Below are 255,989 nucleotides of genomic sequence, written 5' to 3'. Positions count from 1 at the left end.
AATATCCCTGGTCAAGTTGAGATTTTCTAAGAGATAAGCAATTAGAGTGAAATTTTCAACCCCCTGCACAATGACTAAGCATATGGACTTTGTATATGGGAATAATATACTCTGGGGGACAGAAAATTCCCCTTACAAACTCAGGAGCAGTTTTACAGGTGTACAAGGGTTGGGGAGACCCACTGTAAGGCCTCTTTGGGCATGTCTACACAGCAAAAAACAAAAACAAAACATGGCTGGACGTCTCAGAGACCTGGTCTACAGAGTTGGGCTCATACTACAGTGCTGAAAATAGCTGTGTAGATATTCAGGCTGAGGCTAGAGCTCTGGCTCTGAAGCCCAGGTTGGGGGATGGGATTCAGCATTCAAGCCCAAATATCTATACAGCTATTTTTATCCCTTTGAGTCCTACATTGCTGTGACTTTATGATTATAGTGCAGCTTTAAGTTTGTGTTAGAGTTAATTTAATGTCCCTGGTTTGGGGCCTCTAGGCATACACTTCAGGTGCAGACCTTGTATCTGACACCCCTCTTGGCAGTGGGGACCCCACAGTCCAATAACCTGGGCCCTGAAACTATACTGCATCCCCCAAGCCTCCCCAGCACCTCTTGCTCCTGCCCCAGAATCCCACTGAGGGCGTTACTGCTTTGGAGGTACATGATAGTGAAAGCAAATAGACCCAGGCTTTGCAAAAGGTTTCTAACTCAGTTATTCTTTACTTCAAGATAAAGCACAACAGAGTACATGTCAGTTAGAAAACAATAAACACCCTGAACATAATGCCCCTTACTTTGGCTCACCCTTCACTTGGGCATTCCTGAGGGGGTCCATTAGAGATCAGGTAGGCAGAGTTTCTTCAGCCTCATCAGACTCCTGCAGCTGCTCTCCTCACCTTAAGCTGATGAAAATGACCAAAAAGCCAAGGAAGAGCAACTCCTGCCCTTTTATAACCTTCCACTCTCCTCTGTCATGTGACCTCCTGGTCAACCTCTGCCTGTAACCACAGACCCCCTACCAGACAGCTTTGTTGCCAGGCAACTTCTCTCCTGACCAATCAGTTCTCCTGGGTAGGTGCCAGCCTTTTGGCTAAGAGTGGTTCCATTTCAACTGGAGAGCACTTAAGTTACCAACACTTTATTGTTAGCCCTGTGCCACTACTTATTGGAATTGCAGACTGACATGTATGTAAAAAGACAACAGAGAAAGAAAAAAATTTCAAATGGATTCTGCAGTCTGACACAGAAATTTTCCAAAAGGGCTATAAAGAAAAGTGAGATAATCTAGTGAAAAAATGTCAAAAGAGTATGAAATCTATCAATATTCAGTTTATGAATTCTGTTTGATACGGGGGGGGGGGGGGGGCTCTTCATTTATATCTAACGCGCTAGGACCTGTCCTTTGGCTACACTGTTGCTTCTCAGATGCTGATTCCTAGAACATCATTTATACATAGGTAGTGTTTAATCTATTTAACATTTTATAACTTTTAGCCATAACAGGAAATATAACCATAACCTCAGTATTAAGGTAGAATAACTTCAAATGCATGGAATGTGTGACAGTCAGCTATGATCTGTTGATAGAATTGATGTGAAAGCATATGAGGCACATATTGAGATTTTGCAATAGAGTGCAGGTTTGATGAAACTGGGATATGTACTGCTTTTTAGTATCTGTTGGAGATGGAAATTAAAGCTTTGTGGAGCATGGGCATATGTTATTGACAGTGTTGCGTGTAGGCAATGTGAAAGTGGAAAAAACCACTAATCTTTCCTTTTACCGTATTTCCATTCTTCTAAGGTTTTGAGTGAATGAATTCTGTCCAGCCACAACCTTAATTACCACTACAGTAATTTTTTGGGGGAAAAAAAAAAAAAGTTTTCTTTTGTCTCCCTTGAGTGATAGGGTTGTTTGATTTTCAGCTTTTTAAATATTTGCAGTATGACTGACTTTCAGAAACATTGTAACTTGATGCCAAATCCTACTTGCCTTAAACACATGGGAAATGCCATTGAGGTCAATGATAATACTCACATGTAGATAAGGTGAACAGGACTTGACCAGGGTAATTGGCCAAATTTCAACAAATTTCCAGCATGCAGTAAGTCCAGTTCCAGCAGGTGGCAGTCTGGTATATTAATGTAGTGTGAGCTTGAGATTTCTTGGCATATGAGCCACTTCTAAAACCGAAACAAATGTTCTAGATTTGTTCAGTACAGGTTTGTTTTTTTAAAGTAGTAATAGATGTTTTGTACAGTAAAATGTATTCATTTAATTTATTTGTTGTTTGTTTGTAACACTGTCATTGGAAAGTTATGATATGTTAGTTTTGAGGGCAGCAAAAAAGAAATGTATAATTTTGAGCTATAATGGTCCCATTTTCAGCTGCTGAATTAAATTATTTTATTTTATTTACATGGTTTGAAAATAATTAGAAGTTAATCGCCGATCAGTTTTACACCTTTGTCTACACAGAGGGAGTGAGTCCTGATTAGTTTATTTATCACCAAAATGTATGTAATTTCAATCTATGTTACCAGTAGGCTCAGTTAGTACCAATCTGTACTCTTACCCTACCCCTTTAAGATTTATAAAATGGGTTCCACTCCAAATAATTCTGTTGAAGGAATTGTGGATTGTCAAAGGCTGTGATATATATATGGAAGAAATCCCCTACATTAAAAGCTTTGGAGTAGAACTAACTAAAATACAAAATCTAATTATAAATTAATGTTTGAGTTATCTCTTACATTAGCATTGCTAGGAGTAGATTTTTTTTTAAAATCCAAGGCAACATATACTGATATGCTGTCATAATTTACATTGAAAGAAAAAGATGAACGGGGAAGTGTATCCCTCTATCAAACTTCTCATGTTACTGAAACTGTATTGGGTTTTATGATGTTTCTTCTCTTTATGTATTTTATCTTTTAAAATGCTTTTAATTGGATACATGTCACTAACTGTGACTTTGCATTTTAAACCCCTGTGAAAATACATTTTTAAGCAGAAGTGCTGCTGCAAGTACACAGTGTTGCCAACTCATATGATTTTATTGTAAATCTTGCAAGATTTGGTGTTTTTCCAAAAGCTCCAACTCTTGGAATCACGTGATTATGAGAGTATCAGAGGGGTAGCCGTGTTAGTCTGAATCTGTAAAAAGCAACAGAGGGTCCTGTGGCACCTTAGAGACTAACAGAAGTATTGGGAGCATAAGCTTTCGTGGGTAAGAACCATGAGAGATCCTCGGTTTTCATTTAAAAAAACCAGTAGTTTTCTAGCACTCATGGTTTCAGAGAAAAGCTTGAAAATGAGAACTGAGTGTTCCCTAAATGCTCACACAAGAATTGAGTCCTGAGTCTTCACACAAGGGAAATAAAAAGAAAAAGACATTTATTATTTTTAAAGCTCTCATGATTTGGAGGGCCTGACTCATGATTTTTGAATGGCTGGGGTTGGCAATACTTAAGGATACAATTTAGTCAAGGAGGTCATGGAGTCTGTGACTTTGATGAACCTCCATGATTTCTTTGGCTTCAGCCTGCCACAGCGTCAGAGCTGAGGCTATCTTCCCCCATGGCTGCGGCAGGGACTGGAGCTGTCATTCCCCAAGGCTCTGGTGGGGACTGGAGCTGTCATCCCCGGCAGCTGCTGTGGGGCTGGGGCTGGAGCTGGAACCGCCACCACCACCTCCCAGGCGGCGGGATTTGGGCTTTTGTTCCCCTTGGTAGTCAGCACCTCTTCTCCCCCAGTTATTTTTGGTAAAAGTCAAGGGCAGATCACGGACTTCAGTGAATTGATTTTTATTGCCCGCAACCTGTATGTGACTTTTGCTAAAAATAACTGTGACAAAACCTTAACCTTAGCAATACTGATTATGGTATAGTTGCGTGCTGCCCATTTTTCATTGGGAGCTGAATCAGGCCCTGGGTGTGCTCACAGAGTGCATATTGACCCAACAGTAGGTAGAGAGATGGTGGCACCAAAGCCTCTATTCTTCACCAGCCTGCAGAGTGGGCTTTCCCCCATGGGGAATCAACAGCTTGTACAGTCCCCCTGCACAATGGCCTGCTGTGGCGGAGAGGCACAATCTCTTGTACAGCTCCTCGCTGCTCCAACTCAGACCCATGCCTAAAGCCATAATCTATTCCTACCTACATTTAGTAAAAAAAAAAAAAAAAAAAACTAAGTCAAGAAAAGGACATTTCGTTACAGACATGTAATCCTTCCCAAACCTCCCCTCTCATCCTGTGTATGCCTCTTACCATTTAACTTACCAGTCTCTCCTGTCCTCCCTGGCAAAGGAGAGAGATGGCTTGAAGTTTTACTTGAAGTCAAGTGCAGTTTGCATACCCAGATCTGAGCCTTAGTTGCTCATGCTTCTGTTGGAAAAGACCACTACAGACAAAGGCAGCAACTGTGAAGACTAAGGACTCAATTCTTCCCCCAATTACACAGGAGCAACGCTCACTGACAGGAGTAGAAGTGGCACATATATAACTGAGGATATAATTGGGCCCTAAAATTCTAAGTCTGAAATAGACTGAACTCCTTCTTTAGATAACCATTTGTTAACAATTAATACTAAAGCAGCTCTATTTACTGTTTTGCCAAAATTTCATTATTTAAATTTTTTTTCCATTCTGAAACGTAACAAAACCCACCAAAATTGTGAAATTTTCTGTGATATCAAAAGGATTTGTGATCCAACTTTGACAAAAAAAATAATACCCTAGTGAGCTGAGACGAACATGGCAACTTCCATGATAGAAGATATATTTTTCAGTGAGTTATAATTCCCTAAAAATAGGTGGTTTCAAGTGGAAGTCCCCTCTCAACGTTGACTGCAGTACAGCACTGCTATAACACAACCTATCTAAAATAATTCACTTTAAAAATACCAAGTTAGAAAAATAATGATTCCGCCATGTAATGTGATAGCCGTAAACAGCAGCTATGTTGGAATAGTTTCAACATTTGAAAGGTCAAGTTAAACAAGATACAACTGGTGGCAAGTTGATCACCTTGCTAATATTAATAAACTCAAGTCTGAATTGAAACTGTATTCAAACACTTTGTTTTAAATAGTATTTTTATACATATTTTAAAAAGAAAAAGCATTTCACATTTTATCCTTAAAGCAAAAAGGGGGCTATATGAGTAAGTGAGGCAGAGAGTTCAATGGATACAGCGGTGGACTGAGAGTCATAAGCTTGGGTTCTGTTCCCAAGTCAGGCAGTAACTTATTGTATGATCTTGGGCATTTAACCACTCTGTAGTTCAGAGTATGACTACACTGCACATTAAGTGTGGGCTCTCCTTCTGCCCTACCCCCCCTTCTGTCCACATACAAATCAGTCTGACTCAGGTCCAAACCTTGTAATTTTGCAGTGTGGACACAGCTCAAGCCGCAGATCCGAATTAAAGGTCTGCTCAGTGCAGTATGGACATGTTAATGCAGCTGTGAGACTCGGGTCCAGCAACTGTAAGCCCAGCTGAGGGGCCTGGACAGGGATAAGGAGGGGCATGACCCTGAAAAATTTGGGGACCATTGTTCTAAAGCAGGGGTTGGCAACCTTTAAGAAGTGGTGTGCCAAGTCTTCATTTATTCACTCTAATTTAAGGTTTCGTGTGCCAGTAATACATTTAACATTTTTAGAAGGTCTCTTTCTATAAGTCTATAATATAATATTAAACTATTGTTGTATGTAAAGTAAATAAGATTTTTAAAATGTTTAAGAAGCTTCAATTAAAATTAAATTAAAATGCAGAGCCCCCCTGGACTGGTGGCCAGGCCCCAGGCAGTGTGAGTGCCACTGAAAATCAGCTTGTGTGCTGCCTTCGGCACGCGTGCCATAGGTTGCCTACCCCTGTAAAGTAATGTGCCATGCAGAAAGTACATTGCACTTGCACTGGTGCTTCACAGTCTGCTCTAGCTTCTGGGTGAAGTATAAGCCATGGTGTGGGAGAGGGGTGAGTTGAAATATATAGAGGATCATTTGTGGTGCTGTCGGGGTTATTATTTTTACGGTGGACAGGTATTATTGTAATAATAATAATATATGAAGATATACCTATCTCATAGAACTGGAAGGGAAAGGTCATTGAGTCCAGTCCCCTAGCTTCACAGCAAGACCAAGTACCGTCCCTGACAGATTTCGCCCCCGATCCCTAAATGGCCCCCTCAAGGATTGAACTCAAAACCCTGGGTTTAGCAGGTCAATACACAAACCACTGAGCTATCCCTCCCCCCAAATTGTGATTGATTCCTCCCAGGATCGCCTAAGATAGTAATCAGCAGGGATCCTAGTTTTCTGTGATGAGAAAAACCAAAATCCTCTAATTAAAAAACATAATAAGTTGTGTTTTTCCATGATTAAAATGAAACATTGAACTTTAGTTTCCCTAGCCACAATATACCTTATATAGGTTTCAGTTGAACACAATGTTTTATTGATATAGTTACTATTTTTAAGCAAGTTTAAAGCCTACCAGTTCCATCAATCATTATAATAAAATAAACAGAATTCCAATTTGTGTTTCTTACATATACCAAATACGTCTATATTCTATATTTTCAGAAAATTGGTTGGTTTGTTTTTAAATACACAAAAACGCTGGAATGATCCATTCATAGTGCATTGTTTCTTTAGTAGGGTGACCAGATGTCCCGATTTTATAGGGACAATCCTGATTTTTGGGTCTTTTTCTTAGATAGGCTCCTATTACCCCTCACCCCCTGTCCCAATTTTTCACACTTGCTGTCTGGTCACCCTACTTTACTCTGTCGATGGCCCTGCTGTTTCAGCCTCGTTTTTGTTTCTTCTCAGTCTAAGTTTAGCACTTTCTAGGTGTCCTACAATTGTCTGCCTTTGAACATAATCTACAGTCTTGCTACATACAGTACAGAACAGCACATTGCCAACAACATGAAATTTGTCCTTGCCTAGGGGTGATTTTTAAAGTGTTCAGCATCTTTTCATAACTTTAATTACTCACATCTGGAGGCTGAAGTGAAATTTGAGATGCATTAAAACATGAACCCCTATATGCCAATGAGTAACCTCTATACACCAGAAGCTGTTTATTGGAGTAAGTTTAGCTTTGTAAATTTAAAGTGCGTTCAAAAATCAGCCACAAGAGGGAGAGGTTGTGTGCATTGAATAAGTGATACTGATACTTTCAGTAAAATTCAGTTAATAGTTAATATATGTTTTTATTTTTTCACAGAACTTAAAAACTAGAGATTTGCTGTAAATATGCAAATTCTGTGTTTGTCCATGGCAAATGGATTTCTAGGATCCCTGGTAATCAGTGGAAATGACAGAAGTGATCTTCAGAGGGAAATGGAAACACTTTTCATTTTGTGAAATGTGCTTTACAGCTTTAATTCACAAAGTAGTCCATTAATGGAAACAACAATCTGAGAGCGCATTCCTAGGACTTTGAAATACACAGCAATTCTGTTTCAGTATAAAGAGAGAGTCACTGCTCGTGACAGCTGATTTTGATGCCATTTATTTCCTTAGCGCTGTTCACCTTTGATCAAATCATATAGAAAAGTATATTCCTCTCATTTCACTCTACATAAATTGGACATACTGACAGTCCACTAGTACATCCTGAAGTCAAAGCATGAAGAAGGGTGACAAATTACCTCTAGCCCAGAGCCATTTGTTCATCAATCTCTGCTCACTGTCAGTGGCTTGTGTGTTCACTACAATCCCAGTCTGAGCTTTATGTACCAACTGTAAGAGCATGACATGAGCCTCAAAGGGTTGTAAGGCAAAACATTGGCTGGTGGGAAATTCTTAAACCTGTCACAATTCAGAAGAAGAACTCCAGGAAATAAACTAGAATTCATAAACAGTAGTATTTTAGCAGACAAAATATTCTTCATTATGGAGAATACATTTAGACAGGAGTACAAGGCACATCAACATAGCATATGCATAGTTCCGTGTACAATTCATTTGTGCATAAAGGGTTCCATCCTGCGTGGAGCTAAGGACTCTGGCCTGAGCCCCCGCAAAAATGAAGCATGTGTTTATATGTTTTACCGGCTCTGTGCCAGAGGGCTCAGTGACTTGTAGGATCAAGCCCAGAGCTTTAAGACATGCTGCAATGTAAGATAATGCAAGCCTTAAAATGCTTCTTTTAGCAGTGCACATGGTATGGTGGCTTTTATACAGTATCTTGTTAAGTTATTCCGCTTTAGCCGTGCAATTTCAAATAACAGTGAATGATTTGAAATTATCTTTGTAGTAATTTACCTGCTGAACCAATTTGCCTTAGGAAAAAGATACAAAGTATGCATTAAAGTAGGGGTCGGCAACCTTTCAGAAGTGGTGTGCCGAGTCTTCATTTATTCACTCTAATTTAAGGTTTCGCGTGCCAGTCATACATTTTAATGTTTTTAGAAGGTCTCTTTCTATAAGTCTATAATATATAACTAAACTATTGTTGTATGTAAAGTAAATAAGGTTTTTAAAATGTTTAAGAAGCTTCATTTAAAATTAAATTAAAATGCAGAGACCCCTGGACCTGTGGCCAGGACCCAGGCAGTGAGAGTGCCACTGAAAATCAGCTTGCGTGCTGCCTTCAGCACGTGTGCCATAGGTTGCCTACCCCTGCATTAAACAAAGCATATTATTAAAAAAAAAAACCCAGAAAATATTGCATGTTTACTAAACTTTATTCCTTTCCTTGCATATTCACATCTAAGGCCCAGCTAGCCATCTATAACGTATAGCCTACATTTCCACTGTATCTTCCATATACATTCAATATAATTTTTGTTTTCTAGTACTATAAATATTGCTTGCTTTCAACTAAGTATCATCTCTTGTAATATCATCTTGTTACACTATATCAAAATAATTTACTTCCCCCATCCTGCACATTAAAGTACTGAATGTCAGTGATCTAAATTTATCATTATTCTCTTCAGCTACACTACTGTCACTCAATTGAAATTGCAGATTGTTATTTGTTTATACTTGGAATGCTTATAGTTTGTCTATTTGAAATCTGAAGCGTTCATGTCAGAATAAATGTAAGATTGTCAGCATAACAAACATTTATAAATACTACATAATATAAATACAAATTTAACTTGCAAATACATGTTAATAGACAAAAAATACTACAAAAGACTTTCGTTTCAAAACGTAACTTGAAGAAAGTCGTGTTTTGTCTAAATCAGAACTATAAGTTTAAAATAAAAGATATATGTAATATAAATAGTCGCTTATTTTATATTTGCAGGTATAGCAGCTGATTTGGGCCTTGATCCTGCAAATACTTATGCACATGCTTTGCTTTAAGCAGGAGAGCAGTTCCATTGACTTTAATAGAACTTCTCAGGTGCTTAAAGTTAAGCACATGGGGGACTGGGACCTAGGTTTCCAAATGAGTTTTCCCCAATAAATAGATTCCATGCACTCATTATCACAGCCAGTGATATTTTATGGGGACTTTACAGATGGCTTAATTTATTTTTATCCATAAGGCCCCCAACTCAAAGCACTTAGGTATGTACTTAACAGTAATCCTATCGAAACCAATGGGACTACTCACAGGCTTAAAAATAAGCATGTGCTTAATTAAGTACTCTGCTGAACTGTGGCCTTAGTTGATATAATCTACAATTTTAAATCTCGTCACAAAATCTTGCTAAGATTAGTGCAAACTTTAAACTTTTGCAACAGATGTCATACTTGGTTGCCACAAAGGGATGCTGTCATGTCACATTTGGCCCCAAATTCAGATTGTGTAAAAATACATTTTTACAGAACCTAAAAATCAATGGAAATGGCTTCACGATTTTGTTAAAAATTACAGTGGAAACAGTTTTTAAATATCAGAGGGGTAGCCGTGTTAGTCTGAATCTGTAAAAAGCAACAGAGGGTCCTGTGGCACCTTTAAGACTAACAGAAGTATTGGGAGCATAAGCTTTTGTGGGTAAGAACCTCACTTCTTCAGATGCAAGACTTGCATCTGAAGAAGTGAGGTTCTTACCCACGAAAGCTTATGCTCCCAATACTTCTGTTAGTCTTAAAGGTGCCACAGGACCCTCTGTTAGTTTTTAAATAAACACCCCCTGCATTGTCTCATTGTGCTAGTAGTACCTGAGAATCTGAAGGTAAAATGGATTAGAAAAAATGATTGTAAACAATAATTAAACTGGCTAAAGTAGTTTCATTGTCCAAAAGTAAACAAAACAGCAGTAACAATGAAATGTATAGTAGCTTTTAAAGATTATTTCAGTTTTAAGAATATCAAATTCTATTTTGTAACATAGGCAAAGAAAACTTTTTTTTTTTTTTTTAAGTTTATGCAGAGCTGGTGGTGCTGCCTAAAATTAAGGTTGTCTGACACTTATCATTATATATCCGGTTTACAATTGCTTATAATTTTATCAAACTTTAATTGATTTTCCATGCCAGATGTCTACCTGATGAATTTATTTGAAAAGTTCCAGATAAAATGGTTCACTGTTTCTAAGAACAAGAATATGGAAAAATATACTGTTTTACCAATGCTAACAGAATTCTTACAAGTTAAGACACTGGGTGATGCCATGATTTGGAGCAGTGACTTGTTAGGAATGTGCCTTTTGTCATCCCTGCCTTGTTCCTGGGGTCATCTAGGCACCAGGTTCATCCCTAGTGTATATTAAAGCAGTTTGAAAGCTGCTGCAATTTACACTGGCTGCTAATTGCCCCCAGAGATTGGCAAGTGAAACGGTGTCCCTAGCAACACCTCCTTTTCTTTGGCTATGCCCCCAAAGCAAAAAGTTGGGAGGAGAGATGGTACTGGAGCCATTATCATGGCTCAACACCTCCCAAGCATTCCTGTCTGTTAGGTGAAGTGTCAGTGGCGACTAGACCTACTTTGTGTTTAGGTTGTGTTTCAGGACCTCTCTTCTGGATCCATATATCCTGTTGGCCCTTTTAACCATACTCAGACATTGTGTTGATAATTCTGTAGTTCTGTCTACTCTTGCTCTCAGATTTTTCTCTTGTATTATGTTCTCCAGGTTGGACCAGTTTAAGGTAAATTGTTCCTGACTTTTTGTAATCCTAAAGCATTACAAGGTATTGTACAGGGCAGAAGATTATGTTTACTTTTCTCAGGAAGGGCAAGGTCCTTCCAGGATAAAGTTCAGATGTTAAGCAAAGATGGGTCCCAATTCTGAAGTCTGAATCTGGATGCAGGTATCCACAAATTTCAGGTTTGGCTCCTGGGTTTTAGTTCGGGCCTAGCTCTGGTGTTGAGTACGTACAATATTTCACAAAGCAGATTACTTTTAAAGAGTGTTAGATTAATTTAGTGTTTACAATGAACTTCAGTAGGGAGTTCTAGCACTATAAAACTATTAGCTTTTAAAATCACAGCAAAACTAATCAGTCAAGAGTAAACATAGCTGAGGTGCAGTAATAGTTAGAGCATAGACTGGTTAGGGTTACCATATTTCAACAATCAAAAAAGAGGACACAGGGTGCCGCCCTAGCCCCGCCCCAGCCCCGCCCCCCTCCCACTTCCCGACCCCTCAGAATTCCCCTACCTGTCCCCCCCACCCTAACTGCCCCCAGGACCCCACCCCCTGTCTAAGTCTCCCTGCTCCCTATCCCCTGACTGCCCCAACCGCTCTCTACACCCCCTTCTCCTGACAGCCCCCCCAGAACCCCCGACCAATCTAACCCCCCGTTCCCTGTCCCTTGCCTGCCCCCCCCCAACCAGGCCGTGGGAGAGCTGCGGGCTCCACGTGCAGCCAAACAAATAAGGCGCTGCTCTGCGGGGGAGGAGGGAGCGGGGGAGGGGGAGGGACTCTGGCTGCTAGAGGCCCCAGTGGCTGCGAGCGGCTTTCAATCAGGCACAGCCATCCAATCAGCCATGCTGCACTCTGCATGAGGGGACGGGGGAAATCCCGGACATTTCTACCTTATTAAAAATCCCCCCCGGACGGCCATTTAAAGCTAAAAAAGCCGGACATGTCCGGGGAAACCCGGACGGATGGTAACCCTAAGACTGGTACTCCATATTTGAATGAGGTATTTTGGAAATCCAGTTTGGCTAGCTGAATCACCGTAGGAAGATTCTTTGTGATTTCCCCAACCCCTTGTTTTTCAGTAGCTGAGACATTTGAGTTAGCTGGTTGACCATCTGTTAGGGGTTTCCATTCTTCACTTGTACACTGTTGAACGGGGAGTCTGCTTGGCATAAATAAAGATACAAGAATGTGCTCTCTGTAAAGCAGAAGTGTCACAGCACACTATTGCTAGAAAATTGCTTACTTTCTCATTTTTACAATACAATTATAAAATAAATCAATTGGAATATAAATATTGTACTTATTTATGTGAATAGTGAATAGTATATAGAGCAGTATAAACAAGTCATTGTATGTATGAAATTTTAGTTTGGACTGACTTTGCTAGTGCCTTTTAATGTAGCCTGTTGTAAAATTAGGCAAATATCTAGATGAGTTGCTGTATCCCGTGGAAGACCACTGTGTACCCCCTGGGCTATACATACCCCGGTTGAGGACCACTGACTTAAAGGCTTAGTTGGAGTGTTTGTACCTTTCTCGTTGTCCAGTTTCCACTGTCCGATCCTCCCAGAGCAAAGTGCAAAGCTCCATATTTGCTATATGTTTTTATTCTACATCACAGTTAAGAATAGTGAGATGTACGGTATATAGACTTTTTAGAGCTGGTAAGAACATAATAGAAGAAGATTTTTTTTTTAATGCCTTGGTGGTCAAGAGCTGAATCTGATAATCTTTTTCTCTGTTTTGTTGTGAAAATTTAGTTCAGATTACAGCTGCTTAAGTATTTTGGTGTATCTATTTTTATGTTTATGAATCACTCTGTATGTTATGCTGAATAAGTTGGCAAGTTGAGTACTCTGGAGTATTTAGAAGTTAAAGTCTTTGAATGACTAATTGAAACAGAACTTTTTCTGAGTGACCACCTGATTGGCACATACATTCTGGTATATGGCACAGAGCCTTCAGGACTCTGAACTGCCTCCACATCATCTTTAAGCTGTAGACAAAACATAAATAAGAAGTGGTAATTAATGGAGCTATTTCTTCTAATTACAATCTTTCGACATATATAAAAGAAATAGCTAAGAAAATTACTAGTTTTGATAAAGGAGAGGGAGCGGGGGGACAGAGAGAAGGGGGGCTCCGCGCTGCTCCGGTCGGCGGGGAGGGAAGGACGCAGGCTGCCCTGCCGGGCTTGCTACAGACCTGGCACCGGCTGTGGCAGACGGAGCGCGCAGTCCGCTCCCAGCAGGGCGCTCCTCTCCTCTGCGCTGCCGCCCCCTACAGGATGGCCGGATCGGCAAACAACACAACCTTCCCCCCCTCCCCCCCAAAAAAGCGGCCGTGCCACCCTAGGATTGGGCGTCCCATAAAATCTGCCGCCCCAAGCACGAGCTTGCTTGGCTGGTGCCTGGAGCAGGCCCTGCACAGAAATGTAGGACTGGAAGGAACCTCCATAGGTCACCTAGTTCAGTATCTGCACTGAGGCAGGACTAAGTATTATCTAGATCAGAAGTTCCCAACCTTTTCTTATTGCGTACTCCCTTCCAGATCTACGAGCTTCCAGAGTACCTGTACCTTTCTTATCACTGATACTTTGTGTGTTCTTCTTATCACTATCTGTCTTTAGCCATCTGTCTATATTTCACTGTTACGTACTATTGTTATAGTGTGATGTGTACAACCAAAAAAACCCCTTATGTTCTGAGCTCAGTTAGACTGGACAGTTGCTGGGCAACTGAACCCGAGCTGTACAGTGATTAGAGGGGAGGGTTCTGTATGTCAGCCTCTCTGTGTACCTGTGTTCTCACTGGTACTTCTTAAAGTAAATTAACTACCATATTTTATATAACAAATGCCCACAGAGTTTTAAAGCTTTGTCTGAGTAGCCTATTTTGAAAATGCAATAGATAACATAATTAAAAAATAAAATATACCGTTACACAATTTCTCCTGCGTACCCCCCAGCAATGTCTCACGTACCCCCAGGGGGTACACGTACTACAGTTTAGAAACCCTTGCTCTAGACCAGGGGTTCTCAAACTTTTGTACTGCTGACCCCTTTCACACAGCAAGCCTCTGAGTGTGACCCCCCCTTATAAATTAAAAACATTTTTTTTTATATTTAACACTATTATAAATGCTGGAGGTGAAGCGGGGTTTGGGGTGGAGGCTGACAGCTCGCGACCCCCCAGATAATAACCTCACGACCCCCTGAGGGGTCACGACCCCCAGTTTGAGAACCCCTGATCTAGACCTCCCTGACAGGTGTTTGTCTAAACTGTTCTCAAAAACCTCCAATGGCAGAGCTTCCACAGCCTCCCCAAGTAATTTGTTCCAGTGTTTAATTACCCTAACAGGAAGTTTTTCCGAATGTCTAACCTAAGTCTCCCTTGCTGCAATTTAAGCCCATTGCTTCTTGTCCTGGCCTCAGTGGATAAGGAGAACAATTTATCACCTTCCTCTTTATAACAAACTTTTATCTACTTGAAAACTTATGTCCTTCCCCGCCCCCCCAGTCTTCTCTTCTCCAGACTAAACAAACCCAGCTTTTTCAAACTTTCCTCATAAGTCATGTTTGCTAGTCCTATAATCGTCTTTATGCAACCATTTGATTATCACCAGCTCTTGGAAAGTCCAGCACAACAATTAAAAAAAAATCAAACATCTTTTAAAAATAATCTGGGAGATTCAGCAAGGTTTTGTGTTCCCAATTTGGAAAGGGAAGGAATTACCCCAGGTCAGATTGGCAGTGACTCAAGTTTTTTTTTTTCCCCACCTTATTCTGCAGCATGGAGTGTGGGTCACTTGCCAGGATTTTCTGGGTATATATCTTGATTAATCAATTCCCTGCCATTGCAGCGGCCTCAGTGCACCCCATTCCCTCCTATTCTCTACCTGAGGCACATCATAGTTTAATCTTCTGTGGGCTGCAATACTTTGGTTTAATTTTGGTGGTTAGATTTAATGTGTTGGTGGCCTATGATGCACAGGAGGTCAGACTGGATAGTCTGGTGGTCCCTTTGGGCCTTAAACACTATGAAAATATAGGGATAAATGGAAGGTTGAAGACATGATCAAAGCTAGCTCAAATAACATGTAGTAGTGAAGTTGCAACAGCATAGGTAGCCACTGCTACAGTATGCATCCAGGGTCCTGGGTTGATAATATAGGCAGAGCTGGTAGTGCTGCCTAGTTAAGGTTGTCCGACACTTCCCAGTATAGGACCCTGTTTTCATTTGCTTATAAGTTTTCTAAAATGTAACTGTTTGAGCTGAAATTTCCCATGGTGGTGCCTGGTTCAGGCTGAATTGTTTTGGAAAGTTTCTGCTAAAACTCTTAAGCCATTTCCAAGAATGAGATAGGGAAATTATTTTTTGGCCCTTGTTAAAAACATTCTTACAATAATTTTGTAGACATTATCTGATTAAAATATGACCATGTAGATCATTATTGCTACCATTGTTATATAATTGCAACAAATCTTGTACAAAGTATGTCATGTAAGGTGTCCATGGAAAAGTTATGATTTACTGAATATGATTATCCTATTTGTATGCATGTATCATTTTTGTATCAGAAGTTATGAATATTGACCATGTACCTGTATTTCAAAATGTGTTTGCTCATGTGGTAACACCCACTAGAGTATGGGTAATGGCCCTGCTATGACTCAGCGGAGCATGCAAAGGCATGTGACAAGACCATGTGACACTAAACTCCATCTTGTTACCTGTATTTTTCCACAAGTTGCGCTGAGGGTTTTGTTTGAAACAATGGGTTTCCTTCCACATGACAGAAGCTATAAAAGTCCTTGGAAGCATCTCCATTTTGCCTCTTTCCTGCTCAAATCTCTGGGCTATGGACTTATACTAATGGGAGCATTCTAACCAAGGGACTGAGGACCTGCCAATGATTTGGAAGCAACTAGAGACTTAACAAGCCAGAAGTTTATTCCATCATTGCTACAAGCCTGATCCAAGAACATTGCTATTATTGTATGCATTTGAGTCTTTAACCAATTTTAACTTTCACTTTTCTTTCTTTTTATAAATAAACCTCCCAGAGTTGAGGACTGGAGTGACCTAGCAGATCACTGGTCCAGATAACACCAGAGGGGAACATCACAATTGTACACCAAATATTTCTGGTTTGAACAATAGCTGGCAATCATTCTTTAGGGAATTGGTAGTAATCCATGTGCAGTATATTGGAAAGGAAGCAACCAATTCTGCTTTCAGCTGGAGCCAGTCTGGGGCTTTACAGCACAAGGGGATGAGCCACTATGCTGCTTGGCTAAGAATTATTGCCTGGTAAAGTTTAAAGCTGGGAAATCTGAAGCCACCTGCTCTGACAGAGAAATGTACTCTTCGTAAGGAGATTGGGTTTGTTACCAGCACTCCTCAAGAGGGACCTGAACATGTTGTTGATTTTGGTAAAATAAAAGGGAAGAATATGGATAGGGAGGAAATTCAGAATAAAAATGATCCTGGGAAGAGCATTCATGTTTATTTTTCCCTAAAGGGAAAGAGGTAGTGTCTGGCATCTAGTTAGCAAACTGTTTAACTGCATGATTAATGGAGCTACGTTAACTTTGACTACGTTTTTAGCTTCCTTAGGAAACAGGATGCCAAGATCTCTGAGGTTTGTCTGTTGCCAGCTAAATGTCCCTATAGGAGATGCACTTCCAAATAAATACAATTAGATCATTGCTTCTGACTTATCCCAGTTTATCTTGTAACCAGGGAATTTATCAAAGTTATCTATTGTTTGTAGGATATTTGGAATAGATTGATCTGACCTTTTAATAAATAGGAGTATGTCATCTCCCTATACAAGAATTTTTGTCTCCTGAGTCCCTGATTTGATGCCTTGAATATCTTGGTGTTCCCTAATTAATACTGCAAGTGGTTCTAATGCTAGATTGAAAAGGAGTGGGGGAGATGGGGCATCCCTGTCTAGTTCCCTGAAATAGATCAAAGGGGGGGTGATAGTGTGCTATTTGTTAGGATATGAGATTTGGGTTTGGAATTGTGACAGGGTAGGACTCACCACTCTAGCGTCTCCTGTAGGGTGACCAGACAGCAAGTGTGAAAAATCGGGACAGGGAGTCGGGGGTAATAGGAGGCTATATAAGAAAAAGACCCAAAAATCGGGACTGTCCCTATAAAATCGGGACATCTGGTCACGCTAGTCTCCTGACAGCTGTCATAGGAATTAGCTCTACTCACCAGGGCGCCCTCTTCTGGTGGTGCCTCGCCGCTGTCACTTCTGTTCCAGGACCTGAACCACTCCCAGGACTGCAGGGTCCTCTTCAGTGACACTGCCCTCCTACTGTGCCACACTCTGTGTTCCCCCCTTCCGGAGGACCTGCAATCTCCATCCAGCTGCTACCTCAGTGGCAATTACAGTCCTTTGTCCCGGGGCCACTTCCCATGTGGCTTCAGCACCCTTTTCTGTCCTTACCTCAGGGCCTCAGCTGGGTGCTAATTGGGCTGCAGGTTGAGAACTGCTGAACTCGTCTGACCTCCTGCACATTGCAGGCCACAGAATCTCACCCACCTACTCCTGTAATAGACCCCTAATCTCTGGCTGAGTTACTGACGTCCTCAAATCATGACTTAAAGATTTCAAGTTACAGAAAATCCATCCAGTATTGATTAAAGAGATGGATCTACAACTGTTAATCTTTTGTACATCCTTACTTGGTTTAAGTAGTACAGTAATTAGGGCATTGCTCATAGTAGGAGGTAGCGTACCCTTCTTTAAGGCATCTTTGTAAATGCCTACAGCTTAGGGATCAGAATTTCTTTGAAACTTTGATAGAATTCTATCTGGAGATGAAGTAATAGAGATAAATGGAGAGGTAGCTATGATGGGCCAGGGAGCTGAAGAGAGGGATTCTGTAGTAGGTACAAACATGGAGAGCTGGGGAGTCACTTGGGGCCTTTGGAGCCCTGAAGATGTTCTGATGTGTGTGCATGGGCGTGGAAGCAGCATGCTGAACAGATGTGAGTAGTACTTGTGACAGATATAGCAGCCCCATGTTTTATCTTTGGGGATCATTGTATTACATTTATGAATAGTTTATGTGTGATTGTGTTCTATTTCTGGGGGAGGATTACAACAGCTCCCTCAAGAACTAAAAACAGTGGGGGTGACTAAGGTGAGTCACTGAGGCTGTCTTCAGTAAAATCTACTCCTGGGGAATTTCTGCGCCAAAAAATTAAAAATTCTGTGCACAATATTTTAAAATTCTGCATATTTACTTGCCAAAACAACAATATAATCATGCCAATTTCAATTGTTTTGGTAATTTATTTCAAAATACCTGTCAACAAGTATGTCTGCCACAATACAGACAACAAAAAAGCTTCAGGAAATGTTTTTGTTCCAAACAGATTCCTTTCTAGGCATATTAATACAGAACTTGAGTAGTAATTCATTAAAACTACAACATAGAAATGTATTTCCCACACCCTTTAGAAGCAGTGCAAAGACTTTGGGGAGTTAGGGGTAACAGAGGAGCTGAGGGAGGGGGAATTAATTGCTGGGAAGGAGGCTGGGTGTGAACTTGGAGGGTTGTTGAGTGTGGGTGGGAGAAGAAAGGAACAGGCTTTTTTGGGGTGGAGGAGCGATTGTTACAGAGTTGGGGAGCCGCCCCCATGCAGACCCTGGCTGACCCCTAGCCCCTCCCATTCAGTCACGCACATCTGCCCCTGTCCTCGTGTGTCCCAGCACCCCTCCTCACTCTGCCCCATGCGTCCCTTCCCCCTTCACTCAGCCAGTAGAGGAGGACATGGAGGGGGCTGCTCCTCCTGTATGAGGTGAGGAACCACACAGCTTTTATTTTCTTCTTTTTATTTTGATTTGCATGTATGGTGGATTTGAATGAATTAATACACCGACCATGGATAAAAATATTTTTTATTTGTTATTTATGTGCATGCAGGAAGGGCCAGAGACCTGTAAATCTCAAAAAAGTGGAATTATTGAGAGTAGATGCCCCTCTGATTTTTATAGTTGCATTTAATTATTCTGTATTATCATCATACAGAGGAAAAGCAAAAAAAAACCCAACTAGCTGAACTCGAACACACCCTGCACTTCTCATCTGAGGGATGCTCTGCAGATCTCAGCGTTGCTTGTATGAAGATGATGATGGTTGCAGAATGCAATCATGCAGTTACTGTATTTAGGGCCTTTTTGTCCTCCAGGATCCAGGCATGGAGGGGACACTGTGGGAATCTCTTGCATCCACATATGAAAGGAGGGACAGCTCTCTCGGTAGCACCCTGCCTCCCCTTCCTCCAAACGTCAAGGAGATCTACCTACGGGTTCTGGAGTCCATACATGGAAAGAAAAAGGGCTACAGGGTGCACATCATCTCCACCCCTGCCCCCTCGAGCCCGCTGGAACATACACTCAGGAGTTAATATGGGTTGGAGTTGTATTATCTTTTGATTGGAGTCAACTCTGCACTGTGGAACTCCTCCTTAAAGGTGGGCTCCAGGGGCTGCTACCAGTTAGGCTGCTCATCTCTATTGCAGTCACACTACCATGGATCTTGAGTGGACAGGGCACTGTGGCTACAATGGAGATAGCTAATGCAGAAAAGGACCTGTGCAGGGATGGCCCTGTGCCTCCAGCAGGTCTCCTGAGAGCCTCACGATTCGTGGGGGTGTGCAGGATTTGGGGATTGGAATCCCTATCTCTGCCATGGGGGGCAAATCCACAGCCAAATTTAGATAAACTTTGTCAGAGGAAATTAGTGGAGTTTAGTTCCTCCTAAGGTCCCTCTCAATGTGTTTATTTGCAGGAGGGCACAAATTGGCCCATAGTTATTAGGTAAATTAAAAAATATGGCTAGGTCATACTGCGGGTGAAATACAATCATATCTTGTTTTACTGCAGTAACTGGAACCAAAGCTGTGCTTTTGTGTAGAGTATGCAGTGATTAAAGGAGTTCTCAAAAAGTGGCCTTTACATTAATACTTGCCAATTCATAGCATGATTTAAAATGCATATGCTATACTGTAGCTCCAAAAATAAAACCAAATACAGTCCAGAAATCAGCAAAAGCAGAAATGGAGGTGCAGTGTTTTGAAGTTCCTAGTGTATATTGAATTTACTCTCTGTTAGGCAGAGCAGTCATCACCGCTACATTTTAATTCATTTCTTGAAGAGCTTTGTTAAAGTTTTCTAAAGTATCTTTGAAAGATTTCAGTAAGTAAGATCCCAGTTCATTGCCAGTCTCTTGAATGGCTGCGTCGTAGCCTCCGAAGAGTGGTGTTGAAGCCTTTATGTCCTCACGGTTTGCATGAAGTAAAATATTATTAAGTTCCTCTGATACACTCTCATATTTTTGGTGATCAAATTTTGAAAGATCAGCATCATCGATTGGGTAGGTGACATTGTTAGGATAGCAGTCCCTAGGAACTGGGAACTCAATGTAGTTCAGCTTTGGCAAGTCACTAAAAACATTAAAGAGGCATTTAAGTGCTCGGGATGACAGGGGATTTCCAAGGAACTTGAATTCTTGTAGCTTCCGGCAGGGGATCAGACCCAAAATCAACATATTTACATGAATGTCTTGAATGTTACATTCCTCGAGGATGAGAATCTTCAGAGTATGAGAGCAGTGGCTGAGAAGTTTAAAGAAGGTTGATGGGTAAAGGTCAGCCACATTGTGCCCACTGAGGTCCAGTACTTCCAGGTGGTTAGAATGGAGGCTATTGGCTAAATAGGCCATGTCAGCATGGTTCAAGGCGCAGTTAGAAACATCTAGTAGCTTCAGAGGGGTTTTCAGTGGGCTGCAAATTTAAATAAAAGGCAAAATATTTACAGCATAAAGTGGTATTAGAAAATTGTAAGAATTTTTTAAAAAACTGTGTGAACATTGAAATAGCTGTTCATCATTAATGTAACCTGACTGCTCTATTCTTTAATAATTTTGTAATCTAGTTCGATTAACTGAAAGGTATATAACATACATCAAAATTAATGTCTTAAATGGATGCACTAAACTGATTCTATTGATGGTTTCTTTGGTTTACACCAGGGATAAATCTGATCCATTGCATTTATGCTACATATACGTTTCACATTCCACTATATGTTGGTCTTACGTTTCTATTACTTTGTCATAGTAATAGCTAATAATTTGGGCCACTGACAGTGCAGATGGAAAAGCAGAAAAGGAAGGGGACTTGGGCCCAGCAGTTGAACAGGAAGGCAGTGGCAGCATCTCCAACTTCAGCCTTTATTGTCTGTTGAACATACAAGCTTGCCCAAAAAGGCCTTTGTCCAGCACCCAAGAGCTTCTGGATCAAGAGAGCCAAGGAACCCTGCAAGTGACCCACATCAGGGAGGAGAGCGAGCCATGCTCTGGGGTCATCAAAATACATCTCAGGTACCTGAGTAACACCAAAGAGGTGGCTGTAGTGAGACCTGACGACACAGTGGGTGTTCTGAAGAGGTAAGTCCAATGTAAGAGCCTTCAAAGGGATTATCGGCCTTTGGGGAAAGGATCCCACTTGAATCGGAGCCCAGAGTTGAAGTGGGCAACAACCTCCACGTAAGTACCACATAACCTAGAACAACCGCACCCCCTGCCCCTCCTGCCCAGGCTGCGGCCCAGCGTGCCCCCCCCGGGGGCTCCTGCAGGCTGCAGCAGTTGCATGTGGTCGGTGGCCCCTGTGCACCCCCCGGCTCCTCCCTCGCCATGCTCGGGCTCTGCGGCTCCCAGGCATGTGAGCTACCAGGGCACAGGGCCCTGAGCCTACTCTGGGAGGGGCAGTGGTGGCTCACACTCCCGGGAGCTGCATGCATCCACTGCAGGAGCTCCCGGGGGGGCGCCAGGTAGATTGCAGCCCGGGCAGGCGCACCCCCCCCCGGCTTACCCCTCACCGCGCTCGGGTTCTGCGGCTCCTGGGCGTGTGAGCCGCCACTGTCCCTCCCCAGAGCAGGCTCAGGGCCCTGCGCCCCGGCGGCGGTGGCTCACATGCCCAGGAGCCTCAGAGCCTGAGCATGGTGAGGGGGCAGCCGGGGGGGCGCATGGGGGGCCTGCATCCGCTGCAGCCTGTAGGAGCCCCCCGGAGCAGGGTGCCCAGCTGCAGCTAGCCATGCCACCGCTTTTGCGGGGCTGCTGCCCTCCTGCGCCGCACCGGTTCCTCCATGGCTGGGGCTCGCCGCCACCGCAAGCCGATGCTCTGGCTCTCTGGTGCTTCCAGAAGGCGGTTCCTCTCTGCCGAACTGCTGCAGCGGCCCAAGCCCGGCAAAGCCAGTGAGTGGACTCGGAGCGGGGACCACCAGGGTGGGGTGGGGTGGGGAGGGCTTGTGGGGGGGCTGTGCACCCTCCAGGGGAGTTCAGGGGATGTGGAGGGGGGAACTTGGTCTGGGGACCAGACCTTGGGCACGGCCGGCCCCTGGGGTCTATAAAGGCTCGTTGGGATTTGCGCCTCAATGAACCGATGTGCGGGGCCGGGGCAAGGTGAAAGTTTCGTCTAGGGCGCAAAATATCCTTACACCGGCCCTGCCAGTCACTAGCACAGAGAGAGGGGCTTTGGTCTTAAGGCAAGCTTCTACCCCCGTATTTTTTTCTGCCAAAGTATGTGCACTGAAGGTTCGAGTATGGTGGTCGCCCTCTTCAAACTTGCTTGTTGGAATGTGAGGATAATGTGCACTGGTATGTTAAGTGAACTAGAGGAGGTCAATGACTTAGAAAGACCACCATCATTGACAGAGAGCTGGAGATGCTTGACATCGATGTAGAATTTGAACGCAGGGTGGGGTTTGCAGTCAAAAACTCATTAACACCCAGAGTTGAATGTTCTGTTGAAACATCAGAACGTTTCTTATCACAAAGGATATCTACCACAGGTGGCTTTTCTGGCATCATCAGTACATTTCCCCCAACACTTTCTTCCATCTCTGAAGAGAAGGACCTATTTTATCAGTAACTCAACAGCATCATCAGTAAGCTACCATCAAGTGAGCAACTACCTGCTGGAAGACTTCAGTATTACAGCTGCCCTGGATCACGAGATGTGACTGCTATGCATTGGTCATAGTGGAGTGGGAAAAATGAATGACAATGGGATTACTGGAACTCTGCACTCACTGAGGACTGTGCATTACCAACACCTACTTCCAAGGTTGTCACTGCTGGAAGGTCTCGTGGAGACACCTGTCACAGATTTTGGGGTGCAATCCAGAGCAGCGAGGGATTGTGTCATCACTTGCCCTACAAACCCTGTTTGCCAGAAGCTGGGAATGAGCAACAGGTGATGGATCACTTGATGATTACCTGTTTCGTTCATTCCCTCTGGGGCACCTGGCACTGGCCACTGTCGGAAGACAGGATACTGGGCTAGATGGACCTTTGGTCTGACCAAGTAGGGCCATTCTTATGTTCTTATGTTAACCCTGGGTGCCTTACAGTGCTTTGCTGTTGTTGCTCCAAACCTGGGACACTTGCAACCAGCTTAGAAGCATGCAGGTCATACCCTCAGTGTCTCTGTGATAGAGAGTCCTAGTTCAGCAATTCTGATCCCAACAGCCTGTCTATAGCCCCACTGCGGCTTCCACTAGCCTTGGTTACTATTTGCAGGGTAACCCCAACACCATAGGTGCCGACTCCATGGGTGCTCCATGGAAAAAAATTAGTGGGTGCTTAGCACCCACCAGCAGCCAAGCTCCCCTCTCTCTCTCCCACTCCTGCCTGCCTGCAGCCCCTGCCAATCAACTTCTCCCCCTCCCTCCTGGTGTCTTCTGTGTGCCATGGAACAGCTGTTCAGCGGCGTGCAGAAGGCGCTGGAAGGGAGCGGGAGGAGCGGGGATGGGGCACGCTCAGGGGAAGAGGTGGGGTGGGGGTGGAGCGGGGACAGGAATAGGCAGAGTGGGGGTGGGGCCTTGGGGGAGGGGTGGTGTGGGGGCAGAGTCTGGGGCTGAGTGGGGGTTGAGCATCCCTGGGGAAAATTAGAAGCCGTCGCCTGTGCCCAACACACTCCCAGTCCCAAATTTTCCCAAAACTGTGCTTTGCAATGTCCAGCCCTCTCCTGGACAGTTCAGAGAAATAATAAGGTTCATTTGTTCTTTTAAAGACACAGAAGCACATTATTGTTTATTAACTGCGGTAAATACACCCTTCTCTTTAAACACAGCACTAAGTTGGTTTATAGTAAAAATAAAACAAATGTACTAACAATAGGACATAGATTAAGTGATGCCAAGTAAAATGAATAAAGTTAGAAATGGTTACAAGCAAATAAAAGTGAAAACAAGTCTAAAAGTTAATCTATCAAGGTACAGGCTTTGTTCAAGATGATTTCTCACCTATATTCTATGGACTTCAACCTCGCCTTGGTTGAAGGATCCACCTGTCTCAGCTTGCAAGAGCTCTGTTCCCTTGTGTCTGTCTAATGATGGATGCCAAAGATGGCTTCTGTCTTCCAAAGTTCAATGAGCTTGTTTCAAGAGGCAGGATGACCTCCTGCTGGTTTTGCCTTCCTGTAGGCTTGCCATCCCCCTGTATGTGACTACATCCCCCAGGTAGGGGAATACAGATAAGGAACACATCTTGAAGAACCCCCAGTTACAGGTAGATACCCTCCCCTCCTACAAGTGCTGGTCCCTGTGTGTATTCCACATGTGGGTGACTGTTAACTAGTATTCAAATTGGAGCAGGCATGAGGAATGCAGTTGGTATGCTGGGTATGAGGATGCAGTCTGTAATACTGCTGTCCAAACTGCTGCATCTGCAGAAGAGGTCTGGACGAATGCTTCATGAAAGTATGGATGGAACTGCAGGTTGTTGCCTTACAAATGTCCAGTCTAGGTACTTCCTGAAGAGATGCTATTGAAGTTGCCTGTGCTCTAGTGGAATGGGCCCTCAACCTGTCGGGGGGAGGAAGACATGCCAACTGATGAAGAGTGATACATCTGGAAATCCACTTAAAGAATCTCTGAGCAGATAACACTTGTCCCCATGAACACTGCTGTAGAGACAAATAGTTTATGCCTCTTCCTAATTGGTTTTGTTCTTTGGAAGTAAAACTCTAGAGCCCATCTGATGTTGAGGGAATGAAGTCTTCTCATGCTTCCAATGAGGAGAATGAGGTTTGGGGAAGAATACCAGTAAGTGAATTCATGTGAAACTCAGAAATTACCTTAGGGATGAATTTTGGTTGAAGGTGAAATGTGATATACAGTGAATTGGCCAGGAGTGCTTTCAGCTCACTCACCCTCCTGGCTGATATGATGGCGATGAGGAAGGCGCCCTTCATGCAGAGGTGATCACATCAAGCACATGGCCACCAGTTCAAAGGGTGGCCTGGTAAGTATTGCGTGTATGGGATAGAGGTCCCGTTGCAGTGTTGGTTTCATTACTGATGGGAAGGTCCTATTGAGACCCTTCAGGGAGCTGTTTGTTATTGGGTGAGTAAAAATAGGCTAGCCCTCTACCAGAAAATGGAAGGCACTGATTGCTGCTAGGTGGACTCATAGCGAGCAAATTAAAAGTCCCAAAGTCTTGAGGGTGAGGAGATACAGAAGTCTAAAATAGCAGGAATACCTGCTGATTTTGGGGATAACTCACTCTGTTGCACCCAGATAGAGAAACACTCCCATTTAGCTAGGTAGCATTTGCTGGTGGAAACTTTTCTGCTGTGATTGCGGATAGTTCAAACAGCCTCTGAATGTGAATGCTCTGGAGCTGACCTGACACCCATCCAAATACCAGGCCATGAGGCGCAGAGTCTGAGTTGGGATGTCTGATCTGGGAAGATTCAGATGCTGATGGGAGGACGGGCTGATATTCATAAGAGGTCCAGAAAGCCGAACTGTCTGGGCCAATCGGTACAATGAGACTGACTTGAGCTTTGTTGGGATGAATCTTTTACAGTGGATTGGAGGACAGGCCATACCTTAGGTGGTCTGTCCAGGATTGCAGAAGGGCATCGGCCTTGGAATCCCAATTTACTGCTGTTCTGGAGCAGTATAGATTGAACTTCTTCTTTGTCTGGGAGGCAAACTCCTCCCAGGATGGCTTTCTCCGCTGAGTGAACATTTCATTCAGGACTGAATTGTGTCAGGGCCAGGACATGAGTGGCCTGACTTACAGGAGTGCGCATCAGGCACGGGCTGAGGGGCCAGGAGCCAATTACTAGGACTCAGGTCAGGATGGAATGCCAGGAGATCAGAATCGAAGGAAACTGTAGGGCAGGGATGAAGAGTCAGTTACCAGGAATCAGGCCAAGTCAGGATGCCAGAAGGTCTGGATCGGGTGACAGACTCAAAAGGCAGGAACCAGAAGGCAGTTACCAAGAGTCAGGATACCAGGATGTCAGGATCAGAAGACAAAAAAGTAAACACCAGGCAAGCTGTCTGTGGCAGGGTGGAGCTTAGTTGTACAAACAACTTCCTGTTTGCTCTTCTGGCCTAAATAGGGGCTTGAGGAGATTTAAAGCTCTCCCAATCAGAGTGGAGGGGTGGTGCTTGTGCTGCTGTCTGTGAGCTGCCAGGTAGAAGACTGGAGGGTGATCACAGGTGCTGACTTCTAATTTTCTCCCGGGCTGCTCAACTCCTGCTCTGCTGCAAGCCCTGCCCCCACCTGCCCTCTTCTCCCAAGCTCCCACCCCTGCCCTGCCTCTTCCCACCCACGCTCCACCTCAGCCCTGCCCCCATTCCACCCCTTCCCCCAAGGCCCCACCCCACCCTGCCTCTTCCTGCCCCGCCTCTTCCTGCTGCCTCCCCGGAGCACGACCTGTCCCCGCTCCTTCCCCTCCCTCCCAATGCCTCCTTATGCTGCTGAACAGCTCTTATGCAGGTTTCAGGAGGCTCTGGGAGTGAGAGGAAGGAGTCGATCAGTGGGGGCCGTGGGCAGGCGGGAGGAGGGAATGGAGCTTGGCTGCCGGTGGGTGCTAAGCACCTGCTAATTTTTTTCCATGGGTGCTCCAGCCTGACATCACCCATGGGGCCTGACATTACCCCCTCCCAAAGGGGTGTTCTCTGGCGATATGGGTCCAGAGTTCTAGGGGTGATTTTCATAGAAAGCTTATATTTGGGCAGGAGCATGAACATTTTCTGCTAGTTCCCACATACACTCCTCAGGGCCATAGCCTTCCCAGTTAATCAGGTATAAAAGTTTACCCCACTGACATTTAGAATCCAAGATCTCGTGTGTGGCATATTCCTCATGGCCTTGTGCGTGAAGTGGCTGGGTCCTGTGGGGAGCTGAATTTTTGGTATATGGTTTTAGGAGGGATATGTGGAATACTAGGTGGATTTTGAGAGATTGGGGTAGGTGTAGTTCAACAGTGACCAGGTTAACTTGGTAACAGATTCGATAACGGCAAGGAACTGAAAGTCTAACTTACACATGGGTCTGTTCATGTTGAGGTGCTGTGTCAAGGGCTACACTTTTTGTCCCACTGAATAGGGGTTCCTGGTTGGCAATATTGGATTGTATGTTGCTTTTTTCAGGTTTCCCCTTACTTCTTTCTGGATTTCATGAATTCTCTGCAGTCAGGGCTGGCTCTAGGCACCAGCGCTCCAAGCATGTGCTTGGGGCGGCACTTTCCAAGGGACGGCACTCCGGCTCTTTTTTTTTTTTTTTTTTTTGCTTGGGGTGCAAAAAGCCAGGAGCCGGCCCTGAGCGGAGGTGAGCTGTGGTGGTGGGGGGGCGCGGGGAGGGCCGCAGGAAGTAACCCTGGGGGTGGGCAGAGGAACCGCTCCCCCCCCCAGCTCACCTCCCTTCCACTGCTGCCTGCTCCCCCGAGCGCGCCGCCGCTCCGCTTCTCCCCCCTCCCTCCCAGGCTTGCCGCACAAATCAGCTGTTTTGCGGCAAGCCTGGGAGGGAGGAGGAGAAGCAGAGCGGCGGCGGTGCACTCAGGGGAGCAGGCGGAGCGGAGGTGAGCTACGGCGGTGGGGGGCACGGGGAGGGCCGCAGGAAATAACCATGGGGGTGGGCAGAGGAATCTCTCCCCCCCAGCTCACCTTTGCCTCCTCCCCCGAGCGCGCCGCCACTCCACTTCTCTCCCCTAGGCAAGCCTAGGTAGGAGAGGAAATGCGGCGCGCTCGGGGGAGGAGGCAGGCTGGGGATTTGGGGAAGGGGTTGGAATGGGGCAGGGAAGGGGTAGAGTTGGGGCGGGGCTGGGGGGGTGCAGGAAATTTTTTTTGCTTGGAACTGGCCCTGTCTGCAGTAAGTCTGAGGTGGGTGGGTTAGAAGAGGCTCATAGGTAGCTGTGGTTCCCATAGCTGGTAAAGAAAGGGGCTTTTACCCATGGAGGCACAATCTGGGTTATTATACGCAAACTCTATGTAGGGTAATAGCAAGGACCTGTCATCTTGGTGGTGATTAATGTAACAATCTAAAATCTGATTGACCCTTTCTGTCTGTCCACTGGACTGAGGATGGTAGGTTGAGGTGCAGCTGGACCCACAAGAGATGCAAGGCCTTGGGCCAGAATCAGGCTGTAAATTGTGACCCTTGATTGGAAGTGACTTGATCCAGTAGTCCATGGAGATGGACCACATGACTAATCCATAGCTGGGCTGTTTCTTCAGCAGAGGGTAGACCAGTGCAGGACATGAAGTGGGCCATTTTGGTGGTCTGCCACCATCAAGATTATTATAAACCTGTTAAGACTCTGGATGCTCCACAAGAAAATCCAATGCAATAGCAGCCTACGGTCAGGACAGTGTGTCTAGAGGTTGAAGTAGACTGCAGGGCATGTGATGTGGTGTTTTGGCTCTAGCACACGTATTGCAGGACACGATGAAGGCCTGTATTATGGTGTGCATTCGGGGTGACCAGAAAAGATGGGACGTCAATCGCTGAGCTTTAGAGCAAGCCAAGTGTTCTTCCGGGGGGGAGTTGTGGCATAGCTGTAAGGCTGCCACTCTTGCCTGACCCGGAGGAATGTAAATGCAGTTATTCACAAACATGATCCCATCCCGGATATCGTGTGGTTCCCTGTCGATGGCGGCTAGTTTGTCAGGCAGAATTCCTGAGGCAGAGAAAGATCTGGACCAGACAATAGGCACAGCGGTCTTTGACAGGGTGGAGCCCAGTTGTATGAACAACTCCGTTTCCTTCTCTGGCTTAAATAAGGGCTGTGGCCCAATGAGGAGCCTTGGACTTCTCCCAATCAGAGTAGAGGGGCAGGGCTTATGCCCCAGTTGGGCTTCATGAACACTGGTCCCAGCTGTTGTGAACTGCTGCATGATGGACTGGGGTGTGATGACTCACAGTACATCGATGGATCCAGGGTTCAAAGCCCATGGGGCCTGATAGAACCATCAAAGCCCAAGAAGGCTGTACTATGTATATGAAACACATCTTACCTATATGGGATGGAATTTCCCACTGATATGATCCCTCAGTGTAATGCTGCTTCACTGCTTTTTTGGCAGCATAAAGGCCACAGTGAAACAAAAATGTTAATGAATGAGGGCTACAAAATGGTGCAGATTTTCTCAATTTTAAATAAAAAAAAGATAGTGGCCCATATTTTCAAAACTAGGAGCCTAAAGTTAGGCTCCTAAGTCCCTATTTAGATGCCTAAGGGTGGGATTTTTCAGAAGGGCCTTAGGGTATGCAAACACTGCAAAAAAAAAAAAAAATCCCATGGCAACAAGTCTCAGAGCCCAGGTCAATTAACTCGGGTTTGCAGGGCTCACATTATGGGGCTAAAAATAGTGTAGATGTTCTCACTCAGGCTGGAGCCTGGGGTCTGAGACTCCCTCTCCTTGCTGTGTTTCACAGACTGAGCTCCAGCCTGAGTTGGAATGTCTACATGGCACAAGGGACTGGAGCGTAGACGGTCTGGCCTAGCGCTCACAGCTGGGCTGGGGGCCACACATTAGCTCACTGACAGAATAGTTCAGCATGTCACTAGGTTATTTGCTCCTCTGTAAAATTAGCTCTTCAAAGAGAACACAGTAAACTGTTGTTTCAGGTCATTCAAAAATAACAGTGCTCTTTATTGACAGCTTTTCCCCCTGACATTCAGAATTACTGGATTTTTCTATGTATTCAGTGTGGCTAGTTGTGTTAACCCAAATTCCAGTTTAGATACAGCATTGGATCTCTCTGGCCTTAAGATATGCAGACCTATTGAGAAGCATTAGATGGTCTCAGACTACATCTTAGGCAGTGATGAGCTGCTAAAATCTTAACAACCGGTTCCCCATAAAAGTTCTGTTTTAAGGGATGTGCCACAGTATGTATTTTTTGTACCAATAGGGTTACCATACATCTGTATTTTCCCAGCGGACGGCGATTTAAGAACCCAAAAGCCTGACATCTCCAGGAAAATACGGATGTATGTTAACCCTACCTAAAGTTCTTTTTTAAAAAGATGGGCCTGAACTAGAAATGAGCTCCGTTTCACATGTGTGGGTCCCCGCCACTCCCTGGGGGTGCGCTAGGGTGACCAGATGTCCCGATTTTATAGGAATAGCCTTGATTTTTGGGTCTTTTTCTTATATAGGCTCCTATTACTCCCCACCCCCGTCCCGATTTTTCACACTTGCTGTCTGGTCACCCTAGGGTGTGCACATGTGTGGGGCCCAGCTGCTCCCTGCCCCCCTCATTGAAGCAGGTGTGCAGGGTTACTGTCCTGGGAACTGCAGGGCACCAGTGGACGTGGGGCTGGCTGCAGACAGGGGCATGGGGCAGGGCTAGCTGGAGGCAGGGGGTGCGACACGTGCTGGCTCTGGGCAGGAGGCGCGGGCAGGGGCTGGCTGCAGGCAGGGGGTGCAGCAGGGGCTGGCTGCAGGCAGGTCTGGCTGTGGGCAGGGGGTGCAGCAGGGGGTGGCTGCAGGAAGGTCTGGCTGTGGGCAGGGGGTGCAGCAGGGGGTGGCTGCGGGCAGCATGGTGGGAACTCACACAGGGACAGCAGCTCGGAGCAGCAGGACGCGCCCGGGGCCCAGCAGAGCAGCCAGGGACCCACCAGGCAGCAGCAGGAGCCCCAGGGCCAGAGGTCGGAGGAGCAGCAGCAGCAGCAACAGGGCCAGGAGGCAGCCCACATGGCTCCCTCAGCGCAGCACCCCCCGGTGCCTGGGAGGAGGAATTACACGCTTCCCGGCCAGAGCCCATCAAAGCTTCCCTCACAGGGAAGCCAGTTAACAAGTGGTTCTAAAACCGCTTCAAAAATTAACAACCGGTTCGTGTGAACCGGCTCCAGCTCACCACTGATCTTAGGGCTTGTCTCCACTTACCGGTGGACGATGCTGCGACGATCGATCCACCGGGGGTCGATTTAATGGGTCTAGTGAAGACCCACTAAATCGACTTCCAATCGCTTTCCCATCGACTCTGGTACTCCACCGGAACAAGAAGCATAAGGTAAGTTGATGGCAGAGTTTCTCCCGTCGACCCAGTGTGGTGTAGACACCGCAATAAGTCGACCTAAAGTACGTCGACTCCAGCTAGGTTATTCACCTAGCTGGAGTTGCGTAACTTAGGTCGACTTAACCCCATAGTGTAGAACTGCCCTTAGTGTCCCTCTCTCCACATAAAATCACCATAGACATAGGATTGTAGTAAATTTACAGTCTGGTTTCTGCAGATGAGTTAGACATCATTAGCTTCCTGATTGGAGTGCTGCAAACATCTCAATGGATTTCCCAATGAAAACATTTCCATTGTTCACCCCGCCCCTTTTCGTTAGCCTTGGCAGCCCTTAATTCAGTGCCACTGAGCTGACGAGTGGCTCATCACACTTTCAGTCACACTGTTGGGAACAACTTACCTGAGCAGTTTCCGTATTTTTCCTGTGAGGGTAGAAAATGCCAGGCTCAGCTCGGTCAGCTGCGTCATTTGGCTCATCTTTTCTCCAATAGTCATAAGGATTGGTTCATCCTCGGCTGCAAACCGCTGCACATTGAATGCTCTGGCCGGCAGGGTAAGTGATGTCAGTAGAGGAAAGTGGATGTTATTAAACAGCACTTCCAAGTGCTCCATTTCCAAACGAATATTGTGAACCACTTCAAGTTTGCGCAGCGAAGAGGGATCTGTGAGCTTTATGATGTAGAAAAGCTTTCGTAAAGCGAGACTGTCAGCTCTGAATGCCACACAACGAATTTTTAGTGGACAGTGGCACCTCATCAGTAAGGCTTGGACCACAAGTTCATAGTTCCGCTCTGTAACAAACAGGTCAATGAGAATGTCAATAGCAATATCAAAGATACATGGATGGAACTGCAGCCTTTGCATTTCGACAAGCAGCTCAAAACAGAGCTTTGATAGGAGCTCTGTCCTGGCCCACCTTCCCAGAGTCTTCTTACACTTGCAGAGCTGAACTTCAACATCTTTTATGCCTGTCAGGTCCACCACTTTCAGTCTCTTTGAGTATGGAGAAGAGCAATTCAGCACATAATCTCTCAGCCCAACTAGACAACTTTCCAAACAAACACAGCATGCCCTGCTGCTGATGTCTTCCTGGTAATCCACTGTTGTCCCTAACAGTTTTCCTATATTAAAGTCTGCCAGGGGCCAGTTTTCCACCAGGTCATGGATCACTTCCCCCTGCTCCAGTAAATAACTGGCTTTAAAAAGAAGAGGAAAAAGGTTATGTGCAACACTGCTGAGACTTTTCCTGGCAAGCTGTGCATTCGATACCAATGCCTCAGCACTGATGAACCGCAGCGACTTCATTGTTGCCTTTGATTTCTTTCCGGCATTGAGGGTGGCTTCTGTGTTTAACTAAGGTTCTGGTTGCTTATCAGTCTTTATTTTTAGCTGCAGCTGCTGTCTGCTACTAAGTGAAATGTCTCTGGGAAGGTAAAATGAGTAGTCACATGCTGAGCCCTGACTTCTATTTTGGTACTAGTGAGAAGTCTGCAGAAGTCACATATTTTGATTCATTTATTCAGGGACCATTTTGTTTATTTAACCTTCATTTTTATAATAAAGGTTAGTTTTTGATAAGTTCAGGCTAGCATCAAACAGGGCTGGCAGAGCTGTGAAAAGTACTTGTACATGGGAATAGTTCTCTATCTGCAATTAACCATTTTATTGTTTGCAGATTTTTTTAAAAATAAAAACACTTTAGCTTTTTCTTGAAAGGTGATTAAACTAATTAGATTTTAAGAAATATTAAATGTTAGTGTGCAGTGTTTACCACTAACTGGAGTTTCCATAGGTCTCCACTTTTTGGATTCCAAACAATGTGGACCTGAAACCCTTTAGACAGCAGGTCAAAGGTAGGACTATGTGTTTTGAAACATACACCTTAAGGCATTGTGCCTCTGTTGATGAAGAGAGATACACTGCTCCAGCTCCTTTGCTTTCTCACTAGAGCAGCTACTCCAAAGACAAGCAGGGATGCAGAATGTGGATCTGTGGGGGCAATCTTTTTAAGAACTCCAGTTACTGAGAAGTCTTTCTCCATGCAGAATATGCATCCCCACTTCTGGGGTCTGTTCCTGCAAGGTATTGAGTGCTCCTGCAAGACATCAAGTCTGACGCTGTTCACCATCTTGCAGGATTAGCTGGGCATACAGAACCTAATACTCAATAGGTGGCCTGCGGGCCAAATGTGGCCCACCAAGGCATACTGTGTGCCTGCCAGCTCACCTTAAAAAATGTTTATAATTAAATTCACAAACCGTGATACATTGCCTAGCATTTGCCTAGGACTTCCTTCATAAGTAACTGGCAGTGCTTAATTTGTAATGAAAGAGGTGTCGTTATTGCTACAGATGACACATTGATGAAAACAATGCAAGAATTCCTAAACATTCTGACTGAAAATTTTAAAATGCAATTTGAGAATTTTAATATTCAAAAGAATTTGCTTTTATTTTCATGATCCATTTGTTGTCTCTGCCAATGGACCTTGCCCTTCTGAAGCAATCAACATTTTTGATTCAATTGATGAAGATACCTTTCAATTAGAAATTGTAAGGCTTCAGATTTCAGGAAAAATTCAGAGAAGTGGGACTTTGTGATTTCTGGACTCAGTATGTGACCAGTTTCAGAATAGCCAAAATCTACCCATCTATCTTTTAACATGTTCAGATCAACATACCTCTGCGAATCTGTGTTTTCTACCACGAACATTATAAAAAAACAATACCAATCACCTGACAGATGAGTATCTTCACCAGTGCATCTTCACCAGTGCATGCACCTTGCCCTGACCTCCTACAAACCACTCTTCACAAAGCTTGCTAGAGATCATTGATGTCGCCTCTCCCATTAGAGATTGCCACCAACAAGGTGGTAATGTTGATTTATAAACTTTGATAAAAGGTAGAAACACTAATACTTATGGTGCAATCAAGGTCTTTATTTATTGGCAGCTGAATTTTTTTTTGTTTTCTGTTTTTTGGGGGGGTTTTTTGGTCAGCCTTCTGAGCAAATAGCTCGCCTCTTGTGATAAAATTCTCAAATCGGCCTGCAGGTAGAGCTAATTGAGTATCACTGGTCTAGAGAATACTACAGTTTAAAGTACACTGGCATGCTGCTGCACTGAGGTGAGCATCCGACCTCTCCTCTGATCTACTTGACTATAGTAGCTGTCTTACATATTTTAGATAAGTGGATATGAATCCAACAAGCTTTAGCAGCAGCCCTGGCTATAGTGGAAAGGACTTTGAGACTCTCTTGAAAAGGCACAATTAAGAGGTGCAATCTCTCTCTCTCTCTCTGACTTTGACAAATGCAGTCTTTCCCTGCTTATCTCCATTCAGAATGCTGCTGCAAAGATCATTTTCCTATCCTGCTGCTTTGACCATGTCACCCTCTCTTTGAATCCCTCCACTGGCTCCCTCTGCACTGTCATATCTGTACTGTCAAATACGCTGATTGCCTTCACTTTCAAGGCATTCTCATTCGCTATCAAGCTGTTGATACTCACCTCTGATTGGCCCATGATGCCAGCCTTCACTGCCCACTTGTTAAATTTTCAAACACACACCTTCATGCTCTCTCCCATGCTGCACTTCACTTCCCATAAACATCCACAAAACTACCTCACCCTCCTCCTCTGAAGCCTTCCCCAAATCCTTCCTTGCTGTGTTGCCCACAAAAAACTTGGCAATGGTGATGCTGCAGAGATCACTACCTATCATGCTGACCAACACTGTCTCATTGTTTCCTTGTACTCTCTTATCCCTCTGGATTCATCTGTTGTCTCTTGTCTTATATTTAGATTGTAAGCTCTGTGGGGCAAGGACCATCTTTTTTGTTCTGTTTGTACAGTGCCTAGCACAATGTGGTCCTGGACCATGACTAAGGTTAGGGTAGTACAAATACTAAATAAATAACAAGGGATGATCTATTGCACAATCTTTTTCAATAGTTATTGGCTAGATAGCAGATCCTCATGGACTTTTTCTTGTAGATGATGAAAATATATGGACATTTTAAAAATACAATTTCTCAGTATTAAAACTAAGCTCAACATCTGGTTTGTAGAAGACAACCTCTCCTTGATGAAGCCAGCATTCTGAAAAAATCATTGGCAAAAATCCAATGTGAGGGCAAAGCATTTTATCTTTAGAGCTTAGAATCTTGTGGATAACCTGTAAAGACTTGGAGCTAGCTCCCTCATCTGGCAAAGGGTGATAGCTACTAAAAAGTCTTCTTTACAGGAAAAGAAAGCCTGGGGAAATCCACTCAGACTCAAAGTTTATTCACCTAGATTCCAGAGATCTCAAGGACAGCCACAAATTCATGAAACGTTGTGATGGCAACCAGATGGCGCATTAGGTGAGACGTTTTGAATCCTGATTAGGACAACAAGGAAGTGACTTGAGAACAGTCAACAATTAATAGGACATGTGCTTTGCTCATGGGCCAGATCCTAAAGTCTTTACTCAAACTATTACTTGAAGTGAATGGGTGTTTTGCTTGAGTAAGGACTAAGTACAAACCAAACAAGAACCTTAGGGTTTGACCCATATATCTTAGTACATGGGCGGATAGAAGTGATGATAGGGTAAAGTGGAATAGAGGAGCAAGGGAGAATCTAGATGCTGCAGGGCCAGCTCACTGCTAGGGTGTCTCCTCCTGGCAGCTCTGGGGCATAGCTCCTTCCAGGTCCGATGCCCCCTTCCATCACTCATATGTGCATCCTGCTGCCTCGCTCTTACTCTGCAACTCAGCATGCTCTCCCTTCATGGCTTGGCCCTCCAGCCAGGTTACTATGTTTTCCCCTTCCAGGGGTGTTATCAAAGTGTCTCCATCCAAACTGTCTTCAGCTGTCTTCCAATTCACTGCCCAGACTGTGCCACTTCTCCAGTGGCTACCAGGGGAAACCGGGCCCAACCTGTACTTCAGGTTCTGGCACAGGGAACCTCTAATCAGCAGCCAAGGTCCACAACATCCCACCTTGCTACCATTTTCCTGAACCTTTTTCTACTCTATACCTCTGTCAGGCTTTCGCTCCACCACCATTCTGGGTGAATCCTTCCTTCATGGCCTGGAGCCCTGGGCTTTCTAACTCTTCCCCGGGTTTCCTTCCCTTGCTAACGGTCAGAGAGTGGCCACAGGATTCTTCACTGCAGTCCCCTTCTGCTGCCAGCTTCCTGGTGTATTGTAGCCCCGCCTGTTCTTTCTCAGCTGGGCGCCATCATCAATCTGGGGCTACTTAGTCCCCTAATTCCGCTCTGAGGTGGCCTAGCCAGTTAACTGGCCCCTGCTCAACCTCATTAACCCCTTCTAAGCTAGTAAGGAGTGAACACCCATCACTGTAGGGAATAAGGAAGATTGGGTTAGATATTTAGTCCACAAGGTTAGGACAATAAGACGGAGGGAAATGTCCTGTAAATTACATTTGGTTTCTTAACTGAACGTTTATAAAATATCAGATGTACAGTGTGACACTGCACCCCATAGTCATCATAGTGATATGATTATAGCATAATTATGATGCATTTTGTACAAGATGGGTCATGTGAGGTGTCATTGGAAAAGTTATGGTTTGCCAAATATGATTATCCTATTTTTGTACATGTATCATTTTTGTTATCAGAGGTTACGAAGATTGACTATGTATCTGTATTTCAAATATGCTTACTGTGGGTAACACCCACAACTAGCCTTTCAGGTACAACACTGAAGAAGCTACACAGTGCTAATGGCTCATCAACAAAGACAATGGACCATGGAAGAGCTTAGCCTCCCTGAGCAAGTTTCAACCAGACTACCCATAAAGGCTGCTATGACTCAGCAAGGCATACAAGAACATGTGACCAGACCACATGACACTGAGCTCCATTTTGGTACCTATATTTTTCCACAAACTGGCCTGGGAACTTACCTTTGAACAAAGGGTTCCCCTCATATGGAAAAGCTCTATAAGGTGAGGAGTGACATCATCTCTTAACCTCACTCCCCCTACTCCTAAAGAACAAAGACTAAACTGGGGGAAGTGCTGGTCCCAGGCTAAAGGGATTTCTAGCCTCTTTATGGAAACTTGATGGACTGCTTGTATCATCAGTCAGGGTGAGAAATTGCTAAATCAAATCCTAACTACTATATTAGGCCTAGTTTATGTTTTTTGGTTTATTTGCTAGGTAATCTGCTTTCGTCTCTTTGCTATCACTTAAAATCTACCTTTTGTAGTGAATAAACTTGTTTTATGTTTTATCTTAACCAATGTGTCTTTAAGTGAAGTGTCTGGGAAAATCTCATCTTGGCTAACACAAGTTTGTTGTGCATAATTTCCCCACATCGAGGGGAAAGCAACCTATATTAATGAGCTTGCATTGTACCTATGCAGTGCAAAATCATATAATACTGGGTTTATACTCCAGCAAGGGTGCAAGGCTGGGGAGCTGGGAAACTGGCTATTGTCTTCGGTCTGTCCTTGAGTGGCTTAGCTAAAGCACTCAGGTAGCTCAGTTGGATGTGTGGTGCCACCTGCTGTTGTGTTGAGTGATAACAGGGCCTGGAGAGGCAGTGTGAGCGGGACCAGCCCAGCTGAATGGTAAGGGGGCAAAGCGGTTCCCATAGCTCCCAGACTGCACCCTGGGGGTGACAACCCATCACATACAAGTTCATAAAATTCCCATCTATTAAAGTTAGTCCTCCAAGACCAATTCACTTTATCCCAATGCTCGGTATCTTATTGTTCCATAACAAATGTCATGATGCAACATCCTGGTATCTTGGGGAATTTTTCATATCCTGCAGACCTGCGTTCAGAATGCAGAACAGCCCCATCAAATTATCAAAGTGTGGATGGCTGATAACATTAGATATAGAGGAGTCATTTGGAGCTCCGAGGTTTTTCTGGATCAGTTCAGTGCTCTCTATAACAACAAGCCCTACTGGAAGGTGCTGCTTATTTTGTCCTGTGACACAAAAATAGTGATGTGACAATAGAAACACCCTCCCCCCCATACACACACCTTAATTAAGGGTAAGCTTGGCAGTTGCCTACAAAGGAGAGTGAGGGGAATGAAACTTTAGTGTCCTGTACTAGTTACCCACATTGCAGGTCACAGCATAGGTAAGCACCATAAGAGTGCTACATCCCTTCCTGTGCAGGCAGGGGTGAAGGATGAATATAGACTTTGACTTTATCGCCCAATGCGCCAGCCAGCATAGCTGAACTGACAGGGAGGGAGAAATAAAGAGCTGGCACAGATTATTCCCCCCCAATGCAAAGGGAGAAGCAGGGACTGAACTGTGACTTTCCAAGGGACAGCACAGCTAGACGCTGCCTTTGCTCAGGACAGATTACATTGTTACAATGTAGCCCTAAATTGGGGATTCTTGTATCTTTGTCTATTTATCTTTTATTATCTATCTAGGGTCTTATGCCAAGAGGAGAAGGCGAGTGCCTTCCAGATACCACTACTGTAAATGGTCAGTCGACTACTTTCTTCCCTATTTCCCCTCTGTCACTAATTTATTTATTCATCACACCCCTGCCTCACAAAGGGTGTGAGTCAGTCCTATGAATGCCCTATAGTTATAATGCCTCTTGGAAACCCATCAGAATCACAATTTTATCATAAAACAGAAGATTAAAAACCTGATAGATACTGCTCAAAGTTTCATGATTTTACAGCACACTCAAATACTTGGAAAAAAAAAAAAAAAAAGAACATCACATACAATAAAAATAAATGTAACGGTAGAAATGGTTTTATTTTTTTAAAAAAAATTATTAAACAAGGGCAGTGTTTGAAGTAACAAAAGTCAAACTGTTTTCAACAATCCATGAACAATAATATGTTTTCATATTTGATATTTGAAAATGATTACAAATAATTATTTCTATTTTTAATCTCTAGAAAATGCCATATTCTAACAGAAGTCCATGTTTACTATGATTGCAGGAACTCATGTTGCCTTTGTGGTATGCTGGAGAAGACACTAATAAGTCGATAAAAATGGATCTGCTGTAATGGGCAGCAATAAAATAATATTTACAAAAGTTCCAAGCAGTTTGTATATTTTTCCTTTTGTACAGATATTAGTTCATTTATTAAGGATTTCTACATTTACAGGATTGCACAAAATATAGTAACATCTACAACATCATCACCTGCTATATACAAGATTCAGGTTAAGACAGAAAATAACATTCTAATTTGCCACACACATGTACAAAGCCAAGTTCTACCCTTGCAGGCCTTCAATGCCACTCCCTGGAATCAGTGGACCTGCATGCTTATTTGAGAGAAGAATTTGGTTCATATTTTGGAAGTGCAGATTAAGAACTCTGCAACAAAACTGCCTTTAAAATGACAAAGAAAAAATAAGATGTCTCTTCTCTGGTCATGTAAAAAAATGTTTAGATTTTGATTTTGCTGATGATGAAATATCCAGTAAGAGAGTCCATGAAGTGTGTCACAGGTTTTTCATCACAAAGTGAATTTGGGATGATCTGCAACAGCAGGGTCAGCATGGCTGAAACTGTCTTCATAGTAATTTGACTCATAGCTGTCAAAACAATCAACAGGTTACAGTAAGTTTTACTATCTTTAGTTAAAAGCAGGACACCACAACTAGCATAGTGAAGCATTCAATCTATTTAGACATTAGCACTTCCGTTTATTATTATGTTGAACTATGGTGATAAAAATAAAATTCAGTTTAATTGCTTGAGATTGAAAGTTTTTCAATTAATACAAAAATGGATCAGTCAATGCAATCTATGTGTATGAAAAATATTCCTTAAGTCCATTTTAATAGATTTCAAAGAACAGTTAACCTAACTGTAAATGGTTATTAAAATGATCCGTTTTAAAATTAAGGCTTTTCAGCAGTGCTCAGCATTGGCCTAACTCTGTTCCATCAAAGCCTATGGTCTGACTTCAGTGGGAGCAGTCAGGCCAGCACACAGAGCTTTAGAAAATGTGACACTACGTGTATAAAGAATCTTTAACTGGTATCAGAAATTCTTACGTACGAAAGCTATATAGAAAGAAATACCCAGTTTCAGTTTTATAATCTACTACAGAATGTAAACTCTATTGACTTCAATGGAGTTACTCCCGACTGAGATCAAAGTATGTGTGAGAGAGGAATCTGACTCTTTAATTCATGAATTACACACAAATGCTGCCATTTTAATTGAGTCATTTCAACATCCATTGGTTTATTTGTGTAAATATGGAGTCTTACAAAGTCACTTGTGCTGTGCAAAAGTATAAACCTTTACTTATTAGCTGGTTAGATTTGTAAGGGGAAAGGGAGAGGGAATTGGGGGGAGGGATAGCTCAGTGGTTTGAGCATTGGCCTGCTAAACCCAGGGTTGTGAGTTCAATTCTTGAGGGGGCCATTTAGGGATTTGGGGATAGCTCCTGCTTTGAGCAGGGGGTTGGACTAGATGACCTTCTGAGGTCCCTTCCAACCCTGATATTCTATGAATTGTGGGTTTTATGATAAAAGCATGAAATTTGCCTCAGTGTTAGGACATGATCTAATAAAGATTTTCAGATATGGGGCTATCGCCAGCTCATGCAAGTTGGCTGTAGCAGCCATTTAAAAAACATTGTCATAATCAGCAAATAATGTTTTACAATTGGACATACAAGGGGTGTATTCTTGGTTTTGCTTCAACAAGACCTTAAAATTGGTGTAAGGACTCATTTTGTACTAATTTTGATGGTCAGTGTGGTCTTGGAAGAATTTAATCACATTTCTCTTTTTTCTTTCAGATATTACTTTGGTTGTGTGAAAGCTGCTTTGTGTTTGGGTAATATTAACTATACACAGTAGTGAAAGATACAGATTACTATTGGCTGTTACTGGTGCTTCAAACCTGTCAAAAAGATACAAGCTTGTTTGAGAACCAGGTCCGTCAACGGAGACATTCCATTCCTCTACTGACTGAGGCAAGCGTGCACTTTGTCAGGAAGAAACAACTATAGAGTTGATTAATCCAGCAGAATCAAAAAGAGAGCATGTTGGATCTGGCCATCAAACTCTAGCAGAAAATATCAGATGTTTCCATAAGATGAATGCACTTCCCATATCCACAGACAGATGATTAGATAATGGTGATGGTACTGAGAAAACTTTGAACAAGGCACAAATCCTGCTCTATCATGTTTTAAAAAATTTGAAAAAGCTGTGGATCACCCTGATGAACTGCAGAGGAAATACAAATACTTAGGTGACCAAAACAAAGGACCTCCAGAAAAAGAAGGGTGCTTTATTTGTGAAATGAACATACCATCAGAAGACCTCCATGAAGCTTCTATTCTCAGCATTGATAGTTGAGTCCACAACTGTGCACTTTAGCTGCAAGACCAGTGCTTGCTTGCAAACCTAAGTGCAGGGAACTTAGTGGCCCAAGGGACAAAGTATCATGCAAGACGTTTGGTGTCTCTCTACAACAAAGTAAGGGGGAAGAAATCTGAGCAAAGCAACACAGAGAAGATATCACATGGAACTGCCTCTTCTGAACTGATAACATAGATTGAAGAGACAAGACTGAATGAAGACATGGGTGCAGGGTTTAAACTAGCTGTCCTCACGATGCTCTATACAGCTAGACTAGAACAGCTGCCTGCGCGCATTCACAACACAGTGAAATAAAATCCCATATCCTTTCACACATTCCAGCTCTCCAAGCACACAAAGAAGGATGTGATGTGCTCCTTGCCTTCAACCTGGGCATTAAACTTGTCCTCTGAAGTGCACGTGAGGAAAACTGATGAAGCAGCATTTCACCTATCCCAAACAGAAAAAAAATATTCAAAGGGACCTGTTTTAAACAAAAACACAGTCTACTTGCATCATTTGACCCAGGATGCCAGGCAAAATCTGTGCTGGAGTCACTACTGGCACTGATGTCCATGATATTGTGTGGTTCAAACATTAAAACTCAGAACAAGTTTCCATTTATCCAGCTACCTTTATTTTGGCACAGCTGTTGCAGTACAACAATAATATCCATTGCCGTGAAGGAACAGAAAGTTTGTACCACAACAAAGCTCGAGAAATGCCTTTTCCAGTCTACACTAGTTTGATACTTCATGCACTGTCATGAAAAAGTGAGCTAGTAGATACTTCCTTTAAACTTGGATAGTCCACTATCTCCTGTGACAGACTGTTGGCCTCTCTACCAGCATGGCAAACAACGCGTGCCAACACTCCAAGGACAAGAATGTAGTCTGTCCACTCAAGCTCCGTGGTAGTCTGTTCACTGTTGCAGCCATAGACAACATAGACCACAATCCTAGCTCCACCACAGCAACAGACTCCTCCCAGAGAACTGGGACATCACATTTTCAGCATCCTCAAGTGGAGGTAGTTGTCCACAGAATTCCGGCCCTGGACTGTGAGACTGCAGCATCAGTGAAGAAGTCTATATCATCACTTCCTGAGTCCTATAGAATTGTCCCTCCAACGATTTTGAAGAAAACCAATGCTGCCATCCCTGATGCAAATATTGAAATGAAAACAGACTGCCAACTGATTACGCAAACCCTGCAAGAAGAATGCAGGTGGCTTGAACAAGTAAGGCAAGCAGCAAGTCTGGATACCTTCAATGGAGATCAAGCCACTTTCTGGGCAGCTTACCATCCCGGACTTCGCCCCAGCCATCACTGCGCTTCTTCCCCTCTTTCCAGATGACTCCAAGTCTGTGCAATGATTCGTCAGGCCATGGATGTGATAAGGAATGCTGTGCACCGCCTAAATCCATGTGCCAGTGATCACTGTGGATCAACTCCTTTTCAGCATAATCAAACTGATAGAGTTGACCTGGCCTGCTGGGAATGGAGAGGACAAATTTGTTGTTATGTTGAGTGGTCTTCATCTGGAAATGGCAAGTCTAAAGCTGATTGAGATTGGCTAGAAGACAGTGGATGGACAGAAGCCCTTGTTCAGGCCAAAGTGGCTTCCCCAGGAACAGCTGACTCCTTCCTGAAAGTGTCTCATGCTAGGCGGTCCACCAGTGGCCAGTACATCTTGCTCTATAATGAATACACACAGTATACCCAAGGTCTCAGGGAAGATGAGGCCACATGGGGTAATATAAATGGTGTGGCAAGTGGAAACTAGAAAACCCAACATTCCACTTTTGACATACCACACTTAATCTGGAGCTTCTTGTCTTGACCTATGCGCTGTCAATCTGTCAAACCTTGCGTTATACACTGAATGCCTTGGAAAGCTGTCACTCTGGTTCTTTGCATTAGATCATAGTAATTATGCTCAATAGATGTCTGTTCATCCACAGGATAAGGTAAGTCTTCACACAGTGTATCCAGACACAGCTACAGAGTTCCTAAACAGGAAATCCACAGTTTGCAAGACCCAGCATGTTTTCTCTGTAATTGCGCTTGACCAAACTCATGAGCAAAATAATGCCATTATCAAAGGGCATAGTGGAGCTGTTGGTCTAACACAAAGTCCAGAGGCCCTTCGGCGGTGGATGATAGCGGGACCAGAGGTAGCCAGGGTGATAGGAGAATTTGAAGCCACAGCAGAGAAAGGAACCACCTGAAAAGGGTCTAACACAAAGCACCATGAGCAGATGATAGTGCCCAGGCTTCGTTTACACAACATGTCAAGGCACTTGTTGAGGTCATAGAAGACATGAGCAACCTCTTCTCAGAGGAGAGTGTAGACTTAATTAAACTGGACACTGAAGACATTGCAGCAGCAGTTCATCTCATTTAAAACAGAGAGATTGCAAGACAAAACCAAGTCATTAACAGAGCCTATCAAGCAAAATAAACTCCCCTTGTTCAGCAAGCCTCCTGCAAGGGAGATCTCCAGGACCAAATTGCAGCTCTTCTTCTTGAAAAATGGTGGGGAATGCAATGTTTCAATATACTGAAGACTGAAAGACTTCCTTGTTTCTTAATTCATTTTAGGCTGCATGTTTATGTAAGCTGCCTTTTCAATCTTTTTGAGACACAGAAATATCCTGTTAAGCATAGGCCATCTGAAATATCGTTATTAGCAAAGAGAAATGTAACTTTCTGTTCATGAACAGAAACTTGTAAACTTATTGTTATATTTCTATGTAATTAATATTTCTGTAAATACTCCTTGATGACACACTACAAAGCATGTTAATTCTAAGTATTTTTGTATAATCTCAAGCCATCACATTTCATTGCTTTAGTTTTTAGGACACCTAGGACAATAGGAATATAAAAATACAAAATAAAATACAAAAAAACACAGTGGGTGGTTTAATACTATAAACAGTCAGTATCTGAAAAACATTAGAAAAAATGCATTCAGAATTTAAAATGGCTGCCACAGTCAGCATGGGATGAGTTGGTGATGGCCCCATATTTGAAAATCTTTATAGGTCATGCCCTAAGACTCTGGGAAATGTCATGCTTTTATCATAAAACCCACATTCTTTCACAAATCTGATCAGCTGTATGAGAAATAAAAAGAATAAAATGAAGGACTAATTCATTAGGCAAAGAAAAAAATCCCTCTCCCTAAAAACTCACTATTGGGTAGTTGCTGAGGTTTAGCCAATCTGTACAGAAAGCAGGGTAGAGAGTATGTGGAAAACTGGCCTAAAACTTACCTTTGCACATCTCTGTTGTGATGACTGTGTGCAGAGGCAGTTCTCTTTGTGTTCTTGTTCCTTATCTAACACATTAGTTGGGTATGTATCTTGGGGCATATTGTACCAATTTTTAGGCAAAGATTCCCCTTTGACTTCACTGAGAATTCATTTTAAGATTCCCTATTGACTTCAATGAGAGTTCATTTTAAGAACTGATGGTGCGATAAATCTTTGGTTTCTGACAACATGCGGTCTCTTCCATTCTTAAATTGTATTTGGGAATTTTATAAATGTTATTTGTAAAGTTGGTCAAAATTTTTCTCAAAAAAAGATTTTTTTTGTGAAAAATGGCCTATTTTAGGAAACTAAACTTTTTTGTGAGAACTTACTGGCATTACCAAAGTTTTTTGCTTTTTGAAAAAATATTCCCTGGCATTTTTAATCCATATATTATTTGCAATGTTATTGAAATGTTTATCAAAATCATTTTAGAAATCATTATTGAAATGACTAGCTTACTGAAAACTCTGTTTCCAGTAAGAAAATGCGATTCTCAGGAACTGAAAAATTTAGCTTACTTTAATAAAAATTGATAATATTTTGATTAAAAACTCATGAAAAACACCATGGAAAATGGTTCCATTTCAAACTCTGTGAAACAGAAACAATTTGAAATTTCAGGGTTTTTTGTTTTGTTTTCTGTTTTGCTTTTGTGAATGTGTTTTTCCTCTTTTCTTCCCAGTTATTTCGTCGTTATTTATTGACTTTACATTACTTTAACATGAAATGAATAATACAGGGCATTTCTCTAGCTACACAAGGGAGACTGAGTGTTTTCCCTCCAAACACTCCCATATTTTTGTACAAATACAAACTGTATATATGGTAGCCTGACCTATAGCAGCAGAGCCTGGAACAGTCTGCCTCTGGCATCCCTGGCCACACAAACAGGTTAGTCAATTCTAGTGCTGTAACTCCCCCCAAAGGCCAGGCAGTCCTTGTGTGTGTATTTGCGAGCCAGGAGGTAGCAGGGGATGACAGAGGGTCTGTCTACACTACAATTAAACACCTGTGGCTGACCTGTGCCAGCTGATTCAGGGTCCCAGGGCTCAGGCTAAGTCTGTTGAATTGAGGTGTAGATGTTTGGACTCAGGCTGGACCCTGGACTCTAGGACCCTGCGAGGTGGGAGGGTCCCAGAGCTTGGGCTGTAGCCCAAGTCCTAAAGTCTACACCACAATTAAACAGCCCCTTAAGCCAAGCCTTGGGAGCCTGAGTCAGCTGGCACAGGCCAGCCCCGGATGTTTAATTGCAGTGTAGACAGACCCTGAAGGGCTGCAGTTGGGCTTGGGAATCAGGAGTTGTTGAGCAGGAGAGGCAGGGAGTTTATCTGCATGGACTTTCCTACCTCTGGCTGCTACCTACCATGACAGGCTAACCTCCTAGAGACAAGCTCAGCCTGCTGTATGCAGCCAGCACCTTCAGCCTACCAGGCTTTGAATCCAGGCATTCCGTGCTGGATTCTGTCTTTACTATTCAGTAAGCGCATGCTAGAAATGCATCATCTCCATCAGCACCGTACCTCTTTGTTGGCATAAACACCATTGTTTAAAATTAAACAGTTAAGAAGACATGTATATGTACATACATAATAGACACATACCAAACGGATAAGCAAAAATAGACAGTGCTGCTCTATGTCAGGCATTATGCAAATAGTAGAATGTAGACCCCATTATGTCATTTCATACCATTGTTATAGCAGCATGTGTACAACCTACAAAGCAAATTTCTGTGGGCCAGAGATGCAGATATGAGAAAGGGCAAACATTCAGTGAAGGAAGAGAGTGAATTACAGGGAGAAAGTATAGTACTTTTATACCAGAGCACTCTCTAGAGAAGATTGTTAATAAGAGGTGACACAAATAGGATTCAATAACTTTTCTAATATTGTTAGAACATGCAGATCAGTTTTAAGACATTCTCTCGTGCCCCAATTTAATTGGTTATTATCTTATAATTAACGTGGCAGCCTGGAGTCTTTTTTATTAGCTTGATCATTTTAGTATAAGGATTGAGCTGAGAAAACCAGTTACTTACTGAATTAATGCCTGTCAGTCAAACCATTGTTGAGAGGCCTAATACATGAGAGGTTTTGTTCTGACGGAAAAGGGAGGGAAATCTAATTAAAACCAACATTACAGTTTGCTAGGAATAACCTGGATCATACTAACATAACAACGGGATCATCAGAACATTTTTTTCACAATGGCACATCATATAACATTCTCCTGGTTCTAGGGATAGTTCAAAAATGTGTCCTTAAACATTTCTAAACACTACCTCTGCTTAATCATAAGAAACTGAAGTTGAAAATATTGGATATCATCAATATGTTTTGTTTCATACAATAAAAATATAAGATGCACCATCATCTTTATTAATCATCTTCCTGATTTTATACATGCAGCAGGAAATCGTTCATAATAATGTCCCCAAAACACATTTAGCACATTTTTACATTTTGGTTTATAAGAAAATGATATCTTAAAGTTATTTGTTGATATGTCCCTTAAATTGCTCTTGAAATTCATAGAGCTCTGTGTGGCTCAAAAGCTTATCTCTCTCACCAAAAGAAGTTGGTTCAGTAAAAAAAATATTACCTCACCCACCATTAGGGTTGCCAACTTGGTAATGGACACTCCAGCAGGAGTGCCAGAACCTTCCCTGCCCTGCCTCTTCCCCCTGAGGCCCCAGCCCTGCCCCACTTCTTCCCTGCCAAAGCCCTGCCCCTGCCCCATAGGCCCTGTTCCACCTCTTCCCCCACGACTCCGCCCACTCCACTCCTTTTCCCTCCTCCTCCCCCATTACTCATTGCTTTTCCCTTCGCACCCCCGCCCGGGTCAGGAGGGAATCACCTGTGGAGCTGCAGCCGCCCAACACCTCCCCGTCTCCTCCGCCCGCAGTGACCAGACACTGTCAGGCGCCCTTTTTGACTGGACTTTCCAGTCAAAAATTGGGCACCTGGCCACCCTACCCACCATGTCTCTCTAACGTCCTGGGACTGAGATGGCTACACCTACACTGCATATTTGAAATCCAGAGGCCTAATCTGACACTCGTAATCCTCAAACCAATGGGAATTTTCTCTCTCTGATAAACTCAGGATCAGGACCCAGCTATTTTCAGAGTAGTTACTTTTCTATGTAGTCTCTAAACGGGCATCCAAATTACTTTTTTATGCAAACCATAAAATCCACAGTTCTCCTCCATGATGGTTTTATCTGTTGCACATCCCTATCAGAGCCCATTTCCTCAATTGTATGCCTCTGCACCTTGAGGTCTTTAAACCACGATTTGAGAACTTCAATAACTCAGACATAGGTTAGGGGTTTGATACAGGAGTGGGTGGGTGAGATTCTGTGGTCTGTGTTGTGCAGGAGGTCAGACTAGATGATCATAATGGTCCCTTTTGATCAGGGCTGGCTCTAGGATTTTTGACGCCCCAAGCAAAAACAATTTTGGCCGCCCCCCCCCCCCAGTTTTTTTCGTACCCCACCCCCTGGCCCCGCCTCAACTCCGCCCCTTCCCCAAATCCACAGCCCTGCCTCCTCCCCCCAGGTTCTCAAGCCTAGGAGGGAGGGAGGGAGAGGGAGAAGCTGCGCGTGTGCCGTGGCCACTCGGGGTCTCCCCCTCCCTCCCAGGCTCTCAAACCTGGGAGGGAGGGGGAGATCCTGAGCGGCCGCGGCATGCGAAACAGCTGATTCGCGCGCCGCTGCTCCCCCTCCCTCCCAGGCTCTCAAACCCGGGAAGGAGGGGGAGATCCCGAGCAGCCGTGGCACGCGAATCAGCTGTTTCGCGCGCCGCGGCCGCTCGGGGTCTCCCCCTCCCTCCCGGGTTTGAGAGCCTGGGAGGGAGGGGGAGCAGCGGTGTGAGAGCGGCAGCAGCGGAGGTGAGTTAGGGCGGCCAGGGCACATTTTTAGGGGCGGCATGGCCTGCGCCAGAATGCCGCCCCTAGAAATGTGCTGCCTCAAGCACCAGCTTGTTTTGCTGGTGCCTAGAGCCGGCCCTGCTTTTGACCTTAAAGTCTATGAGTCTATAAAAGTTTGTGCTGCAGCCACCATCACGGTGGCTAAAGAGAATGGGTGTCCCCAGAACCAGTCTATGCTTCTCCTTAGAGAGCCAAAAGGGTTGCTAGGAGTGACACAAAGCTTTTCCTTCCAGCACCTGGAGTGAGCAAGCGGTGCTTGCAATGCTCTCAGCCTGGGGAGCAAGGGAACCAACAGGAGTCTCACACAGCAATGCAGAGGTCAGAGTGTCACCACAGAAGACATGTTTTACACTTTCATCTTCCCGTAGATTAATCAATATGCAGGGTTAACAGTAAGAAATAAGGCTGTGAAAGCTCAAAGGGGTTTCATTAACAATTTAGAGCCAAGTGCTCCAGATTCTTCAGTAAATCCCCAGCCCACCAAAGCACTTAAGCATATGCTTGAATTTAAACATGTAAGTAGTGCCTTTCACATCAGTGGGATTATTCATAAGCTTAAGTGCTTTGCTGGATCAGCACTTACGTTCACCCCTGCTCACGTTAAAAAAAAGGAGTGCAATGTATGCCTAAAAGGAGCCCAACTCCTGAGCTGTGGACTGTTGGAGATGTTCTCTATTTAACTGTGGCAGGAAGGACAACACAAATGCCGTGCACCTGGAGTGAGGTGTAAGCCAAAAAATGGAGGCGGTTTAGAGAAATGTATGCTGAATATTGAACTTACAGACAAGCTCATCTACATTGCCTCCAAAATGCAGCAGAACCACGGACACTCTGTGCTTAATGTATTCCATCTACAGCTGGAATAAGTCAGCACTGTGTTCTTGATTCACTTCTCCCTGGCTGGTTTGGCAAGGAGAAGTTTAATGCATGTCTCGGCTGGTGTCTGGAGTCAAGGGAAGATAGATAGGGCCCCCATTCTGATCCATATTGGTGAGGAGGCCTTGATTTAATCCTAGCTTCCTTCAACTCTAGGTAGGTGAAAGAGCAGTCTGTGGGTGCCACATCCAGGGGATCCATAAACTCATGGATTGCACTGCTTACCAGCCAGAAAACAGCTGTGTTATACTGGCTACATTTTGGCAGGGTGTTCCGTTGGTAGGAGAATTTGGCCTATATTCTGTAACTTCCTGTTTCCATATAGAACAATAGAATACTTGGAATCAGTATGAGTTTGTTTTAGTTTGTTCATTTCCTTAGGTGGTTTAGGGCCAATTTTTCAGACCTTAGTTAGTTGTGCATTTGTGCACACGCAAATGTGTTATTTTGTATGTGCACTATGGTTAGATATTCATAAATTCCAATTTCTGTACTTGCAGGCTAGATAGATTACCATCCAACCATGTACACATACAAATCCCAATTTGCACACCAGCATCCAGTCCAACTTTGCACAAGCAAAGTAGCTATGTATTTGCACTTGTGCTAATCAAATCCTTAACACATCATGTATTTGATTTATCCCCAATGAAATCTAGAGGGTCCCCTGGAAACACAGCATGGATATTTGTATACAGGACCAGCCCGCATGGATCATGTTGTCATTAATGTCCGTGAGTAAACAGAGATTTTCATTATAGATGAAATAAAAATCACACAGTACACTGTTGTAGTATTCAAGCACAAGGGACACGAGCCTTAAAAAGGTGATTGCTCTGACTAATTCTAACCTTAGTAGCATCCGGCACTTTATTTCCTAATTGTTTCAGCTTTACAAGTTGTATACTTTGTGAACCTCTCCCTTAAAATCACTGTTGCTTGTGGCAACATTAATTACCAGTATTCATTGTGTTCTAACTCTAATTTTGTTCAAGTCAACATGTAACCAAGTGACATATAGGACCTCGGAGATACTCTGCTGACTGCACATCCTGTTGGGTTGTATCCTCTAGCCTTTGTCCTCTATTGTAATGTAATACATTATCAGCAGTGCTGACCAGTAGGAAGCTCTATACTTTATTTGTCTACAGAGGTTAACTTGAAGGGCACCTGCAACTCTCAGATGGGTGCTGGCTCCAGACTTCATGGTGTTACAGTTTCTGGGAGGAGTGCAGAGACTGCATATAATCATTGTCACTCAGACTCAGTGTGTGAGTGAGAAGCGAGAAGTGCATTGTAGCCCTGCTTTCTTTATGGTGCCAGGCTATGTATGGAGTTGCAGTCAAAGCAAGGTGTTCAAGAGAGACTGGGGTTTCATTCTCAGGGCTTTCGGGGGGTGCCTCTTTTTTGGGATTTAGACTCGGTTATACTCCTGCAGCTTGAAATTCTTTTGTGAGGGCTACTGAAGAGACTTTTCACAGCAGGAGGCCAACAGCTGCCAATCCCAGCGCTGTTTATTAACTGTTGCTTTTAGCCACCACGGTCAAGATGCAGCTTCTATTACTCTAGCATTACTGTGCAAGTGGCACTTAATTTGTTTGTCTCATCCAATTTTAAGTGCTCTCTCCAAATCCATAAAGCCAGATTCTGCCACATTTACACTGAGTAGGGACTTGCTCCCCAAGAAGTCCCCATTAAATCAATACGACTATTCACAGAATAAGGTACAACATGACTAATGCTAGCAGAGTATGGCCAATACAAATACATTCTACCTACATAAAAAATAATAGAAATGTTGACCTTCTCCTGCATGGGCAGTTCAGAGCAGTTAGTGTATACGGGCCAAATTCTGTTCTCAGTTTCACCAGTGTATGTCACAGTCATTCTGCTGAACTCAGAGTAGAATTGTAATTGAAAGCAGCATTTGGACCAGGAAAGGGTTTTAAAGTGAATAGAGTTGCTGGTGAAAGGTGCTGGGTTGACAGCCCTGGAGTGTGAAGTTCTTTGTTTATCCAAAGACACTGGTAGCGCATTGCCCTGCAGGGATCACCCCCTCCGGATGAAAGGGTAGTACAGCCTCCAGGTCTATTCAGTCCTTCACCTCTCTGATGGAACTGCCACCAAGAGGGTGCAATAATGGCCAACTGTGTTGTTAGCTCTGTGATGTGGGCCTTTGCCTCACAGGGAACAGACTCCGACTACCAGCTCTTTCTACTGTTCCAAGGGGTTAAAAGAACAAGCATGGATTTCCCCTGTGAACATAAGTTGTTTCTAAAATAGAGATTCTAAAATCCATCAGCTATAAAACTGTATCAAAAATGTCTATATTTAAACCTACAACACTAAGGGCCAAACCCTGCTCTGATTCACACCCATACAAGCCCACTGGAATCACCATTGCAACTATGAGGCACTGTGCAATGATGCAACCCAAAGGAAGTCAATAGGTTGCATGATAGCAGAATTTGGCTCTAAGAGTCTTACTGAGTTCAATGTGAAGTATGCTCAGATCAAGACCCGACCATCAGGGTCTTGGAAAACAGCTTAGTTCAGTATTGCCATGTTGGTAAAATGATTGGTAATCATAATAAGTGAAATCAATGAAGGCTTTTTGTATGACTTGTGAGCTAAAAGGTGAAATACTTACCGCTGTGACATACTGGTTGGTGTGTTTTGATCTAGGATTCTTCTCAGGGAGAGCAGGAGATGTGCACTGGCAAGGAGGTTTAGAGCCAGGATTTGAAGCACCTTCATCCAAGAACGTCTCTGTAGAGAGCTGGGACAATCCAGGATGGACACAGCTACTAAAACCGCTCACACTTTCACCCGAAGTGCACTGGGATGATTCTGAACTCTCTGTGACTATAAACAGGAAGAAAGTGTGCAAAGTTAGATCTGGCTAGGCCTGTAGTCTAACAGTCTTTACACATTTAAAGACAATATACCTTGTTCCAGTGTCTAATATTTTCGGACTCTGCTGATCCAAACTGAACACTATACTCTGAGTGTGGCCCAACCAGTTCTTTATAAAGTGACAGACAATCTCCTTAGATGTATATACCCTTCTTGATAAAAGCCACCATCCTAACAGCCTTCTCCATTGGTGTGGGCATTGGACTGAGGGGGAGCGCACACACACAGACACACACAAAAAGCTTGGAAGAAGGCTAAGATCGCCTAGCCCTAAGGAGTAGTGCAGTGCCTGTGCAGTGATGTGGGAGTCAGTGTCACCATTGTTTCCCTTATTTGGTTCATGTATTTAAAGAGTCCTGAAAATAAAAAGTTTAAGATAACCACTTGCAGAGGCACTACCTGTACATCCTACCCTAGGTGACAGTGATGGCTCCAGAGAGCAGCAAGAGCTGTCATGGTTGTTGCTACCTAGAACTAGAAATATGATAAATTTGAGGAACTAAAAGTACAGCTTAAGACATAAATCACAAAGCTCTAACGTATTGTACCTCTACACATCTGGGTGTGTCGATCCATCGAGATACACATCAGAACCAGAACAACCTGCCATGTCCAAAATCCTTACAAATCCCTTCTAATCCAGATGCTAAAATTCACTCACTCATTGAAGGCTGACTGCCAGTTTCCTGCTCCAGTTCATCTTCCTCTATGCAGGTTCTAATATCATATGACCAGTGGTAGAAGGGTGGTCCTAATAAGCCTGGATGAGGTGGGCTGGAATACACATGAAGGTTCAGTGATCCCAAAATGGAAGAAGAGGACTGGCTGCTTGAGGAAGATGTGCTACTGTTTGAGATAGTGGAATGCGGCCTTTTAAATGGAGTGGAGTGGTCAAATGAAGACACTGCTATTGATGCTCGAGATCTTGATTCTACAAGCAAACAAGAACCTTTGATCATTGGAAGGAAACAAGGTGAATAAGGGAAAATGCTATTTTGAACAAGAAATAAAACAGGATTGGTAAAGTGTAATAGGCTAGCTCAATAATCGTCTACTTCTTGAATTAAAATGTTATTGAACTGAGTTTAGGAAAGTCCATTTGTTCAGCCCACAGCTGCCCGTGTGCTCTCCAGATTTTCTGACCAGGAGAGATTGAATACACTTTGCGGTCTATATTGCTGAAGTTCTATGAGCTTAACAAAGGAAATAAGATACTAAATCTATTACACCAATACAAAAGTAAGATCAATTCTTTGCGGAAATATGTTGCAATCAATTTTTTTTTAAGAGCGTGAAACAATTAATGAAGACAATCATCCTAGCAAACTGGCAAGTGGGAAGGCAGAACAGCAGTGTAATGTGAGTAGTAGACAGTACCTGTTCCCTTCATGATGTAATCTATTGCTCGGTCGCTTATGGCTGCTTCACTGGGCTTGATGTCCATGAAAGGTTTATTGCCTATTCCCATTGACACCATTTCTTGCATTCTGAGTTCTAAAGTGGGAAAATGCACATATGAAAAATATCAGCCACCCCTTTGATGTTTTAGTTATGCTGCTATGGGAGAACGAAAATATTTTCCTCTTTCCAGTACCCTCGGCAGTAGCTTACTGACCCCCTACAAGAGAGAAAAGCATTTATCAGCTGCAAACACTCTAGCTCTGGAGCCAGCCAGAGACTGGCAACATGAGTCAGTCAGATTTCATTTTTTATAAAGTAACTAAAGGATTGTAAAGAATGGTGCCATCTCCTCTCGTGCCATCTCTCAGACCCATTTCATTATTATTATTGAATCTTTTTACCAGTAGGTGTTTTTTTCCCTAATGGCAAAGTGAGATTTGTTTTCCAACCATCCTCAAACATTACAGAATAATTCTTTAGAGGGAAAATGGGATGATTGTTGTTTTCATCACCACTGAACGTGACTCAGTTTCAGAACATCCCCAGACACCACACCAGTCAAATACATTGCAATTCAAAGCAGAGTTCATAACTTCACTCCTACTAAAAATATAGCCCTGGAAGTGGCATGTCATTTATGTCTAGCACAAATCACCAAGCCTATTGCCACCAGGATACCATATTATGAAGTTAACTTTAGTGTCAGGACTGTTTTACACAGTACTTTGAGGCTAGCAGTACAAATATCTTCCTGCCCTTAACTTAAGGTTCTTGGCAGAGAATCTACCCTTATTAAACCTTTTTTCCTGTTCTGGATGGATGGCTGCTTGTGCCAAGGATGGAGACTACCAGAGCTGCATGAATATTATGGTACTGTTTTATTATGCATGCAACACAATTAGGGTGGCATGCTCCCCTCTCTGGGCCTGGCCAGTCCCTGATCTCTTTGAGGCAGCTTGCCCACCAAGGGGAGTTTGGAAAGAACAGTCCCTTTGATTGGAGGAGACTGGGGACTATGATTGCACAAATTAAAGAGGGCATGGAAGGCTTCTTAGGGGGCCGATAGTGTCTTTCAGGGCTGCATTTCAAATCCTGCTCATGTAAGTAGCAACTAAAAGCCATTCATTACTATCTGAGGGCTGTTCACTAACTCTTTTCACGTATGTCGCTGAAGTCTCACTCCTGGTCCAAGCAGAAACCAGCTGCCATCACAAACACCTCAATTGCAGTTAGCACCAATAAATAATAATATATGGAGATATACCTATCTCCTAGAACTGGAAGGGACCCTGAAAGGTCATCGAGTCCAGCCCCCTGCCTTCACTAGCAGGACCAAGTACTGATTTTGCCCCAGATCCCTAAGTGGCCCCCTCAAAGATTGAACTCACAACCCTGGGTTTAGCAGGCCAATGCTCAAACCACTGAGCTATTCCTCCCGCCCCCCACTAATTGGGAGCATTGTTTGTATTCCCAACATTGGTGCTCCCTTAGGACAGGGCTGAGGCATATTGTAGGGGAACAAGCTTTGTTGCTGTCCAAGATGCACTCAAACAAAACAGGGCTGGCTGGCACCTTTCACAAGCTCTAAATTAGCTTGAAAAAGCTTGAATCTAAAAAGAACAACTCAGGCTATGGATACACTACAGAGCTTACAATGGGGCACTTGTGCCGCTGTACCACTGCTAGGGCAGATGCTTTAAGCCGACGGGAGAGAGCTCTCCTGTAGCTATGTCGGTAGGAGAAGCTCTCCCGCTGACATAGTGCTATCCACATTGGCGCTTAGGTCAGTGTACTGTACGTTGCTCGGGGGAAGAGGGGGTGGCTTATTCACACCCCTGAGCAACATAAGTTATACCGACGTAAGCTGCAGTGTGTACAAAGCCTCAGTCTTAAAGCAAGTGGAACAGAAACAGAAGTTTTCCTGAACCCAATTTCATCACAGGGGGAAGGGTCAGGCCCTCCAACACACAGAGGCCTCAGGAATTGTGCCAATCAGCCCTCACTCCTCAGTGGCTTTACTTCTAGCATTCAGTGATCTCTGTCAGGCCTTTGCTTCCAATTCCCTAGAGATTATCCTGATGATGTAAAATAAATGGCTTGCAGCACAGAGGCTCAATTTGTCCAAAGCTTTCAATGTGCACAGATATTTTCCCATTCTTCTAGGGCTTAAATTCAGCTGGAACCATCTGGAATAGAGTGCCAGTAAATATTTTTAAACCCACGAGGAGCCCTGGCACCCCAGTGCCCTGCCCCCAGGGCTGAAGACTGAGCCCTGGTGCCTCCTGTGGGGCTGAATTCCTGAGCCCTGGCATGCCTTGAGCCCCGGCGCACACACACCCCACGACCCCCCTCCCCGCAGCTGAAGCCCGGAGCCCTGCAGCTCCACAGGGCAGAAGTCCCTAGCCCCACCACCCTGCTGCAGGGCAGAAGGCCAGAGGCGCTCCCGGCCTGCTGGGCCCTGGAGGTTTTATAGCATATTGCCGGGATGGGGGGTGGGAGGCTCCGTGAAATAATCTATGAGAATTTAAGCCCTGCTTTCTTCTAAATAGCTTAGGGGTCATTAACTGACCCCAGGTCTGCAGTAAAAATGAACTTATTGTTTCTCTAATAATTGTGGGTTAAAGCACACACAGCTCAACGGAAGGAGGTAGGCACTGACTGGTACATCAAGGTCTTAGTCTGGTAGCAGAGTTTCTCAAACAGGCTGGGAACCATTCTTCTAAAAACCTATTAAGGTAATGAAATGAATCTGAGAATATAGTTAATCACCATTAATCAGGCACATGATCTTTGATGGGAGATTTACAAAACAACAGAGCCAAATTGAAGCTGACCATACACATATACAACAATCCTTAATAACAAAAATAAAGAAAGATGTACAAGAATCTTTCCATATTATAAGAACTTAGAAATATCCAAATCCTTAAGAAGACACTGTTGCTACAAGTACTTCTCAGAAGGAAAAAAGGTCCTAAAGCTGCAGCATTAATTCATGGAATGCCCAGATGGATTTAGAATAAATATGCCATGTCCCTCCTCCTTTGTTCATATCTATTCCGTTCCTGTCAGTTCTGACTTTACTGTCGCTTTCTGTGCTACTTCTCTTTTGGTGTGAATTAGGAATTTCTGAGGAGAATTCTGAAGTGATTGGCTAGAGAACAAAGGAAAAAGGATTAAAAAAGAAGACAGCATTAAAGTGGTTGAGTTAAAGCTTCAAATTGACCCGCTAGTATAAAGTCTACTTGTTAGTATCTCTCCAGAAATGCTTACCACCAAATAGGATTCTGCCCCAAAGTTACTATTTTCTAATTTTCTTTTTTCTGAGTCGTGTATTTAACTTCTAAATTTAAAGTAACCGGAAAAAAAGGGGGCGGGGAGGGGGAGGAGGAGGAAATCATGCCCTTTTCTTCATTATGTTGTATAAAGAAGGCCTACAAGGTAAGAACTTTTTGTTTCCCTTTTCGTTGTTTTTCTTTCCTTCCTTCCTTCCCTTCCTGTTTGATTTTTACATTAGAAATGTCTACCCCATTTTTGTCTATGGATGACTGCAAAATGGTAGGAATATGACATTAGAGATACCATAACTACTTATGCTAAACAATCTGTTCCACCTTGCACTCAGAGTGTCACAGCTAAATACATTTCCCAGACCTGAAGAAGAGCTCTGTCTAAGCTTGAAAGTGTCTTTCACCCACAGAAGTGGGTCCAAAAAAAGGTATTACCTCACCCACCTTGTCTCATCAGTGATACCATGCAGTGAAACCGGACTAAAAGAGGGGAGGTATTTTTGAATCAGACTGCTTGAAACTCTTAGCCCTCTTTTGTCATTTGTTTTGATTTTGTCTGCATCAATTTAACTGAAGTGCCTGACAAATCCATGGGAGAAAGATGTATTGGTTAAAGATTTAAATTTGCCCTTCAAATAAGGGCTGAGAAAGCTCACAATACATATCTGGAGCTTCCAAAGAGTCCTGTAGTAAAACCAGGAAAGACCAGAGCTCCCTGTACTGATATTTCTAACGTTAAAACAAACGAGCAGAGCTCTTCACCACCCTGAACGTTTGATGAACAAAACAAAAGGTCTTAAAAAACCTAACCCCTTAAAAAAAAAAAAAAAACACAAGCAAGAAAGGGCAGCAACCCATTTTTTTCTTCTGGAGTTCACTTTTAAGCACTATTAGCTGCATTTGTAAGAAGCAGTGCTACCTACTGTGGCAAGACTGAAAAACAAGTGTGTATTCCACATAGGTTTCCCAGGGGAATATGTTCCATACTTACCACCATTAAGGTATACAGTGTAGCTGTAGCTGTATTGGTCCCAGGATAGGTGGGTGAGGTAATATCTTTTATTGGACCAATTTCAGTTGGTGAGAGAGACAAGCTTTCGAGCTACACAGAGTTCTTCTTCAGATCTGGGAAAGGAACCCCCAGCATCATAGCAAAATGCAAGGTGGAACAGATAGCACAGAGTCTAAGGGACCATTCAAGATAGAGTGGCCTGTTAACACCTCTGCAGTCATAGGACAAAAAGAGGAGTTAGTGGGTTACAGATTGTTGTAATAAGCAATAAAAATCCAGTGTTTAAAAACAAGATTTGCCCACAGTGCTAGCAACATATCTAAGAGGCCCCCCAAAGCCTGCTAATTGTAGAGAGACAACTTTATTGTGCTGTAATTGTTTTAGGAGTGCTGTTTGAAGAAGCTGTTTTCCAATTGCTTTTTTAAAATTGAAGTCTTTGGTGATTGCAGACATATAAGGGTCATGTAATGGGATTGTTTGACTTGCCTTTATAAAGCTACAAGGAGTAGACTGCTAAACCCTTCAATCTCTTTCTGAATTAAATAGTTGGTGTACCTCGGTTTCTCAGAGCTTGTCTCCAAAGAATCCTTCCTATGATACTGGTCCAAGCAATTTTAACTTCTGTTGAGTTTGCTTGAAGGATGTATGTGTCCTGGGATTTCCTCCTCCTTCTAAACCAGATTTCGAATCGCAGACCACTGTCTCCAACATTCTCTGTCATCCCAATCTCAGCCGTCTGAAATCATATTTAAAAAGCACACATTCAACTGCATGGAAACATTTATAACAAACTGATCAAGTGAAATTCTTTGCATTGCTCATTCTATAATGGTAGAAAAATGTCTTCATCTTGACTGTACACATAGCTATAAATATTTCTGTTTGAATTTTCAATATCCCAGGAGTCAGCACTCTAGTTTCCCCATGTGATCTCTTTGTAAGAGCAGCATGGAGCTGGCAGTGTTAGACTCTAGGAGAAGCACAGAATCCTCAGCAATTCAGAGAGTTTCAATGAATTAAGTTGAAGCTGAATATCTGAGGGCAGATCTTCAGCTAGTGGATGTTGTCATAGTTCAACATATACCAGCTGAGGATCTGCCCCTGGGGGTCTAGTATGCAGGATGAATGCTCTATGTATGGCCTCAGTTCAACAATGCAGTTCAGCATATGCTTAAAGTTAAGCACATGCTTTGGTGAATCAGGGTTTCGCATATATCTGGTGTTGCCAAACAAGGGTAGTTGCCAAACCTGGCTTCCACACATACACCCCTCAAGAGGTACAAATCTGTAGTCAGAATGGAGGCTGAGAGGTCATAACTACATATCGGGCGCTTCTTGTTGTAATGAAAGAAATGTTAAAAATAATTATTTCTACAGGAAACACCTGGTTTCCCGTGAGTCCTGTCCAGCAAGACACACATGCACTTATGATACAGTATATATACAAACAGACATGTTTTGCTCATTTTACTCATCAGTTTCTGTCTCTCTCATTTCTTCCAACTTTTAAAAAACACACACAAACTACTTGAAATGTAACATGCAGTGGAACTGTGATCCTTCACCTACCATTGTCAAACAGATGGGGTTCCTGTCCACGCAGAATACTAAGCAGATGGCAGGAGGCATGCTGCATTGTACATGCTATCCAAACCATAACAGCAGGAGCACATTTACCTTGAATGACTGTTTGTACATGTAGATGTCATATCCCCCATCAATCTTTTTTGTTTTGCTAAACAAGATGAGGTCTTCAAAAAGGAAGACATGTCTCAAATATTTTTTTCTTCCACAGCAAACAATAAACTCATCTTGACATCTCAGCTGTCCTTGTTCTTTCAAATTGACCTGATTGGAGAAAATGACAATGCTACTAAAGATAAGGGAAGGCTGAGCTGATTTTGTCCAGTCCAAGGACGAATGGGGGAAGGGCATTATGTCACGTAGGTTGTACGCTCTTTGAGCCATGGACTGTCTTCTTGCTTTATATTTGTACAGTGCCTGGCACATGGGGTCCTGGACCATGACTAGGGCTCCTATGTGCTACAGCATATATACAGTAAAATAAAATTAATAAATAATAATAATAATCTGCCTCTTAGCAACTTTCTGTCTTTGAATGAAAACTGCAGCAGCAAAGCCAAGGGGATATTTGAAAAATAAAGGAAGGATTGAGAAATGCTTACATCACACCCTCTAATGGCATCCATAGCAAGTAAGTCGTTTCCATGGCGAAGCTGGAATTTCACCATTTCTTCAGCTGCCCTGAGATCATTGAGCTCCTGCTCCTGGGTCTTAGTGCACTCTTTGATCATATCTTTTAGAAGAAGAGCATATTTGCTCATTCTTTGAATAGGCTTCAGCAGATAGGAAGCCAGATCCATCTTATCACCCAAATCCTGTTGTTTATTCTGCGGGAATATTAAAGGAATGTGTAAACAATATTTGATATACTGCAGTGAGTGGTGTTCACACAATTCACATTAAATAAGAAGCTGGATAGTAATTACTTTAAAGAATGCATTTCCATGGCTTGTAAGCAAAGCATCTGATTGTGGTTTGTTCTTGCTGTATAATGCATACATTCCAAACTGTTCTTCCTGAAAAAGTATAGGAAAAAGTGTTGTTATTCCTTGTTATTTTCTGTTTCTCCAACAATCAATTCCTTCTCCATTTAACATCAGTTTTGTACAAAAATCATGTACAGTGTATAACACCTCCCCACAATGGATGTATTCCAATCCAAAGCTGCAGGAGGTGCTTTAATCTAGACACATTTCGGCAATGGACATCCAAGAACCATTCATTTAGGAGATTTAGTTCTCTATAATTTACAGCTCTTCCAGACTAAACAATTTGAGAAATTCATCTGTTTAAACTATCTGTCTATGGTAGGTATTTCTAGAGCACCCTTCATTATAGTATCTAAATGCTCAATCAGCCAGGCTGACTTTAAACAATATTGGCAACTCATGTGAGTTCACTCAATGACTTTGTCAGGATCATTCATGTGAGTAAGGGCTACTCACATGAGAAAGTGTTTCCTGATGTGTGCTAGAGTTAATTTAGAACCATTAGAAATTGTAAGGCACTCCAGTTGGAGGGTGGGGATGGGGGTCGCAAAGGTACCTGGGCACCTAAATCCCAGTTTTAGGCTCCACTGCGATTCCCCAAACTCCCTCCAAACCCTGTAGGTGCTTAAAGTCATTTGGTGTCAAAATTTCACGTTAAAAGTTCCCTCAGTGCTCAAGTTTCTGCCTTTGGGCATGCACACTGCTGCCTCTCTCTAGGTGTCCGGGCACTTTTCTCCCATCTAAGCCCCAGAGCAATTCATGAATTGCAGCACACAGGAGTTTGCTTGCCTAACTTGCATGCAGCACCTGATCGGATATATATGGTCAAAGGCTGCCTACTGGATCAGGTCCCATTCCAAATTTGGCTGGAGGAGATGGTGACGGTAGTGACCACCTTATCACTTTTAGCCCAGGGGTTCGAGCACTTGCCTGGGATGTGGACCCATGTTCAATTCTCCCCCCACCCCCACCAGAGGCGGGAGAAAGGATTTGAACAGAAGTCTCCTGCCTCTCAGGCAAGTGCTGTAACCACTGGGCTAAAAGTTCTAAGGTGGGTAACACCATCACCTCCTCCTTCGGCTGTTTACATGGAGCTAGGCAGGCACCTAAGGGTACTTCTACGCTGCATTTTAGAACTTGCAGCAACGAACCTCAGCGCCTGGGGCTACAGACTCGGACTTGCGGTGCTGCACTAAAAACAGCTGGGTAGACATTTGGGATTGAGCTCTGAAGCTGGGGCAGTGGGTTGGGCTTCAGAGCTTGAGCGCCAGCCCAAGCCGCAGCAGCTACCCTGCTATTTTTAGTGCTGGAGCGCAAGCCCCACGAGCCCCAGTCTGAAGATGCGGGCTCTGGGACTCTGTCGTGAATTTTAAAAAGTAATGTAAACGTATCCATACTCATTCTCAAAAGAAATACCCTAGGTGCCCAAGCCACCTGACTCCCATTCATGAATTGCTAGGAGAAATAGGCACCTCCTTGCGGCCCAGACTTAGGTGCCTATCTCCATGAGGGGCGGGGCATAGGACACGGTCTTGTCCTCAGCATCTCCCATTGGGGCTAGCTTAGGTGGCTTCTTACCTAGTATGCTGGCCTTTGTGAATAGCGTTGTTGTTCCTGAGATTTTCTAGGTGCCTAAAAGTTATGCACTGTGACGCTCAGCGTTGCAGCACCTATATCCCTTTGTGAATCTGGGCTTCAGGTCCCAGTGCTGAGTGTGGTATAGATCGATATCTAGATAGCATTGTGCCCCATCTAGTCTTTAGCACAGAATGAGATCTTCTTCAATAACTGAATGATATTAAAGCATACAAAAAGATCCCCTTTTAAATTCCCTGGACATGAGAGAGGCTTCCCAATTCATTGGAAGGTATAAAAAGATCAGGCAAGATCACTATTTTCCCATTGCCTCGGAACACTGAAATAAACAATCTTTTTCACTTCACATGTTTGTTTTCCTTCTTATTAAACAAATTTATCTTCTTCCTTCCTTTAAACTAAATGGGACGCAAACAAATCATCTAAGGATAAACAAACAGATCTTCCCCTCATAATACAATCTGAGCAAGCAACCAATAAGTAAATGTTGGTTTTCTTTTAAAAGAAAAAATAAACCTAGATTATTATGAACTGCTCTCTGATTTTTGCCTGATATTGTAGAATAGTTTTTCAGATAGCTTTGTGTTGATACAATAGAGTATTTATAAAAATACAGCACAATTGTGCTTCTCCCGGTTTATCCATCGAATAATAAGGGAATTCAGGTATCAAATGATCAGGTTCTATGATACTTTCTCAGGCAAAGCTCCTGTCAAAAGAAGATCAAATTTTTCAGTTGTCCAGGTTTCTTTCTCCTCCTTTTTCTGTTTCTCCCTCTTTCCCTTTTTTCCATTTTGACACTGAAAATGAAGGGTGAGGGGGAGGTTAGGGGAGAGGGAGGGAATAAAAAAAAGCAGAAAGAAGGTAAAATAAGTTTGAGTTTGAAAACCAAAAAAATCTTTGGTTTTAGCTTTTCATTTTTTCTTAAAAAAAAATCAGAAATTTTTGAAAAAATGCCTCATGAATATATTAATTTTTTTTTATAAAACCCCCCATCAATGAAAGGCCATCCTTTGTCCTAATCTTTACAAGGGTCTGCCTCCTTTTATTTTGTTATTCCTAGTATGAGAACAGGATAACTAAAAGAGAAACTGCAGATTCCAATATGAGCTGGAGACAGTTTGATCCCTGAAATCCTCTGCTGGAGCCCACAGAATTAGGACAACAACATCAGCCTCTCTTTCTCCTGCAACAGCTAACATATCAGGTGGCAGCCCTAGCAATAAAGGACCTGTACGGAGTTTAGGGTTATAGCTTCCACTCCAGGCTCCCCTGCATTACTCCCTCAAGTGTAATGCTCAAGAACACAGGGAGCAAGGGCAGGTCCCCTTTCTCTGGGCTTAGTGATGGCTCACAAGCAGATTAATAGAGTATAAGTGAAAACTGCCAGTTGGTTGAGTGGCAGGACTGGCAAGAGCGAAGAGGCTTGCTTTTCATCCGGGTACTGGAACACAGCCCAAAACCACTACTCAGCTGAATAGCAGGACATAGGCGTCAAAGACAATCTGGTGCTGCCTGAGTACCAGCTATAGGCAGAAGAACATGTCATGGTTCCCTTGTGCCTGCACTCACAAAACAACAAGCATGCTGGGAGAGTCATTTGGAAGGGCAGTGCTACAAAACCCTCTTGCCCAACTTCCCCATCTAAACTTCCCTGACAAATCAGCCACATTGTAAGTGGCATACTGGTATTTGCTCCTTTCAGACAAGTAGAACCCAGGAGAGCAGACAAACAAGCTTTTCATGTGCAGGCCGGATATCTGGCAAACAGAGGATGTGGGCCAAAGGGAATGGTACAGCATATGCTCAAGGATGAAGAGAGGAGCGGGAGAAACAGCAAAGGAGCAACTTCTCGTGTGTCACCAGACTGAGAAAGATCCGACCTGGTATTACAATTGTCTCACCCATCCAACCCTAAGCACATACAGAATCAACAAAGCTATCACTTTCTTCTACAAAGGGAAAGAAAACTCAGATCTCAGCCCAAGGAACTATCATTCAAATTGGCCAACCTGCTATGGCCCAGAGCTTTCAAAAGGGTCTGAGACATCAGTAAGCAACTGCCACTTTCATACTAATGGTGTCTAGTAACGAGCACTAAAGCAATCTCTTCCTCTTTCACCCAGGCCTTGAGCAGGAAATGGCATTATGTGCAAAATGCAGCCTGAAAGAATCTGAGTCCAGGACACCATCTTCTAGAGCAGAGAATAAATCACCACAGCAAATTTCTTCCTTATCTGCCAGCATCCTCCAACCTACTAACCGAGCAATATGGACAAAGTAAATATCAAGGACTGACACATCCATGCTGGGGAACGTCTGCAAGCTGAGCACGAGCAACAGGTTCCTGGATGGAGTCACTTCTGAAGGTCAGAGTCTGGCCCAAAGAGTTAGTCTTCCAGTGTTTGTAAAGCCCGTTAAACATGAATAACATTAGATACTATAGGTTTCAGAGTGGTAGCCATGTTAGTCTGTATCAACAAAAACAACGAGGAGTCCTTGTGGCACCTTAGAGATTAACAAATTTATTTGGGCATAAGCTTTCGTGGGCTAGAATCCACTTCATTAGATGCATGGAACGGAAAATACAGGAGCAGGTATAAATACATGAAAAGATGTGAGTTGCCTTACTAAGTGTGAGGTCAGTCTAACGAGACAATTCAATTGACAGCAGGATACCAAGGGAGGAAAAATAACTTTTGAAGTGGTAAGAGAGTGGCCCATTTGAGACAGTTGACAAGAAGGTGTGAGTAACAGTAGGGGGAAATTAGTATTCATCAAGGATCTACAACCTATCCTGAAGGATGATCCCTCACTCTCACAGACCTTGGGGGACAGGCCAGTCCTCGCTTACGGACCGCCTCCCAACCTGAAGCAAATACTCACCAGCAACTACACACCACACAACAAAAACACCAACCCAGGAACCAATCCCAGTAACAAACCCTGATGCCAACTCTGTCCACATATCTATTCAAGGGACACTATCATAGGACCTAATCACATCAGCCACACCACCAGGGGCTCGTTCACCTGCACATCTACCAATGTGATATATGCCATCATGTGCCAGCAATGCCCCTCTGCCATGTACATTGGCCAAACTGGACAGTCTCTATGCAAAAGAATAAAAGGACACAAATCTGACATCAGGAATCATAACATTCAAAAACCAGTAGAAGAGCACTTCAATCTCTCTGGTCTCTCAATAATAGACCTAAAAGTGGAAATTCTTCAACAAAAAAACTTCAAAAACAGACTCCAACGTGAAACTGCAGAACTGGAATTAATTTGCAAACTTGACAACATCAGATTAGGCCTGAATAAAGACTGGGAGTGGTTGGGTCATTACAAAACCTAAACCTAGTTTCCCCAATACTAATTTTCTCCTACTGTTACTCACACCTTCTTGTCAACTGTCTGAAATGGGCCACTCTCATTATCACTTCAAAAGTTATTTTTCCTCCCTTGGTATCCTGCTGTCAATTGAATTGTCTTGTTAGACTGACCTCACACTTGGTAAGACAACTCACATCTTTTCATGTATTTATACCTGCTTCTGTATTTTCCACTCCATGCATCTCATGAAGTGGGTTCTAACATACGAAAACTTATGCCCAAATAAATGTGTTAATCTCTAAGGTGCCACAAGGACTCCTTATTAAATACTCTAAGTGCTACAGTGGACTGAAAGCCAGGTTATTACATCCCACCTATCCTCTGTAATGTATGTTTCTTTTTACTATCCTAGCATAAACAGAATGATATCTTGTTTTTTTCTGCAAATCAGGTGAGGAAAATCACCATGTGCCCGCAGGCAACACATTTCCATTAATCTTTACAGGGATAGAGTTCGAAGTGATTAACATAGACATCCCACCTGGAGGCACAATGGTGATTTTCCTAGATGACTTGAAGGATTCTCTGTATTCTAGAAAACTAGAGGTAGTATGCATTGCAAAGGGGATGAGGAATAGAATAACTTGCTCCTTTGTCAGTATCAGCACATACAGCATACAATGCTTTTCAACTTTACAAACACAAATTAATCCTCACAACACCCTGGTATGGTGAGAAAGTAATAAAATCCTGACTTTTCCATCCTAGGCAATAGGAAAATCACAGTTGTGGCTCCAGGTGAGGGGCCTACATTAAGTATTCACAACAAAAAGGATTCTCTTTTCAGATCATCTCCTTACTTAAAAAAACAGTGGGCTATTTAATCAATCATTTATTGTCAGGGTTGGGATTTTCTTTTGTGGTTAATACTGGTTACACAGATTCATTAGGAAAGAGTAAAGAAACACCATGTGAAATTGGATGCGTTTTTCAAGCCATTATTGTACATTTCCCAATTGCTTTTAATATTACTTTGATACAATTATGGCATGCCTGAGATGGCTTCAACTATAGGAATTTATTAAAGTGAAGCAGGTTTAGAAAGCGGAAATAGACTGACAGAAACCTATCTGCTTCTGCTCTAAAGTAACATCTGAGGATATGTGGTTCAGACATAGATGGCTATTATGGAATATACCAGTGGGGCAAAAGTTTGTGTAAGATATAATAAGAAAACTGAAGAATAATGTTCAATTAATGTGAATCACAAACAGTAGGACAGTATTTGTTAAGATATGCTTTTCAAAAAGAGAGAAGGACAGCCAAAATACAAAGAAATGCAGGAGCAAGCAATGGGAAAAAATTTAAACCTCTGGAGCCCTGAGCTGCTACTGCAACAATTATTTACTTAAAAGTATCCAGCCTTCCATATTGCAGTACTCTCTACTTAACCATTGTATACGAGCACTCAGGACCACAGAATCATGACTGATGACGGCCAAGTGGTTAAAGAAGTAGGGAGAAATAGTTCATTATAATGAGAGTAACCATGACAACTATAGTTAAAAGTTGCAGAATAGAAATAGAAATTGCTTTTATGCCCCATCTGCCTTTCCACCCTCTCCAGCTCCCAGTCACATTTGGTTTTTAGACTGCTATTATGGTGTCTGCTTCAAAGTGAACATTTTTGGAAAGTCTGAGCAAAAACATTTCCAGTGTTTGGCAATATGTGGAAAATGAAAATAAAAAAGCTTTTCCCATTATAAAAATGACCTATTTTTGAACACTGGTAGCACTGAAATGACACGGGTAAAAAGTTGAAATTTGGCATGGAAATAGTGTTGTTTGAGAAGAACCTTTGTATGTTCTGGTGAAAACTACTGTATATTTTTCCTTGTTATGACACACTGAAATCATTTTATCTGGATGTACAATAAATTTTACACAGATTATCTTGCTAAACTTGAATGCATGGCTAAGGAAGGCTGAACTGCACAGGTATGCATGGTGAAGTAAGATGCGCAGTGAATGAGGAAGGGATTTCACATCCCCAGGTATCTGCGTACCAAAAACTGTCCAGCTTGTAATATGTGCAGAACTGTCTTCTCCTGTAAAACTCCTAAGGTGTGTGGAATAGGACATTCCAGTGGTTTCTAACACAGCAGTCAAATGTTGAGGCATTTCTGACCATAACAGTCATTTCCTGATGTTCAAGTGCTCGCCATGTCACCGCAGCGTTTGATTAACATTATTTTTGATGGATTTTAAAGTTGGCTTAACTTACAATCAGTGTAATATGCAATGATAAGTCTTTGAAAACATTTTACAAGGAAATCCTGATCACCAGGCCCATTCTACTTATCCCGACAGCAAAAACTGACCTGAAATCAGTGTTTCCCAAACTTTTGAAAGATGGACCTTCCCTTCAAGAAAATTAAATCAGTTGCACTCCCCTTCAACCCTGCCATATGTTGCTAAAGCCCCCCCCCTTCTCTGCCCTGTGTTAGCGCCATACTGAGATTTCTGCAGGGGAGTGAGGGGCCAGGTCCACACAGGGCCTCTCAGGAAGGTAATGACATGCTCACTTGCATAACCTCCCCACCCCCATCAGTGGTTCCTCATGTCCTGACAATAGACCAGCACCATTTCAGCCACTCTATGCCCCTTTCCACAATGGCTGCGCCATCCTCTGGATCAGTCGTGCTGACACAGATGTTGAAAGAAGGGATGTGTCCTGAACATCCTGCTAGGAGAGGGTCAGAATTAGGCACACAGCAAAGGAGGCCCAACAAGGCATTTCCAAACAGCAAAATGTTAGTGCTTTTAAATGTAATTTTAAATTTATTTTTTCTGTCCAGATACATCTGATTAGCTGAATGGAAATGTTCATGTATCACAATTAAACTACAAGTACAATGCTGGAGACGGATACCCAAAATCACAAGCCACGCATCAGACCAGCCTCGTATATGCAGAACGATCATTCTGCCATCCCAGACCGGTCCCTTGGGTAGAGCGAATCGGGACGACCGCTCCTGGCCCCACGTGCTGGTGCAGTCGGTCCCAGAAGAGACGAATCCATCACTTCTGCCCCGGGCCCCGCCCCTCTCCCCCACCACAGGGACAGCCCTGTGTCATCCAATACATAGCCCTCTGTGTACACATTACACACAGAGAGCACATACCACCATCTTTTCTCTGGTTAAATGTCTGCTATATTCAGCAGGTGTAGTTCACACATGTCAGAGCAAATGTGTAAGCAGCAATTTGATGCTTTGTCTATTGTAAGAAAATTACTGTCAATAAGGTGAGATTGTGGAATTTAAGATAAGTTTCCTCTTGAAACAATATCAGCCCCTTCGTCCCAACTCACTTGTTGACATTAGGGTGATCATATGACACTAGGTACTTTTCCAGTGTGATTGCAAATGATGCTATAAGAGCACCTGTGCATTGGTTAATAATAGGAAACAAAATTAATAGAAAACATATATAATTATAGAAAACTGAAAACTTAGAGGCCATATCACTTATGTGGCAAACTCAAGTATTACTTCTAGCAAATTTAGAAAGGGTCCAGCCAGCATGTTTTGAGATATCAAAAGGTGCAGCTGCGTGAGGACCTAGGGGTACATGTACAACTCTCTGAGAGAAGACAATAGGCCACATACACAGACAACAGTAAACATTCATCACAGGAAATCTAGAATGTACACACTATGAGAAACACAAAAAAGGTAAGTGACATGATTTACTCGGTAATAGGATCTGTGATTAACTCAAAATATTTGATTCTAAGAATTCACCCTTCTTTGGAAACGGGACTTACATGTCTGAGAAAACAGTGGCTGACACGCAGTGGGAAGTCTCTGCAGTGTTCCAGCTCTTTTAGAAAATACTGGCAATGGAAATCATAGAGCTTCTCCAGGTTCCCAAAGATAATATTCCGCTTCCCTCGCAAATCCTGAGGTAAATCGATTCTTTCCATTTCTGGAAAATAGTTGTCGATGATATATCCTAAGGATCTAACATATTCCCTTTCTGTTGTGATCATTTCATCCATTATATGTTGCACTTTGCTGCTGGAAGACACAGAACAGCTGTTTTGAACACTGACAAATTATGACAATGGGTAATCACTGAATACTGAGTGACTGTCTTTGCTTATTTGCATTATTTGGCTCATTTTTACCTGTCCTTTGAGGAAATCACGCTGTAGCACTGGTGGCTAAGTTGTTTACCATTATAGCAACAGATCTTTCAGGGGTTTTTTTTGCTCATCTCGAGCAAATTGAGCAAATTTTGCCCCCAGTTACAACGGTGGAATCTCACTGACTTCAGTGGAGTTACGTGTGCATACCAGAGGACAGAATTTGGTCTACAACAGTCTACAGCAGCTGTAATGTAACAGCTAAGCAGACAGAAAAGAAAGAATTTTGAGCTCTGGAAAGACTTTTTCATTGTATTAAAGAACTTTCTATTGCATTTGCAAGTGTCATGACCTTTTCCATTCCTGCATTCCGTTTGGAAACAGAGCAACATTCCTGGGATGATAAACTAACATATAGCTAAATTCTCATGAGTTTCCCTACACAATATATCCTCTGACACAATATGAGCTCCCATTGAGAAAGCATGTTCAGTTCTGAAAGATTAAAATATGTGACCAGTTCTAGAATTACAGGAAGATTTGCATTCAGCAAAAACAGATGATGAAAAACAAGGCAAACTGAGGAAGCAATCAGTTTGGAAGAAAAAACAATTTCTGATTAACATTAAACATTTGACAACATAGAAGCAAACAATTTCTTTGAGGAAAAAGGTGTATTCTCATTCATAGACCATGTGATTGAGAAATAAAAGTATAGAAAATGTTGTTTTCGGTGAGATTTCATTAACTAGTATACTTTATTTGCAAGGAATTGAAGCTATCTGAACTTTTGATAATACAATATGTTTGACTTCATAATAACTACTTTTTTTTCTTTTTCATATTAACATTCCTACAATAATTTAATAAACAACATAAAAATAGTAGAAACATTTTTGGATGGTTAACAATGACAGGAACAGATTTTAATCTTTACTTCTAACATAACAAATCAAACAAAAACCAGCCACTATAGTAGATTCCTCATGATGGGAAATGCTGCTGAATAAACTTGATTTAATGAGATGGACATAGCTGATGACAATACAGAGAACTTTTTGATTTATTAAATCGTTTTAATGGCATCTGAGGTTACATACTAACAATTCCATCAGCTGGGGGGACATAACTATTTATATTATGAATTTTTTTCCCTTATGAAATTGGCTAGCTCTTAAACCTTCATCAAAGAGGCCAATTAGAATAACTTCAGTCAGGATTTCCTGTCCAAAAAGGGAAATGCATCTTACAGTAGCTCTTTAGTGTTAAGATTAGAGGTGAGCTTGACTCTTAAATCCTAGATCCAAACATCCTTGAACTTGGGGCTTTGAATCCAAATCCAGATTTGTGGCTGAATTCTATGGCCAATAACTTGGATCAAACACCAAAACGAAATCCCAGATCTGGACAACCACAAGCTTTAAGTGAGGTGGGATAAAAATCTGGATTTGGATCTAAATGTTGTAGTCCAGGCCAGGGATCTCAAAGCATTACACTGTGACCTCTTTTCTCCCATTTCTCACCAGAGGGAGCAAGGAGGTCGAAAAGTGTTTTGCAAATATTAAGTAAGCCGCACATCAACTCTGTGAAAGAAGCGTTAGTTTGCCCATCTTTAGAGCTGGATGAAAAACGGGACATTTTAATGACAGTTTTTGTGGAAAAAAAATTAGTTCATTTTTCATCATAATTCAAATTTTCATTAAAAATTCTGTTGAAAGCTTCACATTTTGCAATGTTCAAACCAGCTCCACCTAGAAGTAATTAGAGTCACAAAGCATTTAAGGGATAGGTTTTGGCTGGCCTCGGTAGAAGCAGCATTGTCAACTCTCAAGACTTTTATCTTGACTTCCCGTGGTATTTGGTGTTTTTCTTAAAGCTACAGCACCTGGAGTCAGGTGAACACATGAGAATCTTGAGGGTTTTTTAATAAATACATTTCTAGCTCTCATGGCTGCAGAGAAAAGCTAGAAAACATGATCCCCAAAAGCTCAACAAATGCAAGGAGGTAAATAATAGACCCCACATTTTAAAAACCTCATGATTTGTAAGCCAAGCTCATGTATTTTGGGGCTTGACTCATGGTTTTTGAATGGTTGGGATTGGCACTACTGCATGGATGCCTAGTAGACTGCCCATGGGAACACACTGAGTCAGTGGAGAGCTGGGACTAGAACCTAAGACCTTGATTCCCCACTAATTTATACCAGTGTAAATAAGGAGTATCTCTCAAAAAGTGAAACGCATGTAAATGACAGGAAAATCAGGCCTCATGAGTCCAAACTCAGCCTCACTCTTGAATCACTACATTGTACTACACCTCATGGAAAAGTCCTATATAATTTAATAGAAAAATTAAATTATACTTTCAATAGAATTCTATAGGATAATTAAAAATAAAAAAACTTACAAAAAGTATGCCAGTATTTATTAACTGCGATAGGTTTTAAGATAACCAATAAGAATCTATAAAATTTTGTCCCTATTAAATTCTAAAGGACTTTTCCAAAAGGAAATGAAGACCATATTGTAACTCATGGCATTCCGGAGTTGAAAATCATAAGCAAAACTTTATCTTTTTGTGCTTTAATAAATACATAATCCAATACAAATGCATTAAAAAAAATCTTTTAGCAGATGTAAGCCTGCAAATACTCAGCCATGTGAATAAAAGTTACTGATCTGATAAGTGGCATTGACTGCAGTGGTTCTACTGGACTAACCTTTTTCACGTTTGTTTGCAGGATTGGGTGCAGTGTTTGTAAACTCCCATTAAACCACTGAGCCTGGTGAAATACTATAAAAGTCTGTGGTCCCATGACTTGGTCTAGAATAATTAGATAATCAAATTAAGGATTTATGTCTGAAGATAAGTACCTAAATTTGCATGGATTTAAGTGTCTGCAGGATTGGGGCTTAAATGGGGAAAAAGATGCTGTTAACCTGAACAAATTCGCATTGGAGGAATATATCCTCCATAGTCCGAAAATAAAGAATCCTAATTTTATAAGAAGGCATTATGGAAAAGTGGAGCCATTCCAAAGTTTACCCATTTCATAAAAAAGAAGTTAAGTCAAATAAAACCACAAACTACTTTGATTGGATTGGATTTTTTTTTTGTAACTACTAAAAGTTAATGTACATATGTTTTAAAAGAGGAAAGTACATAATTCAGTTTGGAGAGCTTGTTTTGGCCTGTTTAAAAGCAGCCTTTACAGATTAAAAAAAAAATGGAAACCAAACAGACTTTTTTAAAAACACCAATTTCTATCCAAGAAAGATCACACAGGACGCCCATTCTTCCTCTGTTGCACAAATTGATGGTAACATTACTATTCAGCAACACAATTAAGCATGTGTTTAACTTCCAGATCATTAAGTCAATGGGATTTAACCATCTGCTTAAGTTTTTTGCTGAATAAGGATGGTTTGCTGAATTGGAGCCCTTGAAAGCTTTAATACACAGATACTATAAACAAAACATATGATTATTTATGAACTACTGTGGGACATTCTGATATTCTTACTCAAATTGAATATCACCTTACTCCATGAGTAATCCCACTGGCTTCAATGGGATTGCTTGCAGAGTATGGTGTTACTCAGTGTGTGTAAGGGTATCAGAATCTGGCCCTCAATTACTAGACAACAAATATAAACAGCTTGACTTTTTAAAAACTTAAACATAAATCTTGAACTCTGTTCAGGCACACACACAAAGTCAGGTTGGTTTTTTTTTGTACAAGATTATTAAAATATAGGTAGATTTGATAACAGATTTTGATTTCAGTTTCCTTCTTTAGAGCAGTCAAACTTTGGTCTTCCTTTTAACCTTTTTTTTTTTTTTTTTTTTGGCACTAACTGGGATAACTTTATGCTGTTAAAATACAAAATCCCAGGGAGAGAGGAAGGGAAGGAGGGAGGATCCTAACTGAGTGCGAAAGAAAGAGCGACCAAAAGTAAGTTTGACAGAAAAAAAAAATAGTGAAACTTAAGCAGAACTTCAAATTCAAATTGGAGCTGAAGACAGTGTTTAAATTTCCTCTGCTTTTGTAAATTATGTTTATCTGTATTTCCTTAATAGTCTGTCACCAACTCTAGAACAAATATACTTTATCTTAAAGAAAAACAATAAATTATTTTAATGGTCATTTCCTTATGGAACACTGTCAAGATAAAAATAATATATTTAAAGCTGTTCTTTACCATTGTTACTCAGATTATTAACATTGAATTTTTTAAAAAAATGTAATTCACTTTTATAGGAACCACTGTGTGCTTACTATATGCACTTCACTCAGCTTGGAATATGAAACTTTTGGTTAGTTTCAATTTCTGGCTGTTAAGTAACAGCACAACGGAGCTGGTTTTCCAAAACTGGAGGGAAACATTTAAATCCAAAACCCCCAACACATTAATATCGAAAAAAGAAGGAAACATTTCTTTTTCATACTAGGCTAAGGCCTCAATCCTGAACAGATTTACACACGTGTTCAACATTATGTCCTCTGAATAGTCCTATTGATTTTCAGTGGGACTGCTCACAATGAGTAAAGTTAGACTCATAGACTTTAAGGTCAGAAGGGACCATCATGATTAGGGCCCTACCAAATTCACAGCCAATGAAAAACACCTTGAATCTGGTCTCCCATTGTGAAATCTGGTCTTTTGTGTGCTTTAACCCTATACTGTACAGATTTCACAGGGGAGACCAGCGTTTCTCAAATTGGGGGTTCTGACCCAAAAGGGAGTTGCAGGAGGGTCACAGAGTTATTTTAGGGGAGCTGCAATATTGCCACCCTAACTTCTGCTCTGCCTTCAGACCGGGGTGGCTGGAGAGTGGCGACCGATGGCTGGAGAGCAGCAGCTGTTGGCCGGGTGCCCAGCTCTGAAAGCGGCGCTCCGCCAGCGGCAGTGCAGAAGTAAGGGTGACAATACCATACCATGCCACCCTTACTTCTGCACTGCTGCAGGCGGCGGCTCTGCCTTCAGAGCTGGGCTCCCAGCCAGCAGCCACCTCTCTCCAGCTGCCCAGCTTTGAAGGCACCACTGCTGCCAGTAGCAGCGCAGAAGTCAGGGTAGCAGTACTGCGACCCCCTCTACAATAACCTTGCAGACTCCTCCCCCCCACCCACACAACTCCTTTTTGGGTCAGGGCCTCTACAATTACAACACCATGAAATTTCAGATTTAAACAGCTGAAATAATGAAATTTACAATTTAAAGAATCCTATGACTGTGAAATTGACCAAAATGGACTGTGAATTTGGTAGGGCCCTAACCATGATCATCTAGTTTGACCCCCTGCACATTGCAGGCCACTGTACCTCACCCACCCATTCCTGTAAATAGACCCATAACCTCTGGCTTTTACTGAAGTTCTCAAATCATGATCTGAAGACTTCAAGTTAAAGAGAATCCACCATTTACACTAGCTTAAGCCCGCAAGTGACCCACGCCCAATGCTGCAGCGGAAGGCGACCCCTCCCCAGGGGGGAGTCTGCCAATCTGAGCAGGGGAGAATTCCTTCCCGACCCCAACTATGGCAATCAGTTGTACCCAGAGCATGTCGGCAAGACCCACCAGACAGACACCTGGTAAAAAATTCTCTGTAGTAACTCAGAGCCCTCCCCATCCAGTGTCCCATCACTGGCCATTGGGGATTTTTGCTACTAGCAGTCGCAGATTTGCTACATACCATTGCAGGCAGTTTCATTAGACCAGGGGTAGGCAACCAATGGCACGTGTGCCAAAGGCGGCACGCAAGCTGATTTTCAGTGGCACTCACACTGCCTGGGTCCTGGCCACCAGTCCGGGGGGGCTCTGCATTTTAATTTAATTTTAAATGAAGCTTCTTAAACATTTTAAAAACCTTATTTACTTTACATATAACAATAGTTTAGTTATATGTTATAGACTTATAGAAAGAGACCTTCTAAAAATGTTAAAATGTTTTACTGGCACGCGAAACCTTAAATTAGAGTGAAAAAATGAAGACCCGGCACACCACTTCTGAAAGGTTGCCGACCCCTGCATTAGACCATCCCCTCCATAAACTTGTCAAGCTCAATCTTGAAGACAGTTAGGTTTTTTGCCCCCTTTGCTCCCCTTGGGAGGCTGTTCCAGAACTTCACTCCTATGATGGTTCGAAACCTTCGTCTAATTTTGAACCTAAACTTGTTGATGGCCAGTTTATATCCATTTCTTCTTGTGTCCATATTGGCACTTTAATAACTCCCCTCCCTCCCAGGTATTTATAGAGAGAAAACATATCTCCCCTCAGCCTTTGCTTGGTTAGGCTAAACAAGCCAAACTCTGAGTCTCCTCTCATAAGGTAGGTTTTCCAGGCCTCTGATCATCCTAGTAGCCCTTCTCTGCACCTGTTCCAGTTTGAGTTCATCTTTCTTAAATATGGGAGACCAGAGTTGTACACAGTGTTCCAGATAAGATCTCACTAGTGGTTTATATAATTGTACTAACACATCCCTGTCTCCACTGGAAATACCTCACCTGATGCATCCCTCGACTGCATTAGCTTTTTTCATGGCTGCAGTACATTGATGGTTCATAGTCAACCTGTGCTCAATCAATAAACCCAGGTCTTTCTCCTCCTCTGTTGCTTCCAATAGATATGTCTCCAGCTTAGAGCAAAAATTCTTGTTGTTAGTCCCTAAGTGCATGAACTTGCACTTTGCACTATTACATTTCATTCCATTTCTATTACTCCAGTTTTCAAGGTCATCCAAATCTTCTTGTATGATATTCCAGTCCTCCTCCATATTGGCAATACTTCCCAACTTTGTGTCATCTGCAAATTTTATTAGCACTCTCTCTCACCTTTTGTGCCAAGGTCATTAATAAAAATGTTAAATAAATGGGTCCCAAGACTGATCCCTGAGGAATACCACTAGTAACCTCTCTCCAGCCTGACAGTTCATCTTTCAGTCTGACCTGTTGTAGTCTCTCCTTTAACCAGTTCCTTATCCATCTTTCAATTCTCATATAAATCCCATCTTTTCCAATTTAACTAATAATTTCCCATGTGGAACTGTATCAAATGCCTTACTTAAATACAGGTAGATTAGATCTACTGCATTTCCTTTGTCTAAAAAAATCAGTTATCTTCTCAAAGAAAAAGATCAGGTTGGTCTGGCACAATCTACCTTTTGTAAAACCATGTTGTATTTTATCCTAATTACTGTTTACCTCTATGTCCTTAATTACTCTCTCTTTCAAAACTTGTTCTAAGACCTTGCATACAACTGAGGTCAAACTAACAGGCCCTTAGTTTCCCAGATTGCTTTTTTCCCCTTTCTTAAAAATGGGTACTATATTAGCAATTCTCCAAAATCTGAGTTTATAGATTCATTAAAGTTAAGCATGTGTGTAAGTCTTTGCAGGATTGGAGCTTAAATCTTGAAGTCCTTACTCAGTTTCCACTAAACTCTTACTTGATTTCAGAGGGCCTCAAGTAAGAAGTCTAAGGATTTTGTCTATTAAGTTGTATAAACTATTAAAAACCGTCTCCCCCCGACCCACCAAACCTAAGTGTTGGGCCTAAAATGACTTGACAGTGTCCCTTTAAAATGAACAGCTTATTTTGTATTCGGCATGTTGAATTTAATGTCTCTTTTAAACTGTTTTTCAGAAAGCGTTTAGAATAGTACAGTACTTTATTTGTTCCTCACTCAACAAAATGGATTGTGTTGTGGCCATTTCTCACCTTCCTGCTCTCTTTTTTTCTTCTTCTTCTGTATGATGGATCCTTGATGGGGAAGATAAACTTCGGTTTCTACTAATCAAAGGGCTTTTAATATTCAAGCGCTGCATGTATTTCTTCTCAGCAGCAACATTGCTGGCCACCTCCAATCCCTTGATATAAACTCCAGTGTATCCGTGGCGGTGCAACTCGCTGTGGCTGCTCTCAAGTTGAGTAAACTCAAAGCTTTTAGTTTTCTTCATGATTTTCTTTAGTGGATGTTTTCTGTGGCGGGTAGTTGGTGACTGGACTGGCTCAGAATAGCAGGAGGCTGATCCTGAGGTGGAAACATTGTCCATATCTTCTGAGATTGGGCTAGTCCTTTGAAGCCCACCCAAGAGAGGAGTAAATGTCTGTGGTGGAGATGCATTAAGCTGCACATATACATCCATATTTTGATTGGAGTTCTCATGGTCTAAAAAAGGTGGTACTCCTGATGGCAGGCTCATATGCTGAGGTTTATGCAATGACTTAACATTATTATCCCAAATGTTATTATCAGTGTTAGAAGAGAGTCGAGAAAGGGACTGACTTGGTTGTCTAGCGTCTTCAGTATCAAACTCACAGTTAACTTTTGCATCCGCTTCCTGGGGGACTTTGCAAGAAGTTTCTTTGTTGGAACCTTTGAGAGCTTCAGAAAGGATTTCTTCTAAATGGTGCCTTGTTTGCTGACATTTTAGCCATAAAATATTCCATTGTTTTAGTTCCTTTTTGCTAGCCAGACCCAATACCATCTCATTCACTTTTTGAAAGTTTTCTGCAGAAACTTTTGTAGCTTCTTGGTGGTAGCTCTGCAAACTCTGAATCACTGATTGAGAGTATTTGTTCTCCACGGTAAGATGTTCAAGATAGTCATTGCAGTGTAACATCCACCCATGTGCCTGGATTAAAAGTGAAAAGTACAGTTAAATAGTAAGACTGTGTACTCATATAACACCTTCTGTTTTAGAATCTCAAAGCAATTTACAAATATCAGGGTGAAAGTCAACCTTATGCAGAGGACCAACAAAAGGCCTGTGCAACATTTAAGTCCCATTTAAGTGCTTATAATAGATCTTAACATGATATAAGTGCTGAATAGGTGTTGTGCTGTCCCTTTACACAGGGGCGAATTTTACTTCTTATGATATGTCTACACAGCAGTGTAAGCCCAGGCTTGAGCCTGGGCTCAAGCCTAACCCCCCTTGCGTCCACTCACCAATTGTGTTAACCTAGGGCTTGAGCCCAGGATTGGAGGGTCCAAGCCTGTGTTAAACTGGGACCTAGAGTCCAAGCCTATTGCTTTCCTGTGTGCATGTGGCTCTGGCTGGACTCAGGTCCCAGAAGTTCTCCGGACATATCCCAAAGTTCCTTGAGACAACTTCCTTCGTCCTCTCTATGCCGACAATCTGTGGTGCAATCCCAGGGAGGGGTGGGGGGGGGGCGTGAGGGAAAGGAGCAAGGGCTAGAGAATGGAGCTGGGACTGAGCAGCTGCCCTGCTGGGAGTGGCAGAGCTCCTGGCTCAGCACAGCCAGGGGAGGGATGATCCCCAACACCTCAGCTGCTCCAACTCCCTGCAGGGCAGCCGCTTGGTCCTGCTCCACTCTCTGGCCCTCACTCCCGGGCCCCCGTCCTTCCTAGGGCTGTGTGTTGCAGAGGTGCCAGGGCAGCATCAGGGGGACAAGTGTGAGTCAGCCCCAAACTTCCCCACAGCCTTCTGGGGATCCCGTATCCCTACCCCCTGAGGTGTGGTGGGGGCAGGGATAAGGGATCCGGCCTGAGGGGTGCTGGCACACACTGCACCCGGAGCCCTGGGGATGCACTTTACCGCTCTGCAGCCAGCAGCAGCCAGGCTGGGGTGGGTGTGTGTTTTTTCACTGATACCTTCATTTTATGTCAAACTTCAGAACAGACAAAACTAACTAACAAACCAACCAAACAAAAATACAGTCGCTGAACATCCCACTTTAAAAATTAAGAATTGCAAAGTTTCATTGTAATAGTTTGACAGCCTTGGAGACTGTAGGTGCACATGGGCATTTTGCTGCCCATGTGACTCAGCCCAGCACTGGAGAGCCCAATTCTCAGATTAGATGGTAGTTCATATAAAGCCTTCTCAAACTGCCGTCATTCTACCGAGACAGCCACCAAAGGAGCTAATTGTGCAGTTTATGTATTTGTGCTCCTTATGGGCACTTGCGTGCCATCAACAGCACCACCACGGTTAGGAAACAGGGTGGGCAGTAGAGTTTTCCCACAGTGCAACACATTTGTAGGGCTAGGTCAGTGGCTCTCAAGCTTTCCAAACTACTGCTCCCCTTTCAGGAGTCTGATTTGTCTTGGGTACCCCCAAGTTTCACCTCACTTAAAAACTACCTGCTTACACAATCAGACATAAAAATACAAAAGTGTCACAGGACACTGTTAATGAAAAATTGTTTACTTTCATTTTTATCATAGAATTATAAATCAATTGGAATATAAATATTGTACTTACATTTCAGTGTATAGTATATAGAGCAGTATAAACAAGTCATTGTCTGTATGAAATTTTAGTGTGTACTGACTTTGCTAGTGCTTTTTATGTAGCCTGTTGTAAAACGAGGCAAATATCTAGATGAGTTGATGTACCCCCGGAAGACCTCTGCATACCCCTGGTTGAGAACCACTGGGCTAGAGTATCAACACTATGGTGGGGGGGCACTAGGCACTCTGGAACAGGGTTACTTTCACTAGGGTCTGTGCACTGCAATGTGTACACCAGAACCCTAGTTTTGAACTCAGGTCAGAAAATCCTTAACATAGGGTTCCTTGACACAGGTCAGGTGACTCGAGTCTCACTAACCCTAGGCTTAAATTGTTGCGTACCCTTAGTGAATTAAGGCTCAAACCCAATGAAGTAGGGAATTATTATTCATATTTCATAAGGCTTGGTGAATTGCCCCAGGCCACACAGGAAACTCTGTGACGTAGCTGGGAATCAAACCCAGAATGCCTGACTGCCAATCTTGTATCTCACCTCAAGACTACTTTTTCCTGTCAAGAAATTTTGTTCGACAGGATTCGACCCTGCGGCCTCTTGTACACACAATGTAAATCCTGATCCAGTAAGCACTTAAGTGCAGGTACCTTTCAGCACCAGTAGTTTCACTGAAATCAATGGCTCTACCCATGTGTTAAAGTATGTGCATAAGTGCTTTGCTGGATCAGGGCCTATATTACTAAATTAATGACCCACAAGTTAAGAAGTACTGTTATACTACTGGCAGTTGTTAACCAACTTATTTTTAAAAATTCTAAACCAGACAATTTTCACAAGACAAAATATTATCTTTTAGGTTGTTCCTAGGAGCCAAAGAGTTCTCGTGACATAAAAGGGGTGTTTATACCGAATCTCAATGAAGCAATTTTTCTAAGATTTAGAAGCTATATTGAAAAGGTTTTCAATGCCAGCTTTGAAATCCAACAGAAACTAGCCTTGTTTCATTTAATCTGCACTGATATTCTGTGCTACCTACTCACTAGAACTTTCAGAATCAAAAGGAGGGGGGAAAAAACCAAAAGCCTTAGGACCCAATTCTCCATTTGGGTACACTGATTTTAATCAAGAGTATCTCCAGAGAAGTCAACAGAACTGCACCAATGTAAAACAGATGTAAGTGAGAGGAGAATCAGGACCCGAGTAGCTGTCATTTCCCTAGGGCCTGATTTTTGGGGGTTCCCCAAAAACTACTTGCAAAGATGTGAGTGTGGTTCTGTACTGCTCCCTTCTAAGGTATGTGGCTAGGTCTGATTACGTCCTCAAAGACAATCCTGAATTTGGGGAAGTGGTGGTCCTCCTCTCGGAAGAAACTGGAAGAAAGAACTGGCCTGCCTTCAAAGAAACCAGAGGTGAGTATTGTTGCTCTGAGAAGATAAGACCAGGATTGGGTGAGGGTCCTCCATAGTTTGGACACTTCAGATAAGCAACCAAATTTTTGGATGGTGGCCCAGATTGAATTCTGACCCTTTTGAGGTTGCCTATCACCAGATTAACTATTTTGAAGCTGATTTACCTGGTGCTTGTATAATTATTTTTCCAGTGGAGACTACAATCTTCTTGAACTCTAAGCTCCATTGGGCAGAGATCTTGCGTTAGTACAGTGCTCAGAACACTGGGGCACTGATCCTGATTGATGTCTCTGGGTGTTACAGTTATACAAATATTAAATAAATAATAATAATGGCTTACTGTGTGCTTTCACATGTAGCTTTGCTGTAGTAAGGATGGATTACTCTGTGGTTTTATACACAGCATGCTTATGAAAAAGCTTGGGTTTATACATTTTTCATACAGGCTGAGGGAACTGGGATTATTCTTCTCTTCTGGAGAGTAAACGAGGGAGGATTTGATAGCAGCCTTCAACTACCTGAAGGGGGGTTCCAAAGATGATGGAGCTCGGCTGTTCTCAGTGGTGGCAGATGACAGAACAAGGAGCAATGGTCTCAAGTTGCAGTGGGGTAGGTCCAGGTTGGATATTAGGAAACACTATTTCACTAGGAGGGTGGTGAAGCACTGGAATGCGTTACCTAGGGAGGTGGTGGAGTCTCCTTCCTTGGAGGTTTTTAAGGCCTGGCTTGACAAAGCCCTGGCTGGGATGATTTAGTTGGGGATTGGTCCTGCTTTGAGCAGGGGGTTGGACTAGATGACCTCTTGAGGTCCTTTCCAACCCTGATATTCTATGCTTCATTTGATTCCCTTTATATTATAGAAGCAGAGAAACAAGTATTTAAAAGGGTAAAGGTGCTTATTATGTCATTTGGAGCTTCAGAATTGTGCAGAGAAAAATTCTGGCCAGTTGGGTATGTAAGTTCTTGGACTGCACATTAAGAGTATATGACTGTCTGTGCATAGGGCAGATTTTAAAAGGTTTTGCCTACACATTCACAAGAGAAAGAAGAGATCCAGGCTGTGGTCCATACAGGAAAATCTGTCTCACTCTGGTACTGCTGTTTCTGGCTGGGTTTATAATTTTATAATACTTAAAAAAAAAAAAAAAAAAAAAAAAAAAAAGGGTCCTAATTGCCAGTCTTGTGATTGCATGTGCAGTGCACAGGGCATTAGATTCACTGAGACTCTGGGGAGGGAACAGCCAGCTTAGCTGTTGTTCTTTGGTTGCAGCATAGGCGTAGTCCAGCTTCTATATCTGAGGGGAAGGGGGCAGCTCCAATCAGGCCAATGGGGCTGGGCATCGGGGGAGGGGGAATTCTGTGCCTGCCTGAGGCTTGCAGTTTAGGCAGGGCAATGCCCCTCCTAACTCCCCACAAACTGCACTCATGGGTTGCAGCTACACATGTAATTTCCTGCCTAAACTCTGCCTGTTCTTTTGACCCTTCTGGTGCTTGTTTGTGTTTCTGAATGACACTGATCTCTCTGCCCTCTGTCTGGCCATTATTCCAATATATACACCCACACTTAATGCAAAGCAGGAAAATAAAAGACATCCAGATAAACAACAAGGAGTCCGGTGGCACCTTAAAGACTAATAGATTTATTTGGGCAGAAGCTTTCGTGGGTAAAAAAACCCTCACTTCTTCAGGTTTTTTACCCACAAAAGTTTATGCCCAAATAAATCTGTTAGTCTTTAAGGTGCCACCGGACTCCTTGTTGTTTATCTGGATGTCTGTTACAGACTAACATGGCTATCTCCTGATACTAGACATCCAGATAGTGGGGGAAAAAGAATTGCCATTCTCAGTTGTTTATTTGGACAGCTGAGGTACTCCGGGGAATACCAAATGCCAATACACCCTCGCTCAGGCACTTGAATGACCAATACAGCTCTGTCTTTATGTGCTGACACTAACTTGTGCTGGCTTTAGATACTGTTGTCCTGGGAGGCCTGCTGGAGGGAATCCCTGCTCCTAAAGATGTTATTGTGGGGGTGTTAGTGGGTGCAACGGAACATGTCATTTTAAGCTGCCAAACTACAAATTACTTCAGAAAACTCTTGAAGTTCATCAGTGCTCTGGTGAACTTTGAAGGGTCATCAAAGTCCTTTGGATGTTTGCCAGATTCTGACATGCCATTTTGACATGCCTCAAACTTGATCCTGTGGGCTACACCTCACCAGGGTCTTTCAAACAGGCCTATTTAGAAATCTTGTGGACAAACTATTCTTTAGCTAGGACATGGCTAAAAAAAAAAGCACTCGAAGAAGAAGAAAAAGTGTCACCACTGATTTGTCAAAAGAAATTTTGCTATCAGGTGCAGTACATGGGAAAGTGTATCAGTACCTCCCAGTACCCTGTGAGACTCACTAGCACCTCCAGTACCTTGGAGTGGAGAAGAGGAGACTCATACAAAACACATTTTATGGAATATTGTTGCACAAATATTTAAAGTACTGTAAATCTGTACTGAACCTGAAATTTTTCTCTTACCGTCTCGTAAAACTCATACAAGTGGATCAGCTTCTCCAGCTCACTCTTCCTTTTCTCTGTCTGAGTGCTGACATTACTCAAATAACTTCTGAAGGTCTGAACTTTTTCTTCCAAGTTCAGTGAGCAGTTCTTTTGTATCAGCCGCAGCCCTTTCTCACAATATTGCTGTTGAGTACAAAATGAAACATACTGCATTAGTACATTGCTTCTTCTGCTGTCCGGATTCTTTTTCGGCATTGTAATTTACTCCATACAATTGTTATAGGCCAATTGTAAAGTGAGCGAAAGGTCAAAAGTGAACAATCACTCTTGTTGATCCTTTTGGTGCTTTTTTTCCTTTTTGATACTGTTCTGCTACAATAAAATTACTGTTGGCCTTTTTATAAATCTAAATTTCTTTTGGGAAGCATAAAGAAAGAATATAATAATATGATGGATACAATACAGTCAATTAAGCTTGAACATTTGAAAATAATTATTATTACATGTTTAGAGGAGTCATGGTTATGTTGCACTTAATATCATGAGAAATTTTGTTTCGCAAGTAACAGCTCTCCTGTACCCTTCTTGATGCAATTTCTTTATATGAAATAGTTACAAGCTGAACTTTCCTCTTTACCAAGCTCTAGGAGGGCATGTATGTACCTAACTTCCCGTTTTTACTCTGGCTTCATTTACCGTTTATTGGTTGGTGTGCCTGTGTACTACTGCTCCTCATGGATGTACTGTGATGGCAGACCTGCACACATGGCACTGTGGTCGGTCTCCAAAAATGTTTAAGAGTAAACATTCTACCACAGAAAGCAGCAATTCTTCTTTAGCACAAGTGGTAGGTGTGTGTGGACCTGACCCAAAGCCCACTGCAGTCAAAAGGAGCCTTTCCATTTACTTCAAGGGGCATTGGATCAGGCCCTTTTATTTCTGGAACACAAACTCCAGAGTTCTATTCCCAGTACTATGTGGGCACTTGAGTTATTAATATCATTTATGATTTGTTGTTGTTTCTGGCCACAAATTAGAATCATAGAATCATAGAATATCAGGGTTGGAAGGGACCTCAAGAGGTCATCTAGTCCAACCCCCTGCTCAAAGCAGGACCAATTCCCAACTAAATCATCCCAGCCAGGGTTTTGTCAAGCCAGGACTTAAAAACTTCCAAGGAAGGAGACTCCACCACCTCCTTAGGTAACGCATTCCAGTGTTTCACCACCCTCCTAGTGAAATAGTTTTCCCTAATATCCAACCTGGACTTCCCCCACTGCAACTTGAGACCATTGCTCCTTGTTCTGTCATCTGCCACCACTGAGAACAGCCGAGCTCCATCCTCTTTGGAACCCCCCTTCAGGTAGTTGAAGGCTGCTATCAAATCCCCCCTCACTCTTCTCTTCTGGAGACTAAACAATCCCAGTTCCCTCAGCCTCTCCTCATAAGTCATGTGCTCCAGACCCCTAATCATTTTTGTTGCCCTCCGTTGGACTCTTTCCAATTTTTCCACAAAAACTCTCTCCTAAATTAAAAACTCTCTCCTAAATTCCTCAATTATGCTTTGCAGTACTGAGAACTTGTGCAGTCCCTCTTGCACATGCATAGCTCTCCCTCTCGGTGTATTACTTGTTTTCTTCTTGTATATTATAAATTCCAGTTAAAGAGGCAGTAACTTTCCCAGAGCCACAGAGTTAGTGTTGTTATATTACCAATAATGAAATTAACATTCTTAATCTATTACAGCTTTGGTTTGTATTTCCCCAATTAATTTTCTAGGCTATTGCAGATGCAACTAAAATAACAAAAGCAAAACCAGGTGTTCCTTAGTACAATACTCACCATCACTTTGTCACTGAAAACTCTGAATTCTTCTTGCTGCTTCTTCACACTTTCCAGAGAAAGCAGTTCTTGATCTAAAGGGCCAAGATATCGCTCCCTTTCATTTTCAAACCAGAGTTTTATCTATAGAGGATACAAGATTTGTTTTTTTAAATTAATGAGTAAACTATATCTAACACAGAAATAAAGCAACTTTATCAAAGCAAATTAAACTCTTGTGAACATATACCAAATAAATCTTTTAAATTCTTTATTTCAAAACTATGAAAAAATCTCTCTCTCCTCATATACAATTTATCTAGAAAGCTATTTTATGTACTGCATTTAGTAACAGACACTTTAGTCAAACATATATTAGTTTGCACCATATGTTAGGCCTCACCTTGTACTCCTTACACAGGCAAAACTCTCATTGAACTCAGTGAGAAATTTGTCTATAGAGACTGTAGGGTAAGATCATTAGTGATTAATGAATAAAAATATAATTAGAACAGTTCACTGAATACAAAGAGCCAAAAGGTCTGTGTTAATTTTTAAAAACATTTATTAAAATATTTACATTTGCTTTACTCAGGATTTATTACAGATGTTTCACTGACTTGGAAAGTTTACCCTTGGGAGACCTTACTGAATTAAATTTAAATAGCTTTCCAGTCCAATGTATTATAAATGCAAAGTTTATGTATTATTGTGGGATTGTACATAACTATTCTAGTGGGGAGACATGGCCAATGTAAAATCTCAGAAGTGCTATTAGCTTCAAAGAACTATTTTAAACAAAGTATCAGACAAAAAAAAACTTTCAGCACCAACAAAGTGAAGTGGATTTCCCAGGAGATACCTGGAAGGAGTGGAATGCAATTCCCACCTCTGGACACACCCTTTTGAATCTATGCCTTGAGGAGAGAACCACTCCTTGGCTGATTACCTATTCAAGTTCTCTGCAGATCACAGACCCAGGCTGTAGAAAGGAAAGGCTAACCTATGCATATGGATTCTTGTTCTGAGCAAAAGCTGTTATGAACTTGTGACTACAGAAAACCCCCATACTGGGGTTTGAAGGACTGAATCCTACCAGAGTCCTTGTTGGAGTAGGGGAGGATCTCTGGCTTATGTTCAGGCATGTAAGTTCTTTTATTGTTTTAAAATGCATTTTCTGTGTAATGCTTTCACCTTAAGAATAAATGTGTTTGCTTAGAAAGGGATGTGTGGTAACTTGCAACTGTGGACAATTATGACTGTTCATAACCTCTGAGGAGAAAGCAAAGCAGGCTTACTTAGACAGTCTGACTTGCCAGGGAACTCACAGTATAGGTAGGGACTGTGCATCCTGAAAACCCCAGGTGAGGAGGGAGAGACACACACGTTTCTGCCCAGGAGAGGTGACAGCTGAGGAGCCTGGAGCCTAGAGTGGGTGTACTTGCTGGACCACAAAGGAATACAGATGCAGTTGCCCTGAACTGTGACATTATTTGTACTGCATGCACACACATATGTGGCCAGCCCAATATGTAGCTTATATTCACAGATCAACTTGGCCCCCATGATGGAAAAATGGAAGGTTAGCCCTATAGCTGGCATACATTAAATCTCAAAAATAGTACTGACCTGGTCACAATCTTCTTCAAATGTTCTTATTTCCTGGAGATTCTCCAGTTGTTGCAGACACTTATTTGATATGAGAACCAGCCTATGGACCTCCTCATCTACTTGATTGTACAATCTTGTTATAGCCTCCATGGCATCTCTATGGGGGGAAAAACAACACATAAATGTCCAGTGCAAACACAATGCCAGAAGAGTCCACTCTTGATGATTGTCGTCTTCTGAAATATAATCTGTTAATCAGCAAAGCAAAGGAGGTTTGGGCCAACAAGCCAACACCTACAGAACATATTAGTGTGTGTTTGCTTGTTCAACTTGTCAAAGGAAAATGTATCCTACTCAGAACCACATGGCAGCCAAGATTTTCAAAAATGACCAGTGATTTGAGGTATCTCAGTTGCTGGGTGCTCAAGCGTGTGTAGCTCAGCAGACTCTCTAAGGCATCCAAAAATCACTAGTCATTTTTGAAAATCTTGGCTGTTGTATATAAATGGAGTTGTTTCAGCCAGTCAGGCTGCACTAACCCAGAGCTATATATAAAGGCTTGATTCTGCAAAGCTTCAAGTCTGCAGGATTACTCATGTGCTTAAAGTTAGGCAAATGCTTAAACACTTTGCAGGATCAAGACCTCATTACAGTTATAGAATTCTCTGCACTCTAATTACCTGATCTGATCAGATTGGCATAATACCTGCCTATCTTAATTTATGACTCACCAGGTAAGTGCCCACCAACCCCCTCGATACCTCACCACCTCACCCTGCATGAGGTATTAAATAGTTGAATTAGGGAGGGCCCAAGTCTCTCCAGACGCAAGTCTGCAACCAGTCTTCCATTATAAGGCTGAATTTCAGCCAGCCTCGAACCCTTACCAAAAACAGGTATCTTGACTTGATGTTCTGAAAATCTGAAGGTAACTCCCAGTATATGATAAAAGTTTCTCTGAAATATTCAATTAAATTGACAAGCACTTTTTCAGATGGAGAGATTTAAAAATTGCTTCTTTTTGAAATTTTTGGAAAATTTAATGTTTGTTACTCTGTTTTGCCTTAGAGGTCAATCACTTCATAGAGACAAATGCTACATACAGTAGGAGATTTGTATGTAAATCCCATTTCGTTCACTCAGAACCGTGTATGTATAAATGAGAGTAGTACCTTGCACAAAACATCTATATTTGCTATTCTCCTTAGGAGGGAACATGAAATCTGTTAAGGTGTTACACACGTCTTCCCCTTGTTACATTTCCTCTCTCTTTGGGCTTGACTACAACGATGCTGCATTCTGGTCTACAAGGGTGTGAACTGTAGAGCGCTCTAACATGCTGCACTCTAACTGCCCCATGCAGACTCTGCTGGGATGAACTAAAAAGTATCTTCGTTTGCGTTAACATAGTTGTAAACGAGTGGTCTCCTCTCAGGCACACCCTCATGGCCTTGGGGAAGCCCTGCAAATGGCTCCTTGTTTCAGCTTTCCTCATGGCTCCCCAGTAACTCAATACAAGTTTATCCTCCAGTCCAGTGGTTCTCAGCCAGGGGTACACGTACCCCCGGGGGTATTCAGAGGTCTTCCAGGGGGCACTCAACTCATCTAGATCAATGTTTCTCAACCTGGGGGTTGCGACCCCAAAGGGGGTTGTGGGACAGGTTTAGGGTCACAAGTGAAGAGCTGGCATTGGGGTGGCCACAGTGGGCCCTGCGAAGCTGTTACATGCTTCAGCCCTAGGCAGCAGGGCTCGGGTTTCAAACGAGGCACACAAGAGAAAAACAGGCTCAAGTATCACATTGAAATGTAAGTACAATGTTTATATTCCAATCAATTTATTTTATAATTATATGATAAAAATGAGAATGTAAGCAATTTTTCAGTATTAGTGTGCTGTGACACACTCATATTTTTATGTCTGATTTTGTAAGCAAGTAGTTTTTAAGTGAGGTGAAACTTGGGGTACCCCAGACAAATCAGACTTCTGAAAGGGGAACAGTAGCCTGGAAAGGTTGAGAGCCACTGTTCCAGTCCGTCATAATTTATTAACAAAAACATAATGCAAGAGTCCATAACCAGTAGTCCCAAAACATAGTCCACATCCCGCAGTGCACGTAGCCTTTAAAACCTGGCTTGGTTCTCACCATCCTAGTGTCTTCCACTACATCTGGACTCTTTGGATATGTTTACACAGCAAAGAAAAACCCACGACTGGTCTGTGCCAGCTGACTCAGACTTGAGGGGCTAGGCCTGTGATGCTGTTTCACTGCTGTGTGGACTTCCAGGCTTGGGCTGGAGCCTAAGCTCTGGGACCCATCCACCCCGCAGAGTGCTAGAGCCCCAGCTTCAGCCTGAGCCCAGACATCTACACAGCAATGTAATAGGCCCACAGCCCAAGCACTGTGAGGCCAAATTGGCTGGCAAGGCCAGCCGCAGGTGTCTAGTCACTGTGTAGACATACCCTGAGTCAATCGTCCTCTGTCAGACCAGCCACCGCAGCCCTTCCTTCCTTCAGCCCTTGGCTCTGGCTCTCTGGTTTAGAGCCAGCAGGCATCGCCCTCTGCTGCTGCTGCTCGTCCTGCCGTCAGCCCTTTCCTGCCCCTTAGCTCTGGCTAGCGGATGCCAGCCACAAACCCCTCTGGCTGCTCTCCCAGGAACCACCTTCTCTCTCCGGTGGCTCCCATCTCTTACCCCTCTTGTCTGACTGACTCAGTCTGCTCTGGCTCCTCACTGACCTTTTATAACCCCAAATGCTGCCCTGTGCGCTGAACTGGCCCAACTGGGAGCACCTGGATGGGAACAGGAGAGCCGAGCCCAGATTCATATGATGGGCCACAGACTCTGTTACAGTTCTCCTACAGGACTGCATCACTGCCAACTAGGTGCCTTCTAGTTCACACCAGCAGGGTCTACATGGGGCAGTTTAATCTAACATGTTGTGCTCTCTACAATTCACCCCCCCCACAAACACACACAGACACTGACTGCAGTGCCATGTAGACAAGCCCTTTCTCTCCCTTTTCCCTTCTCTGATTAACATGGATCTCTGATGCAGCACTTATTGCAAAGCAAGCACCTACCGGTAGTCTTCTGTATTGCAGAATTCCTCTTTCCTGAGTCTTGCAAGGATTGTCCCACCCTCTAGCCTTAATGTTACCAGCAAGGCATCTTCCAAAACAAGTTTCATCATTGTCTTGTGTTTGTCGATTAAGTCCCTGACCTCCTATACAGAAGAAACACGATTAATCTCATTTTACTAGAAACTTAGATAGTGTGTTGGTACCATAGCTTGGCTAGCACGGCTTTTATAAAACAAATCCATGTGCACATTGGTCAGGGAAATAACAGAACCTGTGAATGCCTGGTTCCCACTTGTAATTTTTGTCCTACATTTCCCTGTTGCTTCTACTGGTGGAGCTGAACCAGTTTTAGCAATAATTTTTGGCCAAAACATTATGGAGACTGAACTACTCTCTCATTCACTACACTTGGTCCCTCAGGTTGATTCAGGCACTCTGGCAAGGAAGTGTGGGGAAGCCTGTACTATCACTGACTAAGCCATGCTTCTTTTGTAGACAGAGGAATTCAGTTTCCAGGGCTAGCAAACTGGCACCTTTAACAGAAAATTGTTAAAACAACAATAATTAGAGATGGGCCAAAGCTGGAACCTTGAATCCAAACTCCTTTAAAATTAAAGGGATGCAAATTTGAACGACTACACCTGAACCCATCCCTATAATTTTGTGTTGCATTGAAAATAAACCAAAAGGGTCTATTTTCTAGGGTTTGTTTTTCAGGTATGGCAGAAACCTTATGAGAAGGGCTCATCTTGCAAGATGTCTACAATCTTGGTTTCAAATTTTGTGAGAACAGCTCATGGGACCATTGGTACTTTCAGATCTAAACCTCGACACCCTATTCTGACCTCGTAACTGAATGCTAGTCTAAACCTGATGCAGACAGGATTCAAATATCTCCTCCTCAGCTTCTCTCTAATAACAACGCCCATAATAGATTACTGAGCTACCTCAGGCTTCCAATTTTTTGAATTCAAGACACAGCATTTGTGACATCAGCTAATACTTACCTGCACTGTACTTAGGGTTCTCTTGGAGTTCAGCGAACAGACTGAGTTCTGTAGAAAGACAATGGCCTCTTTGCAGTTTGTAATAAAGGGTTCCAGTTTCTGCAGCGATAAAACACAACGACAGGTAAAAACACTCAAAAAGTCAGTCTCAGGAAATAGCTTTGGCTTCTTAAACTTAAAGTGTCCTAAATGGTCAGAAAGAGTTATTTGTATGTCATTCACAATAAGGGTTTGTCTACACGTAGTTTTTGTACTGCTTTAACTATACCAGTTTGAAACCAGTATAGTTAAGTGGTACAATCCCCCTAATGTGGATGCAGTTATACCAGTATAACTATTCTTGCATGGGAAGGGGAATAAAGGGAATAAGCCAAACTAACAAGGGGAATAAGCTACACAGATAAAAGGCACTTTTATTCCAGAATAACTACATTCACACTAAGGGTTATATAGATCTATTTCAGTAAAAAAAAAAATTACTCCATTAATTGAAATAGTTAAATGGGCATAAAAACTGCATTTAGACCTTAGACACAGTTATTTTTTTTAACATCAAAATAGGCCTAGACTTAAATAAGATCATTGTTTTCCAAGTCAGTATTTGGAATGTGTGGTTATATACAGTCTCCATAGATGCCAGACCTTCAGCTGGCATAAACTGGCATAGCTCCATTGACTTCAGTGCCAGAGGACAAAGTACTGCACATGAAGAAAACTTCAGGGCCAGTTATTGACTTTAATATAGCTAAGTTGATGGACACCAGTTGAGGATCTGGCCCTAGTGATTCAGATATGTGTTAAAAAGTGAGTTTGGCAATTCTAACATAATCCAGAGTGGAAATCTGTCTGAATCCTGCAACCATGACACAGCTGAACAGAGGCCAAGACTGACCTAGCCAGGGATTAACAGAGTACAGCGGCACAGCTGTGTGGGGATCAACACCACCTACATGCAGCGTACAAGACTCTAGCTGGCACTATTTGTTTCTCATTTTTATGAGGAATAAAAGTTACTAAATTCCATCAAGAACATTCTAAAAGGGAAAATAAAATCAGAGGAGAACAAGTAATGGGAGCTGCAAGCACTATCTTACCTTTCGGAAACGCGTCCAGTCATGGTGGTTATACAGAAAGGTTCCATCAAATTCTGCTGTCAACTGGGTACAGTCAATGTGCTTTTGCAGAGCCTTCAGCGATGTGAGGACTTCATACTGTTAAAGAAAAATTGTGAATGGAGCTGTATTATTGCCATAAATCAAACCACTGGGAAAAACGTACATTTTCTTCATGTGTAATACTCTGTCTTCTAGAAGGAAGTCAATGGAGCCATGCAAATTTGCACCAGCTGAGGATCTGGCCCAAAGTACTACATCTTATTTGTAGAAAATATTTTCTGTTACTATTATGTATTTGTTAAAATATAGATAAGATTGAAGGGGAAAAAAAATCTCAAGTGACTTCTGTCTCTAACAACCATCTATACCAATAGAATATTACATACAAAGAAATAAAGAGACATCGTTAAAAATTCTTTGGGTATCAAGTTTTATTGGGAGAAAATAGTATATTTTAACTCTACATACAAAGTTCAGGAGAACAAGCTTCTGTTCTGATGGAAATTAATATAAAGGGAGCTGAAGTTAAACAGCAAAAATGAGTTTATTATTTAAATTAAATCAAACATCCATCAATTTTGTATTTTTAAAAATATTTTAATTATAAAATTCCTGCATAGTAAATACAAAAACAGCAGCAGTAAGTCATTATGTTATTGTAAAGAATACAATTCACACAAACATACTTCTGACTACCCACTTATACGATTCAGCAAACTGGTTTATGCAGTAAGTCTAGCCATAAAAGGGCAAATTCTGCCACCCTTACATTCCTTACACGACAGGGCTGTTGTGAGGATAAATACATTAATGACTGCGATGTGCTCAGATATCATGGTAATGGCACCCACATAAGTACCTAAAATAAGATTTGCATTGAAAAGCACATTATAGATAGATATAGATTTCAGTGGCACTACTCACACAGTAAGGTGCTACTGAATTGGAGCTACTCAAAGTATAATGTATTATTCAGTGAGTAATAGCAGAATTTGCCCCTTAAAAACACCAAAAAAAAAAAAAAAAAATCAATTTCTTCTAAACCAAATAAAATGTCATGAAGTCACATTTTGCAAAGTAACATTTCATAACAAAATTTAACTTTACAAAATATCACGCACATTCATCTTAATGTTACCTGAATTGCAGTATCTTTGTCAGGTCTAAATGCAGATTCCTTCTCAGTCAATATCAGGACACTGTGAATGGAGTGAGGAACTGCACTCTGGAAAGCAAAGCAAAATGAATTTAGAGAAATGCTTTGTTATGCACCTCCCAATCTTTTTTCCCTTTTTGCCATTTTTCAAAATTCAGCTTGATTGGTTAACATGAGCATCATAAGTCAAGAAATAGCCTTACATCGTTATTTTTAAATAATGTATTTTCCATATAATAAATGTAGTTATGGGGTCAAATTCTGTTCTTGTTGTTGCAGGAGCACATTGTTTTATTCTTCAATAAAATTAACTTGGATTAGCTACAAATGCAATGATGTTTTCTTAATGACTAACCTATGCTGTATGTGTCCTTGCTTTGCACTATGTTTTTCCCATAAGGCATTAAAGAGCCTTATTTTAAAAATGCGAACAGCACAAAACAAGGCTGCAATAGCCTGCAATGATCATGGTCAATCTTGTCTATTGCACATATAAAACTGTGTTTGTGGTTCTCACATTGCTGTGACCTCACATATATGTGTTCACCTGTAGTGTTTGCTGAATCCTCATAGGTCGACATCAACATGAGACTCCATCATCATGTTGTAAACGATACACATTTCAAACAGTAACTGAAGTTTAAATACTTTAACTAATAAAGGATGACATTCATATTTCTTGCTTCATGCAGTATTGTTTGATGGTGTTTTCTCTCTTATAAAAGTGGTTGTTGGAGAGGGTATTAGGTCTCAAAAGACATTGCATGTGTATTTTTTTTTAATCCATCAGTTATGCATTTAGGGATTTATCCAACCCCTATTGAAATCAATCAGTGTTTCCTCTGCTTTCAGTGGGTGCAGGATCAGGGCCTAATTCATCCCAGTGCTGGAGATAAATATGGTGTAGGGCCCTAAGTAGGTATTATATCACTATTACGCCTTCCTTATTCTGCAGCTCTTATTCAAACGGAGGTTTCAGGAGGCAGAGCATGCGAGTTCACTGCCTGCCTACCATCCACTGAATTCACTGAATTTTAGGCCATTTGGTGCTTCACTTAGAAGTACAAAGCAACTCTTCATATTTTAGCCCTAAATCTTGATTGGACTGCTTCTGCGTCATCATATCCATTGTGACTCCACAGCTTGCGAAAAAGCCTTATTATTTCTGTTGCTATGACACAATGTACTATTGGTGTTACTGTCTTTTTTCATTTTTACTATTCTGTGTTCTAATTTTTTGTTATCTTTATCTAATATTCCTTCTCGTTTTCCATCTCTGTGTTTAAAGGATACTTCAAAAAACACAGCTTAGCTATACACATTGGACGTGCTCTAATGCAAAGACTGAACATTGGGACGATACAGGCTGAGTGGCAGAGTTAACTCTGATCTCACTTGAGGCTTGATTATAATTTTACAGTCTGCCCGGAATCAGAGGCAGTATGCAGCTGCCCTGAGACAGAGAACAAACACTGAGAACAATTCCTCCTCCGTTCCCCCTTTGCTCTGGGGGAAAAGTAAATTACTTGTCCCCTTTTCCTGGAGCAGCTTACAGCTCCCTGTGCATGGTACCAGGGCTCCTTCCCACCCCCTCTAAAGGCTCATCGTGAAGGGTCCTAGGCAAGTAGTCCCTGTCCTGCCTGCATGACCACAGTCACAACCAGTGCTGAGCTGAGGAGGAAATAAGAGTGAGCTGAAGGCTAGGACAGTATAGCTTTGATTTTGTAAGTTAAAAAGAGGGAACTGATGTTATAAACAGAATGACAAGAATGATAACAACAAAACCACCAGTCCTCCCTCTGAGCCCTTTCTACTGATGATGTATTAAGTCTTTAATCACACCAGCTGCAAAGCATGCTGTAATGCAGAGTCCAATGTATGTTTATGGCACATGCTCAAGTAGCCACATTTATATTTGAAGCACACCGATCACCTTTCCGGATTGGCAAAATTAGCATTTCATCTTTATCGTTTTTCAAAAGTTCAACAGTGTTTGCTCCTGCCTGTGGTAAGAGAGTATCTGGAAGCCCACATTTTAGTTATGTCTCCTACATGTGCACTTCAAAATGGAAAAAGTCAAACTAATTGAATTTTTTTTTGTTAATGGCAACCTCTTCTCCACCCAAGCACACAGACCAAGTTTCATCCCACTCTAAATTAAAATGGCTCTAAACTCTAAAAATGGAGCTGACAAAGGAAAAATTGTCAAACTGTTACATTTAATTTCATTATAATAAAACTATCTCTACCTAATTCCACATTTCCATTGCTTTCATTTGAGACAAATACCTTGTTAAACACTGTGCCAAAATGCTTCCAGGATTCAATTCATCATCTTGTGATGACATATTTTTCCTCAGGGCATATCTGCTACATCTCAGATGTGTAATATACTTAAGAAAACACTAAAGCCAGCTTAATAAAATAATTACAACAATGTGAATTCAGTAGATTTCCTTTTTTCAAGTTGGTTGCCAAGCCGTTTAGAAGATTCAGTTACAATAAGAACTTGAGTATTTGGTGGAAATTTTCCCAGTGCATATTTCTTTTTTCTCTAAACTGTTTTGGTGCACCAGCTGTGTGTAGGAAGGGCAACTATATAGATCTAAGTGCTACATATGGTTAGTGTCTGTCTGCAGCTGTGGGAAAATAGCTGTGTAAAACTCACAGGGTGATGTTAAGTAAATGCAGTAGCTGGAGGTACTTGCACCTCAAGTCTGAAAATGTTTGATCTATTGTTACAATACTCAAGTTCTCACTAGAACCATAAAAGATTAAAGATCAAAAATCATTTTGCTCTGGTCTTCTACTTTGTTTACTTTGGGCACCTGGACAGCACTTTGGAAACAGTTAGTTCCACTGTTTCCCTTTTTTTAGTCAGTTAGGCCTCATATAGGTACCATGTGGAGCTGATTACAGGACTGCAGCTTTAATCAGTTTCCTCTCATGTTAGTGTGGATCTTCATACAGTAAATGGACAGGTGAAAACATTTTAGGAAAGATGGTCAGGAGAATAAGAAGGTTTAATACCTGAAACTACTTGTAACTTTACTTTTTTTAATTGATCAGCTTTCAGATGGACAGCGTAGTGCCTTTTTAATCTGAGTGCAGTTACAATGTAAGGCTTGTAAGGGTAGATGGGAAAGAGTGAAAAGGTGGGAGGAATCATAAAGTAGTCATCGTCTACAACAACTTGTTCTTGTTTTGTTATTTTTCTCCTTGAATAACACGATTACCATATCTACATCCTGCACTGTATAACCTTAAATGTCAGCTATGGCTCAAAGCAGACTGCACGGGAAAATTTCACTCCTCTCTCCGTGAGTTTTCAATGTTTTCATTTTGCTGTTGTCATGATTCAGAACCAAGGCTGGGATGTACGAACTTTGGAAGAATGTCCATTTTCTGACTGTGATTAATTCTGATCTGAACAAAAAACACTTTACCCTTGTCAAAGGAATATTGATGGAAGTCAAGCACATTAAAAGGCCGTTGTGATAATGACGTGCTAGAGTCACTATAATGTCAAAATACGTTGTAACAGAAAATCAGACTAGAAGATACTAAGACCTTTGTGCTAGTGTCTTTTCCTTTTTGAACTGTTCAGTGAACCAGCACTAACAGATCTTTAGTTTCACTGTGCATGCAAAAACAATTCACTCCATTAAAGGCAGAAGAAAAGTTGGCCTCAGTTGTCAAGACATTCTGTGTAACTTTTACTTTGCTGTTTGTTTCCCTCAGTGCACCAAACTACAGGTTAACAAAATGAATGTTGGATAATATCAAATGCAAGTGAATCTCCATAACAACTTCCCAATAAGCTGCTCAAGTCCTACTCACTGTTTGAGAAAACTGGACTTAATGTCAACAGACAGACAGTGCTTATTTTTGTAGAACTAGCACTAAACTCCTCTCAAGAATATACCATACTTGTATTTTGTATTTTAAATCTATTCCTTCTACTTATATTTATACCTAATTGGCTTTAACTTTTTCAACTGATTCTTTGATGATCCTATTGTGTATCACAAATTAATTTTTCCATGTGCTGAATGGAGGAAAGTAATTCAAAAGGGAAAGAACTACCACTGGTATTAAGTTTAACACTGTAAGCTCTTTGGGACAAGAGGCATCTTTTGATTGTCTGTGTGCACAGCACCCAAAAAAACAACTCCCCAGTACCTGATTAGAGGCCTCTAGGTGCTACCACAATACAAATAATAACAATAACAATAATTTTAAAAAACACTAGTATTTTATTTTGTGCTCTTAAACAATGCACCATAACCACTAGCACTTACCTGTAATGCTGTGAAAGCTTTGAAAAGACCAGGACTAGGCTGGCACTTACGAGCATCCACTAAAATAACGAGCCCCAGATCACGTACTTCCTTCCTAGAAACAGAAAGGAAGATATTTCCTAAGCTGCATTTCCTCTTGATAAAAGTATTTACTAAATGTTTATAAAATTGTATCCAAACAAACAGGTTGATGATGGGGCCACTTAGAACAAATATATTTTATTTCCAGTCAGAAATAAAGCAGCAGACAGTATATTATGCAGAAAATGATTACAGTCAGCCCCTCTTATTAAAAAATCTGTTGTAGGAAGCCGGGGTGGGGAAATTCCCTCTCAGAGTTTTCTCCAGATCATACTGTCAGGGATGAATAATTTGCCATTGTATTGTCTCTAGATTCCTTGTGGCCCTTCCCATTCTCCTGCCAGCATAGCTCCCTCTCCAGTTGTCCACTATATCTAGAACTCTGCCTCCCCTCCATGTTTTAAAAGCAGAGTTTCCCCTGTATGGAATGGCTGTTTGGTTAAGATAACACAGCCACAGTAGATATCCTCCGGGTTTATGGGGGGGGGGGGAAGGGTAGAATAATGATGCACCTAGACATTGGTTCCCCATCCATGTCCAGATCTCTATCCCTGGAGAAGGATCTCTGTGAGTCTGGAGATAGGGCTGGTGGTGTCAGCCAAATGGTTGGGGTTGCTTTTCTCATGAAAATGTGCAGATTTCTGTGTGGCGGGTTCTCTCTGCATAAGGTCTGAGGGTGCGGGAAATGATCTGGAATGGTAATACTAAGCTGAAATGAGTTCCCACTCATGAAGAGCTAATTGCATGGCAGACTGATGCCTTGGGCTGGCATGTCAAATGGTAATATCCCTATTTTTCAGATAGACTGGTGTAACTGAAATGCTTTCCCTAATATGAGGGTTTTATCAGCTAGATGTAAACATTTATTCAGAGTTAAACTTTGTAGGAGTTGCTTGGCTTTGGGGAAAATTATTAGATCCATAAAAAGTTTTTGCATTAAATAAAAAGGCAAAAAGGAGGTACGATTCCCAATACATTTGTGCTCTTACAATCCGACTTTTCAGTTAGTCAAGATTATAGACTCTGTGACTCAGCTTTTAAAACACACTTTCAACAGATTTGGGTGCCTCATTCCCTTATGCTACTTTGAAAATCACAGCCCATAACGCTAGCCAATAACACTGCTATTTCCAGCAGGAACTATGGTTTTGGGGACTATTCTAAGGTCTAACTGCACTCGCTTTAAGGGTGAAATTCACCCCTCTGCTGAGACCAACCGCACAGGATTTGACCTTTCAGCTGTTGCACACGTGAAATATGTTGTTTCAAATTTTGTTTAAAAGCTGTTTTATCATCCTCCAGACTCATCTTTACATGCTGTAATTATATAATCTAAATATTGGGTTACATATATTTACACTAAGTATAAACAGCAATTACCTTTAAAGGCATTAATGACATATATACACAATGAACAACTAAACATTACTTTAAAAAGCCAGGGCCATTCCAAGGCAAACAGTACATTCAAAGAATGTCAGGGTTATGAAGCAAGTTCAGAGGGAAAAAAAGGAATTATACTATTAAACATTAAGGCACCTTCACTGCAATGTGAGTGGGTACAACCATCAGACATTAATTTATTATGCCCTGTAGTGGGGAAGTACAGATTTTGGGCTCAATCTAGCTTCCATTTAAGCCAATAGTAAACTACCCATTCACTTTAATAGGAGCCCTAATTCCTCCCCATGCAAAAACATCTTATAGATGTGAATAGAAAATTATATCCTTTCTGCAGTTCCCTTCCTCCATCATCCTGAGAGAAAGGACCACATTCTCTATTACATTCTACAGGTTTTACAATTAGTTCTGTAGAACCTTACTGGTTTTGTCCCTATGAAATTCTATACGACTTTTCTGTAACAGGTAAGAGCTAGATTGTCCAATTAGGCACTGTGACGTTATCTGATTAAAATATGACCATGTAAATCATTCTTGCTAGTACTGTTAAATAATTGCAACAAATCTTGTACAAAGTATGTCAAGAAAGGTGTCTATGGAAAGGGTATGATTTGCTTAATACGATTATGCTATTTGTATGCATGAATCATTTTTGTATTTGAAGTTATGAGTATTGGCTCTATATCTAGATTTCAAATGTTTGCTCTTGGGGTAACGCCCACAAGATATTTAGCCTTAACTCACCATGGACCATGAGAGACGCCTATCTATGCTTAATGGACTTTCCTGCTATGACTAAGTGAAATCATGCATGGACATGCGACTTGCCCATGTGACCCCAAACACCATCTTTTACCTGTAATTTTCCACAGTCAGAACAATGGGATTCCCTTCAATTGACAGAAGCTATAAAAGGCCCTGGAAACATCTCCATTTTGCCTCTTTCCTGCTCATACCTTTGGACTATGGACTTATACTAACAGAAGCATTCTAAGGGACTGAGGACCTTCCAATGATTTGGAAGCAACCAGAGACTTGCCTTAAGCCAGCAGTTTATTCCATCACGGCTTCAAGCCTGAACCAAGAACTTTGCAATTGTATGTATTTGATTCCTTTAACCAATTTTAACTCTCACCTTTCTTTCTTTTTATAAATAAACCGTTTTTAGTATCTAATATCTAGATTGGCAACAGTGTGATTATTGGGTAAGATCTGAGTTATATATTGACCTGGCTGTGTGGCTGGTCCTTTGGGATCAGAAGAACCTTTTATTTGATGAAATTGGTTTTTAAAGAACCATTCATCTTTAAGTCTAGTGTTTTTGGTGGTGATATAAGGATTGGAATGCCTAAGGAAACTGCTTTTCTGACTTGTTAGCCAGTGTGGTGAAACAGAAGTTTACTTTTGTTGCTGGTTTGGTATATCTTATGGGAGAATAACCACCAGTTTTGGGGTGGGTCTGCCCTATTTCTCAGCAGTTTGTCCTGAATTTGGTATGTGACCCACAGAGGCACAGTTACAGGCACCACCCCAGCAGAGGGTGATGCAGAGCCACACTGCTGGAAGAAGTGGTGGGGGAAGGAACTGTGACTCAAGGCCTGATCCAAAGCCCACTGAATCAACGTAAAGACTTCCAATGACTTCACTGGACTTTTGGCTCAGACCCAAAGAAAAGTACAACCCCTCCCTAAGCTCCCTGGCATACAGGGGAATGCACCGCAATGAATCTGGCAGCGTGTGGGATCAAAGTTGAGTGGGGTCATGGTCCTCAAGGGGGTGATGTATGACCCTTGGAGCAAAAAGAGGCAGCAATCTCTTGGCTTCTGTGAGCACCACAACTGCATCTATCCCTGCTCTTTGTCCCCTTCACATACACGCCCAGGACAGTATGGCCTAATTGTATTTTTCTTTGGTTTTTGAGTCTGTAGAGTTTGATACAAAATTTGGGAATTAGAAACAAAAGGGTTTGTTACACAGAAAAAATAATTTATCTGGAGTTATGTGCCAAAGTAGACTTTCTTGAAAGTGGAGGGACATTTTTCTGCAGTCGTAGATAAACATAGGCCAAGACTATAACAGGGTTTAAAAAAGAACTAGATAAATTCATGGAGGATAGGTCCATCAATGGCTATTAGCCAGGATGGGCAGGGATGGAGTCCCTAACCTTTGTTTGCCAGGAGCTATGAATGGGCAACAAGGGATGGATCACTTGACGACTACCTGTTTTGTCCATTTCCTCTGGGGCACCTGGCATTGGCCACTTTTGGAAGACCGAATACTGGGCTAGATGGACCTTTGGTCTGACCCAGTATGGCCATTCTTATGTTGTTATACTAGACTAGATTCTCGTCTGCACCCAAACAAAGAAAATGCTTCTGGGTCATCGATCCTGGGATTTATTCTGTAGTGGCCTGGTTCGCTCAGGGCTACTCTAGACCAGCTGGTGAGAGCTCCAGGGGACTTCTTAGCCAACTGAGGAGTCCTTTAAACCAGGAAATTTCAGCTGGACATGTCAGTCAGCTATCCAGCCTCCTTGATACAGCAATATATGGCTTATTGTGAGGGACAATCTGGCCCGCTGCATTTACCAAATATGCCACTGCTTTGAATTAGGGTAGGACAGGGCCCTTCATACACTTGTGGAAGTTGTGTGAAGAACACCGGTCAGTAGTACTGTATTTTTTAAACTATACAAAAAAATGTCAACAACATCCCCTAATACCTGAGTTATGACGCTCATATATCCACTAATTCACGGGGAACTCTTTTAAAAGTATTTTGAGCAGAACTATTTGTCCAACATTGGGCAGAAAGACAATTATATCACAGGATTGTATTTTATATTTGGAATGCTTTGATGTTTAATTCAAGCTGTGTAGGTTTAGTTATTTTATATTAACTTTTGGAAACTTTTCAAAATTCTCACTATTTAAATAGTACTTTTAAAAGCACCTTTACTATGTTTATTAGTACGTATAACGGCACAGAACAAGACCTACAAGATATGTTAACTGTTGCCAATTTCCCTATCTGGCCAATTTTCAATCATCCTCAGTTTTTGCTGTACAAATAAAACTGTACACAAAGTTCTCCATAAGTTACAGTACTGTTTGAATTTGCACCCTCTATCCTACACATGTGTGCATGTGTAGAGGAAGCAGACTTAAAATGTGGTCCATTACTTATAAACTTAGATATAATTTCTTAGATATAATTTCTTAGATATAATTTCATCTGTTTCTCCATATTAAAAAATGGTGTCACATGGTGTTAATTTTTTTTTATTGAAAAATGGTATTTTTCAAATATAAAAGATTTACTGAAAAACTGTTGATTTCTTAACAATTTTTATTTTTCACAACATTTTTCATTACTTTTTGGTGAATTTTTTTTTAAATCAAAAAATCACATTTTTCATTCCACCGAAAACTAGGTTTGTGACACACAAATATTTTGATTACATTTTAATTAAATTAAACAATTTTAGAAAACAAATTGAAAAAATAATGAAAAAATTGATCCATTTGAACCTATAAAACTCAAAAAAACCCTTCAAAATGTTGAATTTTAAGTGATTTTTGTTAAAACCAGTTACACTGGCGATGACAGAACTAAGGCTCCAATCCTGCGAATGCTTACACACCAGAAACTTCACACCTTCGAGTAGTCCCACTTGTGGTGTTATGTTAGTGAGTTCAGCTGGGATCTGCCAGGCTTGGCGACCCTCCCTTCCACTCCCCCCAGCAATCCCTCTTTTTATGGGTTTTTCCATGGGAGCAAATCATCTGAGCCAATATGATTCCTCAAATTTGTATCAATTGAGAAAATACTGCAAATGTGTTCCTCATGCACTGTACTGCTTTAACGTAATGAAAAATACGTCTTACGTTTTGCAATTTTGCACAGTGGAAAGTGAAAGAGACAATTCAGTAAGTTCTGCTTGTCCATTCCAGAGGCTTCCCCATTGTGGAAAGCAGGAGTCTTATTTATTTAAGCTCTTTTTGTAAAATCCCCAAATGTCATGACAGTAATTTGTACCTAACCGCACCACATTTCCTACCCAATTTAAACCTTCATTCACTTGTGGATTTTTACTTGGATTCTATAGCTGCTATTGACTAAATTATGCTTCTTGATGAAAATGGAATAGAAAAAAACCTACATTATGAGGTTTTCATTTATGAAACTCACTATCTGTAGGCTCGCATCCCTTTAAATAATATGTGAGCCCTCTAGCGTATGTCTACACTACATCTGGGACTGAACCTCCCAGCCTGAGTAACAAACTTATGCTGGTGCTCTAAAAATAGCTGTGTAGACAGAGCTTTGACACTGGGGCTCAGGCTCTCAAGGCCCCACCTCCTGCCCCCCAGGCTTGAGAGCCCAACCTCCAGCCCGAGTTGCAATGTCAAAGCACCATCTACACAGTTAGTTTTAGCACGCTAGCATGAGCACCACCACCACAAATCTATGGCACCAGGCTGGGAGGCTTGCTCCCAGGTGCAGTGTAGGCATACCCCTAAGGGCCCTCACGGTCTTCTATTTTTGACTATGGATAATGAAGTCTGTGCAGTTCTCCTCACGTTTTGATATCCCATGTTTCCCCATAATTTGTGAACTCATTCATATTCAGAGATATAAAGATGACTGAATTTACATTAAAACTCTGGCTTCACAGTATTAGGAACACCATTCATATTTTACAATATATAACAGGACAGAGTCTGAGGGCACCGTGCAAAGAACTTAATTCTCAAATTTGTGATGAAAGTAGGTAATATAGTGAAGAATGCCAAGTACCTCATTTTCCCCATCTGCTTTGGAACTCTGCTGAAATCCGTGAACATCCTTTCATTGGGACTTTGGGGTGATTTTCAATATTTTACAGTTTGGAGATATCGGAGTTTAGAGGTGACAGATGAACTCCTGATCCTTGTCCATTTAGACCACTGCTCTAGGTGACATAGTCTTCAAAAGGAGTCTGTTGCATCACTAAACATCCCTGTTACCTGACCATTGGAGTGGGACTGACACTGGCCTCACAGGAGACCTACCTGGTTCCCACTAGCAGAGGAGAGCAAGAAATTAAAAAGGGGGAAATATGTAGCCTGAGCAGCAAGAGTAGCCTAATGGGCTATTATCGACACTAAAGTATACATTCTATACCCAGTGCACATACACTGAGTAGACCACAATACCTGAAGATACCAAAGACAAACGAAAAGCAGAAACCCCCCTCTATAACTATTCTTATTAAAACCAACGAAAATATCCCTAGGACAAACTGTAGATCTGTGATATCAAAGATTAAAGTAGTCAAATTATAGAAATACTGAAAGCAGCTGCAGGAAACACACTCCACAAATAGCTGCAGAAGTCACTGAAATGTTTCCTGGTACAGGATTGCACCCTGCATTCTTTTCACAAAATAAATGTAATCAGTGTTACACATGAAAGGTCAAATTTGCAAAGCAGTCTCACCCTGATCTCTGTAAATTGTATGCACAGTTTTATAAACACAAATCAAATCACTATCTACATGATTTGTGCACACAAAATTGAGGACAGAAATTTAGAGACCTTTTCCTATTTATAGAAAACAATGGGGAAGACCAAAAAGAAATTGAATGAGTAATGAAGAAAGGTAAATGCAAAGAATAAGTCCAACAGGATTCCCAAATTGTAACTCCTCATTTCCAGGAATGGGGATATCATCTATAAATTTACTCCAGGCAGGGAATCAACCTATAAATTCCAGTTCTAATACATTTTTCACCGCCATGAGCTATACACATTCTAATACATATAGATACAATTTCTAAGGCCTAGATTCAGGAAAGCATCCCTGTTCTGGACAGCACTTAAGCACATTTGTAACTTGAAGTCAATGAGACTTAGCAACATGCTTAAAGTTATGCATGCACTTATGTGCTTTACTGAAGCAGGGCCTAATTGCATACAAGGGAACTTTTCATTAATAAAAACAAAAAATTGTTTAGCACCATCCTTTTGAATGTCTATCCAAACTGGGCTGATCCTCCAAGCATTTTGATGCTCTGCCATTCCCAACAGTGAGAATGGCATTGTTAAATTTATGTGACACAGAAGAAATCAACTAATTTCAACAAGAGACATGTTTTCCAGTTTATTCTAACAAAATATATTTGTTTCACTGACAAGTTGTGTTATACTTGAAACTTATCAAAACGTCCAAAGTTAACAAGTATTAACAGAACAAAAAATCTTGTTAACTTTAACTTAAGGGAATGTTGAAAAGAAGTAACATAGATATTCAAATACACTCTCAGTGCATAAAATCTCTTAAAAATAAGTGTAAACATAAAATATCACAGTGCATATTCGACAAACAAATTTAACACTGCTACATAATCAGCACCCAGCCTCAACCTATTCACCAGAAACCTTTCTAAACTCGTATCTCCTTACACTGTATGCATTTCACATGTAAACTATGAAATCTCACAAAATGCTAACTTCCCCCCCACACACATAACAGAACCAATCACATACCATCCCCAGTTCAGTTGCCTGTTATTACCTAGAGACCCCTATATTTTGCCTTTTCCCCTTGCTATACAGAGCAGAGACTTGATCCTTCCACATCCTACCTACCCACAATGATCAAAGGATGACAACCTATCACATATTAATCTCCATATACAGTTCAGAAATAACCCCCTTTCCAATGGCACAAAAGACCAATGTACTCCACCCACCCTTTCTTTACAGAACGAAAAATCTCATTATACCTTCCCTATTCACCCTCCCATTATTGAGTCAGATACAGATACTTTCCAGATACAGACCATATGTCCATCTTCATCTACATCATTCAACACACACAGGCCACAGATCTCAAGAGCTCTTCAGTCTCTGGCTCCCCTCACCACCCCACTGCCTTTACCTAACCTTCAAGATTGAAGAGTTGCACAATATTCTTGGCCCCTGCTCCTCTCCTTCTAACTGGCGGCTTAGGAGATCTCAGGATCAGGATCACTAGGTGCCCTGACCTCATAGTGCCTTGCACAACTTATGGGATATTTCTTCCTAATGGGAAAGCTTTGAAATGCCATCCATTCCTCAGGTTCCCCGTCCTGTGAAGTGGAGGGGTGATACACAGAGGTCCCTTTCCTTTATTCAATGTCCGATAGGCCACATGGACTTTATAAAGTGTGCATCAATATACGAAACATGACCAATTTTTGTAAATAAGTCTTTTAAAAAGTTATTTTAAATAGTGTTAAGTCCTAGATGTTAATGGTATCTTACTATATGTAAAGACTGAAGTTTTACAGTTAAGCTGTTTTAACCTAGAGGGACTTCAAAAAGCAGGTATTTTGTGTAAAAAATTTAAAAGTGAACCTTTAAGCCTTTGTCATCTATTAATGGCTTGACAAATCCTCTTCAAACTTAAATAATTTCTTCGTACCCTGAAATTAAATCCCAAAATCACTTCTTGTGTGAAAAGCTATAAAGGGAGTGAACATAGGGACTAGAACTGAAACCTGGCTACAATCTTAACTAGCGAGCTGCTACTGGAGTAGGTCCATAGTAGGGTAATTTTTAAGGACCCTCAACTCAAAAACATTGTTGCACTTTGGTGAATAAAACAACTGTGTACTTTGGAGCAACAAAAACCATTGCTGCAAACAGAAGCAACATCATTACTAGATTAACCACACAAGCCTGGACTAGATCTCCAATCCTTTAGGTCCAAATACACCTCTAGCCCGATATAACGCGACCCGATATAACATGAATTCGGATATAACGCGGTAAAGCAGTGCTCCGGGGGGGCAGGGCTGCGCTCTCCGGTGGATCAAAGGAAGTTCGATATAACGCAGTTTCACCTATAACGCGGTAAGATTTTTTTGGCTCCCGAGGACAGCGTTATATCGAGGTAGAGGTGTACAGAAGCCTCTAGTATGTGAGCTGAAATAAAACCAATGTCAAATATCACAGTGCACTATGAAAGAACCAGTCTGATGTGCCTAATTTGCAACCAGCCACTAGAGGGCAAACTGTTCAAACACACTAGTCATCACAATGAGACACCTAAGTAGTTAATTTTGTTCAAATTCAGCTTTTTGCAAGGATTTTTAAGGATATTTAAATATGCAGATATTTGATAGGATAGTAAGAAGCTATTTTTGAGCCAGAAGGACACAACGGTATGTTAGACAAGCCACATGTCAAATAGCGACAGTTATTTAACGGCAATAAAACAACAAACAGCAGCAACAGCACAGCCAAGTAAAGCTGGCAATTCATCCAAACCAACTTTCCTAGCCAAAAATCTTTGAAATAGCTAAAAATGACAGTTTATAATGGAACCTGGTTGCAAACTTAAGCCCTGATTCTGCAATTTACAATGCACAGGTCTGTGATGCTTGCAGAGACCCACATAACTTCAATGGGGCTCTGCGTGAGTACAGCACCCCACCAGGGCATTGTAAATTGCAGGACTGGGGTCTTAACTAAGAACCGACTATTACTGCTCTATAATAAGCCCTCTGTGATCGCAACATCGGTGTCACCTAAAAAATGACCAGCCCAGCTCTCTTCATACCTGGGAATGCTATAGAAATACATCAGAAGACGAGCAAGCTCTGTACTTGTGGAATGTTCACTTGACCAGATGGTATTTCTTGTGCAGACTTGCACCACTGCTCTGCCACCCCGGTCTCGGCTTCCTAACCAAATAAAACACACAAAGAAAAGCCGTTGAGAAAGCATGACTGAGAACGCGCGATTTAGAAGTGTGTGTGTGTCTGGAAAACGACAATGCAGAAACTCTTAAAGTGAAAATCAGTGATTTTCCATCCCCTGAATTGACCTTATTATATAGATTGTGATCACAAAATTTCTTAATCAGTGTGAAGATCATTCCTACGTATTTAAGTTTCTACTTGTGATTTTGATGGGCAAGATATCTAGCTGGTGTAAATTGGCTTGGCTCCATTGAATGGAGTTGTCAATTTATACCAGCTGACCCTAATATCTTCTAAAAATAACTTTTTCTATTGCAATACATTTATCTTGGCTCTCTTTAAGAGATCTGTGTATATACACATGCATGTGTGTGTTTATGTTTCATTTATCATCAGGCACATTGTTATCTGTAATTACATACCACATAGAGAAATGACTCCAGACTGCAGTAATTCCTGGTTGATTTCAAGTAATTGGTTTGGTAATCTGTGGCAAAGGGCTCCAGCATTTGTAGGCAGCAGCTCACTCTCACAATGGAATAGCTCAGGAGATGCATTTGTAATTGTGTTACACTCACCCTGGAAACTGTTTCTTGAGTCTATTACTGTTGAGTGCTGAGGAAAATCTGGCCAAATGAAAGACAACTGGTTAAAATTTTTGCTTTTCTGTGTATCTGAAAATTGCTCTTTAGGTAACTTCCTATCAACATGTAAAAATTAGCATATATTTATATATTAGCATATATAAACAGAACAGAAACCATACATAGATTATATTAAAAATAAATTAAAAGAACATTACAGTTATAAAGTTAAGCTCTCAGAAATTCCAGAATGAAGGTTGCCCTTTTGACCTGTGCGTATGCATGATTCAGTCTAATTATATGATCACAGAGTATTTTCTCCACCGGACCCCTGCTACTCTCAGTGCACAAGAATCCTTCTGCCCCTGCCCTGGCTTGTTCCTGGCTCCAGTCTGTTCCTATCCTCCCCAGGTTCCTATGTCCGTTCCCCTTCTGCTCTTATTCCCCACGCCCAATTCCAGTCCCTGTTTCTGTCCCCACACCCACTACAGCTCCAGCCTCCCTATTATACTCTTCACCCCTAGACATTCAAGTCAGGCTGTTCCGCCTTCTCATTGGAGAGCCAACAGGAGGCAATCTCCCTGCTCTCAGCTCTTGTGCCCAGCACTAGTGGCCCCTAGCAGTCATGAGAAGCAATTGCAGGGAAAATCCCTTGGCTGGAGCATACAGGCTCTGTGGGATGGTGCACGAGCACTCAAATTGAGTAGGAGATGTATTGGGACTGAGCATGCTCAGTAAGGATGGACTAATCCAAGAATAATGCTGCTAGCATCTAATAAACTTGCACTGAGCATGTGGGAACTGAGATTTCCAAAGGTTTATAGTTTGGCTAATTTGGCACAAAATTTCACAGGGATGGCAAAAGGCATATCACTGACATGATAGTGACAACCTCTACCAAATTTCAAGTCACTGCTTCGATGCATGGAGGTGCTGCAGCTTGTCAATCAATATGTTATAATAATTTTGTTAATGAATATGGACAAAACAATGTATTTTCCCTAACTTTGTTCTTGGAAACAGCTAAACTGCTTTAGCTGAAAATCTGGAAAAAATTCAGCCTGAGGCAGAAACCCAGCATGGAAAATTTCAACCCAAACAGTTACAATTTGGTAATGTTATAAGCAACAACAAACAGGGTTTTAAATTGGTGCCCCTTAACTATAGGTGTAGCTATCAAGTCTGCCTATACTAAAGTTTGCATATTAAATTGAATGAAAAACACTGGGATTAATGTCATATTCAGTTTGAGAAACAAAGCACCCAGAAGTCTGGAAATTTCAATTTCAACTCTGCTATGTTGTGCTTATGCCTTCAAATATGGTCAGGGCTTAATTTGTGCCAAGGTTTGCCAGGGCTGAGCCCCGACACCTCTAGGCTTGGCAGTTCATAGCCCTGGCACCTCTGGGCTTGCTTTATCAGTTATGAAAGTAAAAAAAAAATTGCTTGAGCCCAGGCACCTCTTTCATTACAAATTAAGCACTGAATATGGTCTTTCTTTAAACAATTATAAATTATTGTTAATATTATAGAAGCGGTGATAGCAAGTCCATAGCCAAGACTGCATTCAGATTTTTTTCTTTTTAAACATAAAGCAGGACTAAAGCCCCTGCAATATTAATCGTTCAGGGAACAATTAACTGCATTATCCATTCCATTTTTAAAGAAAATATTTACAGACTTATGCAGAGTAAATATTTTTAAATGAACCCTAATTGAAATGGTCCTGAGCATCTTGCTTTTTTTGGCTCTCTGTGCCTAAAGAACCTCAATCATCACAAACACCAAGCTTCTCGCACACACATAAATGTAGTTCCATTAACCTCTCACAGATAGACCACTTTTCAAATGTTTAATGTTAACACAAAGTAAGTTATTCCCTTAATTTATCATTCCTTTATGTGGCTCCATAAAGAAAAGCCAATGGAAATGGCCAGGATCAAGCAATTACTTCTTTCCTGTGAGGTTGCCCAGCCTGCACTGAGGCTGGGATTGCTTGCAGGCAAGCTGGGGTTTGTCTTGTCAGCCCAGTTTGGCTGCCATTTTCCACCTAAACATGCCCCTTTCCATTTTACAGTCTTTAATAGCAACAGGGAGCAAGCAGAAGGAGGGAGATTTACAGCCACATTGGGTTGACACAGCCCGCTTGCATTGCACCTCAGCAGCAGTAGTCATATACTACAGTGATGGGGGCAGGCATATAAATAGATTACATTAGATAGTAAGGAGACACTGGATCTGATTAACTTCTTCCAGTTTCCTAGGCAGGAGAACCACTCTGATGATCCATATTTTTACATGTAAATAAATATACACAAAAACACAGACAGAAGGGAAAGCAGAGGAAAGAAACATGGAAGAAAAGTTCCTTGGCTGACATCCCACATTTTGGAGATGTGTACATCCCACAGTGCAGCACTCAAAGGTACATCAACAAGAAACAGGGAGAGATCAGAATTTGCTAACTTGGAAAGGAAAATTCAGGTGGAAAATGGCTATTTTCAAACATCGGAAAGACTATTTCCAGCAACAGAGAGAAAAAACAGGAGTTAAAAGCTATAAAAATACACAGTACTTGACATCCTCCCATGGCACTTTATATTACTAAAGGATTATAGATAAAAATCAGTATTTATGCTGGTGTTGCTAAATGAGCAAAACTGAGTTAATTATGGAACAACATTTTTGGCACAATGAAGCAACAAATGGCAGTGTAGTTGACTCAATGCCAAACTGAAGCTGTGGCAAGGCATCCAATCAACTGCAAAGAAGAGGAAGAACTGTATGGTGGCCAGGGCATGGGACTGGGAATTTGGAAACTTGGGTTTTGCCCCTTGACTTTGCCAATGTACTTCCCATAGCCTTGACAATTATCACTGTAATACATCATTTTATTGTTACTAAAAAAAATAAAAATAAAAAAAATATCTGAAAACGGCTTTAGCCAAATCAATACAACTATACACGTGGGACAGTTGCTCAGCTGGTATAAATCATCATAGCCCCCTATTAACATCAACGAAGCCCCACGGATTTACAACAGCTGAAGAACTGGCTTGAGTTATTTATTTATTTGGAAATGTTCTGAGACATTGGGACTGGCAGATGGCTGCAACTGTCCTTGCAGGTCTTGGCAGGGATTAATGCCAAGGGTGCGTCGTAGCTGAAAAATATGCGAAGTGCTTGAACCCTCTAAACTCTCACTAGGTACAATGTCAGCTGAGGATGCACAGCACCTTGCAGGATTGGGCTCTGCGTTTTCAGAGGAACCACTAATCTGAAAGCAAGGCATGGAACATAGGTTTATATTTTAGAATAGTTTATAATGGCATCATTTCAATGCTTTCTGGGATGTAACTGGTTGAAAGTACTTTATCTGCGGTTGCTGGTCTATTCCTTCTTCCAACTGATGGAGAGGAGGTAGAAATCTTCTCTTCCCATAAAACATATTAAAAATCACTTTGCTGAGAAAGTTTTAAATTTCTCTCTATCTTTGCATCTGTGCTAAGAAGTCTTCAGGATCTCTGCTGCCCCACCTAGGCACCACAGCCATGGGGACAAACGCAAACCCTGAGGGAGCCAGACTTAAGAGTCTGCCCTTCCCAAGGCAGAAAGCGTGATTCCACTTCGCCAGCTGCTATGTATAGCAATTGGAACAGTAGGCCAGGGAAAAATGCAAGGGGAGGCAGTCCTGCCCTATTATCCTGGGGGAACAGAGACTATTCCACCTAATAGACAGACAGACAGAGAGAGTGGATGAGCCATGCTTCATGAGGACAGCTCTGTTCAGCCAGAGAATGAAGACAAGGCCACCAGGTCAAAGATAAACTCTCCTGCCCCACTAGCAACTAAGATAGAAAGTAGCAAAAAATCTCCCATGGAACTTCCCAAACTAACTGGAAGATGAGCTGGAAGAGACCCCATCCTAAACCTGCTCCCTATGCTGCTGGAGCTACACAAGTTTTGCTACCGCCCTGGAGCATGAGCTGTCCATCTCTACCTGTCATGCAGCTCTGTGGTCTCCAATCTAAACTAGGCTCTAGCACTCAGAGGATAAAGTGACATGATGTAGAGCCAGTTTATGATGTCATCAGAGGCTTGCAAGCCCCTTGCAGCAATGTAAAGTTAGGTCAAGATTTGGCTTTTTGATACCATTGTCAGTTTTTACAGAACATGGCTCTATATCCTAGCGTAAACCATTAATCCAAACTATGATACCATTGATATATGTCACCATGAATACAGATTTGGTCAGAAACAACGAGGAGTCCGGTGGCACTTTAAAGACTAACAGATTAGTCTGTTAGTCTTTAAGGTGCCACCAGACTCCTCATTGTTTTTATGGATACAGACTAACACAACTACCCCTCTGTGATTTGGATATTAATTACATCAAACTGTTCACTGAAAGAACGAATGGTGAAACCCAGCCGCCTTATCACTCAAAGACTATAAAAACACTATAGAAGGGTGTTCCCAGTTTCAGTACTTGTGCGCCAAATTTTCAAGACATTATTTTAGGTGTTAATCCATGGCATTACAGAATAAAACAACATCAGTAGATTAACATAATCTAGCAATCACCAGTGGCAAATGCCCTGTTTGGAAGCTGTGAAATCACCTGAGATTTCTCACCACACAAACTGGAACTGGGGGGGATGAGGGGGAAAGAGGAAATCTCTGTCCAGAAACACCTCTCCAGAAACACCCCAGTGCATAGCTCAAGATGCTAATAAAAATTATATACTACAAAACCCCATTGTCTTGCTATGATACTAAGCAAAAAAAAAATTTAAAGAGGATTCTTATCTTAGAAATGACCCATCAATTTCTAAATAAATAAATAATGACAACTTCTGCATTTCCCTTAGACTTGCAAGCATAACCTCTGAACTCTAAATGAGGAAAAAAGAAAACTCTAACTCCCAGAAGCTGAATCTGTGACCCCCGTCACCTCTGCTGCCAATCTTAAAATCAGTTGACCATAACATGACAATTTTTTAAGCAGAATTCCACACTGAAGTCAATAGAAAATTTTACTTAAAAACTTATGGCATGTTCTGGCCCACTGACTGACATTTTTATATTTTTATTGTGGCTTGATTCATGTTTGAAGATACAGTTGATACTGTGATAAATACATTACCTGAAATATAAAAACAAAGAAATGCTGCAGATGAGAAAAGACCACACATTTATGAAGTTTCTCTGTTGTTTAAATGCCATTAAATTACATAGAAGCAGTCTTGTAAAAGGCTATCAACAACCATTAAAAACATGTTGCACATTATTTGTAATTCAATACCATGTTTGTTATAACTAACCACACGCTTTCCCTTATTTGAAAAACAGGCTCAGATAACTTAGATTGGGAGGGCAAAGGTTACACTGGGATAATGACTGTTTCATTAGAAAGGTGGTATTCATGGTGTTCTCAGGACTGCATTTCACAGCTATTTAACACTTACTTCTTCATTGACAATTCGCATTTAAAGGTAGTTGATTTTTTTTGTACTGATCCAAACCACATGAAAAGTAACTTGAGTTCTTTTTAATGCTATAAATACAAAGTATAGAGGATAAATTCCAGACTTTCACTACATGCCCAGCATCTATGCTTTTGGTAACATCTGTAAAACGCCAACTGACTCCAAAGACATTACATGGGATTAACTGAGAGCAGAATTTCATAGGTGTTTCAAGAAGGTTTTTTGTTGATCTCTGATCAATTTTTTTAAAAGCAGAATATACGAAGCATTCTGAAAAGCATATCTTAAAGCAATGGAAATAAAATAAATTTACTTAAAGTATTAAAACAGCAGTAAAATAGATGTAATAATAAATAAAATAATAATAATAATAATAAATAAATAAACAATAAAACTGATGATGTCACTGTTATTTGTGCTTTAAATCTGAGCTCAGAAAGCAGGAAAAAAAAGTAATTTTATGTACAAAGTTGATATATGTTGACACAGGCAAGCTAAAGATTTTATAAAAAATAAAATCCATGTTGTAGTTTGGTTTTTACCTTCATCCTCTTTGTTGCATTTGTTGCTTTTCACAGTAATGAATAAATGACCATTGGAGTCCAACTTCCCCAGTCTTAAAGCATATCCGTTTAAGAGCTTTTTAGGGTTTGCACTTGCTGAACTATCTGAGAACAACCTTGGACTATGATCCTTACCATGTGAACTCTTACGTGACCTATCTAAAGACCGAGACCTTCTCGGTCCAGCCCTGCAATCTGCTACTGAGAAAGTTTCATGAGGTATAAGCAGTTTTTCTGAGGCCTGTGAACAATCTTCAGGCCTTATGACCTCTATTGTTTCCTCCTTTGGTGCAAGTCTATCAGCAAGAGAATCTTCCTTCTCAATTTGTTTCTCACGAGATTTGCTCTCAGAGATTCTCAAGTCATCATTCACTTCACATGAGTCCACTGTCTGGTCTGAAGTCACCTCGTCTACAATTGACTCCTCTGAGCTGGAACCAAGATTCATTGGGTTTTGCAAAGCTTCCATGTATGACTTTCTAAACAAGCGTCTTGTCTCAAAATATGAGGAATCCCTGAGTTGTCGTCTTCTTGGACAAGGGCTGCTCAAATCTGTGCTGAAAGTTATGCTTTTGATGCTGTTCTTTCTCTCCATTATGGGAGATAACGCTCCACCTTTTAATACTTCAGATGTCATTTCAGGCTCAGTGGCCTGCGGTAAAACCCTCTCTATTATGCTGGGGCAGTCCTTAGTCAACATGCTGAGATTTACATACTCTCCTTTGCTCTCCTCAGCTGGGATCCCAGGGAATTCTAATTCAGCCCTACTTTCTGCAGTATGAACTGGACTATACACTTCACTCCCTTGGTTTCCATGATTATCGGTAAGTGTTGCTTCTATGACAGTAGAGCCAGTATCATTGGAAGTGGAACTGTCATGTGAACTATTGCTCTCCATGGTCTGTGTCATTGTTTTCACATCAGTATTATTGCTGATTAACCGATCGAGGAGAGGGTTACTGGAATAATTATGCAGGATTGTTTCAGTTGTAGGGACAAAAATAGGATTCACTATATTCTTCCAAGGTGTTCTATATACAGCTGGGCCAGTGGTAAGTAAGCAGCTTTGCAAGGGAACACTCTCCCTTTCACAATTTACATTTTCCAAAAATTCTGCGGTGAAAACACATCCATACATGGTTTCAGGTACAATAACTTCTTCCATTCCTTGTCCATGTCGGGAGAGGCATTTTAAAACTAGTTTTGCTGACTGCTTCCCAGCTGGAAGAATTTGTAAGTAGAAATCCCCTGGTTTCAGACGGACTCTGTGAAGAGATGCTAACTGTACTACCACTTTTTCATGGATGCACAGTGGCCAGCCTTCATGGTAGAAAATAAGACCAGTGTATTTAGCCTGTAAGGAAAAGAGAAAGCAAAATGTCTGAGGAAAAAAATCTTTATCTTGGACGACAGATATACTTGTTACAAATATAAAACAGTGGGGTCAAATTCTGCACTGACTACTCCATCATTGAGTTCCATGCAATTAGACAGGGCTATAAAAGGTTTGTGTAATATAAACATAACACAATTTAAATAGTGTGTCTTAAGATAAGGGGATATGAATATTATGCCTCTTCCCATTAGAATAAGCTATTAGTTTACTGTTACATCATATCTTGCAGCCTAATTACATTAATAGAACTGATAATAGTTCCAGGAGAAGGTAGATCTCTGGGGTATAGAAAAAAGGGCAGCAATAGGCCACACACAGACATGCAGATAGGAGCCATTAGGAGAAAGCTTAAGATAAGCCAGAAGGATAAAAATGGCAGCAAAAATAAAGGAATGGTAAACTCTTCCCTTCTAACCTAACATTCAGAGTCACCATTGCTCTGGGCATTCTCACAGTCAATGAGAAGCAAAATGTGGACAATACTGCCTATGATGTGTAATAAAACATTTTTTAACGCACACAAACTACAAATTTCCCACACTGGTATTTAAAATAGTACCAGATACATACTACCTGGTGGGTGACAGGAAAATGAGGCAGGGGCATCAGTGAGATCCAGGGTAACATTCTGGTAAGAAGTCCAGGTCCCACTCTGTCTATAGCTGCAGGGAAGGGGGAAGGTGCTGACCCTGCTTAGGGAATTTATTTTTCATATTAAGCCCTGGTTTGCAGGTGTCTGCTAAATCTGAAGCCCCTCGCTCTGCCAGCTTAAAGGGAGCTATTTCTCTTCCCCCATTTCCCCACTCCAGAGTCTTCAGACTGTTGGGGCAAAAGTATATCCATTTCTTCCTCTAACCAGTGACCTAGATGTTGCTGGGTGTGAGGGGGATGTCTCTGCTACTGTACCCACTTCCCATCCTCCTGGCTGCTGTGAGGGGAATGGAGAGAGGTCTTTACTATTAAACCCTTCCTCCAGTTTCCTGACTGTTGCAATGGGGGAGGTTTTTCACTACTGAGATTTTCCTCCCCTAAAAAGAACTTCAGTACCTGCCTCTGATGCTACTAGAAGTTTTCCCAAAAAGCAGCAGAGTGAAAATGCAGTATTGCCAACCCCAGGCATTCAGAATCATAACACAGGCCCACAAAAATCACAAGATTTTAAATATATTTGGGGGTTTTATTTTTGAGCACTTAGGGGTAATTTCTACTTTTTGTCTGAAACCATGAGAGCTAGAAATTTACCTTAAAAAAGAAAACCAAGATATTCTCATATTCACATGACTGTAGGAATTGGGGCTTTAAGTAAAATATCAAATATCACAAGACTCATGATAAAGCTGTGGAAGTTGGTAACACTAAAACTGATGTGATTCTTTTCAGCGTCACTGCTGCCCACAAGACTGTCACCTGTGCAAAGCTAGGAGTAGCAATAGAGGTACTGGAGTTGTCTGGCAGACTCAGAAAGACAGCACAGCACTGGGTCACTTTTGGAAGGTTTTGTTTTACAGCCATAAGAGCTCAAGAATTTTTTTTTTTTAAATATAACAATGAAAGCTTAAGTTTTGCAGAAATTGATAGTGTCTTAAGACCTCTAGGGAAAATTTTCTACTCTTTGCTAGGGAAAGGCTTTGGATTTTTCAAGCTTTGTACTAACATTAACTATAATTTTTGCACTTGAAATCAAACTAGTTCTGGTTCTGAGCAACTTGCAGGAAGTTTTAGAATAATCTAATCAGGCATTGGGGAAAAAAAACAGTGAGAAGGAAAACCATAGAGTTAGGAAGCAGGAAGGACTTGAGGCTTTGGGATTGAAAGGGGGAGCACACCCTCTCTTTCCCACCTCCTTGGGGAATATGGTCTTATCTCCTTCTTCTTTGAACTTGTATGTGTAGGTCCCACCCAATGAGTCTCTACCATGTCCCATGGAATGCTGAGCATCCCACACGGCTGGCGCTCTTTCCTACCTGGCTGGGTACACTCCCCAGTTTCCCTATGCCTGCATCCCTTTCTCAAGAGATTCTTCCTACTGAGCCTCATAGAGCAAGATGTTTTCTTGGAACTAAACACTGAGTTTGCCTGGACAAAGGGAGTAAAGCACTGATCAGTTCATTCCATTGGCTATGCAGAACACTGCACAATGTCTGCATGCTATTAGGCTGAGCAGAGAAATGCATGAAAAAGTGGCCTTTCCTTTCAGGGGATGTGTGAGGAGCATAAAAAGAATAAACCTGTGATTTCACAGATAACTGGTAAAGATGGAGAGGTATCAGAGTAACCAAAACAAGGAGGGTCTCCAGCAAATATGTCCATGACACCTTTATCTTGAGGAAAGGGTGAGATGGGGGCAGAGATGGGAGAGGAACCTGAAGTTCATTTTACACAAAGATTCATTGTTTGTAGTTAAGTTCCAAATATTGGGAGAGCAAGGTACTTGCTTGAAACACCCTGTTTGCTTGCCAGGAATGGAATATTTTGGTCTCCAATTTCCATTCACTCTGCACAGTCTCTCTTTTTGCCTATATATCTCTAATGACAAATGACTCTTGCCATTTGGAATCACCATTTATTTTCATATATGCCCGACTGCCTCAAACATTCTTTTGGATTTAAGACTCATTCAACTAATGCCACAGTAATAGCAAATGCATTAATAAAAAAACAGCAATAAGGTTTCAAGAGTGAAGGAGATGCACATTCCCTTCCCCTTACTAAAAAAAGCCAGTAGTACAGGAACAAAATATCAAGACTGAATGTTAGCTCAGCCAAAAATGCACCTGCTGCAGAATCCTCCTGCATCTGGGACTAACTAATACAACATACAACTGACAGGGTCATAACATGCAGACAAAAAGATTTAAGGACTGTAGCAGCTGTAAATAAAGTAATTTATACAAACTGTACTATCTGACAGATAAGGAAAGCTCTGCATGTTTCAAGAAAAGTTATTTTAAAATAAAATAAAATAAAATAAAATAATCCCACCATACACAATCTTGCTTCTTTCTATTCAGTTTCTGTTAAACTCTTTATTAGTGGTCACTAATGCTAACATATATATGACACTGTTTAGCTCATAAGAGAAATATTTTAGTGACATGATGGGGAGGGTGAATTCTTCTGAGAGGATCTATACACGGAGGGGAGCTCCCCATTCTCACTAGCAGGGTAGTGACAGCTGATTCCTTGGTACCATCACCTCGTGCCACAGATCCTAGGCAGATTGCAGGTTAGGGGCACATAGCCCCACCATCCCACCTTAAATCTGCTAAGAAGTAAATGCAGTGTCTGGTTCTGCAGGGTGGGGGGTAACCTCTGCCCTCCTCAATGGTACCATGCAAGGAAAACTCCACAAAAGGAACCTCACAGCTTCCCTCCCTCCATGGCTGCCTCCTATTGTGCTTTCATGGTGTTGTGTGTTTTTGCCCCCCATTCCGCAAGAAAGGAACAATTTCTCCCTTCCCCTCACCAGTAGTTCTTTCACACAATTGTCAGAATATACATTCAGTCGGGGGGAGAGAGGGGGGAGAAGATAATTCACCCAAATGAAAATAAGAAGCAGCCCTCACTATTTTTTTCTGCCTCTATTTATTTCCCAGCTTTTAGTCTAATCTAATTAGTCACTCTTCATGGCAAACACAATTACAGCTTATTTCTTTTAGTATTCTGTAATAGTAAACTCAGTGTTTAAAATTCACAGTAACAGATGAAAATTACAAACAGCTTTAACTGTTTGGAATGAAGGCTAATGATCAGTAACGTTACATAGCTTATGATGAAGAGATTTCATTTTAAAGTAAAAAAAGTATACTTGTGCAACTAGAAAGATGAAAAGAAAAACAGTCACAGAGACTGGTGTTATTTACATGTCACTACAACAAAACAAAAGGTTTGTCAAGGCTTTACTGTAACATTCCTATTCTAGAAATCTACTCATTTTGACAATTTCTTCATTATTTTTGGAAAAAACAAAGAAGCTGAAATTTGCAGTTTTATCCCTAACACTATACGGTCTTTAACCAGGCAACATTCACTTGCAGAAAAACCATCTTTTCCCAGCTCCTCAGCTAATGACACTTTTAACAAATTGTTGAATTCTTCAGAGACCATGAAAGGTGATGAGAAGTTCAGAAGGAAGCCAGCCATCCAGAACTGGATTTAAAAACTGTTAAGAAAAAGGATTTTCAACCACTTCCAGACTGACAATGAGATGTGCTGGTCCAGTGGGCATAAGAGGAAAGAAAAAGCGGAGGCTGGGAATGTTGGAAAGCAGCTTTCAATTGTTAGTGCAGTCAGCTTCACAAGCTCTCTAAAAATAATCTGTCTTGATACCAAAGAAACTCTATTCCCTAAAAATCAATCTAAAGAATGACCTTGCTAGACTACCTGCTACTAAACATGGTAATGGCTGTTTCTCTAGGCATAACTCATACTCAAACTCCCCCGAAAAGTTATTGTAGCGTTACTGAGGAAACGTAATACTACTTCATATGGAGAATTCACTTGTAGAAATAGAGTGTCAAGCAGCAGAGAAGGAATTACTATTTCTCCAAGAAACAAAGAACGACCCCCCCCCAAAAAAAATTATATTGCAGCCATAACAATCATCACAAAAATACATCTGGCACAAGAAGACCAACTGGAAAGAGACTGGGTGAAATCCTGGCCACTTGAAATCATTCAGGGTCATTTGTACAAGGTGTACCAGTCCACACTAAAGAGGTGCACATTCTAGTAAACACTAGCATGTTGGGCACTAACTGGCCTGTGTGGACCCTCCTGGTGTGCACTAAAAGTTCCCTAGTGAAAGTTAATATAGTCCCACCACAATGTGCACAAGGAAAACTTTTAGTGTACTCCAGCAGAGTCCTCATGGGCCAGTTAGTGCACAACACACAAGTGTGCACGAGAAGTTACACCCTTCTAAGGCAGATTAATGAACCATGTAGACAAGCCCTTACTTCAGGGAACCAGAATTTCACCCATTCATTCTAACAGCAAATCATTACGTAAAAAAACATTTTTAAATGATACATTACATGTAAGACAAATATTAAAATTATGCAAATCTTCCAAGTACAATGCAGGCATCTCTTGGACTTCTTTGCTAATTTAATATGGTAGAAGAAACCACAGGACCTTCATACACAGAAAAGCATCAGATTACGTGTGGTCAATAGAAAACTAAATGAGGTCACTTTAAGAATTATTATCCATACCATGACCAGATGATATCTGGAATACTGTAGCAGGTTCAATCTGGTTTTCCCACATTGGATCTTAAAAATGGGTATTGGCAAGTGGAAGTGGATCCCAAGGACAGGGAAAAGACTGCTTTCGTAGCAGGATAAGGTCCGTGGTAATTTAAAGTGATGGCTTTTGGCTTGTGCAATGCACCAGTCACATTGGAAAGTGTATTGCACAGCATGCCGCTCTTAGTCTGTTATATCTATATGATATCTGGGTGCATGCTAAAACTTTTGAACAAGAATTGATACATTTACAAATGGTCTGTGATAAGCTTAATGCTGCCAAACTGAAACTGAACCCAAGGAAACATGAATTGTTTCAAAAAAGAGGTAATTTATCTTGGGCACACAAACAGCAAAGGGGGAATTTCCGCTGACAAAGAAAACGGAGGCTACGCAGAACTGGCCAGCTCCCCAGACACTCACTCTTGGAGATGCCAACAAAAAAAAGTTGTGAACCATTCCTATAATCTAAAGAATGTACAGCAGATTAAATCTGAGACCTAAATACTTTGGCACAGGTTGTTCCCATCTCCTATATCATATTTCATCTTAAAACTACAAGCTGTCCCACTACGGTATTCTGAGGCACCTTTCTAGGTGCCAAATGATTTTCCAGTCACACACTATTTTTATATCAGAATCCTCTCTGTGGGAAGCTTTAGTTGCTCTGAACTCTGCTTCTAAAACCCCACACACATTGTTCCAGTGGATGAACCAGGAACATGTTGGCAAATTATGGGAAGAGAGGAGGCAGCCATCTCCTCCTCAGCACACATTCCCTTGAGCAAACAATTCCTTGCTATCTTGCTTAGGGCAGCATTTGCAATTAACTGCCCAACAAAGCCATCTGGACAAGGCATCAGCATTACCATGCTCATGTCCAGGCCTGTGTGAGACTGAAATCACAGCACTGCAGTTTTTCCAACCACCTGGCAAGTTGCCCTCAGGATTCCTGAATCTAAAGAATTATTGCAGGAAAACATGGTCTGTCCTGACCACAAACTTCCTCCCATACAAATATTGGTGAAAGTGTTCTATGGATGTAGCCATTGCCAGGAGTCCCTTTTGGGTGGTGCAATAACTTCTCTCCGGAAAATACTTTTGCTGTAATAAGCCACTACCTTAAATTCTTTGGGTTCCTATGTCAGTACTGACCCCAAACCATAAGCGATAGCATCTGTGACCAATATGAAAAGGGGTTTTGAAACATAGATAGGCCAAGACAGGCACAGTCACCAGAGCCTTTTTCAACTCTGAAAATGCTACATCACACTCTGCTAACCACTGCAATGGTTTCCTTTTTTCACCCAACCTATGCAATGGTCTTGTCATATTGGCAAACCCACAAATAAGACTTCATCAACAGGAGCAGAGTCCTACAAAACTCTGCACATCTGTGAAGGATTGGACAAAGGAGACTCACCCCGACCGTTAGGCCATGTCCCAATACACTTCCCTCCACTCTCCACTTTTCTGTCCATTTCTCGCTCGCTCGCTGAGCTGTCCTTTCTTGTCTGTTTTTTCTTCTCTCATTTCCACCCCCATTTTATTTTTGCTTTTATTTGTTATTTTGATTTAGGTGGTGATGTTTTTTGTCACCACAGAATTTGTCCCTAAAGCCTGAATTTGGTTGATAAATGAAGAATAGCTTGCTTTTCTGGTACATTAAAAATAATTAATTATAATAATAATAATCCTTATGATCACTTTAACTAGTTTTTAAATATTAAATTCAGATGCATCTAAAAACCTGTGCATAGTTATGAAGACCAGGCATGCTTCTGAGTAACAGGATGATTTAGTTGCTACATTAATAAGCACTCTATAAATCAATGAAGCAAATAATTAAATAAAATACAGGTGGTGGCATTTTTGTCAACAGAGTAATAAAATGTTTTGCTCAGAGAAAAAATAATGAATAGTTTCTGGATGCAAAGCACCTGTCCAGACCTGAAAGAGAGAAAGATCCCCTGGGCCTGCCTGCTATCTGCCTCAGTAACCACAAATCTAATGACATAATCAGTAAGCTCATCTACCTAGGTACTGGACAACCACAAAGGCAGTCTATTGCTCCAGGAAAGAGATTTCTATTATACAATGGAAGTGTTCATAGCTGAAGAGTCTTTGATAACATTAAATCAGACATAAAATACCTCAACCTACAATATAAGTAATGTCTGAAATTATACACACAAGGGCTACTTGTAGTGGCAGTACAGTTATATGGCAGTTCCTCAATGAGTGCACTGGTATCAATTAAAGTTTAGTACTATCTAGCTCTCACATTATGCTTTTAATCAGATGATCTCAAAATGCTTTACAAAAAGAGGTCAGTATCATTATCCCCATCTTACAGATGAGGAAACCGAGGCACAGGAAGTTCATGTAATTTGAGCTAGGAATAGAACCCAGATCCCCTAAATTCCAGTCCAGTGCTCTATTCACTAGGCCACATAATTAGTGCAGTACAACTTTCATAAATGCAGGTTTTGTTACAAACTCAGAATTTGTGTTAGGCTTGCTGAAGGGGGTCACTAAGGCTAATGAACCTTATGACCAAACTTGGGCAGAGTTTGGAGTGAACCTCAGCAGATCTATGGTTTTGGGTGGAAGCCATTAGAAATCCAGTGTTTTTGCCTGGTTTCATCTGGACACCAGGAAAAACATCAGCTAGTTTTTCCTTTGGGTTTGAACCTAAAACTTAAAAGTGAAGCAGAACAGCCAAGGATCCACATGAAGCAAAACCAGAAACTAGGTTGGCACAAGTCTTGGGAGTTAAAAGTGCACAGTTCTAGTGGAAATGTCTTATTTCCCAGAGACCACACGGAAAACATAACTCTTATTTTGCTTGATCACTTGTTTTCCCATAAGCCATTTATAATTTGCTTTTGCAATGCACTGTTTAAGTGTTTGATCCTGTTTGGTGCCTTTCTGCATAGACTATACCTCCCTTTGACAGTTACCTGAGTGTTACACTTTGGAAATACTTGGATATATTTTTCTTGATGAGAAAAATGATTAAGTTTTAATTTATTTAGGTTTTGCAATTTTCAGCTACTAATAAGTAAGTTAAACTCTGATTACTACACAGCTGCATCTATTTAAATTTTAAACAAACAGTAAAAAAAAAAGTCTCTGGACTAAAACATGTTACTTTTCACCCCAATTCCTTCATACCGTGTTCTGGTTAATTCAGCAACAATCTGACATCTCCTGCCTCACAGAGATCAGTTACTTGAGTTGCATGTATGGGCACATTTGTCTTATGTACGAAGAAATCAGTAGTGCTGTAAACCATCATTTGAAAAGTAATGTTTTTCTGTATTCTCTCTCCTCCCACCCATATGCAACAACGTGCTTAAAAATTCCACAGAGGCACTGAATTGGAAAACCCATGATGATATAAAAGGGCTAATCGATAGGTTCATAGATCACTCTGTCCCACGGTGGCACAGGCAGAAGCAGGGCGGAGGAGACAGGCAACTCCACCAGATTGTCTTTGTGGAATTTCCTAGTGATTAATGCCTCAGGTAAGAGTGTTCTGTGGAGTGCAGAGCAGATAGGGAGCACAGCCTAGTATTTATGGAAAGAGATGCTCTAGCCCTAGAGGCCCAGGCCTATGCACAAAAGGCACTCTTCCCAGCCCTCCTGTTTCTCCACGGTTATGCCACAGCAGCTGCAGAGAGGATCCTTATGGCACCAGAGGAAAAGCTCTAGACTACCAAACTTTGAGATGGAAAACACCTATTGGGTTATTTAACTCACTGTCCAGGGAGGGGCTAATCCAGGTCTGTTATCTACAGTATCTTCTACAATGCTTTGTCCAGACTAGTTTTAAATGACTCTAGAGTTTCCTGTCTCTAATTTGTTTTCTGAATATCATGAAATCAACAAAAGTTCATTTTTCTAGCATCTATTTAGGCTGTGGAGATTATGTTGTTTTTAAACGCCAGTGGAAGCAATGGTAGGTTCAGCTTCCCAGCCAGGTATTTGGAAGTTATCAGCAAAAAAGGGAGACAAGGGTGAGACGAAAGGCATTTTGTGGGTTGAAACCTCTGTCATTGAGGCAATGAATAACTGCATGCAGTACATAGCAATTCTATGGCAAGAGAACTGTCCATTATGTAACTACAACTAAATAGTCATTAAATCCCTTATTCTGACTGCTGCTGAGCTTCTAGATTTTGGACAAATGTTGGATTATAAATCCTTCAGTGCCTTGTAAATTACAGCCTGAGGACTGTAAATTTTCAAGTCATTTCCTGAATAGTTGCATTCCTGAGAAACTTCCAGTTCACAAAGTATAAATGTGAGCAAAAATTTCCCTCCCTCTCACACTGCCCTCATCCCCACAACCTGATCCTCCCTCCCATTGAAGTCAATTGAAATACTAACTTCAATGAAATTAGGATTGGGCCCTGAAAACTTCAATAAGGCTGGTGTGACTTGCGTATTTCTAGCAAAGAGCAGAGACCCTGAATTCTGAATTGTTTTCTCATTTAAAAGAGGTTGTAAGTTAACACGACTGATTATCCTTAATTGTTTTAATAATCACCTCAGCTATTGTCTATCAGGCAAAGTCCCTCTTCATTATATCAATTTCATGTAACTGAGATGCTGAATCCAAACACTTCCATGGTCTGTCTCTGACAGTGCTCATGTTATCATTTACTCACTCCAAATATAAATACCTCACTGATGTGGCAATCTTGATTTAAGGCTTGAACCTGCAAAACCCATAGTCACACAAGTAATCCCATTATCCCCATGGAAATCAGAACTACTTGCACAAGTAAGGGCTGGCACATGGACAGTACAAGGATAAAAACGAAAGAGTTCCATGTACCAGGATAACAATACATGGTTAGTTTCCAGTCTCTCGCGAATATAATTATCAGTTACATAGAGGTATACAGTAATTAAAAATGAAAAATCTGAAAATCTTAGCTATGAAACCATCCAACTGTCTGCAGACTCCAACAAAACAATATATTTCTTATACTTGTTTGTGTCTCTTAAATTTGGTGAGCCGTGGTTTGATTACTGAGTTCCCAATAAATTGTGCATTTGATTTTAAACAATATTTTCAATGCTATCCAGTAAGGGATAGATGGAAGAAATATCTTGCAGCCCAATGTTTTTGGATTTTCAGTTGTGAACAGTGAGTTTTCCAAACAGCACAGATATTCAGACTTTTCAACAAATGTATTATTCCATGCTCCCATCCCTCCTATCAATCTAAACAGTGTCTTTGTGTCTCCACATTCCTCTACAGTGGAGCAAAAGCAACAAAAAGTTTAATCATCACACTTTAAAAATTCATATTGGAATTCTATGGGGCTAATTACCCCCTTTCTGAACTGGTGGTACCAAGATATGCAGAGCTATAGCAGAAGTGCTCAAAGGCATTCTGACTGCAGGAGATCAAAGCAACTGGGAATGCTTTGAGAAGAGAGATTGAAAGGGGAATCATGGACTCTTCCCAGTCCCTGCTGCCATATTCTAGCAGGCACACAGAGGATGGTGGGGCTCTTACCACATCTCCATCCCAACTGGCCTCCCCCTGTAGGACGGTTCTGAGCTACTGAGCGCACTAGCTGGCTCATCAACTTCGTGCTAAAGAAAAGACTAGGGGCCAAAGCCTCAGCTAGTATAACAAGACATAGCTCCACTGGCTTCAATGGAGCTATGACAGTTTACACCAACCAAGGATCCGGCCCTCAGTTTCTATTTTGTACCTGATGCCTGTTTCCCTGTTCAGGTGTACTAAAAATGCCTTATTGCTCCTTCCGCAGACCTACTCATGTAGGAGAAGCTGGAAATTTGTCCTTTAACTTTAAAAGAACATAAGGTGCAAAGAAATTCAGCCCTGGTGGTCCAGTAAGACCTATGCATCAGGACCAAGATCCAAGTGCATCGAACGACAGGAAAGCAATAAAGAGCAAAGGATTTGGATTTGTTGGTAATGTAATCATAATCATTGTATTATTTTTATGCAAAGACGAGAGCTGTCAGAAAGGCTCAAAAACGTGTCAAGTCTATAGAAGAAGGAAAACTTAAATTCAAGTAAATTAAAATTTCAATGCTTTGGGCTTGGGAATAAAGAGAGAGAGCAGACATTTAAACTAATATAACTATGCTGACAAGTGGTCTGTTTATGCTATACTGGAATGGGAAAACACAAGTAGAAACCACTAATAAGCTCCTAAAATACAGAAATACTGGGTGAAAGAAATAAAGCCAGACATTACTGAACAAAAACAATGCAAAGCAAACTCAAACGCATCATGAGAGATATAACAGGCTCACCGAGACTACTGATAGTCTAGATTGAGCATGATTAGAGATAAAGTTGGGCTTCTGGCTATAATGAGGTAATGACAAAAATACCTCTTCCGTAACTACTGTTTCAGTGTCAGCATAGGGTAAATCAGCAGGACAAAGTCAGACACTGAAAAAAAGCCATTAAGTGATAGAACTGGCAGATGGGACTATGTGACACTGTGTGGTGTGATGGGGAAGGGAGATTCAGATTTCAGCCAATGAGGGGCAACACACATGATATGGAATTTCATTTAGAAGGGTGAGAAAAAAGTGTATCATAAAGACACAGAAAGCAAAAGTAAAAAGCAACCAAGAAAGCAATGAATATAAGAGCAAATATATACTTTCTTCCCATTGGTGGCTTACACTTTCCTGAAAGTGCCTCCGATCTCTAGGTTATGCTGTGGAGGAGGGAGATGTATATTACCCACTTTGATGGGTACTGCGCACACACGCAAATTTTGCTGTAAAGCAGAACTGTGGGGGAGGTAAATCCTTAAATCTACCATGTTTGGCAGAAATTCCTGACAGAACATGCCCTCTAAGAAGACTAGAATGATTTACACCAGTTGAGGATCTGTCCCAAAGTTTTACTCTTCTTTTTTGGTATCTAGTTTAAATGGAACCAGATTTCTTTGTGAGTAGAAGAAAGGAGCAGGGGAGAAGAGAGGCTGCACATACAGACAATTTTCTCAAGTTTGCCCACTGTCAGTCTAGCTCCCCTTATGGAGGCATGGCCCCCAGGACCCCTCTTCCAAAAGCCACCTGCTCTTTGTATGGCCCCTGTATTCAAGTCTTTTTCCTGGAAGGGAGTTTGGTGCAGGAGGGGCTGGGGCAGAGGATTGGGGTGCAGGAGGGGCTGCGGGGTCTGGGAGGGAGTTTGGGTGCAGGAGGGGATTCTGATTTGGGACAGGGGGTTGGGGTGGAGGAGGAGGAGTGAGGTGTAGGCTCCAGCCAGGAGGCGCTTACCACAGGCAGCTCCTAGCCAGCGGTACAGCAGGGCTTAGGCTGCCTGCCTGCCATAGCCCCACGCCACTCCTGGAAGCGGCTGGCTGCTAGCACGTCTCTGCAAGCCCCTTGGGAGCTGTGGGGACAGTGTTGGGGGTGGAGCTGCCTCCCCTCCCCTTGCCAGGGGTCACAGATGTGCCAGCAGCCAGCTGCTTCTGGGAGCGGTGTGGGGCCACAGCATGCAGGCAGCCTGCCTGAGCACCCTTTTAGCGGCCTGGAGATCGCTGCCTGTGATTTATTTTTGTGGGACCCCCCTTGAGCTGAGGCCCTAGGATGCAGCCCCTAAAGCCCCAGCCTTAATCCAGCCCTGACCTTAACCACTGCATGCCCTAGACAATTATCTAAATTTCATTAGACACAGAGCTAGTGTGGCTCCATATACAAACCTTCCTGATTGTAAAATTATAGCACTTGCATCAAAAAAAGCAAAACGTCAGTGTGGTGACAAAGCAGAACACTTCATATTGGAGACATGTGGGTATGCAACCAGTTATCAAACCTCACTTACAGACAGCCCCCCAACCTGAAGTAAATACTCACTAGTCACTACACACCACACCAAAGAAAAACTAACCCAGGAACCAATCCCTGTAACAAACCTCATTGCCTTCTCTGTCCCCATATCTACTCTAGCGACTCCATCAGAGGCCCCAACCACACCATCAGAGGCTCATTCACCTGCACATCTACCTATGTGATATATGCCATCATGTGCCAGCAATGCCTCTCTGCCATGTACATTGGCCAAACTGGACAGTCTCTACGTAAAAGGATAAATGGACACAAATCAGACATCAGGAATGGTAATATACAAAAGCCAGTAGGAGAACACTTCAATCTCCCTGGACGCTCAATAACAGATTTAAAAGTAGCCCTTCTTCAACAAAAAAACTTCAAAAACAGACTTCAAAGAGAAACTGCAGAGCTACAATTCATTTGCAAACTTAACACCATCAATTTGGGCTTGAATAGGGACTGGGAGTGGCTGGCTCACTACAAAAGCAATTTTGCCTCTCTTGATATTGACACCTCCTCATCAATTATTGAGAGTGGACCACATTCACCCTGACTAAATTGGCCTTCAACACTGGTTCTCCACTTGTAAGGTAACTCCTTTCTCTTCATGTGCCAATATATGATTATGCCTGTATCTGTAATTTTCACTCTATGCATCTGAAGAAGTGGGTTTTTTACCCACGAAAGTTTATGCCCAAATGAATCTGTTAGTCTTTAAAATGCCACCAGACTCCTCATTGTTTTTGTGGATACAGACTAACACGGCTACCCCTCTGATAGTTATAAAACCTACGTTTTTTTGTCATCTACTTCTGATACTTCATCTGCAAAGGAGGGAAAATGGTAGCCTGACATCTCTACAAGTGCCGAGTTAAAGTAGTTTGGCTATCTTAATTGGGAATTTCCATAATTTCAAATATTTGGGTTTCTTATAAGTGCAACCTTAACTTTGAATTTCCTGAGTCTCTGAGTGAGTGAGTGACAGACACATATAGAGGTAGTACATGTTCAGAACTCTGATACATGCCTGCAATCTTCACTTCACCTTCAAGTTTTTTGTTTGAGAATACTTCTGTTGTAAGACTCTTAAGAAATTTGTTAAATGAAAGCCATTACCTGTAGCAAAGCTACATGATAAAATGCAAACATAAAAAAGACATACACCTCTACCTCGATATAACGCTGTCCTCGGGAGCCAAAAAATCTTACTGTGTTATAGGTGAAACCGTGTTATATCAAACTTGCTTTGATCCACCGGAGTGCGCAGCCCCGCCCTCCTGGAGCACTGCATTACCGTATTATATCCAAATTCGTGTTATATTGGGTCACGTTATATCGGGGTAGAGGTGTATTGCTAGGTGCTAAAAATATATTTAAAAGAATGACTTATGAATAATTTCCCCACCTAATGGAAAAATACACATACAACTCAGTGCTCGCAAAAAACCCTACATCAAAACAAAATATGCTACAATAAAAACATAACAAAGAAAACCAAGTACATAGACTATCCATTACGTAAGTCATATCTACTTTGGAGCACTTCCAATAGCTAGCTAAGGAATGATTAAGCAGGATGGTGATTCAATTCCTTCCTCAGTTGAGCACAGCAAAAATCTATAGATGCAGCTGTAATACAGCATGACTTAAGGCAAGACATATTAAGGATGGGAAGAACAGTCTGTCAGTGATCTAATTCTCTACCTCCATCCTCAAAAGTACACACTGACTTTGACCTAGTGTCCAGACTCACCCCTCTTTTGGGGGCTTGGCTTATAACTAAGGCTACAATTTAATCATGAGTATTTTTAGTAAAAGTCATGGACAGGTCACAGGCAAAAAACAAAAAATCACGGCCCCTGACCTGTCCATGATTGATACTAAAAATACTCATGATTGAATCTTGAGGGGTGAGGCTGCAGTGGGGAAGTTGGGGGACCCGTTGAGGGGGAGGAACCCAATGGAATCCATGACTTCTGCGACCTCTGTGACAGACACAGAGCCCTACTTATAAAAACAACCTAAATCTCAGTGTAAGCCCACACTTCCTGCCTGAGTATGGCTGTTCCAGTAGTTTCCTTTCCAGGATCTCTTCTGTCTTAGCTTCCTATCACCTCTGCCCTGAGAGACTCTCCAGCCTCTCTAGTACCCTGGGAGGAGTTAATGAGCCACACTTACCAACTTCAGGAGTTCTAGGCAGGTTTCTAACATCTACTATCTTGTTACACAGCCCAACCCTCAGACAGAACCCCAATCCTTTTTTAGGTACAAAAATACTGGGAAAGTATATCCACCTCTTTTTTCTTTCCTCCCTGCCCACCAACAAGTATCACTGTTAATCTGAATGCTATCTCTGGTTTTCATGAGCTGAGCATGGCATTTAGCGGCAAACAGGAAAAGTTGCAGCAGTGGAGGTCTGCAGAAAGACAACAACAGTTCCCTCTGGAAGAAGCTAATGACGGTAAAAAACAACAACTTTTTTTTTAAATTTAAAGCTAAAGGAATGGAAAGCACATGCAGCCCGCCGACAACGCTGAAAACCAGAACCAGTCAGCATTATTATTTTAAACAGGTCGGAGAGAATGATTCAAGAGCATCATGCACCAAAGAGTCAAAAGGAAGCTCACCGAACGTGCCAAGCTAGGGGGAGAAAAATGAAACATGGAACGAAACCAGACAGGCAATAGCTCAGTTGGACAGCAAATTTCACAGAAGTTATAGAAATGTAGGGCTGGAAGGGACTCAAACGATCATCTAGTCTATCCTCAGGCTCTGAGGGAGGATTAAGTATTTAATACTCTTTTACCAACTGTAAACACATCAGAAATCTAAATGAAACTACTCAGGGTGGAAAAGACAACCCAGAGAAGAGAGAACAATTAGCATTTTCTGAACATCTCCAACAGCATACAATGATTTGGAGAAAATGAAAAATCAGATTTCACCTATGTTTCTATTACTGGTGCTGAAGAATGGAAAGGAGAAAGGGGAGTTGATTCCCATTCTACAGGAATGGGTTCCTAAAATTTTGTCTTTGAATATTTCTATTGCATGTCTCAAAGGAAAGCTAATCCAGACACAGTCCCATTATGTTTCAGGTTGGGACCACCATAATAAAGAGACTGCTAGGCACCAAAAGAGACAGTATGTGATTGATAAATAATTCCAGCACTGAGGATGCCGAGACTGAATACAGAATAGGGGCAGATGAGAGCTGCATCTATGCATGGTGTGGAATCAAACTGTGGATGTGGTAAGTTTATGGACACCAGAGGGCTCCTTTGCATGGATTGATGCTCTTCTCTCCTGCATCATGGACACAGTGTTCACTAGGGTTGCAGTCAGCTCTGAGGAACTGCTGCAGGGAGAGAAGGTGGCCAGAAGAGAGTCCTTGTAGTTACAAAACTTAAATAGGGGAGATGTCTTATTTGGAGTGTGGAGGAGCTGACAAGGTGCCTGTATCTGCCATTTGCATGCAATGGTAGCTCTTCCGGGTCTTGACTTCTCTACTACGTGACAGCTATATCATATCAGAGATGCCAGCCAGGAGTGCTGAGACAAAGGAGTACAAGTCCTCTAAGGTTCCCTCTAATGGTCTGTCAATCAATCACTGGAAAAATCTTCCCCCAACAATGGGGATGTCACCCCTCAGGACTTAAATCTATGCGGCCATGAACCCCAAGTATACAGCCCTAGCCAGCTCCATACTCCAGACACATCATTGGCGAGGATTTTAGTCAGCTTGGAAAAGAAAATAACCACAATAATATCTTTGCTACAATATCTGCTCCCTTTAAAAATACCTTCCAGACTTATGCATTTTTTTGTTATTGCAAATATTTTATCTTGGTCCTCTATCATTTCAGTGCCTGCACTGGGATATTTAAAATCATTATCAGTTAAAAAGAAGACCATGTTTTCCTTCCCAAATTTTGCTATCAACAGGTTCTGTAGATTGCAGCTAGTTTCCTGTTCAGGTTTTGCAAGTTAACTCCTTTTCCAGACACAGTTTTAAAAAGGTTGGTAAATAATTCTCTTTCACTGTTCTCCTTGGTACCTTTAGAATTTGCACTGTTCCCTGCAAAATTTTATTTGCTAGACTAAAAGAGCTCTCTAGATCAGAGATTAAATTCCATCTTATCTCTTTTCCCAAGTCAGGAACAAAGGAGGCCTCTGTTTTGCCAGAGTAAGCTATACTTACACAGGTTTCTTGCTGAATGCATTGTAAGACTCTCTTGGCAGGGACAAGGAAATCAATTAGGCACCTGAGACCATCTCCTCGATACAGCTTTTCAACTATGCTGAAAAGCTGCCACAGGACAGTGGCAGCTGTGGCCTCAAAAGGCGGGTATAATGCAGAGAGAGTGTTCTGGGTGTAGGTGTCAAGGGACTCGGAGTCCTGAAATAAAAAGCAACATGACAGCAATTTGTGAGCATCAAACATCTAACAGTAAATAAAACACTTTAAAACTTCAATCTATTGATTTCATGGGGTATACAGTGGTGGGGGGCTGTTCTTCTATTTTGCCCAATTTGTACAGTAACTAAAAAGTGTTTTAGCCATTTTTAAAACCCTAGTCCAAACTTCTGTAATCTAAACCCCATTCAGCTCTGTTTAAACGTCAATGAAGCTCGACATTTCTTAGAATCAGATTTAGTTGAAACATCTTCACACAAGTCCAGTCATTTATCCAAAATATGAAATTCTGGCACACTAAGCTTCAGTCAAAGTGCATTTCTTAATGCTTCCAATGAGTTATAGTCTCTATCCTGAAATCATGTTTTACAAAAAGGTCTTCACTTGAATTTAGCCTCTGAAGCTCATTTTTGAAACATATTTTTGGTAAGGAGAATGGAAGCCAGCACCCATAAAATGACATACTCCAAATGTTTTTATATATTTATTTACACACACACACACACACACACACACACACACACACAAAGATCATGACATAACATTAATGAACAAAGTTGAAATACCACCTTATGTTTATAACAACATAGTATGAACACCGTGATAGCAACTCTCTAGTAGTTCTGTGAGGAGTGCCTGCATGTAGTGAAAGAATGCTTTTCTTTAAGAATCTCAGTACATATACAGGAATGTCCTTTTTTAGGTACAGAATTTCCTGAGGAAATACCTCGCCTACTATTTCTGGTGGAAATAATCAAGCCTGGATTAAAACAAAAATTCAATTTCAAAAGGGGGCACAACAATGAAAATACAGTCAGGGGAGGACAATTACTCCTTTTTGGAGCTGGCAGCCAGATCTATAGATGAGGCCACTCAACCCCACTGTTTCTTCTGTTATCAGACTAGCAAGGAGACCCCACCCCCATGGTGGGGTAATAGGGAAGAAGCATTTCCTCCCTAGGTCCTGCCCTGGGTTGTGGAGTCTCTCACAGCCTTTGGGGGTGTGGCTGACTAGCTGAGGCACAGGCACTGACTGCTGCAGCTGAGGAGAGCCTCGCTTCTTGTGCGGAACAAGCACAGAGCCTGTCCAGACTGTGGGACTCCATATGGGCTGCTGAGCATGCCTGGAAGTGTGAGGCTCTTCCCCTAACCTAGGCACAAGGGCACTTGTTCAAATGGTATTTTTATCCCTTGTCTGGCTGCTTTTCTCACCACAATTCCACCAGTTTGTTCCCCTAATGTTGCCCCTTTGCCTAGCTTCAGCTAACATTGACAAATTTCTGCTTAGTACAAACTGAGCACCTTTGACCCTACCCTGATCCTGATAAGCCAGCTCCTTTGTATACACACAGATTCAAACCCTATTCCGCTTGACTTGATGCATTTTTCCCCACTCGGCAATATTGTTCTGATAACAGGATTTTGTCCCGTGCAATAAAGTTTTGTTAAGGAGAACTCTTGACAATATATCCTACAGAATTCAGAAAATTGATACACAGATATTAAAAATCTTGACATTAATACGTAGATGACTCACAAATTTTTGTATAAATAATGAGTGTAAATGATAGGGCTGATTTTTTGCTATAAAATGAACTGCTGCTAGAATGAACAATTCTACAGTATGCATGCATGCACGCACATATAAAATGTATATATACATATACAAATAGTTACATATTACCTACGGATTCAGAAGTGACTCCATAGTCAAGAATGAAAGAGAATTCCCATTTTAAGCCTGAATTTAGACTGTACTTTCTCCAAAAAGCTGCTTTTGGCACGACATTTCTCATGCTTGGTCTCAGCACAGTGTAGATTTTTATTTTCTAATTAAGATATATATTATATTAATTTTGAACATTAGAAATTGATTGGACAAGACATTTCTTGATATGAGACTTCGAGAAACAACTACTCTTTCTTCCTGGAGAAAGAGTTCTGTTTGAAACATTTCTGCATCATCTCAAAAACTAGAAATAAACTCTTTGAATACATTTGGACTACAATGGTCTGAAAATGAAGGACATGCATGAACACTGAAGGGATCCTGAATTTATTTTCACTTGTTTAATACTGTTCAAGAGACTGAATTTATTTTTACAGCTAAGAATTTGGGGCTTGATAATACATTTGTAACCACAGCCTCATGTATTCCATGATGCTTCAGCAGCAGAATTTGCCTCAGTATCCTGCCCTGACTACAGAATTGTGCTTCAGAATCAAAACTGCCAAAAATAGTTACATTTCTAGCTGACTTGGTTGTGAAAGCAACAGTGTAAACTGAGGCAGTGGTTTTTTTGAGTTTGCAGACAGTCTGAAGCAATAGTTCAGTGAGCCATGAACTACGTTAGTTCATCTTGATGGATGGTTGACTTGGAAATCTGATTATAGTAGTTTATATGTCAACGTGGTTAAATATTTCACTGCTGATTATTTTTGTGGAAAGAGCTCCAATTTGTTAACCTTTCCACTTAAATCCTCTGCACATTCCTTATCTGATGTACCACCTCAAGGGGCGCTCCAGTAGGCACTGTGTCTCAGACAGCTGTTGTGTCAGCCCTTAGAAGAGGCACATGGAGCTGCTAGCCCTGCTGTGCCCTTACACACAATGGAGTGCAAGTACCCCAACTATGGTTGGCCTCTGTAGAGAGGGAGCAAAGGGAAATGCGTGTTTGTCCACAGATGGGGAAGAGAGGGGGAAGAGGGAATATGTCGATGTCAAATTACGAATTTCATTTTGTGAACATCATGTTATATTTCAACCTCCACTTTGACTGTAACATTCAGGGTGGTTTAGAGCACCTATTTTGTTACAAGTACTTGACCCTTACTGGTCTAGACCTAAAATGTAGGTATACCTAGCTATATTACTCAGGGCTGTGAAAAGTTTCATGCCTTGTGTAATGTAGTTAGGTCAACCTAACCCCACTGTAGATGAAGCTGAATTCTTCTATCAACCTTGCTACCACCCCTCAAAGGGGTGGATTTACTACAGTGACAGAAAAATTCCTTCTGATGCTGTAGTAAGTGTCTACGCTACAAAGTGTAGCTGCAAGTGCTGAAGCTGTGCCACTGTTGTGCGGGTAGTGTAGACATATCCAGTGGAGTGACTATTTCTAGAAAGCTGTGACAGAGCAATCGAGGGCCATCCACACTGAATGGCTCTACCCTAGCAGAACAATAGGTTTTCTACCAGGAGGGCCATCGACTTTGAATAACTCTCTACCCAGAAGCCAAAAGTGTGTTGGAGCCTGTAAATTCTCCAGCAGAAGCCCATGGACAGAATATAGGGTACAGGTTGTTTTAAAAGAGGCCAGCATGTTTGCTGGTGACTTAGGGCTTGTCTACACTACAAAATTAGGTCGACCTACAGACACTGCAGTAATTCAATTGGCTGTTGGTGTCCATACTGCCCTCCTTCTGCCGGTGGTGTGCATCCTTACTACGAGCGCTTGTACAGACTGAATTGAGATGCTGTGGGGCACTGATATCTGTGCGGGGCTCATAGCTGGAGCCTCCCACCTGCCCTGAGGCAATAGCCAGAGCTGTGAACCAAGCGCTGGGCTCAATTTCACAGCATGGAACCTACCAGCGTGAAATTGACATTCTTGTGAGTTTCAGGGCTGCTTCTGGCTCAGAACTGGAGCCATGAAACTGACAAGAATATAAATTTAATTGCTGGTAGGCTCCATGCTGTGAAATTGAGCCCTGCACTGGGCTCATAGTTCCAGCTGTCACCCCAAGGTGGTGGGGGTGTGACGAGTTCAGTCACAGAGACCCCATTGGGACTGTCACCTGATGTGCTGAAACTACCTCTGAGCCTGTTTTCCCTGACAGCTTGGGACTCCAGAACCCTGCCTTGTTGAGCCAGACATGCTAGCCTACTGCAACACAGACCCAGATCTGGTCCATGCCCCAAACCAAAAACTACTTAGCAGGTCACCAGACACCCAGTTCCCAATGGGATCCAAACCCCAAATAAATCCATTTTACTCTGTATAAAGTTTATATAGGGTAAACTCATACATTGTCCGCCTTCTATATCACTGATAGAGAGATATGCACAGCTGTTTGCTCCCCCAGGTATTAATTAACAAACGTGATTTTATTAAGTATAAAAACTAGGATTTAAGTGGTTTCAAGTAATAACAGACAGAACAAAGTAAGTTACCAAGCAAAATAAAACACAACATGAAGGTCTAAGCCCAATACATTAAGAAACCGAATACAGGTAAAACCTCACCCTCAGAGGTTCCAATAAGCTTCTTTCACAGACTAGACTCCTTCCTAGTCTGGGCCGAATCCTTTCCCCTAGTACAGTCCTTGTTAGTTCCAGCAGGCATCTTAGGTGAAAAGCAGGGGCTGTCTCATGACTGGGACCCCCTTTGTTCTGTTCCACCCCCTTTTATAGCTTTGGCACAAGGCGGGAATCTTTTGTCTCTCTGGGTCCCCACCCCTCCTTCTAAATGGAAAAGCACCAGGTTTAAGATGGATTCCAGTATCAGGTGACATGGTCACATGTCCTGTGAGACTTCAGCCTTCATTCTTCCAGGGCTGGCCCACACACACCCAGGAAGGTTTGCAAGTAAACAGACCACTTACAACCAATTGTCCTAGTCAATGGGAGCCATCAAGATTCTAAACCACCATCAATGGCCCACACTTTGCATAATTACAATAGGACCTCAGAGTTAAACTTTATATTTCTAGTTTTAGATACAAGTATGATACATACATACAAATAGGATAGAACACACTCAGTAGATTATAAGCTTTGTAATGATACCTTACATTAGACCTTTTGCATAAAACATATTCCAGTTAAGTTATATTCACACTCATAACCATATTTCCATAAAACATTATGGAGTGCAGTGTCACAGGGGGCTCCAGCTGTGAGCCTGCCACCCGACTGACAGCTGGGGTGGGGTGCAGCTGTAAGCCCACTGATGGGCTCAATTTTACAGCATAGAGCCTAATCAGCAGTGAAACTGACATTCTTGTCAGTTTCATGGCTCTAGCTGTGAACCCCAGGCTGCTGCTCTGAGCCAGAGGCAGCCATGAAACTGACAAGAATGAGAGCCAGTAGCCAATGTAAGTAACGCATTTTCTACATGGACACTGTGTCACTCTAACTACATCAACATAAGTGCTACGCCTCTCGTGGTGGTGGAGTTATGTCAGTGTAGCAGGCCACTTACTTCAGTGGAAGCAGCATTCTAGTGTAGACACTGATATAATTAGGTCAACATAAACTGCCTTACATTGCCTAACTCTGTAGTGTAGAAAAAGCCTTAGCCACACACCCAAGTCATCAACCAACACCCTTTGGGACCATGGAGTCCCATAAGGCACTGTATCCAGGACCCTAGTTCACTGCTCAGTGGAGGGGTAAATTTATATCCTTCCCTTGTCATGCCTGGATGTGCTGGGGATCCAGCCCTCATCAGTCCAGCACACCTGCACACAACAAGGCAGAATTTTGGCACAATCTTGATAGTGTTGAGTCTGAACTTTTGATGAGCTTAAACTTAACCCAGACTTGATGTCTGTCTGAACTTTTAATCAAAGCTCTGACCTGCGAACTACTCATGACACCCCCCTCCCCTTAAGTAGTCATCTCCCCTTTTCTCTTTCTGAATTTACATTTTAACCTGTTTTATCCTGTAGAATCTTGATTGATTATACATGACCATTATGATCTGTTAATCACTTTGTTTACTTCTGTGTATAAATATTGATGCTCACCCCTAATAAACTTGCCACACTTACTCTGAAGCTTTTCAAGCTAAGGATAGTGTGAGCCCGTTGATCAACGAATTGGTGTCTGGTCTCTGACAGATTGTGAGCCCCATACCAACTCCGCACGAACTCGGGTGCTGGAGAGGTGAGTGAGGACTTGCTTTTTACCTAACAATTTGGGGGCTCGTCCGGGATTTCCTTCTGGTGCGGTGCCTCTGTCCAGTGGTCAGACCACTCATATACGAATTGGCAGGCGCCACGGGAGATTTCTCCCAGCCAATTCAATATTGAGGGGTCGTGTACTGGACAGCAGGGTAAACGCCAGTTGGAGGGCTCCTGTCAGACACCATGGGTCAAGGGACTAGCGTGCCTCTTGAGAGTCCGTTGGGGATTGTAAATAAGTTATGGAACGAAGGGAAACTCCCAGTACAGACAGGAATGTCTAGGAGGAAGTTGTACACACTGTGTGTAAGGAATTGGACTGGGTATACCGCGGTATTGGCCGACCCAGAGATGAGGTGGCCTTCGTATGGCTCTTTCGAACAGGCTGCCTTAAGAGGAGTAAGGAGCCAGATCGAAAAAGACCATCCGGGACAGTTATGTTACTGGTTTTGTTGGGACACAGCAGCAGAGCTGTGGAAATCTTTAAAATTTATGGCAGTCAGGTATTCTCCCGAGAGTGAACCCCCCTCCATGTTATTTCGATGAAGGGTGTAAACCACGGCGTGTTTTGACTCGTCAGTTGGTCCCCACTGCACCTGCCCCTATTCCTCCACAGGGGGACTCTCTCCAGGGCGCAGAGGGGAATCTGCAGGACTCCAGATCGGAATCTCTGCAGAGGGATAAGGGGGAAATGGAAGGGCACACCTCGGGAGGAGTAATTACCAGGCAAAAGATCAAGCAGATGCAGCAGGTTGCATACCCCTCCCCTGGGGACGCCCAGAGGGTCCGGTCGCATCCGCAGATACTTACACCAGGGACGAATACATCCCTGCACCACCAGCTCAGCCCGTTCCCCAGGCCTGGATCAACTACGGGCAACAGCAGCAGCTGCAGCAAACTCAGCCTCCTCAATGACGGTACCCCGGGGGCGAAGGCAAACAATGTGATGGTCTTATTTCCTTAATGTCTTTAGCCGGCTCCTTCCTCACTTTCTCCCCTCCCAGCAAAGAGCCTCCTCTAACCCTTTCAGTCCAGGGACTGCCTGTCTCCTTCCTCAATGATACTGGAGCTACTTTCTCTCTTTTAAATCATGCCCCCTCTCCCTGGCTATCCTCTGAGGTTAAAACTGCAACTGGGGTGGAGGGCAACCCACAGTCTCTGGGACTCACTTTGCCTCTAAATGTTATTTATGCTGATAAATGTTTTTCTCACCATTTTCTTTTTTCCCCAGCTTGTCTGATCCCTTTGATGGGCCGGGATTTACTCTGTAAGCTTGAGGCTACTTTAACCTGCACTCCTGAAGGGGTAGGATTATTGATGACAGTGTTAGGAGATTCGGCCCCAACTCAGGGTAATTGGGAACACACACCCCCCCCCTCCCCTGACCTCACTGACTTGCCTTTAACCCTCTGGGGAATTTCTGACACTGATGTTGGCCTGCTCCTTTCGGCAGAGCCAGTAAGGATTCAAGTGAAGCCCTCCTTAACCCCCCCGTCAGTCCCTCAATACCCCCTGTCGCTGGAAGCCCGGGAGGGCATCCGCCCCATTATCGAGGGATTCATTGCACAAAAGCTAGTCCGCCCTCAGCGCACTCCCTGTAACACCCCTATACTGCCTGTCAAAAAGCCTCCTAAAAAGGACGGAGACCCTATTCGTTGGCGCTTTGTACAGGATCTACGGGTTGTTAATCAGTAGGTGGTCCCTCTTCATGCAGTAGTTCCTGATCCAGCTACTATCATCAGCCAAATCCCCTGGGATGCTGAGTGGTTCACTGTTATTGACTTAAAATCAGCCTTTTTCAGCATTCCTGTGCACCCAGACTCTCAGTATCTCTTTGGTTTCACCTGGGAGGGACAAAGTTATGTCTGGCAACGACTTCCTCAAGGCTACAGAGACAGCCCCATGATTTTCAGCCAATGCCTCCGCCACGACTTGGAAGGCTTCACCAGTCCGCAGGGATCCACGTTAGTCCTATACGTAGATGACATCCTATTAGGTAACCGCGAAGAAGCTGCCCTCCGCATCGATGGTAAGGCACTTTTATTATACCTACACACCAGAGGCCACAAGATAGACCCTAACAAGATTCAGTGGGTCTCACAGAAGGTCCGATATCTGGGCTTCCTGTTAACCCCAGAGGGGAGACAAATGGACCCAGTCCGCATAAAGACTATCCAAAACTGCCCTCTGCCAAACACCAAGAAACAACTTCAAGGTTTCTTAGAATTAATTGGCTTCTGTCACCCCTGGTTGCCGTCCTGCGGGGAGTTAAGCAAACCGCTCCACCGACTCACTGCTAACCTTGCTCCTGACCCTTTGCAGTGGTCCCCGGACACAATCCAAGCCTTTCAGTTACTCAAGGACAGTGTGGCCTCCTCCATGTCTCTCCGCCCCCCCCAATTACAGCAACCCTTTCACCTTTTTGTCCACGAGAGGGGCAGAATTGCTAGTGGCGTCCTTACCCAGCTGAGCGGGCCCCACCATTTCCCGCTTGCTTTTTACTCTCAGCAGATCGACCCTGTCGCTCAGGGAACCCCATCCTGCACCCGGACTCTGGCAGCAGCTGCCCTGCTGATCACAAAGGCAAAGAGCCTGACCCTGGGGCATTTTACCACGGTTTGGACCTCTCATGCCTTGTCAGCCCTTCTGCGTAGGGGCACAACCCAAGTCTTTTCGGCCCATCGTCAGCAACAGCTAGAGGCCGAACTCTTAGAAGACACTAACCTAATTTTTGAAAGGTGTGGGCCCCTTAATCCAGCTACCTTGCTTCCTGACCTGCCAGTCCTCCAGGATCAGCACGACTGTTTGGAAGTAGTTTATAGCATCTTACAAATAAGGGACCTGGCTTATGCCGGATGGCTGAGCCTGCCTCCCTCGCTCCACATACCCCGTGGCAGTTCACTGGCACCATGATAAGGGGGGTCACTACGGCACGCACACCCTTGTGGACACCATCGCTCGCTTTTGGTATGCTCCAGGCATTCAACCCTACTGCCTGTCAATAGTGAAAGCATGCAGCACATGTCAGCGTAATGGACCTGCTCCTCCTCTTAACAAAATTAAGGGTGGAAGACCTCCGCCTGCTGCTCCATTTCAACATCTTCAAATTGACTTTGCAGATATGCCAAAGGCTTTTGGGAAAAAGCACCTCCTTGTTTTGGTTTGCCCTCTGACTTCCTGGGTCGAAGCTTTTCCTACTGCTAATTGTACTGCTGCCACAGTGGCGAAGATTCTCCTTAGAGACATTGTACCCCGTTTTGGCATCCCTCTCGTGCTTGACTCAGATTGCGGACCTCACTTTACTGGTCATGTCCTTGGCCGTTTAGAACAAGGACTGGGCATTTCACACTCCTTTCATACACCCTACCACCCCCAGTCTAGCGGGAAAGTTGAGCGTATGAATAGGGAGCTTAAGTTTACATTGGCTAAATACTGTCAGGAAACAGGGTTAAAGTGGCCTCAGGTACTTCCCTTGGTCCTGTTTCACCTTCGTACTCGCCCAACCCGTGTATTGGAATGATCCCCCTTTGAACTGCTCTATGGACACCCCCCTTTCAAAGGCGGGGCGCTACCACGTGCTGATGTTTCACTACTGGGAGGGGATCATATGACCGCGTGCCAGTTTCTCTCCCTACAGGCTCGCCTCCGTACCCTTTGGAAAGCCTCGCAGTTTTCCCAGACCGTGCCGCTGGAAGAACAGATCCACCTGTTCCAACCAGGGGACTTCGTCTGGGCCAAAAAGTTCGTTCGTGGCGACACCCTCCAGCCGAGGTTTACTGGACCCCACCAGGTTCTTTTAACAACCCAGACTGCAGTGTTCCTGGAAGGACGCAAATCCTGGATCCACCACTCCCACGTCAAGCCAGCCGTAGTGGACCACAGTGACGGACCAGCAGCTCTTGCCACCACTGAGGACACTGCCTCCGACCAGTGGACCAGCTTACCTCTTTCAGACATCAGACTTAAATTGACTCGGAAAAAATGAGAGGACCTTTTATTCTGACAACTGTTTGTTTTTTATTATGCCTTTTTAGTTTATTTTCTACTTATGAAGATAATGCTTTTATTAGATATTCCCATGAGGTTAAAACTCGTATTTTAGGAAATAGAAGTAATTGCTGGGTATGTACTCAATTTCCAGTAAATGCAGAACAGGGACTACTAGAATCTTTAACCAATGAAACTGCGACCCTATTTGAGAATCAGGCCGGGGAAATGTCCCAGCTGCGCCAGTTAGCTTTGCAAAACCACATGGCTTTAGACATAATGTTAGCAGCCCAGGGAGGAACTTGTGCCCTCATAAATGAAGAATGCTGTGTTTTTGTAAATGACACCTACTCTGACACTTTTCAATGTACCAAACATCTAAGGGAAATGGCTAAAAACTACTCCTCTGGCCAGCCACCTTATAATTGGTGGGGAGCCTTATGAAATTGGCTGCCTGGATTTGGGTGGGTTAAAAAAACTCTTGGTGGGTATTGTTGGGGCCATAGTAATCCTTATAATACTGTGTTGCTGTATTCAGTGTGTCCCCTCCCTCATAGACTCATGTGGGTCAGTTTATTCTTTTCCTACTTCAGCCAAGGGCCTTACTCTCTTTGAGTTGGCCCAGGCTGAAATTGCCAAGCGGCCCTTGGCTCCTTAAAATGGGGTGTAGCTTTTGGTAAATAGTTATCCCAAAGCTACAAATGGAGGAATGTTGAGTCTGAACTTTTGATGAGCTTAAACTTAACCCAGACTTGATGTCTGTCTGAACTTTTAATCAAAGCTCTGACCTGCGAACTACTCATGACACCCCCCTCCCCTTAAGTAGTCATCTCCCCTTTTCTCTTTCTGAATTTACATTTTAACCTGTTTTATCCTGTAGAATCTTGATTGATTATACATGACCATTATGATCTGTTAATCACTTTGTTTACTTCTGTGTATAAATATTGATGCTCACCCCTAATAAACTTGCCACACTTACTCTGAAGCTTTTCAAGCTAAGGATAGTGTGAGCCCGTTGATCAACGAATTGGTGTCTGGTCTCTGACAGATTGTGAGCCCCATACCAACTCCGCACGAACTCGGGTGCTGGAGAGGTGAGTGAGGACTTGCTTTTTACCTAACAATAGGGAAGATATTATCAAGATCATGCAATGCACAAAGTCCCCGACAAAGCACTTTTCAAAGTATTTAATAATGACATTCTGATAGCGCAGTAACACAGCCAACAAAGAAGACTGCACGAGTTCAACAACTCATCAATCACCTTAGGCATTGGAACACACTTTGTTTAGAAGACCATTTGGCCAAGACTCTGTGTTATCCCCTACCCTTTTAAAAAAAGTACCAAGACATCTCAAAATCCAACTCAAGATGGTGTGAAGAGATTTTGGTTTAATTTCTCATCCAGTTTCTCATTTCAATTCAATGAGACTTTACAGATGAACAATAATACAATGCCACTGTATGTGCTCTGTTACATGGGGAGGTGGTTTGTGCTAGAGTTTATATTGTTTATTTTGCATTAATTTGTTAATAAAGCCATGCCCTAGGAAAGGGGGTGAGTTTTGACCCTAAATAGCACGTGAATTTTGTTTTAGTGACAGCTGGGAAGACCACCTGTTTACATAGAGCGGCAGGAATTTTCTGTACCACATGATACATGCAACACAATGCAGTAAGTGTTAACAATTGGACTGGAGATGTGGGAACCATCGAATCACTCTGTGCTCCCCATTGAGTTACCAGCGTCTCTTCTCCCTCAGAGCAGGGACAATGAGTCTCTCTTCGTATGAAACAGCCAGCCGTGGGAGATGAAGAAGAGAAAGACCATGATTCAAAACTGTATTCTAAACTAGCATCTTCATTCATCTGCAATGGAATGTGTGCTGCACTCCAGGGAGCATTCATAGGCTGCTATGGGAGAGTAATGTCTGTACGCTGCCATCCCTCAGGAGTTCAGACAGGGGGCGCCAGCTCAAGCTCCATAGGATGTTCAACACAGGCTGCCTGAAGAATATATTTAACTAATATATTCCTGATCTGCCTTGCCACTGGCCACACCCCCTTGTCAGTTGGTCTCTTGGTGGTGGCTGTGATGTTTTAGGTCCCTTTAACACTGCAAGTCCCTTTATGGCTGACTTTTTACCAGATTCTGGGTCCTGGCTAGAGGTGGGGAGGGGTCAAGGGGGAGTTAATTCTATTTTGCAGAGGATTTAGATATTTTGAAATCTGGTTTTGTTCCAATTACGAATGAAAACCAAAATTTTTGAAAGTCTCTGTGAAAATGACTGGAGCCTGGCTCTGGGGCAGTCCCACCTAATAGCTGTTTGAGCTGGAGCCACAGATTCTGGAAGCCCCATGGGTAAGCTGGCAGGAAATCAGGCAGGTTTCAGACAAAAGTGCCTGGCAGGCCAGGTTCCAGCCTAGGTTCCATTGGAACTCCACCAGAAACTAACAGTCTCTGCAAGACATTTTAATTTTGATGACTTGGCAAATTCTGATGAAGGTATGTCCCACTCTTTTTCCAGCCAGCTTTAGTCCTGGGCTCATCTGCTCTATATCCCTAGGTCCTTTTCTGTATCCCTGTCTAGAGATTGGCTAGTAGTCTAGCAAAGACCTAATCTAGAAAACATTGTTTTCCAACGTGTTTAAAAATCTGTAAATCATCAGTCAGAATTGCTATAATGGTGTTTTTTAAACAATTCCACTGAACCTTTTTGAACGGTCTGCTCCTGCCCCTCTTACTGGGGCAGCTTTTCCCGTTTATCAGATAGTAATATGACAGGACAGCAGCCAGGATAGAAAGCTTTGTTGTCATCCTGCGCACTGTATGTGGGTGAAGAAATTATTATTTCATCCTCTCAACTTTACTCTTTTTCCTTTAATCATGAGAGATTAAAAAAAAAAAAACCAACAGGAAGCTTCTCTTCCTGTTTAACGTTGTTTCTAATTGAACTGGTTGGATTTAGAGCAGTGACTAAGACCTGCCAATGGTCCTAAAAATATTAGTATGCCCTAAGGCATCTCAGCTACAATAATCTTACTTGAGAGGGTCTGAACATTGTCCTAAAAACCTCTCCCTCTCTCTCACACACCATGCACTGGCCATATTTAATAATAATTAAACTAATAAATGAAGAGGAAGTCTCCAGTAACCCAGTAAGAAAATCATGTTTAGGAAAAAAGTTCAGAAGTATTTTTGGTTAGAATAAATTAATACAATAGGTCACTTTAAAGGTTGTATATGTGCTATGGTTTTATATTAACTCTTTTCTTCAGTTTATTCTACAGATGTTTAAACAGCAACACTTGAACTGAGTTTGATTAAAACAGAGCATACTGCAGTTAACATCCCATAAGAAGCATTAGCTCATTACAAAGCCTGGGAACTCTCCTTAGCCCTTCCTCCTTATCCCTTCACCAATGTCAGTATGTAAACAAGAGAACAACAGCATTGCTAATGGACCTGTTGTGAAGACCAAGGAATTAGTCAGTTGAAAGAGAATAAAGGCCTCCTCTTATACAGCCCATGTGGGACAACTAATGTTCATCAAACACCATCTAGTTGTAGGTGTTTGTTCAGCTTTAAGCTTGGGTGAAGAACAAAGGGAGGAACCCCTGCCCAAACTGAAATGAGAGCTGTTGCAGACTCAGAAGAGCTGAAGTGAATCCTACAGCTGCCTGTGAAGAAATCATTATGCAGATAAAAATAAGAAAAGAACAGCTAAAGTTGTAGCTTCCAAAGTCAGACATGAAGGTCACACACTTTGCATGATCTCCTAACAGTTCACAACCCCCACTTTGTTGTGATTTATCTTAGATATGGAGGTACCGCCTACTAAGACTAATGCTAGAGCCCAAGGGCCTGATTCTTCACTGTGCTACACTTGTTACAGTAGTTTTACACCAATGTAATTGCACAGGAGCCAAGACAGTTGTACAACACTGTGAAGAATCAGGCCCCATGTCTTTTCCTTTCTAATGACATAGTGAATGTCTTGCTGTTTTGTTTTCATCTCCTGTAAATTCAATTAACAAGCAATTTCTAGTCATCCAGCAAAGAAGATACAAACAACTATTGTGCTTGTGTGTGTTTATTTGCATATAAATGTATACATTTAAATGCAAATTAGAAGCAAGCACATGACAAGTTGGCAAAGCGAAACCAAACTTTCAGTGGCTTACAGTTTAGCACTCAATAGTTAAAATCTAATCACCTGACAAACTCAAAAAGATAATTTACATACTCATTGGTATATTATGCCTGTCCTATTTCTGACTTTAAATGGATAATTTATTAAATGTGATACTTAGTTTTCTTACAATTTACAAGCAGTGATTGCAGTAAGATCACAAACAAGCCTTCCTTGGACAATATTGGCAATGATTCAGCAGTTAAATAAATTTCCCCTTCCCTGTGAAAAGCATCTCTCTCTCCTAATGAACTGGAGCAGCGAAGTCCTCAGCCGTGTTTCCAGTGTGTTGTTCAGAAACAGGCACAACAAAGAGGTAGATAGAGCAAATGGAATTCTGGCACTTTATCTCACATTTCCAGAATTCTCTGTGCTAGAGGTTATCCCACAATACACATCAGAAGTTTCCATTAAAGCAGAGAGCCTGCAAGCAGTGTAGATCTCAGGGAGAACACCACACTTCTAGTGACACAGCGCGCTGTTACACACAAGCACTGACACCTGCACCAGCACAGTGCACTCCACCAAAACAGATTTGCGGGTAACACTATGCCAACCAACCTTTTACTGGTGTGACTTTTGTCTATGGGCAAGCCCTTATATAGAGGACAAAATCCTGCTCTTGCTATTACGGGGTCTAGATGGGGGAAAAGCAGAGCGGTAGGAGCCACGCTGTTCCATGAGCAATCCTGCCAGCATTGAAACTTGGAGAAATGGCACCAAGCTCTCAGGACTTTACACAGAAAGCTGTATGTCCTGGACCCCTAACATTTTCTATGACAGCAGGAGTGCGCTAGGCACAGTCTCATTACTCTCTCAATTAAGATCCATGCACAACGTTGATTGATTAAACACAACTCAGTGCGGCAATCAGATCCTACATGTTCTATGATTCCACTAAGCCATACTGCATAGCATAGCTGGTCTGGTGGCCTGGTAGTCTGGCCAGGAATCAGTTGTTGAGCCTGAATGAGCATTTGCACACATATAAGCGAGCAGGTGCATAAGAGAGACGAAGACTGACTGGAATTTAGAAAGCATTTTGGATTCATCTGGATAAAAAGCTCTGAAAGCAACTCCTCCTCCTTTGTGAAGATTAAGGCAGGCTGGACAGCTACAAGAATGCTGCTGTATATGGGGCAATGGAAATCAAAGTATAAAACTGCAACAGGTAAAATATTCAACATGATGCATTAGATAGCCTTCATATCCTGAACAGCCCCACTCCCTCTCCCTGCCCCTCCTCTCACATGCACACAAAATGAGGACCTTGCCTCTTGGAAGACTTCCATTTATTCCAGTTTTAATAAAAAATAATAAGTATTATTTTGAATTGTGTGCAGCCAACCTAGAGTGACAACTACATATGGAACGAGAGAAAGGCATGTGAAAAGTATTGTTTTTCAAACAATTTGAAAAGTGGAACTGTTGTCAAGTCAGGAATGTGTCTGCCAAGATGCTTGGGAACACACCAGGAATGGAAAGCACCTTGAGGGAGGAATTTTCTAATAACTAAAGGACTGTTAATCAAACTGTTTGCCAAAGCAAAAAGGTCTTTCATTTAGGGATTAAGGGTCACTTTAAAATGGCGCGCACACAGGCCAAGCCTACCTATTTAAATTGTATGGATTTAAGGTTAAGGACCATGCTTCATTTGTTTGTACAGTATGCTGGAGCCTCAATCCCAATTGAGGCCTTTTGGCTCTATTCCAATGCAAATAAATAAAGTAAAAATGATAATTCATAATGTTAGAGAAAATATACAGCTATTTTCTTTTTGTTCCAGGAAGAAGGATAAGTCATTCTGAAATAAATAGTTTCAACGAGAATGTACAACTTCTTTGCACAACGGACGAGGTTTATTATGGGGCTTTTTGTTTTCTTTTGAAGCAGAGGCATTAGCTATTGCCAGACCAGAGCCCTGGGCTGGATGGGCCACAGGTCTGATCTAGCATGGCAAATCGTACACCTTTTGGCGTGAATGAGTAACAATGTGAGAATGACTTATGTTTCTCTAACACCCCCATTCATTCACAAGGAACTCAGACACGACTGGTGTACATACAAGAACCACTTGAAACACCACGAAATTAAAGTTACCTCTGAGGGAGAAGGCAATAATCATTCCGTACTAGTGAGTTCACATGGTATAACACCGTTTTGGCCAGTAAGTGAAGAAAAATATAGTCAGTCAACACCCCAAGGAGATTTGAGAGGGCAGGAATGTAGACTCAAATATGTAAATGTCTCTATGCACTATGAAATAGCTAATGCAGAGGCACAAACTGGGGGTTGAGAAAATCCCTTGTCTCAGCCCATATATACCTATGTGGTATGCATGAGGTCTTGTCTCAGGCTCACATCTTGGATGTTGTTTGTCTAGCATACGCAAATTTTAGGAATTGCCAAGGTTGAATGTGTGCAACGTTACCTCTTCCCCCTTCTGCATCTGCATTACAATGCAATCACTTAATGATACAATACCATACTATTTTTCTACAGGTTGAAAGGTTTGCAGTGAGTAAGGCAAGGGCTCACAAGAACCCTTGTCCCATTCACTGTGCATCTTGGGCTCTGTTCCTCTGGCATACACAAAACCCTAGATGATGTCACATGTATCTAAGGCTGTAGAAAAATTTTTATGAAGTTACTATTGTGGCAAGGCATTTCCTTTGTCTCGCTGGACCAAGCACTTCCCCCTCTGGTGATGGTGGGCCTGGGGTAAATCAGCCCCACCCCACTCTGGGCAGCGTTTGTCCTCCCCCTTCTGTGCTCCTTTGGCCATATTTCCTGGGTAGGCCTCAGGGTAGGCCTACGGGGTGATCCTCCACCAAACAAAAGGGAAATAGTCCCATACACATAAAAACAAAGGGCGATACCTTCCCCTGCCTTCTCACTGGGGCTGCAGGTTGCCCTGTAGCCTGCCCTGGGGTGTCAGTCCTTCCCCTAGTAGACACTCAGACTTGTCTGCTTCCCCTTTGGGGAGAAGCACAGCCTTCCCTCCTGGAAAAGCTTACTTCCCTGCTGCCACTAGCCTGGTAGCAGCTTGTCTCTCTCTTCCTCCTGGTTTTAAAAGGTCTCAGGCAGCCCTTAACTGGATCAAAGTGTTCCTAATTGACCTGAGGTAACCCCTTCTCAGCTTATAGGACTAACATATCTGACTTCCCACATCCTCTTGCAGCCGACCGGCCTGACTTTGTCATATATCCCGCCTCCCTGCTCAACACCATTGGGCTACTTTGTCACACTATGCATTGTTAGAGAGACCAGATCATACACATACATTGGACAGAGCTCAGGTTGAGTACACAACCTTTCCTTTGGCATCTCATGACTTCTGAGTGTTTAACCATGCATCCTAAATGTTCCTATCACATAGCTGTTTAGTTTTTTGAATATGGATTTATGTATAAGGTGGTTTAGAGTAACTGTCATGACATCAATTGGTTATTGAAGGCATTTGTTTAACATGTTATCTGTATGTAACTACTGCCTTTTCCTTCTTGTGTAACTCTTGTTTTAATTTGGGATGAGAAAGACTGTGGGAACTTGCCAGCATCAAGAAAGAAGAATAAATGTCTGTTTGTCAAGGGCGGTCATAATTTAGTAGAGTAGTCCCAGTGTCTCAGCAGATTACACTGAAACCATAGGTTCTGTTCGGATTCATTTCATTCTAACTTTCTACTTTCCCTCTCCACCTCTATCCTCTCACTACCATAATGCTCACTTTAGAAAACAACTGTCTTTGTGTTGGGTCCCGGTGCATAATTCCTTGTCTGATTATGGAATCTGTCCTCCACCACCACAAATGAAGCATAGGGTGTCCCAACACCTGTAAATAATCCACTGGATAGTAGTGGGAAAATTCAATAATCACACCAACAAGGAAACAAAGCACTGGACTCATCAAAGAGTCAAACCTGAGTTTAGGGAGAAGACAACAGACATCGTTGGAGGGAGGGGAGAAGCAAGAATGCCAAGGAGAATTAGGAGTCTTAGAGCCAGGGGAGAAGTGGGAAGGCCACTGAGCAAAGTGGGAGAGAAACAAGCACACTCCCAGCCAGTGACATGTACTGCCATCCACCACCAGCCAATGACATGTTCCCACCACTGACATGCAGTGACACATTCCCCTTACCCATCCACATCCTAACCCCCGGACAGTGACATATGTTTCCTACCCATGCCTCAGTCTTTGGCATTACTTGTGCCTATGTGGTTTTGTTCAACCCCTACCAAGTACCCAACTTTGAACTGAATAAAAACCTTTCCTGATCATAAAACCCTGTGAGAGTCAGTTCATTGGTTCAGGTTTCCAAAGGGATTCTTTAGGAGGAGGAGTCTTTAAGAAGATAAATGCACTCCAACCTGAATCCATTCACCACCTGCCAAAATCCACCTAGTAGACTGCTACCCCTCCCCCACCCCTAATACAATCCAAAAGAATATGTTCCAATTTGGTGTTCCTACATTGAACCATCCTATGTTCGAATGCAATGATCTTGGAATTACTGGACCCGCAGAAGGGCAGGCTCTGCTGTTATCCCTTCTACTGTCATCACTATATTTACTAACACCAAAAAATCATGAGGGAAATAATGGGGTGAATAAGGAGAAATGAGATTCAAGGGATAAGGATTTTTTTTTAAATTTCTTTCCTCTATTAGGGTTGTTAGGGTGGCGAAAGGAAGGCAACCATAAATCTACACTTTTTTTTAGAAGAGGTATATAAAATTTAAATTTTGCAAATGACTCCCTTTTTGTAAAGCAGGGGAGGAAATAAACATCTGAATTCAATAACTGTAGTTAGTGGTTTTCTTATAACATTATATTATGTTTCAGTTAATTTTATTGACAAACCTGTTAGGAGCTCAAGTCCCATTTACTCAGGACAGAGACTATGCACTTTTGTGTGTTTGAACATCCTCTTGAACATTGTAGGAGCAATAGTAACAACAAATTAATCTCTGGTGAAACTCTACTGAAGCCCACTGATATACACCAGGGATGAATTTGACCATTTACATTAAAACATGTTCATAACAAAATGCACACAAATAAACTAAAAAGCAGGCTACTATTTATATAAAACACAGATTCTGCTGCATGTCAATTAACTTACTAAGTGACTGATGTACATGCTGAAGAAACTGTACGTGTTGAAACTTTCCATTTAATTATAAAAAGTGAAAAGAGCTTTACGCTGGAGCACTGCCAGTTTAACCTCATTCTCTAGTTTACAAGAGAGATGGAGGAGTAATCAAAACTGAGGTTATATTGCCTTTTTCTTTCTTCCTCCTCCCACTCTCAAAAATGCATTGTTTCTGTGACAGAATCTTCATGGTACCTAAGCATTCCAGAAACATGGAGCTCCCAGCTGGCTTACATTCCACTGATTTATCTCTGATTAGCTAAGTCCCTCCTGCTATATTCTCCATCCCAGCCTGATCTAACAGTGCACACAAATGTTAAATTAACCTACTTTGAAGAATTGGCTAAAGTTTGAGAAAATTCAAAGCTTCTTAAAAATAGGGTTACAAGTGTTTTCTTGCTAGGAAAGGAACAGTGGAAGAGTTGCTGTTCAAGCAGCTACCTGCTGAGCTGTCTATTCACAAATCAACACATTCTGGTAATTTCATTCAATGGACAGGCTCCAGGCAGGGAATCAGGAGATTCTGGATTCTGTTCCCGTCTCTACCCTGGCCTACTGTGTAAACTTAGGCATTTCACTTCCATATCTGTATTTGTAAAGCACTTTGAGATCTACTGGTGTTGGGCTATATAAGAGCTAGGTATTGTCTCTCAGTGGCAATCAAAGAGTAAAATTCCACATGTAGATATTTGCAGGTTCAAAGCAGGGTTTAAATTCAGTCGGAGCCACCCAGAGCAGAGCTCCAGTAAATATTTTCAAACCCGCCAGATCCTCGGCGCATCCTGTGAGTAGAAGCCCAGAGCCCGGCACACCCTAGGGGGCTGAAGCCCCGTGGCTCCAGGAAATACTCGAGGAGAATTTAAGACCTGGCTCAAAGCATAATGGTCTAATCTTGTGAGCCTGTACATGTTTATCCCCTACATTTAGATATAATATAGCAAAAGATGGACAGACAACTTAGTGCAGTGGGGAGAGAATGACAAAGATCAAGTGAGAGAAGTTCATTTTGATGTCTCTTCTTCCAACACCTATATCCCATTCTGACATCAACGTTGCTCCTCCACTATACATACATGCATGCACACTTCTGGAGCACAGGTGGTCAAACAGCAGGCAGGGCAGCCCCTTCTCTCAGGAATCTCAGCCCAACACCAGTGCCTGGTTACCAGGGAGCAACACTGCCCCAAGAATTGACTCTGATATCAGAGGACAAAAGCAGAGAACAAACCCTGCTGCTGCTCACACAACTCCCTCTCCCAGACCACTGGTTCTACAGAGAACTCTGCATAACAAAAAACTAATACTACACCAGGTCTTCCCAAGAATGAACATTTGCTCACACACTAAGTAAAAGAACTTGGAAGATTATGTGTAACAGTACCACCTTGTGACATCTGCCACAATAATAGGACTACTTTGGTTTGTTGAGTGTGCATCTCATTATTGACAGGTATCAGAGTAGCAGCCGTGTTAGTCTGTATCCGCAAAAAGAACAGGAGTACTTGTGGCACCTTAGAGACTAACAAACATCTCATTATTGTTTACTATTATTTGTTCTTCATAAATTAACTTTCCCCTTCCTTTCCTTTTCCCCCTCCTCTTCCTAGCTTTTCATTGTCACCTTCTTCTCTGTGCTGCTGCCTTTTGGTGAAAGGAAGGTGACTGGAGTAAAGACAAGGGTACATCAGGGCTTCCAAAAAGGCTTTCAACTATTATCTCCAAATTAGTTTTAAAACATTCCAATTATAATCTGGATCACCTTGAGATTGAATTTTCAATCTATTTATCATTTTTAAAAATAATTCTTATTGATGCCCAGAGACACCAATCAAGATCTGGGTAGGTATTATACAAACACATAGGAAGACATACGCCAAGCCCTGAAAAGGTCACAACCTAAGGCTCCAATCCTACAGCAGTTAGCATGTGGGCAGTTGCTGCACCTGGGCAGAACCCCTTTGACTTCATTTGGGCCACATGTAGGCACAGGAATCTATTTGCACACTATGAATTGCAGGATTGGGACCTAAATAGACAAGACAGACAGATAAGAATACACAACGTTTACAAAGCATTCAAGGTGCTGTTAGGCACATGTCCTGTTAGTTAACCTCTCCCACCCCCCACCCCTTTGCAAATAAAACATCTCCTCACCCTTGTCTGGGTGCCCCAGCCAGCATGTTCCACTGCCCCTGCCCCTAAGCATTCTCTTCATCCCAAAGACAGTGGAGAGGGGCAAGGACGAGGTGGGGCCATTCACACATTGATGAAATCAGAAATTTCCTGAAGCAAACTGCAGACCTCCGTTCTCCAGTCTCCTTTAGCTTAGGTGGGCTAACTAAATTTTCCAACAATGTACATAATAAAACAACATGAGATATAGCACTAATTCTCATGCCTGTAACATGTTATTCACACATGAAAGGTTTTTTTGTTTTAATCTTTGAAAGAAGCCAGCATTGGTATTACCAAATGCATTCCCATTAGCTGTCGTGAGAAAAAAAGACCATCCTGTGTGAAAGCTGTGCTGCCCTCCCTATTTGCCAGCTTCACTTTTAAACCCAGCCAAAACAAACTGTTTTCAAAGACAAAATAGACTATTCAATCCTTTGCCAGAGTCTGCCTTGTATCCAGTCTGTAAGGAACCCACCTGGTTTATCAAGTCTCCAAAATAGGTTTTATCATCTGTTCAGTACCTTTCAAGTATAATTTTCCCAGTAAGCTACCAATTATTCACTCAATTTTTTAAACCAACTTCTCCATCTCATTGCATTAAATTAGCTGATGCAAGCAATTAAAGAAAATAGAAACTTGTTAAACACAAATCTTGAGCACTGAAAACACAGTCACTTAAAACAGATTATCATTTTAAAATATACCTTCAGAGCATTCATTATAGCTATTGTGAGGACTATGAAAATCTTAAAACAATATGGGACAAATTTTGCTGTCCTTACTCAGCCTATAATCTGATGAAAGTTCTGTTAACATTATGGGGTGTGGAATGATTAAGAACTGCAGGTTTGACCCTTTGTGTTTGTATTCATATGAAGAATAAATAATAAGTCAGCTTTTTCATGCTTCTTATTCATGTGCCCCAGTAACAGTAGAACATATCACAAATTTAGTTACAACTGTGTGGTTAAAAATTACAAATTCTTGAGTGAGCAGGAGTGGAAATCAATGGCATCTGTTTTATTCAATAAAGGATGAAGGTGGGGGGAAATACCGACAAATACAGCATTATTGAAATTATACATGAAATATTGCATTTTTCTTAAAAACCTAGTGACTTATAGTTGACCTTTAAAGTCTGAGTCAGACTTGATGAACAGTGCTCAGAAATAATGGATACTAAACTGATTCATCAGCTTAAAGTATGAAACCATGCAGGGACATCTCTGTATGTGTATCACCATACCTACCTTCCTGAATATTATACACTTTCAGGCTGTACCGTAAAAAACACACTACAGTATGATCAATGAAGTTCTTACTATACAGTATATATATGTTCAGAAATCTAGTTCTCTCTATCTTATTAGACATCCTATCTTGTCCCAGCAATGTTGCCTTCTCAACTCAAATATTCAAGATTTTTATTTTAAGAACTTGGTAGATGTCTCTGAGGTTTAATTCAACTAATCTTATACCCACTATGTTCTAAGTATTTCTTAGTCTTAAATTCTTACATTCTTTTGAATTTTCAAAACTAAAGCTATTAAAAACATTCTTAGTAATACAGTGATCAACATTTCAAATAAGTATTTGCTGCTGTGAAGTTACTTTATGTGTCAAAAACATAACCTGTAACTATGGAGTGGCACTAGAGAAAATTGCAATCCTTCTGCAGAAAGAAGGGCAAGTTGCTGGTCATAACCATATACCAAAATACTAAGAAAAGTATTGAAGGAATTCATATAGGAACCTGGCTTTCCACAAGAAAACAACAAAGTCTCCTCGATTTATTCTTACTGTTGTTTTTAACTAGAATTACACTGTCCAGTCCAGATACGTTAGCAGTTTTGTAAGTGTCCCATGTACAAGTATGTCTTTAGTCTTCACTGATTTATAAAACCAGCAGGTGAAAGGGTTATTTTGATCCAGTTACAGGTTAGCTGTTAACAGGGAAAATGTATGGTAGGGCAGGGCAAAATGGTTCAAAGAGTTAATAACTTGCCTGAACCTTTGCTCAACCCTCAGTCATTTTTCTCTGATTTGGATCAGTTTAGATAAGGAGCCTCCTCCCACCTACATGACCATCTAATGGGCTCTGGCTCCCTGTCTAACTAGGTTTTTATAATGTTGTTCATCACTGTAGAATCTGGGTGCCTTCCACAAGAAATAAACACAAATCTATGATTCCTTAAAATCTGTAACAGCCCCAAACAATCCCTTCCCTTGTGATGGCATTCCAACAGGTCCCAGCTCCTTCCCCCCATAATAGTGTAACCCATATTAGAGAGTGGCTGAGAGCCACACAGGGTATTTTACAGTCATGCCACCGCTTACCACTAATGCCCCCACTCCATTACTGCACAGACTTCCTTAGCAGAGGAATCTGGGCTGCAGGCAGAGATGGGGGCAAAACTGGGGATGGGGAGGAGCTGGTCTAGGGTGGAAAGGGAAAGACAGAAGAGTGGGCTGGGGCCGGAGCAGGTGGCGCTGTGGAGTTGTGGCTGGGATTGGAGTTGGTCTGAGGTCAGAGCAGGGGACAGAGTGGAGCTGTGGCTGGGGGCAGAGCTGGTCTGAGGTCAGAGCAGGGGGCAGAGTGGAGCTGTGGCTGGGGGCAGAGCAGGGGGCAGTGGAACTGCGGCTGGGGTTGGAGCTGGTCTGGGAGCGGAGAGGGAGTGAGGGCGGTGCTGGGCCTGGAGGCGGAGCAGGTCTGGTGGCGGAGTGGTGCTGGAAGTGTGGTGCTCCCTCCTCATCCCCTGTAGGGGCTGTCCTGGCCCCGCAGTGCACTCCACATTTTCAGAAGCTGGGAGAGTGCTTCCCAGGGCAGGCAGACGTACACGAAAACAAAAAGAGTGGCGATGGCAGCAGGGGCTAGCTGCCCAATTATAATCCTACCCAACCTCTGGGCGTGTGCTCAGGTGGCTTGTTTGAGTTGCTGCCTGGGCCGCCATGGCCACACTGCTATTTTTATCCCACTAGCTTTTGCACAGCTGGCACATAGCTGTCTACCCACGCTCCCGGCTGCTGTGTAGCATATCCACATGTTATACTGTCATCAGAGCTAATAGCTCTAGCAGGCTTTGGTAACCAAACACGTTAGAAACAGCTAACAGCCTTTTCAAAATTGGTTATTGTCTAATGGGAAGAAAGGTTGATTGTCAAAATATTGATTTTATTGACTACATTTAAAAGAGTGCACCGCTAGGACTGCAGCAAGTTCGGCAGAGTTCATTTACACCTTTCCTGCAACCACCCTACAGCATGCAGTACACTGCCACAGCGCTAATGCAAGGCGGGATTCTGACCTTTAGGCACAGTCCATAGGACAGGGGGATATGGCTCTGCTCCCCAGTGTGGGTGGGGGCAGCACCAAGCACCAAAATGCCTTGTGGGCGGGGACATAGGCTGCAAACCTGCTACTGCACCTCTTTGTAGAGTGGAACTTATTTACCTCTGGGCAGCCAACTAGCTCTTTTCTCCAATGTCTGTGGAGGTAAGATAGCCCTGCCACCACCTCTTATACTCCCTCTTTGGGGCAAGATGGACCAGCTCTGTGCTCCTCTGAGCCCAGGGACTGGAATTCTGCCTGCCCCTTAGCCAGGCAAAGGGGAGAGGAGGCTCCGTGCACCATCTCAACCACTATCCACCCACGCTGGGGCCAATCAGAATCTGGCCCACCACGCAGCAATGTATTGCAATACAGATTCAGTTGATTGGCTGCAGCTAGCAGCATGGATAGAGAATTCTCACTGTTGCCTTCTGTAGGTAGCACTGTTGAAAGGAGAGTTTAGAACAGTAAATATGACTCATGCTCATATCCCAGAGTGATGGGCTTGATTAAGATCAGTTACACTAGGTCCCAAACTGCAGTGGTAAACAATTATTCATTTTTACTTGAAGCTATGTAAGATTCCTTAGAACAAAAAGGGCCTCAAGAGAAGTATTTAAAAAAAACAGGCACGGGGGGGGGGGGGGTGGAACTGATCAGCCACAGCTTCTTAGCTGCTTTCCACCTAAACTGGCATCTGTTTATTAAACAATATCTGATGAACTTTTACACGAACTAAAATGCTGATTAATTACTTTATAATTTCCAGAAAGATGCCTAAAGGCATTAAGAAGCTCTTTGACCTCAAGAAGAGAAAGTGAAATAGTTGCTTTATTAGCCACAAGACAGATTATATAAAACACATGATAAATATAAACAGAAGCACTTGGTACATCTGAAAACCCTCTCTGGAGAGAATGTTCACATCCTCCTTGGGAATCCCCACACTGAGTTTCAGAAAAAAGAATAACAGAAATACTATTTCTGTAAGTATGTTGAAAATCCACCCAAAGAATAGTGATATATCTTACAATATCCATCTCTGAATGGAAATTCAGAAAGGATAGTATATAAAAAAAGTCCCAGTTCTCTAAGCCTATGAAATGAAGAAATAGCAATTGGTAGTTCAAATGACAAAAAGGGCAAACTTAGCTGTCAGAGAATGAGTGAAAGCCCCAGAATATTAAGCTTTCCTTATATCATAAAAACAATAAAATCAGAACTGGAAAGATCTTAGTTAGCTCGAGGTCAGGTCTTGCTCAACAATGTATGTTTCGCTATCAGCTTTGAAAAGTCTGCAGCTGGAGAAAAAGGATACACAGGCAAATGCGTCACAAAAGGGTCGTATCTGAACATTTTGAGTCTCAAGAGAGCAAGTCATGAACTTTTTCTTTTGTGCTTGGGGCTGTTAAGTTTAGCCTTTTCTTCAGAACTGGTTACCTTGTATTTTTGCATATTATTTCTCCTTTCCTAATAACCTTTTAGGGTATGTCTACACCTCAGCTGGGAGTGAGCCTCCCAGCCTGGGTAGACAGACTCACACTAGTAGGACTTGAGCTAGTGCGCTAAAAATACAGGTGTGGCCATTGTAGCTTGGGCTTGGAGCTCCGGCTCTCAAACCTAGGGAGTCAGGTGGGTTTGAAAGTCAGAGCTGAAGCCCAAGTTATAACCTCCACACTGCTATTTTTAGCCCACTAGCTCAGTCTGTCTACCCGGCTGGGAGGCTCACCTCCAGGGACAGGGCAGACATACCCACAGTTCTCCATCTGTTTCTTTGTTACATTAGTTCTGTTAACTGATCATTTCACTTATTGGGCCACAAGCTGCATCAGCCTGAGTTATCCCATGAAGAGAGCTGGAAACTTCACAAATTCCCACTCTCAGATTTTTCCTTCCTATCAGGGCTGACTCCAGGCACCAGTGCAGCAAGCAGGTTCTTGGGGTGGCACGTCCGGCTCTTCGGCGGCAATGCAGCGGCGAGTCCCTTGGTCCCTCTCAGAGGGAAGGATCTGCTGCTGAATTGCCGCCAATGGCAGCTTTATTTTTCGCAGCTTGGGGCGGCAAAAATGCTGGAGCCAGCCCTGCTTCCTATCCATCTGTTTAACTGAGGCTTGGGGAGAATTTACTTTCTCCCATTCCTTTCCGAAACTAGGAGCCCCGATACCAGCGGATGGGTAAAGATCTCATGACAGATAAAGATAGCAGGAGCTTATGTGCAGAGAACTCAGTGTCTCCCCACAGCATCTTGAATTCCTCGCTTCCTCAGTATGCCAGGGTTCCCCCACAGTACAGCAGCCAGGCTGCAGGCACCACTCTCAGTGGTGGCTACATCCATCTGCTGGTACAACTTTCCAGTGTTCAATCTGCTCAGACTTGAGATGAGCAGATCACAGACAGCAGTTCCTTCCCAGGCTACAGCCAAAAGCTGAAGAACCCAGGCCCACCAGAGAGACTCCTGCAGTGTCCAGGATTTGGAGAGAAGGCTATAACCAACTGTTGCTCTCCACTCCTTCCCATTGCCTACCAATTGCTCCCACCTGCACTGCATAGCAAAGGATCTCTGTAATTTTGTCAAACTTTCTCAATAGAACTTGAGAACTCTAATAGAAGATGCAATAAAACTGCATCCACAAGCACCAAAGGAGGTCAGGAAAGACTTTTAAAAACACTAAACCAAATCCCCACGTGCTATTAGGATTCTATCTGAAAGTCCCTCAAACTGCATGACGAATAAGGTTCATTGCATATGGAGGATGCAAGACAAAAATATATCCATCTCACCCAGCAATGTGGTTTGAACTGTGCAACATATGCCAGCTTTTCATAAACCTCTTCTTACAAACCTTCAAAAACTAGAGACAAACTGTAAACTTTACTAGGGACAAACAGCAGCATTGACCAAAGCTACCGTCCCAAATTAGATTTTTCCAACAGTAGAGGAAATCCTGACTTTAGAATGAGACTGCGATATCATCATTACCGCAAAAACATAAAATCAGCCAAACTAAAATATGTTAAACTAAAACATATTTAAAACAATAATTGGAGGATTGTAGTAATTTTCCTTATGTAAAATGTAAAATGGAGACTGAACAATACAATCTTCTTTCACGTAGTTTGCTGGCCAACCTGAAGAAATTACTTTCCTCTACATTAGAATTTGCTCAAATCCTATGGAGCTGCCCTTCCCAAATATGTCCAAAAACCTTGCATCAGAAAAATATTTGACTAACTCACCCTTGCAAGAACAGGGGTCACCTTTTCCCCTATCCCTGTGTGTGTGAGAAAGAGAGCAAGAAATAGATCTTTAGGTAGAGCATTAGCAGAAGAGACACTGCATTTGCAATTCGAATCTCCTAGCAGTTGGACTTGGTGAGGGCTGGCAGAAAGGACTATGTACATTTCTGCATAACCCTCAAACTATTAGGAGTTTTAGTATTACTTTTAGAAAAAGCCCTAATTTCAGACTTACTGAGGGACTTGTTTAATCTTTGTAATCTCAATTCTAATGGATTATACACCAGAAAGGGAGATTTTTTTCTCTCTCTGCAAAGGGAAGTACAGCCCTTGCCTCCAGTGTCCCAGGGGCAATTTTGCTGAATTGTCCTTAACTTACTAATAAATCCTCTGAATCAATGTATGTGCAATTCTCCCAGGGAGTCAAACAAAAATATTTTTTTAATTAAATAAGATTGACTATTTCAGCCACATCCTGAAACAGTGTTTTTTTAACGGGAGGCAGACACACAGTTGATAGGAATCTCATATCTCTTGAATTACAGTTGCCTATTTTAAGAGCTTAAAGTACATTGGGTGGGTCCAATTTACAGACCCAGGAAAAATGTTTTCCCACATTCAAGGTAGGTCACTGGTGGACCACCCAGGCAAAGTGCAATGCCTTGATTTTCATTGATTATGACTTATTTCCTTGGTCTGAAAACAGAGTAACAAGGACCTGAGTCTCCTCCCTCACAATAAGCCCATGCTCAGCGTTGAGACTCTGAGAGGGAGGAAGCTGAGAGTTCTCACCAGATGTCCTAACTCCCAAAGATGGCCTAGGTCACCTCCGGAGGGAACCACTCTTAGAGCACTGTTCCAACTCTTTGTGTGAGGGCCTCCCACAATGAGAGTTGGAGAGCAAACCCCCACCGCCTCCTCCACACCCACATACACAGCTCCTGGTGATGGAGGAGCGCAGGGGAAAAGGACAAAAGCTGCAAGAGAAGAGAAAGGAGGGAGGGAGGGAGGGAGGGACAGAGGAAAAGGGAAAACAAAAAGGAGAAACCCCAATGTCCCCAGTGATTCCAAGGGAGAAAGTCCTAGGTGGGGAATAAAATTCTGCTACCTCAGTCTAGTGTTTTCCATGCCTAGAATTCAGCCGGCACCTGATGGATCAGACTGAACAGGTTCCAAACCTCTTGGAGGCTCTTACCTTCTAAAGAGGGATGTCTGTTTTCTAGAAAAATCAGTCAAAGAGAAAACTCCAAAGAAGGTCCTCCTCACGCTCACATATCTAAAAATAAATTCTCTCTCAATCCTTAACAGAGACCTCGAGAAGGAGACTTGCTGAGGCAAAGCCACAGGGGTCTCTGAGGTTGCCCCCGTCTTGCACCCCTGTCCTGCCTGGCTGATGTCAGGGTCTCTCTGTGAGATCATCGCCTTCCCACCACCTTTGTCCAATAGGCTGAGGGCCTGCAAAAGGCCCTTGTGATGTCACTGCCACACCCGCCCCTCCCCTGCAGTGCTGATGTCCTGCCCCTGGCCAGCCACATTGCATGCTTGAGCTGCTTCCCTTGAATCACTCCACTCAATGACTCTTCATTCTGGGGATCAAGCCTGCTACACAGTAAAACATCAGAGGCTGCTCCCTAGGCTATCCTGTCCGGCCAGCCAGAGCACTCCTTCAGTTCCGCTGGGGCTGGGCCAGGCAACTTGATCCTTTGTGCACTGCTTCCTGCGTCAGGGCTCTATGATCTTACAGCTCTGGGATGTACTGTCATAAGGAAAAGGGATGGTCTGTGGCTGTTGGGGGGAGGGGCCAGTCAGGATTCTTGGAAACAGCTCACTCTGACCCCTGCCTCTCCCTCCTCCTTTAGTTTACATGCCCAATGTGTCCCTCACTGCTGGGTCCTATTTCCTCCAGGAAACAGCAGAGCAGAGGTGGCTCACAGCTGGGGTAAAAAAAAAAAAATAGTACTAAAGCTGCAACGGTAGGCAGCAGAGCGTGGAGGGAGAGTGAGGAAGGGCTCAGGAAGTAGGAGGGACAGGAAGGGAACCTCAATAGGAGAGAATAAAGGTGGGAGCCAAGTTTTGCCAGCTCTGTATCTCATCTTAGAACCTACAGAATGAGTGTGTAGAACACCCCCCGACCTATGCAGCCCTAGAGTGCACAGGATTTTATGATAGCAGCTGGGTGAGCAGAGTCTGCTAGACCTGTTAAACCCTCACCAGACAAACACAAAGGGGTATGAATATTAGGGTGATAAATATAAGGGTTACTAGGCTTCAGGAATCTGGATAAGGTGACAGGAACTGAAGGAAGCATATGAATGAGGACAGGGTTTGGCAGGGAGGAGACTTCAAAAGGTTCAGATGAGCAGTCAGTTCTTTGGGGTTTGTCCAAAATAGAACATCTGAAGTTTGCCCATAACTAAAACTCTTATTTATGCCACTAATTAAATGGAGGAAGCTGACTTCAACATACAAAACAAATGGGCAAAGCAGATGCAGTCCCAACTATACAGATTGTTGTGGCTGTGTTGTCTCTTCAATAGAAGAAAAGGTTGAATGACCATAAAGTGCCAAGAAAAAAATATTTTGGCCAGTTTTTGCTTTTAAAGGAAACACCTGGACATGTTGGACATTACTTCAGTCTGTGTAATGAACAATACAAACTTAAATAAGTCTGCAAGAATTACATTTAAATATTATTTTACTACTGTTATCTCATTCAGACTTAAAATGCTAATTCTTAGTTAATGACTCTCAGCAAGTGCTTGATTCTTACAGAGAACTTCAATATTAAAATAATTTGAATGGACTCCCAATAGCTTGATTGTCAAGATATTTTATAAATTTATTAACTCTGAATACTCTTCACGATATTCAGAAAAGTTGTGCTCGTCAGATAGTTACTCTAGTAAGTGCACCTACAGCAAGAGACTGCATGGTTCTTAAATTCAGAGGATGAGAGAGAGATTGATACGACTCTTACTCTTTTATGAGGAGGGTAGAATTAAGATTAAAATCACTCTTGATTTTCCTCAGTTGTTCCAGCATTTTTCATTGCTCTCATCACTTGGTGTCTGTTAGGGTTTACTGTGTTCTGCCTGCAGACTGAATCCTATGACCTGACAAAACAGAGGTGGTTTTTAAGCAGTCCAAGAGCTTCCCTCCTCACCTATCTATGCTTAGTATTATTTGTATTACATGATTCACTTGCATCAATTTTTCATTTTACTTATTTTTTATAGATTTATGTAACAAAAAACCCAGACATAATTTAAAAAATACATTAACAAAATACAAACCTGAAAATATGCACATCAATCAGGCCTCCAATAATACCCCTCTTAACCCACAATGAGCAGCATTATCAGGCCCAAAAACCTAGGTAAAAAGACAGGTCTTGAAGCATGCCTTGAAGGTCAACTAATACTGTTTATTTTGGACCAAGGAACAAGTGATCTTCAAAGCTGAGGGCCTCTCACACAAAATGACCTGCTGGATTTAATTTTTTTCTGTAAAATAATCACCTGGCAGATTTAAAATCATATTCAATGAAGAAAACTGGATCATCTTTCAAAGGTGCAATCCACAATATGCAAGTAACTGGGGCCAAATTTTCAAACTGGTTTCAACCATATCCAACATTTTGAGCGCAAAACATTGGACGTCCTAGTTTGTGTGTGGCACGCAAATCTAATTTGAGACTGCTGAGGCGGGGCAAATTTTGCAATGTGGATATGTCTCCACCAGGAGACAGACTGACGCTATCATCATTTCATGCTACATAGGCTAGACCGCCATCAGACGGTAATAGTTATTGTTACTTCATCTTTATCCATGTGAAAACATCAAAATGGTCCATTCTGGGCCAAATGACCGAAACCCGTTGAGACTGCCAAGAAGGTGCAAACATACCATCATCTCCCACTCCTGCCAATTCTATGGAAGACATATTTTTCTGTATTTTGGGCTCATTGTTTTGGAAGAGGGAGGAATGTGGCAGAACTGGGAGTGAGCATGGCCTGTGGAGAGCCATGTCCTGCAACATCACCACACCGTAAATCACAGGAATTGCCCAGCGTATGAGAAGACCGACAGTGTCAACATTGTCCTTTGCACAGGCCATCAATGTGCTATCATGTGGGGTTTTGGCCCAGGTATGGTCAGAGAATCAATAGGAGCACGCCATGTTGCCATGGGAGAGACCTAGATAACAACACAAGCGTCTGTATTCATGTCCTGGGCCTCTGCACTGGCTACTAGATCTTCAAGATTTCCCTGCTTAGGACCTCTGTCAGTTTAGAGAACACACAAAGCCACTCTCCTCTTTCCTCTTGTGCTCTTTCAACAGAATTAGGTGCATAGGAATCTTGACAAGAGGAAGATTCCAAATGTTGGGCCCTGTAGTGGGCATGAAGGAAAAAGAATAGTGGTATATGGAAATACACACAAAATGTGAATTGTTATTCACAATTTCTACACTTTTTGCCTGCTCTGTTACTGAAAATACTAAATATCACTTTGAGTGCAACATACAGGCGTAATTTTATTTCCAGCTATCTAATGCCAAATGTTAGAAAAGCTTAGAGGTCTTTAAAAACAATTTTATTTCTTGCACCTTAAGGAGGCCAGCTGTGTTAAATGACAACTCCTTTGCAAAGCCAGTCCTTCTAATCAATGGTTTTAACATTTAATGTTGTTCTGTCTGGAGGCAAAATAAAGGTTTAAAAAGTCAGATGGTCTCTGGCCATGGCAATTATCTCCTATTGAAGAGACAAGGTGGATAAGAGAATATCTTTTATTGGGTCAACTTCTCTTGCCAACAGAAGTTGCTCCAATAAAAGATATTGCCTCACCAACCTTGCCTCATTAAAATACATTAATTTAAAAAATATATTTATAGTCTACCAAGAACTTTTCTATGCAATCAAAGTGAGAATCCTGAAAATACAGGGGATACTATTTATCTCAGCTGTTTAAAGTTGAAGTCATTGAAACTTGAACAAGATAACACAGCACTTCTACAACGGTTTCCAACTGAGTCTCAAAGCGCAGCACAAATATTAACTGATTAATATCACAATATCCAGAGTAAGTTTTGTTAACCCCATTTTACAGATAGAAACTGAGGCCCAGAGAAGATAGTGACTTGGGTCACTAGGTCCTATCTAATTTAAATATTACCTTACAGTATGCAAGTGTGTGAAAGGCATTCATTAGGTGGTCTGTGGACTGTATTTACTAGCTGTGGTGTAAAATCTAAATGGCTAGATTGTGGCCAGCCCTGTCTAGGCAGGCAATGGAGGCATGAGGGATGGTGCAAGGAGCTCTCCTCTCTTCCTGCTGGAGCTGCTTGCAATCATAGTCTTTCCCTTTCCTGAACAAAAGGGCTGCTTGAGCCTGGGGCCAAAGTACAGCTAGCCTCCACAAAGAGACAGGGAGGGGTGAGGGCAGAATTTGATGCCATGTCTATATTAGCACTTATGTTGGCAAAACATTTGTTACTCAGGGGTCTGGAGAAAAAAAAACAACCCACCCCAGAGTGACACACATTTTGCCAGCATAAGTGCTCGTGTGTAGCATGCTATGTCAGCGGGAGAGGCTCTCCAACCGCCATAGCTATCGCCTTTCATTGAACTGGTTTTATGTCGACGGGAGAGCTCCCTCGCATCAGCATAAGACGGCTATACGAATGCTCTTACAGCGACACAGCTATATTGGTACAGCTGTGCCACCGTAACAGCGTAAGTGTAGATATGGCCTGAGTATACACTACTGGTTCTCAACCCGCGGACCGCATGCAGCCCGATTAGCACACAGCTGCGGCCCAGCTCAGCTGTGTGCTGAAGGCCAGCCCACGTGCCGGGGTCCACCAGGTTCCAGGCTGCCTGGCGTGGAGGGTTCCGGGCAGCCCGGTGGGGGCAGGGCTGCCAGCCTGCCCCGCATGCCGGGAGTTTGAGGCTCTTGGCCGGTCCTGCGCTGTCAGGAGCCCAGGGCAGCCATGTGGCAGGGGTTCGTAGTGGGGTCCAGGGCAGCTGGCCAGCCCCATAGGGTCCGAGGTCAGGCTCTGGGCTGCCGGTGCCCTGCCAACCAGGTAACACATTGTGGGCTGCATATGAGTCCCACAATGTGTATGTAATAAGTCGAGAACCACGGGTCTACACCCTTTACACTGGCTAGGTGATCCAGTACAGTGCAGGGGAACAAACACTGAAGCCTTTCAAAGAGCCACATGCTGCTCTTGTTTACACTGCAATAAAACTGTAGTAATTCCATTTAAGTCAAAACAGTTAGTTCATATTTGCACTGTTGTAAAAGAAACCAGAATATTTTGCCAAAGAAGTAGAACACAGGCTGCTCAGACAATACATTCCCAAGTGCTCCTTGATACACTGGGCCTTCCTCAGAGATCCCAAGTCCCCAAGAACAGCCACACTGGAACTTTGTCGGTAAAACTTTTGTCGTTCAGGGGTGTTAAAAAACACCCACCCTGAATGACAAAAGTTTTACTGACTAAAGTGATAGTGTGATTAGCGCTTTGTCGGCAGGAGTGCTCTCCTACAAAGCTGCTGCCACTCGTTGGGGGTGGAAGTTTTTTTGTCAGTGGGACAGCTCTGTCCTGCTGATGAGCAGCAGCTACCCTCTGCACCTTTTAGCAGAACAGGTGTGTCGCTAAAAGGTGGGTAGTGTAGACAGAGCCTTACAGTCCAAATTTATCCCAAAGAGTTCATCATGATGCTATAATTTTTGCTGGCAATAAAATAATTTGCAAGCCTTTAAAACAGACAAAGCAGTTTAATCTTGAGATCATACTTGCCAAAGGAAAGGTCCCCGAGCCAAAAGAAATACAAGGTTTGATTTCTGCTTTGTTCTTTAAAAAAAAATAAAGACAACATTAAAATACATTTTGGCACATTCAAAAAAATGGCTAAAGATAAAGCCTACATTTTAAAGATTTTAAATTTGTTTTTAAATATACATTTTAAACGTTTGCTTGATCATTTTACCATATTATATGCACAAGTAAATTAAATTTCTGAAAATATCTATTCAAGGTACAGTATTACTAGCAGTATCAGTTTCAAACAACCAAAATATAATTTTTAAAAGATAAAATTAGATTTAGATCTACTGTCCTTTGTTTGACCTACCTAATCTTACTGTTAAGGGAGAACAAAGGTTACTTTTACTTGGTGAAGAAGCAACAAAAATAGAACTCCATTTCATATCAAAATCTTAATCATACTTGCAAACATCCACTCACTACAAAAGGATATCTAAAGGACTGTAGATCATTGGGCATTAGGAACAAAGTTGTGCCCACCTGTTGATTCAAGCCCAAAGTCAAATGAGCTGTTAATGATTTTTGTCTTTGTCTGGCATCCTTTAAGCTCAACAAGAAATAAAGTATTCAGTAGATACTTCAAGCAAAATTAATATTATTTGTTGTGTCACATACAGAAAGTGCTAAACCAAATTTTTAACCAGGCGCACAAAGACTAAAACCATTGGACTATAAAGCGCTAGTCTGAATGCATTTCTTACTTTGGGAGACAACAATAGATTGACATGTCAAGCTGACTAAATGTTATCTCTCCCATTGTGTACCTGACTGAGGTCAAAGCTGCTGAACTTTGCTGTGACCCATTGGAAACATTCCACATATGCTTTAAAATCCTAATGTACTGAACATTTGGCTAGTGTATAAAAAAGTTTACAATTCAGAAACCGGTGGATTTTTCCATATAACGTTATATAGCAAGAAGAATACACATTGGGTCAGATGGTGAGAGAAGTTACAAACTTAGTGGGTTCCTTCCAACAAATGTTGACTGTGAATGTTAATTTGGTTTCAGCTTTACAGCCTAAGCAGTAACACAGCATCACAGTAAATAAGTAAACAATGAACATTTATTGTGGTAATTGTGCTTTGATATAATCATAATCAGCTAACATTAGGCAAATTATGTATTAATAGCACTTATTACAAAGCATCCTCATGAGACAGATATTGCAATGCATATATCTGTACTACAATATGCTCACAAGACCCAAACCTACTGATATATATTTTAAACTTCCCTTTTAGAACATACAAAATGCTTGTATCCTAAGAACATTATCATTGTTTCTAAATGAATATTACTTCAGATATTATCTTGATTAACACATCTGATTTATAAGCTTTAAAATCATGCAGTTTCCCCTCTCTGTAACTGCAAATGTTTTAATGCACTTTTATTCTGAATTAACTACATTAAACTATCAAGTGTGATTTGAAGTATTGCTGAGTAGTAGATGACTTGCCAAATGGAACACACTCAATTTAACTTTCTCAGTAAAAACTGAATCAAAGACAAGTCAACACTCTTAACAATTCACATAAAAACACAAAGCAGCTTCTGTCACTTTTATCTGACACTGAAAAGATTGTTTTGTTTTACTAAGCCATGCCCATTCTTTAAGCCAACAGACATTCCTACATATAAGCCACTGCCTATATTCTTAAGACAATAAATTCCATTTCTCCATCGCGAGAAGCAGTTTGTTGAGTTCATTTTACACAATTCTGAGCTGAAGAACAATTTATCACCACTGCCTGAGTTAGCAGATGAGAAAGAGTTAAAACCGTCTTATTTTCACATATATTGCTTTCTTCCATGTAGCTAACCTAAAGGCACCGAGTTACTCTTTATCCAAATGTATATTTATTTGTCATATATATTCAAAAAGATTTAGACAGGTTTGTCTACATTTACCTGATTGCAATGGGAGTGGAAAACTGAACTTGTAAAATATAAAACTTCTGGATTATTTTTCCAAAATAATTAGAAAACTGTTAATGATGTCAATAAACATAACATTTTATTGTAACATACTTTTTATGACCATACACATTATTACTATTCTGCCTGCTTCTGTGTTCAACGTACCTTTATGCTCAGATAATTATCACCTCTTGTCTTCGGAGCTGTAGCTCGGTGATTCATGTTGACACTTCCTCTGTTCTGAATTCAATGTAAAAAATGATTCCATAAAATCCACTTTGTCAAGACAATGCAAACTGTACAGAAGTCCATGTCATCCTAATAATTTCACTTGACATTTTTTCTAGCTTTCCTTCTCCTCTTTTGCATGTGATTTTACACACAGTAAATGTTCTCAGGAAACATTCTTCCCTGCCACTTGTCAGACCGTGAGAACAGAGAGTGTCCACTTCCAAACAGTACAAGTTGCTCTCCCACTGCTTCATTATGCATGCTGATGTAACTTCCTCTATCAGTGCAAAACAGAGTGCCTCCCTCCAAAAACATGAAACAATAGCTGCTCTCACTTAAGTGCCCTGCAGGAATCCAAAGGATCATCATGCTTCCCTTTTCATATTAAAAACAAAACTCCACTTCAAGCTGAAATTGCAAACCTTCTCCCATCAGAAAAGGAAGCTTCTCCAACACCTAACCCAAAACACTGGTAAACCTGCAAAAATACCTAGCAACTAATTTGTAAGTTATCTGATTCAAAAACCTAAGAACTAGACTTTCTGTAATAAGAGCCTAGTATTAGAGGCAATTCTATTATCTTGAATCTGAGGACCTCGGGCAGCTAATAGAAATCAAGGTATGAGTATTTTTCATTTCACATTCTCTTCAGATTACAATGGCTTTAGGCAACTGTTGCTGATGATGAAAAACACAGATGCACACCTAAATTAGGTAGGGCTGTTCACTTATCAGAGCAAATAAACTTTAGAAAGGGCTCTTTGAGGATTAAATACTTGCTGCGGTGCTCAAAGAATTTACTAGTGGGATGTATCAGAAAATCATGTAAAGCATGCAGTGTAATTTTAAAAGCACGTACTGACTTTTAGGAATAGCTACAAACATCTCTAGAGTCAGTGTTTCATTCTCTATAATCAGCAGTGACTTTATGCAAGTAAATGTAGATGCCAGTGCCTTCTGTTACCATTTTTAGCCTCTTTTGAACTTTTTTAGGGTCTAGATATGCAGCTTGCCACTTTTAAAACAAGCACCACTCATCCAAACAACTAAAAGCAATATGACATGACTTTGTATATAAAATAAGAATTACCTCATATTTATACCACAGATGATAGCTACCTCAGGAATACCTTTGTGCCAGATAATGCTCAGCTGTTCTATGTGGGTTGGGGAAGCAAAGTGTTCCCTGTTGAGTCCCAGCACAGTAAATATCTGGGCACGATTTCAGTCCAGTGTAGAGACTGCTCCCTTCTGCCCGGGACATCCCAAAAGAGGATAAGGAAGAGGTGGGACCATGGTCCCATCCTCAATGCAAAGGCCAGGCATACAGGGGAAAGCAGGCTGCACTCATTGAAGGGCTTAGTAGCACGTGCTCCTCCAGCAGGAAGCAGATTTCCTCCTGGATCTCCACTTGGGGCAGGTGCAGAATGGCACAGCCCTATATGATTAAACACAGTTTCTATCAGCTTGCCTTGATAATGCACCTGCGCAAACACCAGGGAAAGCAGTTGGATTGCTTTGTATAAATCATTTCTGGGCAGGGTTGCTTCTGGAATACATTATCATCATCAGATGTCAGGTAAATACATGTTAAAGACACACAACTGACAAGTATTTGAACAAGCATTACTCTGCTAATACTTTGGTCTCCTATGCTACAATAATTGTATGCACGTTTAAATTACTGTACTGTAACTGAGATAAATGAGAGGCAGGGAGTGCACAGCTAAACTCACTGCTAAATGGGACATTGTTAAAATATAGCAAAAGTCATTTGGTGAATTTGAGAGACTCCAGGTAGCATCCATAGATGTTACGCACGTAACTGAAGGAAGAACCAACCTTAAATTCTTACAAAGTCAATTTTATAATTCTTTTTATACACCCAGCACTTTACAAACACATACAGTAAGATGACAAGCTCTGTGCCCAAGGAGGGGGCAGCTGGGAAAGATCGCAGGACAGGGGCCTGATGGTGATGTCCGGAGGACCAGGGATGAGGGGAGGGCAGGGCAGAGAGCACCCTCTCTCAGGACCCACTAAAGGAAAGCCCTAGAGGCTATAAGATTGCCCTTATCTCTTTGAGTATATGGCAGAGGACGTGAGAGGTGGAGAGCCCCATGCGGTGGCTGAGCACGAGGGGGTCCAACCAGTTCCTCTGGTCATAGTCCAGAAAGTCTCCGATCCTGGCAGTACCCGCCAGGACTAACCTCCGGCACACCAAGGGGGACTCTGCCACCTGCACAGTGAGATAGGGGCTTGTGTAGCAGGGGCCCCATGAGGAGGTCCTACCCCTCGGCAGCCGCCATGGAGACTAGCTTCCAGGTCCTGAGGAGATCCTGGTAGAAGACCAGCAGCTCGGAGAGGTCTTGTGAAAGACCCATTGGATGGAGGTAGAAGGGCTACCAGTCGTATCGGAGCCCTCAGAGGCAGAGGAGGAAGGCATGCGCCAGCGCGCTCCATGCCTGACTACCTGCACCTTAAAGGAGTCTCTGCAGGGCCTGGAGGCGGAAGACATGGCCCTAATTGCAGCCCTAGTATAGACAGGGTATACAGACAGAAGGAGTTTTTCTGTTGGTATAGCCTTAGTTAAAATCAGTACAATTTTTGTTGGTAGACAAGGCGTTAGGCTGAAAACTTTTTGGGTCAAGGACTGCCTATTTATTATATGCGCGCACAGCTCCTCACACATTGGATCCTGATTGGGGCCTCTAGGCTCTACCACAATATTAATAATAATAATTTATGGGATTAAGCCCCTTTTTTATGAAAAGGTGAGGTTCAGTTCAGACACACCGATAAACTGTAACTGGAAATTTTAGCGGCTCTGCCCCATTCCTTTAAGTAGATTACCAAACTGACAGAATTTTTCTTTTTAAAAGTAGTTACAACACAGTATCAATAATTAACTTTCTACACAAAATGTATCTGGAAACTTCCATTTTGTTCTTCAGTTCCCTCTCCGTTATCTCACAGCACAGTAACCTTGTCCTTCTAGACCAGCAGTTCTCAAACTGTGGGTCAGGACTCCAAAGTGGATCACGACCCCGTTTTAACAGGGTCACCACCAGTGTTCCCTCTAATTTTGTATGTCCACGTGTGGAATGAATTTTGTTATGTGCACCAATATGGAGGCAATGTGTGACACACCGCCTTCATATTGGTGCACATAACAAAATTCATGTGGTGGGGGGGGGCGGCCGAGAGGTTTGGAGTGTGGGAGGGGGCTCAGGGCTGGGGCAGAGGGTTGGGGTACAGGGGGGTGTGGGCTCTGGGACGAGGGATTGGGGATGCAGGCTCCCTCGGGGCTGCGGCAGAGAGAGAGAGGACTCCCGCCTCCCAGCCCTCTCTCATTGCAGCAGCACAGGGCCAGGGGAAGAGACGCCTCTCCTTGGTGGCAGCTCCAACGGGGCTGAGCTGAGCCAGGGGAGGGGCTCCTCTTCCCCGGCAAATCTGGGGTAGGTCCGCGCTGGGACCGGCAGGGGGGGCACACCTCTCCTCCACTGCGGCAGCCCTGTGCTGGAGGAGAGGCATCCCTCCCTGCCGCAGCCCTGACCCCCTGCGCGGGGCTTAATAGGCAGCTGTGCGGCCGTGCAGCTTAGAGGGAACTTGGGTCACCAGAGCTGGCTTTAGACTTGCTGGGGCCCAGGGCCGAAACCTGAGCCCAACTCTGAGCCCAGGCAGCGGGGCTCAGGCTTCGGCTTGAGCCCAGGGCAGTGGGATTCAGGTTACAGGTCCTCCTGTCCAGAGCTGAAGCCCTTGGGCTTCGGCCCCAGCCGCTCAGGGCGGTGGGGCTCAGGTGGACTCAGGCTTCGGTCCCCCCCTTCTGGGGTCATATAGTACTTTTTGTTGTCAGAAGGGGGTCACGGTGCAATGAAGTTTGAGAACCCCTGGTCTAGACACACTGGTTCATTTGCACAAGATGGATGCAAGGTACTCACACCTTGAAAAGCTAAGTGCCATTCCTAATGCTCCCAGGACCCAGTCCCAGCCAGCCCAAGGAGCAAAACCACTGAGCTCAGGACTTGCACTTTAATCCTCTTGAAGGCAGCATGATGTGCTGCTCTCAGGCCTTAGATTACCCCATAGCACCGAAGTTAAGTCAACCTAACCCCTGGTCAATGGAAGAATTATTCTGTTAACTAGCTACTGCCACTCAGAGAGGTGGGCACCTACATCTATGGAAAAATCCCTTCGGTCAATGTAGGAAGCGTCTATGCTACTGTGTTACAGTAGCATAGCTGCAGCAGTGCAGCTGTGCCAGTCTAGCGCTAGTCATTCAGACATAGCTTGAGACTGCCTGGACCTATTTTTTAAGCACTCAGTATCTCCACTATTTAAAAAAAAAAAAAAAAAAAAAAAAAGAGTTTTAGTTGCAAAATGTCACTATAAAAATATAGGTGCCTTTTCATGACAGACACATCAACAAAGAAATCAGAACAAACATTACTTTTTTAATTAAAAGAAAATGCTCATTGGGAAGATACCTTGCATGCCGCCTTTTTAGCTAGGAACACACTTAGCTTAAATAAGTTATAAACCCCTGAAAATATGATGATGTGATTATATTTAAAAAGCACTAGAAGAGGCTATTATAGGAGGAGAAGTAGCAATCCCTACATTATGGTGGATTTATACTTTTCATTAAATACTTCTCATTATAAAAAATGTCCAACTTTTTTTTGTTTTTGAATAGCTCTAATGTCTCCCTGATTTGCAATAGGATTTTGAAATTTAGTAGGAGGATAGTTCTGGGTTTAGAGAGGGTTGTTTGCTATCCCCATGAAAATCCATTAATCTTTGACTGATTTACAAATTGTTGAGAATTACCATTTGCAGTTGGCATTGTGCTTCATAGCACTCACTAGAGGCTTGCTGATAGAATCATTCAACACTCCCACCTGCAGTGAGCATGCTCTTCTGTGCCTCGCTTCAACATTCCACACAAAATGGAACCTCTGGATGGTACACAGGCAACAATGGATCACCATCCTTTTCTCTTCAAAATACCCTTTGGCCTAGGGAAAATGCATTGGGCTGGAAAGCAGGAAAACAAAAGACTCTATACGTATGTTCTTCACAACCCTTATTAGGGAGCAATCATCTTTCTATATGGGGCATTCAAAATATACCATAATGTTGGGTTAATTCACTAAAAATAAACTCCTTGCCATTCACCTTTGACCACATGATTTAAAATCTGTCGTTTTATTGTGTTTATTGAGCACCTAGCACAGTGGGGTACTGGTCCATGACCGTGACTCCTAGGCAGTAAGGAGTGTGATAAATGATAAATAATAATAAATTACCAAAAATATCTAAGTAAACTAGGTCTACAACTCCTGAGTGTAGACAGAGCATGGATCTAGAAAAGGAGTTCACTTAAAAATATATATGTTTAGCTGCTGATGTAAGCAGAGTCAGGATGAGCTCTACCCTGACATCTGGTGGTGAATTATGGCGAGCATGGAAAAGAATTTTAGGGGCTGATCTTGTTTCCATAGGCACACCCACCCCTGCCTAGCATGAGCCCACGGCAGCCCAAAATGGTCACTTTGGCAGCTGTGGGATCCCCAGTTTCTCTGTTATTGGGGCAGGAGGAATAAAGTGTTGTTACCCTGATTATGTGAATCAAGGACAATGAAACTGTTTTATGATAGAGGGTCTCACCATCACCTAAGTAGCACTCGCTAGACAAGGGACATGGGTTCCAAAACCCAGTGAATTGAGAGAGGTGGGGAGGGGTATGTGTACCTGATGGTATGGGCCCCTTTTGAGGACCTGGAACACCAATTGCACTACCTCCTCCCTCAACTGTTGAATAGCAGAACTAATTTTGCTTCCATTAGGAATCTAGCTAGAGGTTGCTGAGCTGAATTCACTTTGGGCCAATGGTGCACCAGCACTGGGGCTCCCCTACTCCAAGCTGAAATCACTAAAAGAGCTAAAATTGCTGAGCTGAGATCACTGAGTGCTGTGTTAACTAGTCGGGGAGCCTGAAGCTATATTGCTAAGCAGCTGGTAGAGTGGAGCAGTTTGTGGGATGGTTGGAGCAGCCCACGGAACAGCGAGCAGAGCTGAGCAGTTTGCGGGGGCAGCTGGAGCGGTTCGTGGGATGGCTGGTGGAGTGGAGCAGCTGGCAGAGCCGAGCAGTTTGTGGGACGGTGGGAGCGGCTCACGGAACAGCGAGCAGAGCAGAGCTGAGCAGTTTGCGGTTCGTGGGAAGGCTGGTGGAGTGGAGTGGCTGGCAGAGCCGAGGAGTTTGCGGACAGTTGGAGCAGCCCACGGAACAGCAAGCGGAGCGGAGCAGTTTGTGGGGGCAGCTGGAGTGGAGCGGCGCGGCTGGTAGAGCGGAGCCATTCGTGGTGAAGGCTGCAGCAAAACTCCACGGAGAGGCGGGGCAGTCGGCCTCGGACCACGTAAGGTGCCCCTTAATACTCTGTGTGCACCCCCCCCCCCCATTTCCACCCAGGGGAGTAAAACTCTGCAGATAAACTTTTGAACTCTGGGGTGGCACTGACCAGGGACAGAGACTTTTGGGTTGTTGGACTTTGGGGTGATTGGACTTAAGACCCTGAGGGGAAAAGGACACTGCCAAACTTACTTGGAGGTGGGTCTTTTGCTCATGGTTTGTTGTTATGAATCCTGTTTGTGATGTTTCCCCAACATAATGCTGCATTAAGCAACAGAGGGTCCTGTGGCACCTTTAAGACTAACAGAAGTATTGGGAGCATAAGCTTTTGTGGGTAAGAACCTCACTTCTTCAGATGCAAGAAGTGAGGTTCTTACCCACGAAAGCTTATGCTCCCAATACTTCTGTTAGTCTTAAAGGTGCCACAGGACCCTCTGTTGCTTTTTACAGAGTCAGACTAACACGGCTACCCCTCTGATACATAATGCTGCATTGTTTCCCTCCTTTATTAAAAGGCTTTTTCTACACTCAGACTCCGTGCTTGCGAGAGGGGAAATATTGCCTCCTAGAGGCGCCCGGGGGGTGGTATGTAATTGTCCCAGGTCACTGGGTGGGGGCTCGAGCCGGTTTTGCACTGCGTTATTGAAACGGAACCCCTAGATACTGAACCCGGCCCTTGTTGCTGCCAACTCAGAGGGGCAGAAGAGTTACACTTAGATAATTTTTCATTAAAATAATAGAAATAAGGCCCTACTTAACTTGCGATATTGCAGAAACCGCAGATTCCATAATATTAGGCTTCCACCACAATTTTGACAGCAGGAGGCCCCGCCTCCAGCCCTGGGCTGCTGACAGTGGAAAATCATGGAAAAAACAATAATGGATTTTATTACCACAAATAATAAGGTCCATTATTACCTTTTTGCAATTTTCCATAGCTCGTCTGTAATTCAGCTGCAATTTTTTGACAATTATCCTGCAATTCAAGTAGGGCCTTAAATACAAAATAATAAAAAGCTGGGTAAAAATCAATACAATTAGGGAACCAAACTATAAGGGTTGAGGTAAAAGTATTTAAGGTAAAGAGCTAATAAAGGTTACCAAACAAGGTCAATGAAGCATGAAGCTTCAGTGAGTTCTGCAGATATCAAGATAAGTTTGGAAAGGCGTGTGTAGGAATCAAAGAAACAGACAGGAAGACAAATAGGGCAAGCATAATGAATCAACTCTCATTTCCTATCCTTCTGTTTCTTGTGCTCAGCTGCGCAGCCCTTACTCATGCTGGTAAACTAACAGAAATAGTGCCACTGAGGTAAGTGGGACTAGTTGTGAGAGTAGGTGTTCACAAACATAAGTAAAGTTTGCACTGTCGGACCTTTATTTTAGATTCCTGTTGGCTATCATCTGTAAATCTAATTTTAGAGTGGAATGAAATCTGTATGGAGATTTGGTCTGTTTTTATATCTTTTATTACCACTAGGATTGCAGTTAATCTTTCCCCCTCCCATCTGGCAGCTAGTGCTATTGCTTTAATTTTATCACTAAAATCCTGCAGAAAACATTATACTAATTCCTCATTAAACACACATACACCTTCCACCTCTCATCGTAAAACAGCATATCTATATGTCAATCAGTTTTACTATAGTGTATTAATCCCTCCTTACTGTGTACTTTCACTAACATTAGTCTTCTGCATGAAGCCCTAATGTCTCAAATCCCATGCTTCTCCAAAAACCTTATCCACCTGCTTTTTGAGTAAAGACATCATAACATTTTTAAATGAATTTGTTGCTCATAAGACATGCTCACTGGAACCTAAAGTCCTGTGTTTAGCCATAGATCAGTTGAAGCTTAAGTAGTGACCATGCAAGCTCCCCACTCCTATGGAGTATCTTGGTCTACACTTGGATACTAAGTTGTGCTTATAGATATCGATCAGGGGTGGGCAAACTACAGCCTGTGGGCAGATTCAGCCCATCAGCCATTTTGAGCTGGCCCTCGAGCTCCCACTGGGGAATGGGGTCTGGGGCTTGTCCTGCTCCGGTGCTCCAGCTGGGGAGCAGGGTTGGGGACCACTCCACGCGGCTCCTGGAAGCAGCCACACAGCCCCACTCTGGTGCACCAGCCGGGGAGCAGGGTTGGGGGCTGCTCCACGTGGCTCCCGGAAGCAGCCGCACAGCCCCACTCTGGTGCACCAGCCGGGGAGCAGGGCTGGGGGCTGCTCCATGTGGCTCCTGAAAGCAGCTGCACAGCCCCACTCCGGTGCGCCAGCTAGGGCACAGGGTTGGGGACTGCTCCACACAGCTCCCGGAAGCCGTGGCATGGCCCCACTCTGGCACTTGAGCCGGGGAGCAGGAACACCTCATTTCTGGCCCCACACCAGAGCCCTCACCCCCTCCTGCACCCCAATCCCAATTTTCTGAGCATTCATGGCCCGCCATACAATTTCTATTCCCAGATGTGGCCCTCGGGCCAACAGGTTTGCACACCCCTGATATAGATACATAGTAGTGCCCTCTACTGGATGAAATACATCAGATCTACTCAAGTGTTACAGAACCCAACCCTGAAAATACTACTAGGAATAATGCTTACTCCCACGAGTAGTCAGGAAACACAACCAGTGGTAAGTGCTTGCAGGATCAAGATCTTAGTTTGTCAATGTCTCACCCTCTAGTGTCTGGAAGGTGACCTGAAAGAAGATCTAAGTACTACTACTACTACCACCACTACCACCACCACGTAATGATAGTTCTCCTTTAACTCAAGCTTCCTTGCCTGTAGATGCAAAGTTTGTAAATTCCATCCCCCATCTAACATGTTAGCTGTAATAGCGATATCTCTATATGTATAAAAAGCCCGACAGATTGTAATTCATTCAGTCCTTGACATAAAAACTTAATTTAATGGTGGAGATGCTTGGAACAGGATAGTCAGAGTTTAATACAGTGCTCTATGTCCCACAGGTCAGTGAATATCCTGTTTTTAACGCCTTACAGAAATGTTTCAGGCAGTAGTAACAAGAAAATCAGCAGGAGACCATTTCTTAAGCCTATCCTGGACAGGAACCATTTCTCCTTATCCTCCGTTTTTCTCTTCCCAATATATTGTACAGTGGCAACCAATAAAAGGAATAACTCTATGGCTCAATACTAGCACATTTTAAAAATCTAATTTTAATTTATCATAAAAATTGACAGAATACTTGATGTTGAGTATTTTTAGTTGTATAGGCTTTAGTATAAGGTGTTTTTCTAAGTCAATGAAATATTTTTAAAATTGCTTTTTCAGATTAGACCGTTATCAATGGTCAGCTTTACAGAAACACTTCATCAAAAGGCCTAATGTTCCAGTAATCTTTTACTAAGAATTTTTGCTCTGAATGCGTCTTCTCTGGTATTGATGGTTTGACCCAGAACTAACCTTCAGTTCACAGGTCACTTAGCATGTGTGGGCTTAGAATTTGCTCTAGGTACACAGCTTTGTCTTTCTGCCATTTCTTTTCACAAAGAACAACAGTTTTGACTGTGAATGAAAATTCTTGTGTGTTGCGTTATCTGATATGGTTGTTAAAATACAAGTACCACTGTTTTGCCATTAAGATGGGACTGAGTTTACAAAAAAAACCCACCATACTGATTCCAAATGAAAAGAGGCTTACAAAAAGGATATGGAGTAATGGAATATAAGTAATAGTTAAAAACTGGCATTTATGAAAAGCTTAGTTTTATTGATAATTCTAACCACTTAAAACCTTTAGTACATTATCTTCCTCAGAGGTATTTAAAGGAATGAAGAATAAACATCATTTAGCAAAAATGCCCCAAAGTGGTTTTTGCTTGTTGACTTTATCTTAGTAGCAGAGTAAATGAAACAATTCAAAACTACTATTTACCCTTAGAACTCACAGGAAACACCTACCTGGCAATCAAAACTATTTCAGTACCGAAAGTCTGAATTTCCCTCAGGAAACAGAGGAAAAAAGATATATAATAAAATACCGTGTATTACACACACTCACACCTATGTGACACACAACTCTATTAAGATGTAATATGTAGATCCAAATGATTCCTCACACTTCACAACATAAAAAAAGATGAATGAATAAAGTACTTCTTGGTTAATAGTCTGCAAGCATACTACTACGTTTACTACTGTGTTTACTTTAAAATAGCTCAATCTATTTCTAGTTCTCTCCTTTTCGGTTCTGCCACAATAGAAGCAAAGCTATTGTGCTCTGGGACACAACAGTTCACAAATGAATCAAATGCTCCCCCCATGCCCCACAAAGCAGAATGTTCCGCCCTCCTTGTGAGCTCAAGGAAACCCCTATAAGCAAACACAGTTGGTTTGGGTTCTGTGTTGAATTCAAGTCTATTTATTTAGATTATTATTCCTATTGTGAGTCAACATAAATAAACACACATTCAAGTGCCCTGGATGCCCTTACAAGAATGAAAACATACAGCCACAGCATGAAGAGTCAATCAAAGAATATAATAAACTGCTCCTATGCCTCAAACAAATGCATTATTAACCCCACTAAATACTCATTCAAGTAAACCTGTCAATCATATCCCAGAGCATGCCCCAAAAGCCTAGGAGAAAAGATGCATCATGTTCATCCAGAAGATTTGGTCTACCAGAACCTGGATTTGTAAGAGTTCTCAAACTGAGGGGCCTTCACGTGCCCCTGCAGCAACTCCCACACGTTTAAATTTAAAGAACTCCAGCCAAGAAACTCAGCTGCTCTCAAATGCAGCCACGTAGGACAGAGAGATATGTGGGCTCCTAGTTAGCAAGGTCCAAAACTTTTTAAGCCTTTGTAGGTAAAACCACCACCTTGTACTCCACTTGGACACCTGTGGACCACCAGTGCAGATCACAGAGCACAAATATCAGGTGCTGCTCCTTATGTGAAATTATTTTTAATAAAGCAGACAGCCACATTCTGCATCAGCTTCAGGGAGGCCTTATGATGCTGCCCCATGTAAGGGGCATTTCAATACTATAACCTTGGGGTGACAAAAGCATGGATAACCATGGGAAGGTGGTTCACCTCTGAAAAACTGCTCACACTCCTCTCGCTAGCTGCAGATGAAAAAGAAATGCTACTAGCCATCACCAATATCTTAGCATTAAGTAGCAACCTGGCATCTAACAAGACTCCTAAGTTGCGATCCTGTTTCACAAATGGGGCCCCTCAGAGCATCAGATTTCAGAATTAATAATAATATTAACACACAGCTCTTATATAGTCGATCTCAAGACTTTACAAAGGAGGTCACTATCATAATCTCCATTTTACAAATCATAGGTGGAGTAATCTGCCCAGGGTCATCCAGCAGGACAGTGGCAGTTCACTCCTCTTACAGCTACTGTTTCAGGCTCTCTACAGACACAGGGAGAAATCACTGCATCAGTTACATGCAGGTTACACTTACAAGGTGTTCTTTCCACCCATGAGAGTTAGGCACATACTTTTAAAAATGAAAGCTGAGCTTCTCGAGTTATTGTACACTTCCAGGAGCTGAAGCCATAGGCACGTGCCTCTAGTGTCTATACCTTAGTTCAGACAACGGGGGGGAGGGGGGAGGAGGGGGGGGGAGGGGGGCGGAAGAGGGGGAAGACAGCATGGCCCTGCATGACCCTTACCTGAGCAGTGCAAGGAAGGCAAAATGCTTCCTTGTTCCCCATTCTGTTCACCTGCATAAGGACCACCCATGATCTATCTTTCAGTCACTGGTGACCATATAAATTCCCACCAATTCTGGTTCTTTCCCCCAACATGTCAACATTGCCATAATCTTACCTGAATTGAGCCTCAGCTAGCAGTCTCCCAACCCAGTCCTCAATCTCCTGCAGTCACTGGTTCATTTGTCCTATCACATTAAGAGGGTCTGCAGATACTGAAGACAGCACAAACCCTTGTCTTCTTACTAACCTTCCCATCAGCCACATCAAACAGGGGAGGAATCAAAATCAGACCCTGCAGCAATCCAAATAGGTGAAGTTTTAGGGCAGCAGAGAACTCCCTTCTATAAGGAGTAGAGTCACTGAAGTGTGACTCCATCCACCCTCTAGCAAGGGACCATAGCCATGTCAACAACACCTTGTAGTCTACAATATCTAAAGCAACTGATAGAACTAAATGAATCAACACAGACGTTCTTAGAAGAGATCATCAGCCAATGCCACTGATGCAGTTTGCCTCTCATACATAAAATCAGAAACGATATTGGCCGGGATTAGAGAAATCCCAAGGCACTAGATACTTCCAGAGTTTCTTTGCCACAATCATCTCAAATACCTTTACTACAAATGGGAGATTTGATACAGGTTGACAGTTGGGAAGGCTGTTGAGTCAAGAGAGCTTCCTGAGCAGAGCTCTGCTTCAGAGCCTCACCGTCACAAAGGGAGGCACTGACAGTCTCCTCCCAATAATGAGCCCAATTCTCTCTATCACTTTGGTGGTGGATGATTTCAGGCCAGAAGAGGGAGCATTCAGGAAGCATCCTCACAACATGAACTCCCACTCTCAAGTGACTATGTCATAGCTGTAGTGGGAGAGCCAATGGCTTCATGGCTCTTGAGTGAGTTATGATGACAAGAAAGAAAGAGGATGGGGCAGACACACCATATGGATGCTCCAGAATTCACAGGCTTGCTACTGGATTTCTAAAGTTATTTGAGCTCCACTGATCTTGAAGGCTATGATCAATGCCACTCTGCATAGCCAAACACTCTTCCTCTGTTTAAGGAGAATAGCTGAGATTTTCTCTGTGTGGGTAACTGGATTTTATTGCACAGTTCTGGCCCTGCAACGGTGCCCCTGTAGCTCCATAGTGTAGACACTTCCTACACCAATGGAAGGGTTTTTTCTGTTCATAGGATCATAGAAATGTAGGGCTGGAAGGGATCTTAAGAAGTCCAGCCCCCTGTGCTGAGGCAGGACCAAGTAAACCTAGACCATTCCTGACAGATGTTTGTCCAACCTGTTCTAAAAACCTCCAATGATTATTGTTTCAGTGCTTCACAACAGGTTCAGTACACCCCCAGGCAAAAGTGCAGTGTGGAATCTCAAAGCCTAAAATGTTACTTTGTAAAACTGAGGCTCAGTATATTCTAAGAGGAATGCTTCAACCCCTGGGACAAGACTCAGTTAATCACAGTGAAGAGACTGCACAGACAATGGTAAGTTTCGATTTATAATTGTTTTGTTTAAAAATTGCAGAGCTCTTTGGCTTGTTGTGGCCGGAGGGAATCCACAGCTGACTATAGAAACCTTTTCTCTACTTTCATGCATTCCACATTCTTGAGGACATTACAATCAAGAGGTTCCAAAATGGCAAAAAGATTTTATTCCAAGCTGCCAGTGGCAAGCCAGCTGTTTATGCCACAGAGGTTTTCAAATGATGGTGACAGAGTAGCACAAGTATGAGTGGAGTGACCTGGTGACCTATAGGGGTGAACCTGAAAAATATGACCTTCCCTGAAATTTGACAGCCTATCACACTGTGAGGCTATCAGAGCCCAGGATTGGGTCAAGATTCATGGGGGAATTTACAGGATGTGGCATTAGCGTCCACATGGATGACTGCCTCTCTATGGCTCTCTACAGCTCCCGATGTAGGCTGCTCTGAACGCATCTTCCCAGGGACTACATGCAAACACACATGATAACAAGGACTCCCAAAGAACTACACAACCATCCCCAACCCATCCCCCAGCACATTTCTGGACTCCATACAAACCCCTAGCCATACTTGGACACTGATTTAGTCATCCATGGACTGCATTTAACCTCCCCTTCTCCCTCGCCCTCCAGTTAGTTTTCTGTTTTCAGGTAGCTCATTATGTTGTGGTTGGCCCGACACCACATGGCACGGCATGCTACAAGAGAAGGCAATATCAGCTTCTTATTTGAAACACCTCAGCATGTCTGTAAGAATGTGCAAGTTTCTGGGAAAAAAATTAATTGTAAATGCTTGTTTCACTGTTGTTTGTGGTTCCCACTCTCCATTTTGAATTCCATGTGGTGGTGATAGTGATGTCACCACCAGGGTGCTGGCATGCAATCCACCATTAGCAGATACACACTGCTGCCTATGGCTTGCAATACATTTTATATTGGGCAGTAAACCAGAGGTCCTTCCCATCCCTATATTCAACAATAGCAGCAAACATGGAACCAGAAACTTACCAGACTTAAGGGCTACTTCTGCCTCTTGTGTTTCTGATGCTGGTTCCATGGCAGGCAGCTCTTCTAGAGGGGCATCAAAAAGCTCCTCTGAGCTGAGACCCAGAATATGCTACAGGTGCTCCGACAGCAAAGCCTCCTTAGGGCCTGGTTTGAGTATAAGAGCCACTTTGGCAGCCTTCTCCGGCCACTGGCTCCCCTCTGGTCCTGTACTGAACCCAGGGTGAGAAGGTTGCCACCTGTTGACCAGGCTGTCATGAAGCACTAGTGGCTCAGTGCAGTACCCAGTCAAACTCCTCGTAAAAGGAGCAGGATGATGCCGAGTTCCCAGAGGTGCAGTTCTCATCCCTAGCTTTCCAGTAGTTGGTCTTGAGCTGCTTAATCCACTCCCTGCACTGGTCACCAGTCCAGTGAATCCCCAGTGCTACCAGCTTCTTCATTATTAGCTGGTGCGCGCGGTCATTTCTGGAACTCTTGCTAAAGTTGAACTGTTTGCTCACCTCACACCAGAGATTTATTGAAAACTGCCTGCTTGGCAAAGGGCTTCTTCACATCTGAGGTCATTACAAATGCAGAAGGTGGTTCACTCTGCTCACAGCTTAGTGTTCAAAACAAAATGGAAGGGTTAAACGCCAAACAGCTGTACTTGAACCAGTGGAGTTGCTTCCGTTTTCTGGGAGTCGATTGGTCAGTCTTAGGATAGTCTTAGGACGCTGGCCCATGAGATTGTGGGACAGCACTGGGGGACTCTTGGGATCAGAGTCAAGGGGGCCCGGGCCTGAGTGCATCCACACTGCAAAATGATGAAGTTTGGGCCCAAGCCCCTGCAGAACTCGGGATCCAACCTTCCACCCCTGCAAGATCCTGGGCCCAAGTCTGGGTTAGACAGAATTGCATGTAGATGGAAAGGGGGTTTGGACCCGAGTCTGAGCCTGATTTTACATTGCAGTGTAGACATAAACTGTGATTCCAATTAAGTCGTAATTTAGCTTATGGACTAATACTTTCAGTTCTTCCTTATTATTCCTCATACTCCTGGCATTTGTGTCTAGAAATCTAGGACATTGAGCAGATTTCCCCACTGATTTCCCTCTAGTTGCTCCTATGACCCTATTGTAAATTTCTATGTCCCCCCTCCACCACCAACAGGTACCCCTCTGTTAAGGTTGCTTTTTTTTTTTTTAAATGCTTACCTGTGGGGTTTGTCATCTGCCCCATTTAAACCTAATCTAAAGCACACCTCACTAGGTTGGTGAGTTAAGATGCTCTTCCCCTTGGTCAGGTGGATCCCATCTTTTGCCAGCAAACTTTGGTGGCAAGCATTATATAAAATACATGACAGAACGGATGTGACTAGGATTAGATTAAGCACTTTTCCCCCCCAAACATGTCCCACACCCAAGGAAGGCTGCCTTTGGCATTATAAGACCCAGAGAAAGGAATGCTCAGTGTTCCTCCACATGTTAAGGACAAATCAACTTTCAACAATAAAATAAAAGCTGTAGGCTCCAACTCCCCACAGGGAAAAAAGTCTACTGTCCTGCCGTAGAGGAAACCAGGAACAGTTCTCTTCAGTGTCGGAATTCAGTGTGGGAAGGAATTCCAAATAGAGTTGTGCATATAACCAAGTTTTCATTTTGGTAGCCAAACTTGCAGAGGAGAGGAGGGAAGAGAAATCAGTAGAAGAAAAATTGGTTCAGGTTGACCTGAAATATTTATTTAAATTTTTTTCCCACCAAAACAAACAAGTTGAAAACTTTGGGTCAAAATGAAAACAATTTGGTTTTGAGGATTTTACATTTTTTCAATTTAAAAAAAAATAAAATTGAGTGAAATTCCAAAATGAAACATCTTTTTGAAACAAAAAGTTGAAATGTTTCATTTTGGAAATGCCAAAACCAACCATTTCAACATTTCCTTTTATTTTTTAAATTCTATTGAAACAATTCACCAAAATTGACACAAATTTGTGAATTGCATCAGTTGACCTGAATCTGCATTTTTTGGCAATTCACATAAAAAAATGTAAGCCCCTCCCTGCTGCTGTAGATGGAAAAAGCTTGACATGAGGATGTGATGAATAAGTCTCTGCTACTTAGGCCTGGTATCAGACACTATCTTGTGTGATTTGTTAAAATAATAGGATCATTAAGTCTCTTGTAAAATAAGAGTAATATTTATTAACTGGGTTCAGATGCTTTTTTCCTCCATCCTTCTCATAAATATATTCTATGGAATGTTCCATTTGAATTAAATAAATGAATGTTAAAATCTGAAATATTGAAAATACTTTCTGCAGCAGCACAACAGTCCTAAAAAGGTTACAACTTCTCAGGATTACCTGTGACAACAGAAATCTGAAGCTGAATCCACACACAATGCACTCGCAGTAAAAAGAAATGTAAGATGTACTGCCTCAAGAGACCCACTAGATTGTTCCCACACTGGAAAGCATTAGAGACCACTTGGCTGTCTGATAAAGGACTTGATCTGTATTCTTTGATCTCCTATCCTATTCTGATCTTTCACTGAAACTATTCAGACATGCTGAACAGATGCAAAAAAGGTTGAATTCATCATGGTTTACTCTGTTAGTTCTGCTTTCTAATTACCAGCTTGAATTGAACTGGAATATCACCAGTAGATGCAGATTTTGAGAAACTGGATCTTCCAAAATATTCACTCAAATGGATTTTTTAAAAAGGACTTTTATTTTAAATGTTGAGAAATACACATGCTTAGGGATGCACAGAGATTCTAGAAACCATTGAAAAGAATTTGTTGATGCTTCTATTACTGCGGACAGTCTCTGTTAAACCAATTATTCAGTATTCAGCATGTAATCATAAGCAATGAAGCACAGTTAAGTCACTCTTTACACACTCCTGGATAAGGTCAGCAGGCATTCACTCAAGACCATGCACAACACTACATTAGGTGCATAGTGTAGACCAGAGTGGGTCCTAAGGCTCATGCATCTCATTCTTTACAGGTTGAATATTTTCAAAGGAGGGGCAAATGTAAATTTCACATAGTAGTTTCAGCCCAATAGGGGCAATTATGCTTTCTTCTTGAATATTTTCTAGCTGGCCAAATCAGATATGCGCCTCATAACTCCTACAATGTTACTGACCCTAATAATAAGTGGAGTTCAAAGGGGTTCTAAGCATCTCTGCTTTAAGACAGGTCATGTTCACTATCCAAACAAAACATCCCCCCTTTTATTTTTGAAGTTTGAAACTTTGGATCTGATACACCATATCCCTTACACCAGTTTTACACTGACAGCCCAGTTTCCAGCCACTGTCCCAGTGTTCAGGCTAGTTCTAGTGAAACTATAAAATGTGTCCAATTCCTCTGGGATCAGATCACTGGCAATGTTTCCTTTCCTAGCCCCCACACTGCTGTAGCTGCCCTCATCCCCATGGTCCCAGAATGCTCTGGACAATTCTCAGTTGTGCAGCTGGGAACAAAAAAATGTATCTTCTCCCTATAGCAGCTAGGCCTGAAGGACAGTTTACAAAGAATCACAACAAGCTCTCTCCAAAGTAGGATCCTAATACTACTCACTCTCTTGTTCTAGCTGCTGATTGCTGTTTTCCAGGAGAGCGCTGCCTGGGTCTCCTTCACAATGTTATTTGGGGAACATCTTCAGCAAGATGAGAGTTTTGCAGCATGCTGTGAGCATAGCAAGATTGGGCTCACCCTACTTTAGTTGGCAGGGGATTTTGATAGCTTGGGTTGAGAAAGCTCCATTCTTGCTTCCCTCTAGCCTAATCCAGAGGTTTTGCTAGCTGCCATGAGCCAACTGAACAGTTTCTCTGGCACAGAATGAAGGGAGAAGAGGGCTTCTAGGCTAGTATAAGATGTAAAGACCAGGACCAGTTCCTTAAAATGAACTTGCAATGAATGGAGAACCAATGCAGAGCACCAGTTATACTCTTCCATCAGTCTGTCCCCCTTAGGAGGCAGACTGCCATAAATTGGATAAAGTGCCTCTTCATAGCCTTCATTTCTGGTTTTGGAGTAAATTGTGACAGTTCATCCAGAAGGTAAATGAAGGGATCGGGTGCAATTCTTAACCTGAGAGAAAAGGAGTGTTTCCTTGCTAGCTGAAGAAGAAAGACACTGGGGGTGACAACTAGTATTTTGGTGTCCAGGGGCAATGAGATTAGCAGGATTCTGAGGCTGTACACAGCTTTGATCAGTGGTGGGCACATGCTGTCATTTGAGAGTGAGTCTGCAGTATTAGCCAGCTCTGCAAAATGCTTCTTCCACCTTCCTATCAACAGTATCACAGTCTTTCCTGGATTACAGTTGAGCCAGTTGTCTTTCAGCCAGGCTACTATTTCTTCCTGGGATACCTGGGAAAGACCACTTTCTGACCAGGATTTAAGGGACACTTAGAGGTTTGTGCCATCAGTCTATGTCTGTCATTGTAGGCTATACCTCTGCATTCTGCACTAACACTCCTAGCAATTTCAATAGAGGTTGAATAGGAACAGAGAAGATTGAGGACTCTAAAGGCTCTCACATATGAAGCCCCAGACAGGAGGAGCAGCTGCCCATCGTGACCCTTTAGGATTGGTCAAATAGGACTGCGCATTGCCATTTTATATCAGGCCTGTCCGTATCTTCCAGATCGCTCAGATAGATCAGCAGCACCTTATGATCAACAGTTCTAAGGACAGACAATAAATCAAGTTGCATCAACATTTATCTCTGTCCCTAGCCAGAAGGAGATCTTCCATCTGTTAGCCAGGACTCTTTCCATGCTGTGTTCTGGTGCAAAGTCTCACAGGGAAAGGTCTGAGATACCAGTGAAGGTCAAGCACTGCTGGAAATGGCTCACTACCAATTTATGGATGATCTTGCTCAGGATAGGAGAGTAGTTTGATGAGAAAAATACCAGTTCAATGAAGTAAAATGTTTCTGCAAATATATTACAGATTCAACAAAACACAGGCAGATCTCTGCTGGAAACTGACTGGGCAGCCATGTTCCAGGCTGGAGCCTGGCCTACTGGGGTTGCTAGGCCCCCCACTCCATAGCAGCATTGCCAGGCTCCCTGTTGAAGAGCAGGGAGCCTAGAACTCTGAGAGCCCAGGCTCCAGCTGGGGCGCCAAGACAGCCCTACCATGCCAGGGCTTTCAGGGTCCCTGCTTCGAGTTGTCTTGGTTCCTGTGTCTTGGTTCCTGGAACTGCAGCAGGGAGCCCAGACATCCTGAGAACCCTGGCTCAAGCTTAGGCTCTCAGAGCTTCCAGGTTCCCTGCTGTACAGTTGGGAGCCCAGAAATCCTGCGACTAGATCCCCCCAGCATCTGCTGCTCTGGGGCAACCTCACTATAGGGACTTTCTGGGCAGGGGAGGAAGTGAGCCTAAGAGTTTGGAAGCTCTGGGATCCCTAGCACTGGGGCAGTCTGCATGATGGGTCTGCCCAGGAGCTGCACATCCCTGGGAGCCCAGACAGCTGCTGAGTAAAACTGACATTCCAGGGCAATAGTGAAACTGACAAGAACGTCAATTTCAAAATATTTTGTTTTGGGAGTGTGAGGGAGGGGGATTCGGTATCTGAGGCCGGTGGAGAGAGTCCGCGGCCAAGGGTAAGGGAACCTGGACCCTCCCTGCTCCACAGGGTTCCAACCCAGGGCTCTGTGATTGGCTAGTCGATTATGCAGCCTTGGGGGGTGGACGCCACCAAGCCTGCTCCCTGGGTTGCCTCCTACTGTGTCCTCAGCCCCCTCCAAAAATCACAACAAGGGTCAGCTTTTGAAATCTCCTCCTTGACTTGCAGCCCTCCATTCCTGGTCACCACGGGGGCCTTTGGCAATTGTGCAGCAGGGTCTGGTCCAAGCAATGTGGAGCTCCTGCAGCTTCCAAAGCAGCGCCTGCCAGCCAGCCGCAGCGGCCCCAGCTCTAGCCCATGCCGGCCCCGTAGAACAGTTTAAACAAAAATGTTTAATAGTTTAAACGGTTAACTTTTCAAACGGTATTTACATCCCTAATTTGGTCCCAAGATTATTTTAATTTTTGTTCTTGGTTACATTTACCCACAATGGTTATACACAATACTGTGACTATATGCATATTTCAAAGCTTCCCTTTCCCAGAAAGCACAAACTTATTCAGTTCTGTCAATTCGCTAGCTCTTGCTAGAAAAAAAAGTTGAGATGTGAGCATACAGATACCTCGACAAACACTCCCCTGCTGCAAAAATGGCCTTTATGTAATGGGTTGATTATTTATTCACCATGGCAATCTCTGCATGGCCACTGTGTGTGTTAATATCCACAGCCAACTGTGGAATGTCACATCATCTTGAACAAAACAGCTACAGTATTTGAGACCAGTAGCTTGCAGCGTATGTATTTAAGGACTTCATCCTTCGATAAACCTTCAACTTTAATTATTTTAAGAAAATCAAAACTTACGTGGCACAAATAATTATTCAATTTAGTCACTCTTTTAATCAAGAATTTAAACCAACTGCTCAGTTCTTCTGAAAGAGTAACCTGATCATGTCTACTTGACTGATACTCAGAGCTGGTTCTATGGACAGGCAAGCAGGGTGGTTGCCCTGGACACTAGTTTCCAGGAGTGCCGTACTGCTGCACCAATCAGGTTTTTTTTAACCTCCCTCTTCTGCTCTGGTTGGTTGGCTCCCCTGTCCCCCCAGTCACTGGGAGTGGGGTGGGCTGAAAAATGTTTTCCACCCTGGCTGGCTGATATGGTGTCTAAATTTCAGCCCATGTCTAACTAAATAATTTGATTTTTGGATAGCATTCAATGTATTGTAAATAAGTATCTCTTGCAATAACACATCACAGCATATACAACCTTAAGAGATTTTTTCAACCCTAATTAGGATATTACGGTAATTATCATAGGCATGGATTTATACACAACCCTTCTTCCAAATTTGATCCTAAAACCTTTATATATTGACTATACCAATTGTGGCCTCTATGTTTTACTCCACTCTGTGGTAGGGGGAGGAGTCACACCTACAGAAGTTATAAGGGGAAAATAATTGTAATGTTCTACCCTCTGCAAGGCTGCCTTAAATCACCTCTCAGAATATCTGCATGATCTGAAAGGAGGAGGAGTCAGGGATTGAGAGAAACAGTTGGGGCACTGTCCATTAAAGGGAATGTTCCCCCACCCATTGCAAAGTGAAGCCACTGAAAAAAGAGAGGTAAAGGAACATTACTCAAAGCAGCATTAATTCATTCTTTCCGTCTGGGAATCCCCTTGGTGGAGTCACGGCACATATCCGGCAGCCTGGTATCCAAGGGCAGCATGGTCTTGAGCTATCCACTGTACTGGGGATGAGAGCATGGAAACGACAGTTCCTCCATCTGCCTAGCAAGAAGCTGCAGGAAATCCTGCCCCAAATCCTGTAGATGCTTAACCATGGCATCTTTTTAGGCCAAACCCTCATCTACTCTGCATAACCACTAGCCATGCAAAGTCAGGGAGACAATGAAACTCTATGGCTAAAAGCAAAAGCCAGAGTTTAATTATTTGTTTGATTCTAAAAGTTTTTTGCAAAGAAGAAAATACAGATTGATTATATAAGCTGCACACCACCAGAGCAAAGCACAGCAGTTCATATGCACTTACAGCACACAGCAACACTATTCAAGTTTTAGGCAGGAAATTGAAAGACAATAGCCATTTGAAACTGCATGGAGAATTTGAAGTGAATTTTTGCCAGCACACCAGGACTAACATATATGGTCTTGTGAAAAAGTTCCATGGGATCTTTAATAATCATACATATTCAGGGTTACAGGTTTACCAAGATACAGCACCTCCTTTTTCACAAAGCCCATAGGATCATGCTGGGGACACTGGTTCAATTCTGAATCAGAAGAAAAAGCGCTACCTACTAAGTCACCAACACCATTTTCCTTCAAGATTTTCATGATCCTGTCCAATTACTAAATTGCCCTGATCATGTTTAAATAACATAACATGCAAAGCACTATACAGATAGTAAATGTTAAGTGCTCAAAATCTAATGAGATCACAGCTTGCAGTGATGTGGCTACAGACTGGCAGGAATGGCCTACAATTTAGATGCATCAATAATCCCTCTCAATACCGATTGCATACGAGGGAAGGTACACTTAAGCCACTGTTAAATTAAACCCAATTAAAACTGTCACATTCAAATGGGAACTGTATTCTTTAGCTCTGATTCTCCTCTGACATTGCTTTTACACGAGTAATACCATTGACTTCCCTGGTGTAACTCCTGATTTACACCACGATCAGAAGACAATCAGACCCTTTATGTCCTAAAATGAATCATTAAAATCCCAAAGAATCACTAAACCAGCATCTTTTAGTGAATGGCATCAGGACCATTCCCCGTTATAGAGAAAAGTGAGAGCTATATCTAAAAACTCTTATTTAATAAATCTTCAGTTAACTATCCAAGCTATTAGAACTAATCAATACAGATCTCCTACAATGATTGTTTAATTATTTCAACAATCTGCCCTAAAATGCCAAACTCAGTCAGTTCTTTAACTGGCATTATTTCTTAAAAGCTGAAAAGGACCTTGTTTCAGACTTGACACTTATCTACTAGAGCAGTTCTCTGACTAAACAAACAAATCTGGAACCATAGTGGCATTCAGATGAAAATTACAAGTATTTTCATGCTCTCCCACAGATGGGAATTAAACAAGAAAATCCTGAGGTTTACTTGGATTTGTGAAATGAATGATTGATGTCAGTTTTTTTTTCTCACCATGCAGTAGTGAGTTGTTTCATTGCTTCCAGAATAGGAAAAGGGCAGGAGAGCCCTTGATTTCCTTCACTATTTACTCACCTTGAATTTTAGGGCCAAATTCTGATTTTCGTTACACTGATGTAAATCAGGAGCAACCCTGTTGCCTTAAACCAGAGGCACTCCAGATTTACTCATTGGTATTAAAATCTGGCCCATAGAATGCAAAATCTAACCAGTTTCCCACAATAGCCAAAGCACATCTGAAGATCTCAACGTTGACCATCAGAAATTCTGCTCATTCATTCCACAGAGATCAGAAAATACCTGGAAAGGGAGGCGTGAGAGTGCAATGACATGAACACACACTCATCAAATACTTTTTGAAAACAATGCAATACAAAATATTATTATAACAATATAGTAAAGCATTGACACACAAAAAGGTCAAGAAATTCAAAGATAAGATGAGAATTGCGTTGAGCTTTCCTTCCTCTTTGTCCCTTCCGGCAGGTTTTACTGTGGAAAGGGGGTTATCCAATCCCTGGAGTGAAATTGGAATTTTGTGACTCAGTCTCATTACTAATTGCAGGTTAGTGACCTGGACTACACATCTACAAACCTTTTATGCAGACTGCCCGGATCCTAAGTCTAGACACACAGGAGCAATTCAGGCTACTCACCTGCCTGTTCCCTCAGAGCAAACAGATGAGGAAATGCTTCCACCCTCCTACTCTCTAGCCAGAGTAGCTAAGCTAGTGTGGAGAGGTTGGCAGGGCAGCGAGTGATTTATTGTTGAAATAGGCCAGCAGTAAATTCCTACCCTGGGAGCAAGGGGGAAGCAGGGGAGTAACTGCAGCTCAGATGTGTGTCACTGAATAACAATGTTTTCCAGCGCTCCTCCTGAGTTGATCCATCCCTTCCTCAAAGCTGTGTCTGAAACCACAAGCTAGCCCTTAAATAGGAATTTTTGCTGAACTTTGATAAAGTATTATGATACACTGGCTATTCCAAAATTCCATGTGTTTTAAAGTAGTTTGAACAATTTCAAACACATTTGTAGAAGCCTGAGATGTGAAGTGCCCAAAAGTAAATACAGTGGGTTTTTGTCCCTCCCTTCTGTCTCTAGTAGTGACATGTTTCTACTAAAGCTCTTGCTAATCTCTTTCATTAGCTTCTCTTATTTCTCCGTTTATTGTTTTCCTAATGCTCTCATGCTGTCTTTAGTATTTTTCTTTTAGGTCTCTGTACTGCCCCTGATTTCCCTCTAAAAGTCAAGGCTCATAGTGTTGTGGGCTTCTGCTGCAGGTATGTCAGAGATTCAGAAACAATACATTTTTGGCAACAGTTTTCAGAACTGGAAAATGCAAAAATGGTAAAACTTTAATTTGGGTCTTGGAAACGCAGATGTTTATTTAATTTGCAAGTCACCTTTCAAGTTCTATTTCATTTCTAGTCCAGCAACCATACATAGCCAATCAGATGTTACCACTAATCAGTTTTGTACAAGAAAAAGGGTACTCGATGTCAAGAAAAGCATAGGTAAAAAACCCCAAGATATACACCTCCCTTGAAAACTATGCACAGACTAAGTTATTCTAAAACATTCTGTGTGTGTGTGTGTGTGTGTGTGTAAATGCATCCAGGCTCATACTACCTTTTGACAACATTTTATTTCCACCCTTTTGGATTTAGACACAGAAATTTGTATTGTGTTTATTTCCAAGAAACTGCCATGCTATTTCCTATAGTGAAGAACCTAACAAATTACAGCAGCCAGAATATTCACAATATTAATCTAACAAACAAAAATTATTGCTATCTAATGGTTACCTGGAGTACTATGTGAAACTAATGGGTAGTCTCAGTCCAATTCTTAGTGGGCAGATGTCCAGGTCACAATTAGCACTCCTCACGGCAGCCTCAGAAAAGAGGCTAAGGACTTGATGGACAGAGAAGACTAAACTACCTTATCTATTCTAAGAAGGTGGTCCCTTCCAGGTCAAGTTTGATATATTTCTCCAGGCAGCGTAGAGGATATTTATTTAAGAATGGGAAAGTACCAAAAAAGTTAGGAAGCTATTCCTACTTTTGTCTTGTCACATTTTTTGAGATACTGTTCATTTTAGACAATTACACTAAAATTGAGGAACTAGGTGGGATTCTATCTTTGAAGCTCCCAGGCTGTAGGCTTATTAGAGGAAAAATAATCTTATTTACTTGCATATTCATAAACAAGCTGTAACTTTGCAGCAGAACACAAGATGGAGTATTTCCTTCTCCTATTCCTGGGCACATTTCAGGAACACAAGAAGTACAATAGAAAAAAAACCCTAATTCTTATATGATTCATCCTCTTACCTTTGGAATTCAGCTGGACGCTCTCTCTCAAACTGATTTTGTTTGACACTTCAGGCTAAAACAAGAGGAAAAACCAGACAAAAGCAAATGACTTAGACTGGACAGTGATACCAACCAGGAAGACTCTCAAAGCATCAAAAATAATCCGGATAAAATTCCTTTTAGATATTAAAAAATATTTTCAGAACATACCGCTTGTATCTCTAAAAGAGCCTTTTTCTGACAAGGAGATGTCCTACTTCTATATTATAACTTCAAACATTCAACCCAAAGCCCGTAAGGCCCCATCCATTTCATGGCAGTTATCCCTTCTGCCAATGAGGTCTGAACACAACTTGTTTCAGAGCCAGTCGACTAGGGTTGCCAGCAGTCTGGTTTTCGGGAGGGATAGCTCAGTGGTTTGAGCATTAGCCTGCTAAACCCAGGGTTGTGAGTTCAATCCTTGAGGGGGCCATTTAGGGAACTGGGGTAAAAATCTGTCTGGGGATTGGTCCTGCTTTGAGCAGGGGGTTGGACTAGATGACCTCCTGAGGTCCCTTCCAACCCTGATATTCTATGATTCTATGACCCTGGCGGCTCCGGTCAGCAGTACTGACCAGGCTGTTAAAAGTCCAGTTGACGGAGCAGGCAGGCTCCCAACCCAGATCTGCGCAACTCTTGAGAAGCTACCGGCATCTCCCCCTGGCTCTTAGGCGGAGGGACGGGGGCTCTGCGCGCTACCTCTGGCCCCAGTGCCAGCTCAGAAGCTCCCATTAGCCACAAACCGTGGCCAATGGAAGCTGAGGGGGCAGTGCCTGTAGGTGCAGGCAGTGCGCAGAGCTACGTGGTGGCGCCTCTACTTAGGAGCTGGAGGAAGATGTCGCTTCTTCCAGGGAGCCTCCTGAGGTAAGCGCCACCCAGAGCCTGCTCCCTGAAACCCCTCTTTCACTCCAAGCCCCTGCCCTGAGCCCCCTCCTGCACCCAAATCCTAGCCCCACCCCAGAGTCCGCACCCCTCACCCCGTCACACCCCAGCCTGGTGAAAATGAATGAGTGAGAAAGGGTGGGAGAGAGCAAGCGATGGAGGGATGGGGCAAGTGAATGTGGGTTTGACCTTGTAGAAGGGGTGGGGCAAGGATGTTCAGTTTTCTGCAAATACAAAGTTGGCCACCCTACAGTCGACATCCAGAAATCAGCTGACAGCAACATTAATTGCATTCTTATCCAGAATGCGACCATACTTGCTGTCCCCACAGAGTGCTAATAGTTTTAAAACTTTTCAACTCCTGCTTCTTTTTAGCTATATTTACACAAATATGTTTTTATGCAGAAAAATGACAAAATTGGTATGATTCAGTGTGAACAGCACTTGCTTGTGATCTGTGAACCCCTTTAATCAGCACATGTATGAGCTACTTATAATGGCCATGATCCTGCAGGCCTTACTCAGACAAAAGTTTGACTGAAGTCAATGAGAGTTTTGCCTGAATGAGACCTGCAGGATAGAGACCTATAGCGAGCAGGAGCTTCACAAGAGGAAGTGATTTGCCCTTGTTATTTGGCAAACCTTGTTCAAATGGATGTGTGAACCCCCATTTAAGACAGTTGTAAGAGGCTGTTAAGGGGTGACTGTGACACTGATGGCATCAGCTGGGCACTGACAAATTCATAGCTGGAAACCAGACCAGATCACTTGTATGTTGTCGTCGTTCAAGGGAGGTGTTAGACTTGTAAGGATGTGTTTAGATTCTATAAAATGTTTGGAAGTTGTGGCAGGTGTGACCCATGGGCCTAATCGGGGGATCTCTTTAAGAGATCTAAGGGTGGGGAGTAGGAATGAGTTGTGTCTGGGTCACTGTTGCTAGGCAGATGCACAATTAGCACTCCACATCCAAAAGTTTCTGGAATTGGGTGCGGTAATTTTGGATATGTTTAATAGATTCCCTGTAGCTGGGCTCAGATTTCATGCGGGCAGTAAACTGTAGCCCACCCAAAGATTACACATGTATTACTTGTAATGTTGTATCCCATGTTGTATCGTAATATGTAAGTTTTGCTTTGTAGCTGTAAAAATGCCTGCTCTGAACTTGTGAACCCCGGCAGGAAGAGTAGCCCCCCCACCTATCAAGGACTATCCAAACAAAGTGGGCCATTGTGGAACATCATGATACAAAGACTGGGTTAATGGCCCCTCCTACACGCATGAAGGTGCTACGTGCAAGAAAGCCCATCCAATTAGCTTAAGTGCTGGCAGAAGGGGATAAAACATGGACACAAGAAAACTCCCTCTGTCTCTCTACTGTTTGGACTCTCACAGGGCTGGAGCTAGGAAACAAAAGCAGCGATCCCCCAGGTCAATCTGGGTTAGACATTCAGTGCTGACAGATTATTACATCTGTCACCTTTTTGAACCACCGACTAATTTATTTGTGCATATATGTTGCCTGCTTTAGCCTGTAAATAACGCTCTCATTTTTTCCCTAGTTAATAAATCCTTAGTTAACTATGGGTTTAGCTACAAGTGTTGTCTTTGGTGAGAGATTTGAGATACAAATTGATCTGGGGTAAATGACTGGTCTCTTGGGACTGGGAGCAACCTGAATATTTCGTGATCTTTGATGTATGGCAACCAACTATCACTAAGTCCAGCTAGCCTGGGTGGCAGAATAGACTGGAATGCCCAAGGGGACAGTCTGTGACTTCATAGGAAGACTGTTATAGCGATCCAGGAGTTCACATTAGGTACTAGGTTGGTGAAATCTAATTACAGAACATACCACCAGTTTGGGGTGTCTGCCCTGAGGTTGGCACTCCCAGTCATGAGACACTCCAGACAATATGGCAGTGACACCTAAAGCACAGCCTGGTAGAGCCTGCCCAGAAACTAGCACTAGGTGGGCTGAGGGTTGGACTGGGTGTTGTGGCTGGAGGTTGGAGTGGGGAATAGAAGAGAATATATAGGAAAGCTAGAAAAGAGACAGGCTGAAGGAGCAGCTGAAAGCACTGCAGTGGCTGACTCTGGAAGAAACTTGGACAGAAATTTTTTGGCCAGCACTGCAGGCTGAAAAGAGTGCTCTTGGTGCTGAAAGCAAAAGGAATTGTTACCTGCTATTTGACTCCCTCTGCATTCGGAGACATGGGACTTTGTAAATAAACAACACCACATCAAAGGAATACCTATCACCAATTTCTCCTCCCAACTGGAACATCCCCAGTGCCCCAAACTTTGATTAGGGTCAAAAAGGGGCCCTCAGGTTGAAAAGGGGCAACAATTATTTGGGTCAATCACTCTGAGCTGAGCATTTTCTGAAGAAGTGGGCAGTACATACTGATCTCGCCCGTCTTTTTTCAAAATAGACCCACATCATCCTGGCCTTAGAAATAACCTTGGGAAGGACTTTGATGGGAGGAAAAAACTCCTTCAAGCTCTTCTTATAGAACTTCCCCCAAATCGCTCTACGAAGGGGCTTGGTTTGAAATAAGATGTGGCTCTGCTCCAAGTCCTGACAGATCCACAGGAAACAAGGCCCATAACTGCAGCAACCCTTTGCCTCTGTGCCACTCTGGGAACCCTGGCACATCCTCTTCCTGCTCTCTGGCAGCTCAGCTCCAATGAGTCAAGTTTCCAGATCTTCCCTTGATCACAGCTGCACTCAAGACCCCTCAGCGTGGGGAGGCTCGGTGGACAGGTAACACAAACTTGGGCTGTATAGCAATTTCTGCCTCATCTCTGCAGAGCTGGGAGGTGGATGATTTCCCACCTCTAAGATGAAACCTCCATTGCCTCCCAGGAAAAAGGAGAGCTGGTACCATGGAAATGGCAAACACTGACTTTTGTGTGGTACGGGGCAGCTGTGTGCATGGGGGGCCCTGTCTGGTGGAGGAGGGAGGAATGATTCAGGTGCACAGCAAGGAACAGAGTCTCCTCATTTAGCTACAGATGAGTGTAAAACATTCGGCCCTTTTATTTAGTGTTTGAATTTATAAGTTGCACTACTCAGACTTGTCTAAGTAGGTGAGGGAGAGCATATAATCAGATCCGATGACTTGTCAGAATTCTCCATAAACAGGCCTTATCTTCTGCTCTCACTTATACCTGGGGATTTGACTGGTGCCAGGAGCTTAAAGGCACTTTTGCACCCCCTCTCCTGAGCTGGGATTAGCACCCCTTGTCCACAGCCTAGACCTCTAAATTCCCTTGAGTATAAACCATATAGTTTGTAGCCAATTAGATAAAAAGTGTTTGCCTTCTGTTTTCAGAGGGAATAGTGAGTTCAGGTCCTGAAAATAGGTTGTGCATTTCCCCCTCATCAACGTCATTTTAAGAGTCTTAACGTTTCAGCTGTCATCAGAAGGGGACCTATAAGCCTATTTCAAATTTCACATCCTCTGAGGAACATGTCGAATTCTGGACACAGACAGCCCTCCAAAAAAAGCACAAAATGAGAAGGAAGGACTGACAAGGGTACAAGAGTCTCCATTTTCAAATTCACATACACTCTTACATAAGTGAAAGAATGGGCCTTCTTACTCACGTAAAACTTCCATTGCAGTCAATGGCAATTTTGCCTGAGCGAGAAGTCCAGAATCTGGATCCAAATCGTTGAGTTTAATTCTCAACCTGCTTGCACATTGTGTACTTGTGTAAAATGAATATCGAATGGATGTACAATGCCACCTAATCAGAATGGTAGCTCTATACATCCACTTGGTACAGGTGTAAGTGACTACACAAAGGTGCAAGGGAGTAGACAAATAAGCCACTTGTCGCTCTCTGAAATCATTTGTCCTTATTATGTACAGAAAATTAACATGGCACATACTATTTCAATCTAATGTTTTTGGGTTTCGCGTGTTCACAGTGACCTATACACACTGACATCTGTATGTACACAATCAGGACTTGATCATGTGAGAAGTGGAGTGCCAGCTGCAAGATTCAGAGTACTATCATCTTCCACTGAAGTCCTAATAGGCTGCTCAGAGCACTCAGTGCTTCAAAAACAGGACCCAAAGTTACAGCCTTTAAAACCTAATCAGTTTTAAGTTAGCTGAATGAAAAGAGAATCTGAATAGTGTTTTTGAAGTGGAACACTATTTTTTAAAACACGTGGATAACTAAAAAGTAGTGACGGGATTTTATCAAGACTTCCCACTAAAATAAAATTTTGGAGCTGAAACCAAGAATGAGAAATTTCAACTCCAAATTAATTATTTTTAGAAAGTTAGGAACAACTAAGCCCGTGTCTACACTACAGCAGCACAGGGACAGAACTGCAGCTATCCTGCTGCTGCCCTGCAGGTTAGACCAGTGGTTCTCAACTGGGGATCCGCAGCCCCCCAGGGGGCCACGAGCCATTTCAGAAGAGCCCTGGTGTTCCCTGCGGGGCTGGAGCCTTGAGCCCATGGGCAGAGATTGGGGGGGAGACACCACAGGGGTGTTACCCCCCCCAAACTGCAGAGCCAGAGTGGGGCAGTCCCAGGGGCAGCTCCACCCGCCCCTCCTCCATCTCTCCCCCAGTTTTCCCAGGCCCTGGCCAGGTCAGAGGCTGAAAGCTGGAGCCAGGCAGTGCAGGGCAACTGCTGCTCTGGATGGCGCTATGGAGCAGGCAGCTGCGGCACTCGCCTGTCTCCTGCTGATACCTGGCGCTGTGGCTGCTCCTCAGCAACCAGGTCCATTTGACGCAGCTGGTAAGTGCCACTGAGGTGGAAGGACCCTGCTCCAGGGCCAGCAGAGCCCTCCGGGAGCAGCAACTGTGCGTGGCTGGGGGGAGGAAGAGGACCTCCCAGCACACAGCTCCTAGCTATCCCCTCCCTACATCTTGAGCGACATCCCCCACTGTACACAGCCCCTAGCTATCCCCTGCCTGCACCCTGAGTGGTTTTCAAACTTTCTGAGCTGAGCCTCCTGCTTTGAGTTATGATTTTTGGTTGCACCCTCCCCCCTCCACAACCCAGACAGGCTGGTGGCCTGCTGAGGTGAGTTGGGGGTGAAGGCGGTGCTTTCTCCCTGAGCCCCACCATAAAGAGCTGGCCTGAGCCCGCCAGACCCTGCCCCACCCCCAAAATAGAAGTCAAACTACCCCTATGCCTGAGGCTGCCCCTGGCTGGAGTTCAGAGTCCCCCGCACCCCTCTGGGCCCTAGAGTTTTTATAGCACGTTGGTAGGGTGGGGGGAGGAGAGCTCAGAAAGAGAAAAGTTAAGAACCCCTGTGGTAGATGCTTCCTACATCAACAAAGAGGTTCTTCCACCTCCTCACGTGGCAGTAGCTAGGTAGGAGTCTACACCAGAGGTCAGGCTGGCCCAACTATGGTGTTCAAGGTGCACAAGTTTCCACAGTGACACAACTAGGTCTATCTAATTTTTAAGTGTAGATCAAGAGGTGTTTGTTTCCTCCTTAGCTACAACACTGATATCTGCCATTATAACAGTGTTCAATAATTTAAATTTAATTTTCTGTTTAATAATGAAAATAGTTTATTTTTAAGAGAAGCGTCAGTTTGTGTTCCCTTTAAAATGCACTGGAAATACGGCTTACAGACACGCCTCTAAGGTACCTGTGCCTACAGGGAAAATTTCCAGCTGTAACACATTCTTGTCTACTGACACTTGTGAAGAGTTAAACCCTATAATTGTCTTGTCATTTCTTCATCGGATTCTTGTAATCAGAAATGAAAACCAAAGAACCTTCTTCAACAGAAAATAAGGTCTCAGTCTTTTTTTTTTTTTTAAATGGCAGACCAAAATATCAGATGAAACCACAATAGATGGTCTCATCCATGTGTTTTTTCTATCTGTGGTTCAACGTGAATCTCACCCACCCATAGCACAACTTAGAAAAAGTGTGTTCTTATAAACAATAAAATGGATTTGTTTTCAACAGAAAAATATTGCTTTTGAAGAATGAACAAGTCATAATTGTATCACTGCTTACACATTTTAAAGACAGTATATTTTGAATACAATAAAACCAGCTGTTTTATTATAAAGTGCTGCTTTAAGTGGTTGAGTGGCTAAAGCATTATCTTATAATCTTACATGAAATGAGACTGTTATCTGCAGTGAGACATAGCTCAACTAAGCCTTGGTTGGATGTACTAGAAACATTTTAATTTGTTGTAAATTGTTACTCTTTTCAGAAGAGATCCCAGGCTAAATTGTAGTCCAAATTGCTGTTTTTGCCATGTGAAAAAGTGATTATTTCATCCACAACACAGTAGCTATCCCTATCATAACTTCCATTAGGTACAAAGAAACCAAGCACAGTTTGGTAGCTCACTAGTTTTACTTATTCAAAGTCCATCTCCTTTCCATTGTTAGAAACTTTCTACCAAAGATATTTTTCATTGGGACAGTTTTAGCCACTTTCCTTTCACATCTCTTGCAATGGTCTCAATGTTTAGGTTTATAAGGGTGGCATTTTCTAATGTTTCTACAATAAGAGATGCAGTGACAGACAGACTTAACTGTTAAGTGTACATCTGGTCCTGAATGAAAGCTGCTATGTTAGTGCAAAATCATTGCTATTATGCATGTGTGTTTCTCGGAAGGCTCATCAGAATCTTAAGACTTGGGCGGGGGGATTCTTTATCCTCCACCCATTAACAATTTTGTTTTTAAAAGTCAACATTGCATCCTTAAGAAACACATACGACATAGTTAAGCCAACCTAACCACTGGAATAAGAATTGTTCTGATGATCTAGCTACCACCTCTCAGGGAGGCAGATTACATACGTCAATGGGAGAACCCTCCCATCACTCTAGTGAGTATCCAACGAAGCACTACGGTGCTGGAGTTGTGCCGCTGGAGCGTTTCAAGCGTAGAAAAGCCCCAAAGCTCTCAAAGAGCCTTACAGCATTCATAATGTTTCACACACTCTTCTGAGTATTATTCCCATTGTTAGAGAAGCAAAATAAGGGACAAGATTGGAACTTGCCAAAGGTCCAGAACAAGGTAGTAGCACAACAAAACCCTGACAGTAGCTGGAACAGAACCTTATGCGTGCCAACTCATAGTCCCGTGCTCTATGCTCTACAGATTCCCTTCCAGGATGTGTATAGTATTAGATTTTCTGCACCATAAATTCAAAGAAAACGTATTGATTTCTACTGAACCAATCAGGATGGCGTATACATTGACCTTGGAGGCAGTCAACACAACTTAATGACACCTGTTTTAGGAAAAAATCACAACCACGGATTTCCTTCTTTCTATGTAACAAAAATATACCCTGCTTCAGAATGCTACATTTATTCACATGGCCAGAAATTACTACATAATCCCATCATATTTAGCATGCAACATTTTAGCCATTACAGATAAATTTCCATTTCAATAGTATTAATAAAGTTTCTCTGTACGTACAGCATTGACACATAATATTGAAAGTGAGTAAACTAACATGTAGAGTACTTCTGTCAGCAAGTTATCTGTACATTGTATACATTTTGCTGTATTATACAAACTTAAGTCCTGAGGACTAATTATGGGACTGAGATGAGCAGCATTTCACCCTAATAAAAAGCCACAACTCTTATTTATTCATTTTATCTTTTGCAGTAGCTACAAAACCAAGCCCACACAGACTGTTTAATAAAGAATTCAATAAAGTTGACATTTATTCTCTCCAAGAAGAAACATTTTGTGAAACCACCTGCTATTTCCCAAAATAAAGTTATGTAGCTTCCATAACAGGTGGTATTTAAGTATTTAATCCACACACCTATTAGGCAAAATAGAAACCTGCTGTAAAGTTGTCCTGCTTCTTCATTTTACCCAATGGTTAATGTTTTAAACGATGGATGACACATCAGTAAAATGGAGCACACCTATAACTTATAGTGGCACACAGGGCTAAACAACGCATGCAAAAGACAATTGGATTGATACACCACTTCATTTGCCCCGTTTTATCCCAGTGCAACTCCATTAATTTCAGTGAAGTTACACCAATGTAAAATGGATATAACAGTACAGAATCAGACCCACTCACTTCCACACAAAGTTTAAGCCTACTTTAAAACTACTGCACTCTTTTTTCATAGATTTATCCTCTAATCTTCCGAATATCGTTCTTAAAAGGTTCTGTGATTACAGATATATTTCTGTTCTTAAATCAAAGGTATTTTTATCAAAATTGTTTGGATAACCTTTCTAAAAATTTAAACATGAATATACCTGTATCAAAAGATTGTTAAAAGGAGTAGATATTTCTGCCAGTTTCCCCAACTTGACTACAGATTTAATTACAGAAAGCAATTTAGGTTCATTCATTACCAAAAGACCAGTTGACAACTACAACTAGGGGCTGAATAGTACATAATAGTTCTTTGTTCTACAATCGAGCATAGTTTGGATGCTGTAGTGGGCTATAATATTAAAAAGAATTAGACAGTGTATATTTTAATCTGGCAACTACAATGGTGAATTTTGTAGAACAAATGTAAGCAGGTCAAACAAAAAACAGCCTTTAAGCAACTCAGATTTTTTTCCTGGTTTTGTCTTTGTATAATTTTATATGTTGTTTTTTTAAGACCACAGCAAAGACCAGCATGTTGAAAAGATTTCTTTTAGGCTCATCACACCGCAAGCTCAAATTCTTCAAAAATTCATTGAAGTATTGGGAGGTTACTAATGCTCTTCTCAACTACTCAGTGCATGTTTGAGAAAGAAGGGGCAGCTTTACTACTATGTGCAAAATCTTCAGGTTGTGTAAATAGGTATTGCTCCACAGAATTTAGTGAAACTATACCAGACTACACCACCTACTTCATATTATCTCACAACACAATTGAGTCTCTATGTTCATACAGTAAATTACCCAAGTATACAACCGGAAATGTAAGTGTCCAGGAAGAATTAAGGAACAGATGTCCAAAAACTAGAAGAGAAGAAAGGTAATAATTGGTGCCATCCTGAGGAATGTAGGGAGAAAATCAAATTCTTACAACTCGGGAGTGAGAGCATCAGCCTAATGAAGAAAGTAGCCCAGGCAGACAAAGCAAATTTCCCTTCTGACTGAAAAAGATTTACCCCAACCTGCCACCGCCAAAAGACTTGGAACGGATTAAGGGTCTGGCCCTGTGAGGCACTGAGCCATGTCTTAACTCAGAAATGCAAACAGAGTATCACAGTGAGGCATGAGACAATCCCACAGGCACCCACTCAGAATTTACAAGCCTTTGAATAAAAAACACATTGGGCAAGTAGGAAGACCTGAAAAATGAAGCACGAGGACTCATGAGTAGAGGAGTGAAAATATAGGCCAAATTAGAAGAGTGGTAGTATTAACAACAGACACAATCTATTCATTGCCCTCAAAATTTGCCTGCAAACATACAATTCAGAGTCATAACATTAAGGTTTGACAGTTAATCAGACAGGCAGTGGAACAGCAGTGGCTGACAGGACAAAGTCCATAGGGTTTTTCTTTTCACATTTTTTCCAGTGAACTGAAGAGAAAAAGCAGGAATCAGGCCTACCAGGCTCTGAAAGACAGGCATCCAGAAAACAGAATTGTTATTGACAATACTCATTGTTTCTATTCCACAAAGCCCAGGGATTTCTGTTGACTAGCAAGTATCTCCAAGTTCCCTGTGGGTTAAAGTATTGGGAATTGTATAGTCTGGGATGAAACTGTGCAAGAAGAAATAACATAGGGTTACCGTATTTGACAAATAAAAAAAGAGGACCCTCCATGGGGCCCTGGCCCAGCCCATTTCCCACCCCAGCCCCACCCCAACCCCGCCCTAACTCCGCCCCCTCCTCCCTCCCACTCCCAGCCACGCGAAAAGGGCTGCCTGAGTGCTACCGGCTTCACGGTTTGCCGGGCAGCCCCCAGACCCTGCGCCCCTGGCCAGCGCTTCCCCAGCGCAGCTGGAGCCCGGGAGGGGAAGCGCCCAGCCGGGGGCGCAGGGTCTGGAGGTTGCCCGGCAAACCGTGAAGCCAGTAGCGCTTGGGCTTCGTGCAGCCCCTATGCCTCCGGACCCTGCGCCTCCGGACCCTGGGCCGGGCTCCGGCGGCGCAGGGTCCGGAGGCATAGGGGCTGCCCGAAGCCCGTAGCGCTCGGCTCTTAAACAGAGCCGAAGAGTCAGGAGAGGAGCAGAGCCGCCGCGGCCGGAGGCTCTGCTCCTCCCCTGACTCTTCGGCTCTGTTTAAGAGCCGAGCTGCCTGAGCGCTACTGGCTTCGGGCAGCCCCCATGCCTCCAGACCCTGCGCCGCCGGAGCCCGGGAGGGGAAGTGCCCGGCCGGCGGCTGGGGTCCGGAGGCATGGGGGCTGCCCGAAGCCCATAGCGCTCAGGCAGCTCGGCTCTTAAACAGAGCCAAAGAGTCAGGGAATGAGCAGAGCAGCCGTAGGAGGGGAAGTGCCTGGCCGGCATTTTCCCGGACATGTTCGGCTTTTTGGCAATTCCCCCCGGACGGGGGTTTGATTGCCGAAAAGCCGGACATGTCCGGGAAAAAACGGACGTATGGTAACCCTAAAATAACATGAAGCTGCCAAATTTATGCCTCCACAAAGTTTTGTGGCCCAGCATTAAAAAGGTGTTTCACATGTAAAGAGAAACCTGTGGTGGGAAAAAAAATAATCAGAAAGAAGATATCAATGAGAAAATTAGTAGAGAAAAATAATTGAATAAAATTTAAAGAAAGAATGGGAAATTAAAGAGAAGCAAAGGAAACGTGAGAAAGGGAAAGAAGTACAGCTGGTGAGCTGAAAGCATCATCACTACAGGAAACAGATATTCCTAGCTCAAATATGGTGGGGGTCAAGGGAGCATTGCTGAGATCAGCAAAGTATTTTGGGACTAGGAAGTAAGAAGTCCCTGGAAGCAGCTCAGAAGTCCTTTTGTAAGAATTTTATGTATTCTGTATATGAAGGGTGTGCTTAACTTTTGTAAACTAAAATGATTACATCTAAAATTAGCCTTTATAAACAAAATACACATATATAATATACACATTCTACATACCTTTGTTGTTGTTGTTTTGGTGCTTAGCTGTGACATTTAAGCACAAGGTAATAGATGTCATATTTGGGCTAAGAAAGAAAATGCGGGTAATACTTATAGGACATGAGGGGCCAAATTATAGGACACAAGGGGCCAAATTCAGCCCTCACTCAGGCAATGCAATAGAGTTGAAGTGCAATGGGAATTACACACGTGTGATGGGAGGATTTTGGCTCTGGACATCTGATACAAAAAGCACTTTGTCCTGACCTGTTTGTAATTAATACAATCTTCCCCACCTCCACTTCCCTCCCCCGCCCAAAAAATACCAATCACAACTGATGTAGAACACTCAGCTTCTTCCAGCCTCACATTTATTTCAGTTCTCCCTTCTTTACCTCCACTGTTTAACTGAGAAGACAAGTTTTCACTGTCAAACAGAAATCATGAACAAAGCATCAGGACATTATATAATAGCATCCACCCAGTGACACAATAACTGAAGTTTCCTTGCACAGTGATGGGAAGGCAAGGAGTCAAGGGGAGATTTACTAGGTCAGGGTGGCCAAACATGGCTCTTTTACCTTTAAAGTGCAGCCTGCAGACCCCCCCTCACATACTCCCCACTCCCCCGTCTCCACCTACCAAGCTGGGGGGTGGAGAGAGCTCGGAACCTCTGCCTTGCAGCAGGCTGGTGGGGTAGGGGCTTCTGCCCAGCGGGAAGGGGGGTCTTGGAGCTTCAGCCCTGCGGGGTGCACCTGCTGGGGCTTGGGGCTTCAGCCCCGCTTCTGCTGAAGCCCCAAGCCCCGGCACCAGGCAGGTGTGCCCTGGCTCTCGAACTTCTGAAGATTGTCATGTGGCTCAGAAGGCCAGTAAATTTGGCCACCCTGTACTAGGTTGTGCATTTACAACCTTACCTATATAAAGGGCGATGCCTGGGATCCCCAAACTCTATCTCCTCTCTGGACTTCTTATATGGCATTTATTAATTTTGTTTAAAGAACATCGTGGATGAGTTTGTGATTATGCTGGCACCCATTAAGGGTTAGTGTGAAAAAAGCAACAATCTGAAGATGCTAAATATTATCTTTATCCTCTTTCTAATTTGATGTTTTGCTGGCTGTGTTGTCACTACAGCCGGGTTAAAAAAAATAAATAAATAAAAAAACCCCACAGCTGATTTTTCCATTCACTGACAATTTTGGAAAGTTAAAAAAAAAAAAAAGCCATTTTGCATCACACCAAAAACAAACATTTTCAAAATTAAAAAAATTGGGGGTCAAACAAAACATTTAGTTTTTTCCCTAATTTCAACCACTTAAGTATTTTTGAATTTTTAAAAATAAAAGGAATGTTTTAAACAAAGTAGTTTAAAAAAAACCCCACACATTTGTTTTGTTTCAAAACAAACAATTCAGCAAAATCAACACAAATTCGTGAAACATTGTGGTGTATAATGTCCTGATGCTTTGTTCATGATTCTGTATTTTTCACTGAAAAATTTTGCCCAGCTTCAGTTGTTACTCCTGCTTGAAAGAGCTTTTAGGGCTACATATCACCCTTTACATAGGACAGATTATAAATGCACCATCAATTTATTTTATCAAGTCTTTCCTAATTCATCTTTTTGTTTTTCTACTTCCTGCAGTGTACGGGGGGAGTTAACATTAAAACTTACCTGCTCCAGCTTGTTCAATTATGCTGTCTCTTTTTGTCTGTACCTTCAGGGCATTTACAGCAGCTACTTGGCAAGCACAATAAAATAAAGGAACATACACGGCTCTCATCTCAACTCGTTCAGCCCTTCCCCATCCCTGTAGTGCACCCACACTGCAAGTCATAATTTGGTCCTAACAATCCTGAAGAAAATAGATCAGAAGACCAGTCTGATGAGCTAAATACCAGACGTCCCCAAAACTTCATTTTTAAGAAAACTTGAACATACATATTTTCTACAGCCTGCTTTAAAATTAGACCAAACTGAGGGTACATCTACACTTCCCGCCGGATCGGTGGGTAGTGATCGATCTATCAGGAATCGATTTATCACGTGTAGTGTAGATGCGATAAATTGATCCCTGATCGCTCTCCTGTCCACTGCTGAACTCCAGCTCAGTGAGAGGCGGAAGCAAAGTCGACGGGGGAACCGCGGCCATCGATCCTGCGCCGCGAGGATGTGAAGTAAGTAATTCTAAGTCGATCTAAGATACGTCAATTTCAGCTGAGCTATTCTCATAGCCGAAGTTGCATATCTAAGGCTAGGTCTACACTACGGAGGGAGGGGGAGGGGGTTGGGGGGGGAGTCAACCGAAGATACGCAACTTCAGCTACATGAATAGTGTAGCTGAAGTGGCGTACTTTAGGTCGACTTACCTGGCTGTGAGGACGGTGGCGATTCGACTGCTGCCGCGCCGCTGTCGACTCCGCTTCCGCCTCTTGTCGCGGTGGATTTCCGGAGTCGACGGAAAAACCATCGGGAATCAATTTTATCACGTCTTCACTAGACGCGATAAGTCGATCCCCAATAGATCGATTGCTACCCGCCAATTCGGCGGGTATTGAAGACGTGCCCTTAGATCGATCCCACCCTCCCCCCCAGCGTAGACCAGGCCTGAGACTTAGATGATTTATAACAGGAGCTACTTCCAGAAAGCAATGCGAATTGCATGCCTCAGGGTCTAGCAAACTCTACCTTGGGACAGGCAGCTAAAACATTCTTGTCAAACATAGGTTTGAAGAGGTAAAGAGAGAGAAAGGCCATTTCTGAGATAACAGGTACCTGGTCCTAGATCATTAAGGGCTTGTAAATTCAGTAATCACTGTCACTTTAGATTTCCCTCGGTGAATTAGCATCCAATATAGAGAATGAGGCACAGCTGTAATACAATTATACTGTCTTTCCTACTGAACAGTTAGACAAATCCACTATGGCAACTACAACTAGTTGCCTACATGGAAAAGTAACTTTCTTAAGGATTCAACTTTCTATGTATCTTTTCCAACAGACTTTCCTAATTTTCTTCATTTACGATGAATGGTGTATAAAAAAACCCTATTAGTCTGTTGTGATAAATGAAGGGGGGGCGGGGAGCTCGCCTTTATGGACACTCAGCCCGTCGCCTTTATGGACACTCAGCCAGTTAGCTACAAAATCCCTGTTAGTAGCTCTTCTCTACTTGCTTTACCTGTAGAGGGTTAAAAAAGCCCATAGGTAAAAGGAAAGGAGTGGGCACCTGACCAAAAGAGCCAATGGGAGGGCTAGAACTTTTTAAAATTGGGAAAAATCTTTCCCTTTGTCTGTCTGTTGGTTGTTCTCCGGAGAGAGGGGACAGAGCAAAAACAGGGCTGAAGCTATGCTGTAAAAAGCTGTGAACTAGGTATGAAAATCACCAGATCATACCTAAGAACTACTCAATTTAAAACCCCAGACATGCAAGTAGATCAGGAAATGTCTAGAAAGACACAATTAGGTTTATCTCTTATTTCTATAAGGCTTGTGGACTCCACTCTGCTAACCCCCAAATGCTTTTGTTTAGCTTATAACCATTAAGCTGGACCTCAAGAAGCTTGATGCTTAATTATTATATTTGCTCTTTTTAAATCTAGCAATAGCCTAAGTTCCAGATGTATTTTCTTTCTTTCTTTTTTTTTTTTTTTTTTTTTAAATAAAATTTGCCTTTTTTAAGAACAGGATTGGGTTTGTGTGTCCTAAGAGGTTTGTGCATAGGTTGTTTAAATAGCTGGTGGCAACAGCTAATTTCCTTTGTTTTCTTTCTCAGTTCTTCCCCGGAGTGGTGGGGAGGGAGTGAAAGGGCTTGAGGGTAACCCAAAGGGAGGAATTCTGAAGTTCGCCTTCCTGGGTCAAAAGGGGTATTTGCACTTGGGTGGTGGCAGCATCTACCCACCCAAAATCAGAGAGATGCTGTAACCTTGGGAGTTTAATACCAGCCTGGAGTGATCAGTATTAATTTTTAGAATCCTTGTGGGCCCCCACCTTCTGCATTCGAAGTGCCAGTGTGGGGAATCAGCCTTAACATCTGTTCTTATTTTTGTTGTTGTATTCTAGTATAAGTCTTCCCTCAGAAATTTAACTTAATTTTCTTCACTATTCAACCTAGTTTTAAAACTAATCTAAAAGTGTTATTGATGAAACCATAATTGTGTGCTAAACGTTATTTTCTTTTGGGGGCTCATTGACTGTGGGTTATTTTGGGCACAAATGTACACTCCTTACACAGGAAAAACTCTTGTGGATATTTACGGGTATTTTCGTTGCCCAAGAAATGCAGGATGAAGCCCACAATCACCACATCATAGCCTAAAAACACTGTATGCTATGTAAAAGATTATTTCAGTTTAACAAGAAAGGGTAGCTAGAGACATGATCAGCATTTTACTAGATTTTGATATAAATATTCTGAAGAGTTTAACAAACTGTTATATTGCTTAGTACATAAACAAACAAACAAAATCTGATCTAGCAGCGTGGGTGGGAATTTCCTGTTTCCACTGAACTTCACAATTCCTCCTGGGACAAAAGAAACCATGATTGCGGGGGGTGGGGTGAGGGGTGGGAGACCATTAAAATGTATATACAAATATTCGACAGACGTGCCAATCTGATTTTTATAATAGATTGTTATGACAACAATATTCTTTAGGTTTCATAATCCAATCACAAAATTATTTTTCCTTTTATTGAGAGCTGTATCTTAAATCTGATCCTGAAGCAACAGGAACAGTGAATCATTACGAAGTTCCCTTTCTCTTCCTCCTGTAGATTTTTATTCATATGTTTATTCTGAACAGGCTAATCTCAAAACTGGCATCTGACAATCTACTGGTCCTGAGGGAAGATGTTCAATTTTGTACATACAGTTAATTCACTAATAAACTCAGCACCTGGTAGAGCTCTTCCTAATCTAATGAGAATGTCTAAAAGGAATAGGATTCTTAACCCATAATTAACAGTTGTTATCTCAGGTTCTCAAAATGTCATTTGGCAATTTAGACAAATGTGCACTGCTGATGGGCAGCCATCTTTTTTGTGATGGAGGTAATAAGAGAAACAGTTATTTTACACCAGTAAGTTACATATATTCCAAATATTTCAATCGGATCTTTAAGTGTATTAGACTGTCCATTGTTCTTAACTATACTGCATTTATTGCAATGACACTGTACTAGGGTAAAATTCACACCAGTGCAGAGGGCCTGTACAAGGCCCCATACAACACATCACCATTCCTTAAGCTGATTCATACACCTTCTACTGGCAAAATAAATGTGGTTTGCAACATTGCCCAGGATTGGGATAGGCTAGATTTGAAACCTTAAGTGCTGCAGTATTTCTGGCAGACGGGGCCCCTACTGGGAGATGTTTTTTATAGTTAGAAGAAACAAACGAAAAATGTAAAAATTTTAATAGAAGAAAGTATTGTCCCTTGAAAGCCAAATTCAGACTCCTTAGAGGAGGAATGGGCCTTACTCTGGTTTTAATGTTAAAAGCATATGGAGAAAGAGACCCTATAAAAGTAGCTATCATAAATGGAGCTGTTAAAATGAATGAACATGCTCCATATTGAAACTGAAAATAACTTAGGCAACAGGTTGACACTTTCATGAATAGTTACAGTAACCACATATGAAAATATGCATCCTTGATCTTAACAGATGTCAAAATATCTCCTCTTGCTGTAGAGAGAAATATCAACTTGTTTTCTCTCATCTTTTTGAAACCAGGACTTAAGGATCTCAATTCAAATATTTCTCCAGAAGATTTTGGTACAAAAATGTAACAGGAATCAATATTGCAAATTTCTTATTCAGGCAGAACCCAGGTTATTGCTTCTAATCACACATAGCTCAGAACTCTCAATAATATCTCCATTTATTCTGAGTGATGCTGCAACCTGTAAGTCTTTGCCACTGGGAAGACTTACACCAGCCCAAACACTCAGGCAGCAAGGGAAGAATAGAATGGCAGCTGTCTGCAGCCCTGCTCAGCCACTTGATGTTACACCAGACAGAAGTGAGATATCTCAGGAAGCTGAGCCAAGGCTTAACAAAACACCCAGACCAACCAAGATCTCACCAACAATTCCTGAGAAAGTACTACTAATGTTCAAGGAATGCAAGTACTCAGGGGACAGGTCTGGGCCATCTGATATAGTATAGAGCAGCTACAGGCTAGCACCACTCCTCAATTCTAAAAGAAAAGATCTGGCATGGCAAGTATGCTGATTTAGACACCCTTCTCCAGGAGGAGACCTCTCCTCAGCATATTGCCCTCGATGGCCAGATGGGCTGGAAGAGCCAGAAGAAGGTTAAGAAAAGGGTCCTTGAGGCACAGTGCATCCTTCCAGGCTTTACAGGCTGTGATAACTGAAATACAGCTCAAGAGATATTTGTCTCTGCTTAAAATACCAGGACATTGTCACGTTGGTTTGGGGGATGAATGCATGGTTGCAGTATGATAAGCCTCTTCAAAAGGGAGAAGGATAGTGACCCAAATATACCCTGGGAAAGTTCAGAAACAGACTTCGATTTCTGCTAATGACCCTGGAGAGTGGGTCACTTGTGTCGAGTGTACAGCAAGTTGCCTAGCCGTCCTTACTGCTGCCGACATGGGTTGGGAACCTGGGGACAAGCAGGTTTGCGGTATGTGTCTTGAGGGGCCTGCCATATGTGCATCTAGTCTGCTTCTTACGAGACTGTGCAAGGGTGTCCTGAATGCGATGGTCAGCAAACAGCCCAGGTTTACTGAGAAAGTTGTAGGTCTCTTCAGAGAGGTGATGGTGACAAATATTTTCAGAGGAAGGGGAAAAACATGGCTCCCTTAGAAGGAAGGGGATCCCAATTAGTCTTAATATGCCTTGGGATTCAACGTTGGATACCTAGAGGAGACTGCAGCTGCCTCTTTGAGGAAGGTTGTCGAATAGGCTTCAGAGTTCCCTACCATGGTCTCAGTTCATGTTATGCCATAGGGGCATGCCCTGTGGGTTGCTGACCAAGATTCATCAAGAAATGGCTGCCAGTTGCATTGCTGTCCCCATCCCATCACTCCCTTTGCCTCATCCTAGCATTTTCCACCGAGAGCAGTCCCTATAGGAATATATAATTTATATGAAAACATTTCCTAGCCCAGGGCTCTCTGGTAAGGGATGCCATCCACCCTGAGGCCTGCTCCATGTGACATCACTTGTTTGATCACATTATGCAGCTCTGTTTTTTAAAAAAATGGGTTAGTAAAGGGATTAATGATATACTTGCAGCAGGTCTCTGGTGATAGTGGCCATATCACAGATGGATGTGTGGTATGGATGGCTATTACCAAAACCATCAGGGAGAAGAAATGCCTGGAGACAGAAGGTTGAAGAGCCAGGGCTAGGATCCGCAGAGGATCTTCACAGAAGTGGGTAAAGTCTGAGGATCCAACTCCTTCTTGATCTTGTATAAACACAGCCACCCTAGGAGCATGTGTAGGTGAGAGTGTCCAAAAAGATGCATGGATCTAGGCAGGGGCCCATTGTCATCCTCATCCCTCTATGTCTGCTCAGTGGTTTCTGAGGTGGCTACAAGGAAAGTGCCACTTCTTGCAGAAGGAGTAAGCTTGTCCTAGAGAGAACTGCTGGCATCAGCACAGGTGAAGGCATGTACTGTAAGAGATTGCAAGGTGGACCTGTGGCCAGTTAGTTTTCATGTGCAGGGCTGGCCTTGGGGAAAATGGCACCCTGGACAAACTTATATTTTGGCGCTCCTTGTCCCTGCTGCCTCCCTGGGCTCCCCCACCCTCAATCAACTGTGGCCCCTGCTGCCTCCCTGGGCACCCCATTCCCCCCACCCACACCAGGCTCACGGTGCTTCCCCATTCATCCCCCACCACCACCTCTGGGTGATATTTCTCAGACTCAAACATGAACACATGAAAAGAGAAACCTAATATGTTATCAATAAACACAGGAAAACAGTCACCTAACTAGAAAGGGCATGCCAACTAAAAACATCCCAAAGAACGCATGACTACAGTGATGATGGACAGAGACAGAGACAGTTTCACAGATTCATTAAACAGCAAATGCAAGTGATCAGATACTTTTAAGAGAATGGGGGGGGGGGAGGGTTAGAATTTTTAATGAAAACCCTGCACCAACAAAATCGAAACCCATTCCTGTACCGAGGTAATAGACTTATGCATTCAGCTACATAGTGCAGGGTCCCAGATTAAAAATGGAAAACATCTGAATATTTGAAAACAATGAAAACATGTGTTGGCGTCTATAGAATGTAATGTAAATACATTAATATGCTACAAATAAACATTGATAAAGAAAACTAAATATTTTTTTAAAAATAAGGGTGATTCAGTTTTTGAAAGGATTGTATTTTCCACATTAAACAACAGCAATCTATGTTACGATTATTTCTTTGGTACTCCAACATGAACAAAAAATAAACACTTTCTACATTTTAAAAGCCGTATGTTTCTCCCCAAGTACGGCACCTCATTTAAAGTGGTCTTTTTTAGTTGCACTGCAGAGAGTAAATGTAAACAAACTCAAAAACAACATAAATTATAAGCATTAGAATTACCCTAATTACCCTATATTTCCTGTTCTATCCTGCTTAAGAGTCATAATGCTGCTTTTTTTTGTAACTAACTAGAGCCATTACTGTGACACTCTGGGGTACATTTTTGGCATTATTTACCAAACTTTTTTTTATTAAAAGGTATTCACTGACCTCTAATTCATTATTATTTTGCTAATGGCCCTTTATCTGAGCTTGTGGTCCAATCACTACTACAAAGCAACAACACTTAGACCGATGGCTCTTTATTATCACAATAAATTACTTCACTATATACACAGCAGCTCATGCAGAAGGGAAAGCCATTGGTTGAGTAACCATAGGCCGTGGTATGCTTTGCCTTAGACTAGAGCTCTAAAGAGTCTCCCACTTTCATAAGGTTACAAGTAGAGGATTCTATTATTTGTCATACTTCAGCTATATAAATAATTTAGGTACAGCAGTTGGAACTATCCCCTTTACAGTGACTGAAGATAGACTGAACCTGAGGTTGTTTTTGGCCACTTCAACCCATAGACTAGGAAACGGGGGGAACTGCCAACATTGTGTTCCAGAACAGGAACAAAACACACTGCTAGGATACAGGGCTTTAAAACTTGCATTAATGCTCAAGATATAAACCTGAAATAAGACGTAATAAGGATTACATCATGCTCAAGACCATGAGTAAACACTACTCTGTTTCATTAGATTATTGGAGAAAAATAAGAGTCAGACATGTCTGTAAGAAGCTGCAGAGTTTATCAGAAAAGTTAGACAGTTTTTCAGGAACCAGAGAAAGTTAAAAGTCTGTCCTCCAAAACTGTAAAGGTTTATCTATATAATAATCAGTACCCTAATGTCTTTTGCTTCTAATCCCTCTGTGCCTTTGTGCTCTCATTTTCTTTAGTACATTTCCAGTGTCTTCTGGAAAAGCAATAATACAAGTGTAGCCACCAAGATAGGAGTTTTCACTCAAGTATGGTACAATACATCGATCAAATCCAACATGCACCCCCATAGTTTTCTAAAGGCCCCTTTTCTCTCTCTCTGAGAATCAATCTAAAAATCATGGAGAAAGAAAGGAAGATGGGCTGCTTATTTATATTAATTTAACCAGTTCAAATGATGGGCAATTTTAGCTCCAATTTACTACACAGCCTCACCTGCAAGGCTTTACATCAGCCTTTTAAAAATGTGTGAAGTGTAAGGCCAGTTTTAAGTTTGGTGACTGACCCATACCACAGCCAGTATCCCCACAACTGAGAATTCTTCCATCTACCAAACCTTCCAGTACATGAAAGGAGAGCTGTATGTTCCCAGGCTGTTCAGCTCCTGCTTCAAGAATGAGAAGGAGAGCACTCTGATTAAAGCATAGTATGCAAGAGCCCAGAGCACTAGGAAAGTACTGATCACCAGGGATCCTAGTTTGCCATGATTAAAAAAAATCCAGAATTCTCTGATAAAAACAAACCAAAAAAAAGTGTTTTTCTGTGATTAAAATGAAATGCTGAACTTTAGTTTCCCTAGCCAATTGATTATATTTATTTATATATATGAGTGAATACAATGTTTTATAGATGTACAGTAGAACCCCATTTATCCAAGCCTCCATTATCCAGCTCTCCATATTAACCTAACCACCAGCTGCCCTGGGCTGACAGCAGCAGGGCTCGGACAGCCAGCCCTAGGCAGCTGAGGCTTGGCTGTCAGCACTGTGCGGGGCTGACTGCCCAAGCTCCCCCTCCTCCATATTAAAATAAGGGATAGAAAGTTCTTTGCCAATTCTCCTGATTACTCCCATTTTTTATGATCTAATCTAGCCCCGGTCCCAATTAGATCGGATAAATGGGGTTCCACTGTAAACTTTAAAGCGTATTCAAAAAATCAACCACAAGAGGGGGGGTTGCACACATTGAATAAGTGCCACTGGTACTTTCAGTAAAATGCTTTTATTTTTTCACAAAACGTAAAAACTAAAGATTCTCTGTAAAAATTAAAATTCTGCGTTTTTCCTTGGGAAAATGATTTCTAGGATCTTGGCTAAACATAGAAATCAAACTGGCTCACAACTCTGCCTCCACGTTTTCTGGTTTTCAATTTAAATTTATTCTGCAATTAGGATGTAGAAACAGAATTTTTCTTCACACCTTTGTTTCTGGGAGGTGAGGAAGCAAACGGACGATTTTGAATAAAAGATACAACTGAGCTGGCTACTTGCACACTTCCAAAATACAGTCACTCTAAAGAGCACTCATTTGTGAGAAGGACTCAGAGCATCCTCTGCTTCAGGGAATGACTTTAGCCTAGAACCTTCTACGAAAAGTACGTAACAGTGGTGCAGATAGCAAAAAGCTTATCCTGGTGGCAGGTCATAAACTCCAGTCCCAGGCTCTCAGACTGGAATTTCTAAGAAGTTGTCCTTCGGCACAGACTGCTAGACAGGGCGCTGGACTGGGATTCTGGAGACCTAGTTTCTATTCTGGGCTCCAATCTGATGTGTGACCCTGAACAAGTCACTTCACTTGTCTGTGCCTCTATTTCCCCTCCCACACTTTGTTTTGTCTCTTTCGATTGTAAGATCTTTAGGGCAGGTACCGTCTCTTACTGTGCATGGTATAGCACCTAGCACAATGGGGGCCCCTCGACCTCACTCAGTTGGCTGGTTTCTAAGCAGTAACGATAACAATGTTTTGTCCACTTACTGGCACAAAGCTACTTTATAACGGAAGTTATTAACAGGATCAGACATGTCTTCAAGCCTCTTATTAAAGCATGATTGCTTACTTCTAAATACTATTGTCTGCCACCAGGTGTTATTTGTGCTGATAAATTGCATACTGTAGCACCTGGCTTTGAAGTGTCCAGTTAATCTGCTGCCACAATTTTTAAGGATTTGATCCAATGATCAGGTCTGATTAGACCTGATATCAAGTAAAATATTAGAAATGTGCTGCATATTAGTGCTGTACAAACAATAGTACTACTCTGAAAATAGAAATTACCGAATAAGCTCTAAGTGCTCCACTAACACGAAATAATTAACATGCTGCAATCTGCTGACTGTCAAGCCATGAGTAGAATCACCACAATAGGTTTTTAAATGCAAATTAGGAGGAAACTGCCAGTAGTTCAAGAAATCAGTTTATAGCCATCCAAAGATGGCGAGTCAGGTAGGAAAACTGCAAGACAGTATACTATATGAGAGAGACCTGCATAGCCATAGGCCTCTTCCATTCTCCCAAGCAGTTAAGGTTATGATTGTCATGTAGGTGACATCTTGGTTCACAAGAGAAAGAGTGTACAGATAATAGGTTTAAAAAAAATCTACCTAACTAGTATTTTGATTTGCATTCTTTATTCGGTTATATAACCATACTGTGTATATTTTATTTAAAACATTAGCAGATACTGTATTGGCCAACCATCCTTGACCTCGTGTTTGTTTCTATACTCCCATTTCACTAATGAAATATAAACATAGAAAAAAATTAATTTCTTTTCAACATGACATAAAAGAATTACTATACTTAAAAATAAGATGTTTTAAAATTAAATATCAGTACTGTATTTCCTGTCCATAGAGAGTTATGTTGCAAATACAATAAATTATATTGTGTCAAAAAATAAACTTGATATAAAACAGTTGGCTTGAAAGGTGCTGCCTCCGCACTTCTTGTTAAGCAAGGCTCTAATTGTGCATGATCACATCATTCAGAACAAGAGCATGGTCTTTCAGGGAAATCTCTCATTCAGTATTTGAGATAACATCACCCGTTTTTCCAGAAACATGCTACAATATAAACTCAAACATACCCATAACTATAAGACCATAAGAAAGTCTGATATCTTAACAGAACAGTAAGAGTTTACTCTTTTTTTTTTTTTTTTTTTTTTTTTTTTTTTTAAGGTAGAAAGCTAACAGCCAGCTTGATGGACTTAAATGCAAGAAAGTTAAGTAATGAAAGTCTATCTTTATGTGTCATTACTACCCTCTGGGTTCTGCAGGGCACTGCCACATGAACTGTTCACAGGGCAGAAGAAAGCAACTACTATGACACTTCATTCTTCCCACCTGTAGCAGGCGCAGCATGTAGCCTGGGGAAATCTGATACAGCTATTTCTTCCACAATACTACAACAGGCTGTGGAAGAATTAGAGGAAGGAAGTATCAAATTAGGTAAGGGACAGGCAGCAGTATGTCTGTGCCCATCTAAGTGAGAGAAAGATTTTGGAGAAGAGGAAGAAAACTATGTGTGATGGGGAGGAGGGGGAAAGAATAGGAAATAGAATACAAAGAGTGCGGAAGATAAAAGAGAAGGAATGATAGAGATGGATGGCCAGAGGCTCTGGGGAAAACCAGAGATCTCCCTGTTCTTGTGGTCTATCCTGGCATCCATTTGGTTTAACAAAAAGGGATCTCCTCCTACCCTGCATTCTCTCTCCTGGTTGTGGCAGGTCTCATGGTGATACCAAAATTACTTCCATTTTATTTGGATTGTGCTCAGTCAGCAAATCCTCATTCATGCCCCTGACTCTAATAGTCACTGAATCTGGCACTCTGAAGGGTCAGATGAAACAGAGGGGGTTGGATGTTGTGAGCAGACTGCAAACTCTGCAGCTCATGCCTCCTTACTTAGCCTTCCTAGTTGTCCCATAAACACATTGAACGAAATGAAGCCTGGAGGACCCCACGCAAGAGAAATACTGGGGCAGAAGACCAATTGCCAAAACCTACTCTTTGGGGCCTCTCAGAAGTAGGCATGAAGCCAATGAACAGCAGCTTCATCTATTCATGGTAGGGTTCCCAGGCAAGTTAAAAACACCCATAAGGAGTACTGAAGTTAGCTGCTAGCTCCAACAGCATCAGCATGGACACCTTATATTTATCTAATGCCTGAAGGAGATAACCTATTAAAGCAATCAGTGCAGGCTCTGTGCCATGCTCCCGGGTATACCCAGATTGAGAAGGAACAAGACAATCTGGGTGCTCTGAGAATTGTCTAGCCATACCCTTCTCAATAATATTGGTCCAAAATGGAAGATTCGATACTGGGTTATAGTTGGCCAGGTTGTCAGCATCCACAACTTGACAATTGTTTTGAATAGAAGCCAGGGCCGCCCAGAGGATTCAGGGGGCCTGGGGCAAAACAATTTCAGGGGCCCCTTCCATAAAAAAAAGTTGCAATACTATAGAATACTATATTCTCGTGGGGGCCCCTGTGGGACCTTCCCCCCCCCGGGCGGCCCTGGGAAAAATAAACATTTAAAAACCTTCTGCATCTCGGCACAAACTCAGTTTTGAGAAAACTTCTTTTCAAGTCACCTTTACAAGCTATCACTGGTTCTCAGCATCAGCTAGTGCTAAACGGCACTAAAGCTCATTAAAAGGGTTGGACAAATATTTTCCGTCAAAAAACTTTTTTTGGATTGAAAACTAGGGGTTTTTAAAAAGCAGAAAAAAAATCACAGACAACGTCTGCTTTCCTTCAAAATTTGTTGTGTTTTTTTTAATTGAAAAGCTGAAATTAGTCTGCCAAAACCTGAACATGGTTTGGGGTTTCAGAAGTGTGTGGCCAACTATTTGCTGCTTGCTGTGTTTGATTGTTTAAAGAAACAATAAAAAAATTCTGCTAAAAAAAAAAAAAAAAAACCACACACAAAATTTTTGTGTGACCAAACACCTGAGCCCATCCAGTCAGATACTCTGCTGGTTTCCTTGACTCATATCTGTCTTCATAACTTTGGGTTCATTTAAGTTAGAACATAAGAATGGCCATACTGGGTCAGACCAAAGGTCCATCCAGCCCAGTATCCTGTCTACCGACAGTGACCAATGCCAAGTGCCCCAGAGGGAGTGAACCTAACAGGTAATGATCAAGTGATCTCTCTCCTGCCATCCATCTCCACTCTCTGACAAACAGAGGCTAGGGACACCATTCCTTACCCATCCTGGCTAATAGCCATTAATGGACTTAACCTTCATGAATGTATCTGTTTCCTAGAGACTGGCTCAATGGGGTCCCTCACAAACTGGAGACGGTTACTGTGGGTTTGTCTTTAGTATAGACTATGTACATACTCCACAAACTGAGCATTTGAGCTTGTTCCAGAATTTGGGATGAGCCTATGAAAACTGAAATGCTCAAAATAGCACATGCATGTGAATGGGCACAGGGTGCTAAAATTAAATTAACCCAGGGGTTCTCAAACTGGGGGTCGGGACCCTTCAGGGGGTCACGAGGTTATTACTAAGGGTCATGAGCGGTCAGCCTCGACCTCAAACCCCGCTTTGCCTCCAGCATTTATAATAGTGTTAAATATATAAAAAAGTGTTTTTAATTTATAAGGGGGGGGTCGTCGCACTCAGAAGTTTCTATGTGAAAGGGGTCACCAGTACAAAAGTTTGAGAACCACTGAATTAACCCCTCTGGAGCCTCGGGGAATGCGGGGGGGGGTCTCCCTTGGTAGGGTTGGGAAGGAGGTAGGTCGTGTAGGATATTGCTCTTCTCATGTGATCCCTCCCCCACGGCTCTCTTGGCTCTATCATGGTTAATCTAAAGTGGCTAATTTTAAATGAAGCTACCCTCCCCTGACATGAAACTCCCTATGGCACTGAAATTAAATGTAGACTATAATTTGGCATTTGAGAAGTGAAAGGGATGGTAGCCCTAACAGAAAAGATAACAGCTTGGCTCTTTGTGTTAAATAGCTGTCTTCAAGCCTCAAACTGGTGAATGAGCTTTAGGGTAGGGAAGGCTGTGCCTCCCCAAACAGCCTGGCCCTGCCCCCATCCGACCCCACCCACTTCCTGTCCCCACAACTGCCTCCCTCAGAATCCCCGACCCATCCTGCTCCTTGTCCCCACCCCCCCACCCCGCCGAGACCTCCCCCAACCACCACCCCGGGACCCCACCCCCACCAACCCCCCCTGCTCCCTGTCCGCTGATTGCCCCGACCCCTATCCACCCCCCCCACCCCTCCCAAGTCCTGACAGACCCCTGGAACGCCCACGATCCAACCCCCGGTTCCGCATCCCCTGACCGCCCCCCTCCCCCCAGCAGCGCTGTCCAGGGCCACTCCTGGGTTATCCCCGCCTCTCTCCTCTCAGAGCCTCAGCGTGCTGCATCCAGGAGCTGCCCTGGCCCCTGGACAGAACTGCAGCGGCGTGGCTCTGGCGGGACTGGAGCTCGCAGCCCACCCCCTTACCACACGGCTCTGACTCAGCGGGAGGAGCTCAGGCCCTGCCGGAGCCACATCGCTGCAGCGCTGTCCAGGGCAGCTCCTGATGTGGCACGCTGAGGCGCCGGGATATGGGAGAAAGCGGGGGCGGGACCGGGGGAGCCTTAGATATTCTCATGGGGCCGGGGGAAAATTGCCCCACTTGCCCCCCCTCTGGGCAGCCCTGATAGAAGCCACACAACAGCTCCTTCTGCAGCTATCACCAGCAGAACTAGCCTTGCTGCCAAATCCTCTTTGGTTTTGACTCCCTACAGCAGCACACCTCTTCCTCCCACTTCATCTAGAAACTGGCAGCGAGCCAGGGGAGCCACCACCACCAGTGAAGAAAAGGGAATAGAAGGAAAGAAGAAATAGGCAGCTGTTAGGCGAGAGATGCATAACCATGATGGAATACGGGATATGGAACCAAGTCAGTGAGACAGGGGTGCGGTTAGGGGTGGAAAAGAAAATGAGAGATCAGGTAAGGGAGTTTTGCAGAGAGAGAGGGCAGAATATCAAGGGAAGGGGAAAAACCAGGCCAGAAGAGGACCAAAAAGAAAGACAGGGGCTTAGCAACAGTGGAATGGAGGCTAGAGGGGAAGAAATATTTCTGATGAGTTGCTCTCCTTACAAAATGCTTGAAAGGTCCTCCTTTCCTATCAGCTGCTGGTTAGTAGATTATGATAAATTTGAAGTTCTACCCCCATCCCCATCCATATATATGGGGGTGGAGGGGGAAGAAAAGACAGAAAACTCCTTCTCCCTTCCTGTATACATTATACCTGTATATACTGGAAGGAAGACTGAGCTTTTTGTTTCTTCCTCCCCCCCACAGTATTCAGAGACCCACTTGTGTCACTCTGTTGCTTGGTGTATCTTCATTTGATGGAGGAGATTGTATAACTCTCTGCCCCTTTCCCTCCTGCCCTTTGTTTCAATCTCTTCCTCTCTCTGGCTCAACAGACATACACCCCCCACTGCTGCCAGTTGATGCTGTTTCTTCAGTAGGCCTGAGGGAGTCACTACACCCACCCCTAAAGTTAACCAAAGCTATTTTTCCTGGATGCTGATACGGAAGAAAGTGTATTATTTTTTCTATGTTTAAATCCTTAGGAGGCACTCAGATTTCCCCCGTGGAATAAGTGTGCTGCCTTCACAGTATTCCTAGCCCCTGCAGGACCAAGTGAAGTGAAGGTGAAGGACCAAGCTTGACAATGATTTCTGTTTCAAATCTAATCAATAGCAGGCCAATCCTTGTTCTCTTGGTGAGTCTCTGCTCTTTCTACCCCCTCTTTCATGTTTCTCTGCTCCTTTCATCCTCTTCCTTCCCATCCTGAATCTCTTCTTTTCAGTCATACTTGATGTTCCTGCAGCACAGTACTTCCTTAGTGGGGCCTGCAAAAGCAACACTTTTGAAGTGAAAGTGACACAGACATTTCACTCTGCTGCTTCTGGAGACATGAACTGAAAAAGCAGCTGAACCGGTTTGATCCTCTGCTGCTTAGAGGTGCTGTGGAGTGATGCAGAATACAATCACAGGCCATTTTATAAAACCCATATTCAGCCAAGACTTTAGGTACACCTCTACCCCGATATAACACAAATTCAGATATAATGCGGTAAAGCAGCGCTGCGGGGGGGCGGGGCCGCGCACTCCGGTGGATCAAAGCAAGTTCAATACAACGTGGTTTCACCTATAACACAGTAAGATTTTTTGGCTCCCTGGGACAGCGTTATATCGGGGTAGAGGTGTATACCCTCCTTCAGAAAACATAATGAATAAAGTTAAGAAAGACCAATTGACTGAAGCCTCGAACATCCATCCATGACTGTTTCATGATAACATGCATGTTGTAATATTCATGAGAACTTTTGTGGTCGGATTTTCAAGAGCATGAAGTATTAGCCTAACTCTCTCCCATTAAGCCAATGGTAGATCTACCAAGCTCATACATTTGTGGTACCTATCAATAGCAGGGATTATCTCCTCTAGAGCAGCTGGCAAAAGTAAAAAAAAATTACATTTTTAATTAAAACAAATCCTGTGAAACAAAGTCAATGGAACTGCTCAGGTGAGTACAGTTGCATGCTTCAATGTTTGTAGGATCAAACCTGTATATAGTTCAGTCTTTTTGTTATTTGAGTTGTGGTAGCATGCACAACATACTAGACACTTTCCAAACACAGGGAAAGATACAGTCTAAAATGAAGAAACAGATGAATGGTGGGAATAAGGGATAAAATATACTAGCAAAGTGTTCAGGGAGATGACTGACACATTAGTTCTAGTTATTTCTATGTATTTTGATTTTATAGTTGCCCTTTCTATTCCATTTCTAACTTTTTCCTCATTTCTATTTTTTAATTTAATTTTATAAATTGCCCCTGCCTATTTTATGTTATTTTTACAAAAGTATTATTAAAGGAAAAACTCAATGACAGATTTTAAAAGTACAAATAGACTAGATATCCAGGCTTGAGAAAAATCCCAGAAGTGTCCCATGTTGATTACTGATTAGAGAGAGGGGATGGGCCAGTGGTTAGAGCACTATCCTATAGCAGTGGCTCTCAACCTTTCCAAACTACTGTACCCCTTTTAGGAGTCTGATGTGTCTTGCGTACCCCAAGTTTCACCTCACTTAAACTACTTGCTTATAAAATCAGACATAAAAATACAAAAGCGTCACAGCACACTAAAACTGGAAAATTGCTTACTTTCTCATTTTTACCATACAATTATAAAATCAATTGAAATATAAATATTGTACTTCCTTTTCAGTGTATAGTATATAGAGCAGTATAAACAAGTTATTGTCTGAATGAAATTTTAGGTTGTACTGACTTTGCTAGTGCTTTTTACGTAGCCTGTTGTAAAACTAGGTAACTGTCTAGATGAGTTGATGTACCCCTAGAAGACCTCTGCGTATCCCCAGGGGTACACATACCCCTAGTTGAGAACCCCTACCCTATAGGACTTGGGAGACCTGGGTCCAAGTCCCAACTGCATCACAGATTTGCTACGTGAGCTTGGGCAACTCACTTAGCCTACATTAAAGATTGTGTGGTGCTCAGATACTACAGTATTTGGGGCCATACAAGTACCTTAGATAGAATATGATTATGAGTATACTGTCAAAATCATGCTATATGCTTTACAGACAAATATGAAAACAAGGTCCCTACCCTGAAGACAACAATTCTGCAAATACTTAGCCATGTGAACAATCCACTGAAAAATTAATGAGAAAGTCTCTTGCGCATATTTGAAAATGATCGGAACCAAAATAGACAATTCACAAATGAAAGCTAAGAGATAAAATGCAGTGAAAAATACACAATGTGAATGAAGGATGAGATTTTGCATGCTTCTTAGTTTCATGGCTTTTTTAATGGGAGTTTACGTCTGTCATCTATTTTCTTAATAGTTCACCAGGGCTAGAGTTTATTGGCCTTTTGGAAGAAGTGAAGTTTTCAAGAGGATGCAGAGTAACAACATAGTTCATAACCCAATTTGTAAAAGAATTTCATAAAATAGTACTAACGATCCCTTAGAATGTTTGTATTTAGTTCCAAAGTAAGAGTTTAAAATACCTAAGTTAGTTATCTCCCCACTTTTGCTTAGAGCATCAGCTTCATGGGAACAGGGACCTATTACAGGGGGAGGGTGGGCTATCAGTATGTGGGTGATCCTGTTAATTAATCATGAGGATGACTTTCAACCTAGACTTCCCCGACTTGCTGCTCCCTTGATGGAACCCAGTTACTAAAACATTTCTTGAGTCAGCTGACCTGATGCCAGGGCTAAGACGAATGCACTACTACTAATGCTGGCTGTCACAGAGTCCACTCACCCGGAGCGATGCCTCCTGCTGGCCATCCTGCGGATTAGCTCTGCCAGCTTGCACTCTCCCTCCTGCATTGTCTTCTCCTGTCTTGTCTCGCTCTGCTGCCCCACTCATTCCCAGCTTTGCAGCTTCCTCTCCATGGCTTGGTCCTCAGGCCAGGTCACTAAAATCCTCCTATCCCAGGGAATTCAGTCTTTCCAGACCTGCTGTCTGGCTAGCACCTCCAAAGCCCTGCGCCACTCCCCAGCGGCTGATAGGGGAACTCAGGCCCACCCTCTCTCTACACTGGGTTCCAGACCGAGGACCCTCTAAAAAGCAGCCACACTCCCTGTACAGTCCTGCCTCTTGCTGTTCTTTCCCTGGGCTTCTTCCTACATATCTGGCTTTCCCCCTCTCTGGGTTTGCCAACCTCCACTGGGGGAGGAGGAGCCACCTCCCTGGCTTTATACGTGCCCTGCCTGTTCCCGCACAGATAAGCCTGCCCTTAATTAGCTCCCTAAACCTCCACTGCTTGCAGCCTAATTAGCTGATTGGGCCCACCTGATCTAATTCAGCTTTTGCAGGGCTAGTGTGGGGAGTCTACCCCATCACACTGAGCCACATAAGAACCTTTTAATATCATTGCAGCTCCTCTGGGGCCGCAGTGAGGAAAAAGGCCATTTTACTCAATCTTATCGATTGAGACAAGATTTTAAATTCTCCACTGTAAATACCTGAAAGGCTGATTTTTACAATTGCTGAAAGCGTAGTTCCTCATAACTACCACCTCAAGACCATTTTGTAGGAACAACTCCCCCAATTCTGGAAATACAATGGATAAAATCATCAGTATTAGATATTTTCTGAAGCCAAATGAAAGTATCTTTTACAACTAAAGGTTGGACAGATAAGACTATCTGTACCCAATGAGCATTTTTAGAAACAATCTCAAGTGCCAAGAAGACTCCTCACAGGCATGGGAACCAAGGCCATTTCACTGTTCCTAAATTATATCGTCCAGACTGGCACAAAGGAAACAATAGCTGTCCCAAACTTGCACAGATCCCCAATCACTGAGCTTGCAGAGAAACCACGGCACCCTTAAAATATATAAAGTGAGGAGAAAGATGGAAGTAGAAATGTGTGAGAGCCAGTAACAACAACTGTTATAGTGCTGTCTAAAAGGAGAGATCCGGGTAAATTCTGCCCTGGAATGGAACCACTCAGTTCCCAGCCAAGTCAAAGGGGGCTGCCTCCTTGAATATCAGAAGAGAATTTGGTCCTCATCTGTAACAGACATGGGAGGAGCATGTGGAGATTGGGTGGGCTACAGTGTTAGGAGTGGGCTGGTTAAGGAAGGTGCACATCATTCCTCCTCTGTGGAGGATCTGAATAAAAAAATAATATAGCCTGTGACTCTGTTAACTCTTCCACTGAGTCCCTCAATGGTGTTTGGAACAGATGCAGATAGGGAGAGTCCCCAGTAGCATGACTTCAATTGAGCCATGCTGTCAGGGAGTCTGGAGAAGAGGAATGGAGGGTCACATCCTGGATGCCCCGGCCTACCACAAATCCTTGGGGATCTGCCAGGCTAGTGGTGGTATCTGTCCTTGACAGGACAAATAAGGGGCATCCTCACAGATTTCCTCTACCAGATGCCCATCCTTTGGGGAAGCAGTGACTTTACCAGTGACAGCACTTCACGCTGGTACAGCTACCCTTACAGCACAGACCAATGCAATTTTCACACACACTTCCCCATGCTTGCAGGAAGGGCCGGATTTCCAATTAGGCACAGTAGGCACATGCCTAGAGGTGCCGGCATTCTAGGGGTGCAGACTAGAACAGAGCAGGGAGCAGTGTTCTTTACAGTGTTTGTGATGTCATTGACTGGCATAGAGAAAGAGAACTATGAGTGCAAGTCCTGGAAGGTGAATAAAAGAGGAATTAGAGTCTGATCCTGAAAACACATATGCACATGAGTAACTATACTTGTGCATAAAGCTGTTCATGTATGTAAGTGTTGCAGTATTGGACACTTACCCCTATTAGGCTGCAACTTACTGAAAAGTTACAATTATTTTTAAGCTTGTATTTTATATTTTATTAAGTATTCATGCAATGTAATATTTTAATAATACCTAGCTCTTATATTGTGCTTTTCACCCAAGTGATTTATAAAGGGAGTTAAGCTTCTCTAGTCCTAGTTTACATATAGGGAAACTGAGGCACGGAGCAATGAAGGGACTTGCCCAAGGTTACTCACCAGGACAGTGGCACAACTGGGAGAGAACTCAAATCTCCTGTGTTCCCAGTCTCATGCCCTAGCCACTGGATCACAGTGATTCCCCTTCTTTCTTTACCTCTATGTTTATTCTTGTATGTGTTCACATACATTATTTTTAAGAAGACAATGCAGCTTAAATGCCTTTCAGTTTATCTTTCTGAACAGTATAAAAAAGGTGTGTACTGTAGTTCAGTATTTGTGTACTACACCTTCCTTACTCTGTGTTCTGTATAAAGAAAGACATCATTCATATCTGCAATGTTATATTGCAGCAGTTCCCAAAATGTACTAAACTCTATACAAACCGATAGAAACAGTGCCTACCCCACAGAGCTAATGCATATTAATGAATGATTATGTTGCCATCAATCCCTCACTTACTGAAGTTATATTAATAATACAACAAGAAAGGACTCTGACACATCCAGCTTCACAGAAGTAGCATGCCTTCAATTCAGTCAAGAAAACCCCTCATCTCTACAGGACAGCAGAGGTTTCCATAAAGGTGACAGGACACAGAACAATCTCAAATAGGGAACAGGAAATTTGTGAGCTCCCACTCACAATTTCCGTGTAATTGTCCCATCAGGAAGGCAGAAATTAGCCTGATGACCCATCCCACTCAACAATGGCCAGGGCTTTGGTCCACTATACCGCATGCACATATATCTGAGGAGATCCATGGAGACCGGAGTCACACTGGCCTCATGACACACTGCTCACAATCTCTCCCTCAGAGGAACTATTTACTGTGCAATGGCTTGAACTGTGAAAGGTATGGTGACCAGTATTTCCCCCTACACCCCCGCTCTTCTATAAACTGAGACCAATCCACCCGTGGAGGCACTTATGTGGGAAGGGGGCGCAGCTGAGCCACAATTTTCCCTTTCAGTGCCCTCCAGGGAAAAGATAGTGAATCTGGGCCCCCTCTGAATTGGAGAATACAATCCAGTTTGACCAATTAAGTCAGAAACAACACAGGGGTGATTTCTTTTAAGTAGTACAATTAACATTCCGTTTTTCCTGACTCAATTTCATGGTTTTAAATAGATTTAAGCTAAATTCCTAATGATGTGCTTTCTAAAATTGCTCTAAAAGTCAATCATTTACTGTGATTTACGAAGAACCGGATGTGTAAACAATGACCGCACTTACACTCCCCACTTCTTATATACATAAATAGCAAACTTAGCTGCATTTCTGGATCATTTAAGTCATGTCAAATGTCATGTTCACACACATCAAGATTCCATATAACAAGACAAACAGCTAAGTGTTATCCTTTAATAAGGTTTTCGCTATTCTACGAAATAGAAGATTTATACCAGAAACATAGTAAACTGGCTAAAAGCAAAATATATGGAGCAGAAACAAATTTGCATCACATAAAATCCTGATACCACTGACCCAAAGTACAGGTCAAATGAATCTAGGAAGCTTTACATCTCAGACAAGGAAAAAATTAATCTTGCTTTAGGCTAGTTACTATGCCTACTTGGATTCTTGCTTAGCAAAGCACTTTAAAAGTATGGGGACCAAGCATCAGCAAAAATTGAAAGCTATTTTGAAAAACAGATTCAATACTTTTAAGTTTGGACCAAAAAAAGTACTTTATTTCTGAAGATACTTGAAATAATTAAAACACACTTTTTAAAAAAATGTAGAAGGTGAAGCTCAAATCCAGCAAATTAGAAATGGTGGACAACTTGAATAGTAATTCATGCAGCATCTAAATAAACTTTTAAAGAAATATAATGAGTTAATACATAACTCTCACTTTTACCCTAGAATTCCCAGTCTGGTCTCTCATTCCATGGCCAAATGACTCATGGAATGCATGCCCTCCAATTCCTTCTTCAGAGCCTTTGCCTTTCTTCTTCACCTTTTCTCAGCGCTGGCTACTCCAAAGCCTACGAGAACATTCAGAGTCTTGTCTCAAGCTATCGGATTTGTACTCATTTCTCCCTCAATGACTGCACAGTATGAGAATGTTGCAGGGGCAGCACACCCAGCCTCTGGAGGAAGGAAATATTTTGCAAAGTAGTGGTCTCTTTAGTCAATAAAGAAGCAGGGTGTCCATCACCAGAAGCATGCTGAACATCATGAGGATTCAAGGAATGGTGAAAGTGAAAAAGTAAAGAAATCTTTGGGACTCCATAATGAAAATGGAGAACCACTGATGGGGGTGTAAAACAGCCTAGAATCCAACCCTCTAGAACAAGGGTGGGCAAACTTTTTGGCCCGAGGGCCACATCTGGGTGGGGAAATTGCTTGCAGGGCCATGAATGTAGGGCTGGGGCAGGGTGTTGGGAGGCGGGAGGGAGTGCGGTGTGCAGGAAGGGGCTCAGGGCATGGGGATGGGGTGCAGGAAGGGTGCAAGGTGTGGCAGGGGGTTGGGGTGCAGGCAGGGGGCTCAGGGCAGGGAGTTGGGGTGCAGGAGGAGTGCGGCAGGGGGCTCAAGGCAGGGAGTTGGGGGGTGGGGTGCAGGAGGGGTTCGGGTTCCGGTCCAGCGCCGCTTACCTGGAGCAGCTCCGGGGTGGCAGCGGTGCGCACTGGGGCCAGGGCAGGCTTTGGGAAGCCGCCAGCACCATGTCCCTGCAGCCCCTGGGAGAAGGGGGGGCAGAGGGCTGCGCGCGCGGTCCTTGCCTGTGGGTACCTCCCCAAAGCTCCCATTGGCCACGAAGCGTGGCCAATGGGACCTTCGGGGAGGTACCCACCGGCAAGGGCAGTGTGCACAGCCCTCTGCCCCTCCTCCCCCAGGAGCTGCAGGGATGTGGTGCCGGCCGCTTCTAGGAGCGGCGCAGGGCCTGCGGCGCCACAGGGGTGGCAACCCCGCCGGCTGGATCCAAAGCCCTGAGGGGGCCAGATCCAGCCCACAGTTTGCCCACCCCTGCTCTAGAATGTGTAACTGATACTTTACCAAGATCAGTACATCAATAGAGATAATTTTTGACAGACAATTGGTTCAAGCAAAACATTTTCAGCCACCTACCCATCCAAACACTACTCACTCTTAACATAAGAATGGCCATACTGGGTCAAACCAAAGGTCCATCTAGCCCAGTATCCTGTCTTCTGACAGTGGCCGATGTCAGGTACCCCAGAAGGAATGAACAGAACAGGTAATCATTATGTGATCCTTTCCCTGTCGCTCATTCCCAGCTTCTGCCAAACAGAGGCTAAGGACAGCATCCCTGCCCATCCTGGCTAATAGCCATTGATGGACGTATCCTCCATGAACTTATCTAGTTCTTTTTTGAATCCTGTTATAGTCTTGGCCTTCACAACATCCTCTGGCAAAGAGTTCAACAGGTTGACTGGTGCATTGTGGAAGAAATACTTCCTTTTGTTTGTTCTAAACCTGCTGCCTACTAACTTCATTTGGTGATCCCAGTTCTTGTGTTATAAGAAGAAGTAAATAACAACTTGTTTACTTTCTCCACAGTCATTCCACAGCCCCAATCATTTTTGTTGCATTTCTGTTGCCATTTCTGAACCTTTTCCAATATATCTTTTTTGAGATGGGGCGACCATATCTGCACGCCGTATTCAAGATGTGGGCGTACCATGGATTTATATAGAGGCAATATGATATTTTCTGTCTTATTATCTATCCCTTTCTTAATGATTCACAGCATTCTGTTCACTTTTTTGACTGCCACTACACGCTGAGTAGATGTTTTCAGAGAACTATCCACAATGACTCCAAGATCTCTCTCGAGTGGTAACAGCTAATTCAGACCCCATCATTTTATATATATAGTTGGGATTATGTTTTCTAATAAGCATTACTTTGCATTTATTAACATTGAATTTCATCTGCCATTTTGTTATCGTGCCCCAGTTTTGAGAGATCTTTTGTAGCTCTTCACAGTCTACTTAGGACTTAACTATCTTGAGTTATTTTGTATCATCTGCAAATTTTGCCACCTCACTGTTTACCCCTTTTTCCATATCATTTATGAGTATGTTGAATAGGACTGGTCCCAGTACAGATCCCTGGGGACACCACTATTTACCTCTCTCCAGTCTGAAAACTGACCATTTATTCCTACCCTTTGTTTCCTATCCTTTAGACAGTTACCAATCCACTAGAGGACCTTCCCTCTTATCCCATGACAGCTTACTTTGCTTAAGAGCCTTTGGTGATGGACCTTGCCAAAGGCTTTCTGAAAATCTAAGTACACTATGTCCATTGGATCCCCCTTGTCCACGTGCTTGTTGATCCCCTCAAAGAATTCTAGTACATTGGTGAGGCATGATTTCCCTTTACAAACACCCTTAGAATCCTAAGTACCCTTTACAATACAGAGAGAAAAAATATAAACGAAGACATCTCCCCCACAACATTCCAGTGAAATCAGTAAGAGAGTATAGAATTAGACTATCAAGCCTATCACTTATTAAGGCATACATGTTTGGGGCTGTCTATGGAGAACAAGATGTGATATCCAGTGATCACTTGATCATAATTATGAGTTGGATGCAGGCCAGTAAGGACTCTTGCCTGTATATGAAGAGTAAGAGGCAAGATGTTGTTGTTAGCTAATAAAAATGAGTATATGGGCCAGTGGAGAATTAGTAGCCTAATTCTAGGGGGTGGGGGAAAAGGGGCGGGAGGAGAGGGTTTCTAGTCTATAGGCCGGGGTGGGCAAACTTTTTGGCCCAAGGGCCACATCTCGGTATAGAAATTGTATGGCAGGCCATGAACGCTCATGAAACTGGGATTGGGGTGCGGCAGGGGGTGAGGGCTCTGGCTGGGGGTGTGGGCTCTGGGGTGGAGCCAAAAATGAGAAGTTCAGGGTACAGGAGGGGGCTCTGGGCTGGGGAGCTGAAGGCTCAGGCTGGGGGTGCAGACTCGGGTTGGACTGGGGATGAGGGGTTTGGGGTGCAGGAGGGTGATCCAGGCTGGCATCGAGGGGTTCGGAGGGTTGAAGGGGGATCAGGGCTGGGACAGGGGCTTGGGGCATGGGAGGGTGCCTCAAGGGTGCAGGCTCTGGGTGGTGCTTACCTCAAGCGGCTCCCGGAAGCAGTGGCACGTCCCCCCCTCTGGCGCCTATGCGGAGGCACGGCCAGGTGGCTCTGCGTGCTGTCCCGTCTGCAGACGCCACCCCTGCAGCTCTGGCTGCTCCTATGCATAGGAGTCATTAGGGGGACATGCCGTTGCTTCCGGGAGCCATGTGGAGTGGCCCCCAACACTGCTCCCCAGCTGAAGCACCGAAGCAGGGCAAGCCCCAGACCCTGCTCCCCAGCGAGAACTTAAGGGCCAGATTAAAACGGCTGGTGAGCCGGTTCCGGCCCACGGGCCGTAGTTTGCCCACCCCTGCTATAGGTGGATGTGAGTAATTTATACAGGGGCTGAGTGAAGATCAGAGGCAGCTCCAGGCACCACCACAGCAAGCCGCAAGGGGCAGCCTGCCAGTTGCTGTGAGGGTGGCAGGCAGGCGGCTTTCGGCGGCGTGCCTGCAGGAGGTCTGCTGGTCCCGCGGCTTCGGCGGCAATTTGGCGGCGGGGACGCCAATGGCACGGCACTGGCGGACCTCCCGTAGGCACACCGCCGAATCCGCATGACCAGCGGATCTCCCGCAAGCATGCCGCCGAAAGCCGCCTGCCTGCCGTGCTTGGGCAGCAAAAAACATAGAGCCACCCTGGTAAAGATTCCTTTCTGGAATGGGTAATGAGATAGTGTACATTTATTTAAGAAATTGCATGTATTACAAGTGTATTTGAATATTTAATCTAGCTTCCCTTAAGGGTTCATCTCTGTATTTTTTTAATTAACATTTCTTGGTATAGAGAGATAATTTTATTTTAATGCATTTTTTCTCCTATTATTAATTATCTTATGTGAGAAAGGTAATTGGAGACCTTTTCAAGCAGAGACACACCTGTCTCCGAATTCACTTGTAAACAGGTTTATTTTGTTAATCAAGACACAACATCATGCAATTTTTATCCCCCTAAATATTTTAGACAAAGTTGCAGTTGTTGGAACATCAAGTGAGTCATGATTTTTAACATACTACAAGTTTAAGAGTCAGGATGTTTACTCTCACCTTTCCAAATGTTTTCATCATGGGATAATCAGTTTGTACTAATGCATCCTTTTCCATTTTGGAAGTCAAAATAATACATGCAAATCTTCCATAACACAAAGTTCTACTTTACAGAAGAGGAAGAATTCTAGTTAGAGAAAATAAAAATATGTGATCTCTGTCTCTCACCTCTGGAGGTGCAACCACCATTAAATATACTGTAACAATTGTATTATGGCTTATTAAAACAAACCATCGCTTGCTTGTATCAGTCAACATGTTAAGAAAAACATTTCAATTCTTTTCTGTGGCTTCAAATAAAACACACAGTTTACATCTTTAAAATGTTACCAGTGAAAAACCCTGGGGTTTAAGCCAATACTAAGTCAGCCATTTCTGTTCCCTCTAGAAACACAGAAGGAAGCTTGAGGTTTAATCAGGTGGAAAAAGAATGCAGTACTGTAATTGTTTGGGGGTGGGGGGGACTTCTGCTTGAAGGTTCTTTGATGTGGTTATAAAGAAACGATTTTCTACAGAGACTCTTATAAACATTGACTCTAGCGGTCACACTAAGCTGAGAAAAAAGGCTCGGAAACAGAACCAGCCCATGGAACAGAATCCGTGGTAGCGAACCTTAGGCACTGAACTCAGGAGAAAGATCACTGAAAAGCACACTGACCTCCAAGCCCGCTGCATGGGCGCGCCGGGGAACGGCGAGGAGTCCCACTAGCTCACCCTCCCGTAGGTTTGTACACCAACAGGTGGATTTCCCTGCGACAGGAGCTTTCACCCGCCTTTGGATTCTTTGGGGGCAGGCTCGTCTCCCCAGGCTAGAACACCCCTCCTCCCCCCAGGCTCAGGCGGCTCGGCTACACTTTCGCCCCCGTAGAAAGGCGGCTCACGCCCACCGGGGTTACTCATCCCTCCCCTCCCCGTTCCCCATCTCAGCTCCAGCAGCATCCCCAGCAGCGCCTCGCGTTCCTCCCCCCTCCCGGCTGCAAGGGCACCGAGAGGCACCACATACCGCTGCTCGTGGGAGGGTGGGCGGCCGCGTCAATCTCCCCTTCGGAGCGCGGGGCCAGCTCCCGCGGCGCGGCGGGATCTCGGGGCCGAAGCGAGCGCGCCTGTGCCCGAGCCCCGGGGCAGGGGCGAGGCAGCGGCTCTTGCACTGGGGAAGGGGCAGCTGGCTCCGCCTCGTACCTGCGCTCTGCCCCCAGCTCCTGCCGGGCAGGTGGAAGCGGCTCGCCGGGGCACTGGGCTGTAGCGGCGCCGCCGCAGCTGCTCCGGGGCGCGGGGCTGAGTGACTGACGGAGGGAATGAATGGGAGGGAGGCGGAGACAGCCAGGGGGGCGGGGGGCTGCTGCCACCGCCCCGCTCGGATCTGTGCGGAGTGAGGATCCCCCCGCCCCCGCTGGCTGCTTCCCCCGGCTCCGCTTGTCCCCCCCGCCCGTGCCTAGCTCAGCAAGTCTCCGGGCCAGCGGAGGTAGCACAAAGCAAAGGCGTTTGCAACCCCACAGACCCGTGGGGGCCGATCTATCTCCCCAGGGCTGGGGGTGGCCCCTGTGTTGCGGCTTAGTGGGGACTGAGCCTTGTTTGGTCTTTATTTGATTGCAGAATGTATGAACGTTAGTGACCACGTTTTAAACTTTACACTTTTTGTTGGGGCAGATTTCAGAGGTAACTAGGGGGCTAAATTCTGGGAGGTTTCATCACATGATGTAATCTTTAATTAAAGATTAATCTTTAATATCTGGAGACGCTAGAGCAGTCCTAACACGCACCCTTACCTTAGGAGCCAGACCTGCTCCCCCTGGCCACAGGGCAGCTGCCTGCAAGGCACTCAAAGGGCTCCCCCCCACCTTCCTTCTTTCGCGGACTGTAGGCTTACTGGCTTCTTCTCCAAAGGGACGGATACCGCCCTGATTTACTCCCCTGCCCCCGGTTTCTCGGTGGGGTCCCACTAGAGCTGATCAACAGTTTTCACGTTTTGAAATGTCAATTATGGGGGGGGTGGTTTTTTTGGGTTCAAATTTTGGAAATCCAACAACAGATGATGTGGGAGAACCACTGAAGTGTCTGTGATCTCCCGCCCCCCTTTTCCCCTAGAAGCTCCGACTAACATGCCTTGTAAATCCGTGCAGAATCGGATTCTGAGTGGCTGCCGCCTCTGCTGTGGTGTAATTGTGGGACTAAGGTGCACGGCCACTCCCCACTTTTATTGTGTCATTGGGGCCGCACAGGAAACGGCTTATCCGATGTCCATGAACATCACTGACTCATAAAAGTCGGAGACATATTAGATCATCCGGTTACTTCCCTGCCACTGCAAGTGTGTTCTCTGCAGTGCATTTGGTCTAGTCTAGTTTAAATATCACAAGGGCTGGTGCTCCCCACACACCCCAGTGCAAGACTGCAGCCTTACTTCTGAAACTAGGTTTTGTTGGTGATTGATGCCACATTCTGGACCTTATTTTTTTTAAATGGCAGGTTATAAGTATAAGGTTTAATATACACAACAAATGCCTCAGACACATGAGATGTTACACTGGGGAGTAAACTGTTTGAGTTAATGTATAATTAGGGTTGGGCACTGGGTTGCGAACAGCTGTTGGTGGTGTAATGTATACCTGTGCTTTTCTTTTAATTATTTACCCAATGGATTGCAACAGCTCCCATTGGTTGAATATCTGTAATGTACATGTATTAATTCTGAAAATCCATAGCAGTGCAAGTTGATAAAGTCTGCTAGGTGGCTTTGTATTTTTTCATTGCTCTTAACAAGTGTATTTTTGACACCACCTAAGAAACCATTGCTGTCAGCCCCTTTTAAATCTAGCTTCTCCACCTGAGCACTCTGCCAGGCCACTGTAAATCTTTATGGCATTTTATATGAAAATAGTGACTGCAGGGTAGCCAATTAAAAAACCCTAACAGCATGGACTTCATTCTTCAGATAGTTTTTCATAATAAAATAAGGTGGAGGTGTTTTAAATTATTTTTTAAAATGTTCTCTTGGCACAAGATCATGTTTCATGCTAGAGCAAATTTTTATGGCCATTATAAACTTCTGGGCTTTATGTTAATGTGCTGACAATCTGAATAGTAGCTTTGTGATTGGTCGGTGTTATACAAATCGATGAGGGAAACAGAGATGAACAGGTGAAGAAGTGGATACCGTTGGAGTAATAAACTACAGTGAAATCTGCTGTGTGTGCTTTCCAAACTTGAGAACACTCCTTTTTCTTACAACTCATTAGGCATCTGTTTTATGTGGAGACACATTTGAGAAGGTTCAAAGCCACCTGTGAGACAAGAAAAGTAATTAAGATCCAATCCTGTATTCCTCATGTACCCAAACCTCTTATTGACTTAAGTGGGAGATTTTAGTGAATTAGAAATGAAGAATTAGGTCCTTAATTAGGTGAAGATTCATGACCCCTTTTATCCATGCAGTATTTTGTATGGAGTCAGGTGCTACATGATGGCAGAAGTGTGCCTAAATGGATCAGGACCTAACATTTGTTCATCGCCCGTGTATTTATTTAAATTACATGTACATAAATTTCACAGAGTCTGTGGCAGGACGTACAAGAGGGCACATGAACTTTGATGTTTGAGGCATGCTGGCCCATATATGAAAGTTACTAGCAGCCTGCGGGGGCCTCCTGACATCATCTGAAAGTTGAGAGAGGAAATTCAGAGTTCTGCAGAAGTACAGTGATTTGCCAGAGTGCAAGAATGTACCATAAACTCAGAGGCTGAGTATGAACGGATATATGGATTCTCATGTATGTACATAACAGGATATCACACACATAGTCAGGAAATAAATTACTATATACATGCAGTACATTATTTTCATTTATTGATAATTTATTACTTAATTTCTTTATTACCTAACCTATATTTTCTCCAAAAACAGAACAAATTATACATTGTCCAGTGAGGATTTGGAAATCAGCCCATTTTCCGTTATAAATACTAGCCATATTTTTATTTTTCAAAGCACAATAAAAGCACATGGAAAAAAAACATAAGTAGTGAAAACTTCTGTTTTTTTCATGCTCTGATAACACAAAAATACATAATTTTCTTCAGACTTAAAAAAAAAAATTCTCCCTGTTAGGACTAGCACAAGCATGAAAAATTTCAGCCTTAATGAAATAATTGGGAATATAATAAAGTATTGAATATAGGAGCTAAAAATAAAAAGACCTCCTCAGCCTTTAATGTAATGTTGTAATCCTAATGGCAAATTCTCACTACCCTAGAAGGAGTGAGACATTTGTTCTTAAATGTAATGCTTTTCTAATCTTTTATTTCCCTGGGTAGATACCCTCGTGAAATATTTAACATTACCTTTTTCTACTTCACATTTCACTCATCAAAGTTTTTGATGAGTTTAGCGTCCGCTCCTCAGTAAGTAAGCCATCTTCTTTTGAAGTGATTTGTCACAATGGGAGAACCCAGCCTGACTATATTCAGCAATTCAAAGTGAAGTGAGAACAAGAGGAATGACTGGAGGTATTGAGATCAAGCTTTGCATGCTTGGAAGTACAAGCATGTCAACAGGACTGAAAGCTTTTGTCATCGTATCCAGATTCTTGTCTGTCACACAGTGTTCCACCTGCAATAAGGTCATGTGGATCACAAGGCTATCTGTAGCACAAACTCAAAAGGCTACTTAAAAGCATTCATTTCTTCCAAATTAACCCTGGAGAGATTATGAACACCCCAGCAACTGGATGATGTGTTAGATGGAATGCTGTTGCTAGATCCCAATTTTGAGGGATCACACTGACAGTTTCTGTGTATATTTGTGATAATTCAGTGTAATGTAGACCAACTATTAGGGGGCTGAATGCTGATGTTCTTACTCAGGCAAAATCTCTTTGAAGTCAAAGGAAGTTTTACCTCACTGAGAATAACAGAATTTGACCTGTTTGCAAGAAAGAATCTGCATGAAAACAAAGTACTGTATTCTTTCTAGTTATTATTTAGACCAGGGATCGGCAACCTTTCAGAAGTGGTGTGCCGAGTCTTCATTTATTCACTCTAATTTAAGGTTTCGCATGCCAGTAATACATTTTAACGTTTTTAGAAGGTCTCGTTCTAGAAGTCTATAACATATAACTAAACTATTGTTGTATGTAAAGTAAATAAGTGTTTAAAAATGTTTAAAAAGCTTCATTTAAAATTAAATTAAAATGCAGAGCCCCCCGGACCGGTGGCCAGGACCCAGGCAGTGTGAGTGCCACTGAAAATCAGCTCTCATGCCGCCTTTGGCACGCGTGCCATAGGTTTTCTACCCCTGATTTAGACATATATATTCCCTGTATATTAGGGAAGCATTGTATGGAAACATCAGCTGTTCTGTGGCTCAAGAAAATGTTTCTATCTCCCGTGCTCTCAATTCATCTTACATTCACATTGAACGTACTGTTTATCTCAGTAATTTAAGTAGGAAAACTCCCACTGCTCAGAGGTGGAGGGTACATTTTCTTTTGCTTTTCTCATGTCCAATTGCTTATTCATGCCTCACCTCTTTGTCAGCTCATGTTTAGAAATACATCTATTTGTCTTTAGGATTCAGTGAATGTTCTCTGATAACTTATTCAGTAAATGCAGTGTCTTTGTTAACTCATTTTCCATATGTGGTTTCTCAGCCACAGTTTCATATCTTTTTCTTTGCTAAGTGTGAATATGTTAGCTAGATCAGTACCATCAATTTTCTTCTTGTTTTTAAGCACCTCAGTTTGGTCACCTTAAAAACCATACTCCTGCAATATTAAATCCAGGTCCATCTAGAAGCTCCTAAAGACACAATTCTGCAATGGGAAATTGAAGAGTCTACCACGTGCTTTTCTCTTTCCTGTGGCCCCAAATCTGTTTATTTTAAAAGAGAAAATTCATGAAAATAAATTACAGTTTAACAAGTTAAATAAATAAAATGTAACAAGCCATCTCAAAAAAAAAAAGTTGAAATTTACTTTAAGTCCATTCCTACCTACCCATTAGTCTCCTCTTCATCATACAGGGCTGCTTCCCTTGCAGAATACATCTACTCACATGCACACTTGTTTTCCCACTACTTACAATACCTGTAGAGTGCATTTGCAACCCTTCTTTTCCTTCCTATTCCCCATACTCTGTGCATCTATGAGATTGTGCCACTTGATAGGTTTTGTTGAATCTCGCATGGCTGAATGAGTCATTGGTCGCCCTTTTGAATCAAATAAAGGTGAGGAGATGATTATTCATTCAGTGGGTAGTTCCATTGCTACAGGATTGAAACTCAGGACTTTCTAATTGCATGAATACAGAGAGCTTTGTTTGGCTCAAATCTCCTTCCTCATTTGCTGCTCCATAGAGGCTCTATGAGCCTTCCAAGCTCTGCTGCCCATAGAAACAGCTTCTGAGGGAGAAGTTGCCCCTTGGAAGACTTGATGTGTTTTCCCCAGCCAGACTTCTTTCCAGGAGAGCAGTCCATGACTGACCACCTGATATGTATCTATTTCAATCAGACTTTTGTGCTGATGGCCACTCAGCCAAGGAAAAGTGGCCCTGAAGAGAGAATGTTTCCCCAGTGGGAAAGGAAGGCAGAACTCACCTATTGACACCCCCATAACAACGTGTTTGAAAAGTGTCCACTCCCATGACAAATGGGGTCAGGAGCCTGCCGCTTTGCCTGCTCCAGTGACTGGAGAGGCAGAGACACCTCCTCCCTTAAGTCCAGTGTAATTTATTTTTTAAATAAAACCATCCATTGCCGAGACCTGGCTGGGTCCTTTTCTCTCCCCTCTTTCTGCCAGCACTTCTAGAGCCATTGAGTGAGGTGACTAGGAGCTGTAGCAAACACTGTACTCTGTCACATAGCCTATTGAAAGGAAATAGCAACAATGGGGTATATGAAAGACCACCACCTCAGCTCCCTAGATGCTAGCAAAATTAGGAACCTTGCCATAGAGGGGCTGCTGGCTGTCACTGCTATTTTTAACCCTGCTCTGAACAGGTCTAATTGACAAGGAGACTAACATTGTGGTAGAGGCAGTGATCCATTGACACTTTGATTCTCCACATCAGGGGACCTGAACTGGTGTTAGCAATGGTGGAACAGTGTTGGTTCTCCCCCTACTCCCACTTGATCCCAGAGTAGAATGGCTCAGTACATAACCTCTATGCAAGGGTTTCTCTGGGGCTTGCATATCACAGAAGGCTGTATGTTCGGTGTGATGGATCTGGGCATTAGAGTTAGTTTATCTTACTACCTAAGGGCTATTACAAATACAGCCATTCAAATGGTCATTGCTGATTGTTCCTACAACAATCATATAGTTTTGAAATTCCTTATTTTGTGTATATAAAATCTTCACCATAATGTTTTATTGATAGTTCTCCCTGCCCCTTGCAAACCCTTAGATAATTTCTCTGAAATTAGCTTAATGATGTTAGTGTGTGAAGATTAACCCAATTTAAAATATATAACCACACTCCTCACGTTAAACAAAGCTATAAATTTACAATTATACCAAAATACCTAAATCTTTTATCATGCAAGGCTGGAGAAAAAGAAACAATCACAACAAAAGGCTGTCCAGTGAGGATTTGAATGACAATCAGTGCTATTGGCTGAGGCATTTATAGTGCAGAAGGAGAAGGAATTATGCGGCGTAAAAGAAGGATTAACTAGAACAAAGGTCATGCAGCACTCAAAAGATGGATTCCCTTCTCTCGATGTAGGGCAGTCTTTATAAAAGACTTCCTGTCTTGTAATCAGGTGGTTGAGGTGAAATACGAACATAAACAGCGAGAAAGCATTTTGAAAGCAGACATAACTAAAAGTAGTTTTTAACTTTATAGTTAGTTTTGTAACTAATAAAAACCTAAAGGCCCAGTCTTGGGAATTCTTCCTCATCTGAGCAATTCTTACTCACACTGGATTAGTCATGGGGGTACTCAGTTGAGAAAGGGTTTTAAGGAGCAGACCATTTGTAAGAAATCTGTTTTAGATACCAATCAGACATACTTAATAAAGACATACATTATGAATAGGGTACCTTTACCCCATAGCCCCAGGAGATACATCAAACATGTATCCCTCTCACAAGGCATTATGAAAAGAAAACGTTTGGCACAGAGATCCCATTGTTAATCCCTTATGGGATAAAATTTAGACAGATCTCTGCTGGGAGGGATAATTGCATATAAAAGATAAATTACAACATTGAACAAGACAGCCCAATATTGGAAGAAGATACAGAATCCACCAACTCTTTTTTCAGGTTCATTGATAGCAGGACTTCACACGTATATTTAGTAACTTTGAATTACTAACCAGGAAAAATTGGCGATTACTCCAGGGAGGAGAGGCCTTTGGAACTATATTTTAATCTTTTGAAACTTTGTTTTAAAATCCAGTCTACAGAGGCATAAAATGACATTAAAATATCTCAATGATAATGTTACCAGGCAGCAGCAATTATAGCGTATCAAAGTTTATTTAAAACCTACTTCTAGAGTAGATTAAAGGGTGTTGCACAGGATTAGTATACTTTTCATTGTCAAGTGGTAAGGATAACTGTATAACCCCACATAAAGCAACTGGTGGATTACATATAGATTGTCACCCTTTATATAACGAAATAAATTTGAAAGTGAACCTACTTAATTATAATATTATATTATTGACTCTGCTTACATATTATATTATATATACCTTCTCATGGAGATTTTTCCATATTGGGGAAGTTTGATACAGTCACTTTGTAGAAATATTAAGATTCATGTTTACTTTTATGTACTTTCTTCCAGATCATGAATTAGTGAGGATTAAAGTAGTACACCCATATCTCCTTGGTAAGCCACATTCTGAGAGGATATCAATTATACTAGCTTATACATCCTTATACCTGGTCAGACTTCCTCAGACCTACATCAGACCTACACCTGTTCTGCCAATGTGTAGAGAAGTCTAAGTTGGTGAATCTACATGCCAAGGAGCTAGAAAAATATATAAATTAAAGTTGCCCCTACAATACAATGGACATCTTCTTCCACATCTCAGCTTCTGAAGGTATATCAACTTGATTCCTTTTCGCATTGCTAGAGTGGTTGTAAATATCTGTAAGAGAGACTGAATATAAGGCTGTCCAAGTTAGATGTGTCTGCACTAACTTATACCACCTTACATTTTTACCCATAGTATGCACCTGTGACTTTTGCTCCATCTGTCAGCACTGAAGCAGTAGATAACCAAGACCTTGTTTATATTCAAGTTGCACCAGATGAACTAAAGGTATGATTTTAAACTAGTTTAGTTAGACCACTGTAAAACCCTGTGTGGATATTCAGTTCACTTTGAATTTGGTTTATAATGATTTAGATTTAAATATCAATTAGCCAAGTTTAAATTGAATGCCCACAGAGTTTTACACCTGTTTAACAAAATCAATTTTAAAACCTATTTAAAGTTAAACCAATGCAACTTTTAATATATACAAGTTGTAAAAAATGCTGCTGGAATGCAAACACAAATGGCTTAGCCTGATAAGTACTGTATCAACTGAAATTGGAGTCAAAATATTGCTGCTTGTTAACATTCAAAAATATGAGAAATTCAATGTTTTGACAAAACAGAAAAGAGAGGCAGAGAAGTGAGGCACTTAGCTTCTAGGAGGTTATTAAAAATGGAGGACAAAAACCATTTTCAAAATACTCCACTGTGCCCTTTTTCAGAACTATTAATGCCATTAGTTTTTATTCTAAGATTGTAGCTTTCTGCTATTCTCTACCTCTGCTACTTTTAATATAGTGAGGAAGCTGATATACTGATAATCACATTTTCTTAATGTACCCCTAAAACTTAGAGTTGCCAACTGTCTAATAGCACAAACCCAAACACTGCCCCTTCCGCAAGGCCCTGCCCCTGCTGCCTCCAGCCCCCCTCCCTCCAATCGCTTGCTCTCTCCCACCCTCACTCACTTTCACCGGGCTGACCCTGGGGCACTGGGTTGGGGTGTGGGAGGGAGTTCAGTGTGCAGGCTCCGGGAGGGAGTTTGGGTGTGGGAGGGGGCGGGTACAGGAGGGGGTTTGGGGTGCAGGCTCCCTCCAGGTGGCACTTACCTCAGGCAGCTCCTGGAAGTGGCGGCACCCTGGACAGGCCTCTTTTTTGCTAAGCTTTTCCTGAGTTCAGCTACCTTTACTCACATAACTGAGGTGTTTAATAGATTTTCACAGATATCAATGTCAAAGCTGTGTCCACTTCCCCCTGTTATATACAGCCTGAGATTCCCACTCATATGGGGAAACAATGATTTAAATAAGTTCCCCAGATGTGTAAACATAACAGATGTAAATCATTGGAAAAGCTTCAACCCGTCTAAAAGCTGCCAAATGCAAGTTTTCGCTGAGATTTACAAACTCAGCACTCCATCACTGACACGTTAACTGCTCTTCAGCCTTCTTTGCTTTCTCAAATTTAGCTGGTCCTTACAGGGTAAACTTCTTCTACATGGCTACTTTTTGTCCTTTATCGGGAGCTACTGAAGGATACAATTGGGGGCATGCCACTGAATAGTCTGATTAACAATTGCAGCACAGATCATAATTATTTCCTTGCCGAGACAGAGTGGAAAGTCACCCATAAAAGGCAAGGTTGTGGGATTCACACACAGTCCTGCATAGGCAGCTGTGCGGGCCCTGGGAGGTCACTGGGAGAAATTGTGCCAGGGCTGCTCATTATGGATCATGTTGAGCATGCAACCCTTCCTCATAATGATAGCACTGGTCACTTCTCCAGGTATGCTACCCTTCTGGCCAATGAAACGGGAGAAGCACAGGGCTATGACCATGTCTTTCCTCTGCCCCTTTGGGGGCAATGTAACTTCTAGATAAAGCATTGATTAGCTCCTGTTTACAGGGACCACCACTGAGAGGCACTTGCTCATGCTGTAGAAGATTGAGGGGTGGGGGGGGGAAGGGGGAGTCTTCCTGCATGCCACTTTGCACACCTGTGAAAGGACTGATTACCATATGGCTAGACGTATTTCTCTGCTGCATGAATAAGGAGCACTAGCCACACATCTCTCACCATAATTTCTATGTCTTACTCCCTTCATGTAGGAATGAGGGAACTTTTTCTCCTCTGTGTTGAAGGGGTCTGGATAGTTGAGATTATAGGACAGTTTTTCAAAGTACCTGTTGCAGCAGTGCCTGTGGGTATGCATGCTTCCACACCTACAGAATGAAACCTAGTTGCAAAATTTTTATAGGTGACTACAGGCAGGTTGAAAATCGGGCCTGAGAAAAGTGCATCCCAGGTGTGGGCATGCATGGAATTTGGGACAGGCACAGCACAGGGGCTTTGGAAAAGGCTTTTAGAGAGCCAAGTCTCCATGTCCTCTTCTGCTCTTGACACTCAGACATCAAAGCAGCTAAGAGATCACTCAGCTGGTCTCTGCTCTGCCATCTTCTGCACCATCCTAGTATTGGCAGGCCCACTAACAAGACATTATTAGGCTGCTCTCAGCCCTGCTGGAAGTTGCTGCAAACAGACTGGACTCAATTCATTTGAACTAAAATATTTGATTTCTGCAATAGCTAACTTTAAAACAAAAATAGAATCTGTTCTTCCTCAGCTCCTGCAAAAAAGGAAGAGGCCATTAGACATTCTCAGTTTTTCAAAACATTTAAGCTGAAGTCCATGAATAGGCAGCTAAGCATACTCATGTCTGTGACCACTTAGATCCAAGAGCTTCATTTCTGCGCCAATGCCAGTGAAGATCAGTCCTACCAGGAAACTCAGTTAGATCAAGCAGCCATCTATCCAGGTACCAGAACACTTGACATACATTACAGGTTTCAACAGGTATGGTGTACTGCTTCCTTGGAAGCATCTTACAGCTGGGCTGCAGGAGGAGGAGGAGGAGGAGGAGGAATCTGAAGACATCTGTTTTCCAGTTTTTACTTTTATGTAAGCCCTTGATCTTAGATTAGACTGCCAAGACGGCTTTATAGGTGTTCTAATCATATATTACTTTGTTCTTCACACCAGTTATGGTTTACAGTAATGTTAACGTTGCTTTACTCAGATTCCAGCACTTTGTTCTTTATACATATTTCTGTGACACACTTAAGCAATAACTGTTTAAAAATGTCTAATGATTTATCCTTACTGGTGGTCAAAACAGCTGAAGTGTGCAATGCAGCCAGTATGCTCCAGAAGAGAATAAAATATGGGTTACATGGATATCACTAATCTAATAAGAACGGTCATACTGAGTCAGACCAATGGTCCATCTAGCCCAGTATTTTGCTTGCAACAGTGGCCAGAAGACAGGGTACTTCAGAGGGAATGATCAGAACAAGACAATTATCAAGTGATCCATCCCTTATCATCCAATCCCATCTTTTGGCAGTCAGAGGTGTAAGGACACCCAGAGCATAGGGTTGTAACCCTGACAATCTTAGCTAATAGTCATTGAGGGACCTATTCTCCATGAACTTATCTATGGGTATGTCTACACTACGAAATTAGGTCGAATTTATAGAAGTTGGTTTTATAGAAATCGGTTGTATACAGCCGATTGTGGGTGTCCCCACATAAAATGCTCTAAGTGCATTAAGTCGGCAGACCGCATCCACAGTACCAAGGCTAGCGTCGATTTCCGGAGCGTTGCACTGTGGGTAGCTATCCCTCAGTTCCCGCAGTCTCCGCCGCCCATTGGAATTCTGGGTTGAGATCCCAATGCCTGAATGATGCAAAACAGTGTCGCGGGGGGTTCTGGGTACATGTCGTCAGGCACCTCCCCATCCCTCAGAGCAACGGCAGAAAATCGATTCGCGCCTTTTTACCAGGGTTACCTGTGCAGACAACATACCACAGCAAGCATGGAGCCCGCTCAGCTCACCGTCACCATATGTCATCTGGGTGCCGGCAGATGTGGTACTGCATTGCTACACAGCAGCAGCTAATTGTCTTTTGGCAGTAGACGGTGCAGTATGACTAGTAGCCTTCATTGGCTATCTGGGTGCTGGCAGACATGGGCCTGCACGGCAGACGTGGGGCTGCACTGCACACAGCAGCAGCCCCTTGCCTTTTGGTAGAAGATGGTATATTATGATTGATATCCGTTGTCGTGGTACTGCAGTGGCTGTCAATCATGGACACCTGGGCAGACATGCTCAGTCCTATCGAACAGTCTCAACAATGATGGCTATCAGTCGTAGTATGCTATTTTCTGCCAAGTGCCCAGTATTTTCTGCCAAGCACCCAGAAGATGCCGAGGGCTATCAGTCATGCTGCACCGTCGTCTGCTAGCTTAAGATGTAAAAAATAGATTTGTTCTGTATTCATTTGCTTCCCCCTCCCTCCGTGAAATCAACGGCCTGCTAAACCCAGGGTTTTGAGTTCAATTTTTGGGGGGGCCATTCTATGTGACAGTTGTTTGTGTTTCTCCCTGATGCACAGCCACCTTTGTTGATTTTAATTCCCTGTACCTGTACGCCATGTCGTCACTCGCCCCTCCCTCCCTCCGTTCGTCAGATACTAGTTTCGCGCCTTTTTTCAGACCAGATTCCATAGCACTGGGATCATGGAGCCCGCTCAGATCACCGCGGCAATTATGAGCACTATGAACACCACGCGCGTTGTCCTGGAGTATATGCAGAGCCAGGACATGCCAAAGCAAAACCAGGACCAGCCGAGGAGGCGATTGCAGCGCGGCGACGAGAGTGATGAGGAAATTGACATGGACATAGACCTCTCACAAGGCACAGGCCCCAGCAATGTGCAAATCATGGTGTTACTGGGGCAGGTTCATGCCGTGGAACGCCGATTCTGGGCCCGGGAAACAAGCACAGACTGGTGGGACCGCATCGTGCTGCAGGTGTGGGACGATTCCCAGTGGTTGCAAAACTTTCGCATGCGTAAGGGCACTTTCATGGAACTTTGTGACTTGCTTTCCCCTGCCCTGAATCGCCAGAATACCAGGATGAGAGCAGCCCTCACAGTTGATAAGCGAGTGGCGATAGCCCTGTGGAAGCTTGCAATGCCAGACAGCTACTGGTCAGTCGGGAATCAATTTGGAGTGGGCAAATCTACTGTGGGGGGTGCTGTGATCCAAGTTGCCAGGGCAATCAAAGACCTGGTGATATCAAGGGTAGTGACTCTGGGAAATGTGCAGGCCATAGTGGATGGCTTTGCTGTAATGGGATTCCCAAACTGTGGTGGGGTGATAGACGGAACCCTTATCCCTATCTTGGCACCGGAGCACCAAGCCACCGAGTACATAAACCGCAAGGGGTACTTTTCAATGCTGCTGCAAGCCCTGGTGGATCACAAGGGACGTTTCACCAACATCAACGTGGGATGGCCGGGAAAGGTACATGATGCTCGTGTCTTCAGGCACTCTGGTCTGTTTCGAAAGCTGGAGGAAGGGACTTTCTTCCTGGACCAGAAAATAACCGTTGGGGATGTTGAAATGCCTATCATGATCCTTGGGGACCCAGCCTACCCCTTAATGCCATGGCTCATGAAGCCGTACACAGGCAGCCTGGACAGTAGTCAGGACCTGTTCAACTACAGGCTGAGCAAGTGCCGAATGGTGGTGGAATGTGCATTTGGACGTTTAAAAGTGCGCTGGCGCAGCGTACTGACTCGCTCAGACCTCAGCGAAAAGAATATCCCCATTGTTATTGTTGCTTGCTGTGCGCTCCACAATATCTGTGAGAGTAAGGGGGAGACATTTGTGGTGGGGTGGGAGGTTGAGGCACATCACCTGGCTGCTGATTACGCGCAGCCAGACACCAGGGCGGTTAGAAGAGCACAGCAGGGCACGGTGCACATCAGAGAAGCTTTGAAAATGAGTTTTGTGACTGGCCAGGCTACGGTGTGAAACTTCTGTTTGTTTCTCCTTGATGAACCCTCCGCCCCCCCCGCACCCGGTTCACTCTACTTCCCTGTAAACCAACCACCCCACCCCACCCTCCCCTCCCCCCTTCGAGCACCGCTTGCAGATGCAATAAAGTCATTGTTACTTCACATTCATGCATTCTTTATTAATTCATCACACAACTAGGGGGATAATTGCCAAGGTAGCCCAGGATGGGTGCGGGAGGAGGGAAGGAAAAGGACACACGGTAGTTTAAAACTTTAAGTCTTATTGAAGGCCAGCCTTCTGATGCTCAGGCAATCATCTGGGGTGGAGTGACTGGGTGGCTGGAGACCCCCCCACCATGTTCTTGGGCGTCTGGGTGAGGAGGCAATGGGACTTGTGGAGGAGGGCTGTTGGTTACACAGGGGCTGGAGCGGCGGTCTCTGCTCCTGCTGCCTTTCCTGCAGCTCAACCATACGCTGGAGCATATCAGTTTGATGCTCCAGCAGCCGGAGCATCGACTCTTGCCTTCTGTCTGCAAGCTGACGCCACCTATCATCTTCAGCCCACCACTTGTTCTGTTCATCCCGCAATTCAGCCCGCCACCTCTCCTCTCGTTCATACTGTGCTTTTCTGTAGTCTGACATTGACTGCCTCCACGCATTCTGCTGTGCTCTTTCAGCGTGGGAGGACATCTGGAGCTCCGTGAACATATCATCCCGAGTCCACCGTTTTCTCCTTCTAATCTTCACTAGCCTCTGTGAAGGAGAAACATTTGCAGCAGGTGGAGGAGAAGGGAGAGGTGGTTAAAAAAGACACATTTTAGAGAACAATGGGTACACTCTTTCACGTTAAATTTTGCTGTTCACATTACACAGCACATGTGCTTTCGTTACAAGGTCGCATTTTTCCTCTTATATTGAGGGCCTGATGGTTTGGTGTGGGAGATCACTCACGCAGTGCCAGGCAACAGATTTTGGCTTGCAGGCAGCCATGGTAAGCCACAGTCTTTTGGCTTTTTTAACCTTCTTAACATATGGGAATGGTTTCAAACAGTAGTGCCCTCATTTCCCATACCAAGCACCCGTTGGGTTGGCCATTTAAACTGGGTTTGCAATGTAAAAGGAGGGGCTGCGGTTCCCGGGTTAACATGCAGCACAAACCCAATTAACCCCCCTCCCCCCACACACACCCAATTATCGGGGATGATCACTTCACCACTCCCCCCCACCACGTGGCTAACAGCGGGGAACATTTCTGTTCAGCAGAGCAGGAAGGGGTACCTCTGAATGTCCCCTTAATAAAATCACCCCATTTCAACCAGGTGACCGTAAATGATATCACTCTCCTGAGGATAACAAAGAGCGATAAGGAATGGATGTTGTCTGCATGCCAGCAAACACCGGGACCATACGCTGCCATGCTTTGTTATGCAATGATTCCAGACTACGTGCTATTGGCCTGGTGTGGTAAAGTGTCCTACCATGGCGGACGGGATAAGGCAGCCCTCCCCAGAAACCTTTTGCAAAGGCTTTGGGAGTATATGAAGGAGAGCTTTCTGGAGATGTCCCTGGAGGATTTCCGCTCCATCCCCATACACTTTAACAGACTTTTCCAGTAGCTGTACTGGCCGCGATTGCCAGGGCAAATTAATCATTAATCATTAAACACGCTTGCTTTTAAACCATGTGTAATATTTACAAAGGTACACTCACCAGAGGTCCCCTGTGTGCCTTCAGGGTCTGGGAGCACGCCTTGGGTGAGTTCGGGGGTTACTGGCTCCAGGTGCAGGGTGATAAACATATCCTGGCTGTTGGGGAAACCGGTTTCTCCGCTTCCTTGCTGCTGTGAGCTATCTACATTATCTTCATCCTCATCTTCCTCGTACCCCGAACCCTCTTCCCTGTGTGTTTCTCCAGTGATAGAGTCATAGCACACGGTTGGGGTAGTGGTTGCTGCACCCCCTAGCATGGCATGCAGCTCCGCGTAGAAGCGGCATGTTTGCGGCTCTGTCCCAGACCTTCCGTTTGCCTCTCTGGCTTTGTGATAGGCTTGCCTTAGCTCCTTAATTTTCACGCGGCACTGCTGTGCGTCCCTGTTATGGCCTCTGTCCTTCATGGCCTTTTAGACCTTTTTTAATATTTTGCCATTTTGTTTACTGCTACGGAGTTCAGCTAGCACTGATTCATCTCCCCATATGGCGAGCAGATCCCGTACCTCCCGTTCGGTCCATGCTGGAGCTCTTTTGCGATCCTGGGACTCCATCACGGTTACCTGTGCTGATGAGCTCTGCGTGGTCACCTGTGCTCTCCACGCTGGGCAAACAGGAAATGAAATTCAAACGTTCACGGGGCTTTTCCTGTCTACCTGGTCAGTGCATCTGAATTGAGAGTGCTGTCCAGAGCGGTCACAATGAAGCACTGTGGGATAGCTCCCGGAGGCCAATAACGTCGAATTCCATCCACACTACCCCAATTCCGACCCGCTAAGGCCGATTTTATCGCTAATCCCCTCGTCGGAGGTGGAGTAAAGAAACCGGTTTAAAGGGCCCCTTAAGTCGAAAGAAAGGGCTTCGTCGTGTGAACGTGTCCAGGCTTAATTCGATTTAACGCTGCTAAAGTTGACCTAAACTCGTAGTGTAGACCAGGCCTATGAGCCAAGGCCTAAGTCTGAGTGTCACAACCATTTGAGAAATGGCAATATCTCAGCACTGTTGTATGCAGTGTCATTTTAGCCATGTTGGTCCCTTAAATTCATAAGTTTGCTAGACACTAAAAATCACGGACTGAATAGAAACACTGGCTTTATGGCTTATTACAACCCACCCCCTCAGCTTCCTTCCCTCTCCTCTTCCTTTCCCCCCATAATTGGAAGGGTGTTAACAGGCCACTTCACATCGAATGGTTCCTTGAAATGTGTTAACTACTTTCTGCTAATCTGTTCTATCTTATATTTAGCTGTGACATTCTGGGTATGTTTCCCAAGCCTTGTCTACACTGGCACTTTGCAGTGCTGCAACTTTCTCGCTCAGGGGCGCTGCAAGTTTCAGTGTTGTAAAGTGCCAGTGTAGACAGTGCACCAGAGCTGGGAGCTACTCTCCTTGTGGAGGTGGGTTTTTTATAGTGACTACACAGCCATGTTAAAATGCTGCTCCGGCAGGGCTTGAACGTTGCAAGTGAAGACATACACAGAGCTCTTCTTCAGGTCTGGGGGTAAGCTAGAAAGCTTGTCTCTGTCACCAAACAGAAGTTGATCCAATAAAAGATATTACCTCACCCACCTAGTTTCTTTACTATCTCGGCATTGGCACATGGGAGTCTCTTAATATGATCTTAGAAAAAGAAAGAAAAATTGAAACACATTGGTAATTATTTACCTCCAAAAATTAGGGGCTTTATTTATGTTGGGTTGGACTCATCATCATTCTCCACTGACTATGTATCTTCCAAAACTCTTTTTGTGGTATTTTCAGTAAAGATATACTTAAATATTTCTAAAGCTCTCATTTAAAAAAACAACAACAAGAATTTACAATGAATAGACTCTCCCCCACCCAGGCACCACTGTGATGTTTAGTCAGAGGCAATTTTGCAGACAGTCCCCACCAATGCACTCTGGATGGGGTAGGGTAGGGAATTTTCAATATAGAATCTCCAGCTATGAAACTTGCTCCCCTTGACAGTACACAAAAACCCAATTTCACATACCTTCAATGCACTGTTCAAGACAACTTTTTGATCAAGTATTTCCTATGTACTATGTGTTGTGGGCAGTTTAAATTTAACTTGTTGCTACACTTCTATGTCATGCAGCCAGAGGCAGTTGTAAAAAAGCCATTAGATAACTAAAATACAGTTGTGCTCAGTGGAATAGCCTTATGAGATACGCTTTTCATGGGCCCTAAGGTTCAGAGGACAGCCATTCTCCTTCAGTACCATACAAAAATATAACGTATGACAGAATCTAAAAATACTGTCTAGAGGCTATATGGACAACAATGAAATGTCACCCCAGCTGTATTCAGTATTGTCTTTTTTTTTTTTTTTTTTTGTACACTCGGATTACCTATCCATCCAAGCAACGTATCTAATACCAAGTCATCTCCTAACTCGTCTTTCAGTAACTTAATCCAGCATTGCACTTCAGCTTCAAGTGCAACTGCACATCAGTTAAGATTAAAATATTAAGAAAACCACAACAAGGAGGACTGATGAGGACTTGAAGGAAGCCATGTAATTAAGAAAAAAGCATGGGAAACCTAGATTATTAGGTGTGCATTCTGCAGCCTCATCCTAGTCAGCTGTTGGTATTTATTGACAGTAACCCTGGCAGAAATATTTCTCCTCTCAGTGGAAAAGAGCGGGTTGGAGGTGGTCATTCTTCATAGTGCACTGACCTCCACCCTTCCCTA

General features: G+C 42.7%; 2 protein-coding genes across 6 annotated transcripts; both read right to left on the bottom strand.

Annotated features, from left to right (window-relative positions):
• Positions 1 to 18,967: 18,967 nt before the first annotated feature.
• On the bottom strand, positions 18,968 to 32,769 carry LRRC14B (leucine rich repeat containing 14B). Its single transcript, XM_054018807.1, has 2 exons — positions 31,814 to 32,769; positions 18,968 to 20,869 (listed from the first exon to the last, which is right to left on the bottom strand). Exons 1-2 carry the CDS (start codon positions 32,716 to 32,718, stop codon positions 20,224 to 20,226), a joined length of 1,551 nt encoding a protein of 516 aa, XP_053874782.1. The 5' UTR covers positions 32,719 to 32,769; the 3' UTR covers positions 18,968 to 20,223.
• A 6,380-nt stretch (positions 32,770 to 39,149) lies between these two features.
• PLEKHG4B (pleckstrin homology and RhoGEF domain containing G4B) lies at positions 39,150 to 237,947 on the bottom strand. Of its 5 annotated transcripts, XM_054019013.1 has the most exons (26): positions 237,730 to 237,763; positions 196,842 to 196,896; positions 171,057 to 171,131; positions 133,935 to 134,132; positions 115,220 to 116,594; positions 109,027 to 109,230; positions 108,463 to 108,586; positions 98,391 to 98,484; positions 94,072 to 94,158; positions 92,913 to 93,029; positions 91,819 to 91,917; positions 90,812 to 90,954; positions 87,750 to 87,888; positions 86,142 to 86,264; positions 84,318 to 84,482; positions 77,879 to 78,795; positions 69,838 to 70,090; positions 61,011 to 61,100; positions 60,687 to 60,911; positions 60,178 to 60,348; positions 59,056 to 59,236; positions 54,175 to 54,291; positions 53,459 to 53,728; positions 52,532 to 52,746; positions 47,115 to 47,174; positions 39,150 to 39,966 (listed from the first exon to the last, which is right to left on the bottom strand). In XM_054019013.1, exons 3-25 carry the CDS (start codon positions 171,111 to 171,113, stop codon positions 47,133 to 47,135), a joined length of 5,406 nt encoding a protein of 1,801 aa, XP_053874988.1. In that variant the 5' UTR covers positions 171,114 to 171,131; positions 196,842 to 196,896; positions 237,730 to 237,763; the 3' UTR covers positions 39,150 to 39,966; positions 47,115 to 47,132. The 5 variants fall into 5 exon arrangements, with proteins under 5 accessions (XP_053874988.1, XP_053874991.1, XP_053874989.1 ...); XM_054019016.1 differs by lacking the exons at positions 171,057 to 171,131; positions 196,842 to 196,896 and having other exon boundaries at positions 237,730 to 237,799; XM_054019014.1 differs by lacking the exons at positions 196,842 to 196,896; positions 237,730 to 237,763 and having other exon boundaries at positions 69,838 to 70,087; positions 171,057 to 171,293.
• Positions 237,948 to 255,989: the final 18,042 nt, after the last annotated feature.

The sequence above is a fragment of the Malaclemys terrapin genome, chromosome 2 (assembly GCF_027887155.1).
Source record: "Malaclemys terrapin pileata isolate rMalTer1 chromosome 2, rMalTer1.hap1, whole genome shotgun sequence".
Classification (NCBI taxonomy): domain Eukaryota; kingdom Metazoa; phylum Chordata; order Testudines; family Emydidae; genus Malaclemys; species Malaclemys terrapin.
Note: the sequence above shows the minus strand (reverse complement) of the source record. Positions and strands in the feature narration are given on the sequence as shown.

Excerpts from the sequence above, each read along its gene's own strand:
- LRRC14B (XM_054018807.1), bottom strand. The coding sequence starts at position 32,718 with ATGAAGTCGCTGCGGTTCATCAGTGCTGAGGCATTGGTATCGAATGCA. Across the intron at positions 20,870-31,813 it reads AAAATACGGAAACTGCTCAG|CCCACTGAAAACCCCTCTGA; the intron begins GTAAGTTGTTCC and ends TTAAATTTGCAG.
- PLEKHG4B (XM_054019013.1), bottom strand. The coding sequence starts at position 171,113 with ATGAATCACCGAGCTACAGCTCCGAAGACAAGAGGTGATAATTATCTG. Across the intron at positions 94,159-98,390 it reads AAGCTTTCACAGCATTACAG|AGTGCAGTTCCTCACTCCAT; the intron begins GTAAGTGCTAGT and ends TTTGCTTTCCAG. Across the intron at positions 52,747-53,458 it reads TGGCAGTCAGCCTTCAATGA|TCACAGAGAGTTCAGAATCA; the intron begins GTGAGTGAATTT and ends TCCTGTTTATAG.